The 288,358-nt window shown below is 35.2% G+C and overlaps 15 protein-coding genes across 16 annotated transcripts; 8 read left to right on the forward strand and 7 right to left on the reverse strand.

Annotated features, from left to right (window-relative positions):
• Positions 1 to 268: 268 nt before the first annotated feature.
• On the forward strand, positions 269 to 41,873 carry LOC144352635 (ras-related protein Rab-32B-like). The gene is made up of 8 exons (XM_085492652.1): positions 269 to 397; positions 1,069 to 1,165; positions 1,540 to 1,596; positions 24,902 to 24,934; positions 26,207 to 26,234; positions 35,485 to 35,559; positions 36,364 to 36,472; positions 37,652 to 41,873. Exons 1-8 carry the CDS (start codon positions 331 to 333, stop codon positions 37,798 to 37,800), a joined length of 615 nt encoding a protein of 204 aa, XP_085348778.1. The 5' UTR covers positions 269 to 330; the 3' UTR covers positions 37,801 to 41,873.
• A 2,486-nt stretch (positions 41,874 to 44,359) lies between these two features.
• LOC102803929 (mitochondrial import inner membrane translocase subunit Tim9-like) lies at positions 44,360 to 50,857 on the reverse strand. Its single transcript, XM_085492654.1, has 4 exons — positions 50,740 to 50,857; positions 45,358 to 45,444; positions 45,082 to 45,177; positions 44,360 to 44,776 (listed from the first exon to the last, which is right to left on the reverse strand). The coding sequence occupies exons 2-4, from the start codon at positions 45,400 to 45,402 to the stop codon at positions 44,645 to 44,647; spliced, it is 273 nt and encodes a 90-aa protein (XP_085348780.1). The 5' UTR covers positions 45,403 to 45,444; positions 50,740 to 50,857; the 3' UTR covers positions 44,360 to 44,644.
• Positions 50,858 to 50,981: 124 nt separating this feature from the next.
• LOC100369084 (protein TALPID3-like) lies at positions 50,982 to 123,714 on the forward strand. The gene is made up of 25 exons (XM_085492666.1): positions 50,982 to 51,679; positions 57,611 to 57,882; positions 58,290 to 58,435; positions 63,218 to 63,425; positions 63,878 to 64,069; positions 64,204 to 64,531; positions 64,872 to 64,986; positions 94,596 to 94,716; positions 97,604 to 97,663; positions 98,214 to 98,282; positions 100,819 to 101,045; positions 107,599 to 107,671; positions 108,087 to 108,284; positions 108,959 to 109,139; positions 109,282 to 109,592; positions 110,512 to 110,589; positions 112,462 to 112,655; positions 115,154 to 115,275; positions 115,974 to 116,188; positions 116,352 to 116,538; positions 116,888 to 117,119; positions 117,492 to 117,706; positions 118,532 to 118,653; positions 119,070 to 119,685; positions 121,865 to 123,714. Exons 1-25 carry the CDS (start codon positions 51,070 to 51,072, stop codon positions 122,167 to 122,169), a joined length of 5,397 nt encoding a protein of 1,798 aa, XP_085348792.1. The 5' UTR covers positions 50,982 to 51,069; the 3' UTR covers positions 122,170 to 123,714.
• LOC100369228 (putative E3 ubiquitin-protein ligase IRF2BPL) lies at positions 79,054 to 83,832 on the forward strand. The gene has a single exon (XM_002735847.4). The coding sequence runs from the start codon at positions 79,340 to 79,342 to the stop codon at positions 81,254 to 81,256; it is 1,917 nt and encodes a 638-aa protein (XP_002735893.1). The 5' UTR covers positions 79,054 to 79,339; the 3' UTR covers positions 81,257 to 83,832.
• A 5,712-nt stretch (positions 123,715 to 129,426) lies between the features above and the next one.
• On the reverse strand, positions 129,427 to 134,816 carry LOC100367880 (microtubule-associated protein 1 light chain 3 gamma-like). The gene is made up of 4 exons (XM_002735838.3): positions 134,645 to 134,816; positions 134,334 to 134,389; positions 132,239 to 132,345; positions 129,427 to 130,246 (listed from the first exon to the last, which is right to left on the reverse strand). The coding sequence occupies exons 1-4, from the start codon at positions 134,697 to 134,699 to the stop codon at positions 130,087 to 130,089; spliced, it is 378 nt and encodes a 125-aa protein (XP_002735884.1). The 5' UTR covers positions 134,700 to 134,816; the 3' UTR covers positions 129,427 to 130,086.
• A 293-nt stretch (positions 134,817 to 135,109) lies between these two features.
• On the forward strand, positions 135,110 to 144,670 carry LOC144354090 (kielin/chordin-like protein). The gene is made up of 9 exons (XM_078010215.2): positions 135,110 to 135,231; positions 136,008 to 136,160; positions 136,546 to 136,621; positions 137,061 to 137,293; positions 137,583 to 137,652; positions 139,488 to 139,534; positions 139,728 to 139,806; positions 140,924 to 140,964; positions 143,780 to 144,670. Exons 1-9 carry the CDS (start codon positions 135,135 to 135,137, stop codon positions 143,893 to 143,895), a joined length of 912 nt encoding a protein of 303 aa, XP_077866341.1. The 5' UTR covers positions 135,110 to 135,134; the 3' UTR covers positions 143,896 to 144,670.
• Positions 143,752 to 162,008, reverse strand: LOC100368940 (TAF6-like RNA polymerase II p300/CBP-associated factor-associated factor 65 kDa subunit 6L). Its single transcript, XM_085492677.1, has 10 exons — positions 161,737 to 162,008; positions 160,233 to 160,319; positions 157,955 to 158,105; positions 156,446 to 156,502; positions 155,833 to 155,948; positions 154,903 to 155,076; positions 153,770 to 153,894; positions 149,653 to 149,785; positions 146,594 to 146,722; positions 143,752 to 145,618 (listed from the first exon to the last, which is right to left on the reverse strand). Exons 1-10 carry the CDS (start codon positions 161,884 to 161,886, stop codon positions 144,806 to 144,808), a joined length of 1,935 nt encoding a protein of 644 aa, XP_085348803.1. The 5' UTR covers positions 161,887 to 162,008; the 3' UTR covers positions 143,752 to 144,805.
• Positions 162,009 to 162,265: 257 nt separating this feature from the next.
• On the forward strand, positions 162,266 to 193,827 carry LOC100367726 (pyruvate carboxylase, mitochondrial-like). Its single transcript, XM_006817899.3, has 19 exons — positions 162,266 to 162,609; positions 173,440 to 173,678; positions 176,686 to 176,870; positions 177,945 to 178,110; positions 178,659 to 178,804; positions 179,188 to 179,305; positions 180,025 to 180,295; positions 182,142 to 182,304; positions 182,511 to 182,693; positions 183,329 to 183,566; positions 187,469 to 187,693; positions 188,098 to 188,254; positions 189,094 to 189,334; positions 189,894 to 190,143; positions 190,784 to 191,028; positions 191,142 to 191,321; positions 191,755 to 192,003; positions 192,283 to 192,426; positions 193,199 to 193,827. The coding sequence occupies exons 2-19, from the start codon at positions 173,498 to 173,500 to the stop codon at positions 193,445 to 193,447; spliced, it is 3,591 nt and encodes a 1,196-aa protein (XP_006817962.2). The 5' UTR covers positions 162,266 to 162,609; positions 173,440 to 173,497; the 3' UTR covers positions 193,448 to 193,827.
• A 4,992-nt stretch (positions 193,828 to 198,819) lies between these two features.
• LOC144354094 (distal membrane-arm assembly complex protein 2-like) lies at positions 198,820 to 207,745 on the forward strand. Its single transcript, XM_078010221.2, has 5 exons — positions 198,820 to 198,909; positions 200,562 to 200,710; positions 205,863 to 206,083; positions 206,524 to 206,686; positions 207,393 to 207,745. Exons 1-5 carry the CDS (start codon positions 198,886 to 198,888, stop codon positions 207,613 to 207,615), a joined length of 780 nt encoding a protein of 259 aa, XP_077866347.2. The 5' UTR covers positions 198,820 to 198,885; the 3' UTR covers positions 207,616 to 207,745.
• A 4,024-nt stretch (positions 207,746 to 211,769) lies between these two features.
• LOC100368631 (alpha-N-acetylgalactosaminide alpha-2,6-sialyltransferase 2) lies at positions 211,770 to 227,082 on the reverse strand. Its single transcript, XM_085492697.1, has 9 exons — positions 226,904 to 227,082; positions 218,664 to 218,771; positions 215,565 to 215,817; positions 214,992 to 215,160; positions 214,409 to 214,595; positions 214,171 to 214,309; positions 213,698 to 213,807; positions 213,440 to 213,523; positions 211,770 to 212,721 (listed from the first exon to the last, which is right to left on the reverse strand). The coding sequence occupies exons 1-9, from the start codon at positions 226,909 to 226,911 to the stop codon at positions 212,454 to 212,456; spliced, it is 1,326 nt and encodes a 441-aa protein (XP_085348823.1). The 5' UTR covers positions 226,912 to 227,082; the 3' UTR covers positions 211,770 to 212,453.
• Positions 227,083 to 230,520: 3,438 nt separating this feature from the next.
• LOC100371373 (mediator of RNA polymerase II transcription subunit 29-like) lies at positions 230,521 to 232,767 on the reverse strand. Its single transcript, XM_002737931.4, has 4 exons — positions 232,556 to 232,767; positions 232,354 to 232,412; positions 231,948 to 232,029; positions 230,521 to 231,036 (listed from the first exon to the last, which is right to left on the reverse strand). The coding sequence occupies exons 1-4, from the start codon at positions 232,733 to 232,735 to the stop codon at positions 230,827 to 230,829; spliced, it is 531 nt and encodes a 176-aa protein (XP_002737977.2). The 5' UTR covers positions 232,736 to 232,767; the 3' UTR covers positions 230,521 to 230,826.
• Positions 232,768 to 238,532: 5,765 nt separating this feature from the next.
• On the forward strand, positions 238,533 to 250,631 carry LOC100371529 (RNA polymerase II-associated factor 1 homolog). Of its 2 annotated transcripts, none has more exons than XM_085492716.1 (14): positions 238,533 to 238,685; positions 240,763 to 240,786; positions 241,595 to 241,809; positions 242,981 to 243,047; positions 243,304 to 243,405; positions 246,744 to 246,792; positions 246,928 to 246,984; positions 247,614 to 247,682; positions 247,783 to 247,886; positions 248,461 to 248,577; positions 248,843 to 248,968; positions 249,111 to 249,213; positions 249,297 to 249,423; positions 249,815 to 250,631. In XM_085492716.1, the coding sequence occupies exons 1-14, from the start codon at positions 238,639 to 238,641 to the stop codon at positions 250,105 to 250,107; spliced, it is 1,500 nt and encodes a 499-aa protein (XP_085348842.1). In that variant the 5' UTR covers positions 238,533 to 238,638; the 3' UTR covers positions 250,108 to 250,631. The 2 variants fall into 2 exon arrangements, with proteins under 2 accessions (XP_085348842.1, XP_085348835.1); XM_085492709.1 differs by having other exon boundaries at positions 238,536 to 238,685; positions 249,812 to 250,631.
• A 3,451-nt stretch (positions 250,632 to 254,082) lies between these two features.
• LOC102804216 (beta-1,4-glucuronyltransferase 1-like) lies at positions 254,083 to 262,867 on the reverse strand. Its single transcript, XM_006820367.3, has 3 exons — positions 261,725 to 262,867; positions 257,867 to 258,004; positions 254,083 to 256,105 (listed from the first exon to the last, which is right to left on the reverse strand). Exons 1-3 carry the CDS (start codon positions 262,736 to 262,738, stop codon positions 255,914 to 255,916), a joined length of 1,344 nt encoding a protein of 447 aa, XP_006820430.2. The 5' UTR covers positions 262,739 to 262,867; the 3' UTR covers positions 254,083 to 255,913.
• Positions 262,868 to 263,658: 791 nt separating this feature from the next.
• Positions 263,659 to 269,126, reverse strand: LOC100371682 (beta-1,4-glucuronyltransferase 1-like). Its single transcript, XM_006820368.2, has 3 exons — positions 268,090 to 269,126; positions 266,171 to 266,311; positions 263,659 to 265,985 (listed from the first exon to the last, which is right to left on the reverse strand). Exons 1-3 carry the CDS (start codon positions 269,008 to 269,010, stop codon positions 265,794 to 265,796), a joined length of 1,254 nt encoding a protein of 417 aa, XP_006820431.2. The 5' UTR covers positions 269,011 to 269,126; the 3' UTR covers positions 263,659 to 265,793.
• Positions 269,127 to 269,392: 266 nt separating this feature from the next.
• Positions 269,393 to 284,199, forward strand: LOC144357925 (uncharacterized). The gene is made up of 8 exons (XM_085492723.1): positions 269,393 to 269,686; positions 272,663 to 272,857; positions 274,692 to 274,874; positions 275,873 to 276,070; positions 276,429 to 276,620; positions 276,912 to 277,091; positions 279,022 to 279,867; positions 280,518 to 284,199. Exons 1-8 carry the CDS (start codon positions 269,578 to 269,580, stop codon positions 280,520 to 280,522), a joined length of 1,908 nt encoding a protein of 635 aa, XP_085348849.1. The 5' UTR covers positions 269,393 to 269,577; the 3' UTR covers positions 280,523 to 284,199.
• The last annotated feature ends 4,159 nt before the right edge of the window (positions 284,200 to 288,358 follow it).

The following is a 288,358-nucleotide window of genomic DNA, read 5'->3' on the forward strand; positions in this document are numbered from 1 at the left end:
TTATTTTCGCTGGAATTAATTTTCGCTGAAAAGGCTTTTGGGGCGTTTTGTATGGAATTTATTTTCACTGATTTTTGATGAGTTTAATGTGAAATATAGGGAAAAAAGTATATTCGCTGGATTTTTATTTTCATGGAATCATCCCTTCAGCGAAAATAGTGAAAATAAATTCTAAGCGAAAATAAAGTATTCTACAGTAATATGAATATATGAATTGATATGAACTAAATATTGATGTTCAGATATTTGAATATATTACAAGTTCAAGAGAAGACCTAATAAGTGAAGCTAGTGAATATTTATACAAAAGATTTGAAATCAGAAATAACAATGACTGACAAACTTAATTATTTTTATTTTACTTTCCAGACATCAATTATTAGACGATACACAGAAGGTGAGTACTGAGTATATTTTCCAATTCAGTTCTATCATAAGATGAAAGTATTATTATGTAAATGGTGTGATATGTGATGAAGATCCCTTTTGAAGGTGTTCTCAATTTGTTGAAGTTTGGCGAAATTAGAAAACTCGTTATGTTTAAGTTATTTTGTGCAGGTCGCAAAATAAGATAATTATTTGTTTACACATAGCAAGATTAGAAAAAGTTCAGTGAACATATCACATGTATATTTAGTAGCATTGAATTGAATTCAGTCAGACAAAATATTGTTTTTATTAAAACTTGAAATGTAACTGAAATATGGAAAATTACGATAAATGATATTCCATTTTCTACTTTATTATGGGGCAAACATTGCATAATTTTAGAACAGGTGGTTGTTATTCAATTGAGTTATGATTTCCTCTGATTTTTTTTGTTGGGCATGGTTAACACATATTCACTTATGTTGATACCCATGTTTGTTTCTGTTTCCACAAATTCTAAACTTTCTTTGCATTCTCTGATCTCATTAATTGGAAGTTCAATTGACCCCAAACATACTGCACTCATTGTGAAATTGGATCTTCATATCACAATACATATACTATGGACCCGGACTATGGAGTGTTGTTTGAAAGTTTTCGTTCTGATGCAATCAAACATTATTCTCAATTTTCTTGTAGGTTACTTTTCACCTAACTACAAACTTACGATAGGAGTTGACTTTGCGCTGAAGTCGATAGACTGGAATGAACTAACAAAAATAAATTTACAACTATGGTAAGTAAATTTAGAAACTCTTTTGTTTTTCTCACTGCTTTATTGGAAGAGGCACTGCCAAAGGACGAACATAGTACAGGATTGCTACCTGGAAGGATATAATATTTAATTAGGTGAGAGATAAATGCCTCGTGTCAATATACAACAACTCATGCATAAACACACTTTTTTTGAAGAGTTAGCATTGACTATATGTGACACTGAAAAAGAATTATCTGCTTTTAACCTGATAAAAAACAAATTCTAGTAATGATAGTTTTCATGACACATTAAATCTCTATGTTATGTAAGAATTAGTAATCTAACAATCAAAATAATTAAAAAATATATACTATTTTGTGTGAATTATTATTTTGTCTGTCGTCCTGTTTCAGGGACATTGCGGGACATGAACGTTTTGGCCATATGACGAGAGTTTATTATAAATATGCGTAAGTACTTTTAATAGATATGTCTTTGTTTAGTGTATTTAGTGCATGTCCACAATTAATTCCTACATCTTATATAACGGGTGTAGGATTTAATGAATTTGGATTACTTATCAATGTGAGAATTTTATTGCTAAACAAAATAACAAAACGTAATTTCATTTGAAATAAAGTGGTCTCCAATCTCAACATTTGTTTGTTAAATATCTTTAAACAGGAATGTACCGGATTCGGCTGATACCCCACCCATCCTTAACCCCGCCCATGGGCGATGCTTCAAATAGTGGGCGATGTTTTGGTCCACACATTGCCTGACTGAACCATGGAGATAAAAAAAGGAGAGTGAACTCCCTTTGATGCTATTGTTACCATGACTTCTGCCGACTATTTGGTCAACAGATAACACTTGACGGGTTTATGGGGGGGTTACTGGACGTGAATATTTAATTAGTCATGATCGGACGTTCTCGGATGAGTTCGGTCGTTATTACAAAGCAGGGTGAGGGACGAAAAAAAAATTATAACGACTCAAGTAGGAAAAAAACATGGCCAGAATTACACAGTAACTTCTAAATTGGTTATGTGTAATACACAAGTAATTGTGATGGAATCAATGTAGTGGGGAACAAAGTATCGTTAACTTCCAACCCGCCACAATATAACTATCCCCTATCCCTTAATATGAGCTATCAACACAAATCAAAGCAACGCAACGCATGTCAAATTCAATCGGCGATTGCCGGTTTGGCCGTGATATGCCGCTATTGGCATCTACCCTAGCATGACGTAGAAGAGGTCAGCTTACTATTTAACTAAATTTCGGCGTCCGCGGGAAAAGATTTTACGAAAAAAATAGAATTTACCGGAGCTCAAATTTAACGCATCGTTTATCCAAAGCACGTGTTGTCTATGAGGGCCCACACAGGAAGTAGGACAGATGAACAGAAATGAAAAACGTGATTGTGAATTTGGCTATGGGAGCTCGAACTTCAATTCAAGCTTGTTGGAAAGTACATGGAAAACACTATATATCGGTGGTAATTTTATCGTCTGCGACCAAGTATTTTGTTTTAAAATCAATTTCTTGTGAGCAGTGTTTTCGACATTACGAGAACCACAACATTGTAATAACTTGCTGAAAACCCGTCCGATTTCCATGACTCAAAGGCTGACCTGTAGACCTGACGACACTCTTCCGTAATTACCTCTACGCGCATGTTCACCGACCTTTGACGTTTCCTGTAAATGCTGGAAAGCGAAATAACGAAATAGCGAAATAACGAAATAGCGAAATAACGAAATAACGAAATAGCGAAATAGCGAAATAGCGAAATAGTGAAATAACGAAATAGCGAAATAAATAAAAAAGGAAAATATTTACAGTATGTGGACCATTGTATTAATATACGTCATAATGCAAAACACTAGTCACGGTGAGTTATTTAAAACATACGACTCATGATCGGAAAATATGACTACAGTTCAGAATTGCAGACGGATATTAAGTAACTTAAGAGCATATCAGAAGCAATTAATATAAAATATTTGAAAAAAAAAACAGCAGTCAAAAGTCAAGAATGCCAACAAGTGCATTTACGCCATGCCAACCGATTGTGTCCATTGACCGACGTTGGCGGCGCCACAGTATGTAAAGCTATGTAGGGCTCATTCCACTAATTTGAACTCGACAATGCAAACATATGAGATTGCTATATGAAAATGGTAAACAAAGTTGAAAACTGGGAAATCAACATGCCAGTAATAAACCACATGGAAACGCACATGTTGGCCAGTTAAAACTCTTGCAAAACTTTGGAAAACAAGACCACCAACTGTATTTGGATTGCACCTAGAGAAATCACTGAAAAAACACCAAGATTAGAACATCCAAGTAGACACAGAATAAATCCACAGCTGCTATAAAGGGAACATGTTGTCTCGCCTTTAACACAGAGGATGCACGTCCTCAAACAGGTCGCACATGAAAAAAACATTTTTTTAAATTTCATTGATTCTTGCAAGCATTTAAATTGATGAACCTTGATGGCCACTAATAAAACCGTTTTGTGCATGTGTGCGTTTTGTGAATTGTGATGGCTATAAAGAAATCAAATCATCATAATTACCTAAAGTCCATTTGCATTCAGCTCAAGTTCTTGCTTCATATATATAATTTTATCTCTCCTCCCATCATTATTTTATGTGATCTGATCACACATTCGCTATCCTTGTGGTTAGTTGATGGTTACAGGTTTTTAGCTATCAGTTACGTGTGCATTGTAGTATTTCATGTTATCCCATTTATTGCAAACTTTTTAACATTCCTCTTTTATCAGAACTATTCTTGATCTTCTCTTTTTATATAAAATTGTTAATTCTTCTTATGACTGCCCTGCTATTCTTGCCAATATTTACTTTTGTTCCAAATAGGTGTTTGAGACGCAAACCATTCGTTTTTTAAACCTGACTGTGGATCAGTCAACTGCAGGAAGCATTCGTCACTTTTAAGGTGTATGACATTATTAAATGACATTTCATTTAAATGTAATATTGATATTTTTTCATCTTTATATAGTTTTAAAACTGTACTGTATAATTATTTTTAATTTTATTGTGTTACTTTGTCATGTTGATGTTTATCTGCTTATATTTGTATTTTCTTTATGTATTGTTTATTTTTTCCAGTTCTGTTAATGGTTTTGCTCGAACTGTATAATGAATAAATAAATAAATATCTAGGTCAAAAATCGTTCAAGCGACATTGTGTTATTATGAGTCAGTTGAAGTGCTATTTAAATGTGAAAAAAGGGAATAATTTTGAACTGATTAAAAATTTTCAGTACATGGGGAAAATTTTTATTGGAAGGGGTAGACAAAATAGGTGGGAGAACAGTTATTGACATGCCTTTTAAAAAAAAATACGCAGAAAGAATGCTTTGGCTAACACGACTCTTTAATGATAATAAACAATAATAAACAAGCCATGCATGGCACAGTCTCAGTTATTAACATGTCAGACCTTCAGTGAGTTTTGAAAATGAGATTACATTAAGTACTGGTTGCAGACATTTCAAAATGCCCGATTGTAGTACATTTTAAAAACCATAATGGGACCACAAGCAATTTGTTTTGACAAAATGACTGCATGCCATGATATACAAGTATGAATGTTGAAATGTTACTCTAGGCATGTCTGAAGTAATATGCATGGAAATGTATTCTTCAAACTATTACAAAGTTGCCCATTGAGACTCTAGATTAAATAAATATAGATGAATGGATACAAACCAACAACACAATATCTTTGCATATTAGCAAAAGTGAGTATAAGAGTCCAGAAACAATGCAATAATACATCTAAACATTTTGGGCAGAAAATACTGGCTGAAATCATAATTCCATAACAAAAATTAATGTTCATTGTATGATACTACATGTACTGCATTTATCAAAATGTCCCTTAAAAATAATAGAACTAAATTTGTATACATGTAAAAGTTAGTAGTACAGCAACATATCTAAGCAAAATTTGACAAGATAAGTACTAAGCGTTCCCCAATTAATACTACATGTACTGTATTAATGTTCCCAAATAATAGTGCAGTGATATATATATATAATCAAAATAAAAAAATGGTCAGATTTGAAAAGGCGAGACACAGAATAGCAATTCAATCAGACAAAATGCTAAAAATGTTTAAAGAACATAGAATTATCAGTTAATCTGCAAACTCTCATTGGTAAAATAGCCTTCTATTATGGATATGCAAGAAAAAAAATTGCTACCAGTCCATCATGTGTATCAGTAATCCTGCAGGTTAAACCATCATACCAAAAGCACAAAAATTATGACTACTGTAGAATACTTTATTTTCGCTTGCAATTTATTTTTGCTATAGGGATGATTCCGTGGAAATAAAATCTAGCGAATATACTTTTTTTCCTATATTTCACATTAAACTCATCAAAAATCAGTGAAAATAAATTCCATACAAAACGGCCAAAAAGCCTTTTCAGCGAAAATTGATTCCAGCGAAAATAAAGTATTCCACAGTATTTGTTATATTAACTTCAGCCATTTGTCAAAAACAATCAAACCGGAAATACACATGTCAACCATTATGCCCTGTCACTATACCAACTCTGAACCAAATCAGTCAAAGCATGTCTGAAAATGACAAAACCTTGAACAAAATAGCCACAAATCGACCGTTATGAATCAAAATGCAAAAAAAAGTGAAAAATGAAAAAAAAACAAAAAAAAACATCAGGTAACCAAATAATAAAAGCCTCACATCAAGTTAAAATAAATCAGTCTAAGTATGTCCAGACAAAAAACCAGTTTAGTGCATTTTCAGTGCAATTGGCCATCTTTGATCAGATTACAAAATCGATGCACATGCATGTCCCAGATAAGGTCCTAGCTATGTGTAAAATTTGGAGAGAATCTATCCAAGGATTACAGAGATACAGAGATGAATGCAGGAAACTAAACCTGTTGTCTGAAAAGATAAATCTATTATTTAACTTTATTTTCCGCTTTTGAATGCTTCTAAAACACTTTCATATTCAGGAGTCTGAATATGGTCTTTGACCTCACTGTGTATTAAAAGCTGCCTAGCCTGAAAAAATGGATAGACACGACGTACACAGTTCAAATTTAAATGATAATACGTATTTTGAAAGTTAGTGGTAGTCATTTTCTCACCAACCTTGTTGTAGTATTCTCGATGATCAAGGTGACGGATAATTAAATCATATGGTGGGTTTTGATATTTTTTTGCAAATGGCAGTTGACATCCATAACACTTTTTAATTATCCCATGCATGAAGGTTAATACAAATGGATTATCAGGAGTCCAACTGTCTGGGTTACTAAAACTATTCAGAAAATCAACATTCTCTGTAGAAGATGACGGATTTACTCTCCTTACTGTATTCCCTTTTCTTCCGGCTCTCTGTCTTTTCTTTTCATGACCTTCATTCGCTAGTAAAGTTAAGTTCACTCTGTCCTGTTTTTTGTGCCACTGTAGATACAAATTTAGTGTACCATGCTTCTCAGAAGCAGCAACAGCATGAGAACAAATGCACTTTGACTTATAACTTGGACACTCACACGTGACTTTTCCATTGTGAAAAATAAGTACATAATTTGGCTCTTTTCTATTACTTTTAACACTAAAAGCTGCAATGGCATTGTCTTTTAATATTGGAGCTTCACATATGTTCTTTTCATCCATCAGTAGCGCCTCCGCTTTTTTTTCAATAAAATTTATCCCCGGAACTGACAAATCATCACTTAAGCTACATGACAAGACATTTCCAATATTTGCTGCAGAAGGGAATGCACATGTGATTCCACTGTCTTGAGTTTCCTTTTCACCATACATTTGCAGCATAGTCATACTCCGCAGCTTGTTTATATATGAATGTTTTTGTTGTTTATTCCAACTGTGCCATATATCACAGTCTATTCCATGGTGCACAAATTCACTTCTCAATTTGTACTGTCTTGATACTCCTATGATAGCCTGTACGTATTCTTCTTCCTGTGATTTGGCAAGTCTTTCAAGTGCTTTTATGAATCGTAATTCACCAGACATACGATGGTCCATTTCATCTTTAATACGACGGTTATTAATCTCACAATCGTTTGTGAAAAACTTTCGAGGTGGAAAACCTAAGCCTGCTCTTGAACGGACACCTGCCAGTAGACTTTCTTTAATAATTTCATCTCTATCTTTCAACCATTTCATTACTTCTTGAACATGAGGGGCATCCTTCCATTTATTACACAATTCAAAGTAAGCATGATCATACAAGTCACTGTCTTCAGTATCCAGCAATCCACTGTGATAGGTGGTTCCCCTTGTATACCCAAATATATCATTGCTATATACAGTTTTCTCACTCTGTGTCAATCCTAAACTCCTCAGGTGATCTTGAAAGTTGTTTTCAAAGTGCCGAAAACATCTTAACATCATAGACTTAGGAAATATATTTTTCATGGCATTAATAAGAGCTTTTTCACCATCAGTACCACAAGCCAGAACATTCCTTAATGCTGGTCTAAGTGCAACAAGTTGACTGAAGAAAAGGGAGAATATTTTTACATCAGAAGTGAGATGAATTAGAGTTGGCCCAATGAAGACTGGATTCTCGCTGTTTTTCTCTAAATTTTGCAAGCATTTCTTTCTATAGGTTGTTGGCGTTACACTAAATTTACCATTGTTGAATGTTGGGTCTGCACATAGAATACTGAAATCTGCAGGATCTGTGCAGTATTTAACCAAATCGTCCAGCTGCTCCTTAGTCCCGACAATAATTAGAGGCTCTGGTACACAAGCAATGTGCAAAACTGAATCTAAATTTCCCTCCTTGACATCTGAGATTATGGAAAACAGTTCATCTTTTTCTTTACCATACTTTCTGTTAACACCTCTAGTAATTCGGTTTAAATTATAAATCTGCTCCCGCCCACGTGGATAGTCAGATAAACTTGCGGCACAGAACACTCCACCTCTTCTCTCAGAAACAAGTTGAATAGTCTCTTTAGGTCTTCTGTTTTCACTTTCTTGTCTTAGTTCTTTAACTAATGAAGGTTTTGTTTTTGTATAAACAGTCAAACATTTTTTTGCATTGCCATGTGTTTTTCTTGGAATAGAATGTGACTCACCATCAAAACGGTATTGTACAATAGCAATGTTGTTTACAATTTCATCACTTGAGTTCTTAAGGTAATACATTATCCTATGAAAATCAGGAAAGCTCTGGTGTGTATAATAGTGCCTATGTAGGTTAAATATCTTACGACTTGAAGCACCTGTGTTCTTAGGACCCAAAAATCTGAAATCTGTAGCTGAATTAATAAAGTAGGAGAGAACTGGATTACCTTGACATACAAAAACACCATTATCATCAGCAGTAAGATCTGAAAATTTTACATGTTCAAGACTAATAACAAAAGATACATTTCTTTGAACGCGCATAGGCTGTTTGAAACAAATTTTTTCCTTTTCTATGTCAGAAAATACAATATTTATAACATCAGCTGCGGTATAGGAAGTGGGCCGTGTCTCAAAATCAGGACACAAAAGTGGCTTCTGTGTAATGGAGCCATTGTTGTTGGCCCCTACAGTAATTTTAGTTGGAGCTCCAGTCATTGGATTATTCAATACATTATCTTCATTGGATGAGTCTGATGTTTCACAGATTTTGGGATTTGGTTTATGTTTTCTGTTTCCATGGATAGACTCCTGTACAGTTGTTATTTCACCATCTTTGAAATAGTACTGAATTACAACATACGGCAACATAATGTGCTTTTCTGTATCAAACACTTTGTGAATAATTCTTTTAAAGGAGGATGTTGCATGTGTGCTATACTGCCTTTTATACATGAAAATATTAAAGCCCTGTCTTGGTGTCACTGTCTTCACCCTTTGTATTTTGCCATTAACTTTTTTAATTTTAACATGCTGCCTAGGACATGCATGACCGCCTTTCCAAACACAAAATTTAATATCCGATTTCACTAAATCTTTGCTACTAATTTCCGAAGTGTTGATGACAAATGTAGCATTTTTGCGAATATTGCATGGCATAGTGTTACAGACTAGGTTTTTATCTACGTTTTGACATATAATTATGTCAAGCACCTCTTCTCTCGCCAATCCTCTTGCATTACTACAATACACAGGCCACTGACATGCTTGAGGACGATGTGTCTGTACAGAGTGGTCATCACTGTCCATGTCACTCAGCTCACTATAAGAAAACAAAGTACTTATAGGTAACATTCAATGTATATACCAGTAATGCATATGTATAGCATGAAATAAAGAATGTTTTGTGGCAGTCAAAAAATAAAATTGACTTATATTGAACCAAGAACCTTTTGCATGAGAGTGGACACTTTTCCCACTAGACAAGGTAACAATTATAAACTCCAGGCTAAGTCATATGGCTTTCCATCTATTATTTATGTGCTAAAAAGGAAGATACTGGTATATGCAAATTATACTTTGAGGCAAACATTATTAAAAGAAATTTGAAAAAAAGGTGAGTGCACAGACACTCTGACACATACAAAAAACATAGCCCTGCATACAGTGCTGTGTGTACAGGGACGCGTTCGGTTGATAGATAGATGTCTGCGTACCTCCATAGACAAAGTCCGGGAGTGCACGGTAGTTGATGCGAAAGTTAAAAATAAGTAGTTTCTATTCTATTCTATTGCTATTGGTGTTAATTCCATAAAATAACAAGCAGTCTGTAACTTAAATTTAAAATATTCTTCAAAATTAGAAAACTGATACAAGTATCTTTATGAAACAAGCAAATATGACAATTTTGTACATGGCTACGAAATATTCCAGTTGGACACCAAAAATTCAAACTTGGTTGCCAATGGCAACCAGAAAAAAAAATCAAACTTTGAGGGCTGCTAAAAATATCTAAATAAAGATATCGTCAAAAAATGAAGCACCTGAGATCCTTCAACTATCAAATGTTCTAGAAAGTTTCAAAGCCATATCATTTATCATTTTTTCAGAAATCAAAACCATAGCAACGGACAGTCAGCAATACAGATGTTTTCATTCTTCATCTTGATTTATTACTGTACTGTAAGAATATTGAAGATAACTAGAGTACAAGTACATAAATAATACATAATGCCTTCTAAGACACTGTTGCAGCAAAACAGCAATGATGCACGAAGGGCTCCTGAATGTGTAATAAAGTATTATTATTAAATTAATAACAAGTCTGTCTTTTTTCAGGATGACCTCCCCCAACTATTGATTGGTCTAAGCCCTTGCTCCAAGACATGTAAATTAGTTCACTCATGTAGTGCCATAGTAGCATAGAAGAAATTTAGAAATTTGGGGGGGGGGGGGGCTAATTTTCATAATTTTTGGCAGATCGACTTCTCATGAACAAATTACCATCTATACTCATCAAGGCATCCACACACCAAAAATCGAGTCAAACGGTTCGGCAGTTTTTGAGAAGAAGTCATGCACAGACAGATAGATAGATAGATAGACGTACGACAGATGCAGGACAGAAACCCATCCCATAGGCTCAGCGAACCTATGGTCAGTTGAGCCAAAAACGACTAGTAAAGACAGAAAAATTGTAAACGCGTAGGTACTAAGGAATCATCCACCAAACGCCATTTTTGATTTAATTCATGTGAGAGAATGCAATTGTTTTTAAGGCCAAGTAGCCATTTCATCCACAATTGAACTCCGAACTGGGAGTGCTGGATATATATGTTAAACGATCACCATTTTTGGTTCCTTGGGCATGCTATTTCATTAAGCAAGCAGCTCCGCTGTTAGCAATGCACATTGCAATTAAAATCATTAGAAAATGAACAATATGTATAGTATCAAAGCAATCGAAAATATCACTTTTCACCAAAAATTACAAATTAAAATATTCACCAAAATTAGAGAATTTAAGAAATCATCATGAAATGAACAAATTCAATAGAGGTCTACCCAAGGTACATATACACCAAGTATCAAAGCATTCAGGCTTGTAGTTTTCAAGAAGAGGTCAAAAAAGTAAAACATTGACACGGACAATGGGCGATGACGGACAATCACTCATATGATAAGTCGACAGCGGAGCTAAAAAGTTATATTTTTCAAAGTCATGGACTTTGTCCATGGAGGTATGCAGGGCTGTGGTGTCTATCAACCGAATGTATCCCTGTGCACAGCACTGTACGCAGGGCTAACAAAAAAAACGTTTCAAACTTTGTTTCAAATGAAAATATCATAAAATACTGAACTATCACATGACACTAGCATGGTGATGATCGATATACCATATAAACTCTAGCTCTACTGACACTGTGGAATACAGTTTTTTCATTCAGGATTCATGCAAGTATTTTAAATATACAAGGTGATAAATCTATACCTTAGATCTATTTTCTTTGTTTGATAAGGTTCATCATTATCTTCCATGTACAGATCATCATCACTTGAAATTATGATGGGAGAATCTTCAGTTTGCATGGTCATTCCAATACCACTACCTTCATAATTTATACCAGTATCGTGACTTTTTGATCTAGTGTTGTCATAATTTGATAGCAGATCAATTGATGCAGTGTTTTGCACACTGTAAAAAGGACAAGACCATAATATGTTTAAAATATGACTGCAGAAATATTTGAAATATTTTTAAAAACAGTGATGGAAAAAAAAAATGGATACTAAATAATGAGCAACCAGAAAAACAGTTGCATCACACAAAACATGTTTATACGGAAGTGGTGAAAAAATAAATCAAAAAAAGTTTTCGTTAGAAAGAACTCCTGTGTGCTGAGAGTATTGGAGACACAGTAAAAATTAATTTGAAATTACTTGTACTTGAGATATTAATGGAAAAGCTGAAAACTAATTATGCAAATCAGGAAATTAATATGAACAGATTTGAGTGTAAAACTAATAAGGTCTGTGCAATGTAACAGACCATCTATGTACCAAGCTTCTTCAAAAACTGATGTATGGTACTTGAGATATCAGTGGAACAGACGGTCACACACACATACATACATACAGACACACCAACTACAAAGACTCCCATTGTGTGCTTTGCACACAGAAGTCAAAAATTGGCTTTTCTGATGTGTTTTGTCAGAATCAAAAAGTTTCAAACAAACTACTATTACTATTGTATAATATTTCTGAAGTAATGAATCAACTATCATTCAACTATTATATTATAATTTCAAGTATCAAATAACAGAAAACACATGTGCCTGCAGCATCATAACTCATACATGACAGTAGAAGATCAGCAGTCATGCATGCCACACTTTAATTTAAACATGGCTTTTACAATTCATTGTAGATGAGAATGAATACAGGCACTGAAATTGAGTAAAATTCCATACCTCTGATTTGTGTTCAGTGTTTTTTCATCACATCCTGCAACAGCAGATGATTCCTAACAAATGAACAATCAATGAAAGCTTAGCATTGTTGCACATGGCTATCTTTGTGATTAGAGGTGGACATAGGGGCTATATGACACAGACTGTATCTGCCATCAGAAAAATGCTTAAGATATTGGTAATAATGTCCAAAAAATGGTAAAGTATTATACAAATAAGCTAATTTTTATTTATGACCAGGCATCATAATATTATTGCACAGCCTCAATCATATAATGATACAATAACAAACTTGCCAAACTGCCTATTTGGCTCAAAGCATACAGTCACTGAAAAAAATTCTACCCGGAAATATTTGAGCCTATACTTGTCCCATCAATACTTTCACTTACTTCACTCATTGCTTCATCACTTGAACTGATGATGATATGTTCTTCAACTCTGGCAGTCGTGTGAAAACTATAAAAAAAATCACAATTAAATATAGTGTAACTATCATCAAAAAGCTAAAATATGTCGTGTAATAGAGCGGGAAGCAACCAAAAAGCATAATGAATCAAGTAGACCAATTGCTCTGCTGGAAATATTAGCATCAGAAGCACATCCAGCATAGAAACTCAAGTGAACCAACAATTGCATGTATTGTATACTTGATTATACAAATTTTGACCATAGACACACTTCTGTGATCTAAGTTTATGTGTGATACAGCAAATGCTCCTTTTTGTTTAGTACATGTTCCAGTTCTGACCTGTTAACTAAATGTCCTAGACTGCAAGTCACCTTAATATGTGAGAGTATAATATTGGTCCAGGCATGTCCGACGAACATATAAGGCACTGTTTGCACTACGTCTGACAGTGACACACAAGTCAGACAATTTCAAACAAATCTGGAACATATTCTAACAGGTTAAAATCCAAGTTAAATTTGAAGAGAATCAGTCTGTGTACAACTCAAACATAATAATGTACATACACAAAATGTAGGTTTTTTGTCCATTTTGGGCATTCTAAATCTGATTGAAAAATTCTGGAGCAAATGTATACCATCATGTATTAACTATGTACCAAGTTGGAAAAAATAGGTCATTGAACCATCAAGAAAATGTGATATACATATTTGCTAAAATTTGCAAATTAATACCTGTTTGCAAAAAGATGCTTTGCACAACCTTCAGCTTTGTTGGGTGATAAAGAAGAAGCTATATTTGCTTTTGATGGTGATTCAATTTCTTGTACTTTACACAATAGATGTAAATCAATGTAATGGCTCTGGACCTCTTGTAAGGTTGGGAAATGTTGATGACAGTCTTTGCACAAGTATCTACAAGTTAATATGAAAATTAAGACTTTCAACATGTGATCATTTGTAAGCAAAATCCAATTCCAGAGAACAATCAGAAATTGGGTGGAACCTTAATTTCACAGTGAAATATGCTTAAAGATGTTTAATACAGTTTCACAAATACATTGATAATTTTTCATTTTGCATATTGTGAGAGAAGAGTATTACAATCAATTTATGAAAAAACAAAATGACTGCCATTTTGAATTGAATCACTGAAGCACTATATGTACCTATGTCCCACACAAATTAACATATCGTTGAAACCATAATAAGCCATAGGTGTTGACTGACATTCTATTATTGATTCAGAACGCAGTCACTGATTAATTCGGTTAATCTCCGTCGGCGTGGAAAACGCCGTAATGTTCTATTTCACTTTTAAAGTTAAACGGTAGTTGTGTTCCAGTTTGTTACAGTCCGTGCTCAACTGTGGGTCAGTTCTACAAGTTTATGTATTCATCAGTTCGTTGAAGAGTTTCGTTCGCAAATAAATGCAGTTCATGTTATCAATTGATTTGTGAGAGTTTAAGTTCAAGTTCCACTGAAATCCTACTCAAGTTGGAATGTGGCCAACCGAACCCAACCACATAACAAGCACATGCGAAAAATAAACAAATACGACTTAAATTTGGCTAATTATTATGCAAATTAAATAATTATTATCGATGTATATAAACCCAAAACATTGCAATGTTTTTATGTACCAAGATTCATTAAAATCAGAGAAAGCTTAGAAAGAACTCTTGTGTGCTAAGAGTATTGGAGACAAGTTTCATCAAAAACCAACATATGGTTCTTGATATATCAGTGGAGCAGACAGACACATGCACATATATAGATACAGTGTCCACCCATACATAAACACACACACATACAGACGCACTAGCTGCTTTGCACACAGGAGTCAACAATTAAAAAAAATTACAATCTTCTGTGTAGCATTCAACCTTAAACATGCAAGAAGCCTGTTGATTAACGTAGTTCAGCTCTGATGCACCATGTAATAGCAATCCACAGTATTGAAGTTTATAATTCTAACAGAAAACTAATTATTAGTTATTGTTATACATCTGTCACTGTAACACCATAAGTTCCACTGTGCCGTAATTTTGCGGTATTGCACTGGGTATTTTCATCCCACTATATTAGGGAATCCAAATTCCAAATATGGAACAATTACGTGTTACATTGTCTTCTAATAATAAAAACAAACATGGCAGCCCACAGGGTTTGACAGGACCCCACACAAAGTTAGCTCTGTTTTAAACTTTTTGTATTTTGGCATTTCCATGATGTATCCTTTGAAGGAAAAGATTGATGTATAAAAATAAACTAAAGGTTATTACGAGGATACCAAAAAGTATGCACTAGACAGTATGCTGTCGCATCGACCTCCACTGTGCATCGGCCGATACTCCCGCTGTGCATACTTTTCGGTATCCTCGTAATAATCTCATATTATTAAAACAAAATAAATAGATTGGGTTGTAAATTTGTAAGTTGGCAAATTGACTAATTAAAATGCAACACTGAGTTTTTCTATCATTTTGCATAGATTTACGGAGTTTGAATAAAACAAAATATAACATTTTTGGGATATAAATTTAACATTATGCTTGCACACAGCACAAAAGTGAAACTATATCGCAAATCATTAAATGTTAACTACTGGAAATGTTAACCAGGTAGCTACAGTTTGTTCTGGGTATTGATGTCATCAAACAGGGAGACTCAAATAACATGATTGTCGAATGACAATAGATATCATTATTTCATCCACAACTGATCTGTTAAAGTTAAACTCTGAATATAGAAGATAAGCAATTATAGGTGTTTTGTAACATCAAACTTTGTAACAGTCAGGGGGTGACAGGAACGGTCGTAAAGTAATCTAGTCGGTGCATTACTAAAGGGAGGTGCTACCTAAGTACTAAATTTACACACACACACACAGACAAGACAGACATGTGCTTCACACACAAGAGCTATTTTTTAAATACCTTTTTCTGTTTTCATTGTTGCTTTTCTTACGAACTTTTCTTGTACCATGTACAAAAGATTTTTCAAGATATTGTTTCTTTGGCGTTGGGAATTTTGCAGTGTTTTTCTTAATTTTCCTTCCAGAAAAATTTAACAGTGCATCTTTTGTGCTTTCCCATTCCCTACATGTAAAACAAGTCAAATTATTAAAGAATATCTAAATAATTTCAAAAATATGGAAAAATCATACAACACTAATTTATTCATGGTAAACAGGCTTTGCTTAACATTTCATTAGTTCAATATTGTAAATATATAAATATGAGTGATGAAATGAAGCCAAACAAACTTAGTGTAATAAATTCTAAAATGATATCACTTTCCATAAGAGGGGGTATTTTAATACTTGTAATACAAAATGCTTACCACCGTTGTCTCAAGTAGCTTTTGTAATTTAGAACTGATGTGTTGTACCCGGGTAACCCCTGTAATAAAATGAAATTTTGATCATCACATTAAATTTTACAATACATTACAATACACTGAATATAAAATAAAATAATGTAGTTAAGGAGGCAGTGAGAATACTAGTTATTTGCATCAGGATATTCATATCACATCACACATTTTTTTAGTTTAATAAATGTTTTGGACAAGCATATGCAAATGTTCGATGCATCACAGTTCCTCAAAAAGTGGATGCATTAAAATAAATAAATTGTCAGCCATGATTCCCTTATTATGGTGAATGTTAATCGCTGAATCTGTTGCAAACAAATTTCCAAATTCTGGACACTGCAAAACAAAGAATAGAAAAAGCCCTTCTGGAATGTATGGTTATATGTGGTCTCTCTTTAGGGAACTGACATCATTCCTACTATGGTAAACATTGTTCTCAATTAATTTTACCAACACATACAAACACTGCCACTGCAAAGAAAACCAGCATAACAGGTTTCAAACACAAACATGCCGGGATGCGTTCACGAAAATGGCGCCATTACAAAACGTGCTAAATGTCTGACAAAGTGAGCAGACAGCACTACTTACTCATTTCAGAAAGTCATGTAAACTAATTGGTAACCAACTTGAAAATAACTAAAAATACATATTACCTTATGTTGAATATAAAATAACACTTTTGTGAATATTGTTTGCACAAATCAAGCGATGGCACTGCGTTGTCAACCATCTTATGTTGCATTAGTTTGCTGTCACCAGAAAATATTGTCAGAAAACGGTCAACATTCAATCTTTGGAAATACCCTGTGACTGACAAACGTTCTTACACGTTATATATATCAATTCACTTACCACGTGTCGATCCGCCATTGCGTGTTGTACTTCTGAAACACACTCAACTGTCCCGCCACGACAATGAAGTTAGCTTTCTGATTTGACACGCGTGGTACAGTTTTTTTGCGCGTGTTCGTAATAACACGCACAAAGGATTGTGGGACAGAATCCTTAATTTGCTGGCATTCTTGACTTTTGACTGCTGTTTTTTTTTCAAATATTTTATATTAATTGCTTCTGATATGCTCTTAAGTTACTTAATATCCGTCTGCAATTCTGAACTGTAGTCATATTTTCCGATCATGAGTCGTATGTTTTAAATAACTCACCGTGACTAGTGTTTTGCATTATGACGTATATTAATACAATGGTCAACATACTGTAAATATTTACCTTTTTTATTATTTCGCTATTTCGTTATTTCGCTATTTCGCTATTTCGTTATTTCGCTTTCCAGCATTTACAGGAAACGGACCTTTGACGTCAACTGCGCAGAACAAAAATGATCGTCACACCTTAGGAAGGCGGTGACGGCTGAATAATCAGTGTGACGGCAGCCGGCAGAAGTCATCGACATGAAAGGCGCGTAAACACAAAAGAATAATCAGCTTAAAACAAAAGACTCAAGTAGGATTAAAACCAGTCCAGTCTCCTTCTTTTTCAGCTCCATGACTGAACCAACAAACATTTTTACAGACCCCAATTTTCCCGTCCGACATCTTGTATGAGGGGAGGCAAGGGGGGTAGCTGGTACGGTTTTACGGGAAATAAAAAGGGCTTTTCACAATTTACGAAGAAAAAAAAGACGTTTTTTACAGTTTACAGTGTTAACAAATGGAACATTGAATGGTCTGAAGAGCTCTCCGACTCAAATTCTCCGCCATTGCTGCGCCGTGTGAAGAGACGCATGCGCATATTACCCTCGTAATGCTCTTCATTCGGTCAGAGGGCCTTTTACGTCTTGACATTAAATTTTGTAGTGAATTGTGTCATCTAGTCGTTTTTACAGTTTCTAAAATAAAATTTCCCTGGATTATTCTTTACGATTTTTTATTTGGACGTAATTTTTTGTACGTACGAGAAAAATGACACATTTTTACAGTGTACGAAAAAAAATATTTGATTGATTACGTTGTACGTCTAGACTGTGATTACAGAATTACGGAATTTATTTTTTCTATTTACGTTGTATGAATAAAAAAATATTGCAATTCGTTGAACGAAAATAACCCTTGCCCCCCCCTCTTGTATGGAGCGCGCTATTTCAAATATGACGCTAAAATAATTCACTGTGAAGCCGAAAAGCATTAAAAACTTCAATAAAACCAATGCTGTATACGAATTGTTGTTGCGTATTATCACACTCGAATAAAGTCTACGCTTGAAAAGAATGTTATTTACGAAGTTTAAAATATCCAATCCTTCCTGGTTCGAGCCTCTTGGTTGTTATCAGTAATGTTTAATCTTTGTCTGTATTGCATTCCAGACAAAATGTCGGTAAACAAGAAATGGGCGAACTAAAATGTCTCCTGCACAGAGTTAAGCGGTCATGTACGTTCTATAAAGCTAACCTTGTACACATAATCTTGTACTGACGTGTTTTTCTCCAAAAAAGACGTTCTCTTTCAGTTAACCCCCAGTTAGCTCTTCGCGTTCATGGTATTTGTGAGAGTTGAAAGATTTTTTGAACACATGACAAGTAACTAGTTAACTCTTCGCGTTCATGGTATTTGTGAGAGTTGAAAGATTTTTTGAACACGTGACAAGTAACTATATTGATTTACGTACGTTACGTCATGTACGTTCTATAACGCTAACCTTGTACACATAATCTTGTACTGACGTGTTTTTCTCCAAAAAAGACGTTCTCTTTCAGTTAACCCCCAGTTAGCTCTTCGCGTTCATGGTATTTGTGAGAGTTGAAAGATTTTTTTGAACACGTGACAAGTAACTATATTGATTTACGTACGTTACGTCATGTACGTTCTATAACGCTAACCTTGTACACATAATCTTGTACTGACGTGTTTTTTCTCCAAAAAAGACGTTCTCTTTCAATTAACCCCAGTTAGCTCTTCGCGTTCATGATATTTGTGAGAGTTGAAAGATTTTTTGAACACATGACAAGTAACTATATTGATTTGCGTCAAGCTGGGTGGCCCGAATTTAAATATCAGTGCGTGAACTCAAACGCGTGGTTATTAGAGTTCAGTCGAAATGTACGTGAATATTGCGATCGAAGTGCGCTGTCCAGAGTTTATTATATTATAGTAAAATTTAACTTGACGCATGGTATGGTTTATATTACATGTTCACTTCATTTTGAATACAAAAATCACCATTGGAACATTGGTGAATCACAAGTATTTAAACTATTTTCTCGACTTTCCGTAAATACCCGACTACTATCATTTTTAATGATTTAAATGCGCCAATGTTTATGTTTGCGTAATTATTACAAATGCAACGCATTATCAAGTCGGTAATATTGAAATATTCACAGACCCAATACCCCGGGTCAGTGCCCTAACAACAGTAAAAATTAACTTGAGTTTGCGTAATTATCATGAAAGCAACATTTAATACAAAGTTGAAATATTCAGAGCTGGTACAATATAATTTGCGTAATTAGAAAAGCAGTGCACTAAGTAAACGACGTTGATATATTCAAAGCCAGTACAGCGTTGCATACAAGTTGCTTACCGTCTATAATAAAAATTTTACTCGATCGACGCGCGGACCGCAAAAGAAAAAAGTTGCTAAGGTAACGCGCCAGTTCAGCGCGTGACTTGGGGTCAAACTTCGGTCAACACACACTTGATGCCAGCATCACCGCGCAGCAAGTTTCGCAAAGAAGTACTTCAAGTTCAATTGCGTCCCAAAATTATGTCGCTAATCACTCAGTTGTCGCAGTGTGTGTTGTGTCATGTCCATGATGCACCCCGTTTCGACTTTGACTTGTTTTTACAAAACGCTTCAGCGTGGTATTAAGAGTTTGTTTTCAGGGGTGGGTGATACCAAGGTGGGAAATGGATGCACATAAGGGGTTAATTCCTTGAATTGCAATATAGAGGGTTCAGGCCGAAATACAATATATAGTGTTTTCATGTTTCGTCTGATATTTCTGTGGTATTCTGCTGCTGCAAGTAATGCACGATTTGTTCCGAAATTCAGTATTTTGTGTGCATTCCAGGGTTATTCGTTTTTTGCTGAAAACACCCCTATTTTTTAATGGCAGAGTCGAATAGTTTCACTCCCACTGGGAAATCTGCATTGTTGCTTGAATGAGAGTTAATTAAACACATTTCCCAGACCGGCGAAAGAGTATGCAACAGCCAATTTTAACAGCCTGTCACATGATTTTAGTCTGAATGTCAACATGAAAAGAGGCTAGTCCATTATACGCAGGAGTAATTGGGAGTAGAATATGTGAGGGATAGTATTAACAGAGATGTGTATACTGGAAAGTAATAACTATCATACTTTTGCACTCTGAGCATTCCTGTTTTAGTATATTGGTTTGAAAATGTTGAACTTGCATGATTTGCAATGTGTTTTTTTTACTGAAACTCCCCTATTGATCGAATTCCGGGTTTGAACGAGAACGGCACACCATGTGATTCATTTGAATACAATGCTGAAGGCAAGCATGCCGTGCTACTGTGGTACTCCACTGACGGGATGACTTACTAGTACTGCATGCTACAACTTCGCTTCTGATGTTACAAGCCGGTAAAAAACAAGCAATATGTTTTCGGCTGTTACCATGGTAGGACATGAACGTGAAGCTAACGTCGGTTTATAACTAAAACCAGGCACCTTATACGAGGTTCGCAAAATAACATTTAGTCTTTAGAAGTCACTTTATTTTATTGCTAGGACGTATTCAGCCAATACATGTATTATTTTCAACCGTTTTGCGATAGTATTTTCTAGATTGGAGGCAGCATTTAGATTTTATTCAAAGTTCAATTGGGATTACGTTGACAGTGTAACAATGTCGGCGCCAGTGATCTCTTACCAGTGCGCAACGTAGCCAGAATAAAAGGCATGATCATTTGGCCACTGCTATTACAAGACTGGCAGGAGGTAATAAATTTGGGGCGAAAGTATTCAAAAAACAGATTTGGGTTGTTGCCATGGTAGCGGTGGGTCAGGATTGTTTTTCCAATTAGTGATGGTACGATCTGCCTATCAAGTTTGAACAAAATCAGCCAAGCCAAAAAAAATCACAGAAGAGTTAAAAAGCCATTCCTGGTGAACAGTTACTCTAACTTTGGGGTCAAATTTCTCATTAATGAAAAAAGATATAAAAAATTCATATAGTAACTTTGTACCCACACTCAAACCGAGTACAATGAGCCATAGCTATGTCTGAGGTGTTGTATCACAGGGAATTGGACAAACTTATGTATTTTAATAAATTATTGAATAATAAAATGTTATATAACTTTTCTTTTACCCCCTCCCCTTCCTGTTATCTAAATCAAGTAATCACTATTTTTATTTTGTAAACACATTACCGTCTGCTATTTTTGTCGGGTTCAAATCGTTCACCAATCGTTCATTTTTGGCATGTTAGATGTACATCACATAGAATACTAGGATTGGGAGAACTTAATGTATGTTGACCACCTGGAAACTGAGTTTTATCAATCTTGAAGGGCTCTCTGAACATCCACCCGCAGCCTGGACCCGCAGTAAAATCAGCCTTTTCACTTTGGCGCGTAGATGTTTTGACTTGACAAGTTGTTTGACAGCTAGCAAAAAGATTGTGCGACGCGCATCGTCGGCGGCGTCTTTTTTATGACGTTTTGAACACTTAGTCAATTTGAGCAGTATTTATTCGGACAATGACTCAAGTTTAGACGTCTGATTATTTTATTTTCACACGTACAGTGACACGCGTTCTACACTGACACGCGTTGCTAGGTCGCAGCACTGTCTTGGAGCATATTAATGGGCAATTGGGTTCCCCGACCTAAATTTCTATCCCGATTTGTTGCACGTTCTTTCTTTAATATGAAATAATCAAATATGGGACATATGTAATAATAACAGAACCCCATACCCTCCCAGTGGCTTCGCTCGTGAAAGCACGGCAGCAGGATACACCGCACCACTCGTGAAAATAACTTCCATACGCAATGAAAGCCACGGGGAGGGTATGGGGTTCTGTCATAATACTTCATTATCACTGAAAACATTTTCCCCCTGAAATAAATTCCAGTGAAAATGCCATTTCCCTCACACTCTATTGAGACACAGCACAGTGAAAATTGGATTCACATGTAATGCTTGAAAACATGTCAGCAAAAATAAATTAAGTGAAATTCTACTTGACTTCATAATAGTTGGAAATGAACAAATTACACCCGACCCTACCACTCCATACACAATGTAAACTACACCCCAAAACATACTTTCGCCCATGGGTACTATCGTGTTTCACCAGTGTATTCTATTTGACTTCAGGAGAAATTGAAATAAACAAATTAATTATAATTTCAGCCTCTAGTTGAGCACTGATTAAATCATAAACTACCTCGTCTTTATGTCAACTTTAAGTTATTCATTGCCTACATCAGTGACTTCAAAATATATGTTTCAATCCCAAGAATTTAACTCGCTGTTAATTGCATGGGAGTGCCAGTCTTTCATGAATTTCTATTGTCATGTCAATTTCTTGCGATTACTGGGAACATGAAGCTGTAACTAAATCCTGGTATAAGCACCGGTTAGGCAGGCTTGAACTATGCATGTGAAGCCACCTGAGAGGTATATTCAATCCAATAGATTTCTCATTGTTTGGTAACTATTTGCTGCAAATGCAGCAAAAATCAATATAAAAATATTACCCACACAGCATTCTACAGGTTACTTGTTCCTTCTTAGTGCATGTTCTTGTTCACGTAAAATGCGACCTCTCACCAATGTATTTAAACACTTTGAATTTATACTTTGCATGATTATATTTGGTCAACTCGAAACATTATTTTTTCTAGACCATTTCTATCAACGCAGGGTTATTTTTTTAGACAAGATGGGCCTCGTAATATCGCCAAGGGCGATCTTTTGGTCCACATTTTTCTAAAAAAAAATCGAATCCTCCATAAGATCGCCCAGGGCGGGGTATCAGCCGAATCCGGTAATTTTCACAAGAGAAATGTAATGTAACTTTATGCAGGATACCCAATAAAAATACCATTAAAACAAAACAGAATGTGGACTTTTTTTAGTCCCCGTTCGGACGAAGTCCGAAAACGGGGACTTATAATTCGGTCTCCGTGCGTCCGTCCGTCCGTCCGTGCGTCCGTCCGGAGTCATATCTCAGAATCCCTTGGACCGATTCTGTTCATTCTTTGCATGTGCCTAGTACTTTATGTGGAACATATGCACATGCAGTGGTTTAGCAATTCGATTCAAAATGGCCGACTGGCAGCCATCTTGTTTTTTGAAAATGTTGTATTTTGGACATGCTTTGTCAGTTTTCATTCAAACTTGGTATATGGATTATACATGTTAGGATACATGTCCATGATGATTTATTTCACAATTGGATCAAAGATGGCCGACTGGCAGCCATCTTGTTTTTTGAAAATGTCGTATTTTGGACATGCTTTGTCAGTTTTCATTCAAATTTAGTACATAGATCATACATGTTAGGATACATGTCCCCGACCGTCCGTGAGTTCCTGAGTCTGTCCGTCCGGCCGTCCGTGTGTCCGTCTGTCCGTGCGTCAGTCTATCCAACGTCATATTTCAGAATCCTGTGGACCGATTCCGTTCATTCTTTGCATGTGCCTAGTACCTTATGTGGGACATATGCACATGCAGTAGTTTAGCGATTCGATTCAAAATGGCCGACTGGCAGCCATCTTGTTTTTTGAAAATGTTGTATTTTGGACATGCTTTGTCAGTTGTCATTCAAACTTGGTACATAGATTATACATGTTAGGATACATGTCCATGACGATTTATTTTGCAATTGGATCAAAGATGGTCGACTGGCAGGCATCTTGTTTTTGTTTTTTTAAGCGGTATCTTGGACGTGCTCTGTCATTTTCATTTAAATTTGGCACATACATGTACTTTATACAGGTTAGGATGCATGTCCATGACAATTTGTTTCAAAATCTGGTCAAGGATGGCCGATTTACAGCCATCTGACTTTTTGGCCTTACTACTATATTTCCACAATTTATGTACCATTTTCATTCGTATTTGGCACATACATCATACATATCAGTGTGTTTCATAATCAGATCAAAGATGGCTGAATAACGACTGTTTTTATTTTGGCCATATTACTATGACACGAAACACGTGTTTTGATGTAAATAAACAATCTGTTGTATACGCCACTTGGAACTCAAGTTTCAAGGACACGCTCGCGACAACCCCTCCGCTTTAATATGACGAGCACAAAAAGAACTTAACGGGGACTGTGTCATTTTCAATGACTTGTCATGAATATATTTTTCATAGAATTATCATAATTATGGTAATAATTCATTGTCTCATTATATAAATGTACTCTAATTATGCAGAGAAAGGTCGAGCCTGTACAAAAATGTGCAATAAAGGCAAATGGTATGACATTATCGGTATATTCTTTCATTTTGTTTCCTGGACTGTAATTTAATGTTCAAAAACCAGTCAGTTTGTGAAAATTCATACGTTCGGTACATCTTCTTGAAGTCATTGATGAATGAATAGTCATTTGAAAACAAATTAAAGTGTTTTTTTTCTTTCTCTCCCCAGAATAGCAGCAATTGTTGTGTTTGATCTATCACGGTGAGTAGCTGTGAACAATTGTCACCACTTGAGGGCAGTATTCATTCATGTAAAGAAATATGATTGTAATACGAATACCATGTCTTTTATCACTAAATGGTTTAACATGAATGATGATGGTAATTTTTGCACAGACCAAAATGTTGCTCCTAAAAAGTGGAGGGAATCGATTCAATGAATAACATGGGAACTGTGTTTTTTCTAAATTATCTTACAAAAACAACCAAGTGTTATTTAAAGGTGCCAAATCCACAGCTAATATACAAAACTTCACACACAAAGAATCTCAAAGTTGGCTGGTTCCTATCTCAAGTGTTATAATGCATCAAGCCACAGGAAGTCAGTAACTAGTAATTGTTCTGGTATTCTGATTGGTCTATCTCATTCTTTGTTCTATTTCCCTTAGTTACCTGGCGCCAGCGCTTAATTTCAGGGCCATTCTGTAAATGAAGCTGAGTCCTTCTTTTGCTGTGAAAAATTATGTGAATATAGAACTGTTTCTTTTGTTACACAAATAGCAAAAAATACCAGAACCACCTCAAATATGAAGTCTAAGGAAGTAAACTGAATGGTATTATTGCAGTAATACAGAATTGTTTACCTAAAACAAAAATTAAAATATTTTCAAATTACGCAATATTTTTCATGTGCCTGTAGGTCGAAAACCATGGCCCTATGGAACAATATTACTAGTTACCTGTGTCCTACTTGCAATTCATAAGGGATGCAAAATCTCAAAGCTGATGTACTTGAAGTGAGCCCTCCCTCGATCACATTTATATTTTCAGTTTGAGATTTTACTTGTCATGCCTAGAGCAATGCATTTGTTCAACCACAAAATGCACATTTCAGACAAAATATTTTCGGTTACAGATTTCACTTTTAAAGCCTAAGGCAATACAATCAAATTATGTGTTTTTGCATATACATGTATAAATGTTAATTTCTATTCTGCTAACAAAATATTCATGCTTCTGCGTATCAATTTAAAATTGTGTGTGTCACAGGGATTATTTTTAGGTTTTTATCAGAATTTTACCAAAAATAAAAAAAAAAAATTTCATAAAACTGACAAGTTGAAGAACAGATTGATTAGATAATTATTTTCGTGTATTTTTTCTAAGCCTAAGTTGCATCTCAGTACAAATTTTGATTGAGGGCGCTATTTTGATGATATGGATTGATTTTGTTCTGTATATGCATCAAATATGAAGTAAATTATTGCAACATTTTTTTTTTAATTCTCTTATTTTACTCTATTCTTACTTCCAGGCCAGCCACATTTGACTCAGTGTTAAAGGTAGAGTAATTTGTTATTAGTTCCTATTCTGTTAAGTGCTTATGTCTATTTAATTTTAAATTAATCTACCTTGTAATTGTAATACCACGTATGTATGAGCCTTACTAGATTTATGCATTATTTAGTACATATTGGTGGCGCTATTGACATCATAACCATGGAAACCAAAAACACCAAAATAAAATACAATAACATGAGAGAAGTCTAAAATGGAAAATATCATAAACACAAATGATTTCAGTAGAAAAGTTACATAAAAAATTTCAATGGTGACCCCCCCCCCGACTTTGTTCAAATAATTATTCTCATATTGGCCTGGAGTGCAATGTAGCAATGTATTCTATTGCTTAATCATTACCTTCATTCTATTCCATTAGATTAATAATTTATATTATTTCCTTTATTATTCAACATTTACAATGAATGGTTAATCTTGAATTCAAGCCATACGCCATTAATTGACTTTGTTACACACTGGCCCTCACAGTAAGTACCCCACAGCGATGTACCTCATATACAGACACTGCATTCGTGTGATTGTCTTTAAAATATATATAATGCATGGAGGTGCTTCCAACTATGTCTAAGCTTGATGAAACTATTGTCAATTATTGATAAATATCACCCAATTCTCACACAATATAGGATATAATTGTTAGTTTTGAGTGTGCTCTTAGTAATGTTAGTCTGTATTTCTGATCACCTCTAGTGTTTATAGTCTGTATTTCTGATCACCTCTAGTGTTTATAGTCTGTATTTCTGATCACCTCTAGTGTTTATAGTCTGTATTTCTGATCACCTCTAGTGTTTATAGTCTGTATTTCTGATCACCTCTAGTGTTTATAGTTTGTATTTCTGATCACCACTAGTGTTTATAGTCTGTATTTCTGATCACCTCTAGTGTTTATAGTCTGTATTTCTGATCACCTCTAGTGTTTATAGTCTGTATTTCTGATCACCTCTAGTGTTTATAGTCTGTATTTCTGATCACCTCTAGTGTTTATAGTCTGTATTTCTGATCACCTCTAGTGTTTATAGTCTGTATTTCTGATCACCTCTAGTGTTTATAGTTTGTATTTCTGATCACCTCTAGTGTTTATAGTCTGTATTTCTGATCACCTCTAGTGTTTATAGTCTGTATTTCTGATCACCTCTAGTGTTTATAGTCTGTATTTCTGATCACCTCTAGTGTTTATAGTCTGTATTTCTGATCACCTCTAGTGTTTATAGTCTGTATTTCTGATCACCTCTAGTGTTTATAGTCTGTATTTCTGATCACCTCTAGTGTTTATAGTCTGTATTTCTGATCACCTCTAGTGTTTATAGTCTGTATTTCTGATCACCTCTAGTGTTTATAGTCTGTATTTCTGATCACCTCTAGTGTTTATAGTCTGTATTTCTGATCACCTCTAGTGTTTATAGTCTGTATTTCTGATCACCTCTAGTGTTTATAGTCTGTATTTCTGATCACCTCTAGTGTTTATAGTTTGTATTTCTGATCACCTCTAGTGTTTATAGTCTGTATTTCTGATCACCACTAGTGTTTATAGTCTGTATTTCTGATCACCTCTAGTGTTTATAGTCTGTATTTCTGATCACCTCTAGTGTTTATAGTTTGTATTTCTGATCACCTCTAGTGTTTATAGTCTGTATTTCTGATCACCTCTAGTGTTTATAGTCTGTATTTCTGATCACCTCTAGTGTTTATAGTCTGTATTTCTGATCACCTCTAGTGTTTATAGTCTGTATTTCTGATCACCTCTAGTGTTTATAGTCTGTATTTCTGATCACCTCTAGTGTTTATAGTCTGTATTTCTGATCACCTCTAGTGTTTATAGTCTGTATTTCTGATCACCTCTAGTGTTTATAGTCTGTATTTCTGATCACCTCTAGTGTTTATAGTCTGTATTTCTGATCACCACTAGTGTTTATAGTTTGTATTTCTGATCACCTCTAGTGTTTATAGTCTGTATTTCTGATCACCTCTAGTGTTTATAGTCTGTATTTCTGATCACCACTAGTGTTTATAGTCTGTATTTCTGATCACCTCTAGTGTTTATAGTCTGTATTTCTGATCACCTCTAGTGTTTATAGTCTGTATTTCTGATCACCTCTAGTGTTTATAGTCTGTATTTCTGATCACCTCTAGTGTTTATAGTCTGTATTTCTGATCACCTCTAGTGTTTATAGTCTGTATTTCTGATCACCTCTAGTGTTTATAGTCTGTATTTCTGATCACCTCTAGTGTTTATAGTCTGTATTTCTGATCACCTCTAGTGTTTATAGTCTGTATTTCTGATCACCTCTAGTGTTTATAGTTTGTATTTCTGATCACCTCTAGTGTTTATAGTCTGTATTTCTGATCACCTCTAGTGTTTATAGTTTGTATTTCTGATCACCTCTAGTGTTTATAGTCTGTATTTCTGATCACCTCTAGTGTTTATAGTCTGTATTTCTGATCACCTCTAGTGTTTATAGTCTGTATTTCTGATCACCTCTAGTGTTTATAGTCTGTATTTCTGATCACCTCTAGTGTTTATAGTCTGTATTTCTGATCACCTCTAGTGTTTATAGTCTGTATTTCTGATCACCTCTAGTGTTTATAGTCTGTATTTCTGATCACCTCTAGTGTTTATAGTCTGTATTTCTGATCACCTCTAGTGTTTATAGTCTGTATTTCTGATCACCTCTAGTGTTTATAGTCTGTATTTCTGATCACCTCTAGTGTTTATAGTTTGTATTTCTGATCACCTCTAGTGTTTATAGTCTGTATTTCTGATCACCTCTAGTGTTTATAGTCTGTATTTCTGATCACCTCTAGTGTTTATAGTTTGTATTTCTGATCACCTCTAGTGTTTATAGTCTGTATTTCTGATCACCTCTAGTGTTTATAGTCTGTATTTCTGATCACCTCTAGTGTTTATAGTCTGTATTTCTGATCACCTCTAGTGTTTATAGTCTGTATTTCTGATCACCTCTAGTGTTTATAGTTTGTATTTCTGATCACCTCTAGTGTTTATAGTCTGTATTTCTGATCACCTCTAGTGTTTATAGTCTGTATTTCTGATCACCTCTAGTGTTTATAGTCTGTATTTCTGATCACCTCTAGTGTTTATAGTCTGTATTTCTGATCACCTCTAGTGTTTATAGTCTGTATTTCTGATCACCTCTAGTGTTTATAGTCTGTATTTCTGATCACCTCTAGTGTTTATAGTCTGTATTTCTGATCACCTCCAACAATTCATATTCCATCTGTAAAAATACAAGTTTAATCTTATATGGAACATTAGTCTTTGTACTGTTAAAGCAGAAGAATATTTGCTGTCAGCGAAAACAGAAGAAATATTTTTCATTATTTTGTCTGATTGATTTGTTTCTATTTTGATTTCCTTCATGCCATTTCATATTGTGTTTAAAACTATTTAAAGTGCGGCTCCGCAATCCAAAAGATTGCACCAGTACATGAATATATGCACGACTCATACGTTACAGAAAGGTCTTAAACACAGACAGGCATACATTTTTTACGCAATCGGTCACCAATCATTTCCCTGGGGGATATATTTCAGAGAACATAACATATTTTGCCGGATCTTTCAATTTATTTATTTTGAGACACATTTGTACTTTTTAAATTGTCGGGAACTTCATATATTAACATATTGTCGGGGACGTATTTGTTGACGAGCCCCTCGATCGAAACTCGCTATTATCATGACCAACCAGGTCCGTCACATTCGCCAATGAACTAATCTAGGCCAGTAACCACAGCTTTTTGTCCCTTCTCGTAACTTACCTAGTTCACCTCTATTGTTGCTAGAAAAATAAGAATCAAGTTTACAAGTCCTGTAACTGCGAATGTCCTTCTTTGCGCGCATACACTAGAGAAGTTTACGTATATTCCCTCTCTTCTCATGCACACCTCAGCTCATTCCATCGGCACTTGCTCGGGCCGGACCACTTGGAATGGCCAGACAAACAGCTCACAGCATATCATTTCTTGTTAGCTCTATGATATCACTTATATCATCAACTTCGTAATTACATATATATATATAACACCTTGCATTTGCATAAACCTTTCGAGCAGTCAAATTGACTGTTTGAATCATGATTTCCCATCACATTTACGCGGAAATCACAGTGACATCGCTCCAAACTTGAAAATTAACATCAAAATTGTATTGCAGATATATTCATGTTTGTGTGTGACATAAAAATAACACACCACAGGCGTTAAGATTGTCGAGTGAAAAAGTGATTTTGCGGAGCACCCCAAAGCGATGTTTCAAGCTTGAGTGTCATTTGCATACTGAAAACTGGTGGTCATCTTTCCTTTTATACACCCGCAGCCATGGTTTAAGTGTGACTTAAGTGCATCATGGGAAATGTAATTTGCATGATATACATTATATGTATGCAGTTGTCTTAGAGAGACATGAACTGACAAGTTCGAATTGACTATTTGATTTGAATAAATCTGTGATTGACAGTAATTTAGTAGACTAGCATGGCTTTTTAAAGGCACGGCTCAGTGATTCTTGGGAAGTTGCACCAGTACATCATGGGAAATGTAATTTGAATGTACTACTACCATGAGGCTGTTTAAAACATGCCTTCTCTCCAATTTTTAGGAAAAAATTGTGCTTACATCTATCCCAACTATAGTGCACTAACATCAAAGTTGTATTCTATAGATATTTATGATTGGATACCTTCATCCTCTAATATGCTACAACCCACAAAACAAGAAAAAAAAAAATTCTCATAGATGATCATCCCAAAGCATTGTGGGTAATTATTTATTAATAATTAACCTTATTTCTTCAGAATCGAAGTTTGGTTTTTATTAAACATATTATAGCAACCACCATTTCCAAGAAAGAAATCGCATATTCCCTAAAGGTCTGATAAGAAAATAAGATCATTAGACAGAACTTGATGACATGTATTATATCACTAACTAACTCCCGAAGGGATGCTATTATCATGTGCTAGGCCGATGTTAAAAGACAAATTACATTTCATTTGCTATGATTGAAGTATACAGTTCCCACTTCCTTTCGTATCAAGTTCTGTCGAGGATTTACAAAACAAAAAATGTGGTTGTTACAGTGTAGTTGCTTCTTTTTACTGTAAGAAACTGTCATTTTCTGCTATTAAAGTGAGTAAAAGGTTGGATGAGGTATTGACGCTGGTATGATGGTGTTCATCTGTCAGTCTTGGTGTCTTTCTGAATGACTTCTTTTTTTTGTGTGTGAATTCTGGTTCTGTCACATTTTGCTTTTACTAACAATGACTATGTATGTATGAGTATGTTCCTCAACATTCCAAATAAAGTGTATGCAAACTAAAAACTTTTAATGAAAACATAATTTAGTTTTCTCGCTAACTTATGTGTAACCTTTCGACCGCACAATTTATCTCTCAAACATTATAGTATAACATTTTATGTGTTTTTCTATATTAGTTTTGAATCAAATAGACCTGATCTCCTTATGAGGTAGTTTGAGCAAGAGGAGTTGGGTTTCTGTAATGTTCAAAATTCTGAAATAATAATATATGGTTACGAGACTATTTTTTGAGAAAACAAAATTGAAAATTGATTTTGGGTTTACAAATGGTTTCTATGGAAAAAACATTCCATCATATTTTAAAATTTGGTGGCCTATGCTATCAAAACAAAATTGGAGAAGTTATCCATGAAATAATGTGTTTACATGGATTTCAATGGAAAATGGTTGATATTTGGATTATTTTCTCTTTTTGTCTTTCTCTTTGATGGAGTACATTGAAATAAATTATAAAATTGATTATATTTACTTATTAGGAAGAGAGAAAAAACTAATAAGTAATTTGGATTTTGAAACACTATATTATATACTATATGATATTTTGTTGGTCAAAATTTACTGTGTGCAATGCATTTGTTGTGTAATTTTGGTTTATTTCAATGACCCCAGCTATGGGTAAATATGTCCTCTGTGCATTTACGTACTAGGTTGAGTGAACTATTAGAACCAATCAGATAACAGTAACTCTCCTGAGGCATACATGTACATCCCATATTAAGAAACATACATTTTGTATGCTATCGGCCGACCCAGTATTGCGGGGCCGAACATACCATTGGAGTTATTCAGCATAACAAAGGATTACGAATAAATTAGTTGTTCATTTCGCCAACTTGTTCAAGTTATCTACTTTTGGTGCTTGATGCAAATTAAAGGCCTTGTAGATCAAACTTGTATATCTGTAATCTCTGATCGAAATGGTATTATCATTGAAACTGTAATAATCCATAGGTTTGTTTTTGATGTCAATAAATGTACATTTACAGACTTTCTTAATTTGTTTGTAAGGAATTTCTGAGTTATGCTGTGTTTATAAATGTTATGCATAATTATTCTGCTGCAACTTGTTTCGAAATCTATCAAAACCTCCCTGTTCTGACTTTCTGCCCGATATCTTGTGATTAGTTTATTACATATTCATTGTTTGATTGATATTCGTCTACTTGGCAGATGTCATAGTATTGCATCGCTCCTTTAAGATTTTTAACAGTACAGGTCACAGTAGTGTAGTCTTAACTCATTAATAACATAGAAAAAATTAAATGGCTAATCCTGTGAAGCAAATAATTATTGTTCTCTAAAGAGGTTCATGGGAATGTTTGCAACTGAATCTTCTATAGCATGAAAACTGCACAATTGTATTATTCTGTATTCTAGCTTTCTGAATTTATATACACAGCCATAGCTGAATGGCAATCACAATTGAATTATTACTTAAATTGGTTAAGCTCTCTCGCTATCATAATGATATACAAAATACCACTCATATATTCTAATAATACCGTAAAATCTCTAATAGAAGTCGCACACATTCTTTTTGAACAATTCATCATTCCTCATATGTGTAGATGCTCTAATAAAAACCGCATCCATTCTGTTGCATTGTACCATTTTAGTAGAAGCTGCGGCTTCTAATACAGATTTTACATGGTTCTGGAGGGGGGGGGGGGCTTGTGTGTTAGGATGCTTTCCAAATACAAAATATATATTTTTTTAATTTTAATATCATTTGACATAACTATTAAATAAATTTTTCCACTTGAATTTGGCCTTATATAATAGTGTTTAACACCCTCCACCCATTGAGTATCCGGTTATATGCATCTACAAAATCATTGTGCAATAAACAAGTAATAATATTGTGCATCAATTCTTTTATTCCAATGAAAGTATGCCCAATATGGCACAAATAACAACTGTATCTTGAAGTGTAATATTTTGAGGTCACCAAAGTAAGAACTGCAATTCCACTTTAAAATCTTTAAATAAAAATTAAGACCATTTTATAAATTTTAGCTTTTAAAATGGCTGCCCTCTCAAATGCAGATAGTTAAAATCCGGTCTGAGATATGTATTTTTCTCCATTCGACGACATCTACCCACTTGAACTTTTGCCCTACTTTTCTGAAAATGTTAAAGTTTAAATCACATATATTTACAATTCCTACTGCAAGATTTGTGCATGTTAATTAAACCATGCTTTGGGGTGTTTCATTCTGGTCTGCAGGGGTAGATTGAACATCTATAGGAGCGGCCCTGTAAGAAGGATTCACTTTTCAGACGAGGCTTTCTTGTCTCCAACACAATGCCTGAGGGCACACTATGCAAATTCATTCAATCTGCAAAGCAAAGTTAATCTCCTAAGCCCTGTTTGTGCCTCCAGCATCAACAAGATTCTACAATTTCATGGTTTGCCTAGATTACATTGGGTCAGTATTTCTAGCCGTGGGGCACGATGCTTATTGGGCTTCCCATCCTAAATGAAAAATTACTTCTCGAAAGGAACATTGCAAAGCTCGCATTAGCAGTTCTGCCCCATGGCAAAGCGTTATTACTCAAGAGCTGCGCATACTAACGGCTTCAATTAACGTTCCTGGTTTTCAGTATTACAGGCCTTGAAGCTGTACTCGTTCACAGTCTTCAAGAAGATTCAATATTACTACCCTGGAGACATGAAAATGTATCTCCAATGCAGCGGATCAGGGCACGTATTCTTTTGATGAAAGAAGAAAAAAAAATATTCATTCCATGCTTGTTATTTTTTTGCTGATGATGATGATGGAAAGTGAGACATCAGAACTGGTGATTTATCCCCAAATCCAGAATTACACGTTTCCTTAGATTACTTCCCCCGAGGTGGTTCGTAACAATCTTGCCATCTGCATAGAATTCCAAACACATTATGTTGTTGCTTTCTACTGAGGTCAGACAGTTTCTCAGCCTTGGAAATGTCGTATTCTGAATTTCCTCATCGGTCATAATTATTATTTTTGTATGTTGTTGACGTTTTGAAATGTGAAAATGTGATTTATGATATTGTAAAACTATTATGAATAATAAAACATATTTAATAAATGCAAACAACTGCCATTTAGTGTACAAATGATTTTAATATGCAATGCATTTATGATTATATAGTATGTAAAGTGTCACCCTGAGGGCAGTCTACTGTGAAATGATTCTTTTGATTTTAATGTCTCGCAATAATTTGGTTCTCATTTTGTGTTGACTTCTTTTGAAAGTGGTCAACTGAGCGAGCAGCCATGATTTAAACAATGTTCTTCAAAAATGACACTATCATGCATAATTATTTTAAATCCTTTCAGTCTGTTTTAATTTCCTCAAATGCAGTAAATTGAAACTTGATTGGGTCCTTGACATTAAACACACTTTGAGTGTCAGTCATTTTTGGTCACCATTGACAGAATAAAACTTGCATATTCATATTTTTTTTTCAAAATATTGATCAAAACCTATTACTCATACAAAATTATGTTTATTTGGTCCAAAATTATTAAAGAAATTATAGAAAAATACATACAAATATGCAAAATGCCACAGCAGTTAACAATATGTTGAACCGTGAACATTGAAGGTTATATATACCGTACTGCAGTTTAGCTTATACTTAATTTTCACTTGGAATTAATTTTCGCTGTTTTCGCTGAAGGAATGATTCAGTGAAAATAAAATCCAGCTAAAATAAAGTATTTTACAGTAGACGTATAAATGACAGAAAACAAAATTATTTTTTTTTCCCCACTGATATTTTTTATACATGTAGCAAATTATTTTATTAGAAATGTTCCATCAGTTAATACATGTAGTCCCAGCCTTAAGTTTCAAGCATTTCAACAGCTTTTATTAATGTCATAACATTTTTCTGTGTCTTCTAGTGGTACAATGATGTGAATGAGAAGGTAATGTTAGCCAATGGACAACCAGTTCCTGTCATGCTGCTTGCAAACAAGGTAAAACATGTTTATATTCTATTTTTGTATTCGCACTACCCAACCGGTTGTTTGAAATGTTCAATAAAATCTGTACTATGAGTAGCATAGTCACATGTCCTTGTTTTACATGATGATGGGATGTACCACTATTTCTGCAGGGATGCGATGAGGAAAAGTTGAAGAGAAAAACAGAATGCTTTTTTGTAAACAACGACACATTATGGTCTTCCAGCCACTCCACTTTGAATATTAACATTAAACATCATCAATTTATGCATGTTTGAACAGTATGTGGAGAAAAACAAATCATCACAGTGATACAAGAATTTCAGACTGGACAACAACAATTAATCAAAGGATGCATTAAAACTAGCCAATAACATTACTGACTAAAATAAAACTTTATTGAGAAAAGATATTGCTAGAATAGTATACGGATAACTGAATCAATGTTTAAATGCTAACAGCAAAAGTATGTCTACCAATAAACATATATGTAATGTCTCATTAGCATAGATTAGCATATAATTCTAAAATTTTTTTAACCCACGTTTGGTTCGTCCATGACCAGCTCTACGAAGCATGTTACTGTAAAATACTTTATTTTAACTGGAATAAATTTTCGCTGAAAAGACTTTTTTAGTGTTTCGTATGGAATACATTTTCACTGATTTTTGATGAGTTGAATGTAAAATATAGGAAAAAAAGTATATCATTCTTTCAGCAAAAATTCCAAGCGAAAATAAAGTATTTTACAGTATACCAGGTGATATTACCTCACAATAGTATAATAAATGCATTTTTTGTTTCAAAACCTAACAGAGTGATCTTGAAGATGTTTCAGTGGACAACCAAGCCCTCGATCAATTCTGTAACGAAAATAAATTTATTGGATGGTTTGCTACATCAGCTAAAGAAGATAAAAACATCAGTGAGTTCAGCAAATGTTTTAATTTAGAATTTTCTCAATTGTTGGCTTCCATTTAATAGTGGGTGCTTATGTTGCAGCATGTCATGTGTCTGTCTGCGTGCGTGCGTGTGCGTGCATAGGTATGTGTAGCCCATTGTTGTTTCAATTGTTCAATTTAAAAAAGTACTGCATTTTTCAATGTGAACATTGCACGTTGTGTAAGACAGAATCTTGATAAGGTTGAATGGTTACATTTTCTCAAGATAGAAAAACCTTTTTAATTGTTTTAACATGGTTATTCACAAAGGATTGGGTCAATAAAGTGCAAATTATTTCTATAACTACCAAATTGGATTTTTTTTTGGTTATACCTCAGGATCACCAATAAATACATCCATGTTAAATTTATTGACAAAATTCATGAAAATCTGCTGCAACCTACAACTGAATGCTAAAACATCTCAGAAACAAACGAATAATTCTTAGTTTCTCCCTAGTGACAAAAAAAAGCAATACTTTCATTGCCACAGTCAACTATTGTTTTCTTTCACATAACAAACCTGGATAATTTGTTAGCTCCCATGTGTGCAAAGTACAAGCGGGAGGTAATGTCGTAACAATATCTGTCTGTCTGTCTGTCTGTCTGTGGTGTAGCTTGGCACAGCTACTGTACTTTATTTTCTCTTGGAATTAATTTTCACTATTTTCACTGAAGGAGTGATTCAGTGAAAGTAAATTCCAGTGAATATAGCTTTTTTCCTATATTTTACATTCAACTCGTCCAAAACCAGTGCAAATAAATTCCATACAAAACACTCAAAAGTCTTTCCAGCAAAAATTAATTCCAGCTAAAATAAAGTATTTTACAGTACTGTAACATGAACACTAGATCTGATTTTATTTTGGTACAAATTTGTGCATGTAATTAGTATAGCATAGTTTTAGCATTTGTCTTCACATCTGGTCACACAAATGATACATGGTTGTTAATGAGATTATTGTCTGATAACAGCTTCAATTTAATTGTGTAGATTAATATCTGATAATTTAAAAAAAAAAAATTGATGAAATCATAAAACACAGTGCAGTGCGTGAAACAAATGAAAAAATGCACAGACAAAGAACAAGTTCTTGTGAAGTTATTTCAATGCCACAACTGTTATAAATATGTCTCAATATTTATCGAAAACTCTTTTGCAGATGAAGCAATGGTATTTCTTGTGCAGAACATTCTACGTTTGACAAGTGAAGGGCAGCAACAAGAAGAGTGTATCATGCTGCCCTCGCACTCGTACCCTGATGAAACCGAGGAATCTCTCAACAAATCAAAATGCTGCCTTGCAACGTAGAGTTGATCGACCTACAGTTGAACCCGTTATAGACATTCTCAGGATCAGCGATTTTTTTTCTCTTAGATAATAAATTCTCAGAAAGGCAATGACTTGCACGTCGTCGTGACAAATAAGAATGATGAGAAAAATCTCATTTTCTGTCAGGATAGCACTTCCTTCATTTTGGATATGAAAAACGATGTTTGAAGAAACATGTATGTATGTATGTAGACATTTATCTCAACATTTCTTTGTGGTGGTTGACCCAAAAAGTGTGACAAAGTTAACTGCAGTGACAATTAATTAAAAAAACAGTTCAAGTCATCCTGTGTGAAAAAGTATGTAAATGAATGAATAAATAAATAATATTTATAAATTATTCACAAGTTTCATACCCAGCTGTCAATATATTGTATTTCATTTTATATACATAAACATAAATTTGATGATAATTTTTAATATATGATTATTTTATCATTGATTTTTAAATATTCTACTGCAATCAAAGTTATTTTTATGACGTATTTGTGTAATACTGGGATTAACCATTCTGTTAATCAATATTAGAAATTTCAATTGAATATTTGCAAATTTATGTGAATTATTTGATTATGGGTTCATTTTTTGGGGGTTGGATCTAGAGGCGTTTATGGAGGTCCATGGAACTTTAGGTTGGTAAACTGATTTTTCTGAAATCTTAGGTGATTCATCATCAAAAAGTTAATTATTGGTTAATTATCGTGCATGGGATTGTATTAATTACTATTAAAAATATAAGTGCATCAATGTATTCTTCTCCTTTGCATTTATATATATATATATATATACTTGTATTTATATGACATTCAAACAAACTCTCACAGTGTAACAAATATTTTTTTGAATTGTAACATTTTGTTAGTTGTGCTAAATGATGTTATTTTTATAAAAGTCAGACTATATGTACCCTGTGTTTTCAAGTTGCGGTCGAAAATATAAACAAGATACAGATACATTTCGTGAGGTAAAGGGGGTAACGTATTTTGGGGAATCCTAAACAATCCAGCATATAGCAGCATGGTGGAAAATATCAGTGATAGTAACTTTAAATTTCTGTTCATTTAAAAGTGATTGACAGTTGAAATGTGCATTGTTTAAGTTGGAGTAGAGGCTGGCATATTTCTTGCTTTAATACTTATCTCAAGTTTAAAGTCAGTGTTTTGGAAGTGCATCATCTCTTTCCTTGTCGTAAATGGTACGAATGAACACTAAACGCGCTACCAAGAATTTATAAGATAAATGTATGCAATGAAAATGCAAATCTGAATTCACCTGAATTACGAAATGATCACAAATCACAAGACAAATGTACATTTTTTAGAAATAAAAATTAGGGAGTCTGTGAAATAACCGGGTAGTGTTCATCTGTGGACATTTTTTTGCTGATAATCTTGTATATTTCTGCTGATGTGATCAAACTTTATTTTCAAGCGTCCACTGCGTTCTATCATGCCATTTGGTTACATTAGAGTAACACAACATCTTTATTGTGTGTCATCAGATATTTAAGTTGTATATCTTGTAAATCTCTGTTGCTACTTGTACTACCGGTACTTTATTTCTCTAAAATTCCTTGCATAGTATTACCTACATTTTTATGTTATAACAGAACTATTTCAGCATTTGTTGAGAAAATAGCTTATTGATTGTTCTTCACTGATGAAATAGTTTTTTACATGTAAACCATGAAAAAATGTAAATATGGTTCACAACAATTTTAATGTTCTGTATAATATCGTTAGCAAAAATGGACATCTGTGTGGTCAGATATTTACAACTGTGTGTAGATTTAAATTTTCAAGCTCTACCATTTTTGAAAGTTAAAAAAATCTTCATAGTATACATCAGAGTCAGTTCAATCAGTTTTAGGTTTTCAATCTTTCATATTGTATTAAAATATTTGAAAGTTCTTAAAATGTGCAGTAAAATGGGGTATGAACCGAATCAGTAGTTGCAGCATTCACCAAACCTTCAATCTTGGCATGAAACTGTTTTGAATACCGATTTTGAAATTGCTCAACTATTACTAACAACTAACCTAGTGATGTTAGGAGGGGGGGGGGGGTTGAATGCATTCAGGAAAACATAAGAAGAGGGCGTTCTTAGCAAACAAATATCCTACGAGGAATACTTTGCATCAAATTATGATGAATTAAGGCCTTAAGAAAATCATTAGCCAAAAATGTTTGTATGCAAATGAACTTGACGCCCTAAGATGGATGCTGAAAACTCAATCACAGCAGAGTTATTTTCGGCTATTTGCAAACAACTTCTGACCCAGATATCTCGGTATATGGCGCACACTACTTTATATTTCAAAGGCCATAAAACATCCAATAATATAACTTTAACCATCAGAATCATATTATGATGAAACGTACAACTGCCGTCTTTGTAAATACATGTAATACACAACTGCCAAATTTATTTTGCCAATTAGTTTAAATTTTTAATTCTAATACCATACTAAAGAAACTGCAACCGTATCATTCATTTAAATTTGTCTTTTGATTGTGGTAACTGTTGAATTCAACAATGAGACATCTAGCATTGAAATGCTATATTTGCACAGATAAAATCGTGCATGTCCAGTTTAACTTTCATTCAAACTTTATGATCATACATTGTGGGATATGTTGGTTTTGCAATCCTATTCTAGGGTGCCATGTGGGAGCTATTTTAATGAAGTCTTCATTCAAATTTGGTACATACTTTGAATATAATTGGACTAAGGTTTTAATTGACCGATCATGTTCAAATTGACACATGCCTTTGTTTCAAGATCTAATTCATCAGATTGCAAAATGATACCAATTTTAAAGCTTTAAAAAAATTCTGCTCACATAGCAAAATTTTATTAAAATTTGGAACATTACGATACAATGTACTATGGTGCATGTCATTTTGCTTTTAGATTGAATCTATTTGACTAATGGCAATTTTATTTTAATAAATGCTGTTCTAGAGACTTGTGATCAACATGCCTTAACCATTCACATTCAAACTTTAATACATCATGTCGCACAAGAACAGATGGCCAATTCAATGTCCTAATGGCATCCATTTTAAAGCTAATAATGCATCAAAGTCTAGCATTTCCACCATCCCAGAACTGAAACAAAACTCTAGACATGACATACATTACTCCCGTTAGTACTAATTCAAAATGGCTGACTTGTTTCAGTTTTGTTCTATTGCACGACTGTGACTGAGTCATGTCAGTGATTTATATAAATTGTGTTGCGTCTCATTAATCTTTTATTTATTTCTGATTCAACATTCTGGTCTTCCGTAATGTGTGACCACTTGTTTTTCTTTACACATTGTATGTTGGGTTTTCTGAGTGCCTCTCTACTGAGCTCACATTTTTACCCGTAATATCTGTAAAATTGATAAGTATATGATACATCCGTAAACTGTGTTGAACATTATTATTCATACTAGTGCTGCATATTTGGTTTTTTCACTGATTACACCAAATTCCTGATGAATAAAAAGTGTAAGTCTATTGTTGAGCGTTTAATGCCTTGGTTTGACTAGATTTTTTTTAGTCATAACTAGTCGCTGTAAAAAATATATTGTGTACATGAAATTCAAGAATGCACTGTATGATAACCACCAATCTTTAAACAATTCGATCTTTTACAAAGTTGGGATGACAAATTATTGTCTAAAATTACTTTGTAAAAAAAAATTAAAATTTTCCTTTTTGCTAACTAATTGGAAAAAAATAGATTTTCATTCAATAGATTTTCAATGTTTTGGAAAATTTTCAGTGTTTTCTGATTCTGAGTGTTGCATGTGTATGTCTGTCTGCTGGATCTTGCAAACTTTTCAGTGATTTCCAGCTAAGTTAACTATTTTGAGTATGAAATAAGTGACAATTAATTTTAATTAATCCATTTTAGTCCTGTGTAATTATGTTTGTCCAACTGTCCATCTGTTAGCAGGATGTAATTCCTCGGACATGCTTTGTTCAATTTTGTTGAAATCATTGACATTAATATCAACAGCCATCTTGTTTTGAATAAATCTTGGTATGACAACTATAACTCGTATTATCATCACTTGTGTACATCGTTTTGTTGTGCGATTTGATTCAAAATAGCAGCTGGGAAACAACTTTGGTATGTTCAGAGCACTCATTTCTTGGTCACTTTTTAGTCCCCGTTCGGACGCAGTCCGAAAACGGGGACTTGTGTTTTGCCCTGTGTGCGTCCATCCGTCCGTGATCACCTGTATCTCGAACATGCATGGACCGATTAAGTTCAAACTTCACTCATACATCACACATTATATGGGACATATGCACATGCATTTTTTTCATGATCCGATTAACGATAGCCGAATAGCGGCCATTTTAAGGCCGAAAAAGCATCAAAATCGCACATTTTCACCATTCCGGACCCGGATCTCAGTTATGCATGGACGGATTTTGTTCAAATTTGGTACATACATTAAACATAATAGGACCTTGATGCACATCATTTTTTTTCCCGGATCAAGTTCGAAATAGCCGACTGGCGGCCATTTTGTTTTTAAGAATTCAGTTCTGGATCCGTATCCGAGACATGTCTGGATTGATCAAGTTCAAACTTCACACACACAAGGTACATCATGTCACAAATATGTATGTGCATTTGTTTCATGATCTCATTAACGATAGCCAAATGGCGGCCGCTTTAAGGCCGAAAATGCATTGAAATCGCACATTTTCACCATTCCGGACCCGGATCTCAGTTATGCATGGACGGATTTCATTCAAATTTGGTACATACATTAAACATAATAGGACCTTGATGCAAGTCATTTTTTTTTTCAGATCAAGTTCGAAATAGCCGACTGGCGGCCATTTTGTTTTAAAGAATTCAGTTCTGGATCCGTATCCGAGACATGCTTGGATTGATCGAGTTCAAACTTCACACACAGAAGGTACATCATGTCACAAATATGTATGTGCATTTGTTTCATGATCTCATTAACGATAGCCAAATGGCGGCCGCTTTAAGGCCGAAAATGCATTGAAATCGCACATTTTCACCATTCCGGACCCGTATCTCAGTTATGCATGGATGGATTTTGTTCAAATTTGGTACATACATTAAACATAATAGGACCTTGATGCACGTCTTTTTTTTTTTCGGATCAAGTTCGAAATGGCTGACTGGCGGCCATTTTGTTAAAGAATTCAGTTCTGGATCCGTATCCAAGACATGTCTGGATTGATCAAGTTCAAACTTCACACACACATGGTACATCATGTCACAAATAGATATGCGCCTTTGTTTCATGATCTGCTTAACAATAGCGGAATGATGGCCATTTTAAGGCCGAAAATGCATCAAAATCACGTATTTTCACAATTCCAGAACCGGATCTCAGTCATGCATGGATGGATTTTGTTCAGATTTAGCACAATGTGTTGTACATATGCAGGTGCATTTCGGTCATGATCTGCTTTGAATGTATATGTCACTCAAATATGAACGGAACGGGGACGTGTCATTGACAATGACTTGTTGATATGATGGTATAATACCTGCACATTATTTCGCTTTTTGATTTAGTTTTGGATTTTGGCAACCATGTTAATTTATTTGGCATGTCTGAGTAAGATTTCGCCAAAACTGATTAATTAGTTCCCGTTCGAACGCAGTCCGAAAATGGGAACTTATGTTTTGACCCCCGTGTGTCCGGACCTGTATCTTAGAAATGCCTGGACCAATCACAATCAAACTTCACTCATACATCATACATGATATTATACATATGCACGTCAATTTGTTTCACAATCTGATTCAAGATGGCTGAATGGCAGGCATTTTTGTGCTAAAAATCAAGCATTTCCCGGCTGTTTACAGATGGATTTTGTTCAAACCTTGTATAAACGTTGGACATTATAGGACCTTGATGCAAATAATTTTGTTTTTCAGATTGGATTCAAAATGGCTGACTGGCGGTCATTTTGTTTTAATGATTGGGCTTCTAGAGCCATATCTTTTAAATGCTTTGACTGATCCTATTCAAATTTTATATATTCGTCATACATCATGTTATATATATATATATATATATATATATATATATATATATATATATATATATACATGTATTCAAAATGGCTGATTTTGAATGCTGTTCCAGAGCAATATCTCTCAATATGGAGAAGTACTTGTTTGACGATCAGATACAAATGTCAATCATTTTAATGTTAAAAAAATCATATTCCTGACATTGTTATATTCCAGCTATAATACTATAAACAAAACTATACATCTTAAATTTGACAACTAACGGAGACTGTGCCATGCATAGCTTGTTTTGTTTAATATTGGCAGGTACAAATTGTTGGAGTCAATGGTGTTTGGCCAATTTGGAGCCATTAGCCAGCCAAAGAGCTTTTACATGCTGACTATCAAAGACTCGGTCAATTCTGTTGGTTCAGTATAACTAGCAATGTTTCAGTTTCTCAAAGTATTCACTATAAGTGAGGCTAGTCTTACTATCAAAACAAATAAAAGACAAGACCACGACAGACTACCACTCCACTTATTATTTATCCAAAAACAATACAATTTAGAAATCTACAACTAATACATAAGTCCAAGCCAGATGCCCTCGGAAATAAAATATCATCAAGCCGAACATGATAACTAGTATTGGTTTAAAATCTGGAAATGAAACCAATTTAACAGCAAGGTATTACACAAATGAAGGCAGTTTTGTACAGGGATGGGCACATAGGGGCAGGGAGAGTGTGGCTGGAGGTTGGTATCAAATATCGCAATTACAATCCACCAGTTCATTTATAATTATCTCAGCGCTATCGTCCCATTACCCCTGTCTGTGATGCAATGGCGTTTTCATTCTGTTGGACTTGGTATTCTTGAAATCTTTGCGATATTCTCTGTGTCATTTTCAGGTACTTCTCCATACATCTGTTTGTGCAGGAATCCTAATAAGACATGTCAATAACAAACAAGGTAAATTCCGGAACAAGAACAAAATACATTCATAAAACAGTAATCATGTAACTGATAAAGAGTACAAATCCCCAAATAAACAATTTTCCCGTTTCTAGTTGATTCTTTACCCCTTTACTAGTAAAATGACCTCCTTACTGACATGATAGTTTTTTAACGAGTGTTCCCCATAGAATATCAAGACAACATAGCAATGCACTAGTGAAACAAGGCTGTCCTTAGTTAAACACATTATTTGGAATCAGCTTGTGTGAATAGGTAGCGTGCGTTATTTTACCTCATTATCAGAAACTTTGCGTGATGTGAAGTCCATTACACAGTCTACGAAACACATTTCCGATAGGCGATTATAGGACAAAAGAAATTCACGAAACTGCAAGAAAAGAAGTTAAAATCATGATTTGTTCTTTTTATGAAATAAAACAAAAGTATGTTACATGCTCATAAAAATCTACTGGTTAATTGACCTACGACCTCACAATCACTAAGTGAAAAAACATGGACGATAACGAGAAAATATTACAGTAAAATTGATACAAAGGAACATTAATACCTGTTTGACTTCAGTCGCTTGTTGGTTCTGGGCAGACATCTGCATTGCCACGTCTTTACTGTATGCTCTCAGTATAATGAATAAAACCTAATGGATGACAATCAACAATAAATAAAAAAGTTATGTTTATAAATAATAATTATATTGAACTAGATTGTAGATTGCATAGTTCCTGCTTTAATTATTTTATGGGTTACAAAGACGCTTTTTTTATTTTTGACTTTAAATATTTAACCTACCGATACTTAAAAATGACGCATAAAGAGTTGACCTTTAGAAACTCTTTGAGGGCGGTAGAATATTTTTTTATTTACAATGTTGTGTAAATTGTCTTGTTTTTATCAAGTATGTATATTTTCCTGTACAATTTTGTTTTCAAAATTTGAATTTTACACTCTCGATCAATGATAAACTGTGCAACATTATTGAAATCTGAGCAACAATCTATAATGAAATCACAGCTCTTATATTTATAAACTGCATATGATATTAACACACTGATGGGCATCAAAGGCAGACACCCAATGTCCGTAATCATTCACAACAACATGTGACAATGGCCACATGAAATTCACATTTCCTTGAGAGTTTTTCTTGTATAGATAAACAGTAGAGGGCGGTATTGCGACCCGGAAGCGATATCATTACGTGCACATCTCTTGCTCTGACAGCTATAATACTGGATTTGCTACAACAGCCCCTAAAGGTATATGTCCCAAACATTGAATATTGAGTAAACAAAACACTGAACATTTCAATGGAAGACAAATCCAGAGTGAATTGTGACAGTACGGACAATAGGAATTATCTTGCATCCCCAGGACAAAATACAGCCCTTTGATATTTCTTTTACAGAATCCTCCAGAGCATTACATTTGTCTCAGGATCTTTTGAGTGGATTTAGGGCAGCTTCAATTCACTACACTTCAATGTGGTTAACCCTGATATTACAAAAGAGGTTACAGCATAATTATTTTGTCTCACTCTGGGATTGATTAATTTTTTTCATAGTATTTATCAAATGAAGGTACCTGTTTGAATTTTTTTGTAGTGAACCTGTTCTGAGATGTGAATAATATTAATTGATTGCAAGATCTAAACTTTTGATCAACGCCTAATTTAAGGTATGAAAATTGCATAACCATGTATGTAATGAGAATTCTCATCAAATAACACGATGCAGACTTTGTTGTATGTGTGTAATATAATATTTACTGTGAAGTTCACTGCCTGTTTTAGCCAATAGGTAAATGTTACCAGAGATCCCCAGTTTTGTTACCTGGGTGTTCCCCACTTGAATGCATTTTATAATGTACCGGATTCTGACGTAAATTCGCCTGTTTGAGTTTTTAAAAAAAATAAATGAAATCGCCCATGACGATTTTTCGGATGGGAAAATTTACGACAGAATCCGGTATATATAGTGATACAGTAGTTGGTCTATTAGTTAACATAGGTATGGACATGGTAAAAAAAATAACCTTTTCACCACCAGACTTTCTCGCCCAAATTTGTCAGCACTTTTTTCTATATTTCTGGAAATGAACCCTAATATTTGAGCCAACTGACAAAATTTGATTCAATTTTCAGTTTTTACTGTCAATTTTATTTGTCAATCTTCTGAAGGAAAGTGCAGACTATAAATGGAACTATTTTGTGCATTTGTGATAAAAAGAGAGAACCGATAATGAAAAGGTTAAGAATAATCAAACATACAAAAAATACAATTTGTGATTTGGAGATGCAATTCTAATATAGCAAATACAGTACCAGCAATGAATATTTATATCAATTCCCTAATGGTGTTACATATGTCTTATGCATAAGTCAATGCATAACCCGGACACCCCCCCCCCCACCTCAGGGTCTGTGGGGCAACAATGGTTCTAATCTTGGGGTAGTGATATTAGATAAATTTTTCACCTGGGTTTTGGTTTCCAGAGCGACTAAATAACCTGACCACTGAACTGAATTAATGATATTATTAAAAATGCCTCAACATTTTTTTGCTCGTAAACACAAGGGCATTATTATATAAAAGTGGTTGTGAAATGCCCACCCACACATTTCCCATTTTGGATTTGTGTTCCCATTGATATAGACAGTTATTGATTTTTTGGTTGAAAATGATTACTTGTGTTTGAGTAAATTTGAGATATTTCTCGTGCTGTAGCAATTTGATCTGTATAATAATTGTGCTGTCAATATTTTGTGACCACACATTTTTTAGTGTGATGTTGTAATTATGACAATCACGATAACTCTGAATTTTTGCTGTGTTTCGCTTTCAATTTTTTTTTATCGATTAAAACACTGCCATTCATCCACTTTTCCTCGCAGCGATCTGATCCATTTCAACAGGTTTTCAAATCACTTGCAAGCGGCTATCATTTAGTAACTGTGATTTACAAATCATCGACTCATAATATAATTGTTTTATTATTTCATTGATCACTATAGTTCATTGCTTAGAATGTTGAAACATTTTATTATTATTTTTATTTTGAATTTTTGTTTTCACTTAGACAATCGATGGAATACATCAGTGTATGAACATACCCAGTAACCTAACAAATAACTAGAAGACAAGCCAGACATCAACTCAACTTTGACAAACTTGGAAAAAAAAATTGAAATAGACAGAGATCATGGGGAGTTCCGTGGCAATAGATGTTGGCACTTCAATAGACTTTATCGACCACAATACATATGTACAAGTGATTCTGATTGTGCAGTACACAGTTGATCTCGACAACCAGTTACGCTAGAAGGGATATATTTCGTATCTACGGTAACTCAATCCTATACGATAAACTTCAACAATATGTTTTCTTTATGGTCCACTCTTCCTTGAGAAACAAGTACACGAGTCACAATTTAGTGAAAGATGATAAAATTGAATAAGAAATGTGTCTTATATACATTATCAGCAATGCATGCTGAATAGAAAGTTACCCTTCATACGTTACAAGGGGTATTTGAGTATGCAAATGAGAAGTTAATGAGGAGCTTATTTTTAAAATACATAAAAATAAAATTGGCGTAAATTGAGTTTGTAACCCATTTTTTCACTATAAAAATTTATTTTGTACTTAACATAAAAAATAATAATATTGACGCACCAATAAATGATTTGGGGAGTTGATTGTCAAGAACGTAGGTCATTTGGATCAGATGTTTTTGTTTTATGTATTTTGTGTGTCTGGAAACAAAGAAAAATTGTTTTTTGGTGACTATTGATCATGTTCTGTTCCAATAAAGGATTTTGATATGCCGATTCATTTCAATGTGATGTGTATACACTTGCGACTCTCGTATCGGGATTGCTGTGGTTCTCTTGACACCGGCGACTGACTTTTAGCTTTCTTTCTTTTCTTTTTTTTTTTTGATGTTTTCTTGGTCTCCTTTTGTATCAGTCAGACACTGAAGCAACACAGGCCAGGACTTAATCAACATTTTACTCAAGAATCACAGATACATGTACGCCTAGAATGACTATACAGCATTAATGGATGAAATCACATTACAATCTTTTGCTTTTGAACAATCCGATATTTATGATGAAGAACACAGTATACAAATACTGGATATACCAGTATTGTAAAGAGAAAATAACATGCTTGTTAAAATGTTTTGTACAAAAATCATATAGAGAAATTTTCAAGTCTGACAACAATCTACAAAACAAGCGACGCATGGCACAGTCCTCGTTAGTTATCAAATTTAAGATATATAGTTTTGTTTATAGTAATATAGCTGGAATATAACCATGTCAGGAATATGATTATGATGATTGTTTAACATTAAACTGATTAACATTTGTATTTGATCGTAAAACAATTACTTGTCCATATTGGGAGATATTGCTCTGGAACAAAATCAGTCATTTTGAATACATGTATAATGAATATATAAAATTTGAACATAATCAGTCAAAGCATGTCAGAGATATGGCTCAAGAAGCCAAACCATTAAAACAAAATGGCTGCCAGTCAGCCATTTAAAAATGTTTAAAAAACAAAAATGTTTGCATCAAGGTCCTATAATGTCTAATGTATATACCAAGTTTAAACAAAATCCATCTGTAAACAGCCGAGAAATGCTTGATTAAGATGATTTTTTAGAACAAAAATGGCCGCCAATCGGCTATCTTGAATCAGATCGTGAAACAAATTGATGTGCATATGTATAATATCATGTATGATGTATGTGTGAAGTTTGATTAAATTATGATTCGCATGCATGCATGCACGCACGCACACACGCACATAACATAAGTCTCAGTTTTCGGACTGCGTCCTAGCGGGGACTAACAACCTTTGTGAACAAAACAACAACTGACAAGTACATAAACGAACCCCATGGTACAGTGTATACATAAAATGTAAATGCAAAATAAATGTCAGTGAACACAATATTTGAGAAAAAAATCCACCATGGACAAACTAACATTTGCAAAATTGCCAGTAGTGAACTTTAAATCATATTTATTAGGATTTCTGTACAAAGTTACAGGGATAGGGGAAAATGCATCATTATGGCAAGGACAAATTTGGCTTTCTCTTGTTGTCAAGACTACATTATAAATTTTCTTACTGATATGTTATGGGTACATTTGTGAGTGTACATATATGTACTAATTTATAGGGTACGAGTTCCTACCCATAACTCTAATACTAACCCTGCCCCTCCACCATTTTAATTGTACATGCCCCTCTTCTGGATATGTATAGTTATTTGGAGGGGCATGTACAATTACATTGGGAAGCTAAGGGTTAGGGGTCAGGTTAGGCAAAGAACATTTTTTTTTTTTATAGTACCGGTACACCCATTAAAATCACAGGCGCTCGGAACGTTTCTTGGCTAATAAAAAACGACCTGAAGTGGGATCGGCAAATTTAGTCAGTCGCCGGTAAATTCCCCTACTACTCATATAATAACACAAGGTAGGATATGAGTAGTAGGGAAATTTACCGGCGACTGACTAACTATGCCGATCCCACTTTAGGTCATTTTATATTATCCAGGAAACGTTCCGAGCGCCTGTGATTAAAATATCAAAACTTCAAATGCAAACATAGTACATATGCAAAGTAAACAAGATTAATTTGGGATTTGTTAAAAATTAGCTACAATGCTGTGACACAATATCTAATTCGTGATTGGAACTGCCAAGCCAATTACTAGTATAAAAGGGCTATACAATTGTGAAGAAATGTGATTATGGATATCACTGACCGTGAAATAAAGATGCCCATCGCGAAGTGTGTCTTGTTGAATTAAATAAATAGTGATAATCAGTCATCACATTCCGTCCATTGCGGATGCATTCATTGAATTTGTCATAATAACTGAGTATTGTAATGTTATATACGTACGTACCACTATAATATGCTATCTTATGGTTTCAACTGCAGCCCATAACCCTGATGAAATAATTCCTATGTGGAGATACAGTTCACTGAACCTCAACCTCGTGGGGAAAATGGAAATAAGCAACAAACAAACCTACACAGTTTAGGTCAATATGTAAAGACTTCTGTTATTGGTTGAAACGAATATGTGACAGTTTGGCCCAATCAAAAGCTGTGTTACATTTCGAGGTGGAAACATCAATGAACTCAGAATTCAAAATGGCGACACGGAAGATAATGTTTTGTTGATATCCGCATACTATACCGTTTTTTCCCGGAATTTATAAGTTTAAAAGTTATGGACCAACAACCAGCTACAGGTAAACAACTGGACGAAATGTTGGCGCTCACACAAGCTGCTTTTGGTGCGGTAACAGACAATATGCAGCAAGATAATGCCGTCGCACCGATCGTCGGACCTTCGTCGGCAGGTGCTGACATGTTTACAAGGAGCAAGCACGTTCATTCGGGCACCGAACATTCGGAAGAGATGAGATCTTCAACTCCCGCTACTGATGTATCTCATCCAGAAGCGTATACTATGAGCAGCAAGTCATATTCGTCGAGAAGTCAATCCCCTGCCGTGGCTGGAATGAATGTCAGTAGCAACACTTCGGGGAGCTCTACTGCCAGTGATGTTTTGATCAGGTCCACCGTTATCAATCCACCCAACCAGCTGATAGACAAGATATCCGAGTTTGGTCATTCGACAATCAGTCTGTCAAGTATTTCCAGTTCTAATAACTCTGTCAACGGCTCAAGAAAAATTAAAGTTAAAGCAAAGCACCTGCGAGAAATCAAGTCCCCTTTTGAAGATGCTAACAAATCGAGAGGGGAGACCCCTGTACCTCGAGTACCACCAGCTTTGATCCCGGTGGAGAAGAGCGACAACGAGCCGAAGAAAAAAGGTGGGTAGTGCACCAGTCGTCAGACGATGTATTTGTTACCATATTTTTTTTTAATTGATAATGTTACCACTTCGTAAACTGAGTATTTGATACACTGACAATTGAACCTCATGGTGTTAACAAGGTGTCACCTTTGCTGTAAAGCAATTATTTTGTCAACAATTTCGAAATACCGGTACTACACTAATTTGTTTCTGTATCATTATACCTCAGACGTTGTGTTAAAGGGATGTGAACTTCTTGTAATATGTGCGGAGATGTATATATAATTATCATACAATGTACATGGAACAAGTGGTCCCTTTGGTCCTACAGTAAAATTTGACCCCATGTTTGATGATTCGTAAAATACTTTTTACTGGTCTGCCTTGTTATGTTATAAACTGTATATTCAAATTCTCCAAATTCATTCCATTAATGGCATAGGTATATCCAAACAGCAAATCAACTTGTAGACAAAGTTATTTTGTAAAAATGATATGACTTGTTGCATCACAAATTGTGAATCTATGGGATGTCTGTTGCAGTTACTTAATGATTTTCAGGCGTGTGCTGGTTTGAAAATCAATTGAGACAAAACAGAAGCAATCTGGCTAGGAAAATGGAAAAACAGACGGGAATGTATGTTCGGGGTTAAATGGCCCACTTCGCCGATCAAATTAGTAGGAGTGTACTTCTCATATAATAAAACTGAAGTGAACAACCTAAACATTGACAAACCATTACAAAAATTGAAAAGCGTTTTAAACCTATGGAAATCTAGACAGCTCTCACTATTCGGGAAGATACAAATTGTCAAAACGCTGGGACTGTCCCAGTTCACTTATATTTTGTCTAACACTAGTGTTCATTCCAATGTATTGAAAGATGTTCAAAAAATTATTTATAACTTTATTTGGGGTGGAATTGATCGTGTGGCAAGGAGAACCATGATCGGCGGGGTGGGCCAGGGAGGGATAGGGGTTCAGATCTAGAAGCAGTACCTACACACGAATTGGTGACGTCATAAAATACATGACCTTCAATCGGGGTCGTTTCCTCGGTATATACGAATTGGTATATACAAATTACAATAAAGATACTTAAGACATTACACATAAGGTAAAACAAATCACGTGACAATATAATGATAATAACGATAATAAATCCTAGCTTAACAGTTGAACAGAACGCTCATATAGTCAGTCGGGTGACGCCGAGGGTCACGAACTGTGTTGCAAAATGGCCGTGTGGTTGAAACTGGGTCATGGCGTGACGGGTGAGGAAGACATCATTAAACACTCAAAATCACAATAAAACGGGGAAGTGGTTGCATATTACGGCGTAGCCAACATGGGAAATAAAAAAAACCCCAATACAAACGACATGGGTTCGAATCACACTAGATACACACTCACCAGAACCGATGCAATCAGAAACCAGCAATTGTTTTGGCTTTTCCGTTCAACTCATCGGAACACTGGAGTAGTTAGAAAAATGAACACCACTTAACGACCAACGTCGTGGCGTGGTACACAAGCGTGCCATCAAAATAAAACAAAATTAGCTTGAAAAGGCAGTGGGTTCGAGTCCCGCTCAGAGCTACCGTAAAAACGTAAATCAAATAAACTGAAATCTCTCAAACAGTAAACAAGTAAACAAAGAACGTCGCAAAAAAATAATAAACCTCACAAAACTCCACCATACAAAACTGAATGAATAAATAATAAAATAACTAACGTCTTAAACTGGACGACGCGCAATTTGTTCAACAGTTTCCAGATTGTGACAAGAGATAAACAAGACCCAAGTCAAGGTAAGTTTTGTTAAAGTGTCGATGGCGTTCCCTATATTACGAAAACAATTCAGGCAACAGACTAATATCTTCTGTGGTGTTGTTGAATTTATACTGTGTCTGCGGAATTGTTGATTGAGGGTTCGAAGCCAGCAGTTAACATTTTGTTAGAAAGTTTCACAATTATATCAAATATCCAATGATATCAGTATATTTATTTCATTATTTTAACAACTTGCAATGGTGGAAGTTGGTCAAACACGAGTTCTTACACCTAAATAAGTATCAAATATTTGTCGACACATTTATTCTCTCAACCTTGTAGAGGTGTAAATTAATTAAACAACAGGTATTTACTCACAAATATAATGGTCAATATTTGTCCATACATTCATTCTGTCAATTTAAGAACTTGTAATTGTTGGAATTAATCAAATGAGAGTTGTCTACACCAAAATAAGTTTCAAATACTTGTCCACACATTTATTCTCTCAATTTAACAACTTGTAATGGTGTAAAATAATTAAACGAGAGTTGTCTACACCAAAATAAGTCTAAAATATTTGTCCGCACATTTATTCTCTCAATTTAACAACTTGTAATGGTGTAAAATAATTAAACGAGAGCTGTCTACACCAAAATAAGTCTAAAATATTTGTCCGCACATTTATTCTCTCAATTTAACAACTTGTAATGGTGTAAAATAATTAAACGAGAGCTGTCTACACCAAAATAAGTCTAAAATATTTGCCCGCACATTTATTCTCTCAATTTAACAACTTGTAATGGTGTAAAATAATTAAACGAGAGCTGTCTACACCAAAATAAGTCTAAAATATTTGTTCGCACATTTATTCTCTCAATTTAACAACATGTAATTGTGGGAATTAATCAAACGAGAGATGTCTACACAAAAATAAGTCTAAAATATTTGTCCGCACATTTATTCTTTCAATTTAACAACCTGTAATTGTGGGAATTAATCAAACGTGAGTTGTTTACATCAAACTAAGTATTTAATATTTGTTGAGACATTTATTCTCTCAATTTAACAACTTGTAATGGTGTAAAATAATTAAACGAGAGTTGTCTACACCAAAATTAATCTCAAATATTTGTCCACACATTTATTGTCACAATTTAACCACTTGTTAATAGTGGAAATTACTTAAACGCGACTTGTTTAATCAGTTGACATCAATGCAACTTACCCGCAGACAGTGCACAACAGAGTATCATCATTGAGCAATTATAAACAAGAACGTGTCTTGGCATTAGGTTTAGGGTCGGGTCAGGTATGGGCAACGGAATTATTAACAGGAACGTGTCTTGACATTAGGGTTAGGGTCGGGTCAGGTATGGGCAACGCAAATGGCAAACACCCAATTGGCAAGATGTACACTAACGGGTTATGGCATGCATATAGTTTACACAAGTAAAAACACAAAATTGGCAATTTTTTGGACAATTGTAACTCAATAATAGAAATATGTTGTATTTCAATATATATACACACTATATAGTCTTATCAAATGCAAACACATTCAGTCAATCCATTGTGGTCTTGTGGGTCAGTTCTCTACATAGTGATCAGGAGGACCTGGGTTCAATTCCCTTGCCTGCCCATCTTTTTCTCGCAAACACCATTTGGCAATAAAGCTAAATATGACAACAAATTATTTAATTTGCATGACTACCCACATAGCTCAGTTGATTTGTACTATGTCAGCAATGTGAGCGATCGCTGATTCGAATCCAGTATGTTTAGTTAGATTTTTGAATGCTAGTGAAGACAGTGCTCCTATGAATAGGACTTAAATCCTAACTCCTGTGTGAAGACACTCGTGGTACAGTGGACAAGACAGTGCGCTGGGAACTCAAAGATCGCAAGTTCGAATCACGGATTGGACACTCCTACAAAAGACATGAAAGATGTTAAAAACATAAACAGTGGATTCAAAAACTCAAGTCAGGAAAACAGAACACAAGAATACTACCCCACATGGAAGTCGTCGAAGAACGAACACAGTCGAAGAACGAACACAGCTGACAGCTGTAGGTCACGTGCAACAACAGACACGAGGAGCATGGCTGCTCTCCAAATGGGTCCCTTCTTTTGTATTGACCCCCTAAGGATTGCTAATCCCCCTTTCTAACTCTTCCCCCAAAAATAAAATATCGCCCCTTTAAAAATGTATTGACCCACAAATTAATGAATATTCATGAGCACAGAAACTGCTACATCATGAATAAATTAGCATAATTTAACAAAAATTTGCATAAAGTGTAGGTACTCCTTCTGGAGCTCTGCCGGGATAGGCATGACTGACCTATTCATACAGAAGAAAATTCAAAGAATACTATGTCTTAAACGTGTTTTGAGTAACGAAACAGACCACCCATGGAAACTTTTTGTTCTAGATAAATTTAGCAGACTAGGGGGAAATATTTTATTGAAATGTAACTTTACAACTAAACTGCTTCCATTGAAGTTCACAGATTACATGCTTGAATGTCTAAATACATGGGAAGAAATCAATTTAAACATGCACAGTGATGTGAATCAGGTCCTGTGGAACAATAGGTTAATAACAATAGGTGGAAAATCAATATTTTATAAGCAATTTGATGAACTACGAATACGGTATGTGTCAGACTTGTACTTAAATGGTAAATTTAGAACATGGGAAGAAATTGATCATAGTGATCTGTCAATTGTAGATAAACTGAAGTGGATTGGTTTGTGTGCTGCAGTTCCAGCAGTACTTAAACAAGATATCAAACTGAAAAAAAGGGAAATATCAATTGAAATTAGAAATAAACAGATACCCCTGGAAGAGGTATCTAAAAATACCCTGAAAAGAATTTTCATAGGTAAAATATTCATGAAACCTGCCAGTGAAAAAAACATGGAAAATATTCTAGATTTGAGTATAAACTGGAATTTAATGTACAAAATGATCACAAAACTAACAATAGAAACAAAAACTAGAGAGTTTCAATTTAAATCATTACACAACATATTGTATACAATCTCCCACTTAAATAAGGTCAATCCTGTGCGCTTCCCAGAAAATAAATGCACTTTCTGTAATCAACACCCAGAAACACTTGACCACCTTTTCATGTCATGTAAATTTGTAGAGAGCCTCTGGCAAGATGTGATAAAGAATCTAGGGGAACCGCTTCAATTGGATAAAGTACCAGGTAAGCTGTGTGCAGTTTTGGGAGATCCGGAATACAGTTGGCAAATTAACTTTATTAGTTTGATGGTGAGAAAACATATTTATTTCTCAAAATATAAAAGTACCAAGCCAACTTACCAATACCTAATGCATTTATTGCGGAAACATTTCCAAATTGAAGGTCAAATTGCTAAACAAAATGAAAAGGAAAATGCACACTACGAAAAGTGGTCTCCCCTGATTCCCTACATCATAGAATAAATAATGAAATGTATGTATATGACGAGTTTCATTTTTATGTTAGAAATGTATGCTATTATTGAACAGCCCAAATAAAATTGCTTAAATACAAAAAAAAAGTTATTTTGTAAAAATAGTTAAAATAATTTACTTGAAACAATTTACTAAACTAAATAGGTAGTCATGATCAACAAAATTGCATCCATAGTTTTAAATTGTGCATACACACAATATCAATATCACGGATCCCCCATCAACTGTAAAGTGTTCTACGAACTTGGGCCAATGATTCACATGTCCGTTGATGTTCATAGTATGCTTTCAGTCCACACATTTAACAGGACATCTAGTTCCTAAGGAAATGGGGAAATATTATATTTTCTGGTGCATGTTCAAATGACTGGAAGTATTAACAATTTAACTTGCACTTCATTGACACAATTGTACATTGATACAGTCAATTTGTAATTCGGTAAAATTAAAATTTTATAAACAAAATAATTGTAAAAAACAAAGTAAAATCAGAGGCCACAACGTTTTCATTTGTGCCTCAAATCACAAATACAGTCACACTTAATTTACAAGGACTTTTTTCAGAGCAGTCAACGAGTTGACTTAACTAATTTTTGGGTATTCCATTTTGATACGGGATCCTTCAAACAAAATCAATCCAGTTAGAAGGCACATTGCTGATAACGCTGATGTCTACAATTGCTACTTATTCTCCAACAGTTACTTTACCTGAAGAACAACCAACAGTTCACTCAACCAGGCCACTTGTAGATCACGATCAAACCTCCAGACCAGTGATTTCAAAAACCCCAGTGGCAGTTGCTGAGAAGGCAATGGATTCACTTCCGACAGTGGATAATGTGATCACTGAAGAAAAACTACCTCCCTCTTTTGATGCAGCAGCTCAACAGAATGATCAACAAAATCATAATATGCTACAACAACCATCAACAAGTACAATCTATGATGTTCTCAAAGTGAGATCTTTAACGGTAAGAGAGATATGCAGACATTAATACCTTACTGATGTTAACTGTTTTATTTCTTCCTGCTCTCCCATTGTTGAGAGTGGATTATATGAGTTGTATGAGAACGGAAAGGGCTATTTGCATGATTTGAGATTTTTGTTTGTGGACTATTTGGGTTTGTAAACTCCTAGACTAAACTCAGTTGTATAGTAAGTTAAGTGGTGATTTTGCACAAGTTACAATTGGTCATTCACACCCTTCTTCGTCCATGAGGTTTTTTTTAAAAAGCCACACCGATGTGTAAACGCAGTTAAGGTTTAAAAGATCTTTATCACATGCTGTCGACGTCTGATCTGTTTCATGTTAAATAATTTGATAATTGTGACGAGCGTTATTGAGCTGAACCACTTATTTTTTTGTTTCTTACACAGAATGGATCCAGTGTTTTGTTGAAACAAGGATCACCAGAGGAAGGTGTTGTGTTCTCAAAATTTTCACAGCAACAAGACAACTTAGAAGTCACAGATTTTCGACTAAAAGATAAGGAGAAGATTATCAGAGACCAATTCTCTCAGAGGTAAGATGTAATTTTAGCATATAACGAATATACTAATTTTCTTGTATTATAACAGATTCTGCCGTAAATTCACCCATCCGAAAAATCATCCTGGGTGGTTTCACGGCTGGTGGGCTCTTATTTGGGGTTAAAATTTAAAAAAAATTATCATCAAATATTTTTAGGGAGCTTATATTACCTACGCCGATTTTCAACACTAGCAGTTGGACCACCCAAAACGATTATTAAAAAGTAGACCGTGCATCTTTCTCCAAAAAAATCATATTAACGAACCTCATGCGCCAAATACAATTATTTTGTTAGTTCCCGTTCGGACGCAGTCCGAAAACGGGGACTTATGTTTTGACCTCCGTGCGTGCGTGCGTCAGAACCTGTATGTTTGAAATGCCTGGACCAATCACAATCAAACTTCACACATACATAATACATGATAGTATACATATGCACGTCAATTTGTTTCACGATCTGATTCAAGATGGCCGAATGGCGGCCATTTTTGTGCTAAAAATCATAAAAAATAAGCATTTCTCAGCTGTTTACAGATGGATTTTGTTCAAACTTAGTATATGCATTAGACATTATAGGACCTTGATGCACATCATTTTGTTTTACGATCTGATTCAAGATGGCCGAATGGCGGCCATTTTTGTGATAAAAAATCATCAAAATCAAGCATTTCTCGGCTGTTTACAGATGGATTTTGTTCAAACTTGGTATATACATTAGACATTATGGGACCTTGATGCAAATAATTTTGTTTTTCAGATAAGATTCAAAATGGCCGACTGGCGGCCATTTTGTTTTAATGAATGTGGTTCTCATGCCATATGTCTGACTTGCTTTCACTGATTATGTTCAAATTTTAAATATTAATTATACACCATGTTATAGATAAACAGATAAATTGGTTTGACAATTCTATTCAAAATGGCCAAAAGGTGGCCATTTTTGTGCCAAAAAAATCATCAAATATCAAGCATTTATGGATGGATTTCGTTCAAACTTGGTACATATGTTAGACATTACAGGTTCTTGATGCACTTTATTTATTTATCAGATCGGATTCAAAATGGCTGTCTGGCGGCCATTTTGTTTTAATGAATGTGGTTCTCGTGCCATATCTCCGACTTGTTTTGACTGATTACATGTATATTCAAATTTTAAATATTCATTATACATCATGTCATAGATGAACAGATATATTGGTTTGATGATCCTATTCAAAATGGCCGAATGGTGGTCATTTTTGTGCTAAAAAATCATCAAATATTGAGCATTTCTGGCATTTCTGGATGGATTTCGTTCAAACTTGGTACATACATTAGACATTACAGGTTCCTGATGCACATCATTTTATTTTTCAGATTGGATTCAAAATGGCTGACTGGCGGCCATTTTGTTTTAATGATTGGGCTTCTAGAGCCATATCTCTTAAATGCTTTGACTGATTATATTCAAATTTTATATATTCGTTATACATCATGTTATATATATATACATGTATTCAAAATGGCTGATTTTGAATGCTGTTCCAGAGCAATATCTCTCAATATGGACAAGTACTTTTTTGACGATCAGATACAAATGTCAATCATTTTAATGTTAAAAAATCATATTCCTGGCATGGTTATATTCCAGCTATATTACTATAAACAAAACTATATATCCTAAATTTGATAACTAACGGGGACTGTGCCATGCATGGCTTGTTTCATTTTATTAGGAACAAATTAGTAGCAAATGATTACGGTAGTGCAATCCGGTCATGCTGCGTTTCACAATTGTTGATTATTACCTAGTATAATGATTATAATAACGTACAAAAAATAAATTCGTTGAATTGTTATGAAATGCAAATAAATTTCAACTTATTTCATCGTAAGCGAATGATTCCGATCACATTTTCAACACTCAATTCTGTAGAAATGAATATCCGCCATGTTTTGACCTGAAATGGTGTTCTTTGACCTAATAGGTCAAATCAATAATTAATCAATGAAAACGATGGATGATGCCCACGTGTTCAAATTATCATAGCTCATTTAAATATGTTAATGTTATTGAACGCAGCACAGAAGAGATTTGCTGATGTTGTTGCATGATCATTTGGCTTGGATTTTAATGGGAAAGCGTCATGATTTGATTTTTAAATAAAAAAATTATAGTTGTTTTCAAAAAATAAACTGAGCATTTGAAGAATAATTTAACATTGTTAACAGCGGTAATAGCTCATTGTCGAAACGAAGCTAACCCATTCATGCTAGTCGCAATAAACATCAATACTCTTGAATAGGCGTCAATGACTACGGCGAAACTTTTAGACATCAGAAAAGATTAAAATAACACCTTAAAAAACTGCTGAAAAATTGCCCTGGGCAGTTTCTTGGTCCCATTTTATATTTTTAAAAACCAAACTGCCATTTAACGGCCCTGGGCGAATTTACAGCAGAATCCAGTATAGTTCTACAGCAAGTTGATGAATACAACTTTTCAATAAGTTGTCTACTTTAGTGACAAAATGCTTTGTGATGTAAACATTGTGTTGATGGATGTAGTGTGTAAGCGATGTCATTCAACTCATGCATCTGTGCGTTCATCCGTCCGTCCGGAGTCATATCTCGGAATCCCTTGGACCGATTCCGTTCATTCTGTGCATGTGCCTAGTACTTTATGTGGGACATATACACATGCAGTGGTTTAGCGATTCGATTCAAAATGGCCGACTGGCAGCTATCTTGTTTTTTAAAAATGTTGTATTTTGAACATGCTTTGTCAGTTTTCATTCAAACTTAGTACAAAGATTATGTATGTTAGGATACATGTCCATGACGATTTATTTCACAATTAGATCAAAGATAGCCGACTGGCAGCCATCTTGTTTTTTGAAAATGTCGTATTTTGGACATGCTTTGTCAGTTTTCATTCAAATTTAGTACATAGATCATATATGTTAGGATACATGTCCCCGACCATTCCTGAGTCTGTCCATCCGTCCGTGTGTTCGTCCGTTCGTGCGTCAGTCTGTCCAGAGTCATATTTCAGAATCCTGTGGACCGATTCCGTTCATTCTTTGCATGTGCCTAGTACCTTATGTGACACATAGGCACATGCAGTGGTTTAGCGATTCGATTCAAAAAGGCTGTCTGGCAGCCATCTTGTTTTTTGAAAATGTTATATTTTGGACATGCTTTGTCAGTTTTCATTCAACCTTGGTACATATATTATACATGTTAGGATATATGTCCATGACGATTTATTTCGCAATTGGATCAAAGATGGTCAACTGGCAAGCATCTTGTTTTTTTATATGCGGTATCTTGGATGTGCTCTGTCAGTTTTCATTCAAATTTAGTACATACATGTACTTTATACATGTTAGGATGCATGTCCATGACAATTTGTTTCAAAATCTTGTCAAGGATGGCCGATTGACAGCCATCAGACTTTTTAGCTCCGCTGTCGACTTTGTCGAGCGGAGCTTATCATATGAGTGATTGTCTGTCGTCCGTGTCAATGTTTTACTTATTCGACTTCTTCTTGAAAACTACAAGCCTGAATGCTTTGATACTTGGTGTATATGTACCTTGGGTAGACCTCTCTCAGATTTGTTCATTTCATGATCATATCTTCAATTCTCTAATTTTGGTGAATATTTTGTCATTTTTGGTAAAAAGTGATATTTTCGACTTCTTGTTAAAAACCGCAAGTCCAATCGCTTTGATATTACATATATAGGTACTACATGTGGACCTCTCTCAGATTTGTTCATTTCACAATGATATCTTCAATTCTCTAATTTTGGTGAATATTTTTGTAATTTTTGGTAAAAAGTGATATTTTCAACTTCTTGTTAAAAACTGCAAGTCCAATTGCTTTGATATGACATATATAGGTACTACACGTGGACCTCTCTCAGATTTGTTCATTTTCTAATGATATCTTCTGTTCTTTTATTGCCATGTGCATTGCTAACAGCGGAGCTATCTCAGCCGACAGGCTGCTTGTTGGCCTTACTACTATATTTCCACAATTTATGTACCATTTTCATTCATATTTGACACATACATCATACATATCAGTGTGTTTCATAATCAGATCAAAGAGGGCAGAATAACGGCTGTTTTTATTTTTGGCCATATTACTACTACACGGAACACGTGTTTTGATGTAAATAAACAATCTGTTGTATACGCCACTTGGAACTCAAGTTTCAAGGACATGCTCGGGACAACCCCTTCGCTTTAATATGACGAGCACAAAGGGAACTTTCAAAAATTTAACGGGGACTGTGTCATTTTCAATGACTTGTTTATCATGTGCCAAATCCCTAAAAAACAATGTTTTTTTATTGAGGGACGATCAAAAGTCAAAATACCCATCTATGTCATCGTTCAAAGTATAAATTAACCATTTTTTTTTTTAAATTCTGGAGAATACAAGCCATAAAGTGTTTTGCATGCATGCTAAGTTGTTTTTTGCTTCAAAGAAACTTTTATGACATCATTTGTGTCTTTGAATGTAAATTCAGCCATATACAATAAGTGGTGACATGTATGTCATTGACAGCAGCATTTTCCATATCATATTTGGTTAAAGCCTTTGCTATGTCTCATGCATTAATTTTGGTTGGTTGCTATCAGCAATTAATCAAACAAATCAAACATTTTCAGGTTATTGGTTATAAGGAATAATTCAAATTAGATTTGATTTCTTGTGTATTGTAATTTTGTTATAATTTTAAACTCACAATGGTACTGATGTGATTGCAATTTTCTTTAACAGATCAACTCATGCTGCCCCTGTGAAAAGACTGGTGCAGCCGAAACTAATCATGCAGCGAAGTGAGCATCCAAAGGGTCCTGGATCAGCAAGATCAGTTGCTAAGCAGCGACTAGCTGGAGTGAAGGATTCAGATGTAGTAGAGGACAGTGTTACTACAGCTGTTGCTGCAACTGCTGCTGCTGTTGCTGCTGCAGCTCCGATGATAAAGGTTTGATTGAAAACAATTTATTTTTTGTGCTTGTGTACAATATTCAGTGGTTGCCATCTAATAATAATAAGTATGTGTCCGCTGTTTGAAAACACAAACAGGCAAATTGACACTGACTACAATAATCAAACCAGAAAATTGACCAAAATAGCTGTACTACAGTACTGGACAAAAATTGTTATACTGCAGTACTGGTTTATTATGACGTGTAATCATGGTTCTGTATAGTACTGGATATCAGTAGCAGGTATTAATTCATACATGTATATACACATTACTTATTTTTGTCTATATTTAAAAAAACACACACATTATTTTAACTTCTGTCTGTCTGATTACTGAAATCATTTTGGAATCAAACTGTACTCTCAAAGCGAATCCTGGCAAAAGCCAGACATGTACACTCGCCCGACTTAACATAACACCAAAATATTGTATTTGTATCATTCCAGGCACAGTCTGACTTGGAAGCTAAGATAAATGCAATGATGGACAAGTTGTCTGGGTTTGAGGATGCAAGGTTGAAAGCAGAACAAGAACAGCATGTACAACATGCAAAGGAGCTTGAGAAGCAAGTGGATGAGCTGACTCAGATTCGTTTGAAGCACTTGGAGGATATGCAAAAAGAACAACTAAACTTGCATGTGAGTTCAATTGTAAATGTGGATGTAATCAATTTTGTTTTCTCTTTGAGCTGTCCATTGATGAGATTGGATAGCTCAATAAAACTTTACTTATTTATGGTGCTCATCATTTTGTTTCATTTTATCCTATGAAGGCGAAACTTATTGAAAATCATACAAGATCTAAACAGGACTCAAGACCTGCTTACAGCACTGATGCAAATATCTACACTTCCACTCCGAACTATTCAGTTTCTGTCCCGTCCATTGCCCAACCGAGTAGACTTCCGAATCACAAAATGTCGCAGCCGGGAAAACTTCAAAGTAGGTATCATCCCGCTGCCGTGTTTCATCCCATGTCTGATGCAAGTCCAGTTCACATTGTCAGCAAACCAACCCAAACATCACCCCTAGATACTCCAGCTCCGAGGAAGAAACCGCCCACTCCACTGCCGTCCCAACCCACTGAGCAACCAAAGCCAGGTAGGTTTCATTTTGGGGAATTTCATTGAATTTTGGGCTGCACACACTATAAATGCTCAGAGCTCTGGCAAGGATTTATAAGATTAGGGTATGCAAAGGTGTGATATGATATGAAGATCTCACACAAAAATCACACAAATTGCAATATGATCCTAAAACTGCAAGACCCACATTTGAGGTATGTGTGGGTATCAAAATCGGTACTCTGCGCCGCCTTACATTTCATACCTCTACATTTCTAGAAATCCTAATGCAGCTGTGATAATTCATGAATTCATTTTATTAACTGAATCACATGTCTGACTTTTTGCCAAATGATTTTTTTTTTTTCATTTTAAAGAAGTCCGTGGGTTGTTGGAAGAAATATTGTCGCCCAGTAATTATCAGGCTGTACAGAATATCCCAACACCGACCATTGGTGTTAGTCGACCAGCAATGGACAATAGCCTGGAAAGGTGAGTGAATCATTATATTGTCTATGCAAAAGTACCTCACTGCTATAGGTATATGTTCACCCACAACCGCCTTCACAACTATGCAAGTAATTTGTTCTGATTTCCATTATTCCCACGCATGGAATATGGAATAATTATTTATAATCCCACAACATTTCCTCATTGTGATTACAAGTGATTTTTGCTAGCTTTTTGCATCAAACCAAGTCACATGTGAGGAATGATGCAGTACCTCGGTAGTCTGTTGACATCAACCTAAGAGAAAATATCAAGCGATTGTATATTTATCACTTGGAGTTGCACATTTCCACAGTCTGAAAAAGTGAAATGGCCTAGTGTTAAAAGTGAAATTACATCATATGCTAATTTTGTTGATGATAGGATGCTCTTTTTCACATGAACATTTTGTGTGCTCTGTGTGGTGCTTCTGCTTGTTTCTATTATTTGCTCCAATTTGCAAGTTTTTGTTTTACCTTCAACAAATGAATAATAATTTCAAAAATACACACATGAGCTGGCCAAAGTGAACCATTTTTACCACAATCTGTAGCAGTGTGCTTTTTTGGGGGAATCTTGAGCCAAAATTAAATCCTCAAAAAACAAGTTGAGTCAGCTTCTGAGAAGGTCGGTCGTCAGGAAATTGTGAATGTATACATTAGTCACATACAAAAATGTTTCTTTTTGTCTACAATGTGTCAGTGCATCACAGCAAATCTTTGTGTGTCATATTGTCTTAGAGACACACTGATCTATAGTTATCAGGATGCATATATACACTTAGAAGGTAGCGCATACAAGGAAAAAAGTATGCTATAAGATGGCAAACTATGTGATATGCATTTTTCATTTGTCCTGTACTACCTCACACTGTGGAGATACACATGCACATGCATGTGAAAGTTACTACATGTACATGTGTATTAGTAATAGAAAAAAAAATATATTTTTTTTAGTGATAATATGTTTATTAGCACATGAAGTGTTCTCACTAGACATTTTTCTTTACACGATGACACTATCTCACAAAAATGTAAGAAAATACAAAGGGCAATTCATAAATGAATATTTCAGTGAATCTTAATTAAATATTTAACATTTGTCATAGTCATTTTTGACAGCCATTTTGTTGACATATTTAAATACAACAACCTCTCTGCACATAGACAGGTAATTGTATTATTTTTTCTAAACTCATGGAATATTTCTGCACCACTTATTTAATTCCTGATGAGAAAACTGCGTGATATGGTCATATGATAAATCACATGATTATATACATGTTGGTGATTTGCTATCAGTGTTATGTAAACACGTAGGAAGTAATTGTCACAAATATTGATTATACTGATATCTGTATTGTCTGCCAAGACCTGAAAATATGATAGTATTTAGTAATTACCGGATTCGGCTGATACCCCGCCCATCCTTAACCCTGCCCATGGGCGATGTTTCAAATAGTGGGCGATGTTTTGGTCCACACATTGCCTGACTGAACCAACAAACATTTTTACAGACCCCAATTTTCCCGTCCGACATCTTTTTTGAAACAGGCCGGCATATAGGTTTGGATTTTAAAGACAGAGTCTGCAATATGTGCGACAATGACCATGTTGAAGATGAACATTTTGTCATAAATTGTCCTCATTACAACGAAATAAGATCAAAACTTTACATTGTAGCTAATAAACGTATACCAAATTTTGACAAATTTAGTAATGAAAATAAATTCATATCATTACTAAGTAACGAGAAAATGTCAATTCCTTTAGCGCAATATTTAAAAAACTGTTTTAATACAAGACAGCAGCACCTACATAAACTAAGCCAGTAACACATTCCTCGTATACAAATTTATCTTTCTTTTTTTTAATGCTTTTTTGTTCCCTTACTTTTTATGTAGGTATTTTTCTTTTACTAATATTTGATTTGTAACCCTTTTCATCCCCTCCGGGGGATGTTGTGTGTTAATAAATAAATAAAATAAATGTGTATGAGGGGTGGCAAGGGGGGTAGCTGGTACGGTTTTACGGGAAATAAAAAGGGCTTTTCACAATTGAACATTGAATGGTCTGAAGAGCTCTCCGACTCAATTTCTCCGCCATTGCTGCGCCGTGTGAAGAGACGCATGCGCATATTACCCTCGTAATGCTCTTCATTCGGTTAGAGGTCCTTTTACGTCTTGACATTAAATTTTGTAGTGAATTGTGTCATCTAGTCGTTTTTACAGTTTCTAAAATGTAATTTCCCTGGATTATTCTTTACGATTTTTTTATTTGGACGTGAATTTTTGTACGTACGAGAAAAATGACACATTTTTACAGTGTACGAAAACATATTTGATTGATTACGTTGTACGTTTAGCCTGTGATTACAGAATTACGGAATTTATTTTTTCTATTTACGTTGTACGAACAAAAAAATATTGCAATTCGTTGAACGAAAATAACCCTTACCCCCCCCCCGCTTGTATCGAGCGCGCTATTTCAAATATGACGCTAAAATAATTCACTGTGAAGCCGAAAAGCATTAAAAACTTCAATAAAACCAATGCTGTATACGAATTGTTATTACGTATTATTACACTCGAATAAAGTCTACGCTTGAAAAGAATGTTATTTACGAAGTTTAAAATATCCAATCCTTCCTGGTTCGAGCCTCTTGGTTGTTATCTTATTTATTTATTTATTTATTTATTTATTTATTTTTTTTATTTATTTACTTATTGACTCTTACACAATCCCCGGAGGGAAAGAAAATGGTCACAAAGTACAAGGAGAAATATATATATATAAAAAACAAAACAAAAACACAATATACTAAAAAACAAATAACAAATACAATCACTAAATTACTAAATAAAACAAAATCTCTAAAATACAATCTAATATAAAATTACAAAATTGACATTATCAGTAATGTTTAATCTTTGTCTGTATCGCATTCCAGACAAAATGTCGGTAAACAAGAAATGGGCGAACTAAAATGTCTCCTGCACAGAGTTAAGCGGTCATGTACGTTCTATAAAGCTAACCTTTTACACATAATCTTGTACTGACGTGTTTTTCTCCAAAAAAGACGTTCTCTTTCAGTTAACCCCCAGTTAGCTCTTCGCGTTCATGGTATTTGTGAGAGTTGAAAGATTTTTTGAACACATGACAAGTAACTAGTTAACTCTTCGCGTTCATGGTATTTGTGAGAGTTGAAAGATTTTTTGAACACGTGACAAGTAACTATATTGATTTACGTACGTTACGTCATGTACGTTCTATAACGCTAACCTTGTACACATAATCTTGTACTGACGTGTTTTTTCTCCAAAAAAGACGTTCTCTTTCAGTTAACCCCCAGTTAGCTCTTCGCGTTCATGGTATTTGTGAGAGTTGAAAGTTTTTTTTGAACACATGACAAGTAACTATATTGATTTGCGTCAAGCTGGGTGGCCCGAATTTAAATATCAGTGCGTGAACTCAAACGCGTGGTTATTGGAGTTCAGTCGAAATGTGCGTGAATATTGCGATCGAAGTGCGCTGTCCAGAGTTTATTATATTATAGTAAAATTTAACTTGACGCATGGTATGGTTTATATTACATGTTCACTTCATTTCGAATACAAAAATCACCATTGGAACATTGGTGAATCACAAGTATTTAAACTATTTTCTTGACTTTCCGTAGATACCCGACTCATTTTTAATGATTTAAATGCGCCAATGTTTATGTTTGCGTAATTATTACGAATGCAACGCATTATCAAGTCAGTAATATTGAAATATTCACAGACCCAATACCCCGGGTCAGTGCCCTAACAATAATAAAAAATTAACTTGAGTTTGCGTAATTATCATGAAAGCAACATTTAATACAAAGTTTAAATATTCAGAGCTGGTACAATATTGTAAACAAATTTGCGTAATTAGAAAAGCAGTGCACTAAGTAAACGACGTTGATATATTCAAAGCCAGTACAGCGTTGCATACAAGTTGGGTAATTACAGTACCGTAGGATATAATAAAAAAATTTACTAGATCGACGCGCGGACCGCAAAAGAAAAAGGTTGCTAAGGTAACGCGCCAGTTCAGCGCGTGACTTGGGGTCAAACTTCGGTCAACACACACTTGATGCCAGCATCACCGCGCAGCAAGTTTCGCAAAGAAGTACTTCAAGTTCAATTGCGTCCCAAAATTATGTCGCTGATCACTCAGTTGTCGCAGCGTGTGTTGTGTCATGTCCATGATGCACCCCGTTTCGACTTTGACTTGCTTTTCCTTCTAAGTGCATGTTCTTGTTCACGTAAAATGCGACCTCTCACCAATGTATTAAAACACTTTGAATTTATACTTTGCATGATTATATTTGGTCAACGCGAAACATTATTTTTTCTAGACCATTTCTATCAACGCAGGGTTATTTTTTTAGACAAGATGGGCCTCGTAATATCTGCCAAAAGATCGCCCGAGCGATATTTTGGTCCACATTTTTCTAAAAAAAAATCGAATCCTCCATAAGATCGCCCAGGGCGGGGTATCAGCCGAATCCGGTAGCATTGCAGCTGTGTGCTTCTAGGTTCAATCCACCTTGTGTCATAGTTGGTGTTCAAGTTAGATTGGTTTCAGCTTTGTAAGTTAATTTTTTTCAGAAATTTTGATCAAGATTTAGCAAAGTTAGCAAAAGAATTTTGATCAAGATTTAGCAAACTTAGCAAAAGAAATCATAATTTGGAAAATGTTTTTTTTATAATGGCATTCACAGGGTTAAAATACTGTAAAACATGTCTTTTTAGCTAGCATGTTATTTTAGCTATTTTAGCTAATCTGTAATTTCACTAATTCAAGATGCAGCAAATTTAACATAAAGTATATTCTCACAGGGAGATAGTCGACACTTTAGCTAAATTAAGATTCTGTTAATTCATGCCAAGAGTCAAATCCGCTAAAATTGCATGCAGCTATTTCAACATGTTCTATAGTACTTATTCTAGCCTAAAGTAACATTTCCTCAATTTTAACTTCAATCCTATATTTCTGTTATGATATTCGGCCCATTGAAAACATGTTATTATTCTAGTTATAATGTTGTGGAACTTAAGATAAAGACAATGAAATCAATATACATATAACTGCTCAAATCATCTTAACACAAACTAACAAGAACAGGAATGTGTATATCAATAATCCATGTTAAAATGTATACACTGTGTATGAGTCTGGTATTTATTTTGCCTTTAAATCAACAAATTCCTAGAAGTTAAAATTAAGTGACTTGCAATATGCAGGGAGCACATTGTAAATGAGTAATGAGTTTTAACACTTACAGTGAACACTACTCACATTCATTGTGACAGATTTTGTTGGAGGCAAACTCTTCATCACAGATAATTAGCAGTATTTATTTACAATCTAGCAGAATTATCTTTCCTCTGATCTGCTTTGGATTGGTAAAAGGCACTCAATTCGTAACGAACATAGGAAGGACAAATGACTTAATACTGTCTCCAGTTATGTACATATATATGCGTGGTTGTAACAGTCTATTTTTAGTAGTCCGTACACGTATCACTGTGATGTTTTTAACACAAATAAACTAATGAGATGATTACTCAAATACTTATTTTGCCCAGTTTATGATCATTTCAGTAGTTGCCATGGTTACTGATATAATGCAGATAAATATGCTTCCGTGTAGAATGCTGTGTTTTTATTATTATACTTTCCATTGGTTATCTAAGACATCTGTTAGAGGGTGGTGGTCGCCATGCAGCGTGTGTTCGAATTTCGCGTAAACAAACAATGAATTTTACTCGCACTGTATACGTCGCTATGGGGCCCATAGCGATGTCTATGCTATACAACAACCACTGCCCTCTTAATGTCCTACCGGTACATCACAAGGAAAATATGGTTTCAGCTTTAGAAAATTGTGTGATAGCGCCCTCTAGTGTCCAAATATTTCTCATGTCTACTGTTAACACCTAGTATTCATAATAAGACCTGGTAATTGTGCGAATGCATAAATGACACCAAGGTAAATGGCGGAAAGCGATACCATGCAGGAGTGATACATTTCTTCTTCAAATGTACGGCTGCTAGAGTGAGTGTTTTACCTCAAGGGCAAAGCAGGCAATAATACTGTGTCTGTTAAAAATCTGAGGATCCATTAGTTTGGCGCCTTCAGCTACCTTTTATAAATTGCTTGCGTTTTATGTTTTTCACAGTGTTCATTGTATAACCCTCTGGCTTTTTTTTGAATGAAAAAAAAAAAAACTGTTAATGTGAAAGAGTCCTTGATGGTTCTTTTGGTGAGCGAGAGTAAAAGAGGCGGAGATGAGTTGGAAAAAAGCTGCAATACTGCCAAGGGTTATGGAAATATATTTTAGCGATATTGATGGTAGATGTGAATTTTATGATTGCACCTTTGAAGCTGCATTATTGAAATCTGTCAGACAATTGTGAAAGTGGATAAAAGTACGGAGGCATAAGGAAGCAAAAAGAAAAAGACACGGAATAGGCCCCGAGCGGGGTATGTCTGATTGATTACATTGGTGCCACAGTGAGTAATGTTTGTGATTCCCTCGGTGTTGTCTTGCGTCGTCTTAGAAATTGGTACATGGAACTGCTGTCGTGGCAACTAATTACATGGTTAACGCTTGGGAGTTAAAACCTTTTGAATGTCACATTGGAGAAATACATTATTTTGCGTATACCTGCTATATATGTCATCAGTTGAAGTGTGATCTGTCGTCTTTTTGTGTAATATACATATTTAGTTCCACTCTCTAGTGGAAAAAAATGGTGTCCGTATTACATGTTAAATGATTTATATTTTAGTGATATTCCATGATATTTGTACATGTATTGTACAGAGAAGAATATCATGTATAATACAATATAAAAAAAAACATCCCAGTAAAGCATCAAGAATGGACATGGTAGAAAAGTTAGCTGATCAAGACTAAACTGAGCTTTGATAAAAAAAATATTAAATCTGTTTGATAAAAAGTCAAGCATTGGACTCATTCTACCTCAATAACACTTTAATAGCGATTTAAATTGTCCTGATTAAAAAAATCAAACCTTTGAAACATTTCTGATAGATACATGTTTTGATAGAGAAAATTTTCGGTATAATCATTGCTGGTGCGACCGAACTTCACCCTTGGGTTTTCATCTCAATTTGGTCACTGAGGGCGCCGACTTGGTCCTTACAGGAACATCAGCGGTGACGTCTGCACGAACTCCCGCTCGGAATCAAAATACTGTTGCAAGATTTGTATGGCCTCGATATACTGTCAGTTAAAATTCTTTCAAAATTTGATTTTCAGTCGCATTTTCCGTAATTTCCGCATTTTGTTGCGGGCGTTTTCGGCCCTGAAATACGCGCCTACCCAGCCCTGCATTGCACCATCCATAACTAATTACATGGTTAACGCTTTGGAGTTAAAACCTTTTGAATGTCACATTGGAGAAATACATCATCCCGCGTATACCAGCTATATATGTCATCAGCCGGAGTGTGATCTGTCGTCTTTTTGTGTAATATACATATTTAGTTCCACTCTCTAGTGGGAAAAAATGGTGTCCGTATTACATGTTAAATGATTTATATTTTAGTGATATTCCATGATATTTGTACATGTATTGTACAGAGAAGAATATCATGTATAATACAATATAAAAAAAAAACATCCCAGTAAAGCATCAAGAATGGACATGGTAGAAAAGTTAGCTGATCAAGACTAAACTGAGCTTTGATAAAAAAATATTAAATCTGTTTGATAAAAAGTCAAGCATTGGACTCATTCTACCTCAATAACACTTTAATAGCGATTTAAATTGTCCTGATTAAAAAAATCAAACCTTTGAAACATTTCTGATAGATACATGTTTTGATAGAGAAAATTTTCGGTATAATCATTGCTGGTGCGACCGAACTTACCCTTGGGTTTTCATCTCAATTTGGTCACTGAGGGCGCCGACTTGGTCCTTACAGGAACATCCGCGGTGACGTCTGCACGGACTCCCGCTCGGAATTAAAATACTGTTGCACGATTTGTATGGCCTCGATATACTGTCAGTTAAAATTCTTTCAAAATTTGATTTTCAGTCGCATTTTCCGTAATTTCCGCATTCTGTTGCGGGCGTTTTCGGCCCTGAAATACGCGCCTACCCAGCCCTGCATTGCACCATCCATATGCTAGAGTAATATGCCCCAAAGGCTCCTTCCCTTTTGTAATTAGAGGTTAAATTAAATTAAATTAGAGCCGTCTTTTTGGAGATCTGTTCTTTCGGGAGTAAAGCGAGAAGGACTTTGTTCATTGAGAAGAGGCTGAACAATTCCCATATCGTGACGCCGTGTGTATTGAATTCCATCGAGAAAGCCGGTCAGACATGCAGGCCTTTTCCGAGTCGGCTCCTGTTACCTTTACGGTTCCGGGCTCGTTTGAAGTTGGCAATTATCGAACTCGAAACAAAAAAGCAACATAAATGACGTTTGCCCAGAAGCGCGGATTTTTTTGTTTTATTGCGTTCAACCCACTAAAAAAACGAATCACTCGATCCCCGTGGATCTGCAAAAAAATCCCCGTTGTCTGTGTCACGGTATGAAGACGTCGCCACTGCCCCGTCACGGTGATGTAATATGTCACTCAAAAGTTACGTCATTGTTTTACTTTTTCTGTTCGTTTCGCTACTTTTTTCATGATAATTCTGTTACAGATATAATACTTGCGCATCACACACATATCATTCGAAGAAATCCTTGAAGAAATTATTTTTTATTTTTTCACTATGCAGAATTAAATTTGTTGTTTATAGTTGGCGGGAAAAGGAACCGGCTTGGCATTACACGACGATTACATGTCGATTCTTGGTGTTTTCTTTCACATGGACGGTTCCGCGCTTCTCCCCTTTTATTCTTGAATAGACCCTCATTTATTTTTGCGTATATATAATACGTGGGCGAGCTGAAACACAAGTACCGCATGTTTTCCGGCCTCGTGATATCAAATACACAGGGACGAGAGAGCGGGCTTTCTTGTTGTATACTGTGTCGACCCTGGGGGCATATCTGTATTCGTTATCAATCCCTCTGTGCGTATACTCCGCTGTTGATTGTCCAACTCTCAAAAGGTGATTCGATCGTCGGCATCTTGGCTTATTTTACTATAGCTAGTGGGCTAACTTTAGTTATACGACACCGCGCCGCATCTGTTGTTTCGGGCACTTTCATACCAGCTGCTCTTGCTCTAGAAACACGCACACAAAATGTTGTACTTGTATTATATTACTAGAGGGGCCGTACAAATGTAATCCCTTCAACTGGGTGGAAAAAATGAACAAATCACAGGCCTGGATATTCAGACAATACGATATGACTGGGGAATCGGAACGAGTCAATCTCGGATTACTCGGCATTTACGCGGTGACGAAATCCGACCCTGCGTGCAAGATAGATATCGGCGTGACGCCCCGGTGTTTAGTTACCTTCTCACTTTTCCAGTGTATCTTATCATAAACAGCATTCCATTTTTTTCATCCCTTTCAAATAAATCATACCGTAAAAAGAAATGTTAAAGACGGGAGGATTGCTGTGAGCACTCCGGGCCATGTCCCATGGGACACCAGTTTACAGATAGCGCATTCTAATTGCACAGCGTAATACATTGATACGTGCATGTGTTGGATTCCTCTTACGTTTTAATTACTGTCTTCAGTGCTGGACGAGATCAAGTTGCCCGTGAACACTCGCGATGCCATGAAACTGACCGCTTGACCCAAAACAATACTAAACTACAGACGCTCTTGTGTTTCATCCTATTGGAATATTCGAATCGCGTTGCGTTTCAAGTCGTGAGTCATTTTGCAGGACGTTTTTTGGATTTGCATGATGTCTACCCAGACATCCAAAAAAATATTTTAGTAGAGGAAGACAACATCATCCTGAAAAGTCCATCTCAATACTAAGTGAAGGAAAAAAATGTTTTACCATTTCCCTCCCAACGTCACGGGCCCTCTCAGAACAAGTTAAACACATAAAATGTTAAATACAGTATAATGCATTTTTTCAACTAACAAAGTAGGATATATTACAAGAAGCTATCCCGCCATCACTTCCCGCTCATTTTATTTTGAAAGTATCGGAGGGTCTATCCCTTGGCACGGTTATTTTTAGTAACCGTGCCCTTAGGCAAACGTACCTACAAAGTACTGACCCTCAAAGCCTTCCATCTCAGTAAGATTCGTTTTTTTTCAAAAGACCCACTTAAAGTCATATCCGTAGCTCGTTTCTCATTAAACATTCATCATCTCAACATTTGATTGGGTATATTTATTTCAGAGGATGGCACCTCACAGATTTGCAAAGTAATTCTATTCAAACTGTTCAATTGTACATTGGAGTGTGGGGGTCCGGATTTTCTTACTTTTGTTCAGTAGTGATTTCTCCCTAGAGAAACTGGCACGCGCCGACCTGGCATTTTTTTTTAATTTAGAGGGAATCTTCTCGATACCCCCCCCCCCTCCACACACACTCATATTTCCAACCGTGGAAAGTGGATTGATTTGGGCGGTAAATGTCACGGAACTATACCACGTGATGTGAAACTACTGAACTGAACTCAAGCTCATTGCGCTGTAGGTGTATTTATTAATTCGAAAAAAAGTACAATATTTGTTCTTTTCCCCTTGAAGGCAACTTATTGTTCAGTCTTTGTGCGTGCTCGATTGAATGACGTTTTCATTGAAGTTTTGATACATCGCTTCGCCTCGCCATTATCGGACGTGCGTTACAATAACGATCATTAATCATAGTTCGCCTTTACAGTCTTGTGTTATCCAGACAGACAGTCGCGATGTTTGACACTGCCCAGAAATCGCCCATACACATCGCTTTTTACATGCCTTGTTACCCCAACAGGCCCGAAAACAATGATGCAAAAAAATTGTGTAATTGTAGTCAGAGTTTACAAGACTGGTGGACTTTAATGGTTTCTTTTATTCTGACTGTTTATCCGGCGCCCAGGGCTGTCTCTTTTTCTGCGTTTCGCGTACTTGTTACTCAATCACATTTTCTTATCTGTTCCCACGTCACCGATGCTCACTGTCAGCGTTTCCAAGGACAGCTGTATATAGCTGAATCCTGTAGCCGTTTTTTCCATGGAACTCTTCTGTTTAGGAGGCTCTTGGAAATATATTTGTGTGTGTGTGTGTGCGTGTTTGTGTGCGAGTGTGCGTGTGAACCGCCAATGGCATTATACTGACTGTTGCAATCTAAATTCGATTCCATTCCAGGAAGCCAAAGTCATTCCCTAGTGAATCGGATGAAACGAGTCGGTAATTTGAATATTCGTGCGTTGCTAGACAACACAGTGAGAATCGGGCGTTTTCTGCTCTCCTCGCGGCATTTTCGTTGTGCGGTGTCCGCAAGATACGTGCAGGTGTGGCATCGTAATATTTGCAGTAGTAGACGTGTCAGTGCTCGCTCGATATGTCTCAGATCATGGAAGGTGGTAGTCCCACTACTTTCCATACTCGGATGTATGACATTTCGTTATTACCTCTTTAAGGGTGTGTAATCTAAGGCGAAATTAATTCCTGCAAGTAAGACCTTGATTCTGAGTTTTTGCTTAATATGAAATGCCAAGAGAAAAAACCCTTGGGATATTTTCACTGATAACATTTGTGCCCATTCTTGCAGCATGGTTGGAGGAGTAAATAGCCAAGGAAGAAAGAGAAGGGAAAAACGTTTCCCTTTGAAGCGCCCGACTAGTACGTCACACCCCCTTTCAGCTGAGCTTCGCTTGCGGGCAATCTCATTTAAAGCATATGTTATACTGCTCTTGCATCACATATTTGTGTTTGTATTATAGAAACTAAAATCGACATGCTTTGCCTATTCACGAAGGATAAGTGGTATGCACGTGATTTCCAGACCCCCCCCCCCATGTAATTGTACTCATCCGCGTTGCCATGTCAACACTTTTACGTATCAAAGGCGTAATTTAATATCCTTGCATTGGTTTTTAGTTGCTCTACTATGAGCGAGAGGCAACAAATAATTAGTAAACGCTGACAACAAATGCCATCTCACGGGATCCGTGTCGCGAAAGTGTCATCAATCAGTCATTAGATACGTTCTATTTCGGGGACAGCGTGCGCCCGGATAGCAGTATCTGCAGGCTGCCCTTGGCTAACAGCGGAGAGTTGGTTTCAGAGTGCACACACGTATTAAAACTACTTTGTATTTGATGCTGGCGGACCTTGAGGCAATCGCATAAATATGGATGACTGAGCTTGTATTTCGTTTCCGCTCCACTGTCACATAAATCAGCTGCTTCGTATTGCTGTTTTCTTTCACACTGCATGGTACAATGCGGCTTCATTCCCAGTCGCACGATGTCACTCCCCCCGATCCGGTGTACTTGTTTACTGCTTTTCAACAATGGCCCAGTTTTTGTTTGCCCTCTGGGCTTTCCGAATTCTATGAAGATTTGTTTTCTCCTTATTTCTTGTTGTTATACAGTTTCTATTCTGTGGAGAATTTACTAACTGCGCCACTAGCTGTTACCTTTTTATGTGATGCATTTGTGTTTATGTGTGATACTCAAGAACCATATAGTTAAAGTAAATGAAACGATGCGTGTTACATCGTGATGTTAAAAACTCGAGTTATGTGAAGTCCCGTCAACGCTTTAAGACATATTTTCCCCCCATATTGACGTTCAGTGTGTAACATACATCGTACTGCAATTGCACGCAAAAATGATGGCGTGGATAAACGGCAAGAAGGAAATGGGTATCCACATAAAATACAATCGATAAGATTTAGCCTGCAGGGAAATGGTTCGAGTATTCAGTTGCAAAAAGAAAAATCTTAGACGCATTAAGCCTCGGAGTCGTCCTTTGCATGGCTAAAGCCTTCACGCTGAGCTCATTTCAATCGCTCGATAGCAACAGTGCCTACGGAGGGCTATGACGTCATTCGAGATGATGACTGTGATTTAGTGGTGACGTAGGCATGCTATGTATGCAGGGCACGCACCATTCTTCACTCTCAGCGTTCCTTATTACAATCAGCCCAGTCCATTTCCGATAACAAATGTGAACGCTGTCGTGAATGTGTCTTTTTTCTTCTCCTTGCCATTCACGCTTTTCTGAACTTCTATTTAGTGTGTATAATTCATAAAAAAAGCCGGATAAATTGACTGTTACCATGACGACGTTGGTTGTAATTTATGTTGTCGGTAATATAGTCGGGAGGTTTTCCTTTATTGTGAATGTAATCTACACTTGTCTGACCAATGTCATAAAACTATTTGATTGATTAATAACGTTTGTAAAGAAGTCCGGCTTTTCTATCCGGTGTCCATGTATAGAGTATAGTTCGGAAGGTAAACTGCAGTGCTCGTAAAATTAAACGTGATGTCATGATGTTTTGTTCCCGTCCAGCTACCCGCCTATTCTGAATCATATAGTCACCCAATAGTTAAGAGAATTTAACAGACTCGTTTTTTTTTTTTCGTTTTAGTTCTATGCCGAAGGCGATCAAATTTGCATTTTATCATTTTACACCCAGGTTCGATATTTATATGTCACCCCTTCCGCTATTGCTATGACAACCGCCTTTAAAAAACATCGTACGATCTATGCAGAATCTTTGACTGGGATTGGTTCGTGTGTGTGATTGTTTGTTTGGGTCCGTGTGTTTTAATAGTGCTCATTTTTAGTTAGCCTGCGGCTGTATAAATTTATCAAGACAGTAAATTTCGTCACGATAATTGAAATATACATTTGGTGTGAATTTGCCGAAAAACAAAACAAACAAAAAACGACGATTAGAATTATTACGGTACACTTTGCATTAGTATTCGCTTTGTGTTAATATTTGCCATCCTTTCGGCTCCAATTCGTCACCCGACCTGAAGACTCCATAATTTTCAAAAGCAGTGAAATAGTAGCCGGGTTGTTTTGACCACTTCCCTTGTAGGATCGGATTACGACTCGTAATTAGGAAACCGTGATGGGGAGGCAGTAGGAATATAATGTTCACCAATGCGTGTATAGACTATCCGCATTCCTTGTGAACTGCACGTGAGTGAACTAGGAATGCCAAGGAACACTACTACTTAACGCGTCGCTGCATATAATTGCGCATGCGTAGTTGCAAGCCAACTGACTGTTTTAAAAAAGATAGTGAGGGATTTTATCAACAGTGCAACACGGTCAACAACTGCTGTGCTGTGTTTTGTAGAGGTCGTCTGAAAATAATATCGCGGGGTATATAAGGAGAGAGTTACCAGCTTTAGTATCGCTGGAAAGTGGATATTATGAATTTCTAGCATCTGAGTGAGTACCCAGGAATGTCCCTGCCGCTTAGAATGCATCGTCAACACTGTTATTTATGCGATCTGCCGCGAACACCATGGGCAATGCTGCACGATTTTTCAGAGCCCGTTTGTCGGGGTTGTGTCAACTATGAAGGACCTGATAGAATAGAGTTGGTAATCGAGGCAGCGCGCCAGTTGAAACGTGCTCACGGTTTTCAAGACAGTCGACCAGTTCACAAGGCATCTCATCCACCACATCACGGTCCACCCGGCCACGCACCTCCCGGGCCTCCGCCGCCACGTAGTGTACACGCGGAAAATGCCAACAAGCAGCTACACGTCGATGGCAGCTCTCGACCTCCGCTTGCACCGCATGGACCACACCATGTCGACCGCTACCCAATCCATGACAGATCGCGAACACTTCACGACTTTCCTCCGCAACGGCTGATAGCGAACGCGCCCGGTGGATTCCACGGGGAGGATTCCATGGTCGAAGGAAATCGGCGGAGTCCAGCGTCGATGGTGAGGGGAAATCCTCACCCCCCTGGTGTTCCTATACACGTTAGTAATAACACAGCGGCAATTCCACCTGCTCCGAGGCCAAATTTAGGACCGCCACCACCCGTTTCTACCGCAAGTATAAACAATAACAAACGGGCGATGTCTGACCGCGAGTCCGATCGCGAAAGGGATGAGGAAAGCTCTAATAACAGTGACTGTGAGCGGCGTTTGAATGAGGACTCATATATTCAGAGACCGGCATTAGTAAGACAGACATTAGCATCCTTATCCAACTGTACTCCTTTTGAAATCCGCTTCAAAAAGGACCATTCATTGGTCGGAAGAGTGTTTTCTTTCGATGCCAGTTCGAAACCAGGTGTGGACTACGAGTTAAAATTGTTCATTGAATATCCGCTTGGCTCGAACAATGTTTTCTCTAGCGCGTCTGGAGTAGCAAAGCAGATGTATCAGGATTGCATGAAAGACTTCGGAAAGGGGCTATCGTCAGGTTTCAAATATCTAGAATATGAAAAGAAACACGGAAGTGGTGATTGGCGCATTTTGGGCGATTTACTACCGGAGGCTGTGAGATTTTTCAAGGAGTCTCTGAACCCCGAAATGCTACCGCAACCATATATTGATGCTAGTTATCCCATGCTACCCACCACCACAAATGCTACCATCTCTCGCCAGATAAACAAAGTGAAGAAACGAAAATCATCCCCAGGACCTGATGGTGACCAGGATGGCAAAATGAATGATGAGCAACACCAGCGTCAACAATGGATTCAAAACCAGGCTGAGGCGCTGAAACTTACTATGGCATCCACTGGTTATAATGAGCATTCCGGCCCTCCCAGCTCATCAGTCTCCCCCATCAGCAACCCTACTTCTGGCACCCCACCGGACACATGTCATACAATTGTAGGGGGTGGACCCTCCCCAATGGCAGCATTAATGTCAGTCACTGATAACTTAGTTACTCCAATTTCACCAGGGAAAATAGGTCTAGGCCACCCCTCGATTGTTGGACACCTGTCCAATGTAGGCAGCAGTACACACGGACATTTGAATCCACCCTCCCCTAGTACAGCGCAGAGACGGTCTCTCTACCGGAACAAAGAACTCGGACTCTCAGCAGACGCCAGCATCAGCTCTAATTTGCCGGATTCCTCCGTCACTAACCATACCTTAAAATGTACTATATGTCATGAACGTCTGGAGGACACCCATTTTGTGCAGTGTCCCTCAGTACCTTCCCACAAGTTTTGCTTTCCTTGCTCACGGGAGAGTATCAAAAAGCAGGGCACTGCCGGGGAGGTCTATTGTCCAAGCGGGCAAAAATGCCCCCTGGTTGGCACAAGCACACCCTGGGCATTTATGCAAGGGGAAATTGCTACAATATTAGGGGATGATATCAAAGTTAAAAAAGAAAGGGAAGTCTAGTCTGATACTCAGTAAGTAATTTTAAACAAAAAAAAATAATAGGCAGCTGTCTCCAGTATTTTAAATTTGATTGTATAAAATAACTACTTGGCTTTTAATACAGTATGAAAAACAAATCATCAGAAAGTATATAATAAGCACAGAAGCATATGAATTAATTATTGCCCAGTAGGTATTATACTTGCAAAATAGCTTCATTTCAAACATATATATCTCTAATATCTTGCTTCACTGGATCCTGAAACCTGTAGCTATTAAATCTTTTTTGGTGAGACTTAAATTTTGTTTTCATCTTTATTCAGTAATAAATATTTTTGTTTTTATCTGGAGAATACCTTCATCTAAAATGTGAAGACAAATTTTGTCTGTTTGCCTGCTATTTGTTATTATTCTATTCTATCTTATCTTTACAACAGTTCCATTCAGGCACATACATAATTCAGCAATGAAAGATGGAATGAGATTGTAGAGAAGAGAGGGGGTTCTTCTGGGATTATTAATGAGTATTGTCAGCTGCTCTAGAGGGTGGGAATGAATTGAGAAAAGTCTGTGCATGGTTTGCCAGTGTGACCGCATATCTGGTTACCAGTTAGATAGTAACTAAAGACTTTCAACAAAACCTTGGGTAACTTTAGCTTCTTAAATAGAGCTTTAATATATGCAGTGAAGTTTTTGGTGGTAAGGCATAATGTAAGCAGGTGGGATAACAACACTTTGGGTTTATTAACCTCCTTTTATTGGGGAAATTGATTCATTATTAAACCAGACCAGACAATTTCTTTTTTTTAATTTAATCAATATATGAAATGTATATGATATTGAGATATGTATTTTTTGTTTTCTTTATATGTAAATACATTGGAATCCCATAGCTGTGTTTACAGGCTTTTACTCCTTTTGGGAGGCAGTTTGGGGGGGAGGGTGGAAATTGAGTTAGACCTTGTTAGCTGAGTGTGTGAATTGTTTTTTGATCTGTAGCACCAGCATGTGACCCCATTGTGGAAAGGTCAATATGCGAATCAGAGATAGACTTGAAATGTTGTGTGATGTCACAGCCTAGTTATCTGAGTCATGTGATAGCCAGGACTGACCATTATTTGTAGGGGCGTTGCAATCAGATGTATTCCACAAAGTAATTTTTTCCTTTTTCAAAATAACATGTTTTTGAAATAGACTGATTACTGCGAAATTTGAAGCAAAAATGGTGCAGGCAGAAGCCATGATGAATTGTTCGCATATAATATATTGGCTTGCTCCTCGCTTTCCCCCCTGCGGTGAATAATGGTCAATTCTTGCAGTCAGTGTAGACAGCTTTGTTGTTGCCAACAGTTTTCGCTCCCTCCCCATTGAGTCCTAAATCTTTGTATCAGCTTGCAGGCTGTATATAGAAGTAACAATATAGCTCTTTGCCATATCTCATTCACAACTTTAATAGCTTAACTGCGTACTGAGGCAGTAGGTACTATTACCCTCCAGGCTATTTTGGCCGCAATAATAATGTCTAGCTGTATCCCCTTGCACCAAACCCTATTCGTAGCTTGTTGTTATTCAAATTGTGTGGGGCTTGGCCTTTTTTGAAATGATTGATTTTTTCCTGTTTGTAATGGTAGCTCTGGGCAGGGTGCCACCGCCCCTTGTCGTTTTGGACCCCATTAATGATGAATCTTTCTGTCTTGGCATTTTTCTCTTGTTAGTGATGTGTCAGCTATGTCCGTATCCAGGGGGCATTTCTCACAAAATGCCACTTGTTAGTTCCTCCACTTTTGTTTGCTTGTTTGTCTTGACGGCCATTAATTTCCGTCACTCTGACATTCAGCGTCTCTATTTTTGGAAATGAAGTTTAAAAAGGAAGAGCAAAAAAATATATTGAATATATATATATATAAATATTGAATCAGCTGCCAGTAGCCTTTTATGTCAAGGCACTTCTATTTTTAGTGTCTGGGACAAGAAAAACATATCTATTGTCCTTATATGTATAATGATAAAACTCTGGATGCATGTGATGCTGTACAAACACTTGGCCAAATGTTGCTCTGTATAAATTGCAGCTTCCCATATAGACTCACATCACACAGTCATTGTAACCCTAACTGTAAGAGTTCTTGCAATCTGATACATTTCATGTAAACACAGAAAAATTTCAAAGTTAAAAAAAAAAAAAATTAATAATAGTGGTGTTAACTACCCTAAGAGGAGTTTGATATGCAGAACTAAAAAAAAAAAATGTATCCCTGCTGCGAAGGAAATAAACAGTGTTTGAAAGCAGCTCGTAATGTTAACTATCAGTATTTGGCTTAAGTGATAACATGTATCTGACTGTTACATATGTTGTGCATTCCTGCAATAGTCCATCTGATACCCATTGTAATTCTCTACACTACTGGTGATCTTTGTCTAATTAGAATGCAGCCCCATACTGACTGATGAAGGCTGGTCTTGTATGGCTGGTGACTAGCTTGTTTTACATCTACCTATCTTTACAATTGTTTTCTACAGATGCTGTAAATGTAAGAAAAATCTTGTCTCCTCCCCCTCTGGAATAAATGAATAAAATGATTTATTTGTCAACCTTATCTATGTTTTCTCTATTTTTTTTTATAGTATAAATCCGTTGTTTTACAGCCATGATTCCTACAATGAATTTTTATAATTAATATATTTCCTAAACTTCATGATGAACATGTGTATCTCGGCAACTGGCTGGTCTGCAACTTGGAAACAATTGAATTTATATTGCTAGTTAAGCATTAGTGAAAATATTTTTTTTCTCCTTGAAGAAATGCTCATTTTGGGTTGATAGTGTTCAGCTGGGTGCTACATATTATATATAAACTGAGTCTGAGATTTGTTTTTATTGTCCCCCTCTGCTGTATGTCATGTCGTGATTGATTTTCAAACTGTGTTGTAGTGTCTCAGTCCTGTCAAGTGACCTACATCCAATAAATCTTGTTAGTCTCCTGCCAACCACTGGAGATTACATGCGCACACATATATGGTGTGAAACCTACAAATATTCAACATGGCTTGTCCACCATACTGCACAAAATAAACCAACTCCACATTCACCCTCCCCACCCTCACCCACCACAATTCACTCACTACCCCTAACTCCTTATCTTATCCCAAACAAAACAAATTATTCTAGTCGATTATTGTCACTCAATCAACTCAGAATGTTTTTATTAAAGCAGCAATATCGGGTGAAAATAAAATCAATTCCAAACGATTTATTTATCTTTCTCATTCTTGCCAGTGCTTGTTGCCTGCAGGCATCGATAACGTTACCCTGTGTCTTGGTGACATCTATTTTCCTGCTTTTATTGTTTAGCTTAACAGCGTCAGGTATTGGTGTTTCTACGGCAACTCTGACTGTCCAGGCAGTAATGTATTTTGCCAAACAATGTGACTAATGGTAGTACCGTACATTGAACATAACCCCCCCCCTCCATGCACAGTCCTGTCTGCCCCCTTAATTCCCATATATTTCAGTGATTCAGAATTACTGAAAACATGACAATCGTTAATAGTCGCTAATGTAATTGATGATGTACCAGCAATTGTATGTTATTAAAACCGCCAATCCTCTCTCTCCCCGAACCCATGGCTACTGTATTCTCTCTATTAGAAGTGCAATGCCAATAGAAATGCTCATAAACTAATATTTGCATTTATTGTGTGCTTAATTTATTATTTTGCCTATAGTCACTACTACCATGCTACACTAAACCCCCACCCCCACCCCTGTTACCACAATATGAATATTTTCAGTTTCTAAATTACTGTAGAAGCGTTAATTATTCACTAAGTTTTAACTTCGCTGACTGGAAAATGCACTAAATTAAAACCCAGTGAATATGTAAAATTTAGCATAGAACACATTATCTAAATGATAAAATCGTGAATTTAAAACCCACTGAATATGCATGAAATGGTAAATCAGCGAAATTTAAACCCAGTAAAAATTAATCATTTTACAGTAGTTTTTGGATAAAATGGACATAATTCCCCCTTAGCTACATGTCTTGATAAAATATGCAATTAATTATTACGCAAATTTATTTTGTGAAATGTAACAAGAGTTGCCTTTGGCTTCAAAAAGGTTATACATTTTTTCTTAGAATTCATTCATGATATTCAACATTTTAGTCATTTCAGGAAATTCCTATCTTTCTTTTGCTTCTTGGATGATACCTTGCTGCACAGCTTCCCTCTATCATAAAACTCTCCATGATAATGATAATGACAATTGAGAAAATCTGAACATTAAGAGGTTTTTTTAAATTTACCATCTGTAGCTTTTGAACCCGTTTCTCACAATAAATGACTTTCTCTTTTCCCGACAGTTATATAAAATGTTGCAAAAATTTTCCTGAGCCAGGTGATCACAAGAAAGAATTTTTCAAATTTCGAAAAAGTGTGTTCATCCACCCACATGTTAAACAGTAAAATGCATTTTGTCTTATTAAATCTCTGAAAAAAAAGGCATCTTGATTTCAAGAGACGACAACGGAGTGGATAAAAGAAGCATTGATAATCAATCTTTCATGCCTCCCTATTGTTACTGTATTTTATCAAACTGGTAGCTTTTTAGCCGCCTACCTGTTTTGTTAACTCAATTACTCATGCCCTTTATGAATAAAATGTGGTTTTCAATCTTGTGGAGAAGTGATGACATTTTTGTTATTTTTTTCACAAAATAGCTGACTGTTTTTTCCAGATTGGGTGGGGTGACCAGGTAATAGACTCAAACCAGAGAAAACCACTCGTTTCCTATGAGATCATCTCCATTCCTGATATTACAAATATAAATGCATATAATAGCCGCAGCTGCCATGGCAAATTACGATCAATACGGGACTCTTGGGGATTATTATCTACCTATGGCAATTACTAGCTATATTTCGTTTTCCACTTGAACTATTTCCTTCTATTTGTGATGGGTGTGTGGGTTGATGGGTCAATTTCGCAATGAAAAATATATGTATGGTTGTTTTGTGAGAATAAACAATTAATATTGCACCATGCAAGTCTATGTGAGGTTTGCACTGTGCAAGTCTCTGTGACGTTTGTACCATGTGATGTTGACGTGTGCAGTGTGGCAAATGTTTGCTTGCGGCAACAATCTGCAAAAATAGTCATCGTGTAAAATGGAATATAGTACTGACATTTGTGTCTGATCTACTGTTTTTGAATGTAATTGACGTGATACAGAGTAAAAGAGGGATAAATCCAATAAATTGTGATAGGGATTATTAGTCAACTGAAACAATCCAGTTTATATTGGATAAAAAAAACACTCGTTTGTTACAAGATACATGTCACATATTGTGAAATGAATGATCATACTGTCCAGCATTTTAAGAACAATATAAAATGACTTTGTTAAAACTAATATATCTTTGACAGATGTTAAATAGTCATATCTATTCAACTATCACGCATCCTAAATGTGTGTTAGGCACCTAAAAACAATCAATAGATTACTCATGTATCTGTTAAAAATGTGGAATGATATACATTGATCAGATAGCTACTGCAGTGAGTCATTTCCATTAATCATCAAGGTGCATGTCTTTTTCTTATTAAGTCTTGTCTTATAGTAAGGGATAAGTAAGATATTTTAATGGATGATTCGCATTAGGATAAGGGTAGAGTGGCAGATTTGAATTAGGATCAGGGTTGGGACTGATTTGAATCAGGAACAGGGGTGGGGCTGATTTGAATTAGGATTGGCGACGGGGCTGATTTGAATTAGGAACAGGGGTTGGACAGTTTTGAATTAGGATCAACAGTGGCGGATTTGTATTAGGATCAGGGGTGGGGCTGATTTAAATTAGGATAAGTGAGTGGGACTGATTGTGATAAACAATAAAAAAAAATTTTCACCAGACGGAAGAGTACATTACTAATCACTAATCACAGTTTAAATTGATGATGACAGCAACCTGTAGTGTTGCTATACTTGTTTTTATACCTGCTAGGTTAATTGATTATATCTGTCAGTATGACACTCAGTTTCCTCTCTATTTTTTAAGCTGTCAAAATGGAGTAACTCATTGGTGGGTACCACCGAAAATTAAGTTAAGATTTGGCATTCAAAAATAAACATCTATTTTTAACATAAACTCCATAAATTGATCTGGTCTTACTAAAACATAATTGCTGTCAAGAAGTATAATATCAGTTGTATTTTTAACACTATTAAGTTTTATAATCCTGAGTGTTGATGATAAATATCTTGTTTCAGTGTTAATTTAATATTTTTTTAAATTGCCTCTTTCCATTTTACCTCTTCCCACAAGCTCGTACCGCTCGCTCGTATCACTTAGCTGACATAAAGATAAATTTAAAACTTGGCTCACGCCTGGAGAGAGATATCCATAGGGTGCATCATATTTCTGTATATTTTGTGGGATTCACTATTTCCATCCAACCCATCCTTCCTTTTCGAGCTGCAATATTGACCTTGGAGCAAAACAGTGAAAAAACATCCTTTGTGTTCTTGCTGCTGGGTTTTTCTTCACCAAATTATTGAAAGACCTTGCCTTATTGACCATAGCCTCAACTTATACAAACATCCCTAGCGGAATAAGCAACAAAGATTCACAGCGATCCTACTATGTTTATTACCATCTGCCTCATTGCAGCGTTCCTCTGCAGCTTGGTGATAATGCTATTTTGAATTCTCTTCAAAGCTTGTTTTTTTTTTTTTTTGGCTCATTCAGTTTCCGTTGGGATTTGTACCTTGACTATTCACTTCTTGTTAGCTGAGTTCTTTCGTCACCATGTTTAATATATATTCTAGGTTAAAGTACTTGGTGCCTGGAGTGAGCATACCTGTGTCATTACAGATTTTATTCGACTTGCCCGTCAGCATACTTGGTTCATTCTGATTTCAACACCTAATTAGATCTGTCTTTTTCAGAGTTTTTTTTTTCTCCTTGAAATGTTTGCCCCTGAATTTCTCACAGTAATAGAAATAGTTTGTTTTTATTTTGCCAACAGCTAATAATCTTATAAAGTGTTATCGCTAGAAACAATTTTATTTTTAAATTTCAAAGACATAGTATGATTATTTTAGTGGGCTGCTAATACCTAGCAGAGCAGTTCACGCTGTGCTTCATAGCAACGTCTTGGATAGTCGTTAATCCAACGCCGCACACAGCTCGGTCATCACACTCGCATGCCCTCAAAACGTGTCTTACAAGGTGGACAGCAGGAGAGTCGGGTGAAGATAACAAATTAATAAACATTAGAGGGATTTACATCTATGTCAGCAGCGGGAAAACAAAGAGAGCAAATAAACTCACTCATAAAGGTGTAAAGTCCATCATTGCGCTGCAAAAAAAAAAAAAATCCAGCAGGTGTGAATTTTCTTTACTACTCTCATACATATCACAAACCTCCACTCAAGAAAGAGAACAAAACTACATAATTAAATTACTGACGTTTTTCGTCTTAAAACACTAAACTGTAATAATCTGTGATTGTCTTCTCATTTCATTTGAAAATCAGGATGAAAACATGTCCTGGGGGAAGTCAGTGATCTTTACTGAATTTTAATCATCGTCCTGGATGTGTTATTTTCATATTCTTCAATGTATATCGTTCACATGTTGTCAATAACATAACGATAAACGTAGGTCTTACTGTGTTAACAGTGATTGCATACCAAAGGTGATAGCAACCAAAAAATGCACTTCACTTGTCAGCATTCAACAAAAAAAAAAAAACCTTTTCCATATCAGTCTCTTAATGATGTCTCACCTGTCGTTCATGCTAGGCAACGGAGAAGCGCTATATTTTCAACGATCATTATCGTCTATTAAATCATCTCCCGCAGCAGTCGCACAATGACCAACCAGGTCCGGAGTTCAGATCGGTTCTCTAGATATGCATTAATTTATATCTTTTTTTTTTTAGTGTCTTTTTTTTTTTTTATTATTGGCTGCCAAATGTAAAGAAAGATGATGTTGTTCGGGACTAACATGTCAGGTGATAACAGTGCTAAAGGAAGCATGTTAGAACACAACTTGACAGTTATTATGACTGTATTATTATTGTTTCTATCATTTGTGTTATTGAAATTCTTAGTTTTTCTGTTCACTTGTTCCCCCTTTGTCTTACCTTTCCACACCGCCATACCCCCATCCCCAGCCACCTCCCCTTCTCTCTCCATCCAATCCTCATACTTATACTCTTGTTAAAATTAATGATAAATATAATTGAAATGCATGTATACACTCAAATTGCTGAATTAAATAATCGGTTCCGTTAGTTCCACCCTTTTTCCTCAAGAGTGTACCATACATACGTCAAAAAGTATCTTAACAGCCATGATTCATACTCGTCTGTGTTTGTTATTCGCTTCCTCCACAGACTTCTCAATCCTTGTTGACAACATCATTAATGAACAATGAACATTCCACACTAGTAACTTCTGTTTTATTAGCGCTTAAACCACAAACCGATTGGTTATTGATAACAGTCATAATAAAAATGTCACACATGTAACACCCACTTTAGGTAATAAAATATTTACCAAGACGCTTTAAGAAAAAGGAAAAAAAATATGAGGGCAGGCTTGATTATAATTGACGTAACCTACACAGATGTCCTTTTTATTCTCTTAGAAGCCGCATCCCTCTTTTTGAAGAATTGAGAACCAAAAATTCATCATTTCTCATATGTGTAGATACCCTAATATAATAAATTGTATCATTTCAATAAAAGCTGCGGTTTTTGATACAGATTTTACAGTAATTTTATAAAAAACAAAATGAATTCCTGAAATACGTAACTTTAGATAAAACATGGTTTGTTTGGGGGTGGTTACAGCAACCCTCTAGTGGTCACATATTTTTCAGTACGTATGTGCTGGACAAAAGTGTCATTATGCCTTAGGTCACAGAGATTGGTAGCCGCTTGCAATTTAATAGTCTGCTGAACGTAATTTGATAGACCCAACCAAACATTATGAAATCCTATAACTGCCTCTGAATTTTTAAAGATGCAAATAAATCACCTTAGGTGAGATGAAACTGAGTATGAATTAATTATGTTGTGTATTAAATTTATGCTCAATCATGTTTGGTTTTTTGGAAGCTTTTCCATTTCTTTCTTCTTTTTTTTTTTCATTCTTTGAATATATCCACGGTTTACGTTTATTTTTGTTCAAAGACACAATATGTCAGTTTTGGACAGGCAGGTTTGTTTTGAGGCTGGAAAGGCTGGTGTGCTTGCTTGCTTGCTTGCTTGCTTGCTTGCTTGCTTGCTTGCTCGTGCTTGTCGTGCATCATGTTTTGGGCCACTGATCCAGAATTATTGATGTTTATTTCTTCAATCATTTTTCCACTCCACTGTTTTTCATGAACTTCACTTTGCCCTGTTCACCGGTGTATTGCATAATAAAAAAATGTAAAATGCAGGATGGAAAATGTAACAAGAAATGAATTTTTGATGACTTAAAAAGTGCGAAAACACGAAATTGTCTTGGAGTTCTATTCTATCACCTGCATGTAAATGTTGGTTGCACGCTTTATGCCCTAGGTGGCACATCGCACTGGGTCATAACGACCTTGTGCTAATTTAACAAATAGATGTTGGTTTTAACTAGCTGTTCCATTTTACTCGCACGACTAATTTTGTTTTGTTCATTAGAGCTCTTTCTGCCTGAATAAAGACGTGGACAGTGTTCATGTATATATGCAATAGTTGTTATTCCGTACGTAGAAATGCATTGAAATACTACAGCACCTGCAAGTGTGAAATTCGTTGAATTACGAGCAAATGTTGATGCAGAATATAACTAATAGTGTGTACTGTGTTCTAGTTTTAAAATAGATTGACTAACATTCAGCAATTACATTGTTTCATACTGGTATATAAAATTAAGTAGAAAAATTGTTATTCATGGTCTTCATGCTTTTTTTTTTGTTTTTACGAAAAACCAATGTTAATATGTGCTTTATAGTCGTAAGAAGATAAATCTGAATTGTTGACAGTCTCACAACCCCCTAGCCATAGTTTCCGTACAAAAAATGAGTAGTCTAAAGTGGGATGGTAAATTTCAAAATATTTATTTTTGAAGACTTTTTTTTGTAGTTACAGACATTCACTATATCCATAGATGCTTTTTGCTTCAAATTGTTGCTAGCAGGCAGACATGACCGGCATTCTTTTATTTATTGACTGCTTACCTATATTTAATCAATTACACGTACAAGCAATACAAAGTTTAAACAAAAGGAGGTCGGAATCAAGATAAAATCATAATAAGAATCAAAGTTCGGGTCTTGCCCTCATGTCCTCGCTTATCCCCCACTACAACCTTCATCTCTGCATGGTACCTATGTAAAATAGTAATTAATCATTCCACACTCCCACTTAGTATCAACTACATTGTATAATCGAATGTACCTGCACACGTGAAAATGCAGTATTTTGATTTTCTCTGAGTTTTTAGAATTTATTTCTTGTCCGTATATTTGTTTGTGTTCAGCCCAAAAAAATTTTAAGATATCTGAAGCGAGGTATCCAATTTATAGCTTAAAAAATAAAACGCAAGAAATCTGTAGTTGCAATATTCTGATCACACTGTGTTGCGACGTCGTTATTTCATCTTAAAAAGCGACAATATTGATTACTGCCTACGTTGGATGGAAACCGAAGCAGATTTCTCTTGAGATAGAAGAATTACTGACGACAGCAAGTCGTGCGGAGACGATACGTGACTGTTTTATATCTCTGTCTTTAGCGTGTGAAAAAAAACTGCTAGGCAGCAGAGACTGTTTGCCGATGAAATGTGATAGAGCTCAGTAAGATGATTGATACAATATGAAAAACAGTACTGAATATGGTTAATATTTTAAAATGTATTTAATACTGAGGGCAAAGGGTGACATTTAAATTGCCCCTGATGAAGTACATCATATTCAAATTACTGCTTCATGGTATAATGACCCCAAATACAGTTTCAACCAGTGTATTTTTTTTGGCTATCATATCATTTTATACTTTTTATATTTTTTGTAAACATTCATCAATCTTGTGTGCTGCTATGGGGATTTGTTACCCACAATGCAATGATTTGTTACCCATAATGCAATGATTTGTTACCCATAATGCAATGATTTATGTCTTAACTGACAAATTCTAACAACTGGGGGATCTAAGAATGGTGTATTTTGAGGGGCGGATATGTACATTCATACTAAATTGTATGCAAAAAATAACTCAGAATTGCAGTAAAAATTGTGGAGATGTGTGTATACAAATAAGATATAGGTACATTTTTGTATGTGGGGGGGGGCATATGCAGATACACGAAGAGGTCAAAGATCAAATAGTGATAGTGGGTGGTGCTTTATACGACCAGGAGCAGTGCCCTCTAGTGGCTGTTTGGCCTCTGAGGCTAAATCGAGCAGTAAATTATAATAAATAGTACAGTATGTGTAATTTTTCTTACAAAATGAATTTTTAAAAACTCATTTTGATTAAAAATACAATCTAATTTACATTTTAATGATTGCATGATTCAATATTGGTATATTTGCTGAAATAGTCGTGTAACAAACATTCAGTAGTACTAATCTGAAGTGTTTTCTTATCTTGGTAGCTTCCGTATTCTATGTCATGTCAGCAATTCTGTGTTTAACAATAAATTAATCAAATTTCATGGCGACAGCTAGCTGATATTGACATTGCTTGGGATTAAATCTCTTTTTTCAGTGACATTGCTATAGGTTCATTTCTCATTGTTGTTGTTTTTCATACCAGCTGTTTGCACTGTTCAAATACTTGAAAATTGTACACGTCAAAGGAGTTGCTAATGCCTGTATTTGAGCAGTCAGCCCATCTCTATACTGAGTTCTCTTCACCACATTTTGTGTTTCCTGGCAACGTTTTCATTTCCATCACTTAGCTGTTGATCCTGTGTGGGTCAGGCTGCTTCGCTATTTTGCTCAGGTCTTGTTAAAGTTTAAGTTATTTGAATTGGTTTTCTCCTATAGGGTAGTTTGGAATCAGTTCTTAAACTTGCATTATTTGCATGACCAATGTTGTTCAATCTTCACACCAAGACAATCATGAATTGGTCGGCATTTAAATTTTTGTTTTTTTTGTTTCAAAAGTATCAATATTACATAATTATTGATTTATATCCCCACTAAAAACACATGGGATAACTACAGTTGCATTTATTGTGTGCTGTTTTATTAAAATACCATGTATGACTTATTTTGACCATAGATACACCTCTGGCATTTATATAAAGCATTGGCACTAGTAATATGGTAGTAGATTAATAAATATGGGAGTAAATATGGGGCTTACATTGAGTGAATCGTTCTCTTTACCAGTATTGATTTCATCTGCAATTACTCATAGTACTTTTCATAAATTTATTGGATACTTTGTGCGAACAACATGAGTTCATTCAGTCTTATTGTAACCAAATGCCAACAAAATCTGTTCTTTCCTTACAGAGGATACAGCATACCTTCTCTATTTCTCACATCAGTTTGTAACTAGGCGACGGTGCATTATGGGTAGCATTTTTTTTTAATAGCTGCAATTAATTTTTTTTTATCCTTCAACTGCTCTGTGCAGCCAAAGGCAAGGTCAAGTTACAAATACAGGCATGCCTTCCGGATCCTTCCCCATCTCAAATTTGACTGCAAACTAAATTGAATCGTCATTAGATTAATGTGTTTGTAAGTCTATCTGCCGTTGGCTGCTTTTAATAAATTGCTAAAAAGATCAAATTTATGGTTGACGCACACATTACAGATGCATCAGGGAACCGGGGATCACTGAGTGTGATGTCAGAAGTAACAAAAATGTCATGAAAATGCATAGTAGTTGATTAGCTCTCAATAAATTATTTGAACTGGGATTTCTGTCTACTATGATAAAAAAAAAAAAACAGCTGAATTTTTTAATACTAAAATAAATGCAAATTGATTGATACAATTCTTCCTCCTGGGTTTGTTTGACTTTATTCGATGATAATGTTTAGTTTATTACAGAAGTGCAACCAAACATAATATTTCTTGAAGACGAAAGTACTTATTATATTTTTCACACTTATTAGTAATTACAAATGATATACACCTACTCTGTTGTCTGATTTTATAATAACTTCACTCTTCATCCTGTCTTGGTGCTGATATCTATACACTAGGTGTATTGTAATCCAAGCCTTACCAATTACCCCCCCCCCCCTCCCCCAATTACCTCCCATGATCTCAGTTTATCACATCAAGTACTAATTATAAAAATATAATTTTTCAGTTTATTTTTATTAAATTTATTAAATATGTATATTTCTTTGCAGGTCACCCGAAGCTGCGGCTTCGTCAGCATTGGTTGGAGACGCCAACAGTGTGGAAAGGCAAGCCAATAAGCTTGTACAAGATTTAGGCCAGTTAAAAAAAGAGATGCGAACTGTACTTAAGGTGAGAGATGAAGCCCATATATGGACATTTGAAAATACATCCTCGATAGTTTTAAATTTCACTGATGACATAAATAGAATAAGGAACCTGTAAAAAGATACGGTGACGATCGGACAATTTCTCGAATGAAGACAATCTTTAGTTTATGACCTTTGGATATCTGCCAATTTGTTAACAATCGACAGTGCTTTATATATCCGAGTATTTAGTTTTTTACAGTAAAGCAAAAAAGAAAAAATCATTCAGTTGTCTTTAGTAAATATTAAACTGTTTGGTGTAATAATTATAATGTTTTTTTGTGTGAAACACAATCGCCTGCTAACGTGATCATTCATTGGAAATCAGTTATTGATCATGTGACACCCAATCCTATGTATTGTCTGGCTGTCGTTAGTCAGTTGGTTTAATTCATGTAGTCTATCAGTGCATCTATGAGCCAAATATTCGTTTATGGCTTTTAGAATCTTTCTCAATTATTTTTTTTTTAGAAACAGGACTAATAACAATTGCCGTGTGTTCAATCGATAGATGATTACCACACCCGTTTGTCTCAGTCGATGGAGGTGTGTTGAATTACTGTTGCATGACTGTTATTGGCCAAAGCATGAAATAGTTTGTTGTTAAAAATTTACGCCAGTGACATTTGCAATGTCACATGCTCATGAATGTTTGACCATAATTCAGTTGTTACTGGCGGACTGATGTCTGCCATCATTCTGTATCCTTGTTGGCAAATTATGTAGCTTTACTGCCTCTCTCTTTCTTGCTTACATAGCATCCAGAGTTGTATGCTCCCCGTGGAGTTGAGATGGTTCATATGGCTCTATGCAATTAACCAGGGTAATAATGTGCACTCTTGGGAATTTCGTGGGGACGATATATTAAAAGATTTGCCATTATTATAGGATTTATCATTGATCACATGATCATGCATTGACCAATCACGGAACCTGTTGATATTTATGAGGGAAATAAATATTGCAAAAAAAAAAAAAAAAAAGATTGTTATCTTTTCAGTTTATGCACAGTGATATTATTTTACTTTTGGATGAACCCATTGCTGTATAATGTCCATAGTAGGTGTAGTGTAGCGTCTATTCCAGTATTCCATAATAATTATATTATTACTCCTGTATACCTCATGACTGTCAGCTGACCCTAGTTGTTTTTTTTAAAATCTATGTCCATTTTCTACTTGACAATTACCATGACAATTACAAACTCATCGATCATATAATATTAGATTTCACATGACAAAAATAATCTATGGTTTAATATATTTTGGCTACCTGTATTGATGAAATTACTCCGGTATATCTGAGAAAATTCTATTTGACATACACTTGTAATTTTCATTTAAACCTTAGTATGTGGTTTAGCATAACAATTAATAATGTGACTCCTCAACTCACTTAAATATATTTTTTCAACATTACGTCCTTGGTTCATGCAGCTTCTAAGTTCAATGTAAAAATGTAAAATTTTTCAGTCGCTTGGCTCTATTTCTTGAGTATTCAACTCCAGTCAGCCCACCGTGCATTGAAATTACCACTGTAATTGACATTTCGCTCTGATCACCCGTAATTTGGGTCAATCTTCCTGCCGGTTGTTACCTCTGATTGGCCATTTTTCTACGACAAAATGTAATGGCACTTTTCTCTCGGTTGGTAATTACTGTCATTTTGTAGGGGAAACCACTTGATACTTGTAGCCATATGTCGTCTGCATTTTCTCTGGGGTTTTCAATTTCAAGTTGCCTTTAGATTCGTTCATTTTGTTGCTAACAGACAGTGAGTTTGTGTGCGTTATTAGGCGTGCGATGTTCGTAGAAGGCTGTTAAAATGATTATGCGGCTAAAGTCATGCAGAGACAGTCAGCCACATTTTACCTTGGCAACAAGGGGTTGAAATCATAAATTGTTTGAATTAGATGGAAGCAGAATTTGTCATCGTGGAATATTACAAAACAAGAAAATGTAATATATAGATGCACATATTTCATCAAAACAATAAATTCAATCATTAAAACTTTTGTATTCTTATGTTGCTTGTCAGAATGCAAGCTGTAGCTAATCAGTCTAAAATTCTAGCGCTATTAACCCTGATAAAGGACATTTGAAAAATTTATTTATTGGAAACCTATTGTTTGCCGGGATATTTATCAGTGTTTAAGGACAAAGACGTTTAAAAACAATCAATCAATTATCTCGTCCAGATATCAAAATCACCCTCGATTTATGTTTTCTGTGTGTAACAGATGTGATAAATGATGATGATCTAAATGAGGTAATTAATATGTTATTAATTTGCACTGATTACTCATGGTGATGAAAGACTCGGACACTTTGTGTGCGTGGACATATTGTTGCTAGTGTGTGATCGCCCTTAATGTGTGAAATGGATTTCTGAAACTAACAGCTCTGTCATAGCATCTACATGATTACCATGGCAACCAAACACAATGATGCCAGATTTTTTTGTTTGTTCTCCACATTGATTCTTCTGAATGTGATGCATCTTACTTCTTTCAAATCTAGCCGGAGGACAAAAACCATTATATGTTTATTTCATGACGCAGACAGAAAAAATGGGCACTTAAATGTGTACGCTATTGTGTCTGTACTCACGTCAAATATTAACAATGTGTAAAAGTGCCCATGTAATGCAGGTATTATTAAAATGAAAGAGGATATACAAACTTTCCTTGTCCCTGCTATAAGAAAAAAAGTTAGAGTCTATAAACATATCGTTTGCTGACGCCATTTTTTCCCTCATTCATTTCAGCTGTCCATGGAGGTTTCCTGCAAATGATGTTTTAAAATATTGTTGAATATCTAGAATATTGTTTTACTCATTCATAATGTTATGCATTTCATCTTTTTTATCAGGGAGCACACAAACTGCAGACTGATACAGAACAGAGACTACATCTCGCAAAAATTCATGAGGTATTTTTATTAATTAATGTTAAAGCAGGCTATTTTCATCTCAGGAGAGGGGGCTATTGTGCGTGTGTGGGTTTGTTTTTTTTTTGGGGGGGGGGTAATTAGAACCCCTATTTAAATGATCCTATTTCTGTAATTGTCAATAATAATTTTTATGCTCAATTTGACACATTTGTTCTATTAGAAAATCTTTAATTCTATAAAACTGCCATCTGTTTTTGTTGCAAGCCATTCATAGAAGCACATGTATTCTCATGAAGCATAATTAAGTTGATTCTTTTAAGCAAATCGCGTAAAGAAGTCATCTCTTCCATGGTAATTGACATAGGGTGGAATTGGTGAGGCTTGCATATCTATAATGGCTCACATTCAAATAGAAACAAAACAAAAAAAGGACACATCATATTGTGAAACTGTTCATGTTCAGGGCACGGAAGGATATGATGGGTGGGCTTCACTTAGTAATAATAATTGCTCTGCCAGCAGCAGCAATCTCTGGGAAATACTGAAAATTTGTTATCGATTTTTTTTTAACTTCTTTATGATATATCAGGAGGTTAAAAGTGACGTGGATAGAAGACATGAAGTCATGGCTGGACCAGCACCAATTGACCAATATTTGGTAAGTACAATGTATTCATAAGCCAAATTTTTGTATTCCTTTTTTCCACTGCAGCTTTCATACTCTGTGTATGCAATCTCTGTAGATGTATATCGCAGTTTAATCTGTGATACACTGTTAAATTCTTTATTTTAGCTGGAATCAATTTTTACAAAAAAAAAGACCTTTTGGGTATTTTGTATGGAATATATCTTCACTAATTTTTGACGTGTTGAATGTAAAATATAGGAAAAAAAGGTATATTCGCCTGATTTTTTTTTCACTGAATCATTCCTTAAGCAAAAATAGCGAAAATTAATTCCAAGTGAAAATAAAGTATTTTACAGTACATCCATTCAAGTCTTGTTGTAACCATGGCTTTGATAGATTTTATTGCACCAGAATTCTTAGCTCTCTCGTTACATTTACGAGTGATGTTGGCAATTTGCAGACCCCGTACTTGGGTGGTTTTATTTCAGTCACACGTCTGTTATATTCATTGTATGGATGGTTACGAGGGCAAGGCATTGAAACAAAATATGCAATTCTCTGTGTCTCAAATACATCATTCTTCCAGTGTTCATTTTTCCCAGAGTCATCACATTTCATAATCTAGAATAAGATATGCACCTTGTTTTGCCGGAAATGGCTGTGAAGATTCAGTGAAGATAATACCCAGTCATAATAGTTTTGTTTGTGTTTTATTATCTACAATACAGCATGAATTTCGTTGACAAAGATTATTGTGTTCCCATTACCCATGATGCAATGCACGAGTGGGCACATTCCAAAGTTCGGCTGATCTGCACTGGCTCGGAAGATGAATTCTGATTGGCTAAAAAAACAAAAAAACTTGTGGCGTTGAATGCATGTTCATTGTCAGTATTGTTATGCAAATTCAAACTAGCTAATCATTTACAACCTTCCGAGCCAGTGCAGATTAGCCCCCAAAGTTCCACGTGCTTGTGTTCATGTTTTGTATACCTCAGTATACGAAGAGAACAACTTTGGGTCTTTGGTTTTCAGTATCATTGTATTAAATTTCAATATGTCACTGTTATTAATAACTTTATTACTCTATGTACCATCTGAGGGCACTGTATGGTGGAGACAAAACATACTGTCATCTTTTGTTTGTCCATACAAAATACAGGTACATTCTTGATTTCATTAGTCCAATCCTGTATAATCAAGGTTATTTATTACCAGAAAATGAAAAAGGTCTGTTTAGTAGTTGATGACCTTATAGATATTTTTTAAAAACTGAGAATTTTCAGTCAAAAGTTGACAGGGGTTGTTGAAATTTGGCCTGTCAAATCAAATTTTGTGTCTGTCTAAACTGTGAGTGCCTGTCTTGAATGATGGGTGGCTTGCTATAAAAGTCTGCACACAATAATGTTAAAAGAAAACTGTATGAAACAAGAATATATTTGACAGGACTATCTGTTTCTATTTACTGTTTGAAATATGGCCAGTGATATGTCTGTGATTCATTTAAAAGAACATATATTACCTCTCCTCCTCCCATTGAAAACCTGTGTACGTAAACATACGGAACCCATTGAATTCATGTCAACTTTCGGAGCCATATCTGCTATTCAGATTTGATATTTGTATATATCTATTCATACGTATACCATATATCATGGCTTTATGCTATGCCCCTCAACTGTGTCTTTAGTTCTTTGACCTTTGACCCTTCTGAGTGGCACTTAATTTTTTTCATATTTTTCCAAAAAATCTGTAGCCAGTTATGGAAGTTCTCTATTTGATCCAAAATTATCAAAAGAATAATAAAATACCTAAAAATGTTGCACCAACATTTCGGCATTCACAAACTTAATTCTGTAGAATTTGGTTTTTCTTTTAGTGAATTTGATATGACTGATGTTCATTTTAATTTTACTGATTTCTTAAAGAAACTATATTTACTTTATTTTATTTAGCCTAATCAGCTATTGGTGAAATAAGGGAAAATAGAACTTGGCGATTAATAAAGCCATTTCCAGGTTTTCATTTTAAATTATTTGTTATTTGATCGCTGCTATGTTTTCATACCGAGTCATGCAATACGCATTGTCTCTTGATTGTTATCAATATTCGCTGACATCATGATACAATGAACGTTTAATTTGATTCTGCCATTAAATTAAAATCTAGTTTGAATTGTACCTTCACTGAGTCTGAGGGCGCTGTTGTATTCAACTGTTCAAGCCTGTGGCAGTGACTAGTTAAATGCTTGCCTTTTTTAATTAAATCTTCAAATTGATTGCAGGATATTTAAGGAAATAATGCATTGTCTTGCTAGTCTAATTTTTTGGGGAATTACCCAAAGATTTATTAAAAATCATAAGCGAACCCTATATGGTGTCTACCTAAAGCTATAATATATACTGGAGGTATATATATATATTTTACTTTACTTTACTTATAGATGACCTTCTGCATAACCTTCTAAGTGAATGCATGTACGGTTTGTATTCCCCCCCCCCAAAAAAAAAACAGATATGAGATTAAATTAAATGATGTTCTCAGGGTTTTTTTGTGTTTTTTTCAGACGAAACCTGCAGTCTCGTCACCCATCACATACCATGCACCTGCTAAACTGCCCTCTTCCCCTGCACTCATGAATGCCCCCATTATTGACGGTTGTGCCGAGGCGCAGAAAACGCTACTGAAGGTGCAGGCTAGTAAAGGTTATCTGGATACAAACCTGGACGTTGTGGCGCACGCTGCCACAAACGAGGAACTTTATTCTTTGATTGACAGGATGATGTACGATAGGTAAGGATAAATGTCTATTTCTTGACCTCCCCTGCCATATTCACACCTACACAACCTTCTCCTCCTTGTGTACATTGACTTCACTAATGCCCTATCACTTGTGCCACTCTCATGCCCTCAAGGCAGATATCTGTTTCAGCCTCTATTTGAGAGACAGATGTGCTAGAGATGTTTATGAATAATATAGTATATTTATAGTTTTAATTTCAGGGAGAGAAGTATAGATGTGTAGGTTACTGGCTGTCTATCGCATTGGTACCACAGATTGCAATTTTTAGCTCCGCTGTTGACTTTGTCGAGCGGAGCTTATCATATGAGTGATTGTCCGCCGGCGTCCGGCGTCCGCGTCCGTGTCAATGTTTTACTTTTTCGACTTCTTCTTGAAAACTACAAGCCTGAATGCTTTGATACTTGGTGTATATGTACCTTGGGTAGACCTTTCTCAGATTTGTTCATTTCATGATCATATCTTCAATTCTCTAATTTTGGTGAATATTTTTGTCATTTTTGGTAAAAAGTGATATTTTTTACTTCTTGTTAAAAACGACAAGTCCAATTGCTTTGATATTACATATATAGGTATTACATGTGGACCACTCTCAAATTTGTTCATTTCATAATGATATCTTTAATTCTCTAATTTTGGTGAATATTTTTGTCATTTTTGGTAAAAAGTGATATTTTTGACTTCTTGTTAAAAACGACATGTCCAATTGCTTTGATATTACATGTATAATTATTACATGTGGACCACTCTCAAATTTGTTCATTTCATAATGATATCTTTAATTTTCTAATTTTGGTGAATATTTTTGTCATTTTTGGTAAAAAGTGATATTTTCAACTTCTTGTTAAAAACTGCAAGTCCAATTGCTTTGATATTACATATATAGGTACTACATGTGGACCTCTCTCAGATTTGTTCATTTTGTAATGATATCTTTAATTCTCTAATTTTGGTGAATATTTTTGTCATTTTTGGTAAAAAGTGATATTTTCGACTTCTTATTAAAAACCACAAGTCCAATTGCTTTGATATTACATAATATAAGTACTACATGTGGACCACACTCAAATTTGTTTATTTCATGATGATATCTTCAATTCTCTAATTTTGATGAATATTTTTGTCATTTTTGGTAAAAAGTGATATTTTCTTCTTGTTAAAAACCACAATCATTTATGGTGAAAAATGATATTTTTGAATTCTTGTTGAAAACAGCAAGTCCCATTGCATTGATACTATGCATATTGTTAATTTTCTAATGATATCTTCTGTTCTTTAATTGAAATGTGCATTGCTAACAGCGGAGCTATCTCAGCCGAGAGGCTGCTTGTTTAGTCTTTACAACCCAACCCTGATTACTTTTTTTTTCTATGTATCTCATTTGCATATTATATACCCCACCCCTCCCTCCTATGTATTTCTATTGTCAACAAATGAATGAAATGAAATTATATTCTGTTGGAATAGTGTCTGATGTAATCTAATTATGTACTAATATGTTTACTTGATCTGGTTGTTCGGATTACAGGAGTATCGTATCATAACTGATATCAACTAAATTAAATGATTCCCATATCCCCACCTGCAGGTGTGTAATAATCCTTTATGAAGAATAGAGCTGTTTTTGTTTGTCCATAACAGATCTTAACGTCTGTTTGTGGATTAGTTAGCATTCTCCAGTGTCTAGCTAGCAGCTCATAGGATTTTATAGATGCTTTGATATAATGTACAGATCGGATTAGTTTTTGGTTGAAATCCTTCATATTAATTACCAAATTTGCATAATAATTAGCTAATTTTCAGCCGTTTCATTAGTATCTCAAATAGCAGGAATTTAGGACAGGAATTTTCTGGAACTTTGTGATTGGTCAAACTCGATTTTTAATTATGAACCTAAAGCCAAAGTAGGATTTAACACTATGGGGAAATCAAAGTTATTGTTTCCAAGGAAACAAGTTTTTAATTTTCTTTTTGTCATTTATGTGATATAACATTTCACTCAGCGAAATATGTATTTAAAATTTCTACATGTTTGCGGTAGTAGTTACAGCTGTGTCTATTCTCAATTTAAATCCTACTTAGCTGTGTACTTTATACATGCATCGTTTGTTTCATTCCCCGCTTTAAAATGGCGTGTCTTAGCGGCCATTTACTGCATCGTTTGTTTCATTCCCCGCTTCAAAATGGCGTGTCTTAGCGGCCATTTACTGCATCGTTTGTTTCATTCCCCGCTTCAAAATGACGTGTCTTAGCGGCCATTTACTGCATTGATGTCTCAGTGCACGTACACTGCACTGGCTTCCCTGTGATTTTGTTTTTGCCAATCACCTATTCTTGAAAATCATGTTCTCAGTCAAAAAACAATCTGAATTTAGTACAAATGTGTTAACTGTTTTTGTATTCATGACAGGTGACCATTTCTAAGATTTGATTGATCTATTCCGTCAGTTATCCTCTGTTTTTTAAATTGGAAGCTCCACCAGTGTTTCAAAAAACGCTTTATTTTCCGTCTCTGCAATTGCAGATGATCCCTGGATCTGGCCTCTCTTTGTGTTTGATTGTTAATGTGAAACGTGACAACTCGCATAGATGCAAAATGATGCGATAAGTCATTGTAATCCTTCCCTTAATGCTAGGCAACAACCTTTCCCTCCTGGCTGCTGCTGTGAGATAAGCAGTAGATTCGGTTACTGGGCTACAATGATTGAAGAAGTTTGTGACATTTCCAGCCATTGCATCAAAACTTTTATTATCACACTTTAATAAGCAAAACAGACAGAACAGATGGCATAGTGGAAACTCAGCAACAAGTTAAGCCATGGAAACTAAGCAGGATGGATTTAAAGCCACACATTGAAGTAATCCTTAACCTTTTCATAAAACCGACATACTCGACCTCTTGCATTATTTTGCCTACTTTTTAATGATAGAACAATTATATAAGGTCAGCGAGGTTTCTCTACTCAACTGGTTTCAACTGGAGACTGTGTTTTGTGTTTTCACCTTGTTGAGGAGGGTTATACATGTATATGTACGAGTGGGAAAAGTCATCATTTTTGTTGTTGACAACCACATGTGGAAGCTAGAAGAAAACTCAATCAGTTCAAAAAAACAATTTAAAAGCATGATTCATTGTGGGCGTTGATGCCATGTCGTTGCTGAAATATAGTAACAAGAGTTTTGAGAATATAAATTAGTGAATATTAGTCAAAGATTTAGTATTTTTATTCAATTTCTTCAAACTGATCCACATTGACAGTAATATTTGTTTTTTATTGAGCCCAACAAATGGTGGCCACCATTTAAATATGGAATTATTTTGTAGTGGTTTTGAAAATATTCAAGGTGCTGGCTCAGTTTTATTTTTCTCTGTTTATCAAATGAAATTTTTTTTTAATCACATCAAAGATAGCTGTATTATACTTCTGGATTTACTGGCACCCTCTCAGACTGGAAATAGTTTGATCCGAGAGCTGATATTAGTGCACCTGTTATGTTGGGGTAGTATATCTTTGTTTATTAGTTTCCATGATTATATAACCCCTATACTATTAGCGCAGAGTGACATGCTGTAAGTCTTAAAGGTTATATGAAGTTTGTATTTCTCATTGTTATCTATTTAGCTGTTATAATTTCTGATAAGTTTGGTTTAGTGATCTCAAATGGAACATGCAAAGGGAAATTAATATTCGGGAACTATAAAGCTGAAAATCACTAGAGGGTGCTCTTTGGAACCCCCATCTGTGTCTACAAACTGCTCTTCATCTACAAATGCTCACTAAATCTTCTACATGTTTTCACCAGTGAGGGATGCTTATACGTACCCCCAAGGTTTGAATCTTCAACACAGACGATCAACCCACCAGTTTCTGAATATCGTGTTCCACATTTGGCGTCATGTCTTAAAACTGAAACTGATAAAATAAAGGCACTGCAATAAAGCTAAAGCTAAAGCTTCATCCTCTGTTGCCATGGCATTCTTTTCAATTTTCCTCCAGGTAAATAAAATGTGGGAGTATAGATGGCATCCATGCATGTAATTGATATACCTTGACAGGAGGTGAGCAGAGGTTAAAGCCACTTAACCCATCAATCCAACATTCTATCATCCCCCTTAACCTCTCATAGTCGATCGTGTCCCCAGGGTGGAAGAGCTTGTACTGGTTTTTATTTCATTTTGGATGGAATATGAAATGCTAATAATGTATGACGGTTGTGATGCAGATCTCGCTGCAAGCTCACCAACTCTTACACTCCCAAGGTATATCTATGTGTAAAATTGTCGTTTTTCTTTTCTTCTCACAATGTCAAAGTATTAAATCATTTCTTCAACTCAAGACTTCACAACACCCATTTCTCCACACAATATTCCCAACCCCACTGTCCACCTCATCCCTTCAAAACAACCAACACCCACTCACAACCCCTCTATCTATCCCTCATTCCCCTCGCACGCATCACAACATCCTAATAGTCTCATCTCCAGAACACTGCACCCCCCACCCCCCACCCAGCGCATCACAATATTCTAATATTGTCTCTTCTCCAGAACACTGCACCCCCCACCCAGCGCATCACAATATTCTAATATTGTCTCTTCTCCAGAACACTGCACCCCCCACCCAGCGCATCACAATATTCTAATATTGTCTCTTCTCCAGAACACTGCACCCCCCACCCAGCGCATCACAATATTCTAATATTGTCTCTTCTCCAGAACACTGCACCCCCCACCCAGCGCATCACAATATTCTAATATTGTCTCTTCTCCAGAACACTGCACCCCCCACCCAGCGCATCACAATATTCTAATATTGTCTCTTCTCCAGAACACTGCACCCCCCACCCAGCGCATCACAATATTCTAATATTGTCTCTTCTCCAGAACACTGCACCCCCACCCAGCGCATCACAATATTCTAATATTGTCTCTTCTCCATAACACTGCACCCCCCACCCAGCGCATCACAATATTCTAATATTGTCTCTTCTCCAGAACACTGCACCCCCCACCCAGCGCATCACAATATTCTAATATTGTCTCTTCTCCAGAACACTGCACCCCCCACCCAGCGCATCACAATATTCTAATATTGTCTCTTCTCCAGAACACTGCACCCCCACCCAGCGCATCATAATATTCTAATATTGTCTCTTTTCCAGAACACTGCACCCCCCACCCAGCGCATCACAATATTCTAATATTGTCTCTTCTCCAGAACACTTCACCACCCCCACCCCACCCCACCCCACCCCACCAGCGCATCACAATATTGTCTCTTTTCCAGAACACTGCACCCCCCCACCCAGCGCATCACAATATTCTAATATTGTCTCTTCTCCAGAACACTGCACTCTAATCTGGACACCACCCTGATTTCTTAATCCACCTTTCCATATAACGCTGTCCATCCACCCCTCTACTCAACCCAGCCACCTTATTCTTTCATATCTTCCACTCCATCTCATCACTCAACTCTGGCACCCCCACCCCACCCAATTTTAACTGTAGAAGAAGAAACCATTTGGAAAATGACGAGAATGAAGTACAGTAATTATACACTGATGTTCAATTCAACAACAGAAATAGGTACATGTAGATACAGTGGGAGGGACCATGATTGCCTCTCTTGGGAACTTGGGTATCTAGTTTCTATTCGGTCTCGGCATGGATTAATTTCACTCGATCTCTACCTATAAGATTAAAGTAATCAGATAAAATAGCTTTCTAATCAGGGATTATTAACAGATATGTATAGTTTCCATTGACACATACTCTGGCAGCCTCCGGTCTTAAACTAATAATGTTGCCAAAGTGCAGCACTGGTTATCTCTTCTGATCGCAGATTTCACACATTGCCTTTAAGAAATAAACAAGCCGAATTTGTTGTGATGTCCGTCCAAATCTTAACCACATGTGATTCCCGTCACCGGTTACACGTTAATAAGTCAGCAGTCACATGGAATTGAGCATTTTACCTTTTTCTGCTTATTTTTGCAAGATGATACCGAATTACAAAATTTGTTGTGTGCAGTATTAACAATGGTTGTCAGGCTGCATGCTGGAGAAGCATTTTAGAACGAGCAGTCAATCTCTGTTTATTATTTTATTTAAATCAACTCAGCTTATGAACAGCGACAGTGACACTGTCATTGTATGATTAAATAAAACATAAAACTTAATAAAAATAAACAATCACTCATTTACTATCGCTTCCCATTTACAATGTCTTGCCACTCTGACACACAATTAAACAAACGTCCCCTCTTTTCCTTACAGCATACAATATCTAGTGGATTAATGCATGTCATAATATCACTATGCATTATCGGTTACTTAATATCTCATCCTCCTTTACTACCATCAAAGGGAGCTTGGATTTTATGAATCACAAAAAAAAAAAAAAACTGGTGACGGTTAAAATATTTTATATGAATACCCCATAGAGCATTAATATTAAAGCGTAAAGATGTAAACTAATTTGGTTGTGGCTTGCATGTAATAGATGGATGTCACTTCTAACAGTCTATCCTTTCTGTCTGCAGAGATGCTGCGGAGAAAGCTTACATCAGAGCAAAAGTAGACAAAATGATACATGTGATGAATTATGAAATACAGGTAAAGTCTCCTTTACAGTTGCCGATAATGATGAGATGACTAAAAGTCCCTAATTTATGCCCGTTTCACCTTGCAGTTTTGTTTTCTTATTTCGTATGTTTGTATGTATTTGAACATCTGTGCTTTTCTTATTGTCTAGAAGCATGTATCATTTTTGCTTCTGTAAGGTCGGCTGTGTTTACAGTACATGATTTTGATTCTTTTACATGATTTCTTTTTCCCCTTGTGGAGATGAAAATGCTAAATAAATAATTGTCAACATTTGATCTTGTACGTTATTTTAGTTACCCTAGCTGATACAAAACTATCCAAATATGCTACATAATGTTAAATTTAAAGTATATATGATGCACCATATGTAATAGTGGACAGCAGTATGAATTTTTTTTTTTTACTTTTTACTTTCTGCTTTCAGGATGAGATGCTGTATGGTAAGGATGATAAGATCCAGGTTGTACCACAAAAAGACAAGCTACCCGACAAGTCCTCAGCTGCCAAGACAAAGGGAAAACCTGGAAAGAAGAAAGTTCAAGCCAAAATAAACACTGGGTTGAGAAAAAAGAGAGTAGAGGAGGAAGATGACAGTAAAGAGAACAAACCACAAAAGCTTCCTGTGAGTGTGCCAGGTGGTTGTGTTTATAAACTACAAATGTGGATTTCACTGTCTCTCATTTACATGCATGGATACCATCTTCATAAACTACAATGCCTTCTATGAGAATTTCTCAAAATCTACAACAAGTTCTGGCCTCCTTTGTAGCACATGATGTAACAAAAAATAAAGCAGTTAAAATAAAAGATGCCTGCACTATAGTATTCAGTACACATGCACCAATCAACGTGCTTCTACTTGTAGAGAATAACAGATTATCTGCCCTCTTCTAAAACACATGCTCATTGGTCAGTTGCTTTCATGATGTTTACTTATTAATATTCAGTAGCTTGCACATCCACCAATCAACATGCTTCTACTTGTAGAGAATAACAGATTATCTGCCCTCTCCTAAAACACATGCTCATTGGTCAGTTGCTTTTATGATGTTTACTCATTAATATTCAGTAGCTTGCACATGCACCAATCAACATGCTTCTACTTGTAGAGAATAACAGATTATCTGCCCTCTCCTAAAACACATGCTCATTGGTCAGTTGCTTTCACGATGTTTACTCATTAATATTCAAATTACATTTCCTAAAATATTACAGGCCATTTAGATGTACTTTATGTGTATGTAGTTTAGCATATTCTCATTTTGTATCTCGATTTTTTTGTTAATTTCATCACAGGTGAAGAAGCCCCAGAAATCTACAAGTCACATGCAAGATGAGCAGTATCTATCCAGGGTGTACGGAAAGGCATTGTATGGCCCAAAGAGGAAAACAGATAAAACAGGACCATATCTCCGATTCCAGAGTACGCCAGTCAAACCAGGTGGCACAAGACCTAAAGTTGTACAGGAAGTACAAGGTTTGTGCTTTACTATGATTTTACAGATTTTGTAACAATCATGGATCCATTTTCAAAAATTAATATTTTACAAATGTATTATGAATTGCAATTTATTTTTTTATTTATTTAGAGAAAATTTTTTTTTAAATTTATTTTATAGCGGTGAAGATGAAATCTTCGAAAACCCAAACCACTCCATCCCCCAAAAAACCGAAACTGATCAAAGAAAAAACAGAGTTCTACTTCAACCCATACCAACACCTGCCAACTAGAGGGACAGCTGTTCCTCCGATGCCTGGACAGTTGATACCCATGGCTATATCCCTTGGACAACCCAGGAGTGGTAGCGGGTTGTCACAGCCAGTTGTGATCAGTACCACCAGACCCGCTCGGGATCATGATGTCAGCAATGTTGCCATAGTTGAGATGCAAGCACCTGAAGAACCAAGGCGACCGCAGCTGGACATCCAGGTATGTATTAGAACATTAGAAGTGTCAGATACATTTCCTACTCTATTTCACTCTTGTTTTGTTGGCACACAGTATAGATGGGTGTTGAATTATGGTGATAACTGCAACATAGTAGCATTCATCTTTCATTGATGGGTGTCGGCTTATATCTTCTTATTAGTCACACAGTTGTTATAATTTATGTACATGTTATTCTTCATTCTGGCTTCATAAAATTAATAAATAAATGCATGACATTATAAATAAATAAATAAATAAATAAATAAATAAATAAATAAATATATAAATATATAAATATATAAATAAATAAATATATAAATAACAATAAATCAGAGGCATGTGCATAAACATATATTGTTTATATATAGGAAAATTTTTTTGGAGTCTATAGGAAAACAGAAGTTGATGATGAACATTTCTATCTAAACACTTAGGGACGACGTCAAAAGATCGATGTCGGATAACAAACTTATTTGCTTTAGTTTGGGGGTGGGGGTTTTGACCTCAAAAAGTTTCCATCCTACAAAAATAATTTTATTTTTTAATGAAGTAAAAAAAATCTTGGAGTATTTGTAGTTTGTTTTTTTCTCTATCCAATCATGGACAGAAATAACCGAAAAGGAAAAAAAACAACATTCAAGACGAGAAAATGTTTTGGTTCGAGTGTATATATTGCGTCAAGTGAGGTGAATTTGTAAAGACTTTTACACCCACCCACAACCAACTGCTATTCCATACTACTGTTCGATTATCAATTTGTATTTAATGGTGAATGTAGTCTGACGCCATGATCAATATTTATCAATTAAAGGAATTCAGTTTTTTATCCGACTTTGATCTTTTGACATCGTCCCTTAAACACTCTTCATATACTTCATGCTGTTTTAAAGTTCTTTTTTTTTCTATTTTTCTGATGTAGGTATTACCTAGCGTAGACATAGACTCTACACCGCCCACACCTGCACCTAGTGACCGCGTCTCACCACCAAAAGCACAGGTAAATTGACAATTAAACCCAAAGAATCAGACATTTATGGCAATGATTTATATATACAGATTTGATATTGTTACTGTTTAAAAAAAAAAAACATCATTCTATTTCACATCACCATAGCAACATTCTGATCAAAATAATTTCAGAACCATTTTAATCTAAAATATATTACAAATAGAACACAATTTCTCAATACCATAGATAATATTGAGACTATTATTGCATGCATTCCCTCTGCATTCTAGAATTTGATAAGGTCTTTTAACATCTAGCATCTAATAGAGGCTTATTAACATTGCATATTCAACACCCTGATGACACCGTGTTGTCTACCCGCCATGCTCTTCAGTGCTTACGTGACCTTAGAGGTGGTTTCTTGTTTAAAAAAAAGGGGGCTTATATTTATCTCGCCATAAGCTCAAATGGATAAACCTGACATTTGATCCTGGCTACAAAAGAATAAAACATGACTGGTATGCAAATCAGCTACTTGCCATGCATAAATTTGACATAAATAAATTTCATCCTGTTTGCACAAGAAAACAATGGTTTTTCTCATAAACATCACCACTGTATCATGATGCTACATTTCTGTGTCCTCTAGCGCAACTAACATTCTTACTCTTGCTACTCTATTTATTTCTATTCTGCCTGCTTTCCTCTGTGTGATCTAGGAATGCCTCATTAAAGACTATGATGATGTTAATTTTTCTAATTATGCAAATGAGCAATCCCAGGTAGGCTATGCATGTGAATTTACCTAGTTTACTGGTTGGTGTGTTTCAAACACAGTTATGTTAAATACACTAGCACCATCAAATTGTTTATGTGCGATATGAAACATATCCTGCACAACAATTGAGGCTCTTGGGGTACACAAGGTCTTTTTATGCTTCTCAAGCCTGGTATAAACAAGGAGCTGGTGATTGTTGGTGATGGCTGTTACTAGCATCATACTTTATTTGTTTATCAACCTACTGATGACATTATTACCGGAAGTCTACTTTTAGTTCCTGTTTACGTAGCAACCACAGCCTGATGCGTTGCTATATGAAGGCAAAATGTGTGTTTTTCATTCATTTTTCCTCTATTTTTTTCTTTATTTAACATTTCATAAACTGGGGTGGGAGGTATGCAAATATATCATGAGAGATTGATCAAAATTGAAAATATGAACTTTTGTTGATTAAATCAAAATTTGTCACCTTTCACGAAACAAACCTGCATAATTTTGTCTAATTTGTTTCAAAAATGTTGATCAATACCTGTAGCCAATAAAAAATACGCCCAATTGGTCTAAAATTTAGAAATTGTTGAAAAAATACATAAAAATGAGAAAAAAAGATCAATTCACTGCCAGAATTGTCTCTCAGCAACATTTTTGGCCCCAAAATATTTCATTTGTTAAACATTCTCTGCTTTCAATGTTTATTTTCGTAGAAAATGGAACTTTAAAGTTTTGCAGAATGTGATAAATTTTTTTAGCAGTTGTGGTCTCTACCTTAATTGCAGTAATTTTGCCAAACAAGATGAATGCAGCAAACAGTGTTCTTGATTGTACCATATCAAAATGCAGTACACAACCAAAACTAAATTTATACTCATTTTTAATTTCACTTCACTGTCATATTTGCCAAAAAATTCATGTTAAAATCTAAATCAAAAATTCTGTAATACATCGTTATATTTTTTGCACTAGAAATGTTCATGATTACGATAATTAAAGGTTTTTCGTTAAGACAAACTTTCTCCAAAACTGGCACAATTAAGGGAAATTTGTCTCTCAGGAGCAGTCATATAGTATATGATGTTACTTAACATTTTCATTATTTTATTATTGCCCAAATTAACGTTTAACTGATATCCTCCCTGCAGGTAGAAGAAAAAGACGACATGATAGACGGCACAGGAATATCGTTACCTGGATACGATGAATCCCCATCTGTGTACCATGGGCCGCCATTCCCACCTCAGCAGCCAGCCCCTCAAGTGGTAGCTGTACCCTCTAGTGATGTCTTGGCTGAAGAGATTGGCAGAAGAGACCTCTTTGAAAACAGAGCTATAGAATGGTATGTTAAGCAATTTATGTATATGCCTATAAACTATTGTGTTTTACTCTATCTCTGTCAATTTAAAGTAAATGTTATAAACCTTCATAATTTGTCAACATTGAATTTGACCTGCAAAAGGAAATTATTTCACTTTGTTCAAAATTGACAAAGAAATCTAGTAAAAAAGTAAAAAACCTGAAAACTTGCAAAATGCTACATCAAAGTTTTGGTCACAAAAGATGTGCTTCTAATAGAGCAAATACAGTACATATAATTCTATTGGAGATGTCCTTCTAATAGAGTAAATACAGTACATTTAATTTTATTGAAGATGTGCTTCTAATGGAGTAAATACAGTACATGCACTTTTGGAGATGTCCTTCTAATAGAGTAAATACAGTACATGTAATTCTATTGGAGATATGTTTCTAATAGAGTAAATTCAGTACATGTACTTCTATTGAAGATGTGCTTCTAATAGAGGAAATACAGTACATGTAATTCTAATGGAGATGTGCTTCTAATAGAGGAAATACAGTACATGTAATTCTATTGGAGATGTGCTTCAAATAGAGGAAATACAGTACATGTAATTCTAATGGAGATGTGCTTCTAATAGAGTAAATACAGTACATGTAATTCTATTGGAGATGTGCTTCTAATAGAGTAAATACAGTACATGTAATTCTATTGGACATGTGCTTCTAATAGAGTAAATACAGTACATGTAATTCTATTGGAGATGTGCTTCTAATAGAGGAAATACAGTACATGTAATTCTATTGAAGATGTGCTTCTAATAGAGGAAATACAGTACATGTAATTCTAATGGAGATGTGCTTCTAATAGAGTAAATACAGTACATGTAATTCTATTGAAGATATGTTTCTAATAGCGTAAATACAGTTTATGTACTTCTAATGGAGATGTGCTTTTAATAGAGTAAATACAGTACATGTAATTCTGTTGAAGATATATTTCTAATAGTGTAAATACAGTACATTAATTCTAATGGAGATGTGCTTCTAATAGAGTAAATACAGTACATGTAATTCTATTGGAGATGTGGTTCTTATAAAGTAAATACAGTACATGTACCGGTAATTCTATTGGAGATGTGCTTCTAATAGAGTAAATACAGTACATGTAATTCTATTGGAGATGTGCTTCTAATAGAGTAAATAAAATACAGTACATGTACTGGTAATTCTATTGGAGATGTGCTTCTAATAGAGTAAATACAGTACTGGTAATTCTATTGGAGATGTGCTTCTAATAGAGTAAATACAGTACGTGTACTGGTAATTCTATTGAAGATGTGCTTCTAATAGAGTAAATACAGTACATGTACTGGTAATTCTATTGGAGATGTGCTTCTAATAGAGTAAATACAGTACATGTACTGATAATTTTATTGAAGATGTGCTTCTAATAGAGTAAATACAGTACATGTAATTCTATTAGAGATGTGCTTCTAATGGAGAAAATACAGTACATGTAATTCTATTGGAGATGTGCTTCTAATAGAGGAAATACAGTACATGTAATTCTAATGGAGATGTGCTTCTAATAGAGGAAATACAGTACATGTAATTCTATTGGAGATGTGCTTCTAATAGAGTAAATACAGTACATGTAATTCTATTGGAGATGTGCTTATAATAGAGTAAATACAGTACATGTAATTCTATTGGAGATGTGCTTCTAATAGAGGAAATACAGTACATGTAATTCTATTGGAGATGTGCTTCTAATAGAGGAAATACAGTACATGTAATTCTATTGGAGATGTGCTTATAATAGCGTAAATACAGTACATGTAATTCTATTGGAGATGTGCTTCTAATAGAGGAAATACAGTACATGTAATTCTATTGGAGATGTGCTTCTAATAGAGGAAATACAGTACATGTAATTCTATTGGAGATGTGCTTATAATAGCGTAAATACAGTACATGTAATTCTATTGGAGATGTGCTTCTAATAGAGGAAATACAGTACATGTAATTCTATTGGAGATGTGCTTCTAATAGAGGAAATACAGTACATGTAATTCTATTGGAGATGTGCTTCTAATAGAGTAAATACAGTACATGTAATTCTATTGGAGATGTGCTTTTAATAGAGTAAATACAGTACATGTAATTCTATTGGAGATGTGCTTCTAATAGAGGAAATACAGTACATGTAATTCTATTGGAGATGTGCTTCTAATAGAGGAAATACAGTACATGTAATTCTATTGGAGATGTGCTTATAATAGTGTAAATACAGTACATGTAATTTTATTGGAGATGTGCTTCTAATAGAGGAAATACAGTACATGTAATTCTATTGGAGATGTGCTTCTCATAGAGGAAATACAGTACATGTAATTCTATTGGAGATGTGCTTCTAATAGAGTAAATACAGTACATGTAATTCTATTGGAGATGTGCTTCTAATAAAGGCAATAGATTAGGTACGTTTATTTTATTGTAATATTTCTCATGAACATGTTTCTTTCTGTTTTCCAGGGTTGAACAAGAACTGATGGCAAGAATAATAAGTCAGATGCGTCCACGAGAGGAAGACGAACCAGATATCTTGAGACCAGACAGTCCAGTCAGTAGCGAAGCGACAGATGAGAGTGTCATTGGTGAGTAGTTACTTCATGCCAGATATCTTGTTACCAGAATAACAGCAGTGCCTTCAATGAAAAAAAATCTCATGAGCGTTTTTTTCATTTAAATGTTCTTTTTTTTTTGCTGGCATCTCATAGTGTTAGCTCACAACACTATGAGTTCTGTTGTCGGCATTACAAAAATGGCAGAGTAATTCAAAAACATTTTGTGCTGCTAGATAAGTGGAGAACAGAAGTATAAGTGGCGTAGGTATCTGGTTGCCTCTTGACATTTCAATTTTGTAGTATACGATGTATCCTTGGGGCATACGGAGGTTTTCTTTCACATCACTGTCATTGCAGTGCTGTTAGGGATTTATGCATACATTCTGCTTAATAGTATTTATTTATTGTCAATATTTATCCAAAGAAACTGAAAACTGATTTTGGTGCATTTTTCACATTTTAAAATTTCTTTGTTGATTTTGGAGCTAATGAACATAATTTTTCATTAGATAAAAGTCTTGATGAAACATTTTTTTTTAAATAAGCGTGTCAATAAATATCAACTTTCAAGTGTTCAGCAGTCAAAAGTCAAAACGTTAAAAACAATAAAGTTGTCATCACAGGTGTAAGTTTTTTTAAAATGTTTGAATCATCATTGTTGATCCTCTTGTCTTTTCTCCTTTTTTTCTTTCTTATTCTTGATTGTTGTGAATCTTGTCTCTCCATAGTTGATGGCATGGGCAATGCTGGCCTGCAGTTATTTGTAGACTCAGGTCACCCTGTCAGTTCTGATCTTGTCAATGCACTGGTCAGAGAAGTGATAGAGGAAAAACTAGCAGCTATGTTAGGACAGCAATTAGCAGATCGGCAACGACCAAGATCACCACCTCCGTCACCAAGACAAGTGGTCGAAGAGCAACCGCCTCGACAACCAACTCCACCGGTATGGTAGATATTAATTTAATCCATATGGGATGTTTTGGGTGTCGCTATTACTAAGAAGTGGGCCTTTAATACACTTCACACCTGTGGTTTTAAAAGCAAATAATTTGTTAAATTGCGACTGTTATGCAGATATATTTTTTATCATTTGTATTTTTTTTCAGCCGTTCATACCAAGAGAACGAGTATCAACCCCTGTTGTTACGCCGCATGCAAGTCCAATACACACACCTCCACCACCTGCTGTCCGATCCCCGCTTGATACCCCTGATGTAACACCAGAGGGCTCTATTGTGATGGTTCCTGAGTCTGAAACGGACAGTGACATGAGAGAGCCAACCCCTCCACCTGGTATGAATAAATCATTATTATATTATATTTGTTTTGTTTTTCCATTCCATGTGCTGAAACAACTGGAATGTAGTTTTGTCACATCTACCCTCTAGAGGGGTGATGCATACCTGCGTTTTAGGGCAGTCAAATCAATTATTGAGAGTAAGTATACTGCCCTCTATAGGTTAAGAACTGATATTAGCTATGAAAGTCAGGGCGCCCCCAAACTTTGTGTATGAAAATGATTTTGTTTTACCATATATATAAAAATATTTAACAATGTCTTGACATTATCTAGATGTCCACAAAGAGATCACACCAGAGTTTGAAATTGATACATGATCTTTTTTTTTGTACAACACAACAGAACCCACCCCAATAAAGATGCCAGATTCGCCTGTTCAAACTCCTATCAGTACTCCACCCAGGACACCCCCACCTAAAGCACCAACACCCCTGCCATCACCAAGGGACTCACCGATACCATCTGTGCAGGAACCCTCTCCATCGCCATCACCAAAACCCTGGACGGAGGAGGAGCTCCCAATTGATGAAGAACTGCCATCAAGAGATCGTGAAGAAGAGCCACTAAGACCAGTGTAAGTGGGAACAGCCTTGCAGTCTGAATTTAGTGTAGCCTTGATCATGTCAGACAGATCTGCTCTTGTCTGCCAACCACAAAAACAAGACATGTAGAACCTTTCAATAGACTTAAATACCTGTGATAAAAACTTGTGCAGCCTTTGGTTCCCTGTTTTCAATCACCAAAAATAAACATCATCTTCCCTAGGCTCATACTAGCTCCTCTGTGTTGCTAGTACTGCAAATAGCTCTAGACAGTTCAGAAATTATATTGATGCAGATAGATTTTATTTTATATTATCTTCGCATTTATGAATGTGCTGTCTTAAAATAAATTAATTATAAATCAAAGTTGTATTAAAAAACTATAACTTCTTTTTATGTTCCAGTGTACTCACTCTTGAGCCTGACATAGAAGGTGGCGATGTCATCCAAATCCCAATTCTGACACCTCCAAAACGAGCTACTCCACCTCCGTCATCACCGTCAGATGTCAGCTCTTCGTCACCAGAGCCGTCAACATTTACAGAAACCACAGACAGAGACATCAGTGATGGGGAGTGGCTTCTCAGTAGGAGTGAGGGTCAGATTCTACCCAAAACAAGTAAGAACTCATAGTTTTAATTCGTTGTATCTCTCACCACTGGTTAGACTTGCTTACTAGTCTTATTGTTTTTTGAAATAAGGAAAGAAGAGAAAAATGGGGAATGTACAAAATAGTGCAGTGTTTGCGAAAATGGAGAGTGATTGTGAAAAAACGACTTGTGTCTCTTTGGTAACCAGTTGGATGAAACACTGCACCTTTTCTGTGGGCCTAACAAACTGAGCAATAAACCTGTTTCTGATGTAGTCAGTGTCCTTTGTAGCCTAATCTTTCCAATACTAACTCAATGATACAGTCATTCAAGGACATCACAAAAAGTTGAACAATAAAAGTGTGAACAAAAAATACATTTCTTTCTTTAAGGGCACATACAACGGATATATCTGTGAACATTCCACAATTTTGCATTTTTGCTATTTTCAAGGATTCTTTTAATTTTTTCATTTTCCCCCAAAAAAGTGACATTCAAGCAAGTCTAACCAATGGTGGTGTGAGTTTGTTTGCATAACTAATTTTTACCTTTGAAAAGAGTCAAACTAGCAGATATTTTGGCAAACAAGATACAACACTCATGTGTGACTCATACAAAACAAACACAAACTTGATTGGCTACACAAGCCAACAGTCAGACCAATCAAACAACAGCTTGTTTGGCTACACAAGCCAACAGTCAGACCAATCAAACAACAGCTTGTTTTTTTATTCACTTGTGTTCTGAGTCAACTGACAGATTTTTAAAGTTTGACCATAGAGGGCGATGTTGCAGATTGAAGGTTTACAAATCCACTGTTTTTAACAGACCTCAATGTTTTGTTACCTGTTTAGGATTGGGTCAAGATGGTTTCCGTGTAGCTTTCGACCATCAAGCTAATAAACCAGATGATTCTGGGAGTAGTCGGGACAGTACATTGCATGAAACAGAAGACATCGAAGCAGATGTAACGCAGGTAAAATTGTCTCACATGAAACCATTTGTATGTACATATATGTTATTTCTTCTTCTCTATGGACCTCGTTCATCAATTATTTTTATTTTTGACCACTGGGTTTTGTATAAAAGAAAGGATAACCAAAATTACCACTTGTCCTCAACATGTAACTGCAACCGTGACTATCAAAGAATTTTGTACTCATGGATTTTACTTTTTTTACAAGCACAGTAATTTACTAGCACTGATTAGTTTCCTTTTTGCAGAAATGAACGATTTTTTTTGTCACATAATTTCAGCTATCAAATGCTGTTATATTTTCAGCATAGATAATAAAAATAAATGACATTACATTGGTGGCTGTGTGATGCAGTCCACTCAGGAAACATACATATTTGTGCTTGGAATTAATATTTCCAATATTTCTTTTTAAGGCATTTAGTGAAGGAGAGGTGTTAGGCAAGAAAATACCGATCCATAAAGACCCGATGTTAGCTCTACTTGCCCGTCTCAGTCAACAAGCCTCGGTTGTAATGCCGTCCCAAGAAGCTAATTACCTCCATCCAGCTACTCAAACGTCAGAAGCCGAAATTAGTGCCGGTGAAGTCAGCTGGGGTCAACGACCTAGCTACACTACAGTTGCTGAGAAGATTGTCTATGGGCAATCTGGGCATCTGAAACCGGAGAAATCCAGATCCACTGCGAGACAGCTTCAGTCGGGATCCCCTGGCGAAGTTGAATTAACATCGGGTGATCGTCCTTTGAGAGTCTCCGAACTTGATAGCCCTAAATCAGGCAGATCACCGAAGAGCAAACACTCGAAGTCTCCAAGATCTCCAAAGTCACCAAAGTCACCTAAATCTCTGTCACAAAAAACGCCTAGTCGAGTGATCCAAGTTGGTAGGTCAGAGTCACCTAGGAGTCCTCGTGCATCATCTGCTAGTAGGGTAATTCGAGTGGGTGGAAAACCAGCATCACCGCCACCATCATCACGGGTCATTCATTTTAGTGGCTTGGATGATGAACAGCCAGCTGACGATATGCCTCAAGGTCAGTCTACAATCTTCTTTTTTTTTACTTCTTTTTTTTAAATATTTTTTGTGCCAGGCGACAGTTCCGGACATTGAGTGTCACTGTTGTTTCTCCTGACTTTTTTTTTCTGTATGTGCAAATTGAAAGTGCTCGTGACGACACATAGTGCATTTTGCCACAGAAGTCATATTCATGTTTGGGACTACATGACAGGGCTGTGTGGCCATCTCTCTGTCGAATGGCAATTTGTAATGCGCTATCCTGGCGTCAACCAGGCCCGGTCGAACACAAGCACCTGCGGACCTTAACCAAGGTTCCCCCAAAGTCACATTCGTTAGTGAATGAATCTCGGCCAGTGGAATTGGCCTTCCCATTGTGTCTGTGGCACACTCACCCAGGGTAGGGGTTGACCCTTTGATGTTCAACCTAAGGTAGGATTTGAACTTGGGTCTACCGATAATGAGTATGATGCGACAACAACTATGCTACCAGTGACCGGTATAATCTTCTTTTGTATAATTTTTGACTCCCATGTGCGAAGCACAAAATGGGAGTCCTTGCAGTTAGTGTGTCTGTATGTGTGTGTGTGTGTGTATGTGTGTATGTGTGTCCGACTGTTCCACTGCTATCTCAAGAACCATACATCGGTTTTTGATGAAACTTGGTGCATAGATGCTCTGGGCCAATACGCAGATTTGATTAGGTTTTGGTAAAAATCCATGCTCGTTAATTACCTAATTTGCATGATAATTAGCTAATTTTTAGCTGTTCAATGACTGTTCCACTGATATCTAAAGAACCACTCATTGGATTTTGATGAAACTTGGTACTAGTACATAGATGCTCTGAACTAATGCTAGGTTTTGATTAGTTTTTGGTAATAATCCGTGGATACTAATTACCTAATTTGCATAATGATTAGTCAATTTTCGGTTTTTCCACTGATATCTCAAGTACTAATCATCACATTTCAATGAAACTTGGTACATAGATGTCATATGACACTACACAGACCTGATAGTTTTTATGGTAATATCAGTACATATAATTACATTAATTTTCAGCTTTTGATATAAGTAGTGAGCATTACATTTCAATGAAACTTGGTACTTACATACTCAAGGACTATGCAGAGATTGATTGTTTCGGATAAATATTTGTGCATATTAATCACCTAATTTGCATAATTAATTAATTTTCAGCTTTTCCACGGGTATCTCAAGTACTAATCATCGCATTTCAATGAAACTTGGTACATAGATCCTTTAGGACTATGCAGAGACCTGATTAGTTTCAGGGTAAATAATTGTGCATATTAATTACCTAATTTGCATAATTAATTTTCAGCTTTTCTACTGATATCTAAAGTACTAATCATCACATTTCAATGAATCTAGAATGACGCAGAGACCCAATTAGTTTTTGGTAAATATTTGTGCATATTAATCACCTAATTTGCATAATTAACCAATTTCAAACTTTCACACTGATATCTCAGGTACTAATCATCACATATCAATGAATGTTTATACATGGATGCTGTAGGACAATAGACAGACCTGGATAATTGTGGGTTAAAATCTGTACATATTAATTACCCAATTTGCATAATTAACCAATTTTAAGCTTTCACACTGATATCTAAAGTACTAATTTCATTTTAATGAAACTTAGTACAAAGATGCTCTAGGACAATGTACAAACCTAATTTGTTTGGGGTAAAACTCTGTTCATATTATTTCCCTAATTAGCATAATAATTCATAATTGTTTGGTTCTAATCACATTTCAATTAAACTTGGTACATAGAGTTTTTGTTACATTGCGCAGACCTCATTAGTTTTACAATCAAATCTGTTCATGTTAATTTTCTGATTTGTATAATTAGTTTTCAGCTAAGTAATTTCAAATTATATTTAATGTGTCTCCAATACTCTCAGCACATGGGAGTTCTTTCTAAGCTTTCTTTGATTTGTTCATTGAAGAGCAAATTTATTTGACATGATGGAAATTGTGAATAGAGTATGAGAATTAGCTTCAAATTCAGTGTATATACCAGTACTATTAAAAGAGGTGTTTCATATTTTGGTGTTTCAAAATGAGGTGTTTCATATAACATTTTAAAAATATTTTGCCACTATTAAGAGTCGGTAGTACTGATTGTACATGCGTCTAATTTCCTCTTCTTACTCACACAGGTATGGCACAAAGTACCAATGATCTCGAAGCGCAGACCCCGGATCAGATGCAACTTGATGCTTTGATCCTCTCTGGTTATTTGTCCCAAACATTCAGCCAATCAGATGGCGCCATTAGCGAAATGGACAGATCCAAGTTACCATCTGGCTTGACTCTAGGGGGAAGCGCTCCCGGTACTTTACTAGTAACCCTACCATCGGCCGAAGAAAGTGTTGAAGATTTTGACATATCAGGTGCAAGTTTTGAGCAACAAGATGACAGTACTATCAGCGATGTCTCCGAATTCAGTGCAGCTCAACTATAAACTTTGATAAAGTGCTGTAGTCATTGATTAAATACAGATCAACTTTATGACTCATTCAGATAACTAGCAGATACTTTAATGATGAACCAGTTCACAGTGTACCTGATATCTTACTGGTTTAATAAATATTATTGCACACACAAAAAAGTCATACAAGATGACAAATAATTTACATAATTTTCCATATCCTAAAAACTGCCAGTTCTGACACATCCAAATTGTGATATACATGTATCAGCTGTGAATATTTAAAATTTTCTGTATATAGTTGGCGTGGTGTAAATAATGTTGTAAATCTCGTTAATGGTACTTTCATCACACGTTGCCTTGACAATCTGATAATCTTATACTTGTTAAATCATATCTTGAATCAGGAGAATAACACAGAAATCATTTACAAATAACTTGTTTTTCTTTTTGGAACTACAATCAGATGAATAAATTATGAAGTGTCACAATGTTTCCTACTGCCATTCCATTGTGTTGTATTGATATCAGTCTGGTGTCTAAAATTGTGAAGTATCAGAACAGAAGTGTGTGGTAAACTTACTAAGTATCTGTAATATGTAGTGTAATAAGTTTAGTGATGATGTACGTTTTATTATGTGTTTCTATCCTCTCTTATTTGTTATGTGTTTTTTTCACAATTTTCTATTTCTGGCGAATTTTACCAAAGTTATCTTGTTATTTTCTGTTTAACAATTACTTTAAACATGCATTCACACCTTGTAACGTGTTTATATATCTGCTCACCACAAATACTTGACAAAAAAAATATCATATATGGATCTGCTTTGGCAACATTGTCCACATGTTGTTATATTATTAAACTGGACATGACATTAACAGTGAACAACACTACCGTATTATTTTATTTTTGGACGCAAACCATTCATTCTTTAGTTGGGCATAAATATCTCCTAAAAGTTGACGAGAAGTCATGTTTTGAACAGTCGTACATTAAAATCACATTTCCCATGATGCATCGGTGTAATCCCAGAGCTGTGCTTCATACTTGACCTCTATAGCTGTCTCTATATACAAGCAATGATGTCAAATCACATACATGAAAAACCTCTATCCTTATACTCCAAAAAACCTATAGATCTATTTTCAAGGCATGTGCATAGCCATTAATTTTCATAAAATGGATCAAAGCTCAGCTGTTCTACAACTGGGATTTTCATAATTAATGAGCACGAGTCAAGGACAGGTTTGTCAGGGGCATCTTTTCTGTCATCTATTTTCTCTTTCTGTATTGATTTCTTAAATGTTGGACATTATATTCTGTTTTTTTTTATAGCTACGATAAATGATTCATGTATTTTTAAATCATCACGATGTATCTCAATATATTTGTTCATTTCCTCACTCCATGTACAGTTTTTAAAGATAAATAGGAGGAATATGAAAGTTGATTACTTACGAATTAGAGGCTACAGTAAACTTATCTACATTGTACATGATGAAATTTACTTTAATTAATTGAGAGATTTAATCCTAATCAAGCAATAATAAAATATATTTTACATAATCAATTTGAAATATGTATTGTCTGTGTTTTCTTTGCCGTTTATTCTAAAAATTCTTCCATTCTATGCAAAATTATTTTTAATTCCCGATTCATATGTCATCTTCCAAGATGGAGGAATTGGCATATTTTAGTTTTTTCCTCCAGAAAGGCCAACGGAAATATTAGAATAAATGAAATGATTTTTATTTCCAATTCAAACTATGTACATATTCCTTTAGCCAGTTAAGGTATTCCCTTCTCATCTATGATGGTGACACCCCCCCTTGCCTCTACACAGGCACTCCTTTTAGAAAATATTTCTTTATCTAGATCCCACATGAAGCCCAGATTGTTTTAGTTTACAGTAACATTCATTCCACATGTATTTTGAATTTTTCAAAAAACAACCCTTAGTTTGGGTTCATTAAAATGCTATTTGGTCTAGCAAACAACTGTATTGAAAAATACAGTTTTTGTCAATATTGCATATTTAAATTTGGTTGCCACGTTATTAGCATATTACATTGTGAGGTAGTTTATTGAAATTCATTTCTGTGTAGCTGACCTTACAAAGCTGCACACCTGATTTACCGGTGACTTTGACTTCATTAGCAAAGTTCACTGACATCTAATTACTGATAAACATGAAGGTTATTTGAGTTCATTCCCTGCAGAATCCATTGTTTGCAAATGAAGGCATCAACCATTTTTGTGTTAGGGACATAGGTCTAAACAGGGACTGGGTCAAGTTGAAATTCAAAAAAATACATGTAAATAAAAAAACTGGGTAATTCATATGCAGGATTTTGTGTCCGAAATGCATTGCTGCTTGAATTTTGCCAATATTATAATATTTGGACATCAAGTGAGCTTGAATCATTAAGTGCAGGTATACATACATGGTAATCAGGATGAAAACTATTTGACAAACATAAAGCCATTACTGACAGTCTTTTCCTCAAAACATTTTGATACAAAAGTTTCAGTTATTTTCTTAAAATTTAAATGGATCAAACAAACAGAACTTTACATTGCTCTTGTTCTTTGATAAAAACGTCAAATGATAAACCAGCTAGCTTTTATGAAAACAAGTCAGAGGGACTACTTTATTGCACGTTACAAAACCTGACAATGGTAGTGAAAGGGTCAAAGATATTTGTGAAATAAACCATAATTTTAGGTTAACTAACAAATTATCAATATAAAAGCACTTTCTCAGCACTAAATCAATCTATAGTAAATATCAGTACCCTGATGCAGTGGGATAATGATAGTTTTATGGTCTCTCTCTCAATTAAACAGTGCTTCTATTGATTCAGCTGTAATTTTCATAGGGGTTAGTGACAATCTGATTGGTCGGTGATGGACATAAAATAAAATGCAGTGTTGACAATTAACTTTTCCTGTCCACTTAATACCCATCCCAGCCTAATAAATTATAGGCTAACAGGTCAGATTTGTGAAAAGGAGGTGGGGTGGGTGAATTCACATATTAACATTAAAGTATTAAGCATAGTTAAAAACTATATTTAACATTGCAACTATAGTTAAGTAAAATATGTAATATTATGTAATGCCCACATATACATGGTAATACACTTCTTTCAGATTTCCATGGATGTTCTTAACTGTAAATTTGTTGATTCACATTCAAACGAGAGGTTATGATTCACTATATGGCTTGAAAATCATTTTCCTTCTGTTTAGTTGCTAAACATGGACATACTGTAAAACTAATTATTTTCACTGGCATTTAATTTTACTGTTTTGATGTCTTGAGCATATTCACTGGGTTTTAAGTTCGCAAACTTGGCAGGGAAACAATGAGCTCTAATGTTATTTTACATGTTTACATAGATTTAATATTGCAGATTTTATTCATGGTGAATAGAGAGATTTAAAACCTACGAATAATAAATTCATTTACAGTGTATGTCTTAACATTTCAATTAATCTAGGTATTAAAATAGAAAAAGAAAAAAAACTGGCAAGAAAACATTTATTTAGTAACAAACCCTCAGACTGACATCAAAGAAAAGAAAACAGGTAACTATTGTAGTTCAGTCAACTACACAACACGCAAACACTTCGTGGGCAGAAATATCACAAGTAGACAATGGCTGTAGGACTTTTTTAAGTTTTATCGGTATCCCCAGTAGGACATCCAGGTTCATTTACTCTCGTTAATATATATTACTGACTATTCCAGTAAGAATGTCGTGTAAAAAAGATAAAAATTGGAATACATTCCATGAATACTAGTAGCTGAAGGAACCATTTGTGATTTTAGTAGAATTACCACACCCCTCTTCCTGTACACACAAGCCACAAAGAGCTAGTAAAACGGTCAACTCTACTATGTGATCTATATATCCACAAGCTGTTCTTTGTTCACTCGTTGAACAATGCTATGACTGTTCTATGTGTACTGTTTTATGCTAACCATGCGTTTATTGTGGGTCAAGCATTGCAAAGAATATTGAGTAGTTCCAAACTCAAACAATCTTTTGCAGTTGGTCAGAAATTCTTTAAATTTCAAAGACTAATCCTGTGCATTTGTAAAATATCAGATGATTGCCAGATGATTTCTTACAGCCATTTAAAATTTACAAATGTTTATAAACAATGAAAAAGAACAGTACAGTCAATTTCATGAAGGCATTAATGTTTTTTATGAAAATTTATAAAACATTTACTATGGAAGATCCTCGCACTTAATTTATAGAAAATTAATTATATAAAATTATAAAAGACATTCATGCTTTTTATGAAATTTACTGTGTTCCAGAGATAAAATATTATCAATCCTTCCTGTTGTCCAATTAAGACAATTCAAACTCCAAGGTGTAATGTTTCAGCTCATTACTGCTTCTATGAAATCATATGAGCAGAAAATTTTTTGCAGGCTAATTCTCGCTTTATCGATCCATTATCATCACTTACAAAGATACAGTCCAGAGGCTCAACTATCAATTTTCGTGCATTCTGAGACTCGCAACCTATAAAGTGCATTCCTTGCAAAAATAATTTCAGAAAGATCCATTAAAATTAGCTGTCAGAAAATCAAATTATCCAGGTCAAGCTGTTCCAGGCTTCGCACAGCCTAAAGCTGATCATACGTCATCACAGCTAAAAACATTCCAACTCAATAATTGTGAATACCATATCTACTTTGTTACAGAGGTGTTTCTAGGGTCAATTTTTGTTTAAGATCTAGTATACAATTTTTGGTTTATGTGCATTTTGATTTGAAATGAACTTCTATTGAAGCAAACACAGTACTCGTACAAATACTTTGAAACCCGAGAATTTATAAACTTTTGTTTAGTACACACTAGGAGCAACGGACTAAACAGACTGCAGTTCACATACTATAATGTAAATGATTTATCATGCACACAGTAAACTCAGACAAGAACACAAATATTTTTTTTACTGCACTTTTAACCCTTACCCAGGGCACAGCTGTTTTTGGGGTCATGTTGTTTACGATGATTACCTAAATCATTATCTTAATACACAATATGATGTAACCTTCATCTTTCTCAATAACAGAGATTTTGTTCAGCTCAATTCAATAGAATGTTGACCTCAATACAAGTCATATATATTAAAAACATAGTTGAAGTCTGGTGACCTTGCCCTTTGTTATATAATATAATTCCCTTTATCATAGTTTGTTTCAATATAAATATGCATTTTCATAATTAATTTTGAATACAAACAAGTTTTGGGATTGAACCAACAGTGGGGAATCAGTCTACCAAATGTCCTTTAAAGATGTAAATATCTTACAAAAACATTGGTGCCTTATTTGTTTAATTATTTTAAGGGACATAATTTCCAGCTTTATTCAAAGTAATTCAGATATTTTAGTATAAAAACAAATGCCTCATCGCAAAAAAAAAAAAAGTGCTGCATTCAGACGTGAATAGATTCATAAGACATGCAAGATAACAGAACATCTTAGCTGGCTTTTGTCCAAGTATTTTGTACAGGTGTCTGTCAAAAATTAATGATTCACTGAGACAAATATGAACTGCCTCATTGTGTGACTACTGTATTATATGAAAAGTAAAAAAAACACCCTTTATGAATAGCTATCATGTTGCAAGCACTGCTTTGTATGCAAATCAACTTAAATAGTTAGTTGGTGTCCAGTAGAGGGAGAAGTCAACAGTACTGTTGCCTCCTGAGAATCTACATCTTCAAACACTGCAATCTTTGAAGTGTGTTTTTAAACCAGTATTATAAAAACTATCATTCTGTTCTAATAACTGAAACATATATTTTCATTTGTCAAATGAACTGTTTGTCAAATACAGAATACATATATTTTAGAACAATTTTCTTTTTAAAATGTGGATGAATTGTTTTGCTTTTTATGTATTTTTTATGTATTGTTTTTGATTTGGTAACTTTGAACTAAACAGATTTTCTATTAGCTTCAGATCTTGATCAAAGTTTGGCACCCAATTCATAGGAGTGCTTATACATACAGGACATCTGTTGTTCAAACTCAGGGAAGACTTCATACTGATGAATAAGGTGACCAAGTTTGGTAAAGTTTGGAATAGAATTAGTAAAGTTATTATGCACACTAACAATTATTAACGACGACGACGACAACGTCGGACAAAATTTTTCCCTTAATATACCTTTCCCTTCCATCTTTGATGGTACGGGCAAGGTAATGAGCCAGGGTATGGCTTAACAACAACAGTAGTACTCGTATAAATAATAAAACCACATACTATTTTACTAATTTCATGCTATTGTAGCATTTCCCAGCCTTCAATTAATTAAGATTCAATGCCAATAATATCCTTGATGTTAAAATATTGAAATAATTGCACAATACTGGTTTGCCAAGTGTGAAAATATTGCCCTCACATTATTAACAAAAAATCTGAGTATTATGGGATCAACCATTTTTATTTTTATACTGAGGAACAAATCTGGATTGATTAACGATTCAAATTGACCAATGGCATGGTATTTCTTCATTGATTCATCTTAACAGGGCAGCAGTAATTTGACAGCATACAAAAATTGCACATATTTGTACACAAAACACTGGTATTTGTAAACAGACCATTATATTCTAATTTAAAGAAAAAAATAGTGCGCAAATATGTTCAAAATATTTCAGTTACATCTTTTTTTTAATTACAATTTCACAACACTGGCAACAAAAAATTGACCAATCAACTGTACATACTATATATATATATAAGAAATAAATTTGTAGAAGTTTTGTGTGATGTGGTACCCTTTTTTTCAAAAAACACTAAATCAAACTGGAACACATTTAATCGGTCATTATTATACATTTAGATTTCAAAAGATATGGAATCAGTTATTTTAATAGCAAGAATAATACTAGTTTGCTGAAAGACTTACTGCTTGTAAATAATTGTGGATTCGCCAAAAACTCAAAGAATAAGTCAACAGTAAGAGTTGAATATTCAAATGATTAGTCTTGAAAGTAAAGTTGTCAATTTTTCTACATTTCGTCATCAGGACTTGCACAATAATTCAAATGCAATCCTTGATATTGCTGAATTATATCTCGATTCAGTTGAAAGGTAACTAAAATCATGTTTTTTTTATAAGGATTGTAAGGGTTGCTTAGGACCAATACCAAACACACTGTGATGTGTCAACTGCATCGATTTAAGAAAGCCATCGTCTATCAGAATGAGACGTCCTTCAACATATAAGGAAAACAATAAATAAACACATTTGTATGTTCAAAAAATAGATATAATGCTCCTTCCGAAAACACACTGGATAATAATTAGACAGATGGTTGAAACAAAAATACACTCTCAATAAATGGGTACGAGAAATGGAAAGACATTTAGAAACATCTGCTGAGTCTAGAAAAAAAGTAGTTGAGAAATGAGTTTTTATAAATAAAGTATTCTCCCCTTGACCTCTGTCCTGGTATACGATCGGTACAGGTGTACTAATATTGACAGTTTACGCAATCCATAGCTCAGCTGACAACTACGTTTGTTCTATTTTTAAATTCGCATTATTTGATCACATGACTCCCACGCACATAGATGTTAGAAACACTTGATCGTTACTGATACTGGATGGGAATCTAAGCAGCTGAATGTTATTATAGCAAAGAGAAAATTAGAATTTTCTAAAAATACAGCTGTTCACTGAGCAACACAGAGTTATAAATACATAGACTAAATAAAGAATCTTGTTCACATCTGCGAGTACCGGTATAGGAAGTATTTACACATAGATCGATGAAAGGCACTGTTGTTGGAAATACACTTTAAAAAATACTGCCTGCATCACCATCCACTTAATGTCTATGAAAATATGCTCACTTTTCTCTCAACAATATATACAGTGTCTTTAATTAATAGGAATCTCCATCGTCAACCAAACATTTCTTGTGATGCATAAACCATATAAAGAAATCCGTCTTCATCCTTTTCATCCCTATAAACTTCTGCAAGTGTCGTTGACATGCTAGCTAGACTTTTATTATTCACCATCAGGTAAAATGCCTGCGTCGCACTGAGTGACATCCTATTTCTGTGAATGACAAAAAAAAATACATCTCAAATCAGGTAATTATTTGTAACAGTTATAATATGAGTTCATAAAATTTAAGCTGAATGTAATCTCATCTTGGATATCTTTAATTGTAAGGTTTCATAAATGTTTTTAAATGTAGATTCAAATTTATAAAGTGTTTGTGATTTACTATTGGGATGCAAAGTACCACCTTCTGATACAATGAGTGGAGCTTATTATCAAAAGATCTGGCTCACTATGGAGCTAGCAAATTACCAGGCATATAGTTTGCAAATGATAAATTCACAGAGTTGAGTGCAAGCAAGCAAGTATACATTAAAACTAAATACACAAGGCCTAGGAAAAGAAAATCCAGACTCCATACGATGAGATATATTTTGCATGAATGGAAAATGTCAAGTGTCAGATGACAATATATTTCCTAGTAGCATACTATTTATTGCAGTCTAATATCAATAGAAATTGAATTGTGGAGTAGGAAAATGTGTGAAGTGTTCTGGCATTTATCTGAACTAAGATCCATTAAAAGCAAATGCATGTACCGGTAAATATGCTACATTTATGATTTCCATTTGTAAGACAACGAAGTGAACATATTACACTATAAATGCAACATGTTATATTCAAAGTGATGTTGTATAATCTAAACAACAGGTTGCCTTAGAGTTAAATAGTAACATTTTAGATATACTCTATTGATCGAAGTACAATCAAAGGTAGTAGAAATAGAAAAAGGGGCACAGTTTCCATGGGATTTCATTTCATATATCACCATACATGATTGAAAGCCATTATGTGCAATACCTTCAGAAAACAGATGTTGATATTTTTACACAAAACAAACATGGTTGCAAAATACTTCCACAAGTCATTGTGACAAATATATACACAGGTCACATGATACTACCAGCTTGGGTTACAGCATGGTTACTGGTAACCATGGTTACAGTTACCTATATATAGATCAACTGAGAGCAATATTTTTTTGTGTGAATATTACACACAGTTATTTTGCATTACTGTATATGTAATTTTTTTTTAAGATCACAGCACACGATACTGATATAATAATAAGTAAAAACATGTACATAGATATCGGAACATAATATACCCTGCGCTTTAGTTGACATAAGGTGACAGGTCCATGGAATCTAAGCCAGCTGTAGGTGTCAGTTAACTATTTGCGTCTGGCCAGAGGCTGTTCCAGGTGCTGTAGACATTTGATGCAATTACTAATGATTACTATTGACCTTTTTACCACCAGACATTCTCACCAAAATTTTCAGCACTTTTTTTTTATATTCTTTAATATTTCTGGAAATGAATCGGAATTATGAAGCCAACAAACTAAATTTTAGTCAATTTTCAGATTTTACTCAAAAAAAATTTGGCTATTTTTGTCCCAATCTTCTGAAGAAAAGTGCATACAATAAAAGCAGGACTATTTTGTGCAAATAGGGAACTGGTGGTGAAAAGGTTAACTCAAAACTGAGCTTGTTTAATTTCACCACATGAAGATGCAAATCCACCTTCTTATAACTGAACAGATAAGGTCAATGAACTAAGGACATAACAATCAATGACATAATGCAAATTACAACATGGCCAGCCCACAGATGCAAGGGTTTTTCCCATGACCTTTTTAGACCTTGTCCTGCCCTACTTCAAAGAAACATAACCAGATACCAGACTCCATTGCAGTGTTGATGCATTACTAATTAAGAATTGTTGTCATATTTTTCATCAAATTACAGTACCTTAGTTAATATCAAATTAGTTAAAAGATTAGATGTTTTGACCTTGCTGAGAAAATATATACATCTGTTGAGAAATTACATCACCCATTAATTCAACACTATAAAAGAACACTCATTTCCCATTCAATAAAATGTTGCGCAAGCAAAAAACAATGTCGTTGGACGTCATCCAACATTAGGAAACTAGTATCAACTAGTAATATTACTAACAGACATGTGTTTCCATACGTACCTAATAATTGTAACAAACTGACTCATCGTCAACTCTTGGGGTACCAGGAACTTGGTTTTATCTAATATTGATAAATTTCTTTCTTTGTAATACCTTTCCACGATTACCTAAAGAGAAAAAAAAAATAAGACATTTAATATTAATTATTATGACCACCCATAGACCAAAATATCTAGGTAGCGGTAAATCTGGTTTGGGGGAAATCAATAATTTTTTGTAAACTTTCCATATTTCACTGTCTTTAATCTTTATTTAATATTTTCATATTTATTGATAATTCACTGTCCTGTATAAGTTCTCATATAAAACAGCAATTCTAAACAAATTTATTTCTTGCTTTATTCATAATATTATTGATTTACATTTAGGTATTAAAAGTATACACTTTTTTTTTTAAATCTCGTGTAAAGCAAGACTGGTCAGTCATAACCTGAAATCGTATATTGTGCGTTTGATAAGTTGATATTATATAAAAACAATGAGTTCTTTAGTTTGGCAGCAACAAAAATTCTTTTATAAAAATGGCCTTGGAGGAGAATTGTCTATTTTCAAAGGTGAATAAATTATTATTATGTGCAATTTTCTTTTATCCTTGACTTGTATTCACTTTCATTATCCCAAACAACTCAAAACTAGGTAAACAAACAGTCCCTGAATCTACACAAATGACAGGCCCATGCATGTATGACAGGTGACCCTGGATGAGATCAGATTTTACGTCAAAACATTTTTGTGTTCTGTTTTAATACTACCTGTAGTGTAAATACTTAGTAAGAAGGGAAACTGATATCATATCCTTAATCAATTATAAACATTTACCTTTAGTTCTAACTAGTTTATAAGTTATATTAGTTTATAATTATGTCATACTTTAATACGTTGTCTTAGCTCGTAATATCATAGTACTGTAAAATAATTTATTTTAGCTGGAATTAATTTTCGCTGAATAAATTTCTGGGTGTTTTGCATGGATTTTATTTTCACTGATTTTTGACAAGTTGAATGTAAAATATAGGAACGATATATTCGCTGGATTTTATTTCCACTGAATCATTCCTTCAGCGAAAATAGCGAAAATGAATTCCAAGCAAAAATAAAGTATTCTACAGTAAATTAAATTTATAATTGTACAGTTGAGCACTATACACTAAGGTGTGCGGATGGCTTGTAGGTAAACAATAACTTGTAGGTGAACAGTAAAAGGTACAAACCACAGTCACTTGGGGGCTGAAAATCAATAAATACTAATTTTCAAAAAAAAAATCATCCGCTATACGTATATAAATAAACAAGTTGTGAAACACGGCACCGAGTAAATCGACACCCTGTCGGTTTCAAATGTCGATTTCTTACCTTAAAATGCGAAACAAAAATTTTAGAGGGGATCAGGTGTTACGTTAATAACCATTGTTCATAATCGCTAACTTGGTTTTATTCAAAACTGCACAAATCCCGCATTTTCTGATGATATCCGACGATTTCATGATCGAAAATGGCCAGCAGCCAGAATCAAGGGGGATTCGCATAGAGTTCTGGGTAAATCAAGGAAATACTCGCTGTTACGGCACGCCTGATTGGCTGAAAATGAGTATGCGCACTTGATTTACCCAGAACTCTGTGCGAATCCCCCTTGATTCTGGCTACTGGCCATTTTCGATCATGAAATTGTCGGATATCACCAGAAAACTCGCGATTTGTGCAGTTTTGAATAAAACCAAGTTAGCGATTATGAACAATGGTTATTAACATAACACCTGACCCCCCTCTGCACTTTTTGTTTCGCATTTTAAGGTAAGAAATCGACATTTGAAAACGACAGGGTGTCATTTACTAGGTGCCGTGTTTCACAACTTGTTTATTTATATACGTATAGCGGACGATTTTTTTTTTGAAAATTAGTATTTATTGATTTTCAGCCCCCAAGTGACTGTGGTACAAACATACAATGAATGTAATCTGATTTCTTACAATGAAAATGCTAACTAAATCTGAAATTATATTATTTTAATTACACAAGCATGAGTGGTATATGAATGGAAAAAAAAAAAATTTAAATTGATAATAAATTAATTCACAATAAAAATAATAAACTTACCGGAACTTTAGTTGGGAATTTTGCCCTTATTCCTGCCACCTCTTCTTTTCTCGTGGCTGGAAAAAAAACGATGAGACAAAAATTAAATTCCATACAACTTTTGAGAAAGTTCGCAATATTTTCCTTGACGAACACAACGACTCCTTGTTGATTGATTTCGTTTACGAATCATTGTCATGGCGCGGTTCTTGAAGCGATCAATACCACATCGTGCAGACACGCCGCACAGTCACTGATTCGGGACGGAAAAAGTCAGCCACAGGTACTATCGGCTCGTTGGTAAGTACAGTAGGGAGTGATTTTTAACATACCAAAACTTTTTCTTTGCTTAAAAGGCTTATACTGGTTCTTGTCGACATCTGGCATTGTGAATCGGCTGATGTGAAGTATTTCTTGATAGAACAACACAGTTGTGAGAAAACGCCTAAACGACAGGATACACGCACACACGCACCTAAATGGCAAAATGAATATCGCTTTCAAAATGGCGAGTTGATGACGTCACTGCGCGTAATGATGGTCTCTACTACTTTTGAATAGGGTATTAATCCTTATGCTACTACTTAATTATCGCGGAAAATTCACATGTTGTAATACATTTATAAGCACAACTTTATAGTAATAAGAAAGACTATATGTCGTCGCTATATTTATGAAAGAAGATAGACTATTTAAACCACACAGCACACAACAACAGAAACTGTTACCACCTTTTATTCTGATTGGTAGAGCCCGAATCTGTGACGTCATTAACAACTCTCAGCTGATCGGTTTAGTCACGAAGATCAAAACAACTCATTCATGGTTATTTTGGGTGCTTTTGAGGTCATGTCAGTTGACAGTCGGCTATTTGTATTTACCGTGATAACATGTATATCAGTGTTACCCATGTGTACAGGTAGGACTCGAATCATATGCTTCACACTTAAAAATCAACATCCGATATTATTACAGTATTACAACACCAAATTGTATTTATCAATTCACTCTAAACTTTTACAAGATTGGTTTCCGCATTTCCTAGAATATACGCCAGTATTTCGGCACTAGCTGGCAACTAGTAAACTGTGCATTCATCGTTCTACGGGCTATAAAAATGTATTAGAATTTACTTTCAGACTTAGGGGTCTACCAATCAAGATCCTGGGTTGTTTTAATTGGTAAATTGAGATCGACTTTCCAAAAGGGGAATTTCTTTTATGAATTGAAGTGATAAATCAGCTGCTATCTGATTAATTAAAAAACTACTAGTACCATGATGGACATACAACCCTGAATGATGTCAGTTCGTCCCTGAATGTTGTGATGTGGGAGGATTTAGAGGTATGCAAAGTTGGGTATGCAGATGTGAATGTATTTATCTATGACGTCAGACAACAGCTGATTATAATAAATATAACCCGGTCTGCCACAAAAAAAAAAAAACAGTTTCCATGGAACCAATCAATTCACAAATTCAGATTATTCTTTTCATAGCCATATGAACAATTTTAAAATAATTCCCAGTACATACTTAAAGTTTGTTTAATACGCTATTATAACACTATCAAATTTGCGTTACTATATGGATATGTTCAGTGTTTGAAAAAAAAGTCCTGCATAGCCTGATCCACCCACACAGACAAATACAGTATCATTGTTATAACAAAGGAAATACGTTATTTTAATTTATAGTTTCCGAGTGTCCATTAATTGAGAATATGTTTGAGGCAGCACCATGTACATCCCCATGCAGCAGCGACAGTGAATGTGCTGGTAGCGGAATATGTTGTAAAGTCAGTCCTATTAGCGATTGTGTACATGAATGTCACATGACACAAAATTCAGGTATAAAGTTGAGATTTATTATTTTTTTAGATAGGTTTGTCAAGATAGATATGTGGTTATTCATTATTTTATAAATTAATTATTTCATTCCACTTTCAGTATTACATCAAATTAATATATTTTCATCATTAACAAACATACAAACCTGCAACAAAAAAATATAATTACTGCGTCACCAACAACACACTAAATTACGAAAAAAATTCATAATTAAAAATTTTACATTGATTTTTTTTTTAATACAAAAAATAATATTGGGGTAACTGCAATTATACATTCAGGTTTTGATAATTTGACAACGTTTAAAGATTGTTCTGAAAATTTGCCTTGCGAAAATTAAAATTCAGCTCAGGCACATTAACTTGTGTATTTTTTCAACTGACAGTATACTGTGTACACCCTGACTCTCATGAGATTCTAAATGTTGGTAGTGAATATGAGAACTGGCAAGGGCAGTGTTGGTAAGTAAAATATTAACAAATTTCTTCTATTTTGAAATATCAGCTGTAGAATCCTTACACCTTCCAAGGTCTACAAGATCCTTCACAATATGCGTATGGCATACATGTACAGTTATCACAACCCCGGTCAGCTAGCTATTGCCTAAGTACAATGCTAGTAATATCAAGATATTACAGATGGTACAGTCAGGATTGGTTGATTGATCATGATGTCATTGTAAACAGTGCTCAGTATGCTAGCTACTAGCTACTTTGAAACTGACCAATGATTTGAGAATACTTTACTTGCCGTGGTTCTGATTTGACTTCGCCATAATATGTTATGCTTGAAAAGTTTTTCATAGCTCATAAGCTAAATTGACAATCGAAAGACCTTCAAAAGCACATAGAATCTTGGCTGCCAGGATACAATCAACTATTTGTTTTGTATTTTTGATAGTACGTGTGAATCGATTGGGGAAATCATTTGTCGTAACAGGGTGTGTGACGTCCCCAGGACCTTATCAGATGACACAAAACCAGGGAGGTGTCCATCACCCACGGAAACTCAGTTGTGCAAAGAAGTTGGTTGCCAAGGTGATTCTGACTGCCCATCCAATCAGAAGTGTTGTCAAGCTATCCCAGAATGCTTTCACACAATGACCTGTGTAATTCCTGAAGATGCCTCTACAGGTAAGAGGCTGGCATCCATTAAATGTGATAATAGCTTCATAAACTTGCTTTATCTATAACACAAATGCAGAACAGATATTTTTATTTTATTTTTGTTATTTATACAAAATCACTCTGATGTTTATGTTTCTCAATTTTTTCAAGAAAAAATTTCAAATCTTCAATAAAGACTTATTTTATCTAGCAATCACGTGACCACATGAAGGTTGCACCTAACAAAACCTAAATCTTTAATCAGTGTGAAGTATGCTGTTTCATAAAATTAAGTGTTTTTTTTTTTTTTCCTCAGGCTGCACAGAAAACAGAAAGCAGTACTTGGAAGGTGATGTTGTCAGAGTGGTAGACCAGTGTAATAATTGGTAAGAATATGTCTTGTTGTCATTTATTTATTATTTAATAATACCAATAATAATATATGCAGCATAAATTAAAAAAAAAATGCTGAAAATAATATGATAAGCCAGTTTTGTAACAATAAAAAAAGCATATGAATTTTAGGTTTTATAAGTTGATCAAGGAAATAGAGCTGTGATCAATTTTTTTTTGCGTTTCAAATGTTAAATAATTTCAATCTAAAAAAAACCAAACATTTGTACTTTATTTTTGAAGTATGACTCCATTTATTTATATTTATGTACTATTGTATATATTTTCATACATATTGAATCCAAATATCATTTTTATGTTATTCACTGAAACTTGTAGGTTTCCATTCTATTGTATTGTTTACTTACTTACTTACTTTTATAAAAACACATGCTTTTCGGTACCAAATTGAAATTGATGAGTGCAACACACTGGGCCGTAATTGCACGTTTTAGTCAGGTCATGTGACTATAATTTAACACACTGTTGCGTGTGAACCCCTATTACGATGAAGAATATTCATATCTTTATATATCATGTTTAATCAGAGCGTCACTGGCGTGAGCGTTCAAATTACATGAAAGAAGCATGGGAATTTCACACACATTGTACATGTTGCATTGAACAAGATTTGGAGTAATGACTATGGTGCTGTTGACTTTGATTGAACTAGTTCATTGCCTATTTTCATGTATTTATGTTGAACTACATTTTGAACCAAATGTACTAATCTTCCATTATTTACAGGTATTGATCAAAATATTCGAAAAAATGTGAAAATGATGTGGGTGAAAAAGTTGACATGCTGTGCATTGGGTATTTTTGCCACTCTCTACTCGTGTTCTGATTTGGACATTTTTTACCAAAAGCACTTAGCAAATTATTCTAAAGTAATATTAATTTCATTATTATGGAATTTTGAAAGAAATCAAATTTTCGCATACTCTCCTACAGCAGAATATCATTGTCATAATTAGAAGCTTATATTGTGTGTAAAAATCTTGTATAATTTTATTACAAAAAAAATAACTGTATACAGTAAACTATTACGTTTTCGCAGATAAAAATTTTAATGATGTAACAATTCAACAGCATTCACAAGGAAGAATATTCACATAAGATTTTGGCGGGAAAACATATGTCCATATAAACACACATTGTGTTTTTATTTTATACCTTGCATTTATACTGATACAAACCACCTATAAGCTCAATGTAAATGTGTCCATACAATTCAAGTCAGAAATATTTTTCACAACAAATGTATACGTATTTAAAAAAAAGGATTAATACAATTTGTTTAACTCCACTGTATATTTTCATTGATCTAACAGTCACACTATATGCGTCTCTGACGTACAGAACACCTGTTACATTTAGTTTTGCTACAGACGTCATAAATCTTGTTACCATGGCAACTCGCAATAGGCAGGTGTTACTGGCCCTTATGTGTTTTTTTTCCATCACTCCAAAAGCTTTTTTGCAACAATCCTGAAAGAAAAGTATTATATTGATGAAAAATGCCTTATTGTGGCATTCAGTGGCGTGTTTGGCAACCATATATTATTTTAGTGCGCCCTCTATAAGATGTTAATAAAAACTATCGTCTTTGTTTTCTTGAGAATCATTGGGAGAAAGCTGTATTTTGTATACAGTAAATAACCCACTGAGTAATAAAGTAATAATTCCGGTACACAACCTAAAGTTTAAAGTGACATATAATATAAAAAATAATATAAAAAACTGGGAAACCTGCTTGTTTCTAGGCTGACCACTGATTTGTTTTTTTTTCATATTTTTTCTCCTTTTCTGTACACTCTGTTTTCAGTACCTGCTCTTACAGTGAAATTATTTGTACTCAAAATATCTGTTCAGGTTGGCTTTTCTTTGTTTCTGAGCTTTTCATTTAGTTTTTGCTGCATGACATCTTTAGCTTATCCTTGAATGGCACGTTTTCAGATTGTTTGCCCATTTCAGTAGTTTTTCTTTTCCTTCTTAATGTAGATATCTAAAGATAACATTTTTTTTTGAAGATATGTGTATGATAATGTGTTATTTTGCAATTCAGATGTTTGTACCTTTGATGGACAACACTTTCAAAATGGTGATACAAGAAGAAAGGAAGAAGGTACGAGCTGTCGAATTTGGTGAGAAATATTTTTTTTTTTTTATGAAAACTCTCAATTATGCTTAAAGCGAGGGAGGCGTCAGGTGGCCATAGCGTGACATTGTTTACAAGCGTCTACCCATAAGTCTTTGCATTCTTAGCGTGTGTTGTTATCATGGCTTGGGACTCAATTCTCGCGCGTCTGTAGGTGACGACCTTCTCGCTTTAACCCTTTGAGCAGAACCCCCAAGTCAACTTTCATAACAATTCACAAAATAAAATGTTATATTTTTCCCCAGATAAATTTTTTCCAAAATTTCGATCAAGACCTATAGATAATAGAAAATGATTTCCCTTAGGTCAAAATTATTTTCCATTCTAAAGAACTACATAATAGTATGGGGCAATACGAATTTATGTTTTTTTTAAGATTTCAATTCCGAACTGGTTGTCTCTGGATGTGCAGTTTGCTGATTTTGAGTGTCTGCAAAAACCTTGGGAATTTTGCAGTCGTGAGTCATTTGTTTGTCATTTGTCAATTTGTTGGCAATACAGGCTGGCACACTGTGACATTGTTTGTTGATATATTCATTAGTTTTCAACTTGCCACAAATGACATGCACAGAATAATCCTTGACTGCAATCCACCGTCACAATGTGTTATTTTGATATACAACATACATGTATACTGTAAAATGACTAGTTTTCACTGGGTTTATTATTTAGAAAATTTGTTCTATGCTAAATTTTAAATATTCACTGGGTTTTAATTTGACTCATTTTCCAGTCAGCAAAATAAGCAAAATTAAAACCCAGTGAATAATGAACCCTTTTACAGCCACAAACGTTATTCTTGTACTTTCTGTACTAACTGCCGGTTCTCGCCAACTAGTCACTGTGCATAAGTGCATAGTGTTAACAAGTGTGGATTTCTGTATGTCAGTGATATTTGGAGTCATGAGTGTTTATTCATGTCCAAAGATGTTCATATTCAGTATAAAACTGAAGTTGGTAACGACTTGCTACTATTTACAGGATTGACACTATGTCGCAACTATATTAGATGTTAAACATGTTCTAGAAAAGTATTTTCAGGCTTATGAGTTTGCAAATTTTATTATAATCGAAGTTTTGTCATGAACCTTTTTTTTTTTTAGTACCTGTACTGATGGCATATGGAAATGTTCACAGCATTGTGGTAAGCTTTCTTTTTTCATTGGATGAGCATTGTATATTTCTATGATTAGTGTTGATGTAGGAGATACAACGTGCGACTGAAACCTCAGTTTATGAATATTTGTACATACCGGACAACAGCTTTCAGTCAAATTCAAATATAATATGAAAATAGGATAGTGATTGGCTCTAGAGCAAAGAACTGTCTAAAGCCCATACTGCCTTCAATCATATCTCAATGTTAGTGTCTGCGACTACCTGCTCATTCATTAATTAAAACATTTTCTAATTGGATGACATCAAACTAATGTTTATCTATGATGTCAAAACACCATTGTGGGGATTGGTCAATTTGAATTCATGAAGTTTTATATTTATAAAACGTTTATAACATGACTTAGTTGCACACTATAGTGACACAGATTTATAAGATAAGAGTGTGCAACTTTAATATTCACACATGGTGACATGCAACACAGATCTCATTGTGTGCAAGTTCCATCTGTGCATCAAGCAAAGTTTCTAACCAATGTCATCAAACATTGGACATCTGGAAAGGTTTGATTGTGGAACCAGAAATGAACGTCAAACACAAGTACTGCATACTCATGTGCACATGTGCAAGGACACAGATTAACTGTTATTGTAGCATGTTTAAAAGTGAAAGTATTTTGACTTATGAAATTAAGTTAGGTAGCGCCCTCTATGGGTATTTCAGGTATAAACAAGAATACATGTTTTTTTTATACACCATAAATTTAGCTTACTCTAAAGATTTGACCACTCATTTATTTTGCTGATTTTCATTCATTGGCTTCTTAAACTTATCACAGAATTGTGTTGTTTTCGTTCACCTCAGATTTTTTTTTGTTAATGAAAAAAAAACATTACTGTAGACATACACACAAAAGTAACCTACTTTCCCCCCCCCCTACTTCTAGCAGTATTGCTTATTATTCAGTCATTATTATTGCTTTGGATTGCTATGAAAAATATGTAAATGTCAAGTACATTTTTCTAGATCACAAATTGACCTAGTATGTCATCTTCAAAGCATTGAAGAATTTTCATTATTTTAGTTGAAGTACGATCCGTTGAGGCGATTAGCATTTATAAAAGACAAAACCAGTACAGAGAGTACAGCTTTCAAAATGTATTTTACCTATTCGCACAATAAATCTGCAAGCACACAATGGGAGTCTTTGCAGTTAGTGTGTTCGTCTGTTCCACTGCTATCTCAAAGAACCATACATCTGTTTTTGAGGAAACTTGGTGCATAGATGCTCTGGACCAAGGTAAAAATCCGTGCATATTAATTACCTAATTTGCATGATAATTAGCTAATTTTTAGCTGTTCAATGACTTTTCCACTGATATCTAAACAACCAATCATTGGATTTTGATGAAACTTGGTACATAGATGCTCTGAACTAATGTGCAGATGTGATAAGTTTTTGATAAAAATCTGTGCAAATTAATTACCTAATTTGCATATTTAGTCATTTTTTTTTTTTCACTGATATCTCAAGTACTAAGCATCACATTTCAATGAAACTTGGTACATAGATGTCATAGGACACTGCATGGACCTTATAGTTTTTAGGGTAATATCTGTACATATTAATTACCTAATTTGCATAATTAATTTTCAGCTTGTGATATTTTAAGTAGTAAGCATTAGATTTCAATGAAACTTGGTACATAGATACTCAAAGACTATGCAGAGATTGATTGTTTTGGGATAAATATTTGTGCATATTAATCACCTAATTTGCGTCTTTTCCACGGATACCTCAAATACTAATCATCACATTTCAATGAAACTTGGTACATAGATCTTCTAGGACTATGCAGAGACCTGATTAGTTTTAGGGTAAATAATTGTGCATATTAATTACCTAATCTGCATAATTAATTTTCAGCTTTTCCACTGATATCTTGAGTACTAATCATCACATTTCAATGAATCTAGAACTATGCAGAGACCCAATTAGTTTTCGGTAAATATTTATGCATATTAATCACCTAATTTGCATAATTTACATAAATTTTCAACTTTCACTCTGATATCTCAAGTACTAATCATCACATTCAAATGAAACGTTGTACATGGATGCTGTAGGACAATAGACAGACCTAATTAATTGTGGGGTAAAATCGGTATATATTAATTACCTAACCAATTTTAGGCTATCACACTGATATCTAAAGTACAACTTATTCCATTTCAATGAAACTTAGTACAAAGATGCTCCAGGACAATGTACAAACCTGATTAGTTTGGGTTAAAATCTGTCGATACTAATTCCCTAATTAGCATTGTGGTTCTAATCACATTTCAATAAAACTTGGTGCATAGATGATTTGTTACATTGCGCAGAACTCATTAGTTTTACACTCAAATCTGTTAATTTTCTGATTTGCATAATTAGTTTTCAGCTTTTCCATCAATATCTCAAGTACAAGTAATTTCAAATTATTTTTAATGTGTCTCTAATACTCTCAGCACATGGGAGTTCTTTCTAAGTATTCTTTGATTTTCATGGCGCTAACTCAGTGGTATTAATAATCTCTTGGTTTTTTTCATTTTTGTAATCAATGATTATTGCTCAAAATAATATTTTATTTTCGAAATTTCACAGTATTTCTGCACATTACCCAGCTAAAAATGTTATTTAAAATACCATTAAGTGCGTTAGATGTACTTTTCAGGAGACATGTCATCTAGAAACAGGCTTCATGATCTACCTTGCATACATGTATGTAATGTAAAACTGATGAAGTGGGATTTATAAAAGGACAAAGCATAAATGGTTTAACTATGTTTTATCTTTCAGTATCAGCTGGTTCTAATCCTACAAACGAGATAAAACAAGATTCTATTATAGTGGTTGTCATGTTACTGGCTGTATGTTTGTTTGAACTGACAAGGAATCACAAGGATGGCATCTAACTGCTTCATTAGTGGAAATTGTTCAATGGTGCTCACAGAACTCATCGTTGTCCCAGTGGATTGTTACAGAGCACCCTCTGGTTGCAATATATAAACATTTATGCTTATGAAAACCTCATTTTAAAGTATCAATTACATCTTACAAAAAATCAAAATTTATCAAATACCATGAAGATGAAGACCCAAACTAAATGTGATCCACACGGGGAAGTTATGCTTATATCCCAGAGATTTCACTATTGTGAACCACTGCTTCTCTAAGATATGCCTCTCAGTGGGCGAAACTGGAACACTAATTATTACAATAATTCTGGGGGTGGGGGTGGACATTTTCACTACCTGGTAACCATCACAGAAAAAACAAAGGTCAAAAACTGTCCGAAAACGGTACTTTGAGATGGTTGTTGAGACTCCCTTGAACAGTGTAACAAGATCACCCCTGCATGTCCAACATATATAAATTTGGTTGTCCAGGATTACTTCAAAGTTGATTTTGTGCTGTTTTCTCAAATTTAGCTATTTTCACAGGCTCTTTGACCGGCGTTCCACAGCAGCCCACGTAGAGCCCATAGAAATACATGATACAGCGGTACACATCTTCGAGGTATCCGGAAAAAACAACTAATTTATGTCTACCATATTTCAGGTATCAGTACACACATTTATAGAGTTTTTTTTCGTTTTTATATATATATTTTCAATGTTTTCACTTTTATATGTATAGTTCATAGCATAATTTTATGAATAAAATCCATTACAAAAGATCTAACTTTAAGATTTTCTCTTCATATATCATAATATGAAATCAAATTTTTTTAATTGTCAAAGTCTTAAAGGGTGTGATGATTAATTTCTATTGTCCTAATTGCTTAGTAATAGATGGGGATGAACTTGAAAGTAATCAAAACAATTATAATATACAGCTCAACGTTGGTAGTTTCCTAGCAACTGCAATGTTATGAGTCATGGAGATCTTGTTCATCATTTTTCCATATGGTTTCATTAAAATCGAAATACTGCTTGAACTGCCAGCCTCTATACTCTTCTGTTTTGATAAACTTCTTTTTGACGTTGTCGACGCTCTCACGGTGAAACCCTTAAATAAGAACTGTGGTTTTTGTACTCTCATTGAACGGAAGTTCTTCGGTAGAGTGAACGCATCCTTGACTGCAATGGACGTACCCCTGGTGCTGCGACTTCGATGTCGCAGTGATCTTGTTCTTGATTTGGGACTGTGACTTCTTCGTCTCTGGCCTAAAATCATAAATCCTGAATCTTGCAAAGCTCTGAGTTCTCTACTCCTTGGTAACCTGTCTGAATGATGCATGTCACTGTCTCCCATAGCTCCCTCCCCTTTAAATCGTGATTCATGCTCGTTGCAAGCAGTAACATTGTTAATGTCGGCTAAACTTGTTAATTTGGGTTCATACACGGGATTGCAAGTGGTGATGGTATCCAGTTGAAGGCTGAGACAGTCTCCAAAATATTCATACAGTTCGGTGTACCATTCCAGGACGCTTTTTTTCACGTGTCTCAGTTTGTAACCATCTGATTGAGACAAAGAACCGGCGCTTTCACCGAGATGAAGGAGATGACTAGCTGTACCAAATGTGAATTCTGTTGGTTCCTGAGCCGGACTCTGACTTGGTGAACTGCTAGCACTGTGCTGTTTAGTACTCAGCTGTTCTTTTTGTTTATACTTCAGCATCTTGTTGGCAGCAAGCTGAAAAATTGAATCATATAAAAATAGATTTCAATCTATTGGGTACTCCACTGGGCATATTGTAAACCAAACCTCTCATTAAAATAGTGAATTCAACAACTTTTTTCATTTTTTTTTTCAAGTCTCTTTCAAAATGTTGATCTAAACGGCTCGTTTCACATGTTGAATCCTCAAGTTAGTAAGCTGTGTGTTTACTACAAGCATGTAGCCAGCAATGTAATACTATTACAAATATCAAGGATGGACCTGAAATTCACGTGAGCGATAGATGCACATTGATTATTGCGGTGCCCAATTAACGTCAAACAAGCTTTTTTTTTGTCGTTATTTTACCATGAAACAACATTGAGTGACGTCAATAAAATTAATTCAAATAGATTGTAAAACAAAACACCTTTATTTCCGGAGACTACCATACTACTACTCAGTGGCAATGTTGTCTCTAGAGGGCGCTGTTCTCAAAATTACATTATCTGGTTTTAATGAAAAACATTTCCAATGGTGATGGTTTTCACAATGCTGAAACAAAAAGCATTGCTAGAACATGTCCCTAACAAGTCATTGATAGTACAATAATCAAATGAGAACAACCTGCGAGAATTAAGGATGGCTTTAGTTTCCAATCTGAAAATCTTTTCTTTTCCTAACACTTTAAGCGACAAAGTAAAATTCAGGCACCATCTACAAAATAGTTTGAATTACAGTCTGTTATTTTCCACAAGAAATGTTCCAGAAATTTTGTCAGTTTTGTCCCAAATTTATATTGAATTCAGTGTAAATTAAAAAAAAAATTAGAACAAATTTATCAACTTTGAGTGAGAAAAAAATTTCGCCTTCAAAAAGTTAAAGATCAGTGAACAAAGTGCACAATTGATATAAAAATAAGCTAAATATGGTAGCAACAGTTCTAAAAAATATTTATCGTTAACTTTTGTCACAAACAAGCATACTAAAAATCAAATTCATTAGACATACCAAAATGGCACCATAGACTTTATGTCCATCCGTCTTGACTTGAATATTTGATAGTGATGTATCTTCTAATACAACCATAAGTGTAGGCCAATAACCTGATAATTGGGGCAGTAGTACATCCTCTATAGCCTACAGAGAAATCAAGAGTTCAGTTTGGATTATCAATGCTCTTATACCAGGTGTGAACAAAAACCATCTGTAAACAGCCGAGAAATGCTTGATTTTGATGATTTTTCAGCACAAAAATGGCCACCATTCGGCCATTTTTAATAGGATCGTCAAACCAATATATCTGTATATCTATGACATGATGTATAATGAATATTTAAAATTTGAACATAATCAGTCACAGCAAATCATGGCACTAGAACCACATTTATTAAAACAAAATGGCCGCCAGTCGGTCATTTTGAATCTTACCTGAAAACAAAATGATGTGCATCAAGGTCCCATAATGTCTAATGTATATACCAAGTTTGAACAAAATCCATCCCTAAACAGCCAAGAAATGCTTGATTTTGATGATTTTTAGAACAAAAATGGCCGCCATTCGGCCATCTTGAATCAGATCATGAAACAAATTGATGTGCATATGTATAATATCATGTATGATGTATGTGTGAAGTTTGATTGTGATTGGTTCAGGCATTTCTAAGATACAGGTCCGGACGCACGCACGCACTGAAGCACAGATGTCAAAACATAAGACTGCATCCGAATAGGGACTTGGAATACTGTGTGATGACACTATCTTCAGGGATTAACTGAACCAAAATAATCTGTCAGTCGTCGCTGTCCAGACCAGCAATATGATTTTACATTGCACAGAAAAGAACACTAAATACAGCTATCTTGGCCAGCAATCGATTCATCAATCTTCATGAGTGATGTAATTGGCATTTCCATCTATTTGCCTAGTGGTCTGAAAGTGAATGTTGTCAAGTTCAATAGTGTATGTGTTTTCAAATATAGTAGTGTGAACTATATTGCTACAATCAAAGACGCGTTGAACAGGAAGTCCATTTTGGGCTAGTGACATTGTCAAATTTTGTAGGGAACAGGAAACGTTCCAGTAAGGAATTGTTATGCATATCAAAATCCTTTATTGGAAAAGAACATGTTCTATATTCACCACAAACAACATTGCTATGTTTCTAGGCATACAACGAACTCAAAGCAAAAGAAACAATCCAAGCCAAAAGACCTTCGTCCTTGAAAATCGAGTCTTATCGCCTTAGCGAGCGAAAAAAAGTCATGGCCAAAATTAGAATACCCCCGGTAGGTTATTTATTAGAGACACCAGGGGGAACCAAATTTCAGAATGTGAATTACTCTGGCAATGAAAAATCAGTGATAATAACCAAGGGGTGAGAGACTTTTTACCTCGGCGATAGCTACGGTAATTGCGACCATTATGACAGTGACAACCCCCAAAATGTAAATGAAGACAAATAAACATGTGAAGCATGAACAACTGTTTCAAATCGTAGCATAAAGTGCGGGACTGAACCATTGTTTACCTTTGAAAAGAACAGAAATTACCGTTAAAGTCCTAATATAAACCGCATACGTAATAGTAACCGCACCCCCAATTCCGGCTTCGGGGTTAAAGAGTTCTTAACAAAAATTGAAAACTTGAAAAGTACCTATTACTAACCGCACCCCCAATTCAACAAGACCGTGACTGACTTCATTGTTTCAACCAGCTGTTCCAAAACGGCATTGTTTCTAATCCTATTCTTTGTTTCGACAACATGCCTAAAAATATTCACACCTATTTATTGTTCAGCGGTGATAAGATGTCAGACTGGCAATGAAACTGCTTTTGTTCTGGCGGCGACCTCTGTCAATACTCTTTCTGAATACGTTTGTGTTTCGTAAGTTTTAGACAATGAGCTTTTATCACCGTAAAAGTGTTAAACTGAGCATTGAAGAATAATTTATCTTTCGAAAACAAATAATTTCTTGATTTAAAAAAAAAAAATCATGCCGTTTTCCCATGGAAATCAAAGGCAAAAGATCGCACTACATTATCGGTAAATCTCTTCCGTGTTGCGTTCACCATGAGGTCGCTGAACTGTCATTAACATATTTAAATGAGCTATGTAATTTAGACACGTGGGCACCATCCAGCATTTTGATTGGTTAATTAGCGACTTGACCTATCCGGTCAATAATACGTCAGTGAGCATTCAAAAGCATGGCGGATATCGTATCGGCTGTTTACATGCGACTGAAATCATTCGCTTATGGGGAAACTAAGTTGAATTTTACTTGCATTTTATAACAATTCAACGAATTTATTTTTCGTGCGTTATTGTAATCACTACTAAATAATAATCACCAATATCAACACTTCGAAAACAAGTAAGTTATTCACTTGTGACCAGCAGCATGGCCGGATCGAGCTACCGTTATGTGATCATTTGCTACTAAGCAGTGCATTCGTGTTTTTATTTGAAACTTCTGTTAGAATATACTTTTCGTTACCAAGAAAATTAAAAAAATTAAATGCATATTACATTAAAAATACTGAGTATTTTTTGTATCATGTAGAATTTTTTTTTGATTGACTGTAATTTTTCAACATTTCGTAACGCCTATTTTAGAACCAAAATAAGGCCTTTCACTCTTCCCCGACGCCTATTCAAGAGATTGTACGGTGTATTGTTTGTTTTGTGCATGTGTTGTGGACAAAAAATGACCACGCCCATTTAGTGATTGCAATATGTACGTAATAGAAACCGCACCCCGAACTTGAGCTTTTGATCCCAATTTTTAAATTGATACATTGTAATATAAACCGCGGTTTATAATAGGACTTTAACGGTACTCATATTTAAGGGTGTCATAATAAGTGAGGATGAAAACCATGTTTATGCTATGGAAAAGTGAAGACCTTGAACGTACTTTATGTACCTTAGTAAAAAGTAAATTTTTGTATGATTGTCTAACGCTTTTAGGTTCACATGCTGCAAGTTAGAGTGGGAATTATTACTACTCTAAATATCTAAACATATAATAATTTTTTTTAATCTTGTCAAATAACACTGCTTTACCTTTGGTCCAAGTGCCATGAGTCCTACTATAGCACCATAGTGTGAACACAGTGGTCTAGCATGATCTAATAAGACTTCCTGGAATGCAGCATACAGCTGGTTCTTAAGATGATTGACAGAACTGTTGTAAGTCCTACAAACAAATACAAAACAACAAATGTATAGCTGTAATGTTTTAGTTAAAAAAAAACATTTCTTATGTCAAACGGCCAAAATGAGGACACTGAGAGCATAGCATACACTGTATACTTACGTTTTACATTAAAGCGAACCTAAATGCGGCCTTAATTTATAGTTGTGTATATTCTAAACTGTATTCGAAATAATATTGCAGTGGTTTAATTTTGTTTTAATTATAACTGTAGCTTGGATAGACATTTGAAGTGCTTGCCATGGAGGCCATTCATGGAGGGGAATAATTAACGAACGAACATATTTAACATCCGGGTACTTTTCAAAGCTATGACGTTTTAGTATCTGATCGCATTCGTATACGCCATTGTACATAGCCGTTCATGCTGCCAAGCATTGTGTACTATTAGTATAAACTCAACTTTTATATGCACAATGTGCTTTTTAAAACTTGGGTTAGAGCCTTATGCGTTTGAACCACAGTATTCTGAGAGTGAAAGCCCAATTGCGTTAAAGTACCGTACTTCCCCGATCGTAAGCCCCTCCCGAGTATGAAGCCCATCCCTATGTTTTTACTTGGTATTTATCGAGTTGAGGGCATTCACGATTATAAGCCCAGAGTGTTTTTACTGGGCGTCGACGATATTCTTTAAAATATGCGTGTAAAAGGTGTGTTTCATTTCATAATAATCGTGATTGGCATGTTAGTTTGGTTCATGCTTTTAGTTTTATGAGAAAACTCGCATTAATTTCAAGTTCAGAGTGCATGGCGAACATACACAACGTGATTCGCATCGTTTCTATTCTGTCATTTACTCAGGATGAACATCGATGTTGCAATTCTGGAGTAATCCATATTTCTTTGAGTAGTAGCCTTCGAAAAGCCAAAAATGTGATCGTCAAGGCGTGTACCTGGATATTGGGCATGGTTTACTTTGAGACTATCATGAAAGGCCTAGGGTTTGAACGATGAGACATGTTGGCGACCGAGAAAGGTGTTTAAATTCTTCCTCCACACTCAGTTTACCCACGGTTACTATTAACCGTCGTTTATATTTCGGAAATTGCGAATCGCCAGTTTTTAGGGAAAAAAATCATCGTTTTTTCGTTGCAATCAGTGCTACAGATCGCATTTTAACATTGCGGTAATTCACTTCCGCATTGCGCTAAAAAAATTGTCAATAATCGGAAAATTTCATCATTACGACACAGCATTTTGATTGGTTAATGAAAGACATGACCTGTTATGTCAAAGGAAGTTGTTCCAGATCAAATCGTGCTGAAAAACCTCATGGTGGAAAATTGTTTTGCGCCGAGAGTTTGCATACGATCGAAAACATACCAAAACGAAGATAATGATAAACGCCTTCGTCCACCGTTTCCTCACAGACCCACCCATTATTTCACCGTAAATTCAGACGGTATGTAAATCGTATTGTAATAAAATGTGTGTGTTTTTTATGAACATGTTTGTTTCTTCATTGTAAGTATCGTTCAAATCAATGACGCATTTTTTTTTCAAAAATAAGTATTATTTTCCCGAGCCCGGCGTGGTGAACGAATATTTTTTTTGGATAATTTTTCGTTGTTTGCAAGGTGGTTACAGTGTTTAACCCCAAAACAAAATCATTTTTTCTGAGTTGGTCCTCGAGTACAAGCTCATCCCTTACTTTTCCTTTACGTGTTCATGCCTCCGGGCTTATGATCAGGGAAGTACGGTATACTGTGACGATTCAGATCAGTCCAGTGTGAGTGATGAGAGTATATCGTCGACGATGCCCCTTGTTCGGATGAAAGTTTTATTTCAAATTACACAGAAGTCTGTGAACAATCTGCTTGGTGTTCCTGTGACACTTGTCCCATGATTTGCCAGTGCAGCCCCGTGAATACATGGACGAAAATGTTTCCACCACCACCCTACGAACTCAAGATAGCATACTCCAGCATCCAGACTTTGAATAATTTGCACGCCGCACAGTGCAGTACTGGAAACAGCATTTATTAGACAGACAAAAAACAAAACAAAATGGCTGTCTCGATCAATCGCACATCCATAATGTTTGTATGTTGATACACTTGTAAATAACATTAACGTAAAAGTCAAAACAACCTAGACTAGAAGTCAATTCACCAGTCCAGCCAGCTATGGCTCCCTAAGTTGCTTATATTTAATCAGATACTATTTTGTCATCATGCTTTGTTACCTTACCTGTTTATTCCTCATGAGGGCGTTTTTTTATGGCAAGATGGCGCAAACGGAAGTCCTTCGCAGATTTATGGTTTCTCATATTTAAATCATAACTCTGAAGATAATCAATTTTTTGAAATTTTTTTTTCAAATTTATTATCAATATACATAACTTGATAAATACAAACACCAAAATAGGCTCTATTTAGTTCCCCTTTAAATCAAAGGTAAAAAAAAAAGATGGCCACGGTCTACGTCCAGGTCTCCAGAGGGCGCCATCTATTGTAATTCAATTTTGTGAGAGAATCTCAGGAGTTACAAGATGACAATTTACCGGGAACCCTTGCAATCTTAAGGGTAATTTTCAACAGTCACCACCATGTGACCAATTTCAACAAAATGGTGACTACCCTTAGTTTTCACATTGCATTTTATGTGAAATTTGCCTTGTGTAAGCTCACTTTTCCCATGTAATTGTAAACAACAAAATTTTCAGATACAGTGACCCCTCGGTAAGTCGCGATTCGGCTAAGTCGCCGGTATTTGGATGGCTCCCAAAATTTCTATTGTGTTTTGACAGCAGTTCTGAAGTACAAAGTCTAATGTTTCTGTGGCATACTAGTAGTGTTTTTAACTAACCGTTAAAGAGACAACTTAACACTTACTGTCCGTCAATTGCTGCGATGCAATGGGCAACAGTGGCCTTACTCAAGGTGTCAACAGGGGTGTCGAGTACGGGGTCGGGTAGTGACCGTACGTGCTTCTCGGTCGGTCCCATTTTGGTATACCTCTATAAAACTCGCTACAATGAGTTGAATTCATTATCTGATCTCTATTTCTCAACTGAGCAGCATGTCTAAGCGAAATCTATTCAGCCTGTTCGTACGCCATAAACTCACAGCGATCGACCGTGTCAAGAAGAGGTGAAACCAAGTTAAGGGTTGCACGTGATCTAGCAGTGGGTGAGCCCACTATTCGTGGGTGGGTAAAAAATGAAGAGGGAATTTGTTGACCAAGTTGACCAAGAGGCGAGACTGAACAGAAAAACATACGAAATTGTCCGACATTGATGACATCGATAAAGCTGTTTATGTTTCTTCAAGAGATCTGCCGGAGCTCCACTCTCTGGTCCCATCACCCAATGCAAAGCACACAACTCAGATATGACGACTTTTAATTTGAGGCCAGTTCAAGGTGGTTCTTGTGATGACAAAGAAGATACGCTATACACGAAGTCTCAATCCGAGGCAAAGCTCGATCTGCGAACATAGACACTGTCAGAACGTTTTCCGAAAAACTGAGAGGAATTATCTATGAAGGTGGTTATTCCGACGAACAAGTTTATAATTACGATGAAGCTGGTTTAGTTTGGAAGCTGTTACCGTCGAAGTCGCAAGCAACAGCAAACGACCCACATAATATCGGACACAAACAAAGTAAACAACGCATTACTGCAGTGTTTACAGCAAACATAATCATGATCTTATTCGAATACTGCCTGACACACAATTTGTAAATATGTTTCTAATCTTTCAATTAACTAAACCAAGGGTTTATATGTGCTTTTTATATGTTTTCAATGCACGACCCTCCTCTTTCACGAGGTCCCTCCGTAAGTCGCGGTCCTCGATAAGTCGCGGTTTTTGCTTGGATCCTGACACCCACGACTTAGCGAGGGGCCACTGTAGTAAGTTATACATTGTCAATCCTACAAAACTTCATGATAGTCCAATTTCTCAGACACATTCATGAAAATGCTTCTCTAGCATAATCATTAGTAGGTATTACAATACTTACTTGCATATGTGTGCCAGTAACCTGGCAGCATAGTCTCTTAATGTCCAGTGGTCATTTAACGGATTGATTGATGCTGCCAATGGCTCCATTATACAATACATTACACTTGATACAAGTCTCTTTAACTAGAGTAGAGTTAAAATAAAAAAACATCAATAATACAGTAAAAACACTAATTTTTACTGTGATATAATTTAACTATTTTGACCTGGGTTTTATATATTCATAAATTTGTCATTAAGTGATAATTGTACATGTTCATATAAATTAAAAGTTGTACCGGTACTTGCACATAAAAACAGAGATATGAATTACAACCCAGAGAATAATTAATGCATTTACAGTGGATCACAAGATGGAACAAATGTATGTCACAAAGTTTTAATGAAATTAAAAAAACTAACCTATAAGGTACATAATGTTTGATAATAGTGAAAGTTGTGGCGACACCATTAATAAGAGTCATTCTATAAATTCTGAAAGGATGAATCTCATGGCATGTACAGAAAACAAATGAAGAGACTAATCTCAATGGGAAATGCTTCACATCAAATATTGATTTTGTGATATGGAAATGCCCTAAGATACCAAAAAGACACCCTAAGATACCAAAAAGACACCCTAAGATACCAAAAAGACACCCTAAGATACCAAAAAGACACCCTAAGATACCAAAAAAAAGCTTCTAAACTGGATGTCTTGTGAATACTGTAACAGTTGTATTTGGTACATGACGTTTATTATGAGGGTTCGTTATTATGAGGAGTGCATACTTTGCAGTATACCGTACTCGTAATAACCTTATTATTATAAATCTTTTCCTCCCAGGTATACATCATGGAAATGCCGAAATCCAAAATGTTCAGAACATATTTAGTGAACATTATTGTGTGGGGTCCAGTCAAACCCTGGGGCAGCCATGTTTGTTTTTATTATTAGAGGACGCTTAAGCGCATAATCGTTCCATATTTGGAATTCACGTTTCCTAATATTATAGGATGAAAACACCCAGTGCAATACTGCAAAATTATGGCACCTTATGATATTATGGTGACAGATGTATAATAATACTTTATATATCAGGGACTTCCAATAAAATATAGAATTAATATAATTCAACATGAATTACTCACATACGGACCAAGGTATACAAATGGATTGTAAATAAGTGACATCACTATATGCATTAGTTTAGTTAGCTGTCCCAAATCATGATTGACTTTCTTAACTCCAACAGAAACAAACTGGATGAGATATGGTAATAAGGAAGAAACCTTGGAGTTGGTTCGGAGATCGTCAAGAGCCACCTGTAAAGTCAGCAATAAAGAAATATATATAAGAAGTATATTTGAATTCCAAATCTCAGAATCAGCTTAATTTCAGACCTTAGAATCAGCTTCATTTCAAACCTCAGAATCAGTTTAATTTCAAACCTTAGAATCAGTTTAATTTCAAACCTCAGAATCAGTTTAATTTCAAAGCCAAGAATCAGTATAATTTCAAACCTTAGAATCAGTTTAATTTCAAACCTTAGAATCAGTTTAATTTCAAACCTCAGAATCAGTTTAATTTCAAAGCCAAGAATTAGTTTAATTTCAAAGCCAAGAATTAGTTTAATTTCAAAGCCAAGAATCAGTATAATTTCAAACCTTAGAATCAGTTTAATTTCAAACCTCAGAATCAGTTTAAGTTCAAACCTCAGATTAGCCTCATTCCATTCTCAGATTCAGCGATATGAAAACCTAAGATTCAGCCTTTAATCTACAGAAATGCTTTAAAATAGCTACCGGTATTGATAAATGCACTCTAGTCATGTGACTTTTGAACCTGGGGTCGACACATTAGATTTTACTGTACACAATGCAACGTATGTTGCTGCAAAGGAAATGCAGGGCAGTAAAGAACATAAATATATTTTTAAAGTTTGATCTTTGCTGTTTTTATTGTTTTTCCATTGCATGAAACAGAGAATATACAAAAACACACACGTTTGTATTAGACTACTCAGAATGCTTAGGACATGTTGTTTTGGAGATGATGAAAATCAAAGCAAGTTCCCTTACCTTCATAATGTCTTCATCATTGCCCAGAATAGCTTTAGTCACATTTTCATGATATTTCACCAAATCCTCAGACAAGGTCTGTGCTTGGACTTGACCATTACGCTTTCCTGTAAAGCCTTAATAAAAAGGCACAAGGAAAAAATTATCTGACACCCGTAAAACTAGTTGGTTTACAGTCAGATTATAGTCAAGATCTATGACTGACCAACAATCATTTATGAGTACAGAAATAACAATTACAGCCATGGTTACAGTTTTATTAGACAGGTTCAACTGTAAGCCAATAAAGCAAAACGACAAACATTTGATGCGTTTTTTATCATTTTTAATCTAGTTCCCTATTGTTTACACAAGTTTGTCATTTGTGTATGCATGACAGTATAAATATAATATATATATCATATCACACATAGGATAAATGATTTTTAAATCCAAATGACCTGATTCTACTAAAGCTAACTTTTCAACAACTTGCATGCACTTCTAATACAAATATGGTTTATATAAAATATTAACAGGCAACAGTTACCAAACAGATTTGAATAAAACTGCCATATAGATCAGTAAACAATGTGTCAGGCTTCACATGACCTGCACATGACCTTGTACTTACCTTGAGGGCCACTCTGTATTGGAGGCTTCTGCACACCTTCAACAGCAAGCCACTGAGCTGCAGCCAAGAAAGAAAACAGTGCTTGTAATATTCAACCAGTGTTACATACATGCACAAGGAAAAAAATTAATTTGTCTACGTTTAAATATGATCCCTGAATATCAATGTTCACAGTTTTATGATTTTAGGGAGTTTACATAGATGAAACGTTGTCAAAATCACAGTGACTCCCCGTTCACAACCACAAAATTGTCATTGTCTCGCAAAATTATAACACGCAAATCGTATTCAACTTGGTAATATAAGTATATATTTGCGTTTTAGTTATCGTTAGCCAGATGTTTACTGCAAAACCCGTAATATTAGCAACTAACTAGGTCTGTACTTGTTTATTTGCATAGCAGACACACCTCCAGTCAATAAACCAATAACAATGGTAGATATAGACACACCCCTTTCTGAACAAACAACTTGGGTACAAAGTGTCCAGTTGGTTCATAGTCCATGAGTTGTTGACCGGTGAATGCACTGGTTTGTACAAATCGGGCAAATAAACACATTAGCCAACCAATACTGGATATATCAAGTACATGCAGACAGGGTTCATCAAGGATAGGTAAGTAACTTTAAATTGTGTATAAACTTTTACTTTAATCAATCATTTTTAATCAAAGAATTGCTTTAATTAGTAATATATAATTTGTTTTCAAATGAATGAAAATTAGCAGCAAAATATTCTTGTGAGGAGTTGAAAATTTATGAGGCAAGTGAAGTCGCACAGTGTAAAAACTGACTGTGCACTAATTTGTACGCAATTGAATCACTTGTTCTTGAGAAAATTGGTACATATCAAAATGAGTTTATTATTAAATCAGTAAATAGTTCATTTCTGGCTGCTGTATTTGCATCTTTCATTGCTATTAGCATAAATATAGGTCACATGACCTGACATTTTACTCCTTGGGCAGTATCAATGCAAAATTATTATTTTTTCCAACAAATCTTCGACAACAAATATTAAATCGTATTAGAACAGTAAAAACTTAATTCATTTGAAGGATTAAGACTCATTCTTCATATATTAATTTTGTGGCTCACAATGAAATATTCTGAGTTTTTTCTCTGTTTGATACATACAAATCAACGTTAAAATCATCTATGACAAGAGAAATAGAAGAAGAAAAAAGTGTGTCACACAATTAAATGTTTGATACAACACAGAATCATTTTTTCAATTTTACTTTTTACTAATTTTTTTACAAAGGTTCATTTTAGGGCAACAGAAACATAGATGTGTAGATGGGCATTTCACAGCACTTTAAATGCAGCATTAGCCTGCCCACATTCCCTAGAAGGACAGTGGCCTGCTTAATCTTTTCCATTGTATTGCCAACTGCATTTGTTTTAGCATTATCAACTGCCTTGCCCTATGGTTTTGTTTTTATAACTCAAAATATGGTCTCAGGTTCCATTTTAATATTACTCAAAGCTATAAGAAGATCTCAATACCTCTGACAGTAGTTTTCCCAGCACATACTGGAATTTTTCCATCCATGGAAATCTCAGGGAGGTTGATTTCTTTGTCTTCCATGAAGTACAGCTCTGCATCCTTAGTCGTTCGAAAGAGCATTGGATCTTGGGACCCATAACCATAAATAGGCTGGACATTTAAAAATATTTTTACATTCATAAAAAAACAAATCATCAAAGGTGAGTTGAGAAAACTTTTTCCATCCAAGTGACTTTAATAGTAATCTGGGATCTATTACACTATTGTAATCTAGTTTCTACGAGATGAGAATGCAATCACTCAAAACATGTAGGTGTGGGCAAATGCACAGAAGTACCGGTACTTGTTTTCAGTATCAAGGAAATCTCACTACTGTGAAACAGTGATTTACAAAGCATAGCATATCAGCAAATTGATATAATAATATAATATGTAAATTACTTAATATATTGTATTCATTGTAGGGATTATTAAGGTAGCGGGACTATTATTTGCATACTTTTTCTCATCTCCTAATTGTGACTAAATGACTACAAATAGACCCAGAAAAGTATATATTTTTATAATCGCCAGACTTCAAGCTTTTCACAAGTGTATTTTGCATGCCCGTATCTGCATTCTACGACACGTTACTCAATCAAAGGTGAAAAATTACTTTTTCTGTAAAAAAAATAATTACGCATTTATGCTGGCGATAAGAATTAGTTTTTTTCACTTTTCCTAGTTGTTCAATAGTCTGGTAAATTGAATGTGTCTGGTCAGATTTATTCAAGCAACGCGTTTTAAAAAATAGTGTGCTGAATTGGAAACCAAAAAAATAAAGGAATGGGATAGCTATAATTGGATAAATTCGGCATATGAAAACGCCAAAATCAATGATTTTTTTCAGTGGCTGTGTGACCTTGTGTCTGACATATGAAAGTTTATAGTGCATTTCATCAACATAACATAGAATGTCATGTAAGTTGGTTAAAATGTAGATTTTCTGAAGGGAAGCAAGGCAGCCTCAGTAGTGTTTTCCAAAATCAACAACACAGGTTTAATCTGTGTGCCTATAAGTTTCAAAGATAAACTCAAGACAAAGCAATGTTAGGATGTGTTATCAGTAGCTATCTGACACACAATGAGTGTTTCCAAACATTTGAGTGGTTTGTCTCCGCCCCTGTTTGTTTCACAGATTAGTCATTTGCATATGAATGTGTCAGACACAAGGTCATACAGCCACTGAAAAAAATCATTGATTTTGGTGTTTTCATATGCCGAATTTATCCAATTATAGCTACCCCATTCCTTTATTTTTTTGGGTTTCCAATAGCCTTACACATTTGGATGTCCCTACACATGTTAAAACAGACCTTGATGGGAAAACAAATTGATTGTGCCGATAAACAAGTTTGAACATCTTTGCTGTTACTTCATGGACGTTTTCTAGGAGTTTATGTTTTTCAAAATACAAGGTCTTTAACAAAAAATAACGTATACTTATTGTCGTCGGATTAACACCAAATTTTCACAGCTTTAAGGTGACAGTGAGAGGAACTTGAATGTGTCCAGACAAACTATTTCATCGATTATTTACCAACGAGTTGTGGTTTGAGTTGGGGGCAATGCGACTAAAACAGTGATTTAAATTCAGCACACTATTTTTTAAAACGCGTTGCTTGAATAAAACTGACCAGACACATTCAATTTACCAGACTATTGAACAACTAGGAAAAGTGAAAAAAATACTTCTTATCGCCAGCATAAATGCGTAATTATTTTTTTTACAGAAAAAGTAATTTTTCACCTTTGATTGAGTAACGTGTCGTAGAATGCAGATACCGGCATGCAAAATACACTTGTGAAAAGCTTGAAGTCTGGCGATTCTAAAAATATATACTTTCCCGGGTCTATTTGTAGTCATTTAGTCACAATTAGAAGATGAAAACAAGTATGCAAATAATAGTCCCGCTACCTTAAGTACTCATGAGTACTTATAGTACTGTTTATCCGAAATGATATATTAGAAGGGCCTTGTGCTATAAATTCTCCGAGGAGAAACATGTGAATACTTTGCCCATTTTTGTTGTGTTTTAAGTTAGTATGGTCATGGAAGTAAAATATTTAACCTCCCTGGTGGTTTTAGCAGAATCAGAGCTCCAGTGTAAGTTATGAGTCAAACTTGTGTTTTCACAACATGATTATGTAACATTTGTAATAACGTGCTTCTAAGAGAAAACAGGAATGTTAATAATCAACTCCAATTAGCAATAAACAAGGTTTGCAGATTCCTACCTCCACGTCCATCCATTTCAACGCCCTGTTGAAATCCTCACTAGTCATTTTCCTTCTCTTTGAATGTTTCATATATTGAGTGCTAGCCTGTGAAAAAATTCAATACGATGATGGATTATTTCCTAATAGTTTATCCATTAGCAATTCAATGGAGGAGGTAGAAAAACCATGCAAATATGTATTTTTATTGAATATAACAAGAAGATCGATTTATGACAATAAAAAGGTTATTGCAAGGATACGAACTACAGACAGTGTGTGATAACATCAACCTCCATTATGCAACAGCTAACACTTAAAATTTAAAGTTTAAAATTTCAGACTATAAATTTTTGTTTCGTTCATCCGAAACCATTTCTCAGACATGCTTTGACTGATCACATTCAAACTTAAGACACAGACCATGTATGATGACTTACATAAACACATCTATTTTAATTACCATTTGATCAAGTATGGCTGACTGGCGACCATTTTGGTTCTCAAAATTGCTCAATATTCAAACATGTTCAAAACCTTTTCTCAGAGATAAACAGGGCAATTTTATTCAAACTTTGTATCATGATTATGCTTATTGGGTTAGAGGTTCAAACAAAAATGACTGGTGGCCATTTTGTTTTTATTTATATACATACAGATTCCTCACTACTTGAAAACAATGAAATAGTTATACATTTGTAATTTCCAAAAGAAAATAATTTCATCACGGAATAACAGTTCCTAAGGTGTTACTCAGCTCATCAAGCTGACCAGCTTGTCATTCACCAGGCGAAGAAATATAAACAAACGAAACTCAAAGCACTTTGTGGTATTGACAGCTAACTCGTCCAATTGCCACTCATGAGCCATGAGCTTCTCAATTTGAAAACAGCCAAAAATCTACAAACAACGCATATGCTTTAGTCAGGTTTGAAAATTGAACACCTGCATGGCAAATGTTTTGATGGGCTTCTTTAAAAGTAGTATCTCTATGACGCATCGACCAATCAATGACAAGCATAAGATCGCATAGTGGCAAAGATATATTTGTAGAAATAGAACTCTGCCTGGGAGATTGTACTATACTCATACATGTAGGAACTGTTACTAGTATGTTATTTTGTGTGACTTGACTAGATTAAATACAGAATAGGGACTTAGCATTGTCAATGTACTAATTAATTAATTAATTTCAATTAATTTTGTAAAGTAAAGTTGGTTTCACAACTTCCCACTAGTCCTATGCACTGCCAGCACAATGTAAATATCAGATGCCTATAAAGTAACACCATAGACATCATAGTATGATTATATATTGCCTATAGTACCACCTCGTGTATCTCCAACAAATTGTAAACAGAAAGGCGGCGCTTTCGAACGCTAAGTTGAAAACCGCATCCCGTTTAGGTTTAGCTAAGTGTAAGTTCCATGATGAACAACAAAAGTAACTCCCAGAAAATATTCCTATAGAATTTTATAAAAACACACAGTCGCAAAAAATAATTCATATTTGTTTACGAATTACCTGTGCTGCTTGTCTAAGCCTATAACATACATCTTCCGCCAACATCGCCGCCGCATCTTCCGACAAATCGCCGATACCAACTGACTCGGCATAAGTCTTCACGGACTCCCTCGAAATCTGGGCGAACCTCTTCGGTTGCTCTTCCCCCATTTTCAAAAACAAAAAACAGCAGAACAAAGTATAACAGCAAAGATCCTCCCTAGTAGGTACAACAGAACTGGAACCGCGACAAACACCACTGACAAATGTTACGCCATTTTGTTTCCTTCAGCTGGTCGTTACTATATAAATGACATAAAAGGGAAGTAAAGTACCTGGGGAAAGGGTGTTTAGCGGTTTTTATTATCAAGAAAATTATTTTGTATATAGTCGTCCTTTAAAACATATTGCTGTTTATCAATAGCTTGACGTATTGTGATAACCACACGAAAGACGAAAATAATTTACAAAAGGCGTCCTAATATCTTTGATATATATTTTAATTTATTAGCTGTAACCCCCATGCAATAAAGATAAATGGTATAACCCGCCGGATCCATCTGCCTGCACGTCTGCACTTAAAGGCACTGAAGTCAGTACACTGTTGGTGGTGGAGGTTTACGTAAAATGCAATAGCAAAACTACTTCATTGGTGAGCGGTTTGGTTTACGTGAGTCTCCTCGTGTTCATACGCGGTGTTGTGTCAGTGAAATATTGTTTTATTGTAACTGGTTCTCGTAAACGTCGTTTGTCGGGGTCAGTCAACCTTGGCGAGGTTAACGTGTCACTGACCCGACGTACTGATTGTCACATTTTGGAACAAACTTTCGGACGGAAGCGTGAGCTAGTCTGTCAGATAGAAATACCCACGAGCACAGCTCTGCAGTAAACAAGGTAAGATCACGGCCTGTGATGTAATAATGAAATATTTGATACTGAATGTGGGTCATATCCTAACCGCAAGCTCGGACGTTTATAATGGGTCGGATAATGGGATCACGTACGCGTACGCTAACAGTTGAGACGGGTCGTTCGGACCATTTGGAGTTGAAGACCCCTCAACGATAGGACATAATTTTCTGGGTTGAATTTCTGTCACGGGCTTTGTGTAAAAAATGTCGATAATAGCGTACACAGCAGCTGAAACCCTAACACTAGATTTATTCTGCTTTGGGCCCGTGTTAGAACGCCAAAACCATGATACACGTACTTCAAATCACAAATAAATGTGCTTTCATTTAATCACGAAATTGCATTTATATGCCAATGCTTTACTGTTTCCAGTAATATTATTAATGGCGAGTTTTCCATACAGTGTATTACCGTAATGTTAAACATGACAGTTGGTTGGGGCTGGGGTGTAATATTTCTGAATTCAGTTTTGTTTAATTTTCCCCTCAAGTGGAAACAGCAGAAAAAAATTCTAATTTAAATACCCTGAATCTATGATATCAGTCGGAGTGTAATTGGTTCCCTGAATGTTGTTTAGCAACAGCTTTCACAACCATAGTAAGGGTGGTGTTGCAAATATAAACTATGTATTGACGTGATGCACAGTGTGACAGAGATAATGCCAGTTGTGAACTTTAAATCGCAATTACAGTACTGGAATTCATGCATCAGGGATAGGAAAAATGCTTACCCGTGGTATTTATGGAAAATGAAATTATTCTTTTTCTTGTCCAGGTTATACAATAAATTCTTTTACTAATGTTTGATTGGCATTTGTGTACAATTTGTACACTCATAATAAAATTATCAAAACCAACATTGTACACATGCAAAACAAGCGAAATTATCCATAATGATTTTGGATTTGTTAAAAATTGCCCAAATGCTGCTACATATATAATTGGTAGTTTTAATTGCCAAAGTAGTTATAATTTTTAGTCTATAAAATTGTAAACAGATAATATTATGAACTTCACTGTGAAAGACGCCCACTGTGAAGTGGTTGGTTTAATTATATAAACAAATTAAATTAATAATCAAAACTATAATTTTTGAAAATCGTGAAGTATTAGGAATTTCTCTATCTAAATTTCTATATTGTTTCAGTATATTTTCTAGACATGTGTACAATAGAGACGAGACATTGCCTTGTTTATTCTACTAAAAACAGGTTTCGTCATAAACAGCCTCTTTGTATTCTAATAGAGCTGTTTGTTTTGAGATTTTAATAGCAGTGAAACATGTTTGTTCCAAACAGACTTTTTACAATTTTGTCTGTTCCTGAGAAATTTATGCGCCAGTAGTTGGCCACAGCTGCAACTCAAGAAAGTCATACTATCAATAAAGGGTATATCGTCTTAAAAAATGAAACTCTATTCTGTCCTATGTTCATTATGTTTGTAGTGAAATTACCCCGGGTAACCTATGCCTATGTCATACTGACAGTGTTAATATAATGTGAATGGCTGGTTTTTTTTTGTCTTTGCTCTAACCAAACTGAACTATGACATTTCAAAAGCCTTGATCTGTGTATCAATGAGTGAATACCGTCTGACACCGTTTATGCATGTGAAAAATGTACAATGTATGTCACTTGTGTATATGCTTTCTGTATTGCCAACATTTGCCATTACACAATCTTGATAAGTGGAGAATTTCATCAGTAAATAGGTAGTTAAGGCATTGGCAAAGAAAACATCTCTTTATACAGAAGGGGGTAGAAAAACTGTATTTTGTAATATTTTTAGTAATTTACTTTTCATGCATGGATGGTGTACATGCATGTGATTGAGTGTGGTAGGAATTAGCATGATGTCATGTAGTCCCAAACATGAATATACTAGCACTTGCAATTTGCACATACAGAAAAAAAAGTCAGGAGAGACGACAGTGACACTCAATGTCCGGAACTGTCGCCTTGCACAAAAAAAATATAAAAAAATAATAAAAAAGAAAAAGAAGAAAAAAAATTCTATTGTTTCTGTATAATGGAATTTATTTTCTCTCTCTCTCGCACACACAAACAAGCGAGCGAACAAACGAAGAGCATTGATATTAAAATACCATGTATTATAGCTGTTTGCATCACAATGAGTTCACAATGTAGACAATTCAACTATAACTATATGGGTAATAAAGTTGGAGATAAGTTAAAGTACCATATTTGCTCTATTAGTAGTGTATGTACTAAAGTGAATTGCAGTGGTTTTTCTATGGTCATAATAAATAATATTTTTTGTATGCTAAAATATGAACTTAATATGTTAGATATTGTTAGTCTCCGTTCAGACGCAGTCCGAAAACGGGGACTTGTGTTTTGAATCTTGTGCCATGCCTGGACAAATCACAATCAAACTTCTCACATACATCATACATAATAGTGTACATATGCACATCAATTTGTTTCATGATCTGATTCAAGATGGCCGAATGGCGGCTGTTTTTGTTTATCATCACAATCAAGCATTTCTCGGCTGTTTGCAGATGGATTTTGTTCAAACTTACATTAGACATTATGGGACCTTGATGCAAATCCTTTTGTTTTTCAGATAAGATTCAAAATGGCTGGCCATTTTGTTTTAATGAATCTGATTCTAGTGCCATTGCTTTGACTGATTATGTTAAAATTTTGAATATTCATTGTACATCATGTCGTAGATGTACAGATATATTGGTCTGATAATCCTATTCAAAACGTAATAGTTCGGTCCGTCTGTCCGTCCGTCCGTCCGTCCGTCCGTCTGTCCGTCTGTCCGTCCATCTGTCTGTCTGTCCATCCATCCGGAGCTATATCTCGGACACCCATTGATGGATTTCTTTCAAACTTTACATGAAGACAATACATAATGTCTTACATATGCAAAAATGGATGTAAAATTTGCTATTTCTGATACCTAAACGTGTCCGCAGCAGTTTCTCGAAGATGACTGGGCCGATTGCACGTCATACTTTTTCCGTGATTCAAACAAATATGGCCGACTGGTGGCCATTTTGTTTTTCATGGTACCCATGCTATTTTCTCTTGAATGCCATGTACATTTCTGTTTAAATTTTGTACAAAGATAGTATACCAAGAGATACAACTACACCATTATTATTTTTGTGATTCGATTCAATATGGCTGACTGATGCCCAAATTTCATGTAAAAGCACTATAAATCGTCATTTTTACATGTCCGGTGCTGTTTCTCAGAGATGACTCTCCAATTTGGATCAAAGTTGGTATGATGACCATACATATTGGGTTATAGTTGCATGTCATATTTTTTCTGTGATTCAAACTAATATGGCTGACTGGTGGCCATTTTGTTTTTCATGATACCCATGCCTACTTTCCAATGAATCCAATGAACATTTCTGTTTAAATTTTGTACAAAGACAGGATACCAATAGATACATGAACATTATTTTTTTTGTAGTTTGATGCAATATGACTGCCTAATGTCCAATTGTCGTTTAAAAACACTAAATCATAATTGTTTACAAATTGCCCACCCGCACGTTTCCCATTTTAGATATGTGCTCCACTGAAATGGGCAGTTATTGATATTTTTTTTGCTGAAAATGATTACTCTTATCCAAGTAAATTTGAGATATTTCCCGTGCTGTAGCCACGCCCACCTATCCTGAAACGGTCAACTGTTTCCTGAGTTCAGACTTTCGCCGAAAGTGCGCCACCAAGTGCTACCACCAAGTGCTATAGTGTAAGTATCGGTTGACGAAAGCCGTAAAAATAACGAGAAAAGGTTGGGATGGACTTCCTCCTTATAGCATCATATGTAGTGTCCACTTCACCTCAGATTCTTTTTTTCGAAACAACTGTCTTTGTCTATGACAAAGCAACTAGGTTTTAACGAGAAACGCCGACAACTTAAACCTGGCGCAAAATAGATTCCCCGCCAGCCCATGATCGTTGAGGCGGATTTCAGAAGGAAGAGAGACGTTTCAAATGATTTGACTTTTTTTGCGATCCTGATTATCGCTTTATAGAGACCATCCGTGTTATGTAAAAGCTCAGACTAGTAATACAGTCTGAGGTAAAAGGTAGCAGTAATTTTGATAATGAAACAAAAACGAAGCGTCGGACAAACAGGAAATTACGTAGCCCTCAGGCTGTTTTCATTTTCGTAGTCTAAAAGTGTCAGAATTGTTCGGTGATTGGTGTTGAATGTCAAATTCACACCTTTGTTGCCTTTACTTGCAGCTTGATCTGCGTAATAATTTATGGAATAAGAATCCAGGTTTGGGCTATCAATGTGTTTCCAATAAGTATTTTTGTAATATGTCATAATTATGAAAAGCATGCTAAATCGACTCTTAATTTGTCTGTTTGTGAGCTGCTCTTAATTATTTTTGTTATCCAAGTAAACGCTGCCATTCACGCACTTGTCCCAGTCATGACCCGACGCGTTCACCCATTACAACAAATTTATTTCCACGCGGCTATCATTTATTTAGTAACTGTGATTTGTCGTTTTTTTTTTATTATTTCTTTATTTTATTGATCACTATAATTTAATGTTTAGAAGTGCAGGAGTCCAGCGTCAGTGTACAAACGTGCTCCGGTGATGACCACGGTGACCAGCTACACCAGACCGGACATATTTCGCATCTGACTCGACCCCATGCAACACACTTGATAGTATGTGTTCATTATGGTCCATTCTTACTCGACAAACAAGTACATAAGTGAAAATTTAGTCAAAGATGAGAAAACAGCACAAGAAATTTGCCTTATTTACACGTATCGGCAATGCAAGCTGCCATGCGACTTCCCCTTCTGACGTCACAAGGGGAATTTCTGTATGCAAATGAGAAGTTAATGAGGAGCCTTGTTTTAAAATACACGAAAAGAAAGTTGGCCTAGACCGAGTTTAAAATGCATTTTTTCACTTAAAAAAATAATTTATGCTTAGAAACATAAAAATTAATAATATTTATGTATCAATGGATAATTTTAGGTGTGAAAATAGCAGCCATATCACAGGCACTTTAATGGTTTCAATCTAATCTCAATGACTTCATCAGCATCAATTTTGGATGGGGACTGTCATTAACAATGACTTGTATTTTTCAGTTCAGATTCAAAATGGCTGACTGGCTGCCATTTTGTTTTAATGAATGGGCTTCAAGAGCCATATCTTTAGACTTTGACATGCTTTGACTGATTATGACTGTATATATTCATTATACATCATGTTATAGATATGTGATAACTTCGTATTTATATTTAGTAAGCTAGATGTTAGATAATAGAGTTCCTTATGGAGTGAAAATGGCTCCCAGAATTTGTCAACGACATATGTATAATTTGTTAAGGGATGTACCACACGTTACTGTATATATAGATGATATACTCATTACAGGTGTCTCTGATCAAGAGCACAAAGAAAACCTTGAGAAAGTTTTGAAAAGACTGCATGATAAGGGTCTTAAGATTAAGTTTGATAAATGTTATTTTTTTAAACCAAGTGTAACCTATTTGGGTCATGAGATACTCAACGGGTATCCATCCTTCTAAGGATAAGGTTAGGGCTTTTGTGGATGCACCAAGACCAACTGACGTCCACACATTGAAGTCTTTCTTAGGTGGAATCAATTTTTATGGCAAATTCCTCAAGATTTTGTCCTCAGTGTTGGCGCCCTTATATAAATTACTACGTAAGAGTGTGTCATGGCATTGGTCGCAGCCACAAGAGCAATCATTTAAAAACGCTAAGAAATTACTGATTTCAAGTGGTGTTCTTGTACACTATGACCCATATAAACATATTGTATTGTCATGTGATGCTTCGCCTTATGGCATTGGTGCGGTTTTAGCACATAGAAATGATGGTTCTGAGCATCCTATTGCTTTTGCCTCTAGAACCTTGAATGATGCTATCATGTTTGGAGTTAAACATTTTCATAATTATGTTTTTGGATTACATTTTACATTGGTCACTGACCATAAGCCTTTACTTTCATTGTTTCATGAACACAAAGCCTTGCCTAGTATGGCCAGTGCTAGAGTGCAGCGTTGGGCAATTGCTCTTGCAGCGTACGATTATGATTTGGAATTCCGTAGAGGCCTAGATAATGGTAATGCTGATGCATTGAGTAGGTTACCATTGCCTAATAAACCAAAATCTGTACCAGTACCTACAGATACAATTTTATTGCTAGAGCACTTGTCAGGCTAACCCATTAGCGCTGATCATATTAGAAAATGGAGAGCTAGTGATCCACTTCATTCCAGAGTGCTGTCATTTGTTAAAAGGGGTTGGTCAAATGAATTTAAATCACAAGAGTTGAAACCATTTTATGTACGTAGACATGAGCTCAGTGTACAGGAAGGTTGCATATTGTGGGGTAATAGAGTGATTATTCCACCTGCTGGACAGCAGGGAATTTTAACTGAATTGCATGAGGCACATCCAGGCATCTCTGTAATGAAAGCTATAGCTAGATCATACGTTTGGTGGCCTCACATGGATCGTGATATTGAGAAAGCAGTTGAGAATTGTGAAATTTGTCAAATTCATAGAAGTAAACCTAGTAAGGCTCCATTGCATTCCTGGCCTTATCCAGAAAAACCTTGGGAAAGGGTGCACATCGACTACCGGTATGCAGGACCATTTTTAGGCAAAATGTTTTTGATTGTAATTGATGCATACTCAAAATGGTTGGAAGTGAAAGTCATGAATATTTCTATGTCTACAGCAACTATTGCTGAATTGAAAGAGATATTTTGCACTCACGGCCTACCAGATATATTAGTTAGCGATAATGGTAGCCAATTCACAAGTGATGAATTCCGAAAATTCATGCTGTATAATGGTATTAAGCATGTGACCTGTGCACCATTTCATCCAAGTTCTAACGGTTTAGCCGAACGAGCAGTTCAGACTTTCAAAAATGGAGTGAAAAAAATGAAACTGGGAGACATTAAAACTAGAGTATTAAGATTTGTATTTAGATATCGTAGTTCTCCACATTGTGTAACTGGTGCTACACCAGCTAAGTTGTCTATGAATAGGGAACTGCGCACCCATTTGTCACTTGTTCACCCTGATTTTAGATCAAAGGTAATATCAAAACAGGCAACACAGAAATTGTATCATGACAAACATGTAAAATCACGAGTTTTTGATATTCATGATAATGTGCTAGTACTAAACTATAGTGGTAGAGGGAATAGATGGTTGCCAGGTGTTATTGTCGAAATTACTGGTCCTGTATCATACAAAATTCAATTGGGCGATGATAGAATTGTTAGAAGACATGTAGACCAAATTAGAATTAGGAAATTTGATAGTACTGTTAGTGAGACTAGGGTAAATGAGGAGTTACCAGAGATTCCAATTGTTAGTACCGGTAAACAAGTTACTCCTTCATTAAGTGTTCCAGTTTCTAACGAGGACTTAAATCCCAGTGTTGTTCTTGATACAAGTCCTAGTAACATTACTGATTGTAATCCTTGCCCAGATCACTCAATTATTCAGACTCCTCCAGATACCACTCCTAAAGATGCAGTTAAACCAAAGATTTCTAGCCCAGGTGTTATTACTACTAGGTCTGGACGCATTGTCCACAAACCAGATAAGTTGAACTTGTAATTCTGAGTTTATTAGTGTTTTGACTTTCCTCATTGTAAGCCATTTTAGGGGGAAGGGATGTGATAACTTCGTATCTATATTTAGTACGCTAGATGTTCTTTTGTTAGTGGTCACATGACCACCTTTGAGTTTGTTATGGCGGCAAAGCTTGCCAAGTTGTAGTCTGCAGTTCCACAGAATAAAACTGAGTTAACGTGTTAATTGCCGTTTTTCCTGTGTGGATCTTTGCGGTGGTGGATAGGCAAACACTCGGTTACCACAAGATATATACATGTATTCAAAATAGCTGATTTTGTTTTAATTAATGCCGTTCCAGAGCAATATCTCTCAATATGGACAAGTACTCATTTGACAATCAGATACAAATGTCAATCATTTTAATGTTAAACAATCATCATAATCCATATTCCTGACATGGTTATATTCCAGCTATATTACTATAAACAAAACTATATATCTTAAATTTGATAACTGTGCCATGCATGGCTTGTTTAACTAATTAAAAATGAACTCGTATTGACATAACATTGACTTTATAACGACTGATTTCCTTTGTGTCTAAATGCAAAATTCTGATTTTGGTCTATGCTAAACTACATAGCTGTAACATGTAACTGAAATGCATGATCCACAGTGTATGACATTGTATATCATGCATTTCAGTTACATGTACTATATTAGGATCTGACAGATTAATAAGTTAATGATTAATTCTTAACATAAAGCTTTACTTAAAACAAGTAATTCTTACCTAGGATTTTATTAGCAGTCATATTAATAATATAATTAATAATTGTAACCTTTTGATGATACAATGTAAAATATGTAGCCAATTGAAAATTATGTCCATTGGTTGAAAAATATTTTCATGAACCATTTGGTAGAAAAAAAAATACAAAATTACAAATTTAACTTCATTAATTATTGGATTTTTTTTGTCATAAACATCTTCATAATTGCTGCTACCGGTAGTTTTTGACTCCCATGTGCGAAGCACAAAAGGGAGTCTTTGCAGTTACCCTGTCTGTATGTCTGTATGTATGTATGTATGTCACTTTTTTTGTTCCACCGTTATCTCAAGAACCACTAATCAAATTTTTGTGAAACTTGGTACATAGATGCTCTGGGATAATGCGCAGAGTTGATTAGGTTTTGGTAAAAATCTATGAATATTAATTAACTAATTTGCATGATAATTAGCTGATTTTTAGCTCTTCCAAGACTGTTCCACTGATATCTGAAGAACCACTCATTGGATTTTGATGAAACTTGGCACATGGATGCTCTGAACTAGTGCGCAGATTTGATTAGTTTTGGGTAAAAATCTATGTATATTAATTATCTAATTTGAATGATAATTACCTGATTTCAAGCTGTTCCATGACTGTTCCACTGATATTTGAAGAACCACTCATTGGATTTCAATGAAACTTGGCACATGGATGCTCTGAACTAATGCACAGATTTGATTAGTTTTGGGTAAAAATCTGTTAATATTATTAATTACCTAATTTACATAATGATTAATCAATTTTCGGCTTTTCCACTGATATCTCAAGTACTAATCATAACATTTCAATAAAACTTGGTACATAGATGTCATATGACACTGCACAGACCTGGTAGTGTTTAGGGTAATATCAGTACATATTAATTACCTAATTTGCATAATTAATTAATTTTCAGCTTTTGATATTTCGAGTAGTAATGAGCACATTTCAATGAAACTTGGTACATAGTTACTTGAGGACTGTGCAGAGACCAAATTAGTTTTTGGGTAAATATTTGTGCATATTAATCACCTTATTAGCATAATTAGTTAATTTTCAGCTTTTCACCTGATATCTCAAGTACTAATCATCACATTTCAATGAGACTTGCGACATTTTCTAGGACTATGCAGAGACCTGATTAATTTTGGAATAAATAATTGTGCCTATTAATTACCTAATTTGCATAATTAGTTAATTTTTTGCTGTTCTATGGCTGTTGCACTGATGTCTACAAACCACTCATTGAATTTCAATGAAACTTTTAAAGAGTACCCATCACATTTCAATGAACCTAGGACTATACACCATATTAGTTTTTGGTAAATATGTCTTTTATATATATATATATATATATGTCTTATATATGTCTAATATATGCTTCTTAATCACTTAATTAACATAATTAATTAATACTGATATCTCAAGTATTGATCATCACGTTTGAATAAAACTTGGTACATAAATGCTCTAGGACAATAGACAGCCTGATTAATTTTGGGTTAAAATCTGTTCATATTAACTCTCTAATTAGCATAATAATTAATATTTTTTGGGTTCTAATCACATTTCAATGAAACTAGGTACATTGTGCAGACCTTATTAGTTTCACACTTAAATCTGTTCATATCAGTTACCTGATTTACATAATTAGTTTTCAGCTATTCCATCAATATCTCAAGTACAAGTAATTTTCAATACTCTCAGCACACTGGAGTTCTTTCTAAGCTTTCTTTGATTTTTATTGTAGTCGTATAGCTGTATAGAATGTGATTGTGTTCCAGCATTCCCTCGTAATTCTGCTGAATTTCCTGTTTGTGAACTCAAGGACTATAGTTCTATTAAATAACTACTGGTACATGTACCTATAGTTCGTCATCCATATTATTCTGCATGCAGTGGTTCTCATTACTAAATAACTCCATTAAACATATGTTCTAATATAGTTTCCATGGTAACAATATTGTTGAATTGTATTTCATTTACTAATTATTCAGTTATTTACTATTGCATAACATAGGTTGTATTATAAAATTATATTTTTACATAATTCTAAAATTATGTTTCTTGTAGCCAGTATAAATCTACACTGATTATGGTCAATTTATAACTCTGTAGCAAACAGGGACTGAATATTATCAAGAATTGTGAATATGCAGCTTGGATAAGACCCTGAAATAAAATATTCAAATTTCTGATTATCACACACATCAGTCATTAAAATGCATCTCCAGATATTGTTTAATTTGTTCCTCCATGGCATAACCATTGTTACCTATATTTTAATTTTACTAACACCAAACTGTCACATTTTTATTTAAATCTTAAGAACAAAGAAATCAAATCGTAACAGCTTGTTTTTGTTTTTTGACAATCTGTTCTTTGATTTAATTATTTCCATACAGGGTGAACAGTCATAAGTAGGAGCAATCCCTTAGTCGCAGCAGGAATTAGCACTACAAGATGTCTCAGCTATATGCCAGGGCATCATCATTGGTGCCTACTCTTGTTTTGAGGAATCTTACACATGCACATCGTTGTACCCTTGCTTCAGCCCACCATGGCAGCAGATACAGCAGCACTACAGCTTCACAGGCCGAGACTGAAAAGAAACCAATTAAAAAAGTTCTTGTTGCAAATCGAGGTAAGGTATCTATTTCTCTTTCAACTTACAATATATCGACTTGATTACATGTAGTATTTAGCATGACATTCTCTGAATACATTTTTTAGCACATTTTCACCAGTATGCAAAATTGAAAGAAATGTGTGAGGGCAGATTTCAAACTACTGTAAAATACTTAATTTTAGCTGGAATTAATTTTCGCTGGAATTGCTTTTTGGGCATTTTGTATGGAATTTATTTTCACTGATTTTTGACAAATTGAATGTACAATATAAAAAAAAAAGGTATATTCGCTGGTTTTTATTTTCATTGAATCATTCCTTCAGCAAACAAAGTGAAAGTTAATTCCAAGTGAAAATAAAGTATTTTACAGTAATACACGTAATGGGAAAAGAAAAACCTAAATTATTGGCCTTACAGTGCTAACAATTTGTGAAAATTTATTTTGCTATTTTTGTTGTGATTATAATGTGAGATTCACTATCTAAAAAAATAAGGTGACATTTTCATCACAACAACAATATCTATGATTTGGAAATGAGTTTCCCGTAAAATTTAAGCAATTTACAGCATATAGATTGTATATTCAAACACAGTTCCTCCATATTTGTAGAGAGACTGTGATTCAAAGGTCAACTGGTCTAAGCATGACATCAGCTTGCATGCACGAATGCTACAAATCTAAACCACAATTGTATCCTTAATTTAACATGAACAATCTTAATTTAATCACCTTGGATCAGCTGGTATTCAGAATCTGTTTTTTTATGGGAAATACAAGACAATAATAAACTATTTGGTTTGCCTAGAAATGAAAATGTTGAAATTGACGTTGTGGAATGGCATTTTTCTATTTAGAATTTGAAATTCGTTGTTTGGCTGCTGCATATGACGAAGTACATGTACGAATAAAATAATGATATTCATTGAAACATGACTCTTGTATTGTCTGTTAAATATTTAGTATGAAAGAATCAGAGTGTAAAATAATGCAGAGAAATGTATTTGTAAAAATATGTTGATATTACTAGTGCTTATCATATCCTACATGTGATTTAATATTGAAGTAGAAACATTTTAAAATAGAAATTACAAAATGTTTATACTAGACAAATAAATGTATATAGTTCGATCACTATAATGAGTTTATTGTACATATGTGATATAATATTTTGTTTAAAATAAAAAATATCTACAACTGCATCAACAGTATAGGGTTATATGCAATGAATTTTTATAATATAGTGTTGAAAATGCTATTAACACTACATTTGTGCATGTACATATAAACAAGTCTTCCATTGAAACTGATATCAACTTACCATTAAGCTATAAAAAAACAGTTAATGATGTGTAACCAGTGTGCAAAAAATACAAATTGCTACTTATACTAATATACTTAGATGTCCTAATATATTTAGGTGTCCCAAATTCATGATTTACAGTTCCATTCATGGGTCTCGTCCCAATTAAAATTGCTGGTTGGTAGATGTGCTTTACCGGTACATTATTAATATCACAAAAAACATGTTTTGCCAGTCATACACCGCTCAAAATTGACATTAATTGGGAATCCAATAATAATATTTAGTAATTAATGCCCTAAATATGTTATACACATATATAATGATGTACTTTGAGAACATTTTTTTTTGTGTTAGAAGTGTGTAAAAAAAAACGACCAAGAATGAAAACATTTATTTTTTCAAACCTTGAGAATAAACAAATTGTTATCGGGTTATAAACAAACCATCAAAATACAATTCAAACTAATTTTGGTAAACAATATAATTTGGATGTGATGAGGTATTTAACGAAGGATAAATTTTTGAATAATCAAGACTATTATTTATTTATATTTTTTTCTATACATATGCCTTATTTGCTCTATCTTAGCATATGTGAGTGATATAAATAAAAGAGGTACATGTATATCTATGATCCTACAATTGCCTGGGAGGGAAGGTATTAGTGGCTGAACAAAAACCACATACATTTTTTGGTAGTGACACGCGATGAAAATATCGCAAAAAAGTGAACTTGTATAATTTATGGATGTTTGAAAGTGATTTCATACACAAGTCAAAACAGGATCATTACAGGTTTAACCAATAGCATGACAGAGTGCAGTGGGTACCTAGAAATGCTTGATTGAATAAATAGAAATGGACGTAATTATGCATGTGTTTATATGCTTTGCGAATAACACTAATTAGTTCTTTCACAGACTTTGTGGCTGAGCTCGGTTGGCCACATTCCAACATGAGTTAGGATTTCAACGGAACAACTTGAACTTGAACTTGAACTCTCATGAATCCTTGTTACATAAACTGCATTTATTGGTGAGCGAAACACTTCAAACGAAAGTGTAAAGTTCGGGTTTTTGATCGATTTCTATGCAAACTGGAGCGGAATAATTATGTATAATATCTACAAATACATAACTCAGAATTACTCATTTAAATTGGAACAAATAACATAGAAATATAATATATAGAAATTATCAACATCAAAACACACCTATGGCTTATTATGGTTTCAAGGATAGACTTGCTATTTTGCGTTAGAATTTCTGGAAATGTGCTTTCTGTTGTGATTTTGTGATCTTCTTACATTTAATATAATTCTTTAATTTACACACAAGCATGCACACGTGTGTTTAGTGTTTTTGAATATATGTATGTGATCCGGTAATCTAATTTCTGTATTAAAATGTACATGAAATCAGTGAAGTCGTTGTACGCATGAACTCGGTTGATTTGACATTATTGAAAGATCTCCATCGCATATCAACTTGCATAGAAAGTCAAAGTCAATGCATTCCCTTATCTGTGAACAAATATTTAAAAAAAAAAATAACGAGTAGTGGTATCAGTACAAAAACATTAATTAAAGTACATGTATGGTTTTTTATTGTCTTATTTGGAGGGACTAAAAACAGTTGTGGTGGTTTAGATATCTACAAATTATCAAATCAAATCAAATTAAAGTGTCACTTGCTATAACTTTGTTCACTTTATTTCAGGCGAGATTGCTATTCGCGTGTTCAGAGCATGTCGAGAATTAGGAATCCATACGGTTGCTATATATTCAGAACAAGATAATCATCATATGCACCGTGTGAAAGCCGATGAGTCGTATCTCGTTGGTAAAGGTCTGCCTGCCGTTGCTGCTTACCTCAACATACCTGAAATTGTACAGATTGCTCAGGTGTGTAATAAAATAACACCTTCTCCTTTAACACATTGCCCGTTGAAAATCTCTACGGATAGCCAAAATAAATAGGAAAAAACATCAGGTCATATGTTAATTAAAGACGCAACTGTTAAATCACTGGCAGGTCATTGACACAACAGGAAATCATACATTGATATAGTGAACTTCAAGAACGTCTTACTATTGTTATGAGATTTGTAATTTGGTAAATTGAAATTCACATTTTAAAAAAACTGGTGCTTGTGTTCGACCGAGCCTGGTTGACGCCAGGATAGCGCATTAAATTGCCATTTGATAGGAAGATGGCCGCACAGCCCTGTCATGTAGTCCCAAACATGAATGACTCCTGTGGCAAAAATGCACTGTCTCAGCACTAGCACTTGCAATTTGCACATACAAAAAAAAAGTCAGGAGAGACAACAGTGACATTCAATGTCCGGAACTCTCGCCTGGCACAAAAAACATTTAAAAAAAAAAAAAAAAAAAAAAACTGGTCAATATAGATCCGTTTATTTATTTTTTTTGTCTTCCACATATTGAGCTTTTACAAATGATCATGTCAATAAAGTACAAAGAACAACATTTTATAATATGCCTAGCTTTACATCTTTTATTCTGAACTGCTACAATGCATTGTATTTGTATTTGGATCAAGAGGGCCAAATAAGAGATGTTCAAACTGGAGGCCAGAGAAATGTATTTTCAACTGTTTTTTCACGATTATTCTGAAAATTTAAAAAAATTATAAATACGTTTTGTGTGTGTAAAATTAGATCTGTTGACACTCGGGAGTACATTACGGATATATTCGTTTCTGTTGTATGTGACATCGACAAAGTATATTCGCTTTGGGACTATAGAAACACAGGGATTTAACAAACTATTATTGTGAACTATTTTGAATTTATTATGCGTGTTTTGACATTTTCATTATCTGTTATTTTAATATTTCTATATGTCATCTAAGAATAGTCATTGGCGGAAATGTTTGGCTATTTTGAATAGTTGCTTTGAACAATTACTAATCATTGCCAACAATATAACACTAATTTTTTTTTCTCCAAATAGGAAAATGATGTTGATGCTATCCACCCGGGATATGGATTCTTATCAGAAAGGGCTGACTTTGCCCAGGCTGTTACTGATGGCAATATTCGTTTCATTGGACCAACTCCTGAAGTTGTAAGGAAGATGGGAGACAAAGTGATAGCCCGTCAAATGGCTATTGCCGCCAGTAAGTTTGCTTGGAGTAAAACACACTAATAGATCAAAATAGTTTGAGAACAAGTGATGTTTTACAATACTGGTTCAAAAACCGCCCAAGACTTGATGACTTTCTTGTTGCTGGTTATTGTCAGTATATAATTTACAAAGACTCGGCATATGTCTAATAGTTGAATTTCTCCCACACAAATGTTGAGTGCACATTTCTTGGCCTTTTCAGTCATTTATATCAGAAACTCCTTTTGATTTTGATTAAATACTGGAGAATTATTCGATACACCCTTCGTGCAAAAAAATAAATTCATGAAAAAATTGGTTTTTCATTGTCAATACAACAATTGTGACGAAGCAATGATTACCAATTTTTTCAATTTTTTTGTTTTCTTTGAATGGTCAGTTTTAGAATAAACCCACTTAATTTTTTTTTTTTTTCCCCCAAGAAGTTATTAATACACCCATGAAAAATATATCAAAAAATTCTATTAGGTTTAAAAATCTAAAAAAAAATTACTTACAAATTTGGTGTGTAAAGTTAATCTTGTATTCTTGTGTTCTCAGATGTACCCGTGGTACCAGGAACTGATGGTCCAGTTACAACATCTGAAGAAGTCTTGAAATTCTGTGAACAGTTTGGAATGCCTATTATGCTGAAAGCAGCATATGGTGGTGGTGGCCGTGGTATGAGAGTTGTTAGAAATATAGAGGTAGGAAAAAAGAAAATAAAGCTTGTGTAGTAACTACCTTGTAATTAGCTTTGTCATCAAACAGTATGAATTGTGTCTTTTAGAAAGTTTAGGCAGAATATAAATCAACTTCTTACTTTCAATAATATAAGTCTATGCCATTGAAAAGATGAAAATGAAAACAAATGAGGTCACCGGACGATATTTCATTAAACAAGTCTGAATTCTCATGGAAGAGTAATCTTTGTTTGTGTGCGGGACTCTCCACACTGCATTGGGACTTCACAATGAAAACAAATACCCCCCCGGTAGGTGTGATCATAATGGTGTATTGTTATGCAAATTAGTGACTGCTCCGATCATTTAATTTCTAGGAAATTTGTTGATTTATTCTTTTGTTTTAGGACGTTGAAGAGAGTTTTGTTCGTGCAAGTTCAGAAGCATTGGCAGCGTTTGGTGATGGCTCTATGTTCATTGAAAAATTTATTGAAAGACCTAGACACATTGAAGTGCAGATTCTTGGTTAGTCGTCTTCTAGTTTTTTCACAACAAAATTTTTTCAGAACCCAACTGCTCGAGTCGGCAAAAATCGCTGTGTAAACATGTTTGGCGCTGATGAATCTTGGGGTTGAGCTCAGATAGGATTGGACCCAACAAAATCACCCACAATCGTGTAAATAAGTGTTGTTCATCTGCATCAATTAGCTAATTGGCACAAATTGTTTCCTTGATTTTTACTTGTCTTTTCCAGGCATACCTGTTTCTTGAGGAAATTTGCTTCTGTCATGACAGAAAATCCCGCTGTAGGGATGGTCATAGGGTGATATCAACAACTAGGAGGTGTTACCATCCAGTTTCAAACAGATTCTTAGATATTGAGAATATATTGATTCCTGATTAAAGGAGCTGTTCTGTTCGGCTTTCGTTCTTTCCCAACTATATTAACACACAAGAGATAATCCTCTGTTAATTGATGAGATCAGCAATAGTTCGGCCCGATAAAATGCATTGGCTGGGCACTTTCCTGTGTGCCTCAAATTATAGAAAATCTGGTCGAGTCTAAAACACCTAGAACTGTTGTTAAACAAACTGAAACTTACCAATTGTAGTAGCAAATAAACATGCGGCAGTACTTCAGCATCAAATCATACCTTTAATTTGCTATAAAAAGTACAAAAATTTACATGACTTTATATATAATTGTCTTACCATCCATCTACAATTTTGTTTTGACATCTCAGGTGACAAAACTGGTAATGTAGTACACCTGTGGGAGCGCGACTGTTCAGTACAAAGAAGGCATCAGAAACTTGTTGAGATTGCTCCAGCACCCAACTTAGACCCTGCTATCAGAAAAATAATGACTGATGATGCTGTGAAGTTGGCCAAACATGTTGGATACCAGAATGCGGGCACAGTTGAATTTCTGATGGATGAGAAGGGAAATCACTATTTTATAGAGGTCAATGCTAGATTACAGGTAGAACACACAGTGACTGAAGAGATTACTGGGTAAGCAAATATGCATTTAAAACTTTTTATAATGACAAGCTCTACTTTTAATGTTTGACGCAAAGTGCCTGTATAATAAATTAGGGAATTGATTTAATGTTTAGGCATTAGTCGAAACAATGAAACTGTGCTGGAATAACTTAATACTTGAGTCATAATTAAATTCTAGAAATAAATTTAGATTTAAATTTATCTTGAAGAAAAGCATTTTCTTGTTTTCTTGCACAATTTGACTTGCAACAACTTTTGTTATAAACCAATCTGAATGCTGTGTTGTACCAATGCACTTATCTGGGAATTCCTGAAGGCATTCTTAGTAAATGCAATGTGAACGTGAATTATCAATGTTGAGGTACAATCCGTTGGAACTGATTTCAGTGAAAAAAAATGGCATGATTTTTTTAAAAATAAAATGGTAATTTTTGAAAGGTAAACTAAATATGGAATGAAATATTTACCATCTTTCACTTTTTTAACAGGTCATTGTCAGGCCTTATTTACACAAAATTACCAGGGGTTACGCATTCACAACATATTCATGGTGGTCGATTACCAGTTGCATCATTTGTGTGCCAGGAAATGAGCATAACTGGATGCTTCATTTGTGTGCCAGGAAATGAGCATAACTGGATGCTTCATTTGTGTGCCAGGAAATGAGCATAACTGGATGCTTCATTTGTGTGCCAGGAAATGAGCATAACTGGATGCTTCATTTGTGTGCCAGGAAATGAGCATAACTGGATGCTTCATTTGTGTGCCAGGAAATAAGCATAACTGGATGCTTCATTTGTGTGCCAGGGAATGAGCACAACTGGATGCTTCATTTGTGTGCCAGGGAATGAGCACAACTGAATGCTTCATTTGTGTGCCAGGGAATGAGCACAACTGGATGCTTCATTTGTGTGCCAGGGAATGAGCACAACTGGATGCTTCATTTGTGTGCCAGGGAATGAGCACAACTGGATGCTTCATTTGTGTGCCAGGGAATGAGCACAACTGGATGCTTCATTTGTGTGCCAGGGAATGAGCACAACTGGATGCTTCATTTGTGTGCCAGGGAATGAGCACAACTGGATGCTTCATTTGTGTGCCAGGGAATGAGCACAACTGGATGCTTCATTTGTGTGCCAGGGAATGAGCACAACTGGATGCTTCATTTGTGTGCCAGGGAATGAGCACAACTGGATGCTTCATTTGTGTGCCAGGGAATGAGCACAACTGGATGCTTCATTTGTGTGACAGGGAATGAGCACAACTGGATGCTTCATTTGTGTGACAGGGAATGAGCACAACTGGATGCTTCATTTGTGTGCCAGGGAATGAGCACAACTGGATGCTTCATTTGTGTGCCAGGGAATGAGCACAACTGGATGCTTCATTTGTGTGCCAGGGAATGAGCATAACTAGATGCATCATTTGTGTGCCAGGGAATAAGCATAACTAGTTGCACCACGAAAATCATTCGTCTTAGAAGGCACTCACACTTTCACAGGTTTAGTGTGGTGTCCACTGGTCTACATTGTAACAAGCAACTTACTGTAGATGCTATTTTGCTGAAAACTTTAATTAATGTTTTGCAGGTACTCAATCATTATGTTAGTACAAAATAAATTGCCGAAATGCCATTATGATACGAAGATTGTTGTGGGATATTATGGGATTATGGTTTGTGTAGCAAAATGCTCTGAGTGAGAAGTTTTTTTTCAAATTCAAAAAATTCAAGTGAGAAGTTGTACTTGAATTTTTTGAATTTGAAAAAAAAAACCATGTCCTTAAATTTATAGATGATCTTTTAAAGTTTGAACCAATTTCAGTTATACTGAAATGTTTTTTATTTTTCTTGTAGCATTGATTTAGTTCAGTCTCAGATTCAGATAGCAGGTGGCAAAACCCTTGATGAATTAGCTTTAAATCAAGAAGACGTCACGTACAATGGCTGTGCAATACAGTGTCGTATAACGACTGAGGACCCAGCCAGGAACTTCCAGCCAGATACAGGAAGAATTGAGGTATCTATTCATTCACATGTATTGACTAATTACGTACATAACGTGGAAAATATACGATGAATATGTTGTTGTTTCAAACATAAATTACACTTGCTTGAAGTGTTTATAGAATAATTTACTAAAAACATTAATTGTCATATGTTCTACTGAATGCAAGTGTTCCAGAAATAAATTTATTTTTGTTTGTTTTCTTGTCTATATTTTAGGTGTTTAGAAGTGGGGAAGGCATGGGTATACGTCTGGACAGTGCTTCAGCGTTTGCAGGTGCAATTATTTCTCCTCACTATGACTCGCTTCTAGTTAAGGTCATTGCCCATGCCAATAATCACAAATCTGCCGCTGCTAAGATGACAAGGTCCTTAGAGGAATTCAGAATCAGGGGAGTTAAAGTGAGTATTTTTTATACGGTATACATAGTCTGTATATCAATACCCACTTTACTATTGGTTCTTACAACAACAAAGTTCTCATATTAAAATTTTCTTAGCTAAAATATGAACACATCATTTATGAAAGATACTTAGCCCCTCCCCCCTCCCAAAAAAGATATTTCTGGTCAGTGTGTGCAAAAACCAAAAAAAGTGTGAGCTATTTTTTTCTCACCACTGCACAGCGCCCTCTGTTGATGAATTGATTTTAAGACAATCTCCAGCATTATAATACCATGAACAAACAAACAAGTCGTCTGTTGATGATTAAATGTGTGCACCACTAAATTTTTTAGCAAAAACAATTTGACCAACAACTTTTTTGTGTGTGAGGCCTAATTGCTGTCATGAATTATTTACATTTGATGATTAAATTTATCGCTCTTAAATAATTCCAAAATACTTTTTATGACTTCATGTAACAATTTTGAAATGAAAAATTGAGATGAATATTTCATTCTTGTTTGATAGATTGATTGCCTACTCGCCAGTTAAAATGCTGACATTGCTTTACAAGGCATAATATCACAAATGCATTATTTGTGCTGGTGAGAACAGTTGAAAAAATAATCACTCTTTCTTTCTTTTCATCACAGACTAATGTTCCCTTCTTACAAAATGTCCTAAAACATGAACAGTTCTTGGGTGGTTCTGTTGATACCTATTTCATAGATGACAACCCAGGGTTGTTTGACTTCAAACCGTCACAGAACAGAGCTGGTAAATTACTTCAATACTTGGGTCATGTGATGGTGAATGGTCCATCCACTCCACTGTCGACTGGTCTCGCTCCTGCCGATGTTGTTCCTCCGATTCCAGATACTCCAATGCATGGTGAGTTTTATCAGAACTGTCAATGCTCTGCTTGCTGTATTGTAATGTTTCTCATTAGTGGTTCAAGTGTTACTCGTATTGATAAAAATTCAACTGCGTAATTTTTTTAGTGATCTAAAATTTCGGCTGATCGGCGAAGGTGCTGTTTTTAGTTCTCTAAAAGTTTGTCCACCCTACTGGGATATATTTTTCTTCTACAAACCGTGGTTTAGCTTGATACAAATTTAGACTTTATTGTTGAACGGATGGTACATGTAAACAACATGCAAATGATCAATTCTTTGGTTTGCTATAAAATGTAGATAAATTTCAAAGTTGTTTTATAAATGCTGAAATCCGCCATGTTTTTAGAACACGAGTTGACCTACCATGGTGTACTCTGACCTGATAGGTCAAGGATGCCTTTATTAAACCAATCAGAATACAGCATGGTACTACAGACCGTTTCAGGTGAACTCGTGCATAAACCATGGCAGATATAATTTTGCATCAAGTGTTTGGATTTGACCAAAAGAATTTTCTAACAATGAAAGCAAGTTGAAATCAACAGATGAGCAAATATTTTTTACACTATTATAATCATGACTGAGTATAAATAAACGATGTTTCTAATAACAAGTAGGGGTAAGTTATTTTCCAAAGCATCTCCTATGATAGTGTTTTAAAGCCAGACCATGCCTATAAATATGACCAGTCTTTCAAAACATTGCCCAGGACGGGGTATCAGAAAAATGTTTTTTTCCGTGGAGGTAACTTATTTGTAATCGTGTACATCACGATTGATTGTATTTTGATGAAACTTCACTCGTACAATAAATGATACACTATTTTTTCTAACTTGTGATTTTGTAATCAATGACTTTTACTCAGGTTTTTGTATTCTAAAAACCATTTATCAAAACTAATTATTTAAAAGTGATGGATATGTTAACAGTAGCTATAACAAAATGTTTGCATTTAAATTTTTGCACTTGTTCAACAACTAACTACCAGTAGTAGTTATAGAACACCAAACTTTTGACTACTTTCACAAGTCAAAGGTACATTATTTGCTCTATTACCTAGTAGTGCATGTGCTTACGTAGATTGCACAGGTATGATTATGGTCAAAATAATTTATTTTTTAACAAACATTCTCAAAATTGGAGAACTGCAGTGACTGAAAAATTAAATGATCATCGATTTGGCTTTTGTATTGCGATAAACACTCCATTAATTTAAGCATGACAAAATTATTATTTTGGGAGAAATTAGAAATTAAATTTGTTTTAGTGTTGGAGATGTGAACAAGTCAATGGAAACATGAATTCTCACTTTTGAAAGCAAACTCAAAAAGACTCAAAGGTGTAATTAATTGATAGCATCAGAGTTTTGCTTATTTCCTGTCCGGTGATTGAATTACTGGAGAATAATAATTTTTGTTTTGATCATGACTTGTAGGCTATAGAAAAATTAGCTCCATTTCATTCAAAATTTTAAAAAAATCATAGAAAAATGCATAAAATTTACCAAAATTATTAAAACAGAACTGGCCAAAGTTATCAGACTTCAAGAAGGCAAAAACAGTATCAAGAAAACTATAAAAAAAAACAAAAAAACTATTATTCCTCAGAATGTGAAAACTTCATCTCATATTTCACTCTGGTTTTTACTACCTTTGGTGCTGAAATTATTAGAGCGGAAAATTGGTAAAGAGTAATACCCTCCATGGTCGGTCATTGCTGGCCAATGCAGTTGCTCAAATGATTAGAATTACTAGAGAAAAATGCATCTACGAGTTTAGCATTACAACACAGATAATCACCTGTTGCAGTACAGATAATAAGAGATAAGAATTGAATGACCACCAATGATAATTTCTTTCAAAAAGCACACGCACCCAAAAAAAGTCTTTCACTTAACTTTATTCCTCGGTATGGCTGATGACTTCATTGCTACAACCAGTATTGTGAAATGCATGCTATATGCTTGGTTAGATTGCAATTATCTTTGCTTGACTGCTAGATTGCTCTGTTTCTAACTGCTTGCTCTATAACATGTTGCAGCTCTCTATTTACATGACTCGTATCATTTGGTACTGGTTTACTATGTGTGATAATTGACAGTGCCCGGCCTGTCTTGTCTCAATCCAGGGGTTACCAGCTAGTACAGCATGTCTTATGATTTAAATGATTAAATTTAATGCTTGATCTAAGTTAATTACTAATGCATTTATTATAAAATTAGCCTTGATCTTATAATTTGTTTTCTGCATGTGTTTTTTTCTTAAATACTTTTTTTTTTCCTTATTTGTTGCTTTTTTTTTTCTGCTTACTTGTTTTGAACTAACCACTCAATGGATTTCTGCTCAATCCTGTTGATTCATGACAGATCCCTTCTCCCGTAGTAAGTACTGACTCACTTGTATCCTCTATCATACAATATTATAATAAGCTATGGATTCTTGAAGTATACTGTGGTTTCTGAGAAAATGGGACTTACAAAAAACAGGCTAAAAAATACCTGCAAGTTCATTCTTTGCCTCCATGAACATTCAATAAATACATATATAGGGTTCATCACATACTTGGTGCTGCAATGAGAAAGATTATTCTTTGTTGGATGAGATCATATCTGAAGGAGAATTTTTTTTTTATCCCTGCAAGACAAAATTATATTTGTGGAGTAAACATTACTGATTAATATATCATGTAACATTTCATATTTTCATGATAATAGCATGCTTTTAGCTGACCAATATTCAAACACAAATTTGTTTTCCCAACTTTCTAGGTGCTGTTTACATGTACATATAGCCATTAGTCTAGGCGCTGTTTAAATGAGCATATCCAGCTGTCTAGGTGCTTTTTAAATGAGCATATCCAGCTGTCTAGGTGCTGTTTATATGTGCATAGCCAGCTGTCTAGGTGCTATTTATATGTGCAGTGCTTTAACAATTTCATTCCATGTGTATTCATTGGGTACCATGCACAAAGGGGACTTTGGCATGGATTAAAAATTACAAACATATTCTCAAAATCCAATACTCCCTTGCTAATTAACAAAGACCTGCATTATGCACAGTTCATATTGCCATCTAGGAATTTAAATCATTCCTTTAAATAAGTTAATGTACAACAACAAAATGAATTTTATAAAATTATCTATTAAATAATATATGGGTAGTACTGGGAGCTTCTAATTATGTAGTTAATAATATATACAGTATGCTCATATTATGTGTAATATCTTTTAAGTATTCCTAATAATATTCTACTTATTCTGCTAATTGTTTTGTGTCTGTCATCATGTAATTTTCTCATTGTTGTGCTTTACTAGAATGCCTAATTAAATCAGTAATTTTCTCTGATAATGAGGTGAACTTAGATTTATAAAATCACTCATCACATATTACTGGATATTTTTAATTATATTAAGTTTTATAAATAAGTGATGTTGGGTGAATACTTTTTTTATCAGAAGACCAAAACAGAAAGACATTGCTATTTATTGCAGGATGAACCACAGCACAATTAGAACATAATTTGTATTCCTGTTATACCTGAACTAGTGAATAATCATTGGAATCGTCAGGTTTCAGAGAGTAATGGCTTTAAAAGTGGAATTTACCATTGCAGCATCCCTATCGATGGTCTACTTCTGAAAGTGCAATTAATGATAATTAATTTATGCTGTGAACATCAGTCAACTTTTCACAAAATGTATAAATTTTTTACACAAGTTTTCCAACAATTTTGAATCGCGAGAATTTATGTCAAAAAAAAAATTAACAAAACAATGTTGCACCAAATGTTCAGTCAAACAAATTATGTTCTAAACATTTGAAAATATTCGTTCTATCCAATATGTAAACTGTGATTGAACTGTCAGATTGAATTATACATTTGGATTGACTTTTGTAGGAACCAAGCCTCCAAGTGGATGGAGAACTTATTTGAAAGAACATGGTCCAGAGAAGTTTGCTAAGGCAGTCCGGGAACACAAAGGGCTGCTGTTGATGGACACCACCTTCAGAGATGCTCATCAGTCGCTATTGGCAACCAGAGTTAGAACCATCGACCTCAAGAACATTTCACCATTCGTTGCTCATAATTTTACTAATTTATACAGTTTAGAAAATTGGGGAGGTATGTTGTTTATTTTTATTTATTAATTATTGCTTCTATGGAGAAGTTTTTTTTATTAATTTCACAAATCAGAGGGAAATTAGTAATTTTGTAAGCAGTGGGGATTTCATTGGGATCCTTAACCGAGTTACAGTGACTTTTATGAAGTTTCGTTCATGTGAATTTTTCTGAATTATCAATTCGTGAAAATGGGTTACTACCTTTTATGTAATAACTGAAATTAATCTTTATTTTTATATACTAGCTATTTTTGTGGTTTAATGAAATTCTAAAATTAAAAATGGTATTTTGCATTCTATGAGCTAACTATATCACGCTTGTATTTGCATAAACTGTTATAATCATGAATTTAATAGGCACCATTGCTAGTTGTATTAAAGTAATAATGTCATTTATTTTTTTAGGGGCCACGTTTGATGTTGCTATGCGATTTCTACACGAGTGTCCATGGGAACGGTTGGCTTCTTTACGTAAAAAGATTCCTAATATACCATTCCAGATGTTACTGCGGGGTGCCAATGCTGTTGGTTATACGAACTATCCTGACAATGTAGTATTCAAGTAAGTAATTCATCTCTTCTTTATTTCTTCAATTCAATCTAATTCTATATACCTTATACAGGAGGTCTACCCTGTTGTTGGTACATGCATGTCAGTTCCTGCATCTTGAAAATACTTAAAGGAAACAATTTGAATATATAGATCAAAAGTATTTATAAAATAAACATTTCCATCGAAACACTCAATAAGTGTGTATATCTGCTCGTATATATCGCATCGAATAATTCATTTCCTGTCTCAAAGCATTCAGCTTTTTCAACAAATTGTCATGAGCAATGAATACTGTGATAAAAATAAAACAAATGTTTATAAATAAGTTTCAGAAAACCAAATTCTTTCAGCACCCAGTTTTAAAATGGCTAATTCATATACAGTAAACTGAAAATAATACTAATCTTTGAGTCTTGGCTTAACGCGGGAGGGTCATAACCTGCGCACGTGCATGAATTGAGTCCCAAGCGACGATAACAACACACGCTAGAAAGGCAAGGCTCATGGGTGGACAATTGTTTATAAACAATGACACGCTATGGCCATCTGATGCATGCACAGATGACGACTCCCCCACTTTAACCAAACATTTCTACCGTATGATTAATGCATACATTATTAATAATAATTATAATAATAAATTAATGTTTATATAGTGCTTGTTATCGTCTGTGAAGCTCATTGACTCTCGCAGTTCATATAAAGCTTGTTTTTAGTCTAGATTTGTGTACATCTGGTGTTGTGCAGTTGTTTGGTAAACGATTCCATAGTAAAGGAGATGTGTACATATGATTGGTCACCTTATTTTGTTTATAACGATTGTTTATTATTTTATTTTTCTTCGTCAGATTTTGTGAGACTGCCGTAGAGCATGGTATGGATGTCTTCAGAGTATTTGATTCATTGAATTATCTTCCCAACCTTTTGATTGGTATGGAGGCATCTGGCAGTGCCGGTGGTGTAGTTGAAGCAGCTATCTCCTACACTGGTGATGTTTCAGATCCATCAAAAACCAAATACACATTGGATTATTACACTAATTTAGCGACAGAACTGGTGAAGGCTGGCACACATGTTCTCTGTATAAAGGTAGGACATTGTAATGCTATCTCAACTGACAATTTCATCAGAAACTGACAATTTCATAAACCAAAACATTTTTTGTTACATATAACTGCATAAAATGACCCAACTACATGGGTGAAGGGCACTTTCACAAGGCAAATATCACATAAAATGTGATGTGAAAACTAAAGGTTAAGTAGTCGCGCGCACTATTATGGAAAATGATACATAGAATCATCAGTAAGAGGCTGTCAAAGAAATGTGTAGGCTCTCAAGATGACAGGGTATTAGACATTTTGCCCATGGCCTTAGGTTAGTTGTAATTCCTGAGGTTCTCTTGACAAAATTGGATTCAATAGATGGCGCCCTCTGGAGACCCATACACAAACTTGCAGCCATCTTTTTTCACTTGCAAGTGATTTAAAAGTAAAAATGTTGGTATATAGAGTACATTTGTATATGCTATGCTCTCAGTGTTCACATTTTGACAGTAATGCCATTACAATTGACAGAGAAAGTGTTTTTTTTAAATAAAAATTGCTGAAAATTACAGCTGTCAAAATTTAAATAATTGATTTTCTAGGACATGGCAGGTCTGCTTAAACCCGAAGCAGCCAAAATGTTGATTGGTGCTCTTAGAGACAAGTTTCCTGATGTTCCAATCCACGTACACACTCATGATACATCTGGTGCTGGTGTAGCGGCCATGTTGGCTGCTGCCAAGGCCGGAGCTGATGTTGTTGATGTTGCTGTGGATTCTATGTCTGGTATGACGTCACAGCCGAGCATGGGAGCTTTGGTTGCCAGTGTGAAAAATACAGATTTAGATGCTGGTATGTGTCTCAATACTGACTTTTATTTTTGCGTGCTTCAAAATAATCTATTAGTGAGTTGTCTCGTCTTTGATGGCAACCAACCTTGAAAATTGTAACAATGTGTAGATGTTAAAAAAAAGTAGTTGCAAATTGAGTGATAAGAGGCGATTTGTCTTTGAAATTAAAATAAATTCTCGTTAGTAATAATTTAATGATATACCGTATACATACTCGTCAGGATCCTCGGCTCAAATAATGGTGTGTTTTAGGGTTGAAAAAACAGAGTGCAAATGACAATTTTACTTCAGCAATGCAGAAGTGAATTATCGAAATATGATTTGTTGGAATTGATTTTGGCGAATATATGGCATGATTTTTTTCAAAAACTGGTGACTACCCAATAGCAATTTTTGAACATATTCACGGCAGTCCATATCCTTGCTATATTATATAAAAACAAATACCAGTATTCAGGAAAAATCAAAGACCAGGTTTTATGATTATAGACAGTAAAATTGGGGGTATTTTGGAGGGGGGTGGGAGGTTATCCGAATGTGACCGATAAAATAGAAATGTCCCGAATGTGGGCACTTAGCAGAGTGTGGTGCTAAGCTGGTGGAGTACAGTTGTAAAATGCATTTTCACTAATCTATTTCAGGCATCACCATGGACAATATAAGCAAATACAGCAGCTATTGGGAAGTGACGCGACAGTTATACGCGCCATTTGAATGTGCCGTCACCATGAAGAGTGGCAGTTCTGATGTCTATCTGCACGAGATTCCAGGTGGACAGTACACTAATTTACAATTCCAGGCATTTAGTCTTGGACTTGGCAGCAAATTTGAAGAGATCAAGAAGACTTATGCGGCCGCAAATCAGTTGCTGGGCGACATTGTCAAGGTAAGGTTTGTTTAAATTCAGACAAGTTGAAAGACAATGCCCGCAATTTAAAATGTGAAACATTCTTTGAAGGTCATGCAAGATATTTATGAACTGTTTTTTTCATTTCATAGGTTACACCCTCTTCAAAAGTTGTTGGTGACTTGGCACAGTTCATGGTGCAGAATAAATTGACTGCGGAACAAGTTCTTGATCGGGCCGAGGAGTTGTCCTTTCCACTGTCTGTTGTGGAATTCATGCAAGGCTACATCGGGGTGCCTTACGGAGGCTTTCCTGAACCACTGCGAAGCAAGGTAAGAAATTAACAATGTTGTGTGTTTTGCTGGAGTTCATTTCCATCATTGCTAATTTAAGCTTGCTGAAGTAATGCATTTATTCTATTAGAAGCACATGTCCAATAGAAGCAGACAGAAATCACAATTATGGTATGCTGGATCATTAAAATATGAAATATAATTTCAACAATACACACCTATACATGAGCATATATGCTATAGCAAATAGCATAAGTGGCTGATTTTGTCGCATAAAAAGGATTTAGATTCCCATAAGCAAAATTTTGAGTTAGGGCAAAATATTAAAATACCTCTAGCCCTCTTTCTTTTGAGATGTGGCATCTTGTAGATCATGAAAAATGTTGGAGTTTCAGTTTGAAGTGAAATAATAGTTACTTAACAGTAAATAAATAAATATCAATGTTTTGAAAAATGTACTTTGATTCATTAGATGCTAGGTGGACTTCCTACCGTAGATGGCCGTCCAGGTGCTTCACTACCACCGCTAGACTTTGACCAATTAAAAGCAGAATTGAAGGAAAAACATGGTAAACAAGTGCGAGAGTGTGATGTTGTTAGTGCATCTCTCTATCCCAAAGTCTTGGATGATTTTCTTGATTTCCGCAGTGTTTACGGCCCTGTTGACTGCCTACATACCAGGCACTTCTTGGTTGGACCAAAAATTGCAGAGGAATGTGAGGTAAGAGTTAGATACACCAACCATATAGATGAATCGTAAATCAAAGTTATCTTTAGTATTCAAGTTGCCGAATATGAAATGCAATCAATATGTTAAATGCTGTTAACTGTTAAAATAAAATAAATTTTCATGAATTTTAAAACCCTGAGACAACAGATATTTTGACTATTCAGACTTTCCCTCAGGGTAATAACTGAATTAAATTGATTTTCTGGTTACATATCCACATCGTGTAGAACTTGAAAACCAATTTTGCTATAATTATGTATCTCGTACTAGGTTGAGCTAGACAGGGGCAAGACACTGAATATCAAAACCTTGGCAGTAGGAGATCTTGATGCCTTCACAGGCGAGAGAGAGGTGTTCTTTGAGTTAAATGGACAACTACGATCAATTCATGTGAAAGACAAAGAGGCAGTTAAGGTAAGTCATCTTTTTCTGAATCACAAATATACCAGTATTTATAAAGATATGGTGAAATTTTCTTTTTTTGTGGGTAGCTTGTTGGTCATTTTGAGTCAGATCACCAAAAATATATAGAATAATTATATAATATAATGTTAAACTATATATCGGTACATTTTCTGTCAGGATTGCATAAGTACACATTCTATTACATATGTATTCTATTATTGTGTATCTGGTTGGACCTACACAGCTGATATACATGAATGCAGTTCATTCAAACCCAATAAACACTGATCACTGTATCATCCTAAAAAAGCTTCAACTATGACCAAGCATGTCGGATACTTTTGACAATTGTTTCATTTTACTAACTGTAAATGCTGGCTTTTAGCAGATCTCTAAAAATGGTTTATCAATTTGGAAACATTCATTGTTTTTTTTATTTACAGTTTCATAAACATTGTTGCATTAAACAATTTTAATTTTGTGAGAGTCGTGAAATATCATGAATTTTGTTAGTAGTGAATATTTCACTTGGGTCTTTTAGACGAGGATTCTTTTGAAAAATTATGTCCATATGAATTAAATAATCAAAATTGTTTTTGAAAACAACACTTGTAGTGATAAGTGATTCAGTGAAATAGATTGAACTGGATATATAATATATATCTTGGTATTTTCAAAAAATGTCAAAATACCAATACTACTACATTGTAGTAAATTGAGTAAAATAATAATGCACTCAGTATATATTTGTTTAACCCACCAATTTGCGGTTGTGTTACAGGAATTACATGTCCATCCCAAGGCCATGAAAGGAGTGAAGGGATCGGTCGGTGCTCCTATGCCTGGAAACGTCATTGATGTTCGCGTTAAAGAAGGCGACACAGTTGAGAAAGGTGATCCTCTGGTGGTTCTCAGTGCAATGAAGATGGAGATGCTGGTCAGTGCTCCGTTCACTGGTACCGTCAAGTCTCTCCATGTCAAAAAAGGCTCTCCAGTCCAAGGTGATGATCTGATTGCTGAAATGGAGTAGGCATGGTTACCGTTTCATGCTCACTGGAATATCCTTCCTTACAGGGACTAAAATAAACTGAAATATAACTATTGCCGTAGAAGTTTTAGAAAATGTGAATTTGCTATAGAACTAACCATTTAGGTGACTTTGTCTGTTGCTGCTTAATACACAGTATAATAATTTTCAGAATTTATAATATCATGACTTTTAAATATTTGGAAATTACCTTTTCTCCTATCTGTACTAATCATTATTTTTGTGGTGCAGGGAACATTTTTGAGAAACTTCTATCTGAAAAAAACAAACGGCATTTTGAACAGTGAAACAACTATTATGATTTTGGGGGGTACATGAGCTGAACCAATTTACAATTCTGTTCATAAGAAACAAAACAATAATTATCTTAAAAAGTCATATAATATATAAATAACGATTATTAAATTGTTTTGAGTATATGGCAAATTATGCACTACACATCTGTCAAGACCAGATCTTTCTTCATGAATACTTAACTTTTTATTATTTTTTAATAAATAAATCTTGATATTTGTGTGAAAACATGGTACTGGGAAACTCGTGTCAAAACAGTGAAATTTGGCTCGAAGTTGCACTTTTTTTTAAAAAAAGTATGCAACAAACTTTAGCTTATTTTAATTTTGTGGGAACATATTTGTTGAAGCCACCATATATGATGCATTTGTCATATTTCTACCAATCAATATATATCAGTAATATTCCTGGATTCTCTCATCTCATTCAAGCATACATTTTACTAAAGAAGGCAAATTTTTTTTTGCCACTATCTGACAATTTGAAATGACTTTGCATATGACAATACTTGATTAGCAATGCTTATTTAAATATTTATTGAAAAAAGAACTAGTTAAAAATCAATATAAATGTATATCTAAATTTTAAGCAAAAAAAACAGTGATTTTATAGATAGTAAGTACTATTACCGTATGTATGGGTTTTGCACATTTCACTATTTTCAACATTTACTATAATCATTAAACAAGTGAATTTTAAAATTTGGTGAAGTTTAAATCATGTGTATGCAACAGTTGCTATGGCAATCTTGAAATAATGTGTCTGCTATAATACTAACTAGGACTAACATTAACAATCTTATCCACTAGTGAATGTGGCCTGAATATTTCTCTCTAGTAAATAAGTTCATAAAACTGATGTCAGGTATGCATAGGGGTTAGTGACAATGGATTTCTGCATTGTTAGCCAATAATGAGTGTAATAATGGAATCAATATAATCCTACTTCGTCAGAAAAAGTGTTTCTTTATTAGATGCTGATGACATTTTTTTTAAAATGTTAATCATGTGACAGCAGTAAGGTTATAATTTTATATAGCTATATGCACATTTTTTTGTTTGTGCTTGCAAGAAAAAGAATATTGATTTAGTTATCAGATTTTGAGTATTGTCACTTAAGAATTATGATATTTCAAATGTTGTATTGTAAGTTAAGGCATTCTGGTAAGTGAGGGTGCTACATGTAGGGATTGCTATAGCTGGCATTAGTGAAGGAATTGTGTACATGTATGGAACTGGAGTGCTCCTCCTGCACTGCACAGCAGTACTATTGGTAATAAATATTTGTTTTTGTCTACACAAGTTGTCTCTGTCTCTGTTCAGCATACTAGTTGAATCTCTGCTTTTTTTGCTCTGTTTTTTATTAAACTGTCACTGAATCATAACTGAGTCTTATCCTTGGATGTATGGAACTAAAAGTTTACTGAAAGCTTCACACACTCTTGCACAGTATTATGTAATAGAGAACCTAAGACACAACTTTCTGGCTTGGAATAGAATAAAATAGACTATAATAAGAATAATATTTTATTCAAATTCAAGCAAGGAAGAAAAAAATCAAGTAATGTCTCTACGAAAAAGATGAGTTTTCAGTTGTGACTTGAAAATGGATGTCTTGTGAGAGCAATACTATTAAGCTTTTGAACAGAGCCCTCGGTTTAGAAGAGTTCAGTAATATAAGCAGCGGTAAGATTGTTATAGGCGTTAAATGTTAGCATTAGTGTTTTGTATTTAAAGTTTGTGAACTGGCACCCAACGAAGTTGATGCAGGAACGGAGTAACATTACCGTAAGTATAGTGTCATCAGTTTCAGTAAACGGTGATAAGCCTTAGAGAGGAGAGGTTGTTGATTAGGTAATGTTTAAGTTGTATGGCAGCAATTCTTTCAAATACTTAAATAAATGTGAGGTTTGCAATAGGCTGGTGCACGCATTTATTTTTCAATGGCAGTCTAGCACATTTAAGTGTGACCACCACACAACTATGCTGATCTAAAAACTGAGTTCTGTTCCTGGGTATTGCCATTAAAAAAAATTTGAAATTTATTGAAATTGCATTCTAACTTACTGTTGAATTTCCTTAACTAGAAGACCACTACTACACGTATTTAAAAGCATGTACAAATAAGGTACTAATGATTAGACAGTTTGGAATTTGTGCAACTTATTTTTTAGCAACTATAAATGATGCAATTTGAGAGAAAGAAGCATAGTTTTCGGGGTTGTCTTTTTACGGTTTGGTATCCTCGGGGCGGAGCTACGTCACGGACGTTCTACGTTGCTAAGACGCGCACCACTGTACCACGTATTTCTATGGGCTTTGTGCGCGCTGCTGTGGAACGCCGGTGGAGCCGGTGAAAACTCGAGAAAACACAAACTCAACTTTGAAGTAATCCCGAACAACCAAATTCATATGTTGCACACGTAGGGCTAATCTTGTTGCACTGTTCAGGGGACTCTCATCAACCATCGCAAAGTACCGTTTTCTGCGAGTTTCTGGTCTTTGTTTTCACCGCGAGGGTTGCCAGGCGGTAGAAAATGCCCGGATGTCCGCCCCCGAGGATTGGACAAGTCTTGCATTTTCAAAATGCATGAAAGTTATCTCGAATTTATCCACTGATTATACATCATTTGGGCTTACACTTTGAGAATTTCCAAAACTGCATTCATTCAATCCAACTCATGGTTTACTAGTGCAGAAACCCTCATGCAAGATATAGATGTTGTCACCATTGTAAACTCAAGTGAAAAAATAATTAAGAAAAATTTAGACTTTATTCATAAAAAAAATAAACAAATCATTTGAGAACCAATGGATCTTAGACATGCATAATGATAATAGAAAACAAACCTTGGCTAAAAACAAACTAAGAACATACAGGCTTTTCAAACAAGATTTTAAAATTGAAAATTACCTTATTAATATGCAGAACCATGGTCTTAGAAGGTTAATTGCAAAATTCAGGACAAGCAACCATGACCTTAAAATTGAGAATTCGTTTTAAAATTCGTTTTAAAATGATAACACAAAAGTTGTTTTAATATTACAACATGGAAGCACCGGTTATTGAAAATGTTCCTTCTTCAACTTGAAGTTTGTTAATGTTTGCTTCATTCATTGAAATTACTACAGTACTAGTATTTAGTTTACGGATTTGGCAAGCTTTGGTGTAATCACAGTCCCTTTATCGGGCCGGGGATATAAAGACTGTGGTGTAATATAAAGAGCTGGTGGCGACAGTGTGTGAGATTATTTCATCAACGTCACCTTGATATTAATTTCAAAAATTGGTGCAAAACTATAGATTCAATTCAAAAAGATTGTCCTCGTATAAATAATATTAACTTAATCTGGATCTTCAAATTCGTCTTGGTCAAGTTACTGAATAAAACTTTTAGATTGGTCAGACTGAAATTAGAATATCGTCGTAGCTTTTTGCGGACATTACAGCGTTAATTAAAGTGAAGTAAACGGTTGTTTGCCGCCTAAAACGAACATGTGTGATACAGCTAAAATTACTTCTGAATACCAAATGTATGTTGGAGTAGTTGGAGATAGGTTTTAGAACTGTATGTATGCTGGTTTGTTTACCCTCAGACTAGTAGTACTAGTATTACTAGTCTGAGGTTTACCGAACATTTTCTGTTGTTTACGCCCCCATCGTCGGTTATGAGAAAGTCATAGAGAGTGAAGAAAACGCCGTCCATTTATTTCTGAAGACCAAATATATGCGGAAGTATTTTGAGATCACGCCACACTTGTATTAGTTAATAGTTACTGTTAATTATCTTTAGTTGCTAGTTACAGTTAACCATAGTTAGTTTACAGAACGCACCCATTGTTTCGATATTAAATAAATATTAGGTATCACCTCCTTATTAATTTTTCAAAATTCATATATATTTATTCATATTTTAAGATAGTTGACAGTTTGTTATCTGGCATGTAAGTTAACTATACCTCTATACTGAACTATACTATGGAAATCAGTGTTGTGTTATGATGAACTTATTCCTCAGTTCCTGAGAGCGAGGTTATTTGTAGATATTTATTTATTTATTTTTTTATTAGACGCATAAAATCCTTAGGAAAGGATAAAAAGGGTCTTACAGAAAGAAATTAAAACAAACTACAATCTAAAAAAGAAAACAGAAAATAAAAACTTTTCTAAAAAAATAAAACAAATCAAAAACAATAAAGACAATTTGCAACCAATGGTGAATACAGAATATAGAATGAATACAAAATGTAGCCTAATACACTGATAGTTGTTGCTGTTTTGTTCCATAGCTATTTTTTTAGGAAGACTGCTAAGGCTGGTGCTAGAGTATGGTTTCCCATAATCAAAATGAATTTATTCTGACTATTTTCTTTATCAAAATTTGGAACTTTATTTTGTGCAGTCAGGAATAATTTGTCCCTATGGTGACTGTAAGCTGGACATTTTATTACAAAATGTTGCTCATCCTCAATTATCATGATGGGAGTGAAAAGTCTTTTGATCAGTAAGATAATTTTAGAAAAGTGAAAACTAGAGTGACTGTGAAATGAAGGTTGGTTTTAAATATAAAATATAATGGAATCTGGATGAAATAATGAAAGGAAATTGAACGGGTATGAAAGGGTAGTAAATGTGGCAAGAATGCAAGGTCAGAATCCTGGAGTCAAAATACGTCACAATACACCCATCATCATCCATCGGCTGTCAACAACTATGGATGCGGTAAAAGTCTTGATTTGCAAATTGCGTGAATGGCCGGGGAAAAAATTTATGCCAATTCTGTGCTCCAGTAACAGTATTTGCTGCTTTTTTGTGCAATGGAAATTATACTATAAAAAGATAGAACACAAAATGCAAAACTTAACTGGGAAAGAAATTGTCTCTGGTGTCTTCTTGCTTATGCCATCTGAGATGTTTGGTCCATGCATCTGTGTTCTTTGATTGTTGAGTTTTATTCTTCTCTCTTTTCAGTTTTGTGTGTATATATTACTTTAGACAACAAAGTTCAATGATACAACATTGTGAATTTTGTCACAACTTTTTAAAAAGTACTAAAAAGTTTGGTGTGTCGCAAAGGCTTGTGGTTAGGAGAATGACCTGTCACGCTCTTTGACCCGAGAAACAAAATGGCAGCTTCCATGAGAGTTGCGGTGAGTATAACTTCGTATTTTACATGAATTCTTAAATGGATTTTACGAAATAAATAGTTTGTACGTCCCATTTGTTAAACGTAATCACTCATGTCACAGTGGTCCGTACCCACAGTCGTCTTTGCTTTACTTGTATTATTACGTATATTTATGGCGTGTTCAGCCAGGATATTCAGTCCACAGGTAAACTTTAGACATCGAGAGATCGTGTCGGTATGGAAATCTCTAAATCGTGAGACATTCTTTCGATTAATATGCATTAGTACAGTGCTTGCTCTTTATTTTTGACAATTCTGCTATATTTAGTTATGTAGAAATCAGGCTTTAAAATGGTACAAGTCGTGGGATATAAATATAAAGGAAAGACTTTCCAATGTACCTCCCTTACCCCCCCCCCCAGCCCTCCATATCAGTTGTATGTGCATCCTTAGATAACTATGTGTGTTCTCAAGAGGGGCATATACAATTAATTTGAGGGGCAATAGAGGGTAGGGGTTGGGATAGAGTTCCGATTAGAGTGCGGGTAAATAGGAAAGTCTTTCCAAAATAAAACTTATAGCATAGGATTTGATAGGATATTATATTTTATTTGGAACGTACACAAAAACAATGCTTGAGTAAAGTCCAATATAAGAAACATAAAGTACCGGTAACACAACTAATCTAAAATAATTTTAAAATCTGAAAAACAAAATTAGCTAAAATACTACAAACATATTTGTCTACACTAGAGAAAACGTTAATAAACAATTCTCCATTTGGTAAGGTTTGATAATCAGATGAGTATTTGAACAGTGCGTAGAGAAATTTTTTCCTGTGTTCTGAAAAACTATCACAATGAAAAAAGTAGTGTTTTTCATCACCCACATCATTAGAGTCACACTTGTTACATAATGTGATGTGATGTACATGTAGGAACATGATTTCCTTTTTTTTTCTCAAATGCTGACTATTCACTGACATTAATTTTGTATTTACATTCATTATTCAGTCATCTGCGATTTTCTTTCTTCATCAACTTTTTCCACAAAATCAGTTTTCAAATGGGGATCGAGCCCCTTATAGTATTTGTGTGGAAATTAATATCAAATTATTTGTAGCTTATCATATCAAATACTTAAGTCATACAGCCTGGCTTTTAGTTTGAGATATTTTATGAAATATCGAGCAGTCTTTGGGAAACCAGCCCTAGTGCAAAGGGCTGAGGCTTATAAAATCTACAAAACTGTTAGTATGTTTAGGTTGCATTATTAAAATGGTAAATCCAATAGTGTTATAAACTCGGTGTGTTCTCCAACAATAAATGCCATCATTTCGCCAGATTGTTTAGAAGCAACAACGTTTACAATCTGCACTGATCCCTGTGATGCTGTATGCTGCCTCTACCTCCAAGGGCTACCTGTGAGACCCATGTCGGCCTTGTCAAGGCTTCATTTACATACTTCTCAGTGCCAAAATGTAATAAAAAAAATATGAGAAAAGTAAAACCAAAGCTATCTGTTGATCATCAACGTTAGATGTGGTAAGCGGTAAGATTTACTAGAGATGCCTTTTTACAATTCTTAACTGGAAATAAATTAAAATATGGGAACTAGAGAAATCTTAAATGATGTGGATTATTATTGGGGTGTTTTGTAATTAATTCACTGCAGGTTAGGGGGTCTTCATTGAGACTATTAGAATGCTGCTCTGGTTGTAAAAGAATTACTAAGAATGTTCCGCAACGATCAATGTCTGTTATCAACTACTGGACAGAACAGTGGCTAAATTGGACCACGTTTAATCTTAGAAGAAAAAATGTGTGAGTATTATTGTTTTCTGTTATTTGTTCTTTAAAGACCAATCTCTACAGCATGATATGACTGTTGTGCCTTTAGTCCAGTGGATATAGCCCTGAAATAGGCCGAACCGGGGAGTAAATAGTACATTAACAAGTTTGATATCAAAAGATAGGGAATTTTTTGTAGATTTACCAAAAAAAAAACCCAAGAACTGATAAAATAGGCAATTTTTTTTACATGGTAGAAGTAAGTAGATTTTTTGTAGATTTACCAAAAAAAACCCCAAGAACTGATAACATAGGCAATTTTTTTACATGGGTAGAAGTAAGTAGATTTTTCTTACTTTTATATTTTGTAATTAATATTACTTACAGACTACACATTATTTCATATAGATATTGCTAGTGTTTTCTATACACTTTTTATTTAGACAAACTATCCGCCAGTTATAGAACAGAAATTTGCTGATGTCAGCATTTTTTTTACAATTATTTTAATCCTGTTAAGTAGTCAACCAATCTTTTGTTTTACCAGATACCTATTGATATAACAAAATATCTTTCCTTTATTTCTAAGCACCAGCATCTAGGAAACTAAGCATTGTTTGAACTTTTAATGAACCTTAAGTAGCAAAAGATTATGTCGCAATTGTTTTGCTTGAAACACTTTCAGAATTTCTGAATGCAAACACTGACAACTTTTACCAAGATTTGAAGGCTTTTGTGCGGAAACACCACTGTTTATACTGTGGCTTGGAAGCAACAATGGATGCAAAACACCCAGATAGAGTATTTAACACAACATTTCTCTACACCAAGGACAAGATTTTGGAAAAATGTAGACAAAAACTCAAGATCCACGAAGATGAGTGGGTGCAACAGGTACAAGCCAGACTTCTCAGCATCAGCAATTTTACATGATTTCCACTATCATCCAAAGAATGAAGACCCTGAATCCAAAACAAAAATCGGCTCATTAAAACGGCTGCACATTTTATTAAAAATGATATAAAATCGTCCAGCACAACTGGTCATTTATACCCAAACACTGAAGAAATGCAATCCACCAAGAAAGCCATTGAGTACCTTCCATCCACGATATGTATTAAAGTATGCCCAGATACCCAGTTTGATAGCAGGTGATGATACATTGAATGTGGATCTTCTGTGGAAAATCTCTTGGTTGTTACATCCATCTAGACCATCTTGGAATGGTTTTATGCAAATGGTACATCAAGGTCCTCATCCTGGGGTCTCATCTATAATGTTCATGCCAATCGATATGAAATCAACTGATGAATCATGTATCTTCTCAACTATGTGCTTCATCAGTGAACAAGCCAAGAAGTATGATGTAACATCAGTGCTCACCTTCGACCAGCCTTTGTGGTGGAAATCACTGGAAATCCAACAGAATGAGTCCACAAGTAACAGTGTGAGGAATATTGTTCTCAGACTGGGTGGTCTGCATGTGCAAATGAGTTTTGCATTGGACATTTGACGAGTGGATCTGAACTATTAGAGACAATTTATGTCGAGAATGCTGTTGGACATATGTTGAGTGCCAGGCTATTTCCAGGGCTATTAGGGGTCACATTCTAGTGGAAGCAGCATTATATGCATTGCTTTTGTCAATGATGTATGACCTTCCATTACCAAATAGGTACCAGTGCTAGTGAATTAACAGATATCCCGAACATGGCGATTCCAGTAATGCAAATCAGTCACAAACAGAAGATACAACAAATGAGTTGAAAGAAACAGGGACCATCCTAGAGAGGCTGCTTGCACACGAGACGGAGAAACTACCGACTCAAATACAGGAAAAAATCAACCAATTCAAGGAAACACTCGCTTCCCTTAGGGACGACGTCAAAAGATCGATGTCGGATAAAAAAACTTAATTGCTTTAGTTTGGGGGCGGGGGGTTTTTACCTCAAAAAGTTTCCATCCTACAAAAACGATTTTATTTTTTAATGAAGTCAAAAAAACCTTGGAGTATTTGTAGTTCGTTTTTTTCTATCTAATCATAGAAAAAAATAACAAAATGAAAAAAAACACATCCAAGACGAGAAAATGATTTGGTCCGAGTGTAAATATGTGCGTCAAATGAGGTAAATTTCAGGGCATGGACCTAGAGCATGCGCAGAACCCAGAAAAGTAGTTTGCGCATGCGTATATTCCACTTCATTATTACAACCAACTGCTATGCCATACTGCTGTCCGATTATCAATTTGTATTTAATGGTGAATGTAGTCTGACGCCATGATCAATATTTATCAATTAAGTTTCAGTGGGGGGGGGGAGTAAAAGAATTAAGTTTTTTATCCGACATCAATCTTTTGACGTTGTCCCTTAGAACATCCAAGTTATGGTTACAGTACATAGAGATGATTGAAATACCCTGCAGTTCATTAAAGCTGAAAGAACTGGTAACTGGTCTCTTCATCTAAAAGCTTTTTCAGGCATGCTTCCATACTTTGCTGCATCTGGCTATAATCTTTATGCAAAGTCAGTGTACACATATCTTCAGATTATGTCAAAACTACCAGAAACTAATGCTGATGTATTTCGATCATTCCTGAATGAATACCATGTGGTTAGGCGGACAGACAGGTACTGGGCAGGTATATTGACTGATCTTGCAATTGAACAAGTGTTGATAAGGAGTGTCAAAACATATGGTTTGCGTCTGATGAACTGATGCATGAAGCAAACAAGCCAGCTTTAGCCAAAGCAGTCTGGAAATGTGTTGGTCCCATTATTAGTGACATGTCCATTGAGGTTAAGTATGTTATTGATGGAGGTTCACTTTTACAGAGAATTCCATGGCCATGAGGACTAACATATAAGGGCATCTGCAGTTGTTTTTGATAGCTATCCAGATAGACCATCAACAAAAGACACAACTCATCTTAGGCGTTCAATAGGGAAAATGTCTACAAGTGTTAACTTTGATTCTGACATAACTATGAATATGAAGAAACAACAGTTTCTTGCAAATGCAGCAAATAAGCAGCAGTTCATTAATATCCTGGGAACTGAACTGGAAGTGAAGGGAATAATGTTTGACATGCTGAAGAAGATGTAGATATCCTTAAAGCGATGACAGCTGTAGACTCTTCTGTCAATGCACCAGCGGTAGTTGTGGGTGAGGACACAGACTTGTTAGTGTTGTTGATCTACAGAACTGTATTTAAAACCCGGCACGGCAAAATACAAAAAATACAAAAAAACGAAGTCAAAGTGTGGGACATAAAACATACCAAAGACAAACTAGGACCACTTGTTTGCAAAAACCTATTATTTATACATGCTGTCTTAGGCTGTGACACCACATCCAGGATATATGGCTTCGGAAAGGGTCTGTCCTTGAAAAAATTCCTAACCAAAAAGCAGATTCAATGTCATGCTTCAGTGTTTGACCAAGATGATGCTTCAAATGACGACATTGTGGAGTCAGTAGAAAAGCTTTGATTCCTTTATATGGTGGCAAGTCCGATGAAACATTGGATTCACTCAGAATGGGAAAATTCTTTCAGAAAGTTGCTACAAGCGTTACATGTGTAGGGCCTGAGAATATTCCACCAACATCTGAAGCTGTAGGTAACCATAGTCAACGGGTATACCACCAGGTTCCGATGTAGAAAGAGCAAACTCCAGAAGAATGGAGCTGGAAAGTGAAGAAGGGAAAATTGCTTGCTATCCAAACTGATAAGCCTCCTGCACCTGACAAATTACTAAAAGTTATCAGATGTAAATGTAAAGCACTGTCGAACGACACGTTGCACATGTAGAAAACATGGACTAGAATGCTCCCCCATGTGTGATGAATGTACAGGTGTAAGCTATCGAAAGTCACCCAATCTGGATCTGGATGATAATGATCAACTATAATATTATAAACTTAGAATTATACTGTCTTGATTTGATGATTGGCCAACCAACTTATTTTCATACCAATCCCAAACAGAATGAAGGTATGACAAAACACAAGTCTGATCATGTTGATTTGGCGAATTATGGATCTAAATATGCCCCAAATATTCTTGAAATTTTGTTTTTCAATAATGAAAATGATATATGAACAATAATCGCAGAGTTTTCTATATTGTGTAAAATTCATACTGATAAAATGCCAATGAAACAAGACTCATACCAGTGTATTTCTGAAAATATCACCACTTGGTGGCGCTGTATATGCATATAGAGGGCACTATTTGCTTCACCATGCTCAAAAAAAATGTTTAGCTGACTAAATATGATGTGTGATAAGTGTGATAAATATGTGGACATATTACTGCCTCAATAAAATGGCTTAATATTTCCATTATATGGGCAATATCAATACCTGAAAAAATTAACTTTCCCTTTGTCCGATTTTGGTAGACTTTTGATATGTTGTTTATAGTGTCCATTGTTGCTAAATCTGCAATTTTGTCCGAGTTGACCTAAAAATCAAATTAGATTAACTGGACTACTAGCTTTCAAATGACGTTGGCTTCACAAGGTCGACGAACTTCTGACGTCAGAAATGATGTCATCATGTATATGACGTCATGCATGTTGCAGTGATCTGTTACAGATGCAGATTTATATTTCATTCATTGTTTTTAAAATATTGTTGCTATACTGTAATACATTTCAATGGTAATTAGAGATTATTGCATGGTTGGATATCTGCGGTTGGTAAAATCAGTGCTAAAAAACAAAAAATCTTCAACATGCTCTAAAAAAAATTGCCAACGGTTAAGGTCTTGGGTTTTTTTTTGAGCATTCTCAATGATCTTAGCCAACGTTTGAAACACAATTCGCTAATGTACTATTTTATTCCGGGTCAAACCCTAAATCCACTGGGGGTCAGATTCTGGTATGTGACATGACTAATTTAATTTTTTTTTGTCATGTCATAGATTCTGTAGATTTGGTTTTATTGCATCACTTTTGCTTTGGGTGCTCTGTACTGCTTGTCGCATTGCCTTCTGACTGTACATATACCAATCAAAACAGGAAGAATAGATTATGTATGTGCTATATCATGCTTGGTGCTACAGATTCTTGACTTTTCCACAATTGTGACAGTCGTATCAGGAAGGGTGGTCTGCAGTGGACTTAAATGTTCTGATTTTTTAAATTAATTTTCTATTTTGTATTTTGATGTGACTAAATAAGCCTTGTGGAAAAACGTGTGGAGTACTGGGGAAGCGAGCTAGCAGCAGCTCATTGGTTACTGGCCCACCAGAATTCAGCTGTACAATTCACCAACGGACACTGGTATGCCAAAAACAAGAAAGGACGATATTATCTACCGCGAGATGCAGTCAAAGATGAATACATTATCTCAATTGATGCCAAGCGGTCTGGTATCACTTACGATGGACTTGAAAACCTATGTGAGTATTACAGACAAAACGTATTCGACCTCACGATCTTTAAACATTTCACTGTCGTTTCATATCTGTAATCTCCCCCTCCCATTTATTTAAATGGCTTAAGTTTATGCTATAGTATACTATACTATGCAACATACTAATATTTGTTATATATGTTTAAATCAGTTCATCCTCTTGCAACATGTGCTCTAATTTTGTGAAAACAAAGAATGTATTGTATTATTGTTTATGTTGTATGGGAGCCACATCGAACACAACACACTGCAATGACCGTGGTCATTTCAATATACATTGGCAGTTGTACTTGACGTATTCACTGACATTATCTGAGTGTCTGTTACCATGGAAATTTGTGTCCAACATTAATAATGAAATTGTCATAAAGTATGTAAAACTATGTTGTTATAGTTAACCAAACAGTCAGTTTTTTTTGTTCACAGTTCTTTTAAAGCACTTGAAGTACCTGAGTTTGAAAGGCTGCCCTCACATAGATGACTTTTGCCTTGCACGATTACATCATTTCAAAGACTCGCTTACCCATCTAAACATAAGTGAATGTCCACAGATTACGGAAAGAGGACTGGCTTCACTGCATTCTCTGAAGTAAGTCTTTATCTTTTATTCCCACATGTTAGATCAGTAATGTCTTCAAGTCGATGCACATATTTTGGATATTGAGAGGTGTTCAACAAATATTCTCTAGGTAGGAGCATGTACACTGTAAATACTGGTTTTATCATGTCTGCTACAACCACATGTTATTTTCCATATTGTGAATGTACAGATTGTTAAATCTTTCTTGTATCCATCCATTCATTCATGAATTGAGGCTATTTGAGTGTCAATTTTGTTATAAATGCTGTTTTGGCGTATACTTTGATATCTGTACAAATTATATGGCACGATAATAGTATGGACCATCATACAAATGCATATTAATATATGCAGGATGATGGTTGTACTGGCTGTAGGCAAACGTTGATGAAATGAACAACATATGATACTCGATATCGAGTACATGCATGCAGTCAGTTGGTCGCAACAACCACTGCCCTTTACATAGGTCTTTTGCAGAAAATTTATGGCATTGTTGTCCATGAGTTCACAGAAAACATTAAAATTCATATTTTCTCCCAATCTCAGACAGTGACCGACCTTTGTTATTCTAACTTGCTACAAGCATAAATTTCGTTACCAATCTGTCAATATTAGGTAGGTATTTTTGGAATCTGTCAATGTCAATAACTTTGAAGGGAGATCAAACAAAGTTGTAATCGTTTATGTGTTTTAATTTGTTATTAAAATGCAGGAAACTAGAAAGACTCAATATGAAGAATTTACCACAAGTCGACAGTCCAGAGCTAATTTCTGTTATGCTGGAAGATGTGCTGCCGAACTTAAAACTTCAAGTTGTCTCACAACATGTGGCAAGGCATCATGATATGATGGATGCAGCTGCGTCTTGGCGAAAAAGGACTGAGGATTCTTTGAAACAGAACACTTCCAGAGATGAGAAAAATGCAAAGAACTGAGAATGATGGGTAGTGAGTTGAAACTGTACGACTGGAGTGCTGTCGACCAATTAGCATGCATGCTCTATTTTAGATCAATTCAGTCTTCAAATTTGTTCATACTTAATACAGCTAATAAGTGTACACTCAACACTTGGACTTCTAGATTACAGTTCAAATTTATTAAGACCCTCAAAAACTTATGATACTTCTTAGATTGAGTACTGTCCAGTCAGTACCAGTGACTCTTTTGAACCAAGTGGAAGCAGAGGTTGTGACATTGCTCTGATGTTGCCATTATCATGTTCGCTTTCCCAGTCAGCCTGGTATTTGCACCCTGACTCCCACATACATACATATTTGTATTGATAATGTGATCATTGATTGTCAAAATTTATTGATAAAAATTCGAAATATTCAACAACTGAGGCAAGATCAAACTTGCTTATTACTCTAGCTTTACAATGGAGTTTGTAGACACCTGACTCATCATTGCCTACTTGCAGAATTCAAGTCAGACAGCTCTACTACATACCCACCAAACTTATTGAATACTTTATCATTGAACAGTGACTGGGAATGCGTTGATTGAGAAAAACACTGTATTCTCTGTAATGATGTATTTATACTGCTTTACCCGGTACTCTACTTTCCTCATGTCCATTAGTGCTGAAGCTTGGCATCCTATCAACATCTGTATATTAAGCTGTGATGATACGGCACCTCATCTACATGCAATGTGATTACTGATATGACGAGCTTATGCGACTCCATTAACGGTAAATCACGCTGATCTCACTGAGCTGAGAGATATTGTATATTTATTAAATGTAATATTTGATATGACATCCTTCTTTATTCAATCAACAGTTGATATTTCTGAGAGAAGATAGTAAGATTTTACGTAAATTTACGTAATTCTCAGGAGCACAAACGTCTAGGCATCACCTGGCAATCACAAATCTATCAAAAAATTGTACTTTGGTCTAGTTTTTGAGACTCTTCTGAACATGACTACTCAACATATTTAAATATATGCAACATGTATAAATTTGGTTGCTCAGGATTGTCTCATAGTTGAGTTTGTGCTGTTTTTTTCACCGGCTCTTTGACCGGTGTTCAACAGCAACTTAAGCAGATTCCATGGAAATACATGGTACAGTGGTGTGCGACTTAGCAACGTAGAACGTTCTGTGACGTAGCTCCGCCCCCGGGAATACTGTAAAACATGTTGAAAAAGCGACATACTATTTTAGCGAATTGTGGTAAAATGACATAATGGCGAAATGTTGGTTTAGTGAATCCCTCTTGTCTTTATGGATTTCCTGTTTTCACAATACTTGAACTTGTCTGTTGCCTGCCAAAACAAATGCACAGTTATCACTTCCATAAAAACAAAGAAAAACTGTCAAGTGTAATATGGAAGCACTCCAGATTATTACGTTTTCTGTGTTGTTTACAAAGTGTGTGTGTGGAGAAATAGACGTGGTTTGGCCGCCATTTTCAATATATAATGAATTCATTAGCGACATCTTAAATTAGCAAATTAGTTCTTTCGCTAAAAAGACATGCTCGCGAAAAAGACATGTTTTACAGTAGTCTTGACAGTTGTCTTGACAGTTTCAGTGTTGTGATGATTGAAATTTACAAATTGAGAAAAAAACAAAAGCAATACATAAGTAAATTTTTATTGTTATCTCAAGAAAATGATTATCAAAATTCTGTTCAAAAACTATTCCACCTTCAATCCTCGCCACATTTTACTTTGTTATATCAAGTTTATATGTTGCTATGAATGAGACAGAATTCTATCATTACAATTAATACGATTTTAACAAACTGAACTGTTGAATAATAAATATTAAAATATAATTCTCTGGATTTGTGGTTTGCAATTGTTGTCATGATGATGGCATCTAGATTCCTGCAACCTTCCTTGTGGAACTCCATTTGTTTGCTGTTGATATAGCCCGGATGTTGCCAAACTCAACTTTTGTCATTATTTGTCCATTCAGTCAGAAAGGAACAAAAAATGTTGTACTAACACTTTGGCAGGAAAAATTGCATTGGTAAAAAACACCCACTTGATTTGTTATAATTGGGTGAAGGTCAAAGTTGTTTATCTTCTATCAAATAGAATATCTGAGAAATATTTCAAGCCCCCTCCAAACATCGTAAGTCTTCTGTATATTCTGTATATACCCACCCCACATTGCAAGGGTTTTTCATGTAAAATGAAATGGCGGTGGTGATGCTTGGATTAATTCGACGTGTGTGCAGGTGGTACGAGTTATTTATAGCTCACCTCCACATTCATGAAGAGAAGGGCGAACAGGTACGGAACTGCATGAGGGGACAATTCCAACTCCCAGCGCTCCTAGCGACAAAGTACTTTGTTAACAGCGTCGTCCGTCGATAGCAAAAAAGGTTTTGATAAATTTGGATATTCTAAATGACGAAGGACTACATCACCATGTGCAGTCGTGTTTTTTTTTGACGACGCTGCTTTCATAGCTCAGTTATATTACGTCACTGAATCAATTCGTCATTGCACGGCAATAAACCCATACAACAAACGTGACTGCACAAATCAGCTGAATAGAGACGATCCACATTCAGTTCTCAGTTTATGCATAGACCTTAGTTTTCTAAGGTCTATGGTTTATGTCGATATTATATCCGACTTTATGGTTCTTTTCGATATTATGTTTATTTCTAGTCATCCAATTTGTAAAATTTGATTCATTTTGTGCAGTTGTCTGTATCAATATCGTTTAGGCCTCGAATGATTTTAAAATAATAACGATATCACATGTAACGAGTCGTTAACAGTAAATTTGCCAATTTCATAACAAATTTCTTCGTGCTTTGAAATGCGAAAAGGTAGTTTAGTTGTGTATTATCAAAGACTATCTTCTCTATAGTCCTTGGTATTATAAACGAGTATTTGTATGAGCGCATTTTTTATGGAAATATTCCTAAAGAATTATACAAATTTATTATTTTTCCTAGTACAGAAAATGAATTCATTGTCAGATGTCAATAATTTCAGGAAATTTTCTGCTTATTTTTAAGGTTTGCATTGCAAAGTTTTAGTGTGTGCTATATATTCACATCCTGAATCTTTTACTAGTACTTTATGTCGTTTTAACAGAGTAGTGTCGACACTGGACAAGGATGTATGCTCAGTCTTGAACTAATAGTGTACTTGTAAAAGTGAGAAAGGTGATATTTTTTGACATTTTTGATATTTTTTCTTCACAACGCAAGATCAATCAAACTGAACTTGAGCTGTTTTGCTGGCAATTGTGCATTAGACAAAACAATGATTCAATTTATTTAGTTTTTTTTTCTGGTTTTGAAATTATCTTGTGTCAATGTTGGGTATTGGCTCCTGTGAAAACAATGAAGCAATTTTAGGAGAATGTGGAGGACGTCGAATACAGATGTGACAAAATTTGTTTAATGTGGGCCACGAATTGTGCATATGAGCTACTCACTGTACCCTGAAATATGTTACAATTCGATAAGGAGACTACACAAGCAGATAGAAGAACCTGCAGTGGACCACACAAATTGAAGATATGTTATTGAAGTACAGTTTCAGCCATACATGAACAAGAAATATTAAACTGTTCACGCTTTTTCATTGAAAGATTGTTCCCACCAAAAATGACACGAGTCCACAAATTCTTAAAAATTGAGTTTTTACTCAACATTCAAGTCCCTGTAAAGAGCCAAAAAAAGTTTCTTTATTCATTTGTAAGCAAAAAGTGGCATTAGCGAAATTTCGCAACCTGAACCATTTATGTAGCTAACAAAGTTTGGCGTATAAAACGTTTAGGCATTAATAGAAAAATATGTAGAAATTTAGTATTAGAGGATGAATTCCATTTCGTAGTGCGATGTCCAACATATCACAAATGCCAATAAGACGTGAATCCCTAAAAATAATAACAAAATAGCGCGTTCCGAAGTCTAATTTAAATATATTAGTTAATCTATCTGCATCAGATTTCTTCTTTCTGGAAGGGCCCTTACTTATGACTAAACAACTCATAAATTACTAGTATGCGTATTTGTGGTAAAAACTTGCACGATGGAAAACTGACAGCCATTTGTATTGGTAATCAGTAGAGGGGCGTGATACAGTACATCGAATAGAAGAAGAAATATTTTTATTTGGTAATAAAAAGTATTTTATTGCGATTGCTTCAGAACAAATAAAAACTGAAGTATTTCTAAGCGAATTGTAGACAACGTCCAGCGTTTGTTTAATCATGGCGTGTTATCATTCGGACACAAACTTGAATAGTGTTTGTTGTTACTCCAGAAGGACCAGTCGAGAGTTCTTACATTCCAATACTCGATATATATGGACTGCGCATTTTTCTGCTCTGACCGTTTCCATGAATACTGATGATCGCGAGATGTGTCGAAAAGGCACTTTTTTCATTGTTCAAACTGTCATGATGTACAATCCAATACCGAGTTATTTCTCGTCGAATTCGTTTTTTCAAGGCTGGAGTTCTCGTTTGATTTCAGAAAAATGTTCTTCAAGTGTTTGTTCCCATACACTAAATCTATCCGTTATCTTAGAAGTAGGAGATGTACCACGACTGTATAACGTTGAGATGTTTAGATGGCACCAACCACCATACACTGTGTGTACAGGGATATCTATGAACAAGCCCATGTCATGATATAATACATTACAAAAATAGCGTTGCGTGTAAGAAAAGTGCAATCGATATGTCAAAAAAAGTTTGTTTGTTTTTAAAATATTCCCCATAAATATTATTCATCTATTCCAGTACCAATGAGTACAAAATAAATTAGATAAATATTCATCGATGACGTCACTTGTCATCCGCTCTTTTATACAATTTGATGATGCCCTCAGCGTCGAGATCGTTCCAGAGTTTGAGTTCTTGCTTAAAATCGTGGTTTGCATAGTAAACGAATTTAGTGTATTGTTTGTCGTAGTAGTGAGTGGTGTATTTCCTGAAATTCACACCAAATCCGTAAGCGCTCACTTCGTCACATGTGTGAATTGCTGCTATTAGCATCAGTGCTCCAGTGCTGGGTCGATTGACTTTTTTGTATTTCCTGCTTGACCTTATCCAGCTGTTCAGATGAAGAAAAGAGAATAGACACATTAGAGTTAAATACATACTAGTGTTATTAATCATGCTGAAAAATTGGGCTACATATTTTGAGCTTCACGAAATCCGTTGGTGATCGCACATGTTTAGGAGGATTTGCTCGCGAGTAAATCAATTGCGTAACCAAGGAAACATATACATTCCATATACTATTCAAATTGTGGATCGTTGACACCACGTGACCGTGATCGATAAAACAGAGAGCTGCTTGATTTAAAGTAAGAGGTTGTTAACATTTTCGATCAGACTAATTGTTTTTATGATTGATAAATAATTCAGCATAAATAAATAAACAAACTAACTAACTAACTAACTAACTAACTTTACATGTTTAGTCAACTTCCTCTTTCTGGTAGTAAAAAAATATATTTACTTGTGTAGACATAAAAATCAAAAGCCAGAATTCATGGCATACAAAAGATATGTAAAATATTTCCTGGAGATAGAGTACTTCATTGCTGTCCGACGGAATAAGTTGACTTCTCATAACAAGAAATGGGGATATTTTATGAAAAATGTTACCCAATCCACTTCACAATATGTAGATTAATTGCAATTTGTAATGTACAAACCAGGTATGTAAGATGTTAATTTCAGTGCAAACTCCAATAAAAGTTTATAAATACAAAAAAAAAAACTAACTAACTAACTAACAAACTTGACTGAGAATCCCAACTTACTACCATTCCATGTATCTCTGAAAGTCAGGGTGAAGCATCTTGAAGTCCGTGTTCTTTACAGTTTTACCGAATTTCGGAATGCCCCTGAATTAAGCGAGAAATAACACTGAGAGTAAATTCATTATGTTTACCACGCATTGCTTTGTAATCGACCATATTTTTACTAATGACATGCTGGAGAGAAAGCCAATATCATCAATCACATCTCTCGTGAATGCATTATATTAATTGTTGTCATACTGCCTGTTCCTTACTTACCAATGTTTTGGACCTGTATCCTTAAAATCTTTCTCTGTTTTATTTGACGATCTGTTTTCTACGAGTATGTAATCACTTATTTCGCACGGAAACACCAAATATTTTGTTTCCTGCAGAGTAAACATACATTATGGTAGTGGATATTGTGTGATTTGCTCAATTTCCGACCAGCCGACCATAAATATTGGACGTGAACGGGGTTCAAGGAGTTGTTTGGAGGAAATAATTATTCTATACATTAGAAAACACAAATAATAGTGAAAACAAAAACAACATTGCAATTTTATTTAATGATGAATTTTTCTTGAAGTAGCAAATTATATAATGATTTTGGCAATTGGGCATTTCAGAATACTAGTAGTTATTTTCGGAATTTAACTCGTTGTACGCTGAATTGCTGAACAATAAAACATAATTACGATGAGGAAAAAAAAAAAGCGGTCGATTTCCACTCACAATGGGTGTCCACTTACCTTATCGTGTGGGGCTACAGTGAATCCGCGCTTTCTGCCACCAAGAAGGGAGTTACGCATAGTTGTTATCGTGTACGAATAAAATGACGTTTTCTTTCCTACATCAACCTCATAACCCTTGGTGGCGGCGATATTCACTCTTTTTTAAAAAAAAACCAAAGAGACAGTACATAAAATCGAATTATTGTTGGTACTTTGTAACGAATATTACAGTATTATTACAATGTAGAAAACTAACCTGAACACGTAGTCGTGGCTGTCGATTTCCTCACCTTTCCGTGACCCATTTAGAATACCGCCCCCACCGACCACTGCGCAGCGAATACATTTGTTGTCTCCGCTCTTTTGACCTTTAAGATTGAGCTGGTTATCAAACATGTACCGATGACTTGGGGAGTTTAAATATGACAGCGTCCTATTGATGACTGTAAAATACCGTAAAGACATTATCAAGAAACACAGATAGTAACAAAGAAACAAATCAAATATGCATGTTAGCTTCGATAAACATCAACCGTTAAAGGGCGGCGGTTCGATATGGAACTCTTAGCAACGTACACAGCGCCTGTAAAATACATTGTTTACATGAAATTCGAACACGCGCTGCGTGACGACCACAGCCCTTTAACCCCTTCTCAACACTGTATTTTCCGCCAACATGTTGATACATTTTACACAAATTTATGTACTTTTTTGTAAATTTTTTACCAATAGACATAATTTCCAAAGTCGTACTTTTTTCAATATGAAAACAAAATATTTTGTGAAATGTGACAAAAATTGCCTTTGGCGTTCAAAAATGAACCAGTATATCTACTTACGATCTTGTCCGTAACCTTGCCAACCGTAGCAGCCCCAGTACTGTGAAAGTCGATTATATTCTTCGAGTGTCTTGTGTTCGTCCCACATCAGAACAGGAATGTCGGCAATAAACCTGTCTTTGAAAACTTTACTTTTTATAAGTTTGTTTCGCAGAGTTGTTGGACATTGCTGCAATAGAGAAACACGTCATGCGAACATTAAAGCGGGGGAGTCGTCACCTGCGCATGCGTCAGATGGTCATAGCGTGTCATTGTTTACAAACAAGCGTCTACCCATGAGCCTTTGCGTTTTTAACGTGTGTTGTTATGGTCACGGTCGCTTGGGACTCAATTCCCGTGCGTGCACAGATGACGATCCTCCCGCTTTAATACTAGTAGTTTTGAAGCTGTTTATTATGTATGCATTGGGTGCGATAAACGATAACATACAATTTTTATTAATTCAAATTAAAATTGAAAAGGTTGTAAATGTACAGCGTGAATAATACTACTAACTATGAATGTGAAATGGAACTTTACTATTTGTAACAATGCTAACACACGTGACTGTGTACGTCATCGAGTTATTCTTACCATGTACTTTTTGTAGGAATCTTCATGTCGAAATACGTCTGCATTTGGAAGAAGTTTTTCGTTTTCATCTTTGATACCTTTTGTTTTAGGCGCAGTAGCTTTCGGTTTGGAAACTTTCGATGAGTTGGTCACGTTATTGTGGTCGATAGATGTGCTTCCTTTTTCATGGGTCGGGTTCTCCGCGGGGTTCTCTGCCACCGCACTGACAATCACACTAGAGAGTGATGCGTGCTCGTTTGGTTCGTAAAGCGTACTATGTGGGTTGAACAATTATAATATTAATAATATTAAAAATTAAACCTGGTCAATGACATGATGAATATGTGCAAAGATTGTATTTATTCTCTTCGTGATAGTCCTGACAAGATGACATGAAATCGCATCTCATGTCGCCAATTTCACAAGTCACGTAGAAAAATATTTGGATTTTCGCGAGCGAATAGTGTATGTTGCCAAAATATTGTTTACGCAATTAACATTACGTAACAGTGAATATTATAATCATATATTCAATCAGAGGTACATTACTTGGGGTTTGCAACGCGCATAGTACTGTATGGTGATAGCGAGACTGGTGCTACGACCTTCTGACATGACATAGGCGGTTTGTAATAAAACAATAAAACATGTATTACCACATTCATAGTGAAAAAATGTAATACATCGAAAATGTACAGAAAATATAGTTATCGTAATCCGTCATAACGTGAGCAGCTATTTTGATCCACCTAGACATCCCAGTATCCTAGTTACCTCGGGCATGCGCATTCGAATTGTTCTGAGTTGGAACACTTATGTGGGAGCGAGATTGAAACGGGATCTTGGTATCATGTCACCGTAGTTGCAAACCCCACGTAATGTACCTCTGATTCAATAGATTTCATGATAAGGCCATTGAATGATATTTTCGAAACTAAAAGCAGGGACTCGGATGCCAATTCTCAAAATCGCAGAGAAAGGCTTTCAGTACATTTTGGTGGCTTGATAGACTGTCGACAGTCCTCGGATATAATGTAATCGTGTATCCTAAACATTCAAACGCCTCGGTGTTTGGTGGGAGATGGAAGCATTTCAAGAGCGGGACTTTAGTCCTAACGGTACTCTATATTCAGTTTCCTGTAAGTAATTTATTCACGCCTATTACGTTTATACACATTTTGTTATTAATACTATTAGATTAATATTAGGAACGACCGACTGTTTACAGTCTAGTGGGTTCATTGATTTCACCTATAGTTTGTACGATAATTTCGCTGTCCACACTCAACCCACTTTAAGAGTATATTCTTTCAGTATTCTTCTGATGCCTAAATGTAGGCCTTTGAAATCCTACCCAAGTCGAGGACTATTGACGTTAAATACAATAAATTAATGATAATTACGTAAAATATCGGAATAAAAGCAGAATCATGGCACTAATAAACTATATGTAATCCTCCTTTACGGCGATGTAACAGATGTGAACACGGTAACAGTCCGGTTTGCAACAAAAATTAATCCCACCAACAGCTCGCTATCCACATATCTGGCCCAGTTGTCTAACATTGAAGTCAAGTTCACATCACATTTTGTGTCCATTTACGCCGACGTAAGAGAAAAGAACATATTTGAATACGTTACGTCGACGTAGAGATGTCATCATTATTACGTAGTAGCTATGTCGGCGTAAAGACAGATAAGGTGCAATCGGTATTCTAAGCTGATTTTGAGTGCCACAGTAAACTGTATTTCAAAGTAGACAGACTAACAGAGTGTGTCAAATTTAAGGCAGTTTAGGATGTTTTTACAAAATACAAAATTATTTTTTAACAATTATACATTCTTCTGGTCGAGTTTGGAGTTTCTTTGGAGACTATTGCCGTTAATTACTATTAACAAAGTTACTATTATATTTTTTCTTTTACATTTTTGTTTCTTATGTTTCAGTTTCATAATGCCTCTGTAACAAATCCACTGACGATATTTTACGATGGGGGTAGAACACACACTGATAAGGCCAAAGACGAAACGACGTGCGATGTGCCAGTACTAGTGCAGTTACTAGTGAAGTTACTAGTGGAGTTACTAGTATATTATAACTAAGCGATTAATATATCATAAACAAATTCAAATTATTTGAACATTTAAGGCGGAGGAGTCGTCACCTGCACAAGCGTCAGATGGCCATGGCGTGCCACTGTTTACAAACAGGCGTCTACCCATGAGCCTTAGCGTTTATAGCGTGTTTTGTTATCGTCATTTGGGACTCAATTTCTGCGCGTGCGCAGGTGACGACCCTCCCGCTTTAAATGATTATGCGACGTGAGACGGAGAGGCCCGCAATTAGGTGAATAGCGGTCGCCTATGTGGTACTAAATTAAAGGAAGGCTGAAATGTTAGGATATACACCCTATGCAACATCCCAGTCAGCTGGAAAATACATTCGATCAAAGTTATTTCCAGCTAATTTGCATGCACGTATCAACACATATGGCAAGATATGTTACCCCGTGCCATTATTTATTTGGTATCACACAGTTTATTTTGGGTCAGTCACATGGATTGAACAAATCTAAAGCAAACAAATAACAGCCTTTGTCCATATAAACGTATGGGTTTGTTGTTATTTTAAATTGATTTATACGTTTAGAATTAATTATTTGGAGTATGAAGCATATGTATTATACACTACGACACGCAGCTGAACTCGTATTGATAGATTTAATTTATTAATGGAATATTGGTGAGCGGGGGCCCGAATAAGGGTGGAGAGTCTTCGTTATTGTTCCGTAAGATGCAAGTGTTTTAGTTGTCATGGGGCCTTGTTGTTTTATTTCTTTCTTTTTTTTAATCTTATTTCTGAGATTGTATTTCTATAGCCTTAATATTTTTTAATCAAAATGTGCGAATATAAGACAATAATCAGCCTAAAGGAAATGCGTAAATCTAGTCGATATTCGATTTAAATTCCGTGCTTCTATTAACGATGGGCATTTTGCAATGTATGGCAATGTATCTTCGCATAAACGAGTGTACATATCAGGAGGAAGCGGCGACAGGATGCGATGACAAGGGAACAGTCTGGAAAGAAAAACCTTGTGAATGAACGTTGTGTCTTACCTTGGCCAGAACTGCGTACTGAGATGAGTCGTGTACAGTATGGTGGCAAACACTGATATAACTAGCAGCGTGCAAATGACTTTAACTACACGGTTGCCGCTTCGAAGACTAGAAAAAAACATCGATATCTTAAATTGTGACGTAAGCATTATGGTCATTTGGTGGTCATTTAAATAGACGCGCCGATCTCTTCCATGTCACGTCAGTCACTACAATCAATGATTGGAAATATACTCGTATAATATATACACACACACGCAGAAGTGATATAGTCTATACTCGTCATAGTTTCCGCCTGGTTACGGATTCAATGTATACTGTAATTGAAGTTAGGACCTGCTCAAAAATCTATGCAAGGGGGTTAGAGGAGTGAAAATTCGGAGTTATCACGGCAGGAGGGGGTGTCAACCAGCTATAATAAATAGGGCAACTAGTTTTGGTGTGGTAGCATAATGAATACAACAAAATTATCACACGTTATTCATGTTAATGTGAACACAGTCTCATGCACTGTGCTACATATAAAAATCTTGCGTCTATAAGCCGCTTCCACAAACCTGTGTTTTTTAAAGACCGCGATTATGATTGTTAAACGCTAATCTACACTATATAGTAAAACAAACTTTTGTTCATGATCACTAAATATATATATATTAACAAAAAATAAATGTCATGCCAAAAGATAAAGCAAAAATTACGACATTTTTGACTGACACTTCCTCCGCATGCCATAGGGTTGTTCGACAACTGTTTTTCATAATCAGAAACAAAATAAATGTCATGCTAAAAGGCAAAACAAAAATTACGAAGTTTTTGATTGACAATGCCTCCGCATGGGTTTTTGATTGACAGTTGTTGAGTTGTATAGACGTACGGATGTTTGTTGATGCTGATTGAAAGCTTTCGAATTGAAAACATGTTTTGACGATTTTTGACAGACCCGTTAATTAGGTTTATTTAATTGCTACGTATGTGTACTTGTTCATCATTTATTATTGTAAAAGTAGCTTCGATGAGTGGCTTTATTAGCACTCTGAGTACTTTCGCTGTCACTGGTCCTTTCATAGAAGTTGAGAATTAATGTTTTACGTGTCATGACTGGTGTTAATATAGGAGTACCATTTTTTGCCTTTTGTTCTGATTTGTGCAGTTGTTCTGGTGGGAATTTCTAAGACACATGCTCTGATATTGCCCCTATTTTCTTACTTCGACGCTGAACCACTCACCCATTTATAGAACGGGCTTTGCATGACATGCTCTTGTTACACTGCTTAGTGACATACTAGTACTGTATATAAGTGACGATTGTATTGGCTTTGCAGAAGGAGAGTTGAATATAAAGATTATATAATATATATTTAAATACAACAGATAAAATTTTTAAAAAAATGTAATATAACATATTCCATCTTAAGTGCTATGAATTTTCCAACGACATTTGCTTGAATCTGTAAACAATGAAATATGTATATTAGATGTGAAATTTGTTTGATAAATTGATAAATATGGCAAGGCATTCCGGATTGATTGGAACCGTGACGTTCACAGCTGTAAAAGTTGTGCCCCAATCAACAGTTAATTGATATAAACAAGCCACGTGCCAAATAAATCAGTTAAATAGCAATATCACTTGATCATTTGTAACAGAATGTAAAGTTATTGCAAAGAATTTTTAAAAATGAAATCTGCTCCCAACTCTTTATGGTGGGTAGTAATGAAAATATTAACATATACACATTCAGTTTTATATCAATATTTTTATGATGATAATTGTTTTTATCCCTGGTAAATGAGTGGTCTGACACACATAGCCTTGTGTTCCCGAAGTAGATGGCTTAAAGTAATAACTTATCGACTTTCTGTAATGTATTAATTTTTTAATCACGTAATCAAATGATGGCAGACATTTCGGCCTCTGCTCGCCACCTGGTGGTTAAGAATGAGTCCAGAAACGTTCGAAAATGTTAAGGCGAATATAAAAACTTGTATGTTATAAAGGATGATAACTTACCTGAAATGACAAAACAAACTTGACAGGAGAAGGTTCGCTCGGAAAAAAAGACAGTAATCTCAATATAGAGTAATGCGGTATGCATCCAGTTGATATTACCGGTAATATCAGTCGAATGCAATAAAAGATTACATAAATTTGTGTTTTATCACTGTCTTAGCCAATGAGGAACGTGCATTTTCTACCAATCAATGATAGCGATTTCAACACAGAGTGAGTCCCACCAATGGAAACTGGTTTGTGTCACGTGATGTACAAATTTCCAGTAGACCAATGAAAATAGTAATACATGGGCAAAGGACAAAACCGTGTTACGCTAATCACGTTTGCCATGAGCATTCTTTGAAATTAATTTGAAGGACTAAAAAACGAAATTTATGGTACGTGACATAAAAACGCAATGTAATGCACGTGAATAACATGACAAACATTTCAAATGTTATAGTTATCTAAATTTCTATGGCGATAGTTACGTAAATTGCGGCAAGATTACAGGGATGGCAGTTACGACCCCCCCCCCAAAAAAATGTCATCTACGGCAACACTTAAATGTCTTTCCGAACAAGAATGAAAAGGCCTAGGCTAAACAAAAATTCAAACATGTCAAAATAGTTTACCAAACAGGGCAGGTAACTTTAAAAACTTGCCTACCCTAAATTTAACAGCCCTGCTTATGTTTTCCATATTTTATCAGCGTCACTGCAGTGACTTTCATTCATATAAGAAAAATCTTATTCAGAACCTCAGAGTACAGCACTGTGAAACATATTAAAATCATTAGTAAAACAACGCCTTTATTACCTTTATTAAAAAAGGTTTCACAGTGTATATACAAAGCCTTTTAAGAAAGAATAGATAGTTGATAATTATTATTAGTCTCAGTTTTATTATCATTAGTAAAAATTTTAACACATTACATTTTACTTTTATACTTAACATTATAATATTTTCTCTTTCTTTATTATTTCATTATTATAATTATGTTATACTTTTATTGCTACTGTACTGGTAGAAAAAAACTGTATTTCTAAAGATGCAATGAATAATAATAATATTATTATTACCCAGTTATCAGAAATTATTTGATATGTCATTGCAGAGCGGACATGACCATAAGGATTACCCAGGTGTACCAATATAAGAATGTCCAATAAAAGCCTGGGTGATTCAACATCAGTTTGTTGAGATTTTTAAACGTACAATATGAGAATCTGTTTTTAATATTGTTGTTTGATATTAACTGTATGTTGAATACATCGAAATATGCAAATCCCGAATTGCTGGTACCAAAAGCAAGGAATAACAAACAAAATTGATAAGGGGGTACTAGTAACTTGAAACCCAACCTTCAGAGAGATACTAAATTATTTACGCTAAAGTACTTAGTAATATCAGATTTCACGAACGAATGATATAATCCCCCCCCCACCACCACCACCACCACCACCACCAAAAATAATTCTCTTTTGGCAGTGTCATGAATTAGCATATTAATGGGCAATTAGGTTCCCCGACCTAAATTTCTATTCCGGTTTGTTGCACGTTCTTTTTTTAATATGGAATAATCAAATATGGGACCTATGTATAATAACAGAACCCCACATCCTCCCCGTGGCTTCGCTCGTGAAAGTACGGCAGCAGTATACACCGCATCACTCGTGAAAATAACTTCCATACGCAATGAAAGCCACGGGGAGGGTATCTGTCATAATACTTCATTATCACTGAAAACATTTTTCCCCTGATAAATAAATTCCAGTGAAAATGCCATTTCCCCTCATACTCTATTGAGACACAGCGCAGTGAAAATTAGATTCACATGTAATGTTTGAAAACATGCCAGCAAAAATAAATTAAGTGAAATTCTACGTGTCTTCATAATAGTTGGAAATGAACAAATTACACCCGAGCCTACCACTCCATATACAATGTAAACTACACCCCAAAACATCATTTCACCCACAGTTACTACCGTGTTTCACCAGTGTATTCTATTTGACGTCAGGAGAAATTGAAATAAACAAATTAATTATAATTTCAGCCTCTAGTTGAGCACTGATTAAATAAACTACCTCGTCTTTATGTCAACTTGCAGTTATTCGTTGCCTACATCAGTGACTTCAAAATATATGTTTCAATCCCAGGAATTTCACTCGCTGTTAATTGCATGGGAGTGCCAGTCTTTAATGAATTTCTATTGTCATGTCAATTTCTTGCGATTACTCGAACATTAAGCTGTAACCACATACCGCCTAGGTGCTGTAACTAAATCCTGATGTAAGCACCGGTTAGACAGGCTTGAACTATGCATGTGAAGCCAGCTGTGGGGTATATTCAATCATATAGATTTCTCATTGTTTGGTAAATATTTGCTGCAAATGCAACAAAAATCAATATAAAAAAAATATTACCCACACAGCATTCTACAGGTTACTTGCATATGTATTGTTTGATAACGCAAGCTTTTGTTCATGATTGACAGGCTTATATGTAACTCAGTAGTGTATATCGTTTTAGCATTTTCCCGGGCCGTCTTTTTGCCAGAGGAGTAATATGTGTTATGAAAGCGAATTTGTCTTTGCATTCCGTTTCCACGCCGTATGACTTGTGTTTAGATTAACGACCTGTGAGTTCAGTTGAAGTTTATAAGCGTATATGACAGGAGTTTGATTAATAGCTTTTTATTCATTGTTTATTAGTTACCGCTTTGCAATGCTTTCAGACAAGTAATACATTTGCAGCTGTGTAAGAATTTTAAGAATCGACCAACAATCAGGGGAGTTACAAGTAACTGAATGTCTTAGTGTTTACCTGAAATAGTTTTTGAATATATAATGAGCAACTTTGAAACGATATTGCTCGCTGTTGCGGATTTTGCGGAAGGTTTCCAATATTTTTTTCGGAGAGAGCATATCGCTGCGTTTTGAACGATCATACCTCTTTGTGTGTTACCCGTTTTGTTTTTGTGTTCTCGGATGCCGAAACATGGGATAACTAGTGTCATATCTCTCAGCGTATCAGCGTGATCCGGTAACGGTAAAAACTGGAGGTGTGTTATTATTTGTGTTATTTTTGTCGCGTTCGACTTCATAGTACGCGATCTACGCGTTGTTCAGTGACTGTTTCAATTTTCTATTGTGTGTCAGTATTGTTGCTATTTCGAGTTTGACTGATTTTGTTTGACTTCCATTATAGCATGGAGCTAAAAAAAGAAGGAGAGAGGACGCAATATAAGCCAATAAACTCCCTTTGTTTCACGCCCAGATTATCCAATTAAACCCATTGAATTTCGTTCTATGGAAATCCACGATAGCTGGTGTATGTTTGCACAGTGAGACGTGCCGTAGTCCTGTATTTCAAGTGAGATGTACGCCCCTCTCATAAAATTGAATGCGCAGTTAACAAATAAGGTCACTGCGTATGCGCAGTGGCGTGTGATTGGTGCATTAGGTCATTCTGCGTATTTGAAGACCGGAAGCACAACAGTCGGACGATTATTCAAGAATTGGCGTCAATTTACATTACAACATTTTTGTGCTCCGTGAGTTGACGATTTTCGAGGCTTGATTACCAAATTTTCCGCAAACATTTGCAAAACAGTTCAACTTGATTTATTATCGTTGTGAAGTTGGCTTTTAGACTCTATTTTCATTTTCTGCGAGCGCCGTCCAGCGATCGGTAAAGATCGCATTTCATATGTCGATGGTTCGCCGCTAGGTTGGAAGATTACTGTACTGTTTGTTACTGTGCGCATGCGCAGTCAACTCTAATCGCGCTCTCCGTCCCAGAGGCCTTTGCACACAGTGTGCCGGCGAATACCGAATGCGTTCCGAATATACACGAATCACGTAATCCAATTAGAAGGGATTAAACAGACAACAGGGAAGAGATTGTTTATCTTTTGGCTAAGCAAACAAGAACCAACTAACGTGGTACACAGGAAAGACAATAGGGTCCTCTCTCCTTCTTTTTTTAGCTCCATGATTATAGTTTTGTATAAAAATAGCCCAGTATATTTCTATTTATTCTTAATTTCAGGAAATGAAAAACACGAGATCGCTCAGGGGTTGCCAAGTTCTTCAGAGAAATTGTCATTATCTTCGTCAAAATGTTCTCCTAAAATAGCTTCCCACTCGTAATTATCGTCCTCAGATTTGCCAAATTTTTCCGTAAATGCCATTTTCGGAGTTCACTGACAACTACTGTCGTCTATGCCACTTCCTGTCTTTATGTCTCGCGATAGTTGATTGTAATATGAATAGATCTCGCGTTATTTTGTGAGATCTAATGGAAATCTTGTTGCTCAGCAACGTTTACTCGGTACGATAAGAACTGTGATAACCTATACAAACGTGGTACGCATTACTTCAAAAGAAAACGCCGCGTTGCGAGTCTGTTGTATTACTAGTCTGAGCTTTAACCGAGAGAGGCATCCCTGGTAATCACGTGATCATGCTGTCGCCTGCAGCGATTGGCTGATCGCTTGGTTACACCGCCACGCCTTAGTTTTTTTGACCTTTTGATATAGAGTTCGTAACCTTAGTAACGAGAGACAGTGCAGCGAAGGGTTACCTCAGCGAACTGTTTGAGAAAAGTGAGTCGATCGGTAGCCTTTCCCTTGTTTTTTGATTCATAACCGTTGATATTTGTGACTTTATAACCATTGTATTTAGACTTTATAATCATTGTACTTAATTAGTGTGTTTTACTCTTTTTGATTTATACCTTTATTAGTATTGTATTTAACCGTATGACGATGAGTAGATGACGGTATCTTTGATTTATGAACGTGTTATGCCGGTAGGCATAATCTCAGTTTGGGTGAAGGGATGTGTCATGAATTAGTTTTCGCGTATCTGTTGACCGACTTAATTAGTTGATTATTAGCGAATTGCTGTGTTATGTCTGTCATCGTTTTGGCCTATTTGAGGTTTTGGACGGAACTTGGCTCAGTGATTTGGAACTAATTACGAGATAACCGTCGCTATTCTGACTATTAATTCTGACAGTTGGTATCCGTAGTTATTAATATAGTGAACGATTAATCAAAAGATATGACGTATTCAGTACTTTGTGTGATTGGCTTTATGATTGAAAGTTACGCCTTAGAGTCTTTTTACTGCTTTGTAATTGGTTAATGTTTTGAAAATGAATAAAGAGAGTTTGAGTTAGTCTTGGCGAATACTCCACGACAGACGCAGTCGAGAGTCCAGTCCTGGGGCGAGCCTTGAGGCAGTCCAGTCTTGGGCGAGTTTCAGCCTTGCGATAGTCTTGGGGATTTTTCCCCGGGGCGCTGTGTCTTATAGAGTGCTCGACTGATCGACTAAGACGAGAGTTGAAACGTATTTCGTTGTGTGTGTCTTATTTGACTGTAAGGCTTAAGTGACTTCCCCGATCCGTACCTCAAGGGGACGCGATATAGGGACGAGACGAGATTCCCCCCTGACACGTGTGGAAACCCGAGGCAGAAGAATTTCCCCCTTATAGCAGATTGAGACAAGATCTACCGGTATTTTAACCAGCGTGATTACCAAACGCTTCAGCGTGGTATTAAGAGTTTGTTTTCAGGTGTGGGTGATACCAAAGTGGAAAATGGTTGCACATATGGGGGTAATTCCTGGAATTTCAATAGAGAGGGTTCAGGCCAAAATACAATATATACTGTTTCCATGTTTCGCCTGATATTTCTGTGATATTCTGCTGCTGTAAATAATGCAAGATTTGTTCCTAAAACAGTGAAACTTTTTCTTTGACAGCGCACAGTCACAGGTGTTGAGGGACAGCGGTATACACATTTCAAGTCGCGGTTTATCAATAAACTCGATCTGCCGTCTATTGTGACGACGTTCCTTGACTGTCATCTCACCGGGTGTACATATCATTCTCACATAACACGGTCGAGGCTCTCTGTGCCTCTAAACACGTCATACCATCGCTGCGGCGATCGTCTGTACAAAATGGACACACATATCCATGTAGGTCCATAGTTAAACCGACAATAGCAATCATATTTGGTTCCTGTAAGGAGCCGACACTGACGGTGACCGAGAAACACCAAAACAATATGGGACGTTTAATACATTACACAGCCACACCCAAATGGCCACACGAATATAAACACAACTCGAGTGGCTGATCACTGCACGCATACGTTAGTTGGTTGTACTTCGTCTCAGAACATACCATCAATCCGACAAAACCTCGTTTCTACGTAAGTAATGCGACTTACCATAACATGGCTGTTCCTTTTTATAAAGCGTGGAGTGGGGTCATTTGATCTAGACGTTACTGGTAATAGAAGTCATACGGCATATGACGTCTTGAACGAAACCCTCATTTACATATCCGTACACAAGCGAATAAAGGAACTAAGGTCGCTCGATAAACCCTGCAGAGTGCTTCAATGCTGTTATGTTTGAAGCTCGTAGCATGGATTTGCATGTAATCAAACGAAAATACGCGGATTATGGGGCTTTTACTATTTTTAATACACGCTAGAAGGATCAAAATAATCCATTAATCTTCTCGATGCGTTTCATTCTGTGCACTAAATGATGTGGCGGTCGAGCATTTTTTTTTAATCAACAACCTGGTAGAAAATAGTAGGACGGGTAGGAAAATTCGGTCTGCAAATTTACAGCGAATCAGACAAAGACACTGACCAGGTGCGGTTAATAATAAGAAAGGGACGTAGATATTTCACAAAAAAGTGGCTAAATCAAAAAACTTTGACCTGATTATTTGTTCAATGATAATATTACGATGACCAACGATAATACTAGTATACGTTTTGTAATTCAATTTGAACAAGGTTTTCTTTTAGCGTCACATTTCAAGTTTTGCTCTGAGTTATAACAAACTCAAAAAAACACCATGACGTAAAAGAGGATGAACAGTGGCCACCATTATTGGCATTAATTAAAATCTGACACAACTGATTTAAATACACACTTCGCGATTTTTTCTCACGTACAAGATGACATGCCAATTTTAATATTACGTTTTAGATCGAGATTTACATTGATAGATACATGTTGATAAAATTAGTATCAATTAATCAACAAACGTTTCGCTTTTGAGTTGCAATAAAAAATAAATTTGACGTATTTGGTCGTTGATGGCGTTGTTCACATGCAGTTTTTGAGTATAAACTCGGCATTTTTGGCTACATCAATTAATGGTTTACTGCAATAGTATTTCAAGTGAACTAAAAACAAGGTTCAATTAAAAAATACGATACTAAATTAATTTCTGTTGGTGTATATCCATCAACAAAGCGGTCATGATGAAAATCCGTAATCAACAGGGAAAAACTGTTAATCAGCTATGAACCAATGGCATAGCAAACATGCAATATTCTCATTTGATCGCTATAGTAATTTATGTTAAGTACCCGGTAGTATAAAACTGAATTATCAAATAATTCATTCATATAAATACATTACTGAGTATCAGACGTGTGTAGATAAAATAAAATTCTCACCAGTACTCGCATGATACTTTCCATGTGAACTCGTCTATACTCATCTGTTGTACGTTTAAATAATGTACGGTCACATTTTTTTAATAAATATATGATGATATTTTATAATATCGATAATATCATGGGAACAAACAGTGTGCCCTATCTCAAAAGTTAGGCATGGTCAGTACCTGCATTGGAAACCAGATGGCAAAACTATTTTTTCAAATGATCAACATCAATACGCGTGTTATCGTCATAGTTATGTCAAAAATGCATGTTGAAAAAATAAAAATAGCCTTGAAGATTGAATATTTGAAGAAGAAAAAATTTAGATAAAAGTTGGGCATATCCGTCATCCGCAAAAAGTGGCTGTAATCGGTCACCATGGGCACAGTTATGATAAAAAGTGATTGAAAAGTTGGGAATTGGGACCATGTTCTTATGCATCCCCTGGTTGATAGTTAATAAATTGATAAAATTACCATAAATGTCTTCCAAGCTGACCACGTGCAAAGTAGAAAATAGACCTGTTGACCTGTCACTTACAGAGGTTCGGGGGGGGGGGATTAAAAGTCTCGTAAATGTTCAGTTTTAAGCGGATTGTCATTCAAGGCAAGTAGAGGTCATCAAATATACAAAATCAATTGATATGAATTATGAATTACTGTAAAATACTTTATTTTCGCTTGGAATTAATTTTCACTGAAGGAATGATTCAGTGAAAATAAAATCCAGTGAATATACACCTTTTCCTATATTTTGCATTAAACTTGTCAATAACCAGTAAAAATAAATTTAATACAAAACACCCAAAGTCTTTTCAGCGAAAATTAATTTCAGCTAAAATCAAAGAAAGCTTAGAAAGAACTCCCGTGTGCCGAGAGTATTGAAGACACATTAAAAATTAATTCAAATTACTTGAACTTGAGATGTTGAAGGAAACGTAGAAAACTAATTATGCAAATAAAGTAACTAATATGAACAGATTTAAGTGTAAAACTAATAAGGTCTGCACAATGTACCAAGTTTCATTGAAATGTGATTAGAACCAAGAAAATATTAATTATTATGATGATAATTAGAGAATTAATATGAACAGATTTTAACCCCAAATTAATCAGGCTGTCTATTGTCTTTGAGCATTTATGTAAGTTTTATTCAAATGTGATGATCAATACTTGAGATATCAGTATTAATTAATTATGTTAATTAAGAAGCATAAATATTTACCAAAAACCAATATGGGGTATAGTCCTAGGTTCATTGAAATGTGACAAGTACTCTTTAAAAGTTTCACTGAAATCCAATGAGTGGTTTTTAGACATCAGTGCAACAGCCATAGAACAGCAAAATAATAACTAATTATGCAAATTAGGTAATTAATAGGTAAAATTATTTATCCTAAAATTAATCAGGTCTCTGCATAGTCCTAGAAAATCTATGTCGCGATTAGTACTTGAGATATCAGGTGAAAAGCTGAAAATTAACTAATTATGCTAATAAGGTGATTAATATGCACAAATATTTACCCAAAAACTAATTAGGTCTCTGCATAGTCCTCAAGTAACAATGTACCAAGTTTCATTGAAATGTGATCATTACTACTCGAAATATCAAAAGCTGAACATTAATTAATTATGCAAATTAGGTAATTAATTACCCTAAAACTATCAGGTCTGTGCAGTATCATATGACATCTATGTACCAAGTTTTATTGAAATGTTATGATTAGTACTTGAGATATCAGTGAAAAAGCCGAAAATTGATCATTATGCAAATTAGGTAATTAATAATATTAACAGATTTTTACCCAAAACTAATTAAATCTGCGCATTAGTTCAGAGCATCCATGTGCCAAGTTTCATTGAAATCCAATGAGTGGTTCTTCAAAAATCAGTGGAACAGTCATAGAACAGCTAAAAATCAGCGAATTATCATGCAAATTAGGTAATTAATATTCATAGATTTTTACCAAAACCTAATCAACTCTGCGCATTATCCCAGAGCATCTATGTACCAAGTTTCACCAAAATTTGATTCGTGGTTCTTGAGATAACGGTGGAACAAAAAAAAGTTACATACAGACATACATACAGGGCAACTGCAAAGACTCCCTTTTGTGCTTCGCACACGGGAGTCAATAAAGTATTTTATAGTGTTTTTCAAACATTTAATGCTCGCTAAATTTGAATTAAAGTCAGACGACTAGCATTGCAAAGTCGGTAAGTGATCGCTCCATCTCAGATGCAGTCATCAGTACATGCATTGAATTACACTATGTATTAAATTCTTTCTCAATACATGCAAAAGAGCTTGTTTATTAATTTTATAACATGAAGATTACTTCTGATGGAGAAAAGTAGGATTTCTACACAACTGTGTAAAAACAAATTTTCATTTTTAATTCATTAGTTATAAATGGGGGAGGCGATAGTGGGGATGGCACTATTGTTTACAGTTGCTCCGGTTGCTCCAGTAGGTAGCAGTGTACCGGTATACATCATGATACGTACTTAGTTGAACACAATAACGCTAAATTTAAGAGGCAATTGCTTGTATAAATAAAATATTCCTCTATTACTGTGAGCAGCCATTGAGTGTCTTGACACACAAACCATGAATGTCACAACTTCAATAACGAATGTGTGCATTGCAAATTAAGAAACTTTTCTTCATTGTTTATTTCATCATGTAGGGTTTCCCAATTTCCGACAGCCTTCAAGCAATGCATCATGAATTTCTCTGGCACAAGTTATCTGAGTTTTCACTGTACTGATGTACTGGCTGTAGGTTTGTATTGTGTCTCCCAGACCTTGTTCAGGTTTGATTCCAGTCACTGGGATAGGTGTGTGATGGGCACTCTCAGCACCTTGGATTGCATACTGTCTAGCTAGCCTCTGTAAATAAATATTGAGAAAGAAAAAGGTAACATCGATAATGCGAATCCCCCCCAGATCAAAGATTTTTGAGTTTATCAATATTTGTTCAAGTTTACAGATTCTTTACATGTATTATTGAACTTGAAAAATGTTTAAAGCAGAGAATTAACAGTCTGTGTGCCCTTTTCAAGTAAACATACACAACTGATTCAAAAATCTACAAGATATGCCTATGTAATCTGGGTACTGTATTTGTTCTATTAGTAGTGTATGTGTTTATGTAAATTACAGAGGTGTTTCTATTATCAAAATAGGTAATATTTTACTGATTCAGTATACGAAGGCAATTTTAGGTTTATTAGCATTTATTTTGAGATTTTAACAGAAATATGGAACGATTTTGTTTTCTATATACTAGTATGTGACTTCTGTGGCAAAATGCACTATGTGCAATTTGCACGTACAAAAAAAAAAAAGTCAGGAGAGACAACAGTGACATTCAAAGTCCGGAACTGTCGCCTGGCACAAAAAATATTTAAAAAAAAAAAAAAAAAAAAAAAAAAATACTAGTATGTACTACTAAATGCGTGAAATTAAAATTCATGAATATTCAAATTCAACAATAAAATGTATTGTTTTTTTCTCAATCAAATAAATTAAAAATCCGCTAAAATTAAACCGAGTGATCATTTTCCTTTTTACACTGCAGTCCTAATGCAGATGATGGGTTGGTAGGTTATTATTGTGTCTAGAAATCCTATAATTTCATATCAATATCTTTTCTGTGTATTGCGAATAATGTACATATAGGTTGTAAAATATTAGGTGTTCTTGGATTTGTAGTTTCCCTACTATATATGAACCAAGAATACCAATATATTCAAACTTTTTGCTGGTTAGATAATGATAATTAAACTTTTCATACTCACCAAATTGACTTCTATTTGGTCACATATTGAGTAAAACTCCTCAAGGTTCTTATCAAGCTTCTGGGAAGTGCTCTCACTTTTCCTGTCAACAATAAGAAAACATCGTCTTAATAAAATTATCTCTTGGAAACATCCAAAGAGGATCTAACAATCGATCAAGTCAATTGACGTTGCTCCAGCCATGTGTCATTGCCCCGAGTACAGTCCCGTATGTTGGCCTCCTACGATCAGTGGTAGGAGGCCAACCTACAGGACTGAGTACAGACTCAGGGCTACCATGCGTCACTGATGGAGGAAGAGATTCAGATTCGTTTTACTGCTGGCGTATTAAAACTAAATTATTTCAGTGACCAGACAGTTTTCATTTGAGAAAAAAAAACAAAAAAACAAGTTGACCAGGACTTACAGTGCATTGTCTACGGCAGCATTGGCGGCAAAGTTATGACTAGTAATCTTCATCAAATTCTGTAAATGTAAAAATTACAGGCATTACATGGTCATTTTTTCCCCACAATTCAGAGAGAAACAAATGTGCACAATGGCTGAATAAAAAAAGTTGTCATACAGTTTCACGAACTAATCTACCGGTACATAGCCTATGTACGCACCACAAGAGCTTCTCTGAGATGAGGAACGAGCATTTTGACTTTCGACGTAGGGTCGTCCAATGACTGCTGTTGTTGTTGTTGCTGCTGCTGAGACTGGGCCGGTGGTGGGGGTTGTGGTTGGGGTTGTGGGACGGGGATTGATTGCACTCCCTGCATTTGTTGTTGCTGTACACCAGCCATCTTGCTTTTGTTAGGCACCTACAAACAATTACTAACCTAAGTGGTTTTCCTCGCTTAAAAACAAGAAATTCATTGCAGATTAACGACGATCATTTAACGATGGTTATTGCCGATACAGTTATTGAATAAGTACACAATTATACGTTTTTTCTTTTATTGTGATATCACTATGATATTACCTGTTAAAGCATTACCGGCGACTATGTTAAAATAACAAACAACTTAGAGGGCCTGCGTTTGACCTGCCAGCATCGTGAAGTTGGCATCAGAATCGGATTGGCATCGGATTTAAAATATATAAAAAATGCTTAAATCACCAATTTTCGCACATTCAGAGATAAACTAGAATTGATCATATTCTTCATTATTGCTATCAAATTATATATTTGTCACAAATTACTATAGAATACCAACCGGGATTCCAGCATGTCACTTGAATTCATTTTATTTCGCCGAAATGACCGAAACTCTTACTATAGGCAATTTTAAAAAAATGTATGTATTTAATGTGAAACGTATACATAAATTGTTCACAAAAGGTCGGTAAATATATTTGTGCAGCATCGGATTTATTCTTTGGGCCTAGGCTGAGTTACCAAACGCTGATTTTTCGTAATTGTCTCTTGAAGGCCACGTGTTTTCCATGCACGTACATCTCATGATCCCACCAGATTCTTGTGGGAGATTCCTGAAGCACTCACTTTGTACCGAGCATTACTTTATAGACAAATGATTGTGATATTTCAAATGGTTTTATTACATGTTTCAATTAAAAGAATGAAAAAAAAAAACAATGAACAGGTGGTCGACTGATTTAATTCGGCGCAGAGTGGGTACAGGTGTGGTCTCGCTCCTGTCGAAACGCAATGATGACAATCTCTTTGCCCCTTTTCGACACGTGCTGAAATCCAGTCAGTATAAACATGGCTCGCACGGTGGCGCTATTTCATTGTCTTCCTGACGAACTGTAAGATATAATATAATAAAATATTAACAGCTGTCTTATAATATACTTAGCAATTATACCACACCAATTTATTTCATATTTAATAATTGTGTCCCATATGCCTGTAGCAATTGATTCATATGATGTCGTTATTAACAATATCTCAATACAGTTCAGAATTTAATAATTGTTTTACAAATGTCACACACTAAAATTAGCAATTGTTCCATATTTTCTTTATTCAGCAATTGCACCATAAATTTAATAACATTCCACCGAGCATATCTCTTATATTTATTTGTTTACATATTTACACTCTTTACTACTGTATCATAAAACAATACCTTACCTAGTTAATGTAGCTTATCTTGAGACATCGATGTGAGGAAACTTGCTTTTGATATGATTCAGTGCAATGTCAATCTCACTTGGTAAACCTATATTATATAAATAAGATATAATAATCATTAAACACACGTGATACTGAGAATATATCTCGTGTATGGACGGGATGAATGCAGTGTAACAGCAGTATTAAAAGAAGACAACATTTATTATTCTCATTTTGAACATATTTTTGAACACATACCTGTGATGTCGCAAATCTGCCAGTCGTTACCAGGTGAGATTTCCCTCACAACGATGGTCGCTCCAGATTTTTTGTTTGCGTAATCAATATTACGGCCCTGAATGATTTAGAAACGGAAACAATAATTAAACGTCAAACAACAATATACTTAGTACACCTTTCATATAAGTTGCGCCCTCTTGTGGCGAAGCGCTTCAGTGACGTTACCATAGACCACTTTCCCGGAAGTCGAAGATACGGCATTTTGGGGTGTATCGTAAACTTGCACTCATGATAATGTGTTTTTGGGTGTACCGATCGACGTCACAAAAATAAAATTCCCTTCTATCGACTATCTGCAAATTGACAATGTCAGACTTTCTCGTATTTTCCGTCATACTCCTAGTATATAGACATAGAGGTGTTAAATTCACGGTTTGATCCTCGGATTGAACACGTTTTCAAAGTCCAATTACATACGATATGATATTTAACTGATAAAAATGTACCAATCACCAAAAATACACGCACACTTTGAAAAGTCAACCAATTCCACATATATTTATTTATTTCATTCTTATATCATTTATAAACCTTTATATAATCCCTGTATCTAGTATGTAGAGTATTTGATGTTGTAAATGTATGCAATAAATCGAAACAAACACAAATCCTCAAATATTTCCCACATTTCAAGTAAATTCACTAAATGTTTTACATAATATTTCCATTATTCTTAAAAGCTTTATGAAAGATCTCAGGGTGCATCTCTAAAGTGCGGTATGATAACTTACCCCTTTCCCGATAAGTCGTCCGACATCCTTGGTTGGAAAATACAATGAATATGTACCATGTTGGAAAGCCGCATATCCACTATCTTCAATGGAAGCCAGAGGACTATAGAAAGAAACAAGAAGACATAATTGTCAATTTCATTCATACGACTTGATCTCTTGTCACAAGCATTATTCACTGTTAATCACACGTGTACATTTAAACACCGATCATCCACATTGCGTCCGAGTCCAACAATTTACGTATAACTGTTAATAATATATTAAATAAATATTTTCGCTTATATACTAATACTCTTGATCATAGACGAATTGCAGAGAAAATGTTGCATACTTACACATTGGACGAAGACATGTCTGTACAGCTATCTGTATTCTCACGATATGCTCCAGTGCAGACAGTTTGTACAGACAATTGCTTGACAAGCATGGACACTACACTGGAAACTTTAGTACTATCATCTGTTTCTGTAGTACTACAATCCATGGCGCCAGTCGTTCCGAAATCGGAATCTTTGGTTTTTGCGATTTCAACCTTCTCAGAATCTGTTCTATTGTCGGCAGAAGTCACCCTCACCAGTCTATGCAGTGTGATTAATGATGCATGTGATGGTTCTGGTACTGGTTCTGGTACTGGTATTTGCTCCTTTTTTCGGCCGTACCATATCATACACCCTACTGCCACTGCGAAGGAAGCCACCAAGGCCGCCACCTTCTTCATATTGAAAACACTGAGAGTAAAAAAAAAACATGGCCGAATTAACGAAATATTATCTATACGTTAGGGAAAAAAGATATGTGCATTTGTATTGAGACTAATGTTATAATGAGGAAAAGTTATATTTTAGACACGAAGGGTAGTTACAAAGATACAGGGTAAGTATGGTAGCGTCAAAAAAAAACCTTCTCCTTGATTGTAGAAGCAAAAACTATTGATATTATAAACACCTAAAACCATCGTAGTTATTGCATGATGGAAATAAGTTGAACAACTCACCTAGAAAATACAACTTGAGAGCGATTATACACAAGAGAATGTAATGTTTAACGGAACAAACCTGGAAAAAAGTAAGAGCTCATTCGTTATAACGAAGTCATACATGATAATTGCTTTCATCATTTTATTTGTCAGTTATTTGTCGTATCGAACAGTTATTTGCTACGGACAAATGTATGGCACGACAAAACTTTGTCAAATATCTGCATTCCTCACTTTTTGAAGAAAAAAATTGTAAAACTTACCTAAATACACAAAACTGATGGACAAGAGGAGATCGCACTGTTTGACAAACTAATACTGGAAGAATAATGAAAGATTCCACATTATAATGAAGACACGTGATGTGGGATTGTGACGTTCGAATGCGCATTGTGTACTTATGTACGTGCGCGTTCTATGAACGAACTCGTCACAAAGACAATGGCAATGGTTTGAAAGAAAATGTAGTCATAGTCACGGGCGCTTGATAGTATGATACAGTAATTCTGTAAACAAAATAAATATTTTCAAAAACAATTTCACTTATTATATTATGTCTGTGTTTTTTTCCGCCACCTTTCAGAGAAAGAGTATGAAACCAGGGAGCGAATGCCAACTTTCGATGACAATAATTAAATTTATATAAGACAAAACTCACTGTGTTCTCTTCGAATTATTAATATAATATACTATTTTACCGAAAATTAGAATAGGCAAAAAACAAATCTGAAAAATCTCGCAGGCTTTCTGTCCAAAACGGTTGATTACGGCAAAACCGACAGCTCAACGGGAATAAACAAACGTTCCGCGCCTCTGTTTGACAGAACCGCCGGCGTATCAGCTTTCTTTTCAGCGAACGATGGTGAAGCTAGTGAACGCTATTCGAAAGTCGGTATAACTCTCTGAAAGTTTGGTCAATTTAAATAATTATTGAAGCCAAATGTTTCCTAAAATGCACAGGTCATAAAATAAGTTTTAATGTACTTTAAGGGTCTTATAGAAGAAACATTTTCTATACATCTATAATACTAGCATTGTTTTAACTAGATTATGGTATCATCAACAGTGCCATTGAATATCAGAATTATCGTCAGAATGGACACCTGAAAACACTCCGTAACTGATAACTAAACACTAGTTAAACACTTAGCTGAACACTTCACATGACATTGTGATAATAGGGGTTATAAAGCTGTGACAACTACGTGCATATATTATATCGATGCCATACAATTATTCCTCTAACTAGTAATTCAGTTTACAATTGTGAATGGTGTCATACTTGTATTCAGACAAACAACTTTCTTGTTAAACTAGCAGTTTCCTGGTCCATAGAGTCGGTGTTCATTCAATGTTTAGGCAGAGCTCTGGTGTGAATAGATTGCGCTCTATTAGGTACGGTGATAATGGTTATGCCACAAGCTGGCAAGTGTTTATGGGAATGTGCCATCTGTAACCTTCCCTTTTACGAAATTATTTCCATATTGTGAAACAATGTCTATGTTGTATACGTATGAAACGAGTAAACGATTTGACATGTCATCACTGCCCATAAGAATTTTTTTTTATTTATTATTAATACAATTTATCAGTAATGTTGTTCAGCTTCTGAAAACAAATATTTGTTATTGCGTTTGGTAAAGTGTACACAACATTTAAACCGGAATCCGCTGAAAGACTCTCGCAGAGCATTATTTTTTTTAACCATTCAGTTAGGTGGATATTCCCATCATTCGGATTTGATCTGATTTGAAACGCCAATTTGGACTGATAACTGAAGTATGACAATTGTGTGATACTGTGTCTTTCCTTGAAAAATAAAATATCGTTTTCAGCGACCTGTTCGATTTATTAAAATATCGTCATTTTTTTTATTTTGCGCTTGTGTATTGTTACGCATTAACGTTGAACCAAATTGAGTCGAATTTAAAGAATCTGACATTGTAGAGACACAAATAAGATATTCTCCATATAGTACATACATATTGTGACTATTTTACCCGCAAAATGATAAAAACGAAATTTATTTGAGTAAACTTGAATTGGTTTCACACCCAAAAAAACTAACTAAAGCCAAACGATCTTGTTGGCGGAATATTTTTATTCTCATTATGACCTGTGTATTGGAGAAAACATTTGGTTTCAATAATTCACCTATATTACGGAGAGTTTAATATAACGGTTTTCAAATAGCGTTCACCACCTTCACTGGCGTTCGCTAAAAATAGCATCGGGCTTCGTTAGCTTCACGTAAGTCACGGCGTGAATCCGAAATGAATACTAGTAATACACTTTGCTGAGATGCTATGGTAGATTATGTCACATTTGTGACAAATATTTAATTTATTGGCAATAATAAAGAATATGATCACTTCTAGTTTACCTCTAAATGTGCAAAAAATTATGAAAATGATTTTTTTTTGGTATATTTTGAATCTAATGCTAATCCGATGCTAGTCGTATGCCAATAAAATGCCAATCCGATTCGGATGTCAACTTCACACTGCGCTACTGCATTCGCCATCTTTGGACTCGTGTTTTGATGTGCGTTTTATAACTTACCAGGAAATAGTGCAAGTTTAATCAGCTATTGCTGATTTGCAGATTATTTGAACCATGCCACCAACAATACAGAGTGGTAACAGAAATGATCGAGGCAGGAAGTAAGTAGATTTGTGACTATTTCAGTCTGTTTTCCAATTATCGCCTGGTCTTCATTGTAGTTGACTGTATACACTTTGAGACACACGCATTCTAACTGTAGTCTAAATGTACACGGAGCTGGTGAAATGATGTATACGGGTTTCATAGTTGCTAAAATAAGGATACGATGATGACTGATGTCGATTATTGAAATGTTTCACTCTTGGAAGTGTGACAACACTTGTCATGTACCGGGGTTTTGGCGATCAAAATGGCTGACATCACCACCACCTGAAGTAAATGTCATATAGGCTTCTAGCCTATCCAATACTGCATTCTAATATTTCCTATTACATTAAAACTATTCGCAAGGTTACCAGTGTTCTCCCGGAAAGGGGTAAACCTTGAAAGAAGCGAAACATAGAATAAATAATCACAACTGCAGTCATTTTGTCCCAATTCACATTCTACCCACAAGTCGATTCGTCCCAATTCACATTCGCCCCACAAGTCGATTCCTCCCAATTCATATTCGCCCCACAAGTTGATTCGTCCCCATTCACATTCGTCCCCATTCACATTCGTCGCACAAGTTGATTCGTCCCAATTCACATTCGCCCCACAAGTCGATTCGTCCAAATTCACATTCGCCCCACAAGTCTATTCCTCCCAATTCATATTCGCCCCACAAGTTGATTCGTCCCCATTCACATTCGTCTTAATTCACATTCGCCCCACAAGTCGATTCGTACAAATTCACATTCGCCCCACAAGTCGATTCCTCCCAATTCATATTCGCCCCACAAGTTGATTCGTCCCCATTCACATTCGTCTTAATTCACATTCGTTGCACAAGTTGATTCGTTCCCATTCACATTTGTCTTAATTCACATTCGTCGCACAAGTTGATTCGTCCCAATTCACATTCGCGGGCCACAAGTCGATTCCTCCCAATTCACATTTGCCCCACAAGTCGATTCACATTTGTCCTAATTCACATTCGTCTCCATTCACATTCGTCCCCATTCACATTTATCCCATTTTTTGGTCAGCATTATGATCTTGGGCAGAGTGATGTCTATTTCTATGTTTGTGTGCAAAGAGTTGCAATCAACTGTGTATAGTTACTGACACGCTTGCTAAATACCATGAAATGTGACTACCCAGCACCACCATACTTATACATCAGCGTTTTTGTATTTAGTTCTAATAATTCATGCATTGCAAGTATGGCATACTGCGCATACGTCAGATGTCCATAGCGTGTCATTGTTTACAAACAAGCATCTACCCATGTTTTTAGCGTGTGTTATTATCATCGCTTGGTACTCAATTCCCACGCATGCACAGGTGACGACCCTCCCACTTTAACTAATAACTCTGTGTTGTGTGTTGTGTGTATGGTGTATTTGTATTTGTATCAATTCTATGAATTATTGCCAAGAGATGGCATTGACTGCCAGTTGTGTGTTTCCCACTCTAGTTTCACTGTACTTGGAGATGAATACTCGCATATAACTTTCATTACTTTTGAGCATTTCACTATTTGCAACTTGTCACTTACATTTTATTGCCAAATTATTAGTTGTACATTTACGCGTTGGCTGTCAATCATGATATTAACTATAAATAGTTATTACTTGCATACTTTCGCAAGGAATATTAATAGGGTATTGTTCACGTGATGAATATTCGGATGTAACTTTGGCTGTAACTTTCATATTTTATTTTCATGTTCAAATATATCCGAGAACTCTGGTCATCGTGTTCGCTTATTTATTTTATGCAACAAAAGGGCTCCTGATTTTTAGAGATGAGTAGGCAATGGACTGCTTCGTTCCTGTAGAAAAACAAAGTATTTGAATGATCTGAAGGGGCTTTGTACCAGACACTTTCAGATAACCTTGGTCGATTATATGTGAACTGTTGGAAAAAAAAAAAGACTTGGAACAGATGTGATTTGGGACGAATTGATCGTCTCTCATTTGGGCTCACCATTTCACGTCAGTTAACAAATTATGGAAGCTATGTTACTTTTTTCAACAGCATAATTTTGTTTTCCAAAATTCATTTTCAAATTCAAATTTTTTTTTTCAGACCCCGTGCTACTGGTCCAGGAAGGTAAGAGTCAGATATTCTAATATTAAGTTTTGAGTTTCTCTGCACTTGCAATGCAGTGAATCATAAAATGTATTAGTAGCTTATGTGATTGAGTAAATGTGTCTTTGATCATATTTGAAAGATCCATCTTACAGAAATTAAATACGAATAATGTGTAACATGATAAAAATTTTATGATTAATATCGATGATTGTTTTTATTTGTTGACATGTTTCTATTTCCAGTTCATCATTGCTTCTGTCATGTACTAGTAGTAGTAGTCCAGAGTTTTAAATCCGGTTTGGTCCCCGAAGACGAGGGGGGCCGGATTCACCTTAAACTAGTGGCAATCGCTCTTACCCCCTCCCTCCACTTTGCACGATTTAAAGCATCCCTCATCCTCATCCCAACCTTCCCACTCTCCTCCTCCACTTGCATCTTCCACGTCTTCTTTGGCCTTCCCCTTTTCCTTGGACCACTCACCTCTAAATCAAGGGCCCATCTTAATACATGCCCATCCTCCCTCCTCAGCACATGCCCATACCAACGTACCCCATTTGCCTTCGCCAACTGATCTACCGCTTCCTTCAAACCCAACATCTGCATCAAGTCCTCAGTTAACTTTCTGTCCATCAACTTCACCCCACACATCACTCTCACCATTGCTCTCTCTGTCCTCCTTAAAATACCCAACTCATTTTCACTCAAACACCATATCTCGCTCCCATACAGCAATGCTGATCTCACACAACTCTTATAAACTATTCCTTTCATCTCCAAGGGAAATCTCTTCCCATATACTGACAACTTGATTTAATTTTTCTGGTAGGTCCGACTTAGTCTGTCGAGTGAAGTACTGTAATCATTTACCCGATATCCCGTTTGATCCTAAGTTCATTACATACCCATTTGAGCCCAATCGCTTTGTCCAGTACAATGCTACTTCTTTGGAGAGGTCATACAAACATGAGTTACTGACGGAGCATGATTTAGGAGTGACGATAGATCTTATTAATCCTGATACATACAGTCAAGACCCATCAGGTGAGTTTTCCTGCAGTGTAATATGTTTACTGGTGATGGGAAGACACAATTTCTGTTATTGCAGAAGCCCTGTGTTTTTTAATAACATGTCCCACTCCCTATATAGATTGGCCTAAAAACTCTGCAGAGAGTAATGTCCTAATGTTTTCTGTGATACAACTAGCTTTGCTATAACCCTTTTCCGGTCAGGGGAGTTTCACGCTATCAGGTTAAGTCGGTGAAAAACGGTCATGATTCAATGCACTCCAGTAGCCAGCATCTGTGCATGCTATCCTGCCAGACATTTTTGCAAAAATAGGCCATAGTTAACAGACTGTATCGACCACAGTTTTCACATTTTTTGCAATCTGTTCGCATACACACTTCATTACCACCATGGACAACAATTTCTCGTATAAAAAAAATCACAGTTTTATTTCAATACATATTTATCGTTAAAGTAACGATGTTTTGCCCTTTGTGCAGTCTCAATAAACACGTGTTAAACATTGAAATAAATATTGCTTAAATCACTGGTGCATCATTGATGCAACAGTTAATCATACATTAATATATCAATCTTGAAAAACATCCTACATGTACTATAGTTATGAAATTTGTAATTTGGTAAAATTAAATTACTTTTTATAAACAAAATTAGTGTAAATACAAAGGAAATCAGGAGCTACAACATTTTTGTTTGTACCTCAAATCACCTACAATGTATGCAGTCACATTCAATTTTTTTTTTTTTTGAAGAGGCGCTTTCCTAGCAGTCAACAAGGTGATTCAACTTGATTTTGGGGGATTCCATTTTAACTCAGGATTCCTACAAAATCAGTCTTGTTACACATTTATATATATTTTTCTATAATTTCTTAATTTTTGATCAAATGATTATACATTTTCCAATTGCCTACATGTCTTGATGAAAAGGGAATCAACTATGAGGACTTGACTTGAAGTTTAAAGGGCACTGATTTTCAAGGCCAAAATTTGTAAATTATTGAAGGGCACTGAGACAAACTTTTTAGACATCAAGAACTTTGATGCCTCTTTGAAGTTCAAGCCTTGAATTGTGTGGGTTTGTTTTATGAAGGATGACAAAAGATGTTCTTGGGGTTTGAGAAGTATATGTATAAGATATAGTTAACCAAATACTAGTAATTCCAACTAATTTAATTTCTTGCAGTTATCATAGACCCAGCTGATGAAAGGCTCTTGGAGGAAGAAATATCCACACCGGGGGATTCCAAAAGGTATGTTCATATCACCAATGTATATGTAACTGTGATGAAAGTAGTTATCAGTTTGAAAAAATGTGTCATTTGTATGTCTTCCAAAATATTATGTTAATTTGATTATGAGTCTTTAAGCAGATATTGTGACAAAATTAAAAAAAAAATATTATCTAGTTGGATGTTAATGTGGGACCTTTTCTGTTCTGATTTGTCAATAACCATACCATTATTTATTTATATATATATATATACAGAAATTTACTTTATTTTACAGATCAAGACAACATGCCAAACCTGTGTCTTGGTTGAGAAAAACAGAATATATCTCTACAGAATACAACAGATTTACACACAGTAGTGACAAGGCTGAAACAAAGTAAGAACCTTCAAGTTATTCCAGACAGACATTGTTTTTTTGTGTAACTCTGAATTCCTATAAGCTGACTACTGCTTTGTATATTAGTCATAAAAGTCTCTATTTTCTTAATATAAAGTTTCACGAATTCATGATTTAAAGATAAGGGACTCTGTGAAAGTTATTTGTAACTCCCTAGAACCCTTGTGATGGTCAGTGCAGTGTTCTCCCCAGACTTCATGTCAAGCATCACGGCCAATAACAATGCATCTAATTTGCATAATTTTTATTTGCATAATAATCAGTTTTTCCCAACAAATATTGTCAATCTACAATTAATTAAAGACAAGATATTTTTATATCTGATAAATTTTATATCATTTTACTGCATTGTATTTTTTGTTTTTGTATCAAGTCAAATAAAGTTTGAAATGGAACATCATAAAAAGGAAAAAAAAATTGAAAAACTTGTGTTATAGCCAGTCAGTGAATATACTGTTATCCATGGATGTAACTGGTTCATCATTGTGTATAAGTTTTAGTGCCCATGTCACTGTCGGTTCATATAAACGTCGGGGAAAACATTTTTTGGTTAAATATATAAAGTCGGCAAGATATCGAAATATGTTGAAATTAATAAATCAATAATTAAAAAAAAATTCTACAATGGCAGTTCGGCGATTTTTCATTGCAATATACCTTGTGAGTACAACGCTACGATCACCGTAACATTGTCAGCTGACGGCATTGCGTTGGACGGGTATTCACCGCTGCTATTGCGATCATCGGTATCTGACTTTTTGGTGTGAAATACACAAATTGTTTATTAAAACGATTCATTGATGATTATCATAAGCATTACATCAAAATTGCCAACGAGATGTTGTTTTTAAACATCGCGGAAAATCATGCATTCTGCGCCGCCATCTTTGTTACCTCGATCAGAACCCCTGATAACCCAGCATGCATCGGTCACAATGTTGCAACGTGCATTATGTCGCCTTAGGGCGGCGTTTTTCTGTACTAAGGTACCCTATGAATGGGGTATTTCCAGAGGTCAGAGTTTGTTTTGTCTCATCCCGTCTCGTCTGCTGTTGAATTATTCATACTTTTCTTTCCAATGCGACTTAATTTCACTTGTTCTTTTTTTAATTTTGGAGTAAATAATGTCACCAGCGATTGAGTGATAACAAATCAGAGTGCAGCAAATCGGGGTTGATCTTCCCGACGTACGCCGTGACTTGTTTTGTCACATTGTTGCCGTTGCGTGCAATGGGCAAATTATTGCTATTCTAGTTATTTTTTTTTTGATTTGGAGGCTCTGCACCTTTGAAAGACTTCGCAACATATTGCAGACTTCCGTTTTTATCACTGTCTTTGTATGGCTAACAAAAGCAGGATTACCTAAATTGATCAATACATGTTATTGTTTTAAATACGTGCAAGACGAGACTGACACTTGTAAACAAAAATATAAGCATCACGGCTGAGTGACCAGGCGTCACGGACAAAGGGCAAGCAGTGTTCTCCCCAGACTCTAAGCCAAGCATCGCGGCTAATTTACATAACAATACATCTTATTTGCATAATTTTGTTTGCATAATAATTAGCTTCCCCAACAAACATTTTAACTGAAATAAAGAACTGATACATATCTCATATATTTTTTATCATTTACATTCATTGTGTTTTATGTGTGCATCAAGTCAAATAAAGTTTGAAATAGAAAGGAAAGAAATGGAAATACTTATAGCCAGTCAGTAAATATATTGTTTATCCGTGGAGGTAATTGGTTCATCATTATTTTGTGTACAAGTACAGTCAGTTTTAGTGCCAATGTTACTGTCAGTTCATACGACGGGGGGGGGGGGATTTGTTTGTTAAATTTGTAAAATCTGTATGAAGAAATTAATAAATCAATAATGACATTTTTTTCTCTACAACGGCATTTCAAAACTAAAGTCAGCGATTTTTCATTGATCTATCTATTATTTGTGTAACGCTACGATCACCGTAACATTGTCAGCTGACGGCATTGCGTTGAACGGGTATTCACCACTGCTGTTGCGATCATCGGTCCCTGACTTTTTTGTTTAAAAATACACAAACTTAGAATGTTTGCTTAATTAAAACGATTCATTGATGATTAACTAAGAAATTACATCAAAATCGCCAACGAAATGTTGTTTTTAAACATCGCGGAAAAACATGCACTCTGCGCCGCCATCTTTGTTACCTCAGTCTAAATCTCCGCTGTAACCCAGCATGCATCGGTTGTGATGTCACTACATGCGTTACGTCGCCTTAGGGTGGCGTTCCTCGGTAATGACGCACTATGAATGAGGTATTTCTAGAGGTCAGGGTTCGTTTTTTCCTTGTCCGTCTCGTCTGCAGTTGAATAATTTTTACTTCGATTTATTTACAGTTTTTTTTTCCCCGATGCGACTTAATTTCACTTGTTTTTTTTAATTCTTGGTAATTAGTGTCACTGGCGATGAAGTAGTAAAAACGCAATTAATCGCAGTGCAGCAACTCGGGATAGACCATCCCGACGCAATGGGCAAATTATTACTACCCTAGTATTTTGGGTTTGCCTGCTCCGCACCCTTGATAGACTTGGTAACTTCTTGTAGACTTCCGTTTTTATCACTGTTTTTGTAAGGCTAACTATGTACAAAGGCGAGATTACCTTTCGATCAATACATGTTATTGTTTTAAAGATGTGCTAGACGAGGCTGACACTTGTAAACAATACAACGTGAATAAGCATCGCGGGCAGGATTTCAAGGATCGCGGGCGAAACAAAAGCGACGCGGGCCCGCAGTGCTTGAAAGGCCTGGGGAGAACACTGGGCAAGCATCACGACCGAGTGTCCAAGCGTCACGGTACCGTGTCGCTTCAGAGGCCTGGGGAGAACACTGGGTCAGTGTAACCCCTTAGGACACTTATGAAAGTCGTTGTGACTCCTAAGAACTTGTTAAAAGTTACTGTGACTCCCTATAGTTTTTGTGAAAAGCACTATTAATCCAAAGGATCTTTATGATTGTCACTGTGATATTCCAATTACTTCTAGTAATTACTGGGTATATGTACTTGTGCTCAGTGTAATATGTTACATCCGAGCAGGTAATTTAATTCACATAAATTCCAATGACAAGTCTTGCATGTTTTACTGACCAGCGTTCGATTAACATTGTAATTACGTTTGGGAGCAATGAGACATGTTGAAAATCTGGAAATTGTAGATTTTTTTAGTGCTTGTTTGGCAGATTAAGAACAATACAACCATAAAAATATTTGATGAAACAAGTTATACATCTAGTGTTGACAAACAATCATAATTTCCCTCTTTTACACAGAGTTGGAGCTAATTTAAGAAAGCAATTTGCAGAGGACTATCTTTATAAGGTTAGACATGTTGGTTTTCATCAAAAAAATAACTTCCTGAAATACAATTTAAACAATTTAAATCTCTAAATAAAAAGTTAAGTCATCTGCACATCATGTTCTTATAATTTAAATACTGTGTATATTTATTTTCAGGATCGTGAAAGTCAGATAAGTGCAATTGACAAAACATTTGACACTGCCAAAGTACCAGTAAGTAGTCACCGTTCTTGTCCATCTACCATATATGGGGATCAAAAATCAAATATAATTTTTTCTGCCGAAATTTTGATGTGTAAAATTTCTTTTGTTAATTTTGCACTATAAATGGACGTAGCTTCCCTTTGCCAACTTGATCAAATTTGTGTTGTAAAAATGAAAATAGGCAGATTTTTGTGGTAGGTGACAAATGTTGATTTTGGTTAAGGACAGTGATTCACAGAATAAGCTTTCTGGTCTAGTTTTAATAGTTTTAACACATCAGTTCAAATTAAATGAACTTCTCTTATCACGAATTGTGTGTGTACATCTCGCCTATATTTTTCATAAGACATGATACAATCATAGACGTAATCAACTTTGCTCTGCTATGGTTGTTGAATTGTTATTGTACAGAGTTGAAATATTCCACCTCCTTTAGCTTCCTAAGGTGAGTGGTCGCTCCAGTCACCTAAATCAAGACCCAGAATAACCTATTATCTGTCTTCCATTTTGAAGATATTTCAATAACATACCGTAGCTCCCTCATAATCACTCATGTTACTGTGTTTAGGACAGCCATTAATAGCTCCCAGGATTCTCTTATTGTGTTTCTTTTAATCACACTGTCACTTCTTTTGTAGATCACGGAGCATTACAGTAAACCAAACGTCACAGCGGTTGATGTCCTTCCAGTATTTCCTGACTTCAATGTAAGTTTTACTTTTATTGATCGAATGTTCACTGACAAAAGAATTTGCCATGCTGTTGGAGATGTTAGTCATCCTAAATCTGTGTATTATCTTTCTGTAGCTATGGATTCATCCGTGTGCACAGGTGATCTTTGATAGTGACCCGTCAGTTAGCGGTAAACAAATGGCTCTTCAGATGGAGGAGATGTCGCAGGCAATGATCAGGTGCCCAGCTTGCATTGTTTTGATTTATAAATTTCCGCTTTTTCAGTTGTAGGAGGGAATTTAAGTTCAGGTGAAAGATGTGGAAATTGATTGCCATATGGAATTTTAATTGGAAAATGAAACTTGAAATAAAGAGATTGAGACAATCATCTTTAAGGTCAAAACTCAAAATGGGTTCCTTGGGAAAATTGAGAAATTAAACGATGACACGGTTTTAATTTTAAGATTATATAATACCACCATCACAACAACAAGATGTATGTTCAGCGTTTAAAAGTTATCGAATATTGCTTTTGAATACATGCATTATAGGTCTATTTGGATCGACAAAACAATCTCTGAAACAGAAAACAAACATTTACTGGTATGAAAACTTGTGAACAAAATGTGTGACACTCAGGTTTTTAAACTGAAATGCGATGATGAGAAGCATATTTTGTTTTCATTGTCACACACATCTTGTCATGCTTGCACAAGAGTATCTATACTATTGCTAGTTATATTTGTTTATACTTTATCATATTCATACTCCCACTGAAAGACTCTGACTTGATGTCTTTGTTTTTATTGCCAGGGGAATGGTTGATGAAAGTGATGAACAGTTTGTTGGCTATTTCCTACCGAATGAAGAAACAAGGCAAAAGCGGAAACGAGACGTTGAAGAGGGTATTGACTACACCCCAGAGGAGGAGTAAGTAACAGAATGAACAGTGGATCTTCTGTATTAAACTTGGTAAACTGAGGTACACATTCAGTCTGAGTACAAAACAGCTCCAAGAAAAAAACTCCTAGTGTTCAACTGACATTTAATAAAAATTTCAGTATTTTTTTTCAAAATATGTAGTTGTTATTCCACTGGAGGTTAAGCTGTCGACTTCCAATTCTGTCAAGTTTTTTTTTTCCTTTTCTGTGGTTTGAGTCACATTGATGTTCATTCTGTCTCATTTGAATTTTAGATATGAATACAAAATGGCGAGGGAGTACAACTGGAATGTGAAAAACAAAGCTACAAAAGGTTATGAAGAAAATTACTTCTTCGTTGTACGAGATGATGGTGTCTATTACAATGAATTGGAAACAAGGTAGGAGTGAAATCTTACAAGGTTACTGGAAGTTTTCAGCCTGGCTTTAAATTTGTATTTTAATGTACATGTTCTTTCAGTTTTGGGAGTTGTAGTTTTGTCTTATGGTTTTGCAAATTAATCATCATAAAATATTTTTCAGGGTACGTCTGAGTAAACGGAGGGTCAAAGGTCCAGTTGTGTCTAGCAACTCGGTATTGATCGTGAAACACCGAGAACTGACAGAAGGTGAAAGTAGCCAACAGGTAAGTTATATTTTATTGTTCAATAACAGTGACAGATAAATAAACTTAACGATGCAATTAACTATGTAATTTTGTCATTATAGGAGGCAAGATTGTTGCAGCTTGAACCTGTGGTACAGGAAGAGGAGGAAGAAGAAGAGGAGGCGGCAGCAGAGGAGGCGAGTGAAGCCGAAGCCGAGGAGGGACAAGAAAATGCTAGTGATGCAGAAGGTAAATTTTATTTCAAATTTATAGATTGTAAGGTCTATTAAAAAGTATTGCACTGTATTTACATTTGTCTTTGGAATATTGTCAATAATACAATAATATCAAGCGACATATCCCATGCTTTTACTTAAAATTTTAATATGCACTGTGCGACAAATCATGACAAATCACGAACACTGTTAGATAAATTAATCCTGAACATGACTAGCAGCGAGAATATCTCGATTGATAAAATGGTTTATTTATATTTAAATATTTGTAATTAAAAAAAAGATGTCACTAGATATATTTTGTGCGTAGACTTAGACACCCTTATGATGTCGTCAGTAAACTTTTTAAAAAGTTGGAACAGATTATCATACAGTGTATTACCTTTCCTTGTATCCAACAGAAGAAAGTGGAAGTGAGAAAATGAGTGATGCAGAAGATGAAGACGAGGCAGAGAAAGAGAGTGGAAAAGAAGATGAGATGGAGGAGCAAGCCAGCGACGATGAAGACAAAGAAAGCAAAAAGGGAGAAAGCAGCGCTGGTAGTAGCAGTAGTAGCAGCAGCAGTAGTAGCAGTAGCAGTGGCAGCAGTAGTGAAAGTGAGGAAGAGAGAAGAAATGAGGAAGAGATTTTCGGTAGCGCTAGTGATAGCGAGGAGGAAGCAAAAAGTGCGTCTGAGTCAGGAGAAGAAAGTGACTAAATTTAATGGGTTTAACTAAGTGAACATTTTCAAACATTTTGTCATGCTATGAATTCAGCTTAATGTTACTTAGTTTGGTTCTTGAAAGCTGTTTCTGTTTTTTGTCATCAAGTGATATGCTTGAGGTTTATTTCAGAGCATGGCATGATCACCCAATTTTGTTGTTTTTCTGATCATGGGCGTAATGCTGCAGATTATAACTACTGTGGACCAGTCAATGATAATCATTGTTGTGATTCATTTCGTTTTCCTGAAAAACAAAATATTTGACAACATGGTCAACATGTTTCAAGCCTTTTCTCAGATTTGATGAGATGGACAGAGGTTTGTTATCTGTCTTTATAAGTGACCAATCCAATCTGCCGTACATGGGTGTATATTGAACCAGATGTTTAAAGGGCGCCCCCACAACACTCTCTGTATTTTGACAGTAGAGGGCAGAAAATCATGAGGAATTTTATATATATTGAGTAGACATTTTGTTGTGTAACATAAAACAAAATAAAAATCATATTTTTTACGAGTGTGATGTGTGTTTTATAGTTAGAAAAGTAGACATTACGTTTATAAGCCATGTATTCAGGGTTTTTATTCTTCAAATAAACACCCAAGTGTTTATTACACAGTCCTTTCTGCATTAGAACACTTCCTTGATCTAGTTCTGAAGTTTTAAGCAAAAAAACGCTGCTTTGTTAAAGGGTGGTATGCTGCGCATGTGTGATATTTGAGCTGTTAAACATTGATTTTCCCAATAAAATCACAAGTACAAGTTTTGCCCTGGACACCACTTGCACTGATTACCACTGACATCTTTTTCAATGCCTTCCAATCACCCAATCACCTAATTCCCTGTGTGCGCAACAGTCAAAATCCCCATCTTTGTGTGTCTTGAGACCCATTTCACCACCATTGCCTTTTAAAGTGGAGTTGTCTTTATAGTCAATTACACTAGTATTCAGGCAGCTTCAGTGTTAGAACCACACATGTGGTCAGCACAAGTGTACCTTACACGATGGTGACCATAAGCATGGCTGTTGCACTGAAATGGTAGGGCTGTGAGTGAACGTTAATTGGGGGGGGGGGGGGCAAGGGTGGATAGCTGGTACATGTTACACGAAAGAAAAACGGCATTTTACGTTTTTACAGGAAATAAAATGAAAGTTCCATTTACAGTAAAAAAATACTTTTTTTCACTTTACAGATAAAGCAAATTCTTAATTACATTTTCATAATATTTTTGATAATTACAACATTTAATTTGGAAAATGCTTTATACGCTAGCTAAAAATATCTTTGTACAAATTACGGACAAATAAAATAGCTGATTATATTTTACACCTTGTCCGTGACTACGAATTTACGTTTTTAACTCCCGTGTGCGAAGCACAGAAGGGAGTCTTTGCAGTTACCCTGTCTGTATGTCACTTTTTTTGTTCCAACGTTATCTCAAGAACCACTAATCAAATTTTCGTGAAACTTGGTACATAGATGCTCTGGGATGATGCGCAGAGTTGATTAGGTTTTGGTAAAAATCTATGAATATTAATTACCTAATTTGCATGATAATTAGCTGATTTTTAGCTGTTCCAAGACTGTTCCACTGATATCTGAAGAACCACTCATTGGATTTTGATGAAACTTGGCACATGGATGCTCTGAACTAGTGCGCAGATTTGATTAGTTTTGGGTAAAAATCTATGAATATTAATTACCTAATTTGAATGATAATTAACTGATTTTAAGCTGTTCCATGACTGTTCCACTGATCTTTGAAGAACCACTCATTGGATTTTGATGAAACTTGGCACATGGATGCTCTGAACTAATGCGCAGATTTGATTATTTTTGGGTAAAAATCTGTTAATATTATTAATTACCTAATTTACATAATGATAAATCAATTTTCGGCTTTTCCACTGATATCTCAAGTACTAATCATAACATGTCAATAAAACTTGGTACATATATGTCATATGACACTGCACAGACCTGATAGTTTTTAGGGTAATATCAGTATATATTAATTACCTAATTTGCATAATTAATTAATTTTCAGCTTTTGATATTTCAAGTAGTAATGATCATGTTTCAATGAAACTTGGTACATAGTAACTTGAGGACTGTGCAGAGACCTAATTAGTTTTTGGGTAAATATTTGTGCATATTAATCACCTTATTAGCATAATTAGTTATTTTTCAGCTTTTCACCTGATATCTCAAGTACTAATCATCACATTTCAATGAGACTTGCGACAGATATTCTAGGACTGTGCAGAGACCTGATTAATTTTGGGATAAATAATTGTGCCTATTAATTATCTAATTTGCATAATTAGTTAATTTTTTGTTCTATGGCTGTTGCACTGATGTCTAAAAGCCACTCATTGGATTTCAATGAAACTTTTAAAGAGTACTCATCACATTTCAATGAACCTAGGACTATACACCACATTAGTTTTTGGTAAATATTTATGCTTCTTAATCACCTAATTAATACAATTAATTAATACTGATATCTCAAGTATTGATCATCACATTTGAATAAAACTTGGTACATAAGTGCTCTAAGACAATAGACAGCCTGATTAATTTTGGGTTAAAATCTGTTCATATTAATTCTCTAATTAGCATAATAATTAATATTATTTTGGTTCTAATCACATTTCAATGAAACTTGGTACATTGTGCAGACCTTATTAGTTTTACACTTAAATCTGTTCATATTAGTTACCTAATTTGCATAATTAGTTTTCTGCGTTTCCATCAACATCTCAAGTTCAAGTAATTTTGAATTAATTTTTAATGTGTCTCCAATACTCTCAGCACACGGGAGTTCTTTCTAAGCTTTCTTTGATTTTTTATTTAAATGACACGATTACGAAAAAAACAATTACAGCTTATGAAAATACCCCTCGCCGAGCCTCATTAATGATCTGTACCATGTTGATAACGAGCAATGAATGCAAGCAATACTTTGCATCCATTAATTACGGTAGGGGACACAAATAGCTCTATTCAGCGCTTTGTCTTGGCATGATGGCAAGTGTATTTGTTAAACATCTTCATTTGTACAGCCATCCCACCCAAGTCTCTAAGAGTAAGGATGTATTGGGAGTAGGAACCTACAGCATCCTACTGTGGTTCAACAAAGCTCAGCCAACTTTCTCAATAGTTGAGGGTTCTCTCATTCATCCCTAAGATGTTAAATCTTGATGTTTTACCAATGTCTAAGTTGTCTACTCGTAATGTGCAAATTATTCATTACTAATCTACGTATGTGTGAACCAAATTGTGAATGTTACGGATATGCATGTGAAAAAGACTCGCTATTGTGAGTATTACTAATCTTGCATAAAGACAAAAGAATAAGTGTGGAGTTAAGAAATAAACACTGCCAAAACAACGGATCACATGACCAAGTGGGATTAACAGAAGTATAGACTCCCATAGTAATTGATACAAGGAATAATATATTGTCATGGCAATAGTTGCCGTATTCACACGATATCAGAATCTTTTCAACGACGATTGAAAATTACAGCATATTTCAGCATCTTATCAAGTCACAGTAGCGCACATAGGATTTTCTGATCGATGACCCAAATAGGACCTTATCACAAAATCAATATATGATTTAAAGCATTTTCCCATTAAGATTGGACTGTGATTCGTTTCCTGTGCAATCATTGGTTCCTCCTTTCACAATTTATAAGATGACCCTGCAAGCACAATTTCGATCTGTATTATTAAATAGCTTTTCATGCATGAATCGTGGCTTAACTACCGAATTTAGTTCATTTGTAAGAAGCTTCAGACAGAATATAGACGACAATAACAATTGATAGGAGCATATCGACAAATTGATAAAAATTAAGCCCAATTCGCGCATTCTTAGATTATACTGATCGTTGGTGACATAAACGTAAAAAGCATTCTTACAAACTGTCACAAAGAATCAACACTGAAACCAAGAAGTCATTCTGCAAAAATAAGATTTATTTCACCTTGCAATTCAGTACATGATAAAATGAGTCACTTTTGTGAAAATTCAATTTTGTTAAATGAAATTCTACTGTAACATGTATTTACAAAATTTACATTTTTGAGCTGAAGTCTAATTTGTTTTCTTCAGACTTGTCTTCTGACATTTAATTTCGCTCTCTCTATGTGGATGCAGTAAGATGCAACATTATACTCTGAAAATTCAAGATCTATAATGAGTGGTACTGTTTCAGCCAGAGAATTATAAGCACTTGAATAAATATAACAGATTTTTGACGAGTTAAATGTAAAATATAGGAAAAAAGGTATATTCGCTGGATTTTATTTTCACTGAATCATTTCTTCAGTGAAAATAGCGAAAATTAAATTCCAAGTGAAAATACAATATTTTACAGTAACAAAACTATTTCGATTTTGAGTGGATTTTTAGAAACACTTTCCAGAATGAACACTTTAAAATATTGGCTTTATCTCCAACAGAAGTGCATTTGTTGTGTGTCAATCATTAAAATAGTACTATATTTTGACCATAAAAAAACACCTCTGAAATTTACTTAAGTGCGTGTGCTACTAATAGAAGAAATACTGTAACAATAATATCTGTTTTTACCCACTGTCTCTAAGATCATACTAACAAGCACAGTCCCCCAAGTTAAACACAAATACTATACATATTTTTCTAAAAGCCCAAATAAAAAAACATTTTACAGCTATGATTTGTGAAAGAAATAAATCAGAATTGTTCAGCAAATGCAAATAAGTTGGCAGCATGTTTTACATTTTGTTTACACAATGCTGATGATATTTTTAGGGGTTATTCAACATGAAAACCTAGAGAACACAAGCACGCTAAACCCACCCACCCCTGCATGATTTTTAGAACACATTTTTGATAAAAATCAATGAAGTAATCGCACAGATAGTCGCAGCTATAATACACTGTTAGGAGAGGAATTTTCTGAAATTGTTATACTTCATGATCAGCTGTTTTGAATGAATCCAGAGGAAGTTGTGTACACCAATATAATCCAAGGAAGTACCGGTAGTGTTACACAATTCTATTGCTCCGTAGTGAAACTAATGTAAAAATGTATGAAATATGTTTTTCAAAACACGACCTGTTGCATTTCATGTTTGTTAAAATTACCTAAACAAATTCCCATCCAACGATCTCGCCGTTAACCATTTCTCTTCTGCACTCTGAGCAGGGAGCGGTAAACACTACCCAGACACCTAAGTTGTGAAGCTGCATGGATTATTATTTGCTTTCAATCATTTATTTGTTTTATTAACACATTTTCTATTAAACATTCATTCATAACATAATAAGTATAGCATGTCAGAAAATTCAAGGAGAATGTACATACAGGTTGCTAGTATTATTGCTCATAGTGTAAATAATAAATAATCAGTACCCCCCCCCCCCTAATGATGAAAGCAGTGTTAAATGGCATGGGTATCCCTAATGCACCATTTACAATGGCAACCCCAAAACAAATTCTCTCCATACTTATTTTTGTAGGTAATTCAATGTTTTGAGACACTGGCAGCACAATGTATTTTTTAGTTCTGTTTTAAATAGATAAATCTATTAAAAATTCTATAAATATTTCGTTCTTGGGAAACAGAACAAGTCTGTAGGAATGTCAGTGCAACAAATAACAAGAGCTGAAAGTTGAAATATAAATATTTTGTCTCGCATTAAAAATGTTATGTTATTTTAATTATTTGTTAAAATATCTACACATTAAAGTTAAAATGAGTAATGATTATAAGATCTATCAGGAATTAGTTTTTATTCATTTCAGTAGCACCTCCGCATGGACTCTTCATACTTGGTTTTCAATTCTTCTTTGAAAAGTCTAAATAACAAGCGGTTTTGGTCGTCTTCCTTGAATCGCTTTTGCATTCCAGCTGACGTCTTGAATCCCTTGTGCACAACAAATCCTGTGTCCATAACAGAAAAATTGTAGCCAGCAATGTGGACTTCACAAACCTAAAACCATGAAGTGGAAACGGAAACAATTCAATTGAAAGCCGAATATTTGAACCTGAAAGTGTCACAGCTATACAATTGACAGTTTTTTAAGAAGAATGTCAGCTTGATGCCACCTGTTGCCAAACAAACAATATCTTAAATAGCTCCGCTTGACACAATAATAGCAACAATAAAATACGTTGCGCAAATTTTGACCAACATTTGCCTGGGAAATGCATTTATAATTTTTTTGTTTTTGATTTTTGTTGCCCTGAAATGGACATTTGTGAACAAATAAAAATTAAATAACAAATCAGCTTTGTGTAAATTTTTCCTGCCGCAGTTGACAGTTTCCGGCTTATCGACTTCTCCCAAAGTGAAACTGCGCCACCAAACGTCAGACAAAGGTGGGGAGTCATGCAAATACTATGCACTGTATACTGTAAAAACTTGTAGTGCTAATGAAAATCATGAAAATATTGGCTGGGAATTAATAGAATATTTGAAGATCGATTGAATATAGAATAAATGTCTGTTATTTTATTTCCTGAGTAAAAAATATTATCAATTGGTCTTCTGACGATATTATACTGCACACCTATGCACAGTCAATATCCCATTATGCGAGCACTTACATAAGATCGTCGCTTACTAAGTGACGTTCGTTGGTGGGTGAAAAGCGATTACAAAAATAAAGTCCAGAAAAATCTCAAATGAATTGTCCTGAATTTCCGTCCACCATGAATTTGTGCTTCACTATTAGACTGATAGACAAAAAATGCTGCACAGCAATGCAATTTATAAACAATATTTGCACTTGAGTAGTGTATTAAGTGTTTTGTGCTCAGATATATATAAACTACATGTATGATAATATTCACATAGATTTTAATTTCACAATTTCAACATTTTCGCTGTATTCATTAAGTTTTAAACTCATAGATATAAAAATAACACAATAATTTTGTTTAATATGCAGGTATTTTCATCATTGAGTTTTTTTACTGATATATGAACTAAGTTAAGAATTAGTAAGTAGTAACAGTAGCAGCTTTACAAACAAGCGGTATTCCAAAATAAAAGTGAAGCTGGAAATGTTTTTTGGAAAGGAAAAGGAATTTTCCCATCATTTTAGGTCATGGTCAATTTCATTTCTAAGCCCTCCCAATCAAAATAGTATACTGAATAATACATTTAAATTAAATTTGTCGTAGTGTAAGAAGTGATGCAAGTTTTGAAGACTTGCAAGTTTTGCAGACTGCTCTCTACTCTTCTAGACACAGTGTCAAATAATTAAATCTTATTAGCCATTCAGACATCATGCATCATAGTGGTCTTCAGCTGTCTCCGGCAAATCCAATAACAGACGTCTGTTTATCTAATTTACCTACTCAGTATTTCCACTAACTCAAGACAACGTCTATTCTCATAACACAATTGTTGGCACTTTAGCTTTAGCTTAAGTCATGCATAGAATCAAATTTGCTTACTATGTTGCTATTTCAAAGTGATTTACCCCGTTGATTGGCAAGACACAATCACTGATTTTGCGTTTCAGTTGAGTGACAATGCTTTAGCTGACATCAAATTTCTGATCTGTTCATTTGGGTGTGATCATGCCTAGGCGTTTGTCGGCAGTCTTGACAACAGTTGTCACAACACATGCATGTCCGGGCAATTTTCTTAAACAAATATTTTCTGTTATATTATCCGCATTAAATGAAAGTGGATCCACATAGATGGGACAAACCAACAAATGAACCGACTTGATCTAATTACCTGACTAATCCTGTTGAAGCCGTACTGTTTGAATCTTTCATCGTATTTAGGAATATGTCTTTTGGCGATGTAAAATGGCTCCCATGGATCTTTCCATTCTAATTCATATGCAATGTTCATCATATCAGGCGATTCCGACTGCAAAAGAAAACACCAATGGAGACTTTAATACTGTGTAAACTACCGTAATGTCAGCAACTGATCTTTTGGTAAGTTGTGATGGAAGGTTTGTGATGTACAAGTAAAATGACTCAGTCCATGGAAACTTTCATCACATTATCTCAATCTTAAATGAAAATTTAAGGAAATATCGTATTAAATCAGGGTATCATGGAAACAATCGATGAAAAATTATCTAAACATTTACCTCGGCAAATAACATACTTTGATGCCTACCAACTTATTCTTGCATAACTTAAAGTTCATTTTGTTTTACATTACTTTTTTTAATTAATATACAAAAATATTATGTTGGTAAAATTAAAATTTTAACAAAATATTCCCTAGATTTTGATAATTTAAATATAAACAGATACTGAATTGACAGCGACACATAGTAAAACTAATTGACTCTATTGATGCCATGTTGAATAATATGAATCTGATGAGAAAACTCTGCTACCTGGTGTTCTGTCGTTTAATAATTTATGGTATATTGCACTCAGCACAAATTTCCAAATATGGAGTTCAAATTTCCAAATATGGAGTTCAAATTTCCAAATATGGAGTTCAAATTTCCAAATATGGAGTTCAAATTTCCAAATATGGAGTTCAAATTTCTAAATATAAGAAGTTGGTATTGTTTTTACTTTGTTCTGGACTGAGAAGACACCTTTCTTATTTGCAGAATATAACATCAAAATACCAAAAATTATTACATGATTTGCATAGTTATTTCATAGCTCTAGATACTGTTGTTTATGTTGTTTGTGCAAGAATGTCTCTTTAAATGGCGGATTATTCAAATATACACAACCATAACATTCCACTACAATTATGAAGTACTTTGGCACTTGAAGAGTTGTGACAAATAACAAAAAAAGTAACCATTTTAACTCATTTGCATATTTTTGCAACCAATACATAGCAAAGCAAAGAGTTCCATCATTCAGACACATCCGTTGCAACTTTTCAGTATTCTCGGTATATTAACCTCTGAATCATATAAATGAAATGAACCATCAGACATGGAAATACGACAAAACATAAATATGATTGTGGCTTTCAGTAAATTCAGATTGGAACCATCATGGAATGGCAAGATTTTGAGTCTTTTTTAGATGTATACTAAGCAAAAAATAAAACATACATGAATAAAAACACTGGCATGTGAAAATTCTCAACATCAACATCAACATCATATAAATAAGAATATTCCGAGATCGAAAACTAAATAGTATACTTAGATTCACGCAGGTGAACAGGTAATGACTTTGCAACAGAATGAAATCAATTATACAAAATCTGTGAGAGCATGTAAAGCATATTTTTTCAGGAAGGAAATATACAAATAATTAATGATTTTGAACATTATCGCAATGAACGTACCACCTGAGGTCTGCAATCATGATACCTCTTATATCCAGGGGGTCAAAGGTCGAATGTATTCTGATAATGAAATAAGATTGCAGTATTTACCAAATTCTGAATACTACACAGCATTTGCACAGAATGGTCAAAGATCGCACATTTGTGACGCCAATCGCCAGACCGAAAGAAGCGTTCAGTGCATGAAATGTACATTCTTCAAAAGTCTCAGAGAAAGTTGAAAGAAAAGACATTTTTGATCAGAATTTATAAAAGAAACCAATAACTAGGCTTGTACATGCGATAATAATATTGTTCCCAGATATTTTTCAGCTGAGGAAATTTTGAGTGACGTAAGAGTCATATCACTACAAGTCATAGATAATAATATATAATTATTTTAATATTAATTATTACATTGGGAATTTCTCTTTTCATATTATATACTGTGGAGAAGGAAATATGTTTAATTTTTGTGGATTCAATAATGCAGAGATATTCACTGGGTTTTAAATTTACTGGAATGTGGAGGAAATAATACATCATATTGTTTACTTCGCATATTCACTGCGTTTTAATTTAACACATTTAGCTATCAGACAAATAAGCAAAAATAAAATCCAGTGAATAATTAAATCTTATTAGCATAATAGAAAACTATATTACATTGGAGACTCACAGAATTAAAATGTCAATTTTTTTAAATTGAAAATTAGTACTTAATTTAGTCAGTTTCTAGTGTGATAATAGTTTTTTATTATTACAATGGGAAGTACTCACCAATAAATATTCATTAGTGCAAAATTTTATTTTGTCTTAAACTGTCTAAAATTGCAAATACAACTGGTTCATGCACTATGATTTAGCCAACACACAATGACCTGAAACACAGGCTTTTTTTCATATATCGTTCATTTCATTTTATACTACAACTAAAATCAAAAAGCATTTTCGTTTCTATATTGTCTATAATAAAGAAATATTCTTTGTTTTTGCCAGTTTTACTTTCTATTATCATGCCCCATAGGACAAAACAACACATTGTATCTGGTCAGTCTTGAAGGCCATCCGGGGATTTCGTCAAATATATGATATAGCAGTAGATATTAGATTGAACAAATGGAACTTTACAGTTGTATTGAACATATGAAGTAATTTGAGCCATGAACCAAATTTCGTAGTTATGGCGTTAATGTATTATGCATATCGAATACTTGTTGATTTTGCTGTTCAGTGACTGATTTATTTTTTTATCTGGACAACCTCGAACACCATCATACATTGTGTTAAGAATTCTGCTTTGGGTGTATAACCAAATGACCTAGGAAGTACAAAACATTAGATGTTTTAAATTTACTTGGACATTGTGATATGAAAGTAAAATATAAAGTCGTCATATAAATTTGAGGGTAAGAGTTCATTGAATTACAGTTTTGTTAAACAAAATCAGATTTGAATCGTTAATCAAGAATTCTAGTTATTGCCTAAGATGCTTAAAACTCATCACAACTAAACCTTACAGAAATCACTTGCTGCTGTTTGCAAGAAATGTCTAAGATTTCTTCTATTCAAGGAAACATGGAAAAATAATTGGGCTACCCAAATTATGCGCCTCAATTGTATGTACCGGTATTTTACCCATTTTCAAATCCAAAATAGCCTCCGAAGTAAGGCTTAACGATATAGGGAAATCACAATCAATGGAAATAAGTTTTGATATCCCAGTTTCAGTTATTCATTTGATGGAACATTTCATTCAGCAAAACATTAATACTAATAATTTGTAGTGCTTTTAAAAATTTGTTTATACTCACTTCAAGCCATAAGAAATACACAAGAATACTAAAAAGAAAAACCTAAGAAACCTACAGATTAGTATTTTCAGTGATCAGTAATTTCAGTTTTTGTCAACACAGTTGATGCCCCATTTTGATTTATCTTTGAAGACAAATGCTGATCAAACTGATTATAATAATAATCAGTCTAGGCTGAGATGTAATAAATGTAAAAAAATTAAAAAAAACAGGATAATGAAAAAATTATAATATATGAATGACAGAAATTTTATTTGTTGCTTTCTTCACCAAATAACTTTCAGGCTTTCAGCAATAAAGCAAAATTAATTCATACTATACAAGGAACAATACGTTTCATTGAGGCTGCCTACAACATAAGAAAAGAAGAAAAATGGCACTACAATAAATACATCTCTATTTTATGTATACATAACTGTATAATTCTTTGAACTACAATTGTTATGTATTGTTACATACATTTTCTTTTCTTTTGTAATTTTTTTAAAGGATGTAATAAGTTGCAATAATTACTCACCTCAAAGGTTCGCCATCTCGTATAACTGGAATGGATCTGGCATTTTGAACAAACTTCCTCGTAGAACGGACGAACATCTCCTTCATTCCAGAGAGTTAGGAGCTCATTTTTTTTCATGGGTGTAAAAATTCTATCGATACCTTCCCTGATTTCGAAAGCAGGCAAAACGTATACAGTTTCAGGTGGCTCTTCCATCTCCAAATGACTCAGGCTGAGAGATTTCCTTCTTCTGTCGAAACTTTTAAATGATGCGAGCAATCCACTGCTTGGAATTATGTCTATGTCTAATACTAATATGTACTCTGTTACGCTGCCTTGCCAGGCCACGTTACGTAGAAGATTATTTGGATAAGGCACATCTCCTGCCAAAACATAGTTTTCATGGTCCAGATTATCAAAGTTTTTAATCCAATCTTTCACTTCGGTGCAATGCATGGCTATTTCGATTGGCCTACTGGAGTAGTTCTCTTTATTAAATCCCCTGGATTGGCTCATTTGCCGCAGAGGATAAACTAGATGAAAAGATGCAAATTTTTGTATTTTTAATGAGCAATGTCGGAGATGGGCAATCACAACATATAGGGCTGTAATGTTGGGGTTTGGCGCAAAAATGGCCACAGAAATGGGACCTGCCCATATTTCAGCCTGGTCAAATAAAAGATGAAGATGATTTGGAGAGCACTGCGTTACTATAGTTACATCATCTTTCATTACCGTTCCTCGTTCAATAAGATCACTGGCAACAAGAAAGGTATGGACCTGGTAGTTACCACTTGAATCCAATCCAACCTCCGACAGCTTCACCGGCAGACTGGTAGCTTTTCTTGCGCGGTTTGAATCTGTGGACTTTTGTGGCATTTTACGGCTACCTCGGGTATTGCCAACACGTGACAGCATAAGTAAATGCACTATCTGAAGCACCACGATCGCCGCAACCAATGTCACGATCACTCGACTTGTCGAACATTTCTGGCGAAAAAGTCTCCATACGTATTTGATGAGCGATGTCGACATGGTTTTCGAGTGGAGTGGAACGTGTTCGGTGATGCATTACCCTCTCTGGATAACAGTGACTACATAGTGGAAACAATTGCATCGACAGCTACTGAATAGACGGGTTTTCTGTGTATTATTTGTCCCGTGACCTCGACAGACCCGAGCTGAAAGTTGGCTACTTCCGTATTATTTACGCATGCGCACTTTACCGTTTGCTAGCAAACGCTGTCTGGTCCCCTGTCCCAATTTCAACGCTGGTGGCGGATGCTGGTGCGGTTTCATTGTCTGACAGGTGAAACTGATATTTGAGTAAAACATGGTTATTGCAGAGAACACATTGTTTAATTGATGTGTGACGATAAATGCAATTCTGTGAGAATATTTTAGTGCATGTTTGATATTTATATATTTTTCATGAATTAATTTGAACTTGAAAATTCGCATGGCTTTGCTGAAGCCACCTCCCATGGCCATTCCTAAAATGGTGGGGGCGATGGCTAAATAGATGAACATTGGCTGGCAAAGACTGAATATAAATGACCAGGTTTTGAAAAGAAAACTCAGTAAGATTGTATTGAGTAAATAAAACTTAATTTCAGCAACAGATATCTGCCAAATGAATGATAAGACAACAAAATTGTAGCATTTAGTTTCATTGGGCAGGGTGGCGCTGTCTGTAATTTCCAGGAACCTGCCTAAATAGGCAACACAAAATTTTGTGGTTTTTGCTTGCTTTTTTTGGTTTTTAAAAACAAAGAAATATGTTTTGCTCAGACAGTAATTTTAATCAGATAATAGATACTATGACAACTAGAAACATTTGTTGTATATCTTTTCTGTACTGTATTATAAATCCAGGACAGTCGGATTTTTAGTTCTTGTCAGAAAGAATTGCTTTATCTTAAATATCATAATAAAAGTAATTTACATGCAACAAATACCCATATCAAAAACAATGCGTCATGATGACAAGCATTCTTTATTAACAACAGTAACTCAGACATGCTGTCAAACTTTAAGCGTGGTGATCGTATTTCATGTAAATAAATTGTATACGTCGCTATGAGTCCCATATCGAACAGGACGCTGCACGGCGACTGCCGTCCTTCAACTCTTCAGTGTTTAGTAATGATAAAGATATTTTATAGGAGATTAATGAATGTTGGTTCAACATGTACTGACAAATACTAAACAGAAAGCAATTGTTGAAAAAAGATATAACAAAGTTTATTTTATACTGCTTCATTTATATTCGATGATAATAATAATACACATGTTGTAATACAGTGTAACTACCGTAACTTCTTTATAGAGATGATAAAGCATTTAAACTTTGTTTAATTAAGTCTCCCCCAAATACCACCAACTCTTAATACTGGTAATTAATTATTCAGTACTTTATAACAACTACTTTGGAATACCAAAATAACCTTGAAATTGAAGGAAAAATATTGCTTATTAGAAATGTACAACCCAAATCAGATGAAATATGCATCTATGTACCATTTATACAGTCCATATAAGAACTGTAAATATGCATAAATAATCACTTAAAAGAAACAGAATTCACTTCAATGGAAGACTGAAATATGTATTTATAAAAAAAGTTCATAATTATGGTCCCTTGATGTATTCCAACCATCCCAGGAATTAACATGCCGGTAATTATTTTTTTTTTTTTCATTTTAATCATGCAACAAATAAAGTCTCCATTTTTGTTTAACAATGACCAACTTCAACCAAACACAGAATGTAACATATCACGCTATCAACTTTCAAAGCGAATGTTTAAAAAGTTGGATACGATTCCAAACAAGATAAAAATTATGAAGACTACAAAGAAGATGAAAAAATATTTCTAGATGCAACAAAATTGAATGAAGAAAAAAATACCTGGTGATTGAAACTTGGTCTTTTTATTCAAGTTGTTTATGTATTATTCCTGTTATTTTGTATGTTAAACCTTATAGTGACCACCCAAGATTATTAATTTTAAAGAAATTCTCTTTTTATTAAGAGATTAATTTGTAATTAAAAATGTGAAAATGTGAAAATAATTTCTCATTTTAAGTGACAATTTGTCAACAGATATTTGCAGATGAGGAATAAATAAATTATGCTTGTTTGTTTGTTTGTTTTGATTAAATTGGAAATATTAGTGTAGAGACCAGTGTGCAACACTAATCATGTAATCATCTTCTATAATTTTAGATTTTATACAAACAACTGCCACTACATACATGTATTGTTCGCCGTGAAAAAAGTATTGATAGAAATCATACCTTTCCCTTCAACTATGATATGGTTTAAGTAAAAGTAGATTCACCATAATGTGAAAATAATTTCTCATTTTAAGTGACAATTTGTCAACAGATATTTGCAGATGAGGAATAAATAAATTATGCTTGTTTGTTTGTTTGTTTGTTTTGATTAAATTGGAAATATTAGTGTAGAGACCAGTGTGCAACACTAAACATGTAATCATCTTCTATAATTTTAGATTTTATACAAATAACTGCCACTACATAAATGTATTGTTCGCTGTGAAAAAAGTATTGATGGAAATCATACCTTTCCCTTCAACTATGATATGGTTTAAGTAAAAGTAGATTCACCATAATGGCATCCATCTTGAAACAAACGTGGCTACAGCTGATTAGAATCGACACTGTCACTGTCACTTGTTTTTTTCTAACAATTTCTTGTTCTTCGTTTTTATTTGATTTTATTATGTTTTCACTATGTATTCATTTGTATTTTTCGTCTTGCCATTCTATATGTATTTGAAACTTTATTGTATTTTAAACATCCAGATCCTGGACTTGGCCCTTCAATGGCGAAATGCTAGTTCTGGGGCCAATTTCATTTCACAGTGGAGGCATCAAACACCCATTGTGTGCAACATCTTACCTCATTTCGTACTCTATATGGTATAGGTATATGAATAATCGATACTACCACAATATTTGGTCCAGAAAAGACAGCCAAGTCCAAGTACCTGCTGATAACCAGCTGGTCAGTAAAATAGATACTATTCTTGCCTGTTATCAAAAGTATAGATAAATAAAATAGTCTAAAAACATGTGTTTTGTGAGGATGGGTGACGTTCTTTCAATATTTGTTCCAGCTCTTTGAATTGTGACTTAGTCTGTGGATTTTCAATGCCCATTTCCAGTGGTTTAATCTCAGTTGTAAATCCACGTCGAACAACAAATCCATCACTGAGTACCATGAACTTGTATCCAATTATATTCAGTTCACAAAGCTGTAAAGTAGAAAAATGGATTAAAAGAATAGACAATCAAAAAACAACTTTCGGGTTAACGCAATGAAGAGTTATGGATTATATCTTACATGCTTCGAATTAAAAGAAGGATTGAAATTTTGCAATCTCAAACAGTATGGACTATGAATACTGCCCTCTGTAGTTATAATCTTGTAAACATTTACCTGGGTTGCCCTACTGAGGGATGCTGGTATCAATATTCCTTCATCGTACAACGGTACGTCTCTGCTTGAAATGTAAAATGGTTGCCATGGATATCTGAATTCAACTTCATAGGAAGAATCTAGAGTATTTGTAGCAGAAGGCTGTTGAGATGAAGAAAAAAAACATGAATAAATATCAGTTCTCGTCTTGGTATCCTGTGTTTGTTGTGTGTACTGCATATTTAAAGGGCGGTGGTTGTCGCGCAGTGCGTGTGTACGCAATGTGTACATTGCTATGAGTCCCATATCGAACTGGATGCGTAGCGATGACCACCACCCTTTAACTAGGTAAGTTGTGCGATACAGTCTAGCTATTCTAAAATTACATGTGGTTGAAAGGTGACTAGAAGATGATAATGGTAATATAGAATTAGCCCTCTTCTGTCCCTCAAAATCTCAGATCAAGAAATCAATACCTGAAATACAATTGCTATATTTATCAATGCATCGGGCTGAAAATGTATGTCAGCAAATTGTGACTTTTTTTGAATGCTATAGACGTTTTTCAATAAACATGTGGTTATTATTGAAAATTTCATCATTATGAAACAGTGATATAGTCCCTGTCTTGTTGATTGTAAAAGTCAAGATTTAATGAAACTGGAATTGGCATATCTGTATATGGCAGGCTTCATACCCTTGGATAGGTTTAATATATTGGCAGCTGGTGTAGTTGGGTGGGGTGGGTATATTGCACACATGAAACTAATATGGTTATGAAATATCAAACTACCATTTGTCCTGATATCTGGAATTTAATTTTGCTGAAAACCATAAACTGGATTGACACGAGAGTTTTTTTTAAACTAATTGCTTTTAAGTACATGTAAATCATACAAAAAGTAATTCACTGGTTCTCACTTTCCCTGATATACTCATTCAGTGAAACGTATTACAAGTAAAAATAAAGTATTCTACAATACTACGAAATCATATGAACAAGTATTTGCCCCAAAATACCAACACAATTATCTTGCTATGAGTTGGATTTGAAATTGTAGAGTGGAAAATCTAATCTATGGTTGTAAAATACTGGCATCCTAATAAATGTGGCACCTTCTAGTAACCCAGAGTCTGGGTTACCTGAATACCATAAGTCAGGTAAGTCAGGAAGGTTAAGTATTTTAAACAAATATTTATAAACTCCAATGACAGGTACTCATTGTATGGGTGTATGCAGTAACTGTTTTAACCCTTAATTTTAATATGCAAGAGCACTTCACAGAATGGAGGGAGGCACCTTGCCTAACCAATCCCATTGTTGGGTTTACATACATGTAATTAGTTTACAAGTATATGCTTTACCTGACTTTGGTGTATTTGGTATTACTGGTATAAGAACCTAATTATTTGATTTTATCTAAAAACCACACTGCTTCATTTGCTACATTGTGATCTAAAAGCTTTCTCACATTCAGCTCCAACAGTACAGTCTACCAGTCACTGAGTTGCCAAATTTAGACTCACCTCTACCATAGACCTTAGAAAGGAGGTCCATGCCTCTATATAATATGATTCTGTCACTATTGATTGATTGATTACAGAGTTGTACTGAACTTATGCCGTATTTGCACTTTTATCTAAAATACGAGTGCATATAAACCCAAAATTACATTTGTTGTACTATGAACCATCATAAAATATGATCAATATAATTCAATGGCTAAGCAGACATTACCATTGTCTCCATGTCTGGACTTCTTGGACAGAAACGGGGGGAAGGGGGTCATTGGGTTAGTTTGCTGGTTCATCTTTTCTACTTACAAAGAGTCAAACCAGGTATTTGAATTCTAGATCTGTCCCAGCATTGTACAATATTTAGATATAATTTGTGAGATTGTCACAAAAGTTGACAATGATAAACAAAAGGCTAAACTAACCAATATTTGTCTCCATTTGGTGTAGTTGCCATGGTTATGGCACGATCTGCACATTGCATAACGATAGGGTCTAATCAGATCTTTGCCTTCTCGCCAAAGATCTAATACCTCCGATTTGTATTTTGGAGTCTCATGTACATCATCATCACAAATCTCAAAATCTGGCAAGATGTAAACATTCTGTATTGCGGCATCGTCTTCTATTGCATCTGTGAACAGTTTAAAATTCTTCAATAGATTTGCATTTGGCATCAGATCAACATTTAGTGTTAAAATGTACTTTGTGATACTGCCTTTGAGAGCTTCATTTTGCAGAATATTTATCGGGTATGCCGGATTGTCATCAGAGGAATAGCTTTCGTCCTCTAGGTTTCGTGTCACGTGTAAAACCATACCGCATGGAACTTTCAGGATTGTTTCATCATTGGAAATTTCAGCTTTGCCGGGTGCAATGGTTGTAACAAGATGAAACGTCACATGTTGTTTGACCAAAGGAAAACAACGTCTCAGATTGGACACACTACTCGCAAACAATGAAATATCTGTCGAAAACACAGCTACCGAAATCGGTCCCTCCCATCTCTCCGCCATTCCTACCAAGTGATGGAGATCACTAACAGAACTATGGGTTACTATGGTAACATCATCTTCAGCTACTTTATCCCAGACGAGAGCTTCGCTAGCAACGAAGAACTTACGCGTTCGAAATTGGCCACTGGAATCCACTTCTGACCGTGCACCATATTTTTTTAAAGTATGCGTTTTCCCGTGTATATGTCGTGCATGTTGAGACCTCGGTAGAAAATAAACGTTCACAACTTGTCTGATCACAAGCAATGAAAATAAAATGAAGATTGTTTTCTTCACAGAGCATCGGCGCGAAAATAGCTGCGTTAACATTCGAATAATCATGATCCACATATATTAAATATATTTTAGCGGTAGACAGTCAACCCATTTCCTTTTGAAATCCCCGCTGAAATGATTAAAGTTACAAATTCCTTCGCAGCTGGATTGTGTATATAACGTGAAACGATTTTTTTACTTCCGCGTTTTCTGCGCAAGCGCAGCGGGTATCTCGTACATTTTGGATTAATACAAACATATTATATATTGAATATAAAATAGAGTGCACTATATTCTGAAAAAGAAATAAAAATACACATATTTAAAAGAATACTTGCAAACTTGAAAAACTCTTGACAAACGTAATTTTAACTGTGAATTTTTACATGTAACACTTTGAGTTTCTTTTATTAATCCAGGACGATTTGAGTGACGTCACTCACAACTACCGAGAAGATGGCGGTGATGTTTGTTGGTGAAGAGTATTCGACTATTTTCTCGTGATTGTGAGGGTGAATGTAATAGAATATGCAATACCGAAATTTTGAATAGATCTTTTAGAACACTAAGATTCTTTCCGACCAGTTTTAGTACATTTTAAATTGTTTTTTGATCAGCAATCGGAATTTCGGAAGTAAACAAATGATTTTAAGACGAAGTCCTTTCACTTCCTGTGGCGTCCTGAAGACAGTTTTTCCGTTTATACTCGTTTGTTTTTCTTGTCATCGATGTGACAGCCAGTACTTTGAAGGTAAGTATGTTACATTATTAATTAAAGTTAATTTCTTTTAATTATTGTTCTTGGTCGTATATTGTTGTAAGTTGCACTGTCTATCTCGGGTCGACAGTTACGTAATTGTGATTACCGGGGTAATTTATTTTGCCTATTCACTTTCAGAACACTAATACTAACTTTAACCCGACCCCCTACCCTTTATTGCACCTCAAATTAATTGTAATAATAATAATAATAATAATAATAATAAACTTTATTGATATCCTTTATAGGATCTTGAGTTAAATTACAATAAAGTGTAGATGAAAGAAAAAACAAGAAAGACAATATATACTAGTATGTATTGTATATGCCCCAGCCCCCACTTGAGAACTTAGATATCTAGACGGCATACACAACTGAATTGGGGGTGGGGTGGGTGGAGGTTTAGGGTTAAAGTTAGGTTAAAGGGGGTACGATGGAAAGTCTTTCCCAATTTTGTAATGTTTTCTGAAGAATTGAACAATATCATTATCAATAAAGTTAAATTTCTTGGCGAAACAGTATTTTTAACTTAACTAAAACCCTTGAAATAAATATACCCTTAAACGGGAGCAGAGGTCTGGCTTCTGTCACTCTGTACATAAAATTTGAGATCTATTGAATGAATTCTGGCAATAAAAGCAACTTGTATGTGCCTCAAAATGCCCTAAATATCGAGTATAAAACGGGCTGTGAAGTAGACGACAAACATCCTCTTTGCCTGGTGTCATTTCGCCTCTAGGGGGGGGGGGCTGGTTGATGACGTCACTAATTATACAGTTTTAGGGGGAGAAATTAGGGTTAGGGGTAGATTAAAGGGGGCAAATTAAAGTATTGCACTCATGTCTTGTGCAGTTAAAAATGATATTTCTATGACAGGACACCCTTACCATTACACCAATGCCCATATTTGGCATTACAGAAAGCCTTTAAATTTTTGTAGTATAAATTATAGCAGCCAGCATTACTCATGGGAGTAGATATAAATGGTGAACAAATTTTGTTCAGCAAAATTGTGTTCACCAGATCTAGGAAGTAATTTTTGTTTGTGGTGAGCAAAATTTTCCTCATGAAACGGATAAGGGCCATTGAATGAAATCAGGGTGGGTAGAAAAGCTTGTACTTGTATTTAAAGTTGTCATTTTTTTTAATGTTTATGTAACTTGATGTAACTTGATGGAGACAAGAAATAAATATACTATAATTATACTGAAAAAAACTAAGTTTACATGTGTATGTGAAAATATTGCCCCTTCTATGCCAAGATTAAAAGCTGTTTTTTTGGTCAACAAAAAATACCAAAATTGTGATTACCTATTTTTTCCCACCATTTATCCAATCTTATTAGTCATCAAATTAGGTCATTTTGTATAATCAATAACTATCAGTAACTATCATGTACTTGGAGAGTTTTACCAAGAATTCCTACGATGGCCCAAGTATTGGAGAATAGTTGAAGTTGATAGCAAAGATTTTGAGTAACTTGGCCAAAAATCAATTCTGGAATTTCTGATTTATTGCGCAGCTTATCCACAAAGTATTTATTGTTGTCACTACAATAAATCCTGTTATGCATTGCTGTTTGGATTCTGTATTGGGTGTGTGCTAAACAAACATAACCTAGAAAGTATGTAATGTTCCAAATTCACTCAGTGGTAACATGAGTAAAATTGTTGTGTTATAAATTTGAAACAAAGGGATCTACCGGTAATGGCTAATCAAGAAACAATTCAAGAATTGCTCAGACTTATCTCAAAGTTAATGGGAAAATGGTTTCGTAATAAGTCCATCTTCGATCGTTGAACAGAAATTCCTGTGTGCGATTCAGTGAAATGATGATACCCTAATATGCTGAAACGGACATGACTATTCAGCTTTTAGCAAGAAATTGTTGAAGCGAATATCTTGCAAATAACGTAGCTTTTGCTTTTATTACATTACACATTTCTTGACACATCAAATTATCATCTGATTAGAATAAAAGGTTTTTTCAATTATTTCTTTCCTCTTTTAATTATTTTTGATGTCACTTTATTTTTCCATTCTGATCATGAAATGTGATTAATCGTGAGACCAAAAAATAGATAATGCTAAATACAAATAATACAAATAAGATCTTATTTTAATCAGGTTGGTTTTGCTGACACAAGTTTAAAAGAACATATAAATTATCATATCCTGTGTACCAATTCTTTTGAACGTTGCTTATACTCGCTGATTGAGTTTTGTTGGCATTTATTGTCCTAATAAATGTACTGATCACTTTGTGTATGACCCGTCAAAACAAGCTCCTAGTGGTTAAAGAGGTACTGACCCTATGTGATGAGACCCCACCCATTGTGACCCCATTCTTTTTGTAATCTAACCTCACCCATTTGCAACTATGAATGTAATTGAACTCCTACATGTACTTTTCAAAGTGTTATACTATCCAAAATGAAAAAGAAACTAAAGTGCTTGGTTTTTTGTTATTGATGACGATAACATTTTAGCAACATCACAGTTTGCTTGACAATCCATGTTCCCAAATTTCATGATTTTAGTGACTCACAAAAATTTGCCTCTCAACAGTTAACTATGTAAGCTGTGAGTGACAATTTGTTTTTGCAATTTCTCAACATTATTGATCATCATATAGTGGTGATGTTTAGCTGTCTGTTGACTTAGCTGATTGCAACCTGCACTAGCCTTTTTTGACAGTAATATTCTGAAATTGCGCATGGCCAAAACAATTTTTTTTTCTCAATGTGAACAGAAATGTGAACAAAAAATCCATTTATCTTGTTTGTGGACACTACATATGCAGTTAGAGTGATGTCTCAGTGTGATTCTGTATTTTACGTGTTATTTTTGTTTTCACTATTCTCTCCATTGTGGCTATTTAGTGGCCATGATGGCGATAAAACTTTATAGGAAACATATTTTCCATGACAGTTCTAACAACTTTTTTAATAACTTTTGTTTTTTCAGTGCGTCATACTTGTCGTGCACCAATAATACCACATGGGCATGTAGTTGATGATCAGTTCTCGTACCATACACAATTTAAAGCTGGTGAACATGCATTTACTGTTTGCAATGAGGGATATCATCTAAGTACCACTAATAATACTAATGTATGTCAGAAAAACAGCAAGTGGGCATATAGTTGGCCACAGTGCATTAGTAAGTATATTGATATCATGGGTATTCATCACAGCTTCCTAATTTGCATAATTATATTTGTATAATAAGCACTTATGCACTACAAACATTATGATACAAATTAACATCATACCTTGGTGATGTTTCTCCACATTGGCCGCTGACTCTTTTTTTTTTTCCTTACTGAAAAGTCACATTTTGGTGATAATTTAAAATTGATATTCGTGATTTGAAAAAGTCATAAAAGTAACTACGGCAATAACCATGACAATAAATATTTTTTATTGCTAAGGTATATATATATATATATATGTTGCACGATATTTTATCACAATACCTAGGCAATGGTTAGAATATTTGCCTCGTATCAGGCAGGTTGTCGGTTTGATTCCCATAGATAATTGTTCTAATAATAAATCATCTACACTTAGCCTTGCCTTCTAAATTAGGTTTGGGAGACTGGTTTTCTGGCTTGATTTATATTTTACTAATTTTGTTGACAAGTAAAATTCAATATAAATTACATGTATATCAATGTGAACATGTGAAATTAAAATAGAACCAATTATTTAACTTGCAAGTACATTAATTTAAATTCCTGTTCGAAATAGAGAAATTACATCCCAGTAAAAATAAATAAAATTCATGCTTTTTCTCAGATTAAATGTGCAGCGAATATACGAATATACAAGGGAATAATTCCCTTTTGACATCACCGATTAGTAAATACATGTATTGCCCAAGCAATATGTAGGTGTGGGTATGAAATATTACTTCCTATTTTTGTTTTGTAGTAAGCTAACATTACACCCCAATCAAACTCCAACATCATCTTAGTGACAGTTCAACAATTTGTTCATACCAGTATATTTAGTCCCCGTTTGGACGCAGTCCAAAAACGAGGACTTGTGTTTTGACCTCCGTGCTTCCGTGTGTGCGTGCGTGTGTGTGTGCATGCGTCTGAATCTGTATCTTAGAAATGCCTGGACCAATCACAATAATGACATTATACATATGCACATCAATTTGTTTCACGATCTGATTCAAGTTGGCCTAATGGCAGCCATTTTTGTACTGAAAAATCATCAAAATTAAGAATTTTGTTGGCTGTTTACAGATGTATTTTGTTCAAACTTGGTATATACATTGAACATTATAGGACATTGATGCACACCATTTTATTAGTCCCTGTTCGAATGCAGTCCGAAAACGGGGACTTATGTTTTGACCTCTGTGTGTTTGTGCGTGCGTCCGAACCTGTATCTTAGAAATGCCTCGACCAATCACAATCAAACTTCACACATACATCATACATGATATTATACATATGCACGTCAATTTGTTTCACGATCAGATTCAAGATGGCCGAATGGCGGCCATTTTTGTGCTAAAAATCATCAAAATCAAGCATTTCTCGGCTGTTTACAGATGGATTTTGTTCAAACATGGTATATACATTAGACATTATAGGACCTTGATGCACATCATTTTGTTTTACGATCTGATTCAAGATGGGCGAATGGCGGCCATTTTTGTATTAATGAATGTGGTTCTCATGCCATATCTCAGACTTGCTTTCAAATGTGGGGTAACAGCCACCATATTTGAGTCAATGCAAAGCAACCAACAAGCTTGTGTCTGATTGGCTACCCAACCCTAACACCTTACAGTCAGATCAATCCGAAAGCAGCTTGTTGTCTGTTTTTTTTTTTTTTTGACGTATGTTTTGCCTTATACAAATGCTTTGACTGCCAGATTAACACCCATATTAAAATCCTTGTATTGACAGAACACAAACCTCTCATATCTGTTGTCATATCTGTTGTCATATCTGTTATTTTTCCTCTTCATGTAGGTATCAGATGTCCATCTCCTCTTCCTATTGACTATGGTGACTATACAATTAAAAAAACTGATGTTAGCTCTTCCAGCTATGCTGTGCTTTATCATTGCTTTTCTGGATATGTCTTAGTGGGGTCAGCTAGGCTGATGTGTTTACAAGACTCAGATAAATGGCAAGGAACTGTCCCACATTGTGGTAAGTTTACATCATACATACTGGTAGTACTACACCTTTGGGAGTGAGGGTACACTACATATCCAAAAATATCTTTATGATTTTCACCTATTGCAACTGCATTGTTCCTCACTATAATTTTTCTTGAAGATCTGATCCAACATCTTACTGACAAGACAAAACTCCAGTGTTGATTTTAACTGTAACTCTAAACAACCCAAACAAATAACAAATATACAGAATCTATATCACTATCATTAACACCGAATATTGTCCCAGTCAAATTGACTGCAGGGGATATAGTGGTTACCAGCATCTGTCCACATATCTTCATAGCATCATATCAGGAGCACTATTACCGGTACTGAGTACTGATAGAAACATTCACACAATGCTTTATTGAGCTCATGGTGTATTAGGCTCATGTTCTGATCATCATATTTAATAACTGTTTATGGTCATGTAAAAATGCATAACTATCATATCTGATAGATATAAATGTTCAACCTGTGCTTGTAATAAGATGCCAGGGGATCTGCTATCTCTTGATAGTTTTCTCGTCATATGTGTTTGTTTTGTACTTTCGCACAAGAACTTGTCATTTACACTTATATAAAAAATAGCGTTTTTCAGTGCTATTGTTATTAAATATACATGTACATGTATGTGTCCTGAATGACATTGTGAAATGTTGTTGCAGTAGACTACGAGCACTTGGTGATCCATGTATTCTATTTTCTGTCAGACATGTCCATCTGTTAAAATGTAAACAAACCACTTCACAATTCACCAGCCTATATTTCCTTACTTGACCGCGCTAGCGCCCATGCCCTATCAACCCCCCCCCCCCTTTGTGCAATTTTTATACTCAGGGTCACATTCGGCAAAGCGCCCACCCCTTCAAAATGCCACTAATTTAAAACTTGATCTTTGATCATTGCTTAACGAATACCAGTAATCGGTACCCTTGCACCTTCATGCTTGGATATTCAAATGATCTTATTCTGCTTTGTTATCAGAAATCGTATGTACAAGTCAGCCACCATCATTAGATAATGGTCGTTTTATAGTCCGTGGTGAAGCAGTAGGTCCTGGTAATGGCCAGTACCGACAGGGCAGTGTAGCTATATACGAATGTGATACCTTCTATAGTTTGATTGATAATAACGTACTTACATGCCGCTATGGTAAATGGACTGGTCCACCTGTCTACTGCGGTATGTTGTGGGTATTTTATCTGTTAAAATGTTATCTGTATGCATTCATGCATTGTTGTTAGCAAATGAATATGTGAATAATGCAGAACTCTGCAATTGTTTGAAGTGTACTTCTAATAGAGAAAATACTATATTTTGAGATTGAAAAATAGCATCTGATCATAAAGAATTTACTGATTTGATATTTATGGGCAAGTTGTTTTGATGAAACAATAATTGAAATGCCAGTGGTGTATGAATTCAGTGCTCTGCTTGCCTGTAAATCAGTATCAGTGAAACGGAAAAGAACAAACACTTTCTGGGGCTGGATTGTACTATGCACTGATTTATGCTGATCTTATTTATTTTCTCACTCCAGATCCACTGCCCGGCTGCAACATGCCCGAGTCAACACCTCATGGTTATATCATTATATCAGAACAACTGCCTATTCCATTTGGACACAAAGTTAGTTACCGATGTGAAACAAATTATACATTACATGGTAGCACCGAAAGGGAATGTCTTTCAACCATGGCATGGTCAGGAAATCCTCCGTTATGTCTCTTGGGTATGTACAACAAAATGTGTGATTAAACATCGCAGAATAATCACAGATGAGTTTTCTTCAATGTTCATTTATTTATATTGAGAGGATATGTCATAATTTCTTTAGTTTAATAAACAGTTGTGTTTTTGTGTCGCTACAATTTTGTAACTTGCCATGACACAAACCAAAAAAATGACATATATGTATCTGACGGGATCACTATTGAAAAGAAACCATATTTCTAAGGCGATAAAAAAATTAAAAAAATAGGTCTTCATTGTAAGTTGATTTTAAATTTATCATTGACTCCAGGAGGAGGGTGTGATGATCCTGGAACTCCAGACCATGGTAGTAGATGCTGCCAAGACACTTTCATGACAAACTCCATCTTGGCTTTTTACTGTGATGAAGGCTATGAAAGATCAGGTTCTCCAGAAAGAAGTTGTCAATATGATGGATCCTGGTCTGGTATTCAACCAACATGCTATCAGGGTTAGTATATTAGTGATAATAAATTCATCATTCCCTTTGCTGCATTGTACCATTTGATTAGAAGCTACAGAATTTACAGTACTACACTGGTTCTCACAGAATTATTTGTTAATTATTGATTACCGATAGGTCGATTTAATCTGGTAGTCCCAATAACTGCATACAGTACACAGTAAATGATCACTTCATGGTACTATTACCGGATTCTGACGTAAATTCGCCCTGGGCTGTTAAACAGCAGTTCGGATTTAAAAAAAATAAAATGGGACCAAGAATTCGTCCAGGGCGATTTTTCGGCAGTTGTTTAAGGTGTTATTTTAATCTTTTCTGATGCCTAAAAGTTTCACCGTAGTCATTGACGTCTATTCAAGAGTATGATGTTTATTGGGACTACGGTAGCATGAATGGGTAAGCTTCGTTTCGACAATGAGCTGTTATTGCTGTAAACAATGTTAAACTATTCTTTAAATGCTCAGTTAATCTTTTGAAAACAACTATTTTTTAGCTTCGCTGTCGACTTTGTCGAGCGGAGCTTATCATATGAGTGATTGTCCGTCGTCTGGCGTCCGTCGTCCGTGTCAATGTTTTACTTCTTCTTGAAAACTATAAGCTTGAATGCTTTGATACTTGGTGTATATGTACCTTGGGTAGACCTCTCTCAAAATTGTTCATTTCATGATGATATCTTCAATTCTCTAATTTTGGTGAATATTTTTGTCATTTTTGGTAAAAAATGATATTTTCGACTTCTTGTTAAAAACCACAATCATTTATGGTGAAAAATGATATTTTTGACTTCTTGTTGAAAACAGCAAGTCCCATTGCATTGATACTATGCATATTGTTCATTTTCTAATGATATCTTCTGTTCTTTAATTGAAATGTGCATTGATAACAGCCGAGTTATCTCAGTCGAGAGGCTGCTTGTTTTATTTAAAAACAAATCATGCCGCTTTCCCATCAAAATCCAAGCCAAAAGATTGTACAACATCGGCAAATCTCTTCTGTGCTGCGTTCAATAACATTAACATATTTAAATCAGCTATGGTAATTTGAACACGTTAGCATCATCCATCGCTTTCATTGGTCAAAACATGGCGGACATTCATTTCTACAGCATCGAGCGTTGAAAATGTGATCGGAATCATTCACTTACGATTAAATAAGTTGAAATTTATTTGCATTTCATAACAATTCAACGAATTTATTGTTTGCACGTTATTATAAGCATTACTAGGTTATAATCAACAATTGTGAAACGCAGCATGACCAGACTGCGCTACCGCGATCATTTGCTACTAAGCAATGCAGTTGGGTTCGTTTTTATTTGAAACTTCTTTTAGAGAAAGATGCGTCTACTTTTTAATCCAGCAAGGAAAAAGCTTCTGCAATAGTTTCTTTCGTTTTGGGTGGTCCAACTGCCAGTGTTCAAAATCGGCGTAGGTGGATTTTTCAATGAAAATATAAGCCCCCAAAAATATTTGACGAACATTTTTTTAAATTTTGCACCCCACCAGCCGTGAAACCACCAAGGGCGATTTTTCGGACAGGCGAATTTACGGTGGAATCCGGGACTTACTCAATACTTACTCATTGTATTTGATGCTCCTCGTAGGTCTCCACTTCCATATTATGTGATATATGATCGGTCAATCAGCAGTTGTGTGGACTTATGCTGTTTTATATAGAGAGTCAACAAATTTTAAACTGTTTCCAGAATATCCCAACAAAATCAGCCTTGGGATGACATCTGAAACATATTTATATCGATGTTATACTGTTTATTAGAAATGCATCTTAAATACAAGTGCTTGTAGCTAACAGCTGTCTTTATGAGGACTGGATAATTAAGATATACCTTATATTGACCATGGGCACATGCACTACTGAATAAGCAAATAAATAATTGTGTTTCTTCTTTGAATTGCAGTGAATTCTCTCATAACTGCATCTCCAGTGGCCCAAAGTGTGTTCTTAAACAACACTACTATGACTGTTGTGATAGTCACTACTGGTACAGTGCTGGGAATGCTGATAATTGTCATTCTCTTTAGCGTGAGGCGCTGTAAGTATTGCTCTCACAGACGACGAGTCTGTCGCTCCATCCAGATACAGCAGATGCGTCACAGCCGAGCTCAGGAATTTTACAGAGGCCATGAAGACATTGACAGAGTGGCTCTTATTGCATACGCAAATGGTTTGGAAGTAGTACTACCTTCCTACGAAGAAGCCACAGCAAGCGAATCTAGATCACGACCCCCATCATTTACTGAATCCAGCGAAGCTGATACCAACCACAGCAACAGTGATCAAGCATCCCAATTCCGTAGACTGCCACGTGTACCCAGGAATCTACGCCTACCCCCTCCACCACCTGTTAGTAGTATTTTTGTTAATCAGTTACAGAATGAACATCAAAATGCTGATCATGAAAATCGAGTCACTCATTCAGCGAATCAGGCAGATGTTCAGGGTGAAGCTGGCAACCTGCCGGCCAGTGTGCAACCTGAAAATGATGTTGAGAATGCGAGTCCACAAAGAGCTGATGATGATGCTTTGTTGAATTTGGAAACTGTACTAACCAATATCAATGCTGAACACGGAATAGAGCCAGCAGAGGTGGATAATGTTACTAATGTTGATAGTGGCGTAGATGTTCTTTCTCACCTCACTGAGCGTGGGGTTGATGATGTTGATAATGTTGATCATGAAAATGATGATGCATTGTTAACTGACATCCAGATCAATGAGTGTGACAGTCATATTTCTGTCGATGGTAAGTAACAACTAAACTTTTACAAGTGTAAAATTGTTTTTGAGCATGATTGTGTTTTCTTGAACCACAGAAAAGCATTGACATGCTTCAATGAGCTTTGTTATCGTGTCTATGATCATGGCGAGAGAGGTGTCGTCAAAAGACATGCAAGTAATGCAAATTTCAGTCAACCTGTTGTTCAGTGTCTTCAGGATTGTCTGTGTGGATATTATTCCAACCGCCATACAAACTGCAGTTCAATGTCTGAATTTCACTTTTAATAAATATTTCTCCATGTTTCCAAGCAATTGAAGTATGATATTGATAGTTTGCACATCAGGAGTCAACTAAAACTAAGCACTATGATACATGATGTCTATTTCGGCAACACCAAGTCTACCGGTTTCAAAACGGATAATAATCATGTCATTGTTCATAAATTTACTAGTAAATTAGTAAATCAACTTCAGAAGTATATGAACATTTGAGACAAGATTTTCATTAAAAGTTCTACTGTAATGACTGTAATTTATTTAAATAATACAAATTACAATTAAATAAAAGTTTGAACAGAGTATGTATTGTTGGTGCGGGTTTTCCTCAAACAATGTTGATATTTCACTTAAATATTGTTGAATGCTTATTGAAAAGTTACTTTTTTTCTTCCTCAGATTAGAACCTGAACGTGGAACCCTAAGCATGTGATCCATAATGTACCAAACCTGTGTAACCTGTGATAAGTAAACCTTATCTACAATGATTACCAGAAACCAAAGCCAATGACATCGACACTTGGAAGAAATATTATCATCCTCAACAGTAGGATATTTATTTTTTGTTTACAACTCTGCACTGGCAGATGTTGTTCACTATTCTTGGTCTAGTTCATACTATACAGATTATACTGCCTTTGACAATCTGAGAAATAACTTGTATGTAGACTGTTTAGGTATTTGAAATACTTGGATATGTGTGTAAACAGAAACACACTTCTTCTTTTGTAACAATCAAAACTGTTATTTTGTAGTACATGATAGATTAAGAAATATTTCATTACATATTCTGGTGCCAACCATTAGTTATATCCACTATAAATCTTAAAGGGCAAATGTGCTGTGTTTTTTCGCTATTTGTTGTGTACCAGTCTGTTTTATTCCATGTTATTCTGTTTACCTTTCTGACACTAAATAAGTAAACAAATAGTTTCATAATATGTCCTGTAAAATGGTATATATTTTTGATAATAGCATGTATTGGCTGGAAAATTAATTTTATTTGAGCAGGAAATAACTGTTTCATCTGAGCCATATTTTGGCGATATTACCTCACTGACAAGTGTGTGGTAAGACTACAAAATTTCATGATTTTCACCAACTTGCAAAATTTTGTCTCTTGCAAACTTAAAGCACTTCACAGTATTCAACTACCGGTACATCAAATTCAAGATGTTTTACATTCCTTCATGTCAAATGAGCTAAAATTACAGCCTTTCTGAGAATTATTCGGAGAGTCAGTTAGCAAAATGACTTGCAACTTTGCAAAACACTTTGGTCTTTGCCCAATCTAGACTTGTCGGCGCCACTTGAGTGACGGGCGCGTGGTTTGGGATTACTATTTCATAGGGTTGTCGGCTTAGTGAATTGTAAGTATTATCTAGCGTGCGTTCACAGCAACTATTCTTTATTTTTTATAATTATATTGTAATTATTTTCAGTAATTTTGAAAATCACAAGTTGGATGTTGCTTAAATCTGTCGAAAAATGTCAACCCCGCGCTCATTTTAGTCAGTTGTACCTGTTACAAAAATGGACTAGACATAATAACGGTCATTATATATACCCTTGTCATTTTCAAACTGCAGTTGAAAAAGTGATTCGATCAAGGAAGGCACTTTTGATTTGACAAAATCCATCAAACTGTTATAATCAAGTTTTCCGTTTGTGTATCCCTGACGTACTCTCCCACCACTGTATAAAATCTGAATTTGAAACATAATGCACCAGTAATGTAAAAACAACTTTTAGTTTGGCCCAAAACTGTCGCGAAACTGCAGCGCGTCCCGCTAAGAAACTTTACTTTGAGCCTTCCCGCCAACGACGAGTTCATTAATACCTGGGGTTACTCAACACTCAGGAGTTGTTTTGTAAATCACGCTATGTCAGGTGGACTTAGATGGTTATAACAATTTAAAATAACACTTTGAATGCATATAACCTGTTAATATATGGTAACCAACGCGTGTCGTTTTGAAAACAGCGTTTTACCCGCATCTTGCAAGATAATGGAATGATTCCAATTGTGGGCGTGCCAATACAACGGCGCCATCAAGTCTAGATTGAAAAAGACCTAAGTGTTTTGCAAAGTTCCAACATATATTGCTAACTGACTGTCCGAATAATTCTCAGAACGGCTGTAACACTGTGTGTGCTGTTTACATAGCTAGAGCATCTTTCCTTCATATATATTTCAGATGGCTCAGTATCACAGGGAATACGCAATACAAAAAACATTTTTTAAAACACAGTTCAAACTAAATTCTTACGATATCTTAACATAGTAATATGGATGATTTTATAAAGTGCTGCAGTCATACATTACTACGTATATTATAATGTAAATTTAGTGAGATATAAAATATGATGTTTTGCTGATTTTTCATTTACAGTTGTATATTATTTTTAGAATATTGTGAATGCCTTATTGTCTTTCTTTCTTATATCGATCATGTTAGCAAACATTCAGTTCTGTTAAATTGGTCCACAGTGATTGGTCCCTATGTATTCATGTTTTCTTGCATCTTGAATATGTATGTCCCAGTGAAAGCATTAAAATGTGATGGTTAAGCTTATTATGGAGTTTTTGCCAATCACTTTTTTGTTGTGGATAAACAGTAGTTTTCACATTTTCTTGGTGCAGCTTACAGCATATAATAAGCAGACATTCTAGAATTTTCTCATAATCCAGCCATTTAAACTGCTGTAAAATGACCAATATTCACTGGGTTTAAATCTCGCTGATTTACAATTTCAGGCATATTCAGTGGGTTTTAAATTCACGGTTTTATCATTTAGATAGCGTGTTCTATGCTAAATGTTACATATTCACTGGGTTTTAATTTAGCGCATTTTCCAGTCAGCGAAATAAGCAAAATTAAAACCCAGTGAATAATTAATCCTATTACAGTACCGTAGGTGATATTTATTTCCTCCAATGCTGTATTAATGTATGCCTTACTTTGTATTTTATATTTAGAATGAAACATTGTTACTAAAATAGTAGTTTTTGTGAGCATATACTTACAATTTAAATTTTTTTTAAAATATTTTGTGCTATTTATGATTCTTATCCTGGTATTATGGAGTACCATATATGTTCATTGTCAGTCATATAGTTGCTTATATGTCGTGTTCATTGCAAGACTTATTTATTCTTAATTAAGTATACCGAGTAATTACAATTGATTACAATATTCAAAGGATCTGAGTGGTTGTTCAGTGGTTAGTGTATTCTCCTTATATCAGTGAGGTCATGGATTCAATTTCCAGAGCAAAATAATAACTCGGCTGTATTTATCACATGTTTGCCCTGTCCTAAAAACATGCGATATTGGGTTCGAGAAAATACTACGAACGACAGTGTTCAAACATTGTTCTGAATTGCCATCTAGCACAACAATGTTTTAAAAAAATATATTAAAATGCTAACGAGCTGGTCAACGTCTTATCTCAGTTACATATGGCATGACATACACAATACATCTTACCATTATGGTATACCAGTATGTAATTTGTTTGATTTTCGCCAATATGAAATTTCACAATTTATTGATTGTGTTTGCGAGGTCAAAATTTCAAAAGAATTGATGAGAATCCATGTGTTTAGGGGACACCAGTGAAGTTTTCACTGCTACAGAATTTGTCAATTTTCTCTGACTCGCAAAATTCCCCAAAGTTTGCAAAATTAAAGTTGTTAGCATTATTACCACTATGATGGAACATATATGTACACATATTATGCTTTAGTCTGATGACACTCAAGCGATGGTTTTGTAAATTTAATTAACCACTGGTTGTAATTATGTATTATTATTTTAAAGGCTGCACTATTTTATTTGGTTAATTAAATATTTAACAAGAGGCTGATTCCTATGTAATTCTGTGTTTCCTGTGTTAATTAAGTAACTTGGTTAGCCATTGTGATCACTCTGTACTGGTTTGACGCTTTCTGTTTTAAAGATTGCACTATTGGTACAATTATTGCAGTACTTTCAAAGACGTTCTTGCCTATGTTAGCCTGTATGTATACATGTGCTTTGTCCAATACCAGAACAATAAAAGGAAATCCTCAAACCAAGTTCCTGCATATTTAATCGTTGTGTGGAGAAAAAGTTGCTGATCAACTTGTTTTTACATGAAAATTTTGTTAGTCCCCATTCAGGCAGTCCAAAAACAGGTATTTAGGATTTACCGATATTTCCATTCTACTCCACCCCACCTATAACTTTTAACATGCCTGAAATGATCACATTCAAACTTCATATGTACATTTACCTTGGTTATCTTGGGATACATATGTACATTCATTCATTTCAGTGCTAAAAATTTATCAAATCAAGCATTGAACTGGATCTTGGTTGTGTATGGCCAATTTTCATTCAAACTTTGTATGTACATTGACATTGGGGGGATCTTGATGCATGTCATATTGTTTTACGTATTCAATGTTGTTTTGGAGCCATACCTTGGACAAGCCTGGTCAAAGTACGTTCAAACTTAACACGTACTGGTATTTCATGCATCTCTAGATACATATGCATGTATATTAATTTCATGATCTGATTAAAGATGCCCAAATGGCGGCCATTTTTATTTTATTATCAAGCATTTCATTCAAACACAGTCCCTCACAGTTAAGCTACTGTGATTCAAACATACATACAATAGATATTATGGGACTTTGAAGCATGTCATTTTATTTTTCCACATCCGCAACGATTTTTTTTTTATTTAATAAATATTTTTATTTTTTTTTCGGTTTACAGATACAAAAAAAATAAACAAAAAAAACTGTTCAAGGAAAAAATATTATGCACACCATTTTGTTTTTCATATTGGCTGATATTGCAACCCTCCCTAATACCTACTGTGATACTAAAAGATGTAGCTGATAGTGCAACCCTCCCCCTATACCTACTGTGATACTAAAAGATGTGGCTGATATTGCAACCCTTCCTAATACCTACTGTGATACTAAAAGATGTGGCTGATATTGCAACCCTCCCCCAATACCTACTGTGATACTAAAAGATGTGGCTGATATTGCAACCTTCCCCTATACCTACTGTGATACTAAAAGATGTAGCTGATAGTGCAACCCTCCCCCTATACCTACTGTGATACTAAAAGATGTGGCTGATATTGCAACCTTCCCCCAATACCTACTGTGATACTAAAAGATGTGGCTGATAGTGCAACCTTCCCCCAATACCTACTGTGATACTAAAAGATGTGGCTGATAGTGCAACCCTCCCTAATACCTACTGTGATACTAAAAGATGTGGCTGATATTGCAACCCTCCCCCAATACCTACTGTGATACTAAAAGATGTGGCTGATATTGCAACCTTCCCCTATACCTACTGTGATACTAAAAGATGTAGCTGATAGTGCAACCCTCCCCCTATACCTACTGTGATACTAAAAGATGTGGCTGATATTGCAACCTTCCCCAATAACTACTGTGATACTAAAAGATGTGGCTGATATTGCAACCCTCCCCCTATACCTACTGTGATACTAAAAGATGTAGCTGATAGTGCAACCCTCCCCCTATACCTACTGTGATACTAAAAGATGTGGCTGATATTGCAACCTTCCCCCTATACCTACTGTGATACTAAAAGATGTGGCTGATATTGCAACCTTCCCCCTATACCTACTGTGATACTAAAAGATGTGGCTGATATTGCAACCTTCCCCCTATTCCTACTGTGATACTAAAAGATGTGGCTGATATTGCAACCTTCCCCCAATACCTACTGTGATACTAAAAGATGTGGCTGATATTGCAACCCTCCCCCTATACCTACTGTGATACTAAAAGATGTGGCTGATATTGCAACCTTCCCCTATACCTACTGTGATACTAAAAGATGTGGCTGATATTGCAACCTTCCCCCAATACCTACTGTGATACTAAAAGATGTGGCTGATATTGCAACCCTCCCCCTATACCTACTGTGATACTAAAAGATGTGGCTGATATTGCAACCCTCCCCATACCTACTGTGATACTAAAAGATGTGGCTGATAGTGCAACCTTCCCCAATACCTACTGTGATACTAAAAGATGTGGCTGATATTGCAACCTTCCCCTATACCTACTGTGATACTAAAAGATGTGGCTGATATTGCAACCTTCCCCCAATACCTACTGTGATACTAAAAGATGTGGCTGATATTGCAACCTTCCCCAATACCTACTGTGATACTAAAAAGATGTAGCTGATATTGCAACCCTCCCCCTATACCTACTGTGATACTAAAAGATGTAGCTGATATTGCAACCTTCCCCAATACCTACTGTGATACTAAAAGATGTGGCTGATATTGCAACCTTCCCCAATACCTACTGTGATACTAAAAGATGTGGCTGATATTGCAACCTTCCCCCAATACCTACTGTGATACTAAAAGATGCGGCTGATATTGCAACCCTCCCCAATACCTACTGTGATACTAAAAGATGTGGCTGATATTGCAACCTTCCCCCAATACCTACTGTGATACTAAAAGATGCGGCTGATATTGCAACCTTCCCCAATACCTACTGTGATACTAAAAAGATGTGGCTAATATTGCAACCTTCCCCTATACCTACTGTGATACTAAAAGATGTAGCTGATATTGCAACCTTCCACAATACCTACTGTGATACTAAAAAGATGTGGCTGATATTGCAACCCTCCCCAATACCTACTGTGATACTAAAAGATGTGGCTGATAGTGCAACCCTCCCCCAATACCTACTGTGATACTAAAAGATGTGGCTGATATTGCAACCCTCCCCCAATACCTACTGTGATACTAAAAGATGTAGCTGATATTGCAACCTTCCCCAATACCTACTGTGATACTAAAAGATGTGGCTGATATTGCAACCCTCCCCCAATACCTACTGTAATACTAAAAGATGTGGCTGATATTGCAACCCTCCCCTATACCTACTGTGATACTAAAAGATGTGGCTGATATTGCAACCCTCCCCCTATACCTACTGTGATACTAAAAGATGTGGCTGATATTGCAACCCTCCCCCTATACCTACTGTGATACTAAAAGATGTGGCTGATATTGCAACCCTCCCTAATACCTACTGTGATACTAAAAGATGTGGCTGATATTGCAACCCTTCCCCCAATACCTACTGTGATACTAAAAGATGTGGCTGATATTGCAACCCTCCCTAATACCTACTGTGATACTAAAAGATGTAGCTGATAGTGCAACCCTCCCCCTATACCTACTGTGATACTAAAAGATGTGGCTGATATTGCAACCCTTCCTAATACCTACTGTGATACTAAAAGATGTGGCTGATATTGCAACCCTCCCCCAATACCTACTGTGATACTAAAAGATGTGGCTGATATTGCAACCTTCCCCTATACCTACTGTGATACTAAAAGATGTAGCTGATAGTGCAACCCTCCCCCTATACCTACTGTGATACTAAAAGATGTGGCTGATATTGCAACCTTCCCCCAATACCTACTGTGATACTAAAAGATGTGGCTGATAGTGCAACCTTCCCCCAATACCTACTGTGATACTAAAAGATGTGGCTGATAGTGCAACCCTCCCTAATACCTACTGTGATACTAAAAGATGTGGCTGATATTGCAACCCTCCCCAATACCTACTGTGATACTAAAAGATGTGGCTGATATTGCAACCTTCCCCTATACCTACTGTGATACTAAAAGATGTAGCTGATAGTGCAACCCTCCCCCTATACCTACTGTGATACTAAAAGATGTGGCTGATATTGCAACCTTCCCCAATAACTACTGTGATACTAAAAGATGTGGCTGATATTGCAACCCTCCCCCTATACCTACTGTGATACTAAAAGATGTAGCTGATAGTGCAACCCTCCCCCTATACCTACTGTGATACTAAAAGATGTGGCTGATATTGCAACCTTCCCCCTATACCTACTGTGATACTAAAAGATGTGGCTGATATTGCAACCTTCCCCCTATACCTACTGTGATACTAAAAGATGTGGCTGATATTGCAACCTTCCCCCTATTCCTACTGTGATACTAAAAGATGTGGCTGATATTGCAACCTTCCCCCAATACCTACTGTGATACTAAAAGATGTGGCTGATATTGCAACCCTCCCCCTATACCTACTGTGATACTAAAAGATGTGGCTGATATTGCAACCTTCCCCTATACCTACTGTGATACTAAAAGATGTGGCTGATATTGCAACCTTCCCCCAAT

The sequence above is a fragment of the Saccoglossus kowalevskii genome, chromosome 2, assembly GCF_978046115.1.
Source record: "Saccoglossus kowalevskii chromosome 2, keSacKowa6.1, whole genome shotgun sequence".
Lineage (NCBI taxonomy): Eukaryota > Metazoa > Hemichordata > Enteropneusta > Harrimaniidae > Saccoglossus > Saccoglossus kowalevskii.

What these genes read in the sequence shown, in the direction of transcription:
- LOC100367726 (XM_006817899.3), top strand. Translation starts at nt 173,498, where the DNA reads ATGTCTCAGCTATATGCCAGGGCATCATCATTGGTGCCTACTCTTGTT. An exon ending in TCAAATGGCTATTGCCGCCA is followed by an intron (nt 178,111 to 178,658) that starts GTAAGTTTGCTT and finishes TTGTGTTCTCAG; the next exon opens with ATGTACCCGTGGTACCAGGA. An exon ending in CTGAACCACTGCGAAGCAAG is followed by an intron (nt 191,322 to 191,754) that starts GTAAGAAATTAA and finishes TTGATTCATTAG; the next exon opens with ATGCTAGGTGGACTTCCTAC.
- LOC100371373 (XM_002737931.4), bottom strand. Translation starts at nt 232,735, where the DNA reads ATGGCTGGTGTACAGCAACAACAAATGCAGGGAGTGCAATCAATCCCC. An exon ending in ATCTCAGAGAAGCTCTTGTG is followed by an intron (nt 232,413 to 232,555) that starts GTGCGTACATAG and finishes TTACATTTACAG; the next exon opens with AATTTGATGAAGATTACTAG. An exon ending in ACCAAATAGAAGTCAATTTG is followed by an intron (nt 231,037 to 231,947) that starts GTGAGTATGAAA and finishes ATTTATTTACAG; the next exon opens with AGGCTAGCTAGACAGTATGC.
- LOC100368940 (XM_085492677.1), bottom strand. Translation starts at nt 161,886, where the DNA reads ATGGGGGAAGAGCAACCGAAGAGGTTCGCCCAGATTTCGAGGGAGTCC. An exon ending in TTGTATACCTTGGTCCGTAT is followed by an intron (nt 153,895 to 154,902) that starts GTGAGTAATTCA and finishes ACTCTACTCTAG; the next exon opens with TTAAAGAGACTTGTATCAAG. An exon ending in AAGTCTATGGTGCCATTTTG is followed by an intron (nt 145,619 to 146,593) that starts GTATGTCTAATG and finishes TCAATTTTTCAG; the next exon opens with CTTGCTGCCAACAAGATGCT.
- LOC144357925 (XM_085492723.1), top strand. Translation starts at nt 269,578, where the DNA reads ATGATTTTAAGACGAAGTCCTTTCACTTCCTGTGGCGTCCTGAAGACA. An exon ending in TAGTTGGCCACAGTGCATTA is followed by an intron (nt 272,858 to 274,691) that starts GTAAGTATATTG and finishes CTCTTCATGTAG; the next exon opens with GTATCAGATGTCCATCTCCT. An exon ending in TCAACCAACATGCTATCAGG is followed by an intron (nt 277,092 to 279,021) that starts GTTAGTATATTA and finishes TTTGAATTGCAG; the next exon opens with TGAATTCTCTCATAACTGCA.
- LOC144352635 (XM_085492652.1), top strand. Translation starts at nt 331, where the DNA reads ATGACTGACAAACTTAATTATTTTTATTTTACTTTCCAGACATCAATT. An exon ending in AGAGTTTATTATAAATATGC is followed by an intron (nt 1,597 to 24,901) that starts GTAAGTACTTTT and finishes TTCTCTCCCCAG; the next exon opens with AATAGCAGCAATTGTTGTGT. An exon ending in TAAAGAAGATAAAAACATCA is followed by an intron (nt 36,473 to 37,651) that starts GTGAGTTCAGCA and finishes ACTCTTTTGCAG; the next exon opens with ATGAAGCAATGGTATTTCTT.
- LOC100367880 (XM_002735838.3), bottom strand. Translation starts at nt 134,699, where the DNA reads ATGCCAGATGTCGACAAGAACCAGTATAAGCCTTTTAAGCAAAGAAAA. An exon ending in TAAGCAAAGAAAAAGTTTTG is followed by an intron (nt 134,390 to 134,644) that starts GTATGTTAAAAA and finishes TTTTTTTTCCAG; the next exon opens with CCACGAGAAAAGAAGAGGTG. An exon ending in CAGTTTGTTACAATTATTAG is followed by an intron (nt 130,247 to 132,238) that starts GTACGTATGGAA and finishes TGTCATTCACAG; the next exon opens with AAATAGGATGTCACTCAGTG.
- LOC102803929 (XM_085492654.1), bottom strand. Translation starts at nt 45,402, where the DNA reads ATGCAGATGTCTGCCCAGAACCAACAAGCGACTGAAGTCAAACAG. An exon ending in AAGCGACTGAAGTCAAACAG is followed by an intron (nt 45,178 to 45,357) that starts GTATTAATGTTC and finishes CTTTTCTTGCAG; the next exon opens with TTTCGTGAATTTCTTTTGTC. An exon ending in GCAAAGTTTCTGATAATGAG is followed by an intron (nt 44,777 to 45,081) that starts GTAAAATAACGC and finishes ATGTCTTATTAG; the next exon opens with GATTCCTGCACAAACAGATG.
- LOC144354094 (XM_078010221.2), top strand. Translation starts at nt 198,886, where the DNA reads ATGGCAGCTTCCATGAGAGTTGCG. An exon ending in CAGCTTCCATGAGAGTTGCG is followed by an intron (nt 198,910 to 200,561) that starts GTGAGTATAACT and finishes AATTCACTGCAG; the next exon opens with GTTAGGGGGTCTTCATTGAG. An exon ending in CGATGGACTTGAAAACCTAT is followed by an intron (nt 206,084 to 206,523) that starts GTGAGTATTACA and finishes TTTTGTTCACAG; the next exon opens with TTCTTTTAAAGCACTTGAAG.
- LOC144354090 (XM_078010215.2), top strand. Translation starts at nt 135,135, where the DNA reads ATGGTTATTTTGGGTGCTTTTGAGGTCATGTCAGTTGACAGTCGGCTA. An exon ending in AGTGTTACCCATGTGTACAG is followed by an intron (nt 135,232 to 136,007) that starts GTAGGACTCGAA and finishes TTTAATTTATAG; the next exon opens with TTTCCGAGTGTCCATTAATT. An exon ending in AACTGGCAAGGGCAGTGTTG is followed by an intron (nt 136,622 to 137,060) that starts GTAAGTAAAATA and finishes TATTTTTGATAG; the next exon opens with TACGTGTGAATCGATTGGGG.
- LOC100371529 (XM_085492709.1), top strand. Translation starts at nt 238,639, where the DNA reads ATGCCACCAACAATACAGAGTGGTAACAGAAATGATCGAGGCAGGAA. An exon ending in CGTGCTACTGGTCCAGGAAG is followed by an intron (nt 240,787 to 241,594) that starts GTAAGAGTCAGA and finishes TTTTTCTGGTAG; the next exon opens with GTCCGACTTAGTCTGTCGAG. An exon ending in CAGTATTTCCTGACTTCAAT is followed by an intron (nt 247,683 to 247,782) that starts GTAAGTTTTACT and finishes ATCTTTCTGTAG; the next exon opens with CTATGGATTCATCCGTGTGC.
- LOC100369228 (XM_002735847.4), top strand. Translation starts at nt 79,340, where the DNA reads ATGTCCCTGCCGCTTAGAATGCATCGTCAACACTGTTATTTATGCGAT.
- LOC102804216 (XM_006820367.3), bottom strand. Translation starts at nt 262,738, where the DNA reads ATGTCGACATCGCTCATCAAATACGTATGGAGACTTTTTCGCCAGAAA. An exon ending in CGAGATGGCGAACCTTTGAG is followed by an intron (nt 258,005 to 261,724) that starts GTGAGTAATTAT and finishes TTTCTTTTGCAG; the next exon opens with TCGGAATCGCCTGATATGAT. An exon ending in GCTTCAACAGGATTAGTCAG is followed by an intron (nt 256,106 to 257,866) that starts GTAATTAGATCA and finishes TCATGGTTTTAG; the next exon opens with GTTTGTGAAGTCCACATTGC.
- LOC100369084 (XM_085492666.1), top strand. Translation starts at nt 51,070, where the DNA reads ATGGACCAACAACCAGCTACAGGTAAACAACTGGACGAAATGTTGGCG. An exon ending in CACTGAGCAACCAAAGCCAG is followed by an intron (nt 64,532 to 64,871) that starts GTAGGTTTCATT and finishes TTCATTTTAAAG; the next exon opens with AAGTCCGTGGGTTGTTGGAA. An exon ending in GACAGATGAGAGTGTCATTG is followed by an intron (nt 115,276 to 115,973) that starts GTGAGTAGTTAC and finishes GTCTCTCCATAG; the next exon opens with TTGATGGCATGGGCAATGCT.
- LOC100371682 (XM_006820368.2), bottom strand. Translation starts at nt 269,010, where the DNA reads ATGTGGATCATGATTATTCGAATGTTAACGCAGCTATTTTCGCGCCGA. An exon ending in CCAAATGGAGACAAATATTG is followed by an intron (nt 266,312 to 268,089) that starts GTTAGTTTAGCC and finishes TCATCTCAACAG; the next exon opens with CCTTCTGCTACAAATACTCT. An exon ending in CCCTCAGTAGGGCAACCCAG is followed by an intron (nt 265,986 to 266,170) that starts GTAAATGTTTAC and finishes TCTACTTTACAG; the next exon opens with CTTTGTGAACTGAATATAAT.
- LOC100368631 (XM_085492697.1), bottom strand. An exon ending in AGTACGCAGTTCTGGCCAAG is followed by an intron (nt 215,818 to 218,663) that starts GTAAGACACAAC and finishes CAACCCACATAG; the next exon opens with TACGCTTTACGAACCAAACG. An exon ending in GATACAGGTCCAAAACATTG is followed by an intron (nt 213,524 to 213,697) that starts GTAAGTAAGGAA and finishes CGCTTAATTCAG; the next exon opens with GGGCATTCCGAAATTCGGTA.